Source organism: Monodon monoceros, unplaced genomic scaffold, assembly GCF_005190385.1.
Source record: "Monodon monoceros isolate NGI ecotype Baffin Bay Population unplaced genomic scaffold, NGI_Narwhal_1 Super_Scaffold_4, whole genome shotgun sequence".
NCBI classification, from domain to species: Eukaryota; Metazoa; Chordata; class Mammalia; order Artiodactyla; family Monodontidae; genus Monodon; species Monodon monoceros.
This window is the reverse complement of record NW_021703781.1, coordinates 70,996,292-71,284,649: the sequence shown is the minus strand read 5'-3', so window position 1 is coordinate 71,284,649 and position 288,358 is coordinate 70,996,292. Positions and strand designations below refer to the sequence as shown.

The following is a 288,358-nucleotide window of genomic DNA, read 5'->3' as shown; positions in this document are numbered from 1 at the left end:
CTTCCCGGACCAGAGCTCGAACCCGTGTCCCCTGCATTGGCAGGCGGATTCTTAACAACTGAGCCACCAGGGAAGTCCTCAAACATGTTTAATGGCTCATGTGAGCAAACCAAGGAAAGGTGAGTCTGGATGTAATGATCTGAACATTGTCAAGACTGTCTCCTCCTCTCTCTGCTTTTCTCTGCTCCTGGGCTCCATTCTCTCAGACAAGTTTCTCCCCAGGCTGGAATCATCATGGCCAGCAGCACCATCACGATTCTCTCAAGCAAAAAGCAAGAATGTCCCCCAAAGCTCCAATTAGAACCTTCAAGGGGGGGACTCCAACTGGCCCAGTTTGGGTACCATGCTTATCATTGGACCAATCACTATGGGAAAAAAGGTGTGGTGGGTTGAATTGTGTCCCCCAAAAGACATGTTCAAGTCCTAATTCCTGGTATCATGTGAATCTGACCTTGTTTAGAAACAGGGTCATTGCAGATCTAATCAAGTTAAGATGAGGTCATACTGGATTCGAATGGGACCTAATCCAATGACTGGTGTCCTTATAAGATGAGGGAAATTTGGACACAGATATACACACACAGGGAGAACATCATGTGATGACAGAGGCAGAGATTAGAGTAATGCATCTACAAACCAAGGAATGCCAAGGATTGCCAGCAACTACCGGAAGCTACATGAGAGGCGTGGAGCAGGTTCTCCCTCAGTGCCTCCAGAAGGTGCCAACCTTGCCAACATCTTGATTTCTGACTTCTAATGGTGAGAGAGTAAGTTTCTGTTATGGTAAGCCACCTGGTTTGTGACATTTTGTTACAGCAGCCCTGGGAAACTCATACAGAGATGCAGGGCCCAGGTTGATCAGGTGCCCACTGTAGTGGTCAGGAAGGTGGAGTACTATGAAGGGCAGCCCCCAGTATTGCGGTTGCAGGGGAGAAAGGGCTGTACCCCAAGGAAGGGGGAGGTGGTCCATTAACAGAGGAAGAGGGTAAAGGGGGCCGGGCAGGCAAGTACAGCGGCCACTACATTAACATACACTGTCATAATTTTGGCTGGATTTCTTATAGGTGAAGAGAATGGAATACGGCCTTGCATTGCAGAAAATGTTTATTCCCTCTTCCAAAGACAGTACAGATTCCTTCTTCCAAAGTCAGGAATTTACAAGCCACTGCAATTTGAACAGTTTTATTCCTTAGATAAGAACTGAAGTAGTTTGATTTGCTTTGACACACACACACACACACACTCTCACACACACCCTATACAAACACACACCTATGCACATCCATACGAAGTTTTCTTATTTTAGGGGAAAACCTCATGCTACACATTATTTTTCATTTGAGATATAAATTCATTGGAAGTATACTCTAAGATAAATTTACTACTTGGTGGTTCTTTTTTCACCATGAGTCGCTCAGAGTTTTAATGTTTCCTAATTTTACTTAGCCAGTCTTAATCAATTTCACAAAAAATGGGGGGCAGAAATGCCTTCAGAATAAACTGATTGATAACAATCAAAAGATAGTTTTCAGGAATGGTAACCCTCATCTCCCAGACATGCGCCTAGGGAAGCCTAGATAAGATAGGACAGGACACAAGCAACAATGGGACTCTCTGCTCTAAAGAACAAGGCCCCTGTTAACTGTGCTACCACGTTGCCACTTGAAGACGGGGGGGGGGGGGGGTAGAATTTTGTGTAATAGATTGATTGGTGAAGGAATGCAGTGCAGGACAATTCAAGTCAACAAAAATCTGTTAGCACGCTTCAATAAGTGGAACAAAATGGTTGTGAATGCTCCATCTTCCATGTTGATGTTGGGGAAGGGAACAGCTGAGGCTCAGATAACTTGCCAAGTAGTATATCATGTGATCCACCCACCTTTCCTGTGTGCCCTGCCGTGACACTCTTGCTCTGTGTTTTCCAAAGGAACCAGCGGCCAGCTTGGTTAATCATGTCTTTGTCTCCTGAAATAGACCATGTGCTCTGGGGAAATAGATTCAGACTATGAATACTGATGCCCTTCTGACCTGACTCAGCTTTGTACTCAGCTCCTGAGTTCAACCTGCTTCTATGGAAGGCAGGTGGCAAATAAATACACAATTATGTTGTCCTATCCACTGAAACTGGGATGCATCACAGGTAAGGGTCACACTGTCAATCAAAGACCGTAGAATTGGATCCTAGGCATCTGGTAAACAGAGCAATAAATATTTTTACTGTTCATATCGGCAAGAGGGATGCCTACTCCATCTTTCTTTACTTGATAAGGAGTCCTGCAGAGAGATTGCAATTTAACCCCTAACACGTCACCTCTGATGGGCAGCAAGCACTGACTTCCTGCCATTTCATATCTCCAAGCTCAGTGTCATTGTTTAAGGTTTGATTTATTTTAGGCGTCCCTAAATACACAGGTACCCCTGAGTTTGGATGTCACAGAGCCCCCTTATAGAAAAATTTACCTGAAGGTTTAATCCCAGACTAGAAATTCTCTTCACTGCAAATGAGATCATCAGTGTGATTTGGGATGCCCCAAAGTACACACTGGCCACTTGTTCATTCATTAGAGTTTTATTTCTGAGGTCCCTGAGGCTTTTTATTCTCCTGTTTAGTATCTTCCCAAACTTCAGTCATTTAAGATAGAGTAGCATTTACAAAAGGATAAACATAGATATCAATGAAATAAAATACTGTTCAGAATTAGACATATACATATATGATCAGTTGGGTTTTAACAAAGTTGCCAAGGTAATTCAATGGGTAAAAAGAACAATCTTTTCAGAAATGATCCTGGAGCAACTGGTCATCCATACGCAAAGAAAAAAAACAAACGCACACTTCAAACTTTACCTCAGACCACACAGAATAAAATAACTCAAAACATATCATAGACCTAAATATGAAGGCTAATGCTATAAAACTTCTAAAAGAAAACACAGAAGAAAATTTTAGGGTTTAAATTAGGCAAAGATTTCTTAAGACACAAAAAGCAAGAACTGTTTTTTAAATTTTTAAAAATCAAGGGATTTCCCTGGTGGTTCAATGGTAAAGAATCCCCCTTACAATGCAGGGAACTTGGGTTTGATCCCTGGTCAGGGAAATAAGACCCCACATGCCGCGGGGCAACTAAGCCCACATGCCACAACTACTGAGCTCCACACCACAACTACTGAGCTCTGCGCCTCAACTAGAGCCCGTGTGCCACAAGCTACAGAGTGAACGTGCTCTGGCACCCGCACTCCACAACTAGAGAAGAGAAAACCCGCACGCCACAACTAGAGAGAAGACTGCGCACCACAACGAAAGATCCCGCATGCCTCAACAAAGATCCCGCGTGCTGCAACTAAGACCTGACACAGCCAAAAATAGATAAAATAAATAATAAATACATCTTTTAAAAAAATACAGCAAACCATTTTTTAAAAATCGATAAAGGGGACTGCATCAAAAATTCAATATTTTGCTTCAAAAAACACTTTAAGACAATAAAAAGACAAGCCACAGGCTGCAAGAAAATATTTACAAAACTTATATCTCCCCAAAATATATAAAAGAGCCCTTACAACTCAGTAAGAAGAAGACAAATGGTCAAAAGATTTGAATAGACACTTCACCAAAGAGGATATATGAATGGCAGATAAGCGCATTAATCATCAGGGAAATACAAATTAAAATCACAATGAGATGCCACTACACACCCACTAAATGGCTAAAACTTTAAAAGATTGACAGTAACAAATGTTGACAAAGATGTGGAGCAACTTAACACTTACACATTGCTGATGGGAGTGTAAAATGATAGGACAGTTTCTTATAAAGTTAATATACCACATACTATAAGAACCAGCAATTCCAATCCTAGTTACTTACCCAAAAGAAATGAATGCATATGTCCACACAAAACTTGCATGCAGATGTTCAAAGTAGCTTTACTCACAAGAGCTCAAAACTCATCATACCCAAATAGCCATCAACAGGTGAACAGATCAACAAATTGTGGTATACACATGCAAAAGACTACTACTATGCAATAAAAATGAGCAAACTTGGGAGTCTCATGGCCTAGTGGTTAGGATTCCGGGCTTTCATTTCCATGGCCTGGTTTCAATCCCTGGTCAGGGAACTGAAATCTGAAATCCTGCAAGCTGTGTGGTGTGGCCAAAAAAAAAAAATTAGCAAACTACTGATACACACAACATAGATGAATCTCAAAAATATTATGCAGGAAGAAAGAAGCCAGGCACAAAATACATATATCCTGCATGACTCCATATAATGTTAAATTCTAGAAAACGTAATCAAATCTATAGTGATAGAAACAGATCAGTTATTGCCTGGGGCTTGAGGTAGACAGAAATTGACAATTAAGGGCACAAGGAAGTTGGACGTGATGGAAACGTTCTGTCTTGATCTTGGTGGTGGTTATTTGTATACATTCATAAAATTCACCACAATTAAAATTGCTGCACTTTATTTTATGTACATTTATCTCAATAAAATTGATTTAATTAAAAGAAAACATTAAAATTTGAAAATTAAAATTATTTTTATGGTTTCAAAATAGGTTTTTTTAATAAAAACATTCCAAAGTGGTGGGGGAGGGCTTCCCTGGTGGCGCAGTGGTTGAGAATCCGCCTGCTGATGCAGGGGACACGGGTTCGTGCCCTGGACCGGGAAGATCCCACGTGCCGCGGAGCAGCTGGGCCCGTGAGCCATGCCCACTGGGCCTGAGCGTCCGGAGCCTGTGCTCCGCAACAGGAGAGGCCACAGCAGTGAGAGGCCTGTGTACCACAAAAAAAAAAAAAAAAAAAAACAAAGTGGTGGGGGAGTAGGGTATATACAGACAAAACAAAATTTTTAATTAATGAATATAAAATTTTTAAGTCAAAAGTTCTTAAAACTAGTCATTTAATTTTTTGAAAATGCAATCAAAGCATATTAAATATATCTCATAGAAGTAAAACTATTCATAATTCTAGCATTCAATTTCCACCTAGTTGCCTATATAAAAAATAGACATCATGCTTCATGATGTTATATCTAGACCTCCATATAGACAAATTTAAGAATATATGCATTGTTTTAATATTGCAGAATATTCCTCAGCTGCTGTGCATAACTACTGCAAATACTGCACCAATTTGTGAGTACCTCTGGAAGCAAGAATTGGAACACAAAGAGAAGCAAGAAAACGAATGTTGGCACTACTGGGAAACAATAACTCTTTATGCAAGAATCCATTATAAGTTAATTAAAGATAAATTAATTAAATTGTCTCTTCTTTACCTCACTGCTCTGCTGCTCAAATCATCCTTAGGCAACAAAGCAGCTCCCACACAGGCAGCAGCACAAGGCTCACCCTTCCTAGCATTTGGGGGCAGTTGCCTTTGTTCAAGGGCAAGAGGCATGGAGAAGCATTTCCCTGGGGCCTGAATGGAGCTAGTCACAAAAGCAGGTGTTTGGGTTTTTAATTAGCATTAAATCATACCATACCCATGTTGGGTACCAGTTCCTAAGTGACAGAGCTGCCGATGTGTTCTCTGAGATGCAGGACTCTCTAGAACACGGGGCTCCGGGCAGGATCCCCTCTGCCCAGGTCCAATGGCAGCCCTGCTTGTGATATCTCTCTTAAATTTTTATTCAATATATCTGCTTTTATTTTAAGATCTATTAAATTCCTTTTCAATTCTACAAGTAATCTGTGAACATATTTCCTTATTGCAAAAGTATTGAAACATTAAAGATCAGGCTACAGTCCAATTCATCCATCTACCCCACCCCACTGTTACAAGTTTGGCTACAAGTTCAGTACAAGTCATTCTAACTGCATTACATCATAGTAATAGCTAACACTTGTGACATATTTACACTGTGCTAGACATTGTTCTAGGAATTTTATACCCATCATCTTTTTTTAATCCTCATAACAACCTCATGAGACAGCTACTTTGCATACATATATTCAAGTATTTACTTACAGAGGATCTATAGCAGTGTGTGTGTGTGTGTGTGTGTGTGTGTGTGTATCATACTTAAGGCTTAGTCCTGAAACTTATCTTGTTGACTTAATATATCTTGGAGATCTACTTATGTTAGGACATTTAGATCATAAATGTAAGGAAAATTTGCCTAGGGAGGGAACCAAAAGTTTCCTAAAGACTTTCAGAATGTCCCATTTACTGAGATTTCTAATTAGCTTCAGCTTCTGAGATCCACAGGCAATTAGTCACCAGGTGAAAGGTTAATGGCACAGCTGGCCAGGGCAAAAGCTTCCCTGTGCAAAGCTCTAATTTGCTGTACATCATTTTTTCCCCACCAGACAGCTCTCTAAATGAAAGGACAAAAGTCTCACAAGGCTATTTCAGGAGTATTTTCTAATAAACACACAGGATTACTATACATAGGATCTAATAAATACAAAGGAGCAGAAATTATAATGTCCATACAATTATTTCTTAATTAAACTTACTCTGGGCTAAATCACCAGCCTCCTCAACCCCCTCCCAGCGCCAGCATACCAGCACCACCAGCAATTCTCTGGTGCATTCTGAACTGCCAAAAGCTCCCCTGTGAGCCACAACGACCCCTTCCCCACTCACAAATAGACAAATCTCTTCCTAAGTGTAGCTTTCAACTTGGTATTGGAAGAAAAATAATCTAAGTATTTCACACTAACAAGTGAGTGTCTGATACTTCCCTTTTCAGAACTGTCTCAAGGATGGCTTGGTTTTCTTGGTTTTGTTTTTTATTTTTATTGGAGTATAGTTGATTTACAATGTTGTGCTAGTTGCAGGTGTACAGCAAAGTGAATCAGATATATATATATATATATATATATCCACTTTTTTTTGGATCCTTTTCCCATATAGGTAAGAACGGCTTGTTTTAATCCAAAGCCTCTATTTGGTGAATTGAGACTCATTTGGGGAGACATTTAGAGACAGAGAGAAGACCCAAATACTTCCTCCTCTTCAGTGTTTTCAGTAGGAAAGATTAGCTCATTAATATTTATGACGTATCAAACAAGTTGGGCCCAGAGAGAGGTACAGAGTGGAGCTCAAGATAAATAAACAAAGTGAGCATCAGGAACTAATCAAGGCTGCTGGGACCATACACCTGCAGGCAAGAGAGGAAGAGAGAAATGGGGCACAATACGCAGAGATTTATTCAAAATGGATATTTTTATCCTTTCTTCTTTGCAATAGCAAAGTAGAATTCAACCCCTTTATAAATCAGGGGTTTGGTTTTTAGCATGCTAGAACCTTTCTGTTTCTTCATGAAAAGAAGTACCAGGATAATTTTTCTAACGCTTATTTGCCCCCAGATTCTCACTGGGGGAGTTTTCCACCCTCACCCAGAGTCAGTTAGGAAAAGAAAATTCCTGAACACCTCAGCCATCTAGGTCCTGTGTCTAGGTAATTCTCCGTGGTTTTAAGGCTCTCTCACCTTTATGCATTGCTGGGGAGGGAAAATTTCCCCCTCTACCCCTCTTGAGTCCTTGTGGCTGCACTAATAATAAAAGTGACACAAGACAGATTAACAGGAGAAAAAGAAACTAATTTTAATTTGTGCACGTCAAGGTCTTATAGAAATGGGACCTAAGAAGTGGACAAAGCAGGCAGCTTTTATACTTTTTAGACGAAGAAACAATAAATTTGTGAGGAATTGACAGGACAAAGAAACGTAGCCTTTGGATGCTTAATGAGTGAAGAATCTAAACAGAATTGGGCATGGGGTACTAAATTAAAAGAATTATTCAATACTGCCAAGCTGGGCAATTTGGACAAGTTGGTGAACTTCTGTAGAGCTCTGTGAGAGAAAGAAAGAACAAGAAGGAGAAGATAACTCAACAATACCTCAGGGCTTCCCTGGTGGCGCAGTGGTTGAGAGTCCGCCTGCCGATGCAGGGGACACGGGTTCGTGCCCCGGTCCGGGAAGATCCCACATGCCGCGGAGCAGCTGGGCCAGTGAGCCATGGCCGCTGAGCCTGTGCATCCGGAGCCTGTGCTCCGCAATGGGAGAGGCCACAACAGTGAGAGGCCCGCGTACCGCAAAAAAAAAGAAAAAAAAAAGAAAAAAAAAGAAAAACAATACCTCAGGCTTCGTCCAACTCTAAAAACTCTACAATTCTCCATGTAGCCCTACCTAAACAGCTACAATCAAAAAACTCTTCAAGTTTGGGGTTGACATGCACACACTACTATACTTAAAATGGATAACCAACAAGACCTATTGTATAGCACAGGGAACTCTGCTCAGTAGTATGTAACAACCTAAATGGGAAAAGAATTTGAAAAAGAATAGATACATGTACGTGTATAACTGAATCATTTTGCTGTACACCTGAAACTATCACAACGTTGTTAACCAATTACACTCCAATATAAAATAAAAAGTTACAAAAAAGATTAAGCATAAAGTCAAGCAAGTAATAAACAGATTTTTTTAAATACTCTCCCAGGTAAGAATATATAACATGCTTAATTGCAAAAAATTTGATATCTTACAAACTTTTTTAAGAATGAAATTGCATCCTATTGAGGTGGTGCTAAAGAGAATGGAAACCAAAACCTCATTTTCAAGTGCCCTAACCTAGAGTTCCTCTAAAAGATTCCCAGGAGAAATGTAGTTCTTTTTCTCGATATACAGACTATCATCCTAAAGTATTACACATACTCTTTGAAATATTTGCCTTCAAGAATCCTGGGCTAATTTACATTACCATGTGAAGTAACTTTCTTCGTGCCAAGTCATAGTGAGAACCAGTGAAAAGAAATGCCTGTCAAATCTTATATTACTTAAATGTTTCCAAGAACAGCCTCACATTCAACCCATTCCATCCAAAAAATAGAGATCTTAAAAAGCAGTACATTTCACAGTAATTCTTTGCTTCACAACGGGGCTCACCAAGCGTTTCTTTTCTTTTTCTATACATTTATTTATTTATTTGGCTGCGTTGGGTCTTCGTTGCTATGTGCAGGCTTTCTCTAGCTGTGGCGAGCAGGGACTACTCTTCGTTGTGGTGCACGAGCTTCTCATTGCAGTGGCTTCTCTTGCTGTGGAGCACAGGCTCTAGGCACGCGGGCTTCAGTAGTTGTGGCACACAGGCTCAGTAGTTGTGGCCCAAGGGCTTAGTTGCTCCATGGCATATGGGATCTTCCCAGACCAGGGATCGAACCCATGTCCCCTGCATTGGCAGGTGGATTCTTAACCACTGCGCCACCAGGGAAGTCCCTAAATAGACTCTTCTGTGGCATGATAAATGAAATTTTAGGTGTAAACCGCTATATTTACACAACCTTTCAGAAACGTAAAATAATAATAGGTAATATTTATTCAGTACTTCATGAGGTAACAGCCTAAATCCTTAATGTGTTTTCGTTTATTTAATCTTTAGAAGAACCTCCCAAGCCTGGTACTATTTTTTCCCCATTTTACAGGTGAGAAAAATAGATTCATAGCAGTTGAATAAATTTGAGTTCACACAAAAATTAAGTGGTAGAGTCAGGAGTCCAGAGTGTACACTATTATATAACATAAGGTGCCTACAACATTAGAACCTAAGATACAAGATGGTAAAATGGGAAGCTAAGCTCAACAACTGACGTATTCTTTTCAGGCTCCATGTTAAATCATTAGGATTATCTATGTTAACTTTTGAGGTCCATCTAATCCTAATTTGATTGAAATTTTAAAGTTAAAAGATAGTATCACACTGACAGACCCAGTGAGACTTCATTAATTCAGTTTCTCATGCTTCAATCATTTCCAAACCATCCATATGATTTTTTTTTTTTTTTTTAGGCTGCGTTGGGTCTTCCTTGCTGCGCGCAGGCTTTCTCTAGTTGCAGCGAGCAGGGGCTACTTCGTTGTGGTGCACAGGCTTCTCATTGCAGTGGCTTCCCATGTTGTGGAGCACGGGCTCTAGGGCGTGTGGGCTTCAGTAGTTGTGGCACATGGGCTCAGTAGTTGTGGCTCGCAGGCCCTAGAGCACAGGCTCAGTAGTTGTGGCACATGGGCTTAGTTGCTCCGTGGCATGTTGGATCTTCCCGGACCAGGGCTCAAACCCATGTCCCCTGCATTGGCAGGCGGATTCTTAACCACTGCACCAGCAGGGAAGCCCCATCCATATGATTTTTGCTGTATCACCCAAACCATTATTTACTTAATAATTTCATTTAAATCATCGACTTTATGTCAAAAGAATGATAAAAGATCTGAATTCACTGGTTTGGTGTGCTAGTTGTATTTTTTCAACTACTTTAAAATAAATATATAGCCACTAAAATTTAAAAAAGCATTCATATATCTCCTAAGATCATTTCTTGTTATATTAGTGGCAGTATATATCACAGTAGGAACACACTGCAGTTGAAAACCCGTGACTTCTAGAACTATGATAGAGTTAAAAGAGCAACAACAAAGTCTTCATTGGATGCTGACAGGAACCTTGTATTTAGAGAATGTCTTTACCGATAGAGACAAGTGCAAGCACAAGTTCAGCCCAACCATCTGTGACTTTTAAGCCACAACTGATTGTCATGAAGAACTGTGAAAAAATAAATATGGTTCCAAGAAACAGGTTTTGTGACCCTCTAATGTATGGTTTGTCCTTACATTAAATGTAATACTGCATATCATTCGGAATTAGATATTATTAAGCTCTACCCAACCCCCCCAAATTAGAAATTTTTTCTAATTGTCAGATATTCGAGTTGACTTTGGAAGGGAAACTTCCCATTGTTCAATAGAGGGGCACAGATTCAAGGTCTCCACTGACCTGGGAACTGAGTTACTGACACATGGAGCCTCCAGACTCCTGTACAAAGAAATTCCCATAAAAGAAATGGATTTTATCATAGTGTGTCACCCCAGTGACAAGAACTTAAAGCAGTGAAGCCAGCAACTATCGCCAAATACCATTCACTCACTTTTCTTATCATCCTACAGAATCAGACTTACTCTTAGTTCTTAGAGTCCTGAGAGCTGATTAATCGCTCCGAAGAAAAAGGTGATGAGCCAGAAAACAGATAAATCAGCAGTTAGTACTGACAGCTTGGAGACCACAATATATTTCCTGTGGACCCTGCAGGCAGTTTAGAACGTACTGAGGGGGACTTCCCTGGTGGTCCAGTGGGTAAGACTCCATGCTCCCAATGCAGGGGGCCCCAGGTTCGATCCCTGGTCAGGGAACTAGATCCCACATGCCGCAACTAAGAATTCCTCATGCCACAACTAAAAGATTCCACATGCCGCAACAAAGATCTCACGTGCTGCAACTAAGAGAAAGATATGGGGGGTGGGGAGCAGGTAATAGGGAAAGCATCTGACATTTTTCTGTATAATTGACATCTTTGTTCCACATAGAAAAAGGAGTTTTAGACTCTAATAATGGAAAAAATAACCGAACAACCTTGTAATTTTGTCATGTATACTACCATTTTACTCTGTTCAGAGAGATCAATAGCATCATAACACTCTTAAATCAATGTAGGCTTGAATTTATATTATAGGAAGGTAACCATGCTCACTGATATTTCTATAATAAATTTAATTTCCATTTAGCCTCTCTTTACAAAACCACAGAATTTGTTCCTTAAACCAAAATCCCTTTAGCATACATTAAAAGTATATCCAAAACAGCCACCTTTTAAGTGTTTTAAAGTCAGCGCCTTAATCCTCTTAAAGAGGACGCTAAAGGGTGTTTAATATAACTACTTAGCTGATTGGCCTATAAATCACATGAGATAGGCAAGATAAGGACTTTGGGATTTCAGAGATAGATTTTTTTTGAAACTATGAAAAGACAATGTAACTTGATGGGTAGGGTGGAATTTAGCCCTACAGTGCCATAGACGCCAAATGTAGCCCACAGATGTGGTTTTTTTCCACCTGCGTGGAGTTTTGGAAAATTAAGTTAATGGCTTGCATTTAAAAATTGGGAGAGCATACAGAAAAATGTGGATTTCCAACTACACTACCCTCCAGCATGTCAGAGAGAGGAAGGGAGGGGAAGCGGGGAGGGGCGGGGGGCAGAGAGAGAGAGAGAGAGAGAGAGAGAGAGAAAGTCACCAGCTGGTGACAGAATTAAGAGAACGCTGGGAATCACCCGTTCTTCTGTCAGTGGCCAAGCCAGCGTTAACACTTGCCACCATCCTTCTTAGGAGGTGGGTAATGTTTGTAAACAATGTGTTGCCAGGAGATATTAGATTGTGCAACTTTCCCATGCTTCCAGACACCACCAATACTTTTCAGACACGTTAGACGTCAACTCAGAAGCTACCTTTCTAGAGTTTCTGAGAAGCTGTACAAGTTTGGAATACATACGAATGTGCAACTACAAACGTTGAGACATAACATATCTTTCATTTCTTTAAATCAACTTAACTGCAGGGAGCCTCTGCTAAGCAAGCCACAATCACCACACAGAGGATCGCTGTGACAGGGTGGGAATTACTGAGCACGATGGCCGTGCACAGGGAGGACGGGGGTGGGGGAACCTACCTTGCTCCTGGGGTCCTCTACAGACATCCCCGTGAGAAGTTCTTTCTCCCAGAAAGGAAAGTGGACTTTTGCTCTCTTCTCGCGCCCTGGAAACCATCCCATCCATGTTCAGGGGCCAGGCCAGTGGGAGTGCCCTTATGGGCTATGATTCCAAAGGGCACTAGCTGGGTATGGAACCAGTGGCCTCAGTCTGTTCAGCATGGTGAGCTCGTTAACTGAGCCAGTCAAGCACCAGCACAGGGAACTGGAAGAAGATATTGGAAATCTAGGGCCAGGTGGCTGTGAGAAAGAATAGATAAGTGAATAAAATAATTTGCAGAGAGTACATGTGTGGACAAAATATCTGGAAGGATGCACACCAAATTTTGACGCTGACCCTCCAGGAGGTGGTAGGGGCGACTGCTGGCTTACGCGGTGCGCTCTGCTTGAGTTTTCTACAGCAAGCATGCATTGCTTTCATCACTATAAAATTTCTCTATATAAAATATTTATAAAATATTAAGTATAAGATATTCTTATATAATATAATATATGCTACATGTAGGAATATGTGCATAGATAAAAGCTTAGCTCTGGGTGGTGGAATGGTGGGTAATTGTTTTCTTCTTTATAATTACCTGTATCCTCCAAATTTTCTACTTTTATTATCTGGGGAAAACAATAAACATTAACAGTAAAATTTAAGGTACATTTTGTACCTTAAATCGTCTCTCAGCTTCATCCTCTCACTGCTAAAAATCTTCATTAAAACGGAAAGCACCCATTGGCCTCCCCTTGCCCCACGCCAGTGACTTTCAAATCCTGTGTCCCCCTACAACAGGTCATCATTCGCAGCTATCCGTCTCGTGACAACCTCTGTCGACATGGCCAGCAAGTGACAACTTTCAAACAGAATCTCAGTGTTAAGACGGGCACAGAAGTAAAGCTTTAGAGGCAACTGGCTCAGGAATGTAGGGCTCATCAGGCTCTGCTCCTTGTCCCAAATGTCCACAGCCACTGTGTTCAGATCTGCGACTCAAAGCATATACTGAAGATGACTACAGACCATCAGTAAAAAGCAAATCCCCCCAGAGCAGTCCTATTTTGTGATATCCCCCAGTCAGGGGCTGTTGGAGTTTCACATGGCTTTATCTAGAGTAGATTCTGGATAAAAAGTGTATGGTAAACTTGCACTAGATAATACGGCTGAACGATGCACTACCCTCACTCATGAAACCTGCTGCTGGGGCTTGTCCTACATCCTATAAAGCTCTGACGAATGTGTTTGGTATGAAAGATGGCCTGTGGGCTCTTGGGAAAATGCCTCCAAAACTCTTTAACACAGAAAAATTCCTACTGGTTACAAAGTAAGAGAAACATATATAGCCACACTCGTTTCTGTACAAAGCTGCGGGACTCGGTGGAATTTGTCTCATCATTTTAAGGATCCGTGAGGCAAAGGAAGAATTGAAACACACACACACACACACTCACACGCACACACACGCGCACACACACACACATACACACTCCAAGCAAAGAAATGCAGCAGGATGATCTTGTGAGATAGGAATCACGCCCTTTGGCCCCAGGCTCCCTCTATACAGTCTCTTTGGATCATGAAAAGTGGCCCATGTTCATGTCCCAGGGGCTGTGACCAGGTCATGTCCAGAGAATGGAGACAACAAATTACTTGCTTCTAAGTGCAAATGGCACAGTCCAAGTAAAAGAAAAAAAAATCTGAAAAGAGAAGCGGTTCCGCATCCCATGCCCTCCCCAGCCCTCACGCATTCTCTTACCCTGGAGCTAGAAAAGGAGGGTGGCAGAGAGCTGGAGAGGAAGGAAGGGAACTGAAACAGTCTGGCTTTGGGCTCTGCTCCCAGAAGACAAGGTGCTGAAATCTGCTGGCAGAGACCCAGATGGATTAGAAATCCCAGAGTGGAGAGAACGAGCGTCACCTGTCCCACCTGGAACCCTGGGCACCTTCTACCTTGTCCCTTGTGCCATAAAAGCCAGGAAACAACAGCACAGGGAGGGCAGAGAGAATGGTTAGGAACTGAGAGGGTCCTCACAGTCCATCACAACCCTCCCAGAGACCCAGAAAGGCAAGAGAAAGAGAGCTATGCTTTCAAAGAGCTCCCGAAAAGTGTGTCCAACTCAGAGCCCTCTTCCCTACGATTGCAATGCTCCCAGTGACACCACAAGACTGTGTGTGCCCCATGCTGGGAGACACCACAGTAAGAGTTCTCCAACTCTAGCTGAGGAGGGAAAGGGGGTGTTTATCCCTAAATGACTGAGAGATGATCAGGGTCTGGAAGATCCAGGGGAATGGCCCCCAAGGGATCATCACAGGGTCTGGGATTATTTCGCTTGGGCACCTTCTGGGACAGTCAAAGGCTGTCAGAGGGGCAGGGGGTGTCTGCTGACACCCACAGGCGGGCAGGGACCTCCAGGTGAGTCAAGCTCACCATCCACCATTCCTGCCTGGCTCCTTGGCCCTGCTACTGGCACTTCAGCCAGAACGAGACTGAACGGTAACTCAGAGGGTGTGTACAGTAAGTTCCAGGCCAGCTGGGTTACCTTCTCTGAACCTCACTTTTCTTGACCTTCAGAAGGGACACAGTCACCTCCCAGGGCTTTGGTGAACCACAGAGAAGGCCTCAATAAAAGGCAGCTACTCCTCTTTCCCTCCCCTGACACCAACTGAAATTCTCTGTATCTTTGCCGCAAAATCCTTACAAAGATCGCCAGGGCAGCAGAGTGTTTAACCAAACACTTACTATTTCACTTGTGCCCATGGCTTCCTCCCTCCCTCAAGTCTGCACTTAACAAAACTGCGTGTGACTCTTTATTTGCCTTAGAAGTACATAGGAAATGTATGGGGAAATATATTTTGGAGACTTACTTCAAAAAGTGCTTAATACTGTGTGGATCCTACTGTTAAAACCTGGCATTTTGCAAGTGCTTTATGGACATAATCTTATGACCCTAATCTTATGACAAGAAGATTAGTATTATCACCTTTGTTTTACACATGCATAAAACTGAGGCCATTAAATCACAAGAAGTTGTGTCATTAAAAACAACAGTCATAGGTAATATTCATTAAGTATTTACTATATACCAGACACTATTCTCTTTATATACATTATAAATATATTTGTGTGCCTGGCACATACTAAACATTAAATATGTGTTAAAGACAATATTATTGGACTTCCTGGTGGCGCAGTGGTTAAGAATCCGCCTGCCAATGCAGGGGACACGGGTTCGAGCCAATGCAGGGGACATGGGTTCGAGCCCTGGTCCGGGAATATCCCACATGCCGCGGAGCAACTAAGCGCGTGCACCACAACTACTGAGCCTGCACTGTCAGCCCATGAGCCACAGCTACTGAGTCTGCATGCCACAACTGCTGAAGCCCGTGTGCCTAGAGCCCATGCTCTGCAACAAGAGAAGCCACCACAATGAGAAGCCCATGCATGCAACGAAGAGTAGTCCCCGCTGGACGCAACTAAAGAAAACCCGCACACAGCAACAAAAACCCAACGCAGCTAAAAATAAATTAATTAATTGATTAATTTAAAGAAAAAGACAATATCATCAGGAGTTCTCACTTAATCTCCTCAACACTCCTCAACCAGTCTTAATAAGTGGGTACTTTTATCCCACGGGAAATCAGGTCACAGAGAGGTTAAACAAATTGCTGTAGTCACATAGGTCCTAAGTGGTGGAACAGAGATTTGAACCCAAAGATCCAGATCTCAGCTCCTACAGTCTTTTGCTCACAGCTGGGAGGTAGTATAGGCAGAATCTAAACCCCAACATTTGTCTGACCCCAAACCTCCTGACCACCTCGATAATTTGCGAGGGCTGCAATTCATTTACCTAGAGAAAGCTCAGTCGGCCTCTTTGTCCTGGTGCAGGCTGAGTGCACACTGACACCACCACCCATCACCCCAGACCCTCAGGAATATCTGTCTGCTTTTCCCAAGTCTGAAGGTGGCAACTCTGTGCCAGACAGACAAGGTAAGCCAGGCAGTTAGGGTACCATGAATAAGAATATCCATGGCCATCAGATACTAGAGTAATGCTGCTCTCAAAATTCAGATATCCTAGTATCTAAAGCACACCTGACTTGCTCTCCTGATGGGTGTGGACCCTCCCTCTTCCAAACCCTCAGAGCATTTACTGAACTCATGGAATTTCTCACATCCTGGCTTATATTATGGTTATTTGAGAACTTCTAACCCCTTCTAGAATTAAGTGCCTTGAGAACTGTATGGTTAAAAGACAGATCTGGCTGCTGCGTAAGAAACACCTCCAAATAACAATGGCTTTAAAAAGATGGGAGTTCATTTCTCTCTCACATAATGGTACAGATGCAGTGTGTGGGGCTGGAGAGCAGGGATCCAAGCACCTGCCACCTGTGACTCTGCCATCCTCAGAGCATGGCCTTTATCCATCTACAATGGCTCTACACCTTGTCTACATTCCAACCAGTTAGAAGGGGGAATGGTGGCAAGGAGAGGGAAAGTCCCAAGGAGAGGGAACATGTAGTGAAAGAAAATGAGCATCTCAAGTGACCATGGCTTAGGAAATACATTCAAAACGATGTTGCGTGCATGCAGACAATATTTTTTCATCCAACAAATATGTATCCAATGCCACTATATGTCAGACACTGAGCTAATCAATGGGACTCCAGTGTAAAGCGTTTGCAAACAATGGGTGAATAAATGAATGAGCCCTTTTATGGAAGAGCAATCTGGAAGTAAGGCCATGAAAATTTCATGAGGGAAAATAATTTAAAATACGGGCACATGTAATTTCTTCCCATAGAAGGTCATAGATAAAAACAGACATATTTAAAGACGAATTTTTGTGGCTTGCTGAAAAATATGGAAAATCAATTATAAAGAAACTAAACAAATAGACCTGATTTATTGGGCTATGCTGCTACTAGCAAATATATTACAGAGTCCCAATCCTGAATTTTTACTTTAATGACTTTTCCTGTATTTTGCTCTGAAGCACATTTTTACTTCTTCCCTACACACACATACACACACACACACACACACACACAAAATGGTCACTCACTGCATTTAGATAAATATACAGGTCTAAAATTGAATTCTTTGTGTGTCTTCTATAAGATAAACATTAAACACTCAAGGGAATTAATCTGGGAGAGGAGCCAAAAGTCCAACTCCAATTTATTATTATTTCTGAATTATATATAAAGCACCACGTAAAGCTTTTAGTAATAATGTCAGTTGAGCTGCCACTGGAAAGCATTATTGTTTTCCGCCGTAGACATCACCAGCTCAGCTTTTCGTATTTCCCCAATTCCATTAAGATGGAACTTCCCAGATGGTGCCATCAACCCTCCACCTCTCCCCACCATAAGAAAGTCCAACAAATGATTTGCACTTACCATTTTAACTAAAATGCGAATAGTAATATGAATAGTAATACTAAAGAGTGAAATCGTAAAATTCAAATGTTAAGAGTTGGATGAAAGTTTTGCAGTGAATTAAAATGAAGTTGCATTTAATTAGAATAAAGTTTTCTGAACTTAGGCGTTAGGTTTCAAAGTGGCAGAGGTGAGTCCTAGGAATTTGTATTTTCTTCCCTTGTGTCGTTAACTTGTGATGTTTTTCTCTGCATACATTGCTCCTGAGAAACTGACAATTTCTCCTTCCACTCCGTGGCACCCGGACACACCATACTTACTCAGTGTGCTCTTTCTAGGAGAGCAGCCACTGTGCCCATTCTGACATCTTTCTTCTCTTCAACTGCATTAGGCTTGACTGAAAGGAACAATTCATAGGCATTAAATAAGAGTTCCTCATCTGGAAGAGACAGAGTATTGTCTCTTAGAATTTTGCAATTCTCATTTTATGTAACTTAATTGCATGCTTATTTATTCAGCTAAGGTAGGTAAAGCATTTGGCAATGTGTATGGCAAACAGTTATTATTTGTTTAGGACTTACTATAATTAAGGCACAATTCTAAGTCCTCTGAGGACTACTGAGACTCATTCATTCGTTAAAAATGCTTATGATGCGGGCTTCCCTGGTGGCGCAGTGGTTGAGAGTCCGCCTGCCGATGCAGGGGACACGGGTTCGTGCCCCGGTCCGGGAAGATCCCACATGCCGCGGAGCGGCTGGGCCCGTGAGCCATGGCCGCTGAGCCTGTGCGTCCGGAGCCTGTGCTCCGCAACGGGAGAGGCCACAACAGTGAGAGGCCCGCGTACCGCAAAAAAAAAAAAAAAAAATGCTTATGATGGGATTTCCCTGGTGGTCCAGTGGTTAAGGCGTGGGTTTGATCCCTGGTTGGGGAATTAAGATCCCACATGCTGCGTGGCCAAAAAACACTTAAGGATCATTAACTCTGGATGTGTGCCAATATGTATAAGTGAACATATTCATTCAACATATATTTATGGAGCAACTATTATGTGCCAGACATCATGCTGGGTTTACAAAAGCAAACACAGCCCCTACCATCATGGATTTTACAGGCTACTGGGGAAGGCAGACAACCAAAGAATTGCACAAGTAAATATAAAACTAATTATCAAATGGGATAAGTGTTGTAATTCTTTTAAAGCTCGGGTTCCTGTTGTTCATTTTCCTAGCAGTGTCACAAAGAAACACAACCCAGCAAATGAAAGTAATTTCAATATAGCTCAGATCTCTGTCAAGGTGATGAAAAATAAGGAAAGACTGGGAAACTACATCTGGAGGCTGCGGGGATGTGATAACTAAGTGCAATATGGTATCCTGGATTTGGATCCTGGAACAGAAAGAGGATATTAATGGAAAAACTGGCAAATCTAAATAAAGTCTGGAGTTTGGTTAATGACAATGTACCCAAGTCAGTTTCTTAGTTTTGGCAAATGTACTGTGGTGACGTAAGATGTTAACAACAGTGGAAATTGGGTGAGAGGTATATGGAAACCTTCCCTGTCTTTGCAACTTTTTCATAGATCTAAGATTTTTCCAAAATAAAAAACGTATTTTAAAAAATAGTTCATATCTTTACTTGAATTCTCAAAAAATTCATGATGGTATCTAAATATAGGGATAGTTAACATTTATAAAAGTCTCCATTTGTAATTTACCTCTTATATTAGTTGCCTGTTGCTGTATAACAAATCAGCCCAAAACTTAGCAGCCTAAAACAGCAAATAATTATTACCTCACACAGATTCTGAGGATGAGGGGTGGCTTGGCTGAGTGAATCTGTCTCATTGTCTCTCATAAGGTTGCAGTCAAGCTGTACACTCATCTCAAGCCTCAACTGGGACTGGAGAATCAGATTCCAAGCTCATGTAATTGTTTTTAAGTTTCAGTTTCTTGCAGCTGTTGGCTGGAGGCATTAGCTCTTCACCACGCCAGCCTCTCCATAGGGACGCTCACAAAAATGGCAGCTGACGTCCCCCAAAGCAAGTCATCCAAGAAAGCAAGAACACATATCCAAGACAGAAGCTACAGTCTTTTTATAACCTAACCTCAGAAGTGACATATCATCACTTCTGCCATGTTCTACTCATTAGAGGCAAAATACTGAGTCCAGACTACATACGAGGAGAGAGGAATTCAGTTCCAACTCTTGAAGGGAACAGTATCAAAGAATTTGTAGATATGTTTTTAAAACTACTATGTCTCTACTCCCTCCTAGTAGACTCACTAAACTTACAGAAAAGGATCCAAAAAAACCCAGTATAAATCCAGAAGGACAAGGAAAACAGAAGAGACAACAGCAACAAAAATTCAGAACCAGGAAATCAAATCCAACAGCACATCAAAGGAAGCTGAATCCTAAGTCAACATGGGGGAAAACAGTGATGCCGCATAATCTGTGCTTCAGAACCTCAAAAAGTCTCATGAATTGGCAGCACCAGGTACTCGTGGAAGTGGAGTAGAGGTTGAAAGTCTGTTTAAGAACCAGTTAGGGTAGCTTCCACTCCATAGGCCTGGGCTGTGCACGGTGCCTCCCTTCCCAGGTGCACAGTATGGAAATGGGGAGGGGTCAGCGGAAGAGTCGCTTTACAGTGAAGAAAGCTAACAGGGACTAGCTCATCCATGTGATCACGGGCAGCAACAACAGTGACAAATCATGTTAATGGTACGTACGCTTGATATGATGCAACGAAAACGGCACTTTACCAGTGGTCTTCCTCCCAATAGCCAGTAACCCCAGCCTCATCATGAGAAAAACATCAAATTTCAATAGTGGGGCATCCTACAAAACAGCTTACCAGCAGTGTTTATTCGAGGTCATCAGAAACCAGCAAAGTCTGAGAAACTTCCATAGCCAAGAGGAGCCTAAAGAGATATGACAGCTAAATGTAACATGGTATTTTAAATGGGATCCTAGAATGGAAAAAAGACATTAAAAAAAAACCTAAAGGAATCTAAACTATGGACTTTAGTTAATAATAATGTACCAGTATCAGTTTATTAATTGTAACAAATGTTCATACCAATGTAAGATGCTAATAGTAGTGGAAACTGAGTGCTGGGTATATGGAAACATTATACCGCCATCTCAGTTTTGTTCAGGTCCCCTGGATGCTCTCCCCCACTTGATGTATTCCAGCAGCTGCTCCTGCCCCACCCTGGCAGAAAATGAGAGGTTTATTCACTGGAGTGGGTAAAAGAGATGGAAGCACCAACCATGGTTAAGGGACAGAGTAAGATACTGAAAATAAGATCAAGTAAGAATTTACATATTAATGTTGAAATATTCAGCTCCCCTCCCTGACTCAGAATCCAGAGGAAACAAGGCTTCTACACCCCAAGAAGGGTATTTGAAAATTCTTCTCTGGCCAACTCAAGAGAAAAGACACAAAGATAGTTAGGAGAATAGGAGAAATTCCCCGATGAAATAGTCCCTCCACCCATGGTGAGGCTCTCAATCGACAAGCCCAATCTCACTGGGGTTCTTAGTGTCTCAATCTTAAAAATAATTACCAGATATTTGAGGAAAATCCTTAACATGAAAGACACCAAAAACAGTAAAAAGCAATTGAGAAGAAATAGACACCACAAGAACAAAAGCTTCAAAGCCATATTTAATATTCTCAGAGCAATAAGAGAATAGTTTGTCTCCATGAAATTAGAACAGGATGCCATAAAAATGAGCACAAAGAAGAAAAAAGGGGAGGTGCTCTTGGAAATTAAATTTTTAGCAGCCAAAATGAAAAACTCAGATGACAAAAAGCCAAAGGGATGAAAAAATATTAGAGAAATAGGAAGAATAGTCCAGGAGGTTCAACACTCAAATAAGAGGGGTGCCCTCAGAAGGAGAGTACAGAAAAACCAAAGGGAAGAAAATTAATTTATTTATGTTTCAAGAACATTTTCCATAATTTAAAGAATGAGTCTGCAGGTTGAAAGGATCAACTGACAATGGATACAAATAGACCCACACCCAGACACAGGATCATGACATTCTGAAACATGAGAGACATGGTCTCGCCAAACATGTTAATTCCACTCCCCTCCTTGCCAATGACTGGCTCAGGACTGGGTGTACAGTGCAATTCTAGTCACTGAGACATGAAGGGAAGTGTGCATTAGCTTTCTGGGAAACGTCTCTTAATAACTCACATAGATGCGGGAAGAACGACTCCCTTTTGCTGCTTCTGGGTGTTCGGAACTGCCTTAGCCATCTTCGAACCACAGAACACACAGCCCAAGAGGACACACATTTGATAAGTGGAAGAACTAGGTCTCAAGTCTACCTCCAAAGCCCATGTTCTTTTTTTTTTTCCCAAGGGGAAAAAAAGGGGGAGCCCCCCCCTTTCTTTTCTTCTTTGTGCTCATAGTTATAGCATCCTGTTCTAATTTCCCGGAGATAAACTATTCTCTTATTGCTCTGAGAGTATTAAATATGGCTTTGAAGCTTTTGTTCTTGTGGTGTCTACTTCTTCTAAATTGCTTTTTTTCCAAGCGGCATGTGGGAATCTTAGGTCCCTGACCAGGGATCAAACCCATGCTGCCTGCAGTGGAAGCACAGAGTCTTAACCACTGGACCACCAGGGAAGTCCCAAATCCCATGTTCTTTATTTAGCTCATAGTCTACACTGAAAGACTATCCCCAGAAAACAGCCTGAGGGAAAAATCATACTTGTGGCTCCTATTATGTCACAATAGTTTATACATCAAGTGCCTCTAATTAGCTGTTGGCACTTTTCTGGAACCTCTGCAACTTGAATTTGTATACTTATTAGTGCTAGAAAGTAACCCTAGATCATAAATCTTTGAATATCAATAGCCTGGAAGTTTCAGCAACAGCAATTATCAGTTTAACCTACAACTCATTCAAAATGTCATCTAATAAACAAGTACATTAAGAAGGCTCTTTCACTTTCAAGTTCACTTATTTTCATGCCAGATACTGTATTCAGATATTAAATCTCTGGCTTATTAAAGCAATAGTAATAAAGAGGCCAAAGTCATGAATTTGAACCTCCAGGTAAACTGGTTTAATTATCTCCACCACTAACTTCAGTCAGTAATATTTCAAAGAAATGAAGTTTGTTTGAAACAAGAGGCAAGTTTTATCATGTTACCAAAAAAAAACAAAATGAGGAGATGGTCAAATTGGGGGTGGAGAATCATCGTATTCCAGCAAAAAAAAAAAAAAAAGTCATGCCAGTAATCAGAAAGCACCTTTATGAACAAAGGGAGCTATTGTGTTTTATGGTTCAGGCAAGAGTCTCACTGAATCAATGGTGTTAACCACTTCCTATGGAGTGATGACACCCGTAACCAACACCTCTGTCCAGATCACCCTTCTAAATGCCAAGCCTTCATAGCCAACTGCAACTGTACATCTCCTCCTGAAGTTCCTATGGCTGTCTGAGCCTCAACACAGTGAACCCTGATCTAGACTTTCTCCTTTCTCGATGCATGGCACCACCATGCAACAAGTTGCCCAAGACAAATCTTAGAAGCCATTCACAACCACTCCCTGCCACCCAACAAAGGTCTGTATATCCTTCCTTCTCTCTCAGTGTTTCTTCGCTTTGACCCCTCCTCTGTATCCCAATTCAGGCATCTCTTTCCTAGTCTATCTCAATGGTCTTCTAAGTAGTCATTCTTTTTCTAGTATCTTCTCTCTCCAATCTCTATAGTTATTAGAGTCATACTAAAATGCAAATCTGATGGGAGGAAGCAAAGGAGAAGAGTGGAGAGGTGGGTGTGTGGTCCATCACACAGGCAACATGGGTGTGTGTTTTATCTCCTAAATAGGGAACCTCTGAAAGCTTTTACACAGGGGAGTGACGTAAGCATAAAGATTTTGTTTGTTTGTTTGGGGCTTTCTTTGCTATCAAATGGACATAGGATCCCATTACTATTTAAATTTGTGTTTTTCTGACTGATATTGAGCATCTCTTTGGCTACTTATCATTCATTCAGGCTTCCCCTTCTGTAACTTGCTTATTCATATAATTCCCTTTTTAATTTTTTTCTCTGTTTCCCTTTTTTCCATACCGATTTTTAGATGTCCTTCTCCACACTCTAGAAGCTAAAGCTAATTTTTTTTCAGTCATAGATGTTGCACATACATTACCATTTGTCACCTATTCATTTACTCTGATGATGGCATTTACCTGTTAACAGCAGCCCAAAAAAAGCCTATTTTTAAAGTATTCAAATCTATTGTTTTCTTTATTGTATACACTTGGAGCATCTATTAAGAAATCCCCCCCACCCAAGATCACAAAGAATTATCTACATTTTTTCCTATAACGTTGCACTTTTATCTTTAAATTTAGGTCTCTAATCCACCAGAAGTTTATTTCTGGATATGGTAGAGATGAGGACCCAACTTCATTTTTCTCCAGATAACAACCCAATTTTCCCAAGATTATTTACCAAATAATCCATCTCTTCCTTGGCTCTATAAAATACCAAATCCTCATTTATACAGAGTCAATTTCTGGATGCTTTTCTGTTCCATTGAGCCTGGTTTTATGCCTGGTTCTATATTAATATCTGGTAGTGCAAGTCCCCTTTCTTTGCTCTTTTTTTCCCCAAAAATGTCTTAGTTATTCTTGAAGTTTTATTCATCTATCTAATTTTCAGAATCAGTTTATTAAGTCCCCTTAGAATACTCTTGGAATTTTAATTGGAGTTGCATTGAATTTATAGATTAAGTGGAAATCAATAGTTTTATAATGGTTTCATCCCATCCACAGCTTTTATTTACATTTTATTTTATATCCTCTAATAGAGTTTCAGACTTTTCTTCATAAAGGTCTTGAGAATTTTTATTATGTTAATTCCTAGAAACTTTATAGGTTTGTGGAGTTTGAAGTTTTTTTCTGTATTTTAATTGGTTTTTTTTTCATTTTATAATGAGTTATTTCTAGAGTAAGGGAGATGCTATTAATATTGATTTTGTACCCCATTTCTTTCAAACTCACTGAGGCTTTTTTGTGGTATGATACATAAATCTCTTTGTGCCTGCTCTGTGTGTGCTCAGAAGAATGTATATTCTGTGTTGCTTAAATTTATCTCTGCTAAAAAAAAAAAAAAATTTATCTCTGCTAATCTGGGTTAAGTAATCATGTTATTAAACTCTTCTGTATCCTTGGTTATTTTTTCTGCTTAATTTATCAGCTTTTGAGTATATGTTAAAATCTCCAACTATTAATTCTTGATTTATCTATCTCTCATCTTAAATCTACCATATGTTGCTTTATATGTTCCAAAGGTATAATATTAGGGGCATATGTCTATGATCATTAGATCTTCTTGGTCTATTGTGCCTTTTATCAGCATGCAACACCTTGCTCTGTCTTTGATTTTTTTTCCATAAGTTTGTTTTGTCTGACACTAAAATTGTTCCTTGAGCTTTATTTGCCTGGTGTATCTATTTTCACCTCTTTATTTTCAGTTTTCCTGTGTCCTTTTGTTTCAAGTGCAACGTGGTAGATGAAATGTAACTGGATCTCAGGATTCTCTCATTCAGCCCACCCAGAGTCTCTGACTTCGGCAGTCATCCTTCTTTCACAGCGCTCCTGATCCCCAAATGTCTCTTAATTGTTCTTCTGCATTCACCATTATTCCCTTAAGACTATTCATTGGCCAGTGATGGCTCTCTGGTAGTGAGAAGAGGCCCTACCTTGAGCTTCTCCAGGTGAGTTGGAGATACAGACACAGAAAGCCCCAACTTCTGCTTTCCAAGCTCAAGCAATTCCTGCCCGGGCACCCTGTGGTGTGATAGAAGCTCTGGACACATGCAGGTGGGAACTCAATCAGTGTGTTCATCTGCCTGCTAGTTTATGAGCTGCTTTAGATTTTAGGGTTTCAAGCACCCAAAGTTCTGGCCCAGCCATACAATCAAAGGTTTGCTATTGCCCTGGTTTGGTGGTGTAAGAGAGAGAAAAAGCCCAAGTATAACCCGTCCCAGTCCAACCCTGGCTTTGGTTTCCTGCCCTGAACCCAACTCTCCCCTTTCTCCTGAGAGTTTAGGGTCAGTTGTAAAGTAAGGTTTTGAGCACCATTCCCTCCCTATCTCCTCTCGGCATCTCCAGTGTCGGAATCAGAAGTTGTTGGTTTTCCTAACCAGAAGACAAATTCTGAATAGCCTGTAACAGACATTTGTTTTTCTTGCAAGATATTGTGCAACTGTTCGTTGCCTATAAATCAACTTAATTTAGATTTTGAGCCTTTCCCATGGTCAAGCTGGTGGAAAAATACAAGCCCTTTCTCTCTTGATTTTCAAAAGGTGATCTATTCACACAGCTCAGGAATATCTAAAAAGTGACACTGTGAAAACCTCCTTCCCACCCCCAAATCTAACCACCGATATTGGTTTATTACGCATATTCCAGACTTTCACTATATATATACAAGAAGCATAAGAATGTATTATATGTACACGCACGCACTGTCTTATTTGCTCCGTTTTTCTGCGAAGGACAGCATACTATACAATCTACTCAGCATTTTGCCTTTGTTATTTCACTTAACTTTCTGGTAGATCTTTCTCTACCGAAGGGTTGAGCATCCTTTTTATAGCTCTACAGTCTCCCACAGTATGGAGGACTGTGGTGTATCTAACATCTCCCCCTGACAGACATCGAGGTTGTTTACGGTCTCCCCTATTACCAACAATGCTGCGTTGAATAAAATAGAGCGTTTAAACAAAGAGGGGAAACAAAAGAACAGCCAAGGCATTTCATTTTGTGAGTGTTTCCCAGTAACTTATTTCTCCTGCTGCTGTTTCTTCCTGCTGCATTTTTATTTTCCTGGAAGCTTCATGTTGATGCTTGATTGCAGTTTCCACATTGTACAGGGTCATTTTAGCAGTTGGAATTACACAGTAAAATAGAAAAATGTGCATTTGTGGGTAGCAACGAGAGCAGCAAATCTTGCATTTGTCCAATGCCTTCTGCAGCCCCGAGTGCTGAGACAGCAGGCTGGTGGAGACTTCGAAAGCTCAACACACAGTGACGATCAGCTGCAGACACCTCCTTTCTGCCACAGCAGCCTAAGATGCCCAGGGTGTGCTGGTCAGGCCATTCTTCCAAAGGCTACGGAAACCACAGAAGGCACACAGGAATTTTTTTCCTCAGTGCTTTCAAAAATCCACTGGCATATATACTGAAAAGAATTGAAAGCAGGAGGACTTCCCTGGTGGTCCAGTGGGTAAGACTCCACACTCCCAACGTAGGGGGCCTGCGTTCAATCCCTGGTCAGAGTACTAGATCCCACATGCCGCAACTAAGAGTCTGCATGCCACAACTAAAGATCCTGCATGCGGCAACAAAGATCCCATGTGCCGCAACTAAGACCCGGCGCAGCCAAATAAGTAAATAAATATATTTTTAAAAAAGAATTGAAAGCAGGGACTCAAAGTGATATTTATACACCCATGTTCAAAGCAGCTCTATTCACAATAGCCAAAGGGTGGGAGCAACCCCAGTGTCCACTGATGGATGAATGGATAAACAAAATGTAGTATATACATAAAATGGAATGTTATTCAGCTTTAAAAAGGCAGACTATTCTGGCAAGTACTACAATATGGATGAACCTTGAGGACATTATGTTCAGTGAAATAAGCCAGACACAAAAGGACAAATACTATATGTTTCCGCTTACTTGAGGTACATACAGTCATCAAATTTGTAGACACAGAAAGCAGAACAGTGGCTGCCAGGGGCTGGAGGAAAGAAAGGAGTAGGAAGTTATTGTTGATGGGTACTGAGTTTCAGTTTTGCATGATGAAAAGAGTTCTGGAGATGGATGGTGGTGATGGTTGCACAGCAACGTGAATGTACTTCATGAGACAATATTGTACTTAAAAATGGTGAAGATGGTAAGTTTCTGTTTTGTTTTTTGGTGGGGTCTTAGTTCCCCGACCAGGGATCGAACCCATATCCCCTGCAGTGGAAGCGCAGAGTCTTAACCACTGGTCCACCAGGTAAGTCCCTAAGATGGTGAGTTGTATGTTATGTGAACTTTACCACAATTTTTAAAAAATTTAAAGGGTAAAAAAGATAAACTATTGGCAGCCCCTTGATTGATGTCAGTCTCTCTGTATCAGCAGTTGTAAGCAGAGCCTTTTCTGATCAAATCATTTCTCCATGATCCATTTCTCCACAGTCAGTGGAGTCGCACAGAAAAAGATCTTATCCTGAGGACGATAGTAGTGAGACCACAAGTTAATATTAATCCAGCCCCCACTAAGCTCGGCTCCTTTATCTCATTTAACCCTTATTAAAGCTCTGCAAGGTCAACACGATCTGCATTTTGCAAATGAGAAAACCGATGTTCGGTAAATCCAAAAGATAAACAGCAAAACTATCAGCGCTCATTAGAGTGAGGAGTTAGGCAAGGGACATGAGATGAATGAAAAATAATCAATACTTTCCCATGTACCAAAAATTTCCAACTCGAAATTGTTTTTAAAAAATCATCCCATCCACAGCAACAACAAAAACTTCAAAATACTGGGGAAACATTGCAAAAAATCTACCGAAGAAATATAAATAAGAGAGGAATTGGGACAAGGGGACAGAGTGAAAAATTCACTTTTTACCTGGTGCAATGGACTGAACATAAATGTTCCCCCCAAATCCATATGTTGAAATCATAACCCCCAATGTGATGGTATTAGGATGTGGAGCCTTTGGAAGGTGATTAGGTTACCAGGGTGGAGCCCTCACAAAAGGGAATAGTGCCCTTATAAAAGAGACCCCAGGGAGCTCCCTCACCCCTTCTGACATGTGAGGATACAGTGAGAAGACAGTCTTCTAAAAATCAGGAAGCAGGCTCTCACCAGACACTGAATCTACTGACAGCTTGATCTTGGACTTCCCAGCCTCCAGAAATGTGAGAGATAAATTTCTGCTGTTTATAATTCATCCAGTCTGTGGTAGTTTGCATAGAAGCCCCAACAGACTAAAACACCCAGTACTACCTCTGTATAATTTTATATTCATGGGGACTTCCCTGGTGGTCCAGTGGTTAGGACTCTTTGCTTCCACTGAAGGGAGCATGGGTTCAATCCCTGACTGGGGAACTAAGGTCTTGCATGCCATGTGGTGCAGCCAAAAATAATAATAATAATAATTTTATATTCATATTAAAATGAAATTTCTGCCTAGTGAAAAAAATAAATGATGCCCTGGGCCTAAAGTAAAAACCTCTCCAAGTTGCTGTGAGGACCAGATTTCCAATCTTCTTCAATGTAGTTAAAATTACAATTTGATTTGTATAAATATATATTTACCTAAGGAGAAGGAACACAATGAGAATAAAATACATTGCAGTAAAATACCTAGTGTGTGTATATGTAAAAAATTATAGGAAATATGTATGAATTCATACGGATATATTTAAAATACATTAACCAAGAACTTAACAGTAGTCAGAAGGCAGTTGAATCGGGAATACAGGAGTTAATTAATACAATTGTTAATAAAGAATTTTATGATAGAGAAAATGGTACATTTTATGCATTTTTTTAAGGCAGAAATAGTAACCAAATTTAAATTGGGTGCAAACTCGATCACTAGCTCTGCATGATGTTGCAGAGGTGAGGGGAACCAGGTTTGCTAAAGTAATTGTGGTGATAGAAATGTATTAGCCTTGGATGCTACCGAGGTGGCCCATTCTATCCCAGTACATTGTAACTGTCAATTACTGCATTTTTTAATAGGCTAACTAAGGAAGAGAACAGGTGGAACCGTCCCAAAATGTCACTTGCCCAGAAGAAAGATCGAGTAGCTCAGAAGAAGGCAAGCTTCCTTAGAGCTCAGGAACGGGCTGCCGAGAGTTAATCAACCAAACCACAATTTCTATGAAGATTTTTCAGATAAAGACAGTAATAAACTTATTGAACAGGTAAAAAAAAAAAATTTTAATTGGGTCAGGGTAGTGAGAGTGGCAATCTTTATTTACTCTAAGGAAAAAAAGAAAAAAAAAAAAAAATCCTTTAACCCATCCAGGTGTTTTATTTGATCCAATCAGGGTCTGATTTCTCTGGTTCTTCAGAAGCTTTTCTACCTTTAATGTTTACTTCTTCCTTTGAAGGGCGAAGTCCACCAACTCTTGTACATACTTAAGGAGATTAATTTTTAAGCTCTCTCCTCTGATATAAAATGTACACCACCTCCTCTCCTTTCATGTTAGTTCCCACTGGGGCGAGTCAGGCACAAAAATTTGAAGAAGCCTCAGCTATTATTAAGGAAGGAATACATGGCTACCAATCAGGCTGAAGACATGCGTCAAGGAGATTTAAAAAGAAACTCATTCATTAATTCCATTAATTCCTGTATGTTAAACACTTTACATCCATGAGCTCATCTAATTCTCATAACAACCCTAAAAAGTGTAAGTAACTATTTTAATCCTTATTGTACATTTTAGGGCTGTAAAGCTTCAAGAAGTGAGATTACGTGATGAGTAAGTGGTGGAACAAAGGCAATTTCTTTCCGCAGCCTGTGCTCTTAGCCATTACCCTATACCCCATCCAGCCCCTCAGTGGGAGACCTGCCAGGGCACACTAGGCACTGAGTGTTCTTCCCCTAGGATTATAGACAAAAGTGCAGCGAGAGGAGAACTCCAGCTCTGGGTGCACAGAGACCTTACTAAGGGCAAAAGCTGGTCCTTGGAAAATGTTCCCCCAAAGAGAGATGTGTCTGGTAAGAAATTAAAGGCAAAGCTATGTAAGCAATTGTGGAAATTCATAGCCATGGTGCTGCCCATTGAGGTGAAGACATTCCTGTCAAGTAGTGACTTAAGCAGTGATTTTAAGCCACCCAGCATTTTACCACAATGTGCCTTAGTGTGTGGTTTTCTTTGTATTTATCCAGCCAAGGGTTTATAGTGCTTATTGAAACCATTCATCACTTTTGGAAAATCCTCATTATCTCTTAAAATATTGCTTCTGCCCTATTCTCTGTCCTCCTTGCCTTCAAGGACTCCAATTACACATATTTATATCTTCCATCATATTCCATATATCTCTTACACTCTTTCCTGTGTTTTCTATCCTTTGCCTCTGTGAGCATAAGTCTATCTCTTTCTGACCTACCTTCCAATCCACTATTCCTCTCTTCAACTATGTCTTATCTGGTGTGAAACCCACTGCTGAATTCTTATCTTCGACTGCTATATTTTTCAGTTCTAGAATTTCCATTCAGCTTCTTGTATATCTCCAGTTCTGCAAAATAAGTCTCCAAATTGTCATCTAATTTCTTGACAATATTAATCACCGTTATTTTAAGTCTGTGTCTAATAACTCCAATGTCTGGATCTACTATACATCTGTCTTTACCATTTTTTTTGTCTGTTTGGTTTTGGTTTTCAGTCATATAGATTGGTCATTAGGTATGAAAAATTATACAGAAAATTTGAAGCTCTGGGTGATGTTATCTTCCTCTCCCCAAAAATGTATTTTTCTTCTTGCAGGTAGTTTGGAGAGGGATAGATCACCTTACAACCAAGGATTAAGCTGATTTAAACCTGGGCTTTAGTCTTTGTGAGGGCTGCTCTTACTTCTGGTTCATCCCTATCTGATGGAATAGACTGTTAGAAGTCCCAGCTGAAATCCTGGAGGTATTTATAAGAATCCCTCATCCTTGGTGTGCCTTAAACTTTAATTGTTGTCTCCTCAGTCATAAGAATGCCTGAAGAGCTCAGCTTAGTAGCATCTCAGTTGGCACTTTCTGCATTGGCAATTACCTCGAGGGGAGAAGTGGCACAAAATGTCAGCCTTCCCTTCTCTCTGGGATCTTGATCTCTCAAGTCCTTGCTTCTTTGGTACGTCTCTGCTACCTTCAAACATTTTTCCCATCTATTATATTTTCTAGTTGTTTTTGGTGGAAGGGCTGGTGTACAATAAGCTAGTCCACCATTACTGAAAGTAGAAATCTCCCTCATGGCATTGCAACTGAAAAATGTGATGAGTTGGGTACTAAAAAACTGGGTGGGGAAAAAAGCCAAAAAGTAACAAGAATATTCTGGAAGGTAAGATTTCTTGTCAAGAGGCAACATTGGATGGGCTACTCTCCTCCCCCTCTCCCCCTGTCATACACATAATTTGGATTTAAAAGATTTTGGAAGGTAAATAGAGAGTCTGAACAGGTTTGTGAGGAAACAATACCTAAAGCCAATTATTACATTTCCTGAAATTAAAGTTTTATGTCCAAAGGCAAATTTCATTTTTAAATAAGTGAAATGCCACAGGTACTACAAAAGGAATTTAAAATATTGCTAATGCTAACACTGGCTACATAAGTCAGACCAAGTTCTAAAGTAAGACATATGACCTGAATGAAAACAAATGAATGCAATACAAATCATATACACAGCATAAACAAGACAACTCAAAACTTCCTGAACTAGGGAGCCTTTCTGGAAGATTCAGAAAGGTTCAGAAACTGGATCATTAGGTTTACATGGCATCCACTGATCAAATCAGTTTGTGGTTTAGACACAAAATACCGCCTTTTGGTTAAAAAAAAAAAAAAAAGCCAATGTGTTCTAACAGAGGAATGCTTTCTAGAATTCACATTTCCTATAACTGTTTCATTTTTTTTTTAATTCAGCTTTTTAGCAGGATTTATTTTTGGCTGAAAAATAGAAAAACCACTTTACTAGATAGCTCAGTGACTGAGAGTTAAATCTACTTGAAGTGTAGGTTTGGGGGGGATACAAACACTACCATTTAGGGAACAGAATCTTGAGGGTGATTTTGAGCCTGCAAAGAGGTTGTACAAAGACTCAAATAAAATCAAGTGAAGGAAAAAATAAATAAATCAAGTGAAGAAAGTCTGATTTTCTTAGCAACTTCCTATTTCATTTGGCCTCAGAGAAATCTTATATCTGTTCAGTGACTGAATTTAAAACCTAATTCAAATGTTCACAAAGCTTTCTCTGAAAGGAGGTTCATCAAAAGGTTGATCTATCTGATGTATCTTTCTATCCATACACACACACACTTATATATACATACATATTTGGAAAATTGGAAACAATCAAAAAATAGGTGCCTAAGTAAAAACTGATTTGATTTTATAGAAGATTGTTTTCATAACATAGAAAAAACTCAAGATAATAGTAAATGAAAAAAGCAAGTTCCAAATATTATAATGTGATCCCATTTTTATTAAGGAAAAGTGCAAAATGGTGAGGGTGGAATACATGTGATTGTTATCTTCTCATTTATGCTTCTTTGCATTTTCCAAATTTTCAAATCCAACACAACAATGCCAAGAGCTATTTCATATTTATACTTTCTTTTTTTTTTTTTTTTGCAGTACGCGGGCCTCTCACTGCTGTGGCCTCTCCCGTTGCGGAGCACAGGCTCCGGACGCGCAGGCTCAGCAGCCATGGCTCACGGGCCTAGCCGCTCTGCGGCATGTGGGATCTTCCCGGACCGGGGCACGAACCCGTGTCCCCTGCGTCGGCAGGCGGACTCTCAACCACTGCACCACCAGGGAAGCCCCCATATTTATACTTTTTAAGGCCTGTCAGAGTTACCTATGTTGATAAATAATGTACTTCCACACAGAAACAAAATGGTGCCACAGAAAGAGGACTGGACTTGGAGAAGAGTTGAGTTCAAGTCCCAGCTTCACCGCTCACTCCTCTGAGTCACTTTGGACAAGTCATAGCACCTCTGGGACTCTCGGTTCTCTCATCTATAAAGATGGAGGGACTTCCCTGGTGACGCAGTGGTTAAGAATCTGCCTGCCAATGCAAGGGGCACGGGTTTGAGCCCTAGTCTGGGAAGATCCCACATGCCGCGCAGCAACTAAGCCTGCGAGCCACAACTACTGAACCCACGTGCCACTACTACTGAAGTCCGTGCACCTAGAGCCCATGCTCCTCAACAAGAGAGGCTGCTGCGATGAGAGGCCCACACACCACAATGAGGAGTGGCCCCCACTCACCGCAACTAGAGGGAGCCTGCATGCAGCAACGAAGGTCCAACGCAGCCAAACATAAATAAATAAATAAATTTATTAAAAAAAAAAAAAGATGGAGATGCTTATCCCTGTCCCGCCTTCCTCCCTTAATTAGTGCAAAGGTCAAACACAAAAAGTTCATGAAAAAGAAAAAAGAAAAAAGAAAAAAAAAACAGTTCATGAAAGCCTTCTGCCAAGAGGAAAGTGAGGTTCAATAAAAGGAATAATCAGGGCTTCCCTGGTGGCGCAGCGGTTGAGAGTCCGACTGCCGATGCAGGGGACACAGGTTCGTGCCCCGGTCCGGGAAGATCCCACATGCCGCAGAGCGGCTGGGCCCGTGAGCCATGGCCGCTGAGCCTGCGCGTCCGGAGCCTGTGCTCCGCAACGGGAGAGGCCACAACAGTGAGAGGCCCGAGTACCGCAAAAAAAAAAAAAGGAATAATCAGTAACTACCAAAGATGCTCTTAAAGTTCTCGTGGATCTGACTCAAGCTTATAAAGTTAAAGGCTCTGTATTTTGTTTCAGAAAAAAATATCCATCATTGCCACACACCTGTTCCCTCAGGTGGGACAAACGTGGGGACCCTGACAAAGCACCAAAGCAGGAGTGTTGGACAGGTAGGTAGTATCAGCCCATAGAGAGAAAAAACAAGATATTTTCACAAACCACTGGAGTGAAGAAACAGCTGTCCCAGGTCCCTGGTGGTACCTTGTCAACAGTTACATGAAGCAGAAGAAGACAAGGTAAGGATGTAGTGGGAGAGACATCCACGTATGAGAACAGGGTAATTTTTTAAGATGATAACACACTCCCCTGCCTTCCAAATCCACTAAAAAAAAAAGAATCTTGGGACTTCCCTGGTGGTCCAGTGGTTAAAACTCCGTGCTTCCACTGCAGGGGCACGGGTTTGATCCCTGGTAAGGGAAGTTCTGCATGCCGTGCAGTGCGGCCAAAAAAAAACGAAAGAATCTCGATCAACAGGCTGAAAGAGTTTGTCCAAACATTGGAGGAAAAGTAAAAGCTTGAATTTTCATCTTATTTTTAAAATTTTGCTTTCTGTACTCTGACCACAATTCCACCAGTTACTTATTATGTAATCCTGGACAAGTCACTCCATGTTTCTGACCTCTGTTTCCTTATCTATAAAATGGGCCTGTGCCATTCCTATGCCACAAATGTCAGAGTGACCTATGAAGCTGTTATTCCACTTGGGATTCAAGGTGGACACAAATGGACTTGGGCACAGGAGACCAGGACTCCAACGCTGGCTTTGTCATTATCTGCAACGGTGACCAAGGCCCCTCCTCTTTAAGCCTCAGATTGCTGGGAAGGGTTAGAAGGATTCCTGAGCTCCCAACCTAGCCACAGTTCAAGCTACGCACATCCACTGTTCTCCCAGACTGGGCTGTTTATATCAAGTGGCCACCCTCCCCCTGCAGTGGCATCGGTGCTAGGACACCGCCTTTGTCTGACAAGTTGAACTTGTACGGATAGTGCTGCCAGCCTGCCACTGACAGCGATTGGCTGTTTTTATAGTTACAGAAATACGTAGATTTACATCGACCTGTCCACGGGCCCTTACTGTCCGATAAGACTCCTTGTGGCCAAGACTAGAAATCTGTGAAATTCCAAGTCTTCCTCCCTTTTCTCCTCCAACTTCTTCCCAAACTGACCATCTAATTTTAACAACACTGAACATGTGTTTCCAGATTTTCACTCTTTAACTCTCCCATGATGAACAATCCAGTGTATATAAATCTTTGTCTATTTTTTTAAGACTATTTCTCAAAGTAAAATTACTGGGTTAAAAGGTGCAGACCATTTTAAGGCTCTTGATACACATTACAACAAATTGTCTTCTGGAAAAGAACAAGCAATTGATATTCCTGCTAGCAATGTATGAAGCCGTGGGCCCATCCTTTTGTTTTGTTTTGTTTTGTTCATTGGCCAGTATGAGCAGTTAAAAATAAAAAGTCCCCCCTTTCATATTTTAATTTGTATTTCTGAGATAAGTCACAAGGATGAACATTTTATTTCAAGTGTACTGGCTTGTTTTGTTGTTTCAGTGAATTATCTGTTTGTGTCCTTTTCATATTTTTTAAGTTCATCAAAGAAAATCTGTGAAGCAATTCCTTCCATAGCTAAACAGGGTGGGAGACTTAACTCTAGACACAAAAATAGAAATGTGAAATTGATTAATGTGAAATGAAAACTTTAGCTAAATATCCTGTTAACACACATATTGGTTACAGAAATTAAAGCATACACACTTCCATTTTTGTAAAATATTTTTTACCTTAAAGCAATTTTAAGAAAAATTGATCTTTTTCTCTACTTTGCCATTCTAAATCCACCTTATGAAAAACTGTGACTTTTCTTTAGATGTGACACTTTCAGTCAAAATGAAATATAAAATAAAATTCAAAAGCAAAGTAAAATAAGATAAAAACTAACCACTTTAAAGTTGGCTGGGATCTGAACTATACAAAACTAAACAACATCCATAAAATGAAAACTTCTTTAAATATTCATTTCCCTTTGGGGCCTGGCAAATGGGAATTTAGTTCCAGCTTACTGCACACGATCACTCCTGCAATTCAAGAAAGCTCTTTCCGGAATTTTAAGATATGCCAAGAGTAGATGTGATGTTCCTCTTTTTTTAAAAAAAAACAAAACAAAACAGTTTTCACATTTTTTCATTTAAATTTTATTTATTTACTTATCTATTTATTTATCCATTGCAGTGGCTTCTCTTGTTGCCGAGGACGGGCTCTAGGCGCACAGGCTTCACTAGTTGTAGTGCATGGGCTCAGTAGTTGTGGCACACGGGCTCAGTAGCTGTGGCTCACGGGCTCTAGAGTGCAGGCTCAGTAGTTGAGGCGCACGGGCTTCGTTGCTCCGCGGCATGTGGGATCTTTCCAGACCAGGGCTCAAACCCGTTGTCTGCTGTACTGGCAGGCGGATTCTTAACCACTGTGCCACCAGGGAAGTCCCTTGATGTTCCTCTTTCAGTTCCAAAGAAAGTGGTGACAGACATGACTCTACAATCCAGCCAGCAGACTAGATTTAATTCTCTGCAGATCAGTAGCACATGTTGGACTGGAGACACCGAGGATTCAGAAACCTTCATCTTTACGTATTTCTTCTGGAGGAGACTGAGGCTCAAACTCATCAATTCAAAACTCATCAGATTTGACAACAGTCGAGGTAAACTATAATTTTCAGTTGGCAAAATATTGTCATTTTATAGAGAATAAAACTCCACAGGCCCCAGGCAATAAGAAGTCATGAAAGAGGGAGAGAATCATATACAGTCATCCGAAGACCACAGCCCTACTAGAGATTCAGGGGTTGACAAAACTGATTTGGGAAAGAGGAAACAATGTGGAGACGGCGAGGGCTTGGTTCTGAAATTTGTTGGAAAATGAAAAATGGCATCAGAAAATGAACTTTGAAAGAAGTTAAATGAAAAGTATTTGAGCTAAAAGATATGAGGTATAGTCTCAAAAAAAAAAAGTAACTTCCTATTACAACTGTATGTTTCCAATATAAGACTGAAGAGTTTGCCTACCCAAATGCTGAATAACAAAATCTCTTCCTTTCACGCACATGACGCAAACATGACCTAAAGAAGTTCTAATGAGAACTTCTAATGACAGAAAAGCTACTTCAAAACTGGCAAATTAAGAATTTCTGGAAGCCTGTCTAGTAAAAGCTATCATGGGTATTATTTGAAGAAACTAAGTATTTTGACACAAGATGAGGGGGTGGGGTGGATTTTATATGTATCTTTCCACTGGGAAAGCTTTGTTCTTTTTTATTCAGAGGAACAAAAAACATTAAATACAGATCCTTAAGGTGAAAGTGAACTTCCAGCCTAAAAAGGACACCTTGCCAGGTAACTGCACATTTAGAAATGGGCATCTCCCTCCGTCGCCAGCCGCTTGCTGAAATCTACTCATGCAGGTGCCTTCCTCTTACCTAATGGATGTCCGCGAGGGTCCAGGTGTAACTATGAGAAACTCTCTCACGTTCTCACTGTGTTTGGGGAGGGGTGCAGGTTGAGGACAGCGTGGCAGAGGCTGTAGGTGTCAGGGAAGAGGATGGAAATGGGGTTCTTATTCGCGTTTCTGTGCCCTCGGGGTTTGCCTCCCTTTGAGGGCAGAGAATGGAATCCCGTTAGTCATTTTCCCCTGTTGAACAGTGCTTTTTGAGTTAAGACGCCTGAGACCAAACCAGGGTAAAACAAATGTCAATTAAACATCACTGAGCGGCACTGGTACAGGGGAAGCAGGCCCACTCAGGGTTTCTGGAGGGTGGAGGCTTTGCGGAAAAGGCGGGAGCCCGAGGTTCTGGTCTGCTGCAGCATCTGGAAAGGATGATAATGGAAGAGCAAATTTGGGAGGATGAATGACCAGCTTGGTTCATACAGAGGGAGCAGCAGGCAAGGCCAGAGAGAGGCTGGGGAAGCAGAGCAGGGAGGACAGGAAATTCTGAACCAGGGAAAGCCACCCAGGGGTAGAAGGGAGCTGGAGATGGCTTCTGAGGACAAGCTGGGAGGGCAGAGGATTCAGGATGGACTGCAGAGTTAGGACGGTGTCTCGGCTGCCTAGGCTTAAGGAAAGCCGGGGTGATGGCAGTGAGAATGGAGAACCAACCCCAGAGAAACAATAAAACCTGGGGGTGGTCGCTGAGACCCTCAGGAGGGCACACAAGCTAGGACACTTCTACAAACACTCTTTTGTAAGGACAAAAGACCATTTTTGCGTTTATCCCTTCCTTTTCAGCTCAAAGGGTAGCAAACATCTAGGTCCTGTTTAGACCAATATTGGGGAATCTTCATTAACACGAGGTTTTACGCCCCACATAAAAAAAAAAAAAAAAGCACTTCAGGCAAAAACAACAGAGTAAATTATAATCTACATCTCCTAAAACTTATCTTTTTCTTTCAAAGGTTATCCTTTGAAAATGCTTTTGCTTGTGAAAAAACAAGCTGGGGGGTGGGGAGCAGTGTTGTGACTGTCTAGGTGTTTCCAGAAAGAGGCAGACAGTCAATTTGCAAGCATCTTTCTATAGTAGAGGTTTCCCTTTATTTTTGAGGCTTAAGCGTACTTTATTCTCCCCTGCCATTAACTGAGTGGCCCTGGCAAGATGGCTAGCTTCTATGAGCTTCAGCTCTCTCATCTGTAAAATGGGGAGAATAAACCTACCTCCATGGGGGTTCTGTAAAGATTACATGAAAGAGCTTGCACAGTGCCCGAAACACAACTGACACCCCAAAAACACGAGTTCCCCCCCCCAGCTCTATTCCAGGGAGTAACATTCAGAGAACAACCACAGCCTTGTTCACCTGAAGTTTCTTCAGGAGTCAGAAGTGCTGTTCAAAACACCTTTTCACCTCCTGGGAAAGAGAAGCAAACGAGTCTCAGAGATACAGCTGAGCACAGGCTTTGAGGGGCACAGGAAAGGAACGCCTCTTAGTTGGTAGTAAGCACTTCCCAATATTCCAAACCATGCTCCTTTCAACAGGAGTGAATGCTATTAAGTGACTTAACAGAAAGAAAAGGCACCACAAGAAATGTTGTCTTTAAAACAACTTTAATGAAAACCATTCTCAACACATTCAAACAGCCCTTTTTGTGTTTCATGAACAACTTAATCTCGTCCAGTTGCCCCAACAGGTGATGCTGTTTCCCACCTCAGGTCTTTCCACCTCTTGAATGCACTTTCTTTCCCACCTTGTCCCTGGTTGCCCCTGCTTACCTGTCTTTTAAGTTACAGAGAGGCCAACCCTGGCACCCCTACTGAGGCTAGGGGAGGGGTACGGACAGGGGGATTCACTACCCATTCTCCACACTTTTGAGTATTTGAAAATTTCCACAATAAAACCTTTCAAAGTCACTCTTTAATATAAGAAATGAAAGAAAAACATGGTGGGTCATCCCAGGTACACCAATTCCACCTGTCCATGAACCTGAACTGCAGCTCACCCCCTACCAAATACGCAGCACTGCCTACTTTCTCACGGATGCGTCCTTGCTGATCCCTGGTCTAGTTTACAGGTCGCTACAAGTTTCCTATATTGGACACATATTGTGATAGTTTACTGTCATATTAAGTGTGAATACTGCCCAAACGTGTTTCACTTGCTTTGAGACTGAGAAAAGGAAGCACTAAATGGAGAGGCTCCACTATCTCACGAGCACCCACTAGTGTCAACAACAACATAAAGTCGTTCTCAGAGTTCTGTGGGGCTGATAGGTTTGGGGAAACCTGCAATAGCGTTGATGTTTAAAGCAGGAAAAGAAATACCAGGGTGAAAAGAAGGCAGAATCTAGGAAGACAAACATGTTTTCTGGATCCTTATCCCAAAAGGAACTTAGAGAATCAAGGCATGTAGAAGTTACTCAAAGTTGCTCTCCAAGAGTCCCACTGATCTGTGTGAAGACAGCCACATGAGCAGTACCATCCCCCGCGCCCGCCCCGACTGGCTCCACAGCTCCTGTCCTCCCTTCCAGTCACCTGCAGACACCTGGGCCTCTGTGAAGGATGCTCAGCCCTCTCTGGCAGCTCTCAGGGACAAGAGACCTGGCCAACTGCAACCCAGGGAGGACTGGAAGTGGCAGTGACCTAGCAACAAAGACGTGGGTCTTCCCTGAACCTGAGTGGTCGTGATAAAAAGAGTAGCAGTAGAGTGATGGTTAGCTAATGTTCTGAGTGCTTACTATGTACCCAGCATCGCTATATGATCTTCACTCATATTTTCATTTAAGCCTCACAATAACTCTATGAGGTTGAGGAATTTCACGAAAGAGGAAACTGACCAAAAATCAGAAACACTTTGCCGAGAGGTCAGAGGAAAACAATCTTGCACGGGCCCCACAGCTAAGAGGTAGAGAGCTTGGACACAAAGGCAGGTGGGCACCAGAGCTCTTCAACATGCTGTCAAGTTTTTGGTAAGCTCACTTTAGGGGTGAAATAACAGGACAAGACTGACAACCTGTTGCAAGTCTCATACAAATATCAAGGAGACAAGTCAAGTGACAGTCCATCCAGCGCTTTGCAGGGAGACAGACAACAGCAGGAACGCCGTGTCAGCGCCTCAGCTGTAAAGAAATGAATTCTATCAACTCACCTTAGAGGACCCGCCCTGGGGAACTAACTCATACTGACTGGTATTATTGCTACAATGAGAACCAGTAACTTGGAGGAAAACCAGAACATTCAGTGCCTGCAGCTCAATTCACCCTGTTCCCAGATGGCAAAATCTACATGGGGAACAAGTCACCAGCAGAACGTTGCTCGGTAAACACTAAGGCTCAGCACTAAGGTATATGACACCTCAAGCCATACACAGCTGAAACAACGGCAATATACCGAGATCAACCACTCTGGAATTTCCGGGACAGTCCTGATCTCCAGCACTCTATTTATAATATTGTGAGTTGCTATTCTGCATATATGATCCTCCCTGCCAGAGTAGTGGTATCTATGCTCTAATGTCCTCATTTTCAAGGGTCTACGTAGAGCACACCTTTCCCATAACATACTTACGTCAAAAATCAATGTAATCTGTTAAGTCCTTCTACTACAACCACACTCTGGTTTTGAGAAAAATCCTTTTCTGGTGGATTCATGAACCACACAGGCCCATCAGACTCGGAAAGGAGTTTCCTCTCGTTATGGCCACATTAACAAACCAGGCATAGGCTGACCTCATTGGTTTTACGACGACTCTTTGGCCTTCAGTTTCAGACACTGATGCTTTTTAACTTTAGTCCCAAACTCTGCACAGAAAACAATTTCAGAATAACCAGCAACTTGACTTTCCTCATCTGAGGAAGATGAGGGCATTAATCCAGGTTAGGGCTGGGTAGGAGGGTCCCAGGAGGCGACGAGCTACTGGGAAAAAGGAGGTCAAGCTTTACTCAGCGGCTATGCTCTCATCTATAGTTTATATACTGAAATTTGAAAAGGGTTCAGCTACTTTTTAAACGTTTGCAAACCACTGACCTGAATGGCCATTCTAAGGTCTATAAGTATTTAATTCTATTTCTGATTTTTAAAATTGTTTTATTCAACAAATATTTGGAAAGTGCCTTACTTTGTGACAAGTCTGTGGTAGGCATGGTGTTTACAACAGTGAACAGTACGCTAATAAATACAGACTCTGCCCTCAGACCTATTACTGTTTTGGCTTTGGTTTTGGTTGTTTTTTTTAAGAAATTGAAGAGTGATATAAACTCTGTCCACAGCAGAGTTACCTTCTAAAATTCTATTTTATATTTTCCCAGGTGTTAAAATCACAAGATTCCTAAAACTGAGCTGGTACACGTTTCTACTATGGACACTGGTTCAAGTGTTTCTTCCCCTCTGCCCAATATTCAGAAGATACAGGCTGAATAATACAGACAAAACCAGTTGTAAGTTGAAAAATCAAACTGGATTTTATTAAAATATACATAAATAACCCTTATTTTTCTTTATTTCATCAGTTTGGGAACGTTAAGAGGAAACTGAGAGGTAATAGCACTGGTGTAGAGAAATGAAGGCCAAAAGGGAGTCAGTGAAACTGTATTCCAGCCCAGATCTGCCACCCAGCAGCCTGAGAAAGGCATTTAGTGTCCTCGGCTGCATAATGAGGTGGTTGGAATATGTGCTGTCTGGGGTCACCTGCAGCTCAAAAACTCTACTGTCCTAATTCTGTCCTAATTATTAGGAGCAAATGCTATAGCTATGTATTAACTACAGAGCAGGTGTTCACAATGAAAAGTAAATGACCACTGAACTCACAGGAGTACTTTGAAGGAAGACAAGAAGAATACAGACGTTCTCTGCTTTAAAAAAATGCATTGATGTTACTGTTTTATTCACACTAACTAGAATATATACACAGAAAATGTGTATCATGTGTGGCTTTCAAAAAATTCTATGTTCCATGAGAACTATGTAAACAGTGTAAAATGTTCCTACTGCATAACAAAAGAAAACCAGCATTTCCACGTAGTATTAGGAAAATATCTAGATAATTGGAAGTTACAGTAAAACGAAGTAAAATATCACAGAACAGTCTTTTCATGAAATAGTTATAGTCTAAAGCCAATACAGTTCCTACTTTCAAATACTTTGGTAGAAGTGAAATGAATACAAAGCAAAAAAACCAAAATCCAAAAAAATTCTACTGTGGTTCTCATATTGATTGGAACTTTAGCAATGAGGCGACTGCACAGCTACCTTAGATGACAAATGGAAAAACTTCTCATTTGCTCCCCACTGCTGGTGGCAATGATGCTGGGAGAGCACTTCACAAGTCTTCTGTGAAGTGCGGAGCATCTCACTTCCTTCCACAGCTCTGCTCTCAGCAACAGCCTGGAAGGCTTCTTAAAGACAGCAGTTCAGCTTGGAATAGAAGTGATCTTGGTTACTTCCGCTAACAGATATAAATGACCCCGCATAAAAGCAGCTCAGAACTATAATTCACATTTAAAGTAGAACATAAATTTTTAAAAAACTGTATTATTATAGTTTCTCAAGAAGTCCATAGAGCGTACTACATTAATTTTTAAAAAAAATGCAAGTTCAATAGCCCACTGACAATAGTTTTTTAAGAAACAGAAACAACCGTCTGCATGCTACAAGTATTTCTTCATTGATATCACATATTACTTTGACAACTGTACAACTAAACTGATCTGAGGAGTTTTTAACTGCATCATTTTAATAATTTCTTTTTCTCATCTATACAGCCCAAATGTGGTACTGATTGATTTCACTGTCTTTTTGTTCTGTATGTTTTCTTTCAAATGAAGCCCTACATCTGAGAATTACAGCAGAGTAACTGTCGGTGAATCACATTTCTGTCATCCATCACAGGAGCAGACTGGGGATGTCCTCTGAGGATTTTCTCAGCAATGTAATTTATACTGCAACTTTCTGTAAAGACAAGAATGTCTTTAAAAGAAGAAAATGAATCCTCGGTCAGCTTTACAAACTTATAGTAATAACACAATAATGCACTGTCGTTCCTTTCTGAAGTAAAAGAACAAACACACTGTCAAGTGCCAAACAAACACTGCAAACTGCCTCTGAAGAAGAGCCTGCGAGCACAAGTCCTCAGACAGGCCTTCTGGAGGGATGAAAGGGCATCAGGGAGTGTTTGGTGAGATAAACTAGCCTGATAACGTTCATAACAAAATGAGTACAGAAAATAAAACACAAAATAGAAAGTGAGTTATCTGTTGGGTTAATCTGAGGTTTTTTAAAGAACAATCCTAAAAAGGGCTAAAGGGCAGAAAAAAATTATTCAGCAAAATTGTCTATGCTTGAATGAACCAAGTATAGAAGGATTGTTAATATTTTAAATTAATTATTTTATAGTACCAGCGTAACATTGGGAACTAACTTCTTGCCTAAATTTTACAACCACGTATAAGAAGTAAAACAATTACAGTGAACAAATCATGTGTGAAATAAAAGGTTCTTAATTTTTCATATCAGATGTATCACAGTCCCAGGACTACTACTGTTTGGACTTTGTTTTGCTTTGTTTTGTGCAGAGAGAATGTCAGGGGAACTTAAATCATTTCAAAATTCATTTGGAATAATAGCCAAGAACATAGTATACCAAGAACTTGCACTGCCAGATATTAAAAACTTTCACTGATTCTAAGACAGCATCAATTGTAAGATGCAATACTGTTTTATGTACCATGCAAAGAAACGATGTCCAGGGTATGGAATCTAAAAGGAGACAGAGACCCTCACAAAAAGTGGGGATACCAAATGGCAACAGCCTCAATGAGGGGTTAAAAAAATAATAATAACAACGCTTCCTCCAGAAGAGAAGGCAAAGAAGCCCGCATACCACTTCCTTGACAACAGGAAGAGGGGGAAATAATTCCTTGATATTTGCACTGGTACCTCCACCCCAACCTGCCTACAAATTCTGTGCTCTGAGTTCACACTACCAGCAAAGGCCAAGAAAACCTCAAGCAGAGATATTAGCTTCAACAGACTCAGACTGGTAGTGCCCCCAAGTGACTAGCAGAAAAAAACTCAAACCCTCTCAGGGAGAACTCAACTTCCATTAAGGCAACAGCTGATTTTTAAGATGCACTCCATATTTAAAGATGCTAAAATGTGGAAAATACATAATATGAAATCAGATAAATCAGTTATTTCTCTGGTAGGCAGATAAATAACTCAATAGAAGAGATGTCAGAAAGCCAAGAAAACAAATATTGGGCGTATGATTAAAAAAAGGTCAAACAATAATAGCACATGATAAAAACATCAAGCCAACGACAAAAGCGTACACTGTTCAATATATGGCACAGACCAAAAAGATTAACTATTTAAGAAAAAAGTTCAATCCCTCTCTATACCATATCCTTCCTAACCTACAAAGTTAGATGAAAAAACAAAACCATATAAGAACTAAAAGAGAATAAATGTAATTATCTAAATAATAATTAATCTTAAAAGACTGGCCTACATATTTTTAAAACATGCTCCCCACCCCACCCCTCAAAAACCCAAAGCATAAAAATAAAAGGCAAATGTCAAACTGGAAAAAAAATTTGCAATGACCAAAGGTTAATACCCTTAACTGTCATAATTATAAATCAACCGGAAACAGAAATACCCCACCCCACACCGCCAGAAAAATGTACAAAGGTCAAAAACTGGCAACTGACAAAAGAAGAAATGGCCAATTAAATACATTAAACATGCTCAATTTCACTAGTAATAGAAATGCAAAATAAAACAATGATATAATAATTTCTAGCTATCAAATTAGCAAAACTTTTTTAAAAACCAGTAATACCCAGTGTGGGCAAAAGGGTGCAGTACTTATATGGATGGCCGCTATGAAACTTCAGCAACCTTCCTGAAATGCAACTTTACAACAAATACAGATCAAAAGCCTTTTAAAAATGTGACTATCCTTAGATCTAACAACGCTACGTCTAGGAATTTATGCCAAGCAAACAGTCAGAGATGTGCAGAAAGTATGTACAACTACATGTCAGAATTATTTATAACAGTGAAAAGTTGGAAAATCACCTAAATGTGCAACAGTGGTAGATAAATTAAGGATTTTAATAAATAGAACTATAAAATGAAATATAATGCAACTATTAAATACCCATGTATCTCTGAAGCGCTGTTCATACTAGTAAAAGATTAGATAACCTATATGCCCATCGGTAAGGGACAGTTAAACACATTACGGTGTAACAGTCAATGGAATACTACACAATCCCTGAAAAGAATAAGGCGGCTCTTTTGTTCTGATATATATTCTTTCTGCCTGAGATGATCTTCCTCCCCCGGATATCCACCTGGCTCACTTGCTCAAATGACATTCTATCAGTGAGAATGTCCCTTGCCATTTTATACAACAGCAACTTGTTCCCATCCCAAATGCACTCCCTCTCGCCCTTTTCCTGCTGCTCTATTTTTAACCATCCGGCACACTGCCATTGTTTATTTACAGTCTGTCCTCCCCCAGAGGAAAGAAGATCCTTGAGAGCAGAGACTGTTTGGTCCACTGCTGTGAACCCCGGGGGCCTAGACACTAGTACCTGACACTTAGTAAGTAAGGTGCTCAGCGAATGATGCATAGATGATGGGTGGATGGATGGATGAGTGGATGGATACGGGAAAATCTCAATGATACAAACGTAAGAAGCGTGTCTTATTTTGCTAGTATTTGTCTTTTAAAAAGGAAAAAATCATGTATGTGTTAGCAGATGTCTGGAAGGATACACAAAACTTGGAACGCTGGTTGCCTCCGGGCAGTGACACTGGGGAAGAAGTGTAAAAGGGAGGGCCCTCTCTTCTGTCACTTCTAAAAGGTGAACCAGGGACCTGGTGTTCCAGTGGGTAAGACTCCACGCTCCCAATGCAGGGGGCACAGGTTCGATCCCTGGTGGGGGAACTAGATCCTGCCTGCATGCCGCAACTAAGAGTCCGCATGCTGCAACTAAGACTCAGCGCAGCCTAAATAAATATATATATTTTTTAAAAAAAGGAAGAGTCTCTTCCTAAAAAATAAATAAATAAAAGCTGAACCAACTGTATGTATAACCCACTCAGAAAAACAAATAAAAATGGTAAATATACACACACCCATGTTGTAGGCTGAGGTGGAAAAACTATACAATATACTCGCAAGTGGAAAAAAACAGGCTACAAAATAGCAAATAATATGAAATACACCGATGAGGTGGATGGACCTAGAGACTGTCATACAGAGTGAAGTAAGTCAGAAAGAGAAAAACAAATACTGTATGCTAACACATATATATGGAATCTAAAAAAAGAAAAATGGTTCTGAAGAACCTAGGGGCAGGACAGGAATAGAGAATGGACTTGAAGACACAGGGAGGGGGGAGGGTAAGCTGGGACGAAGTGAGAGAGTGGCATGGACATATATACACTGCCAAACGTAAAATAGATAGCTAGTGGGAAGCAGCCGCATAGCACAGGGAGATCAGCTCAGGGCTTTGTGACCACCTAGAGGGGTGGCATAGGGAGGGTGGGAGGGAGATGCAAGAGGGAGAAGATATGGGGATATATGTACATGTATAGCTGATTCACGTTGTTATAAAGCAGAAACTAACACAACATTGTAAAGCAATTATACTCCAATAAAGATGTTAAAAAAATATATGAAATACACCAAGACTTAGAAAAAGCTTAGAAGGATTAACTTCTAACACTTTTAGTTAGCAAGACTATAGGTGATTTCTGCTGCTTCTTTTCTACATTTTTCTTTAGTTTCTGTATGAGGCACTATCGTTTTATAATTTTTTAATGGTTTTTGAAGCACACAGAGCACTTGTTTAGCAGAGGGTCGCAGCACCCAGATCCCAGGCCACAGTGACTCCCTCCCAGCGCTGCCTCAGTGATCCTCACTTTGCGTCTCCCATCCCAACCTCTGGGTCACCCACTGGGAAACTTGTCACTCCTGTGATTCTCCGACCTCATCCTGCACTGACCTCTCGCTTTTTTCAGTCTCTATCACCTCCCTTAGCTTCCTTGTCTTTCTCCTCCTGTCTTGGTCACCCGGCAAAACCCTAATCCTAGTAAACCCAATTATCTCTTACTGTGCACCTCAACCAAGTAGCAGCACATGGCCAGAGAAAAGTCAGGCGATCGTGCTAACTGTACTCACTTCAAATTTACGACCAAAATATCGAACGGCACTCAAGCCTGCAGTACAATCCCACCACCCTTTGCTGGTAAATTCCCTTTCCCCACACTCCGAGGTGAGTGTTCTTCTGCTCCCCTCTCTCCTCACGTCTCCCACAGCCCTTGACCGTGACCTTACTCTCACACACTTAGGACAGGAGGCCAGAGAACCCCGCTCTACCCACCACCACCGTTACCCACTGCCCATACCGTGCCCTCACTCAGCCTTCCTCCAGTCCCATGGAAGAGGCAGCCCTGCTCTTTTTCTAAGACAAGACCCTTCGATCTGCCCTGGCCCTATCCCCCATTGACTTTTCAAGTATTTCCTCCAATAATATCCCCTTTAGTTCTTGCATTCTCAACTTCTCCCTCAATACTGGATCACTGTCGTTAGCAAACGAACGCACCTTAATATCATAAAATGTCCCTGTCTTGTTTCTGTTAACCTTCACAGCGAAACTCGTTCCTCTGATCCCTTACCTCCCCTCAGCCCACTGAGCCACTGCTGTATTAAAACAGCTTTGCTCAAGGTCACCAATGATGTCCTATGTCCTCTTCAAGCCAGTGGCCCATTCTTGGTCCTCCTCTTACTTGACCTCTCAGTGGCATTTCACATGGCTGACTGCTCCTTCCTTGAAACAATCTCTCAGCTTCCCTGAGACCACGAGCCCCTGGATTTTCTTTCACTTCACAGACTTCTCTCTTCTCCACTGACACACTCCTAAGTGACCTCATCCAGTTTCTGGTTTCAGGTGGCAAGTATGTGCTGATGATTCTAAGGTTATTATTATCTTCAGACTAACATCATCCACTACCAACTCTCCATCCCCACAACCCTCAAAACCTGCTCCCCAACAAGCCTTCCCAGGAAAAGTACCAGCAACCACTCAGTTGCTCACATCAAAATCCTAAGGGTCATCCTTAACTCTTCTTTCCCGCACTCCCCACACTGAACTCATCTGTGAGTCCTGGACATCGCTACCCCCGCACTAGACCTGAGTTCAATCATCTTTCACCATCCCTATCACTACAACCCCAGTCGGAGTCACCACCAGCCTCTTACCTGTTGTCCCTCCATCCCTGCCCAGCAGTCCACCCTCCACCCAGCACCCAAAGCAATCTTTCTAAAGTATAAACCAAATTATGTCACTCCTCTTCTTAAAAACGCCCAGTGTTTCCATTACTCTTAGAATAAAACGTAAACGTCCTACCAGATCCCTCGTAGTCAGGCCCACCTACCTCTCTCCTCTTCTCCCCTCTGGCTACACGGGTCTGCTCTCTGTCCCTCAAACACAACACATCGGCTCCCATCTCATGGCCCTGGCAACTGCTCTTCTTTCTGCCTGGATTTTTCTCCCCGTACCTCCAGGTGTCCACCTCCTTCTCATCATTCAAATTTCAACTCACATACCATCAGCTTGGCAAGGCCTTTCCTGGAAGCACCCCCAGTCACTCTCAACCTCTTCCTATTTTGTCTTTTCCACAGAACCTATCAATAGCTGACATTTACTTTTGAATTAGAGTACAGGCTTACTGTAATCTCCTCCCAGCAGAAGGCAATTTCCTTAAAGGTGAGAATGCAACCTCATTTACCACTTACCCCCAGGAAGAAAACTGGCGTCTGGCACATAGTCAGTGCTGAACAAATATCTGTCAACCAACTGAATGACTATTTCATAATTGAAAATCTGGACTGAGGTAACTCTTGACATTACATTTAGTTTATTTTAATATTATAATATCAGAAATGCTGAGAACTGATAAAACTGTATCAAAAGTCTGATTACAAAATGGCCTTTTATACCTCTTACCTACTCTGTTAAGGTTTTCTAATACACATTAGGGAATGAGCTAAATATCCTTGAACAGGAAGCTGGCTGAATATGATGGGGCAGAGCCATACAATGGATTCCTATGTAGCCATTAAAGAGAATGAAAAAGATCTACACAAGTTACTATGCAAGCTGTACGGCTGACCGACAACATCAAGTTGCAGAACAAAACAATATAGTCAATGAGATCCCTTTGTTTTGACATGAACACATATTTGATTGGACACGCACAGGAAAATGTCTCTAAGAAAATCCTACTAAAAGTGGTTACCTCTCCAAAATAAGAAGGTGAAGACTGAACTTATCATTTATGATTAAAAAACCAAAAAGTGCTGGGAACTACTTTTGATTTCAGCAATCTAGAGCTCACCACTTTGCACTTCACTCTATCAGAGGCTATAAAAGTTCTTTTTAAAAAACACATCACCTACTTTTTAAAATGATGTATAATCTAGTGAGGAAAAACTGGCGTCGGCTGTCTCAGGAGAACGGTCAGGTTACAGAGTGTGGCCAACTTGCAGGCTGGTTTATGCATTATAGGTTTAACCCCCTTCTCTATTCCTTCCCTTGATAATGACTGGGAATGCTTAAAATAAAACCTTTACGATCTTTCAAGCAGTTTGGGGTTGAGGGGGGACATGGGACATGTGACACAGGCTTAGGCAACAGGCGTGAGTAAATTTTCTGTTTACAGAAGTAATTTCTGTTTACAGAAGTAAATGCTTCTGTTTTCCTAATTAAGATAGATAGATATAACCCATACTACCCTTTCTCACCTTCTTCATGTCCCGAACACAGATGTGATATCTAGAACTATGGGAGCTATCTAATAACTACGAGGCAACAAGAGCCAACAGGCAGGTGAAAAGATGCAAACGATCTAGTGACATCATTCAACAGACGAACCCTTCCTGTTATGTAAGAAAAATAAACCTCTATTTTTTTAAGGTATTGTGAGTTCGGTTCCTTAATGTCTCTACTCTGAATTTAAAAAAAAAGAAAGAAAGAAAGAAAGAAAAACACTCAGAGGAAACAGAAAAAAGAAAAAATTATAGTCAACATCAACTCCATAAAAGAGGCTTCAGAATGAAACATTCAGAATTTATACACACAATAAAGATAAACTCACACAGTGAAGCTGAAGTCCAATCAATGCTGGGGCTGCTCTGGACTAATGCTCATTGTTCGATAAATTTCTTTAAGTAATAACAGGGCAGTATCTTCAGATTCCCTATTACAAAGAAAAGCACATTTACTTAAGAGATAATTAGAAATTAACCTCTAGGACTTCCCTGGTGGCACAGTTGTTAAGAATCCGCCTGCCAATTCAGGGGTACAAGGGTTCGAGCCCTGGTCTGGGAAGATCCCACATGCTGTGGAGCAACTCAGCCCATGCACCACAACTACTGAGCCTGCGCTCTAGAGCCCGTGAGCCACAACTACTGGGCCCGCGTGCCACAGTTACTGAAGCCCACGTGCCCAGAGCCTGTGCTCCGCAACAAGAGAAGCCACCACAATGAGAAGCCCACGCACCCCAACGAAGAAAGCCCACACGCAGCAATGAAGATGCAGCCAAAAATAAATTAATTAATTAATTTTTTTAAAAAAAGAAAGAAATTAACCTCTATGCATAAAGATGGAGAATGCAGCTTTGGTTCTATTCAATTCTACCTAAGGAGGGCAAATGAAAATAAAGTAGTGTAATCTCAGAGCTGTCCTTAAAAACTGGATGAATACCAATCAGCTCCAAAATAGCTGTGCTGCAGTTCTCCTTGGTGACGGAGGATACACAAAAGGATGGCTTTCAAAGTCCCTACCATTCCCATTCTGTGAAAGGCATCCCTGCAAAAACGGTGTGCAAGTACCAAAGGCCTTTGGTCAAAGGCAGATGACATGCTGCCATCTTGTGGATAACTAAACTAAAGGGGGAAAATACTGATTTTGAATATATGGGCATTCCAATTGCAAATGGTAAATCAGCAAGAACCTCACTAAAACTGCTGTATGTGCTGCAACGTAAAGGCCACATGAATGTTATCAAAGATGAAAATACTTACCAATAGCATAAGTGACTCTGAAGAGCGAAAAGATATTCATTAAAACTCTCTATTGGCTTTTCTTGAAGAACATAGTCAATTCGGCGGCCTCCGTTTAACATTCCAACCTTTCCTAAGTAGTCCTCATCCTTGGAAAAATCTGGACTTTCAACAGTCTTTTCTGCTAGAATTTAAACCATTTCAATATCAAAGTCAATCACTTAATCATTATCCTTTGACTTTAGCTGACCTTCTGGGCTCAAGAGAATATTGCTTGACACACGTAGCAACCTGGGGAACTACCAGGCTCACTTCCCATTCCTCCAAAGAGCCAGGGGAAGAGGGGCTGGTTCCCCGAGACAGAGGAGAAAGAGCCAACGAGCCGACAGAAGTTTTGAAGAAAAGGGGTGAGAGAGCGTTGTAGAAAGAAAGGAAATAGAATTAGAATCTGAAAGAATCAAAAACATCACGGCACAACGACCTGACATTAGGTGTACAGTCTACAACGACACAGTACCAGGAGAACATTTCTCACAGGGGGTCATTCAGATGCCTGAATACTAACTTAGTTCTCCACTCTAACATTCCACTCTGGCCTTATGAATCTCAACAAAATTTTAAGCCTGCAGAGTAAAAGGTTCAGCAACTATGAGCCCAAAACCTAGTAAAAAAAAAAGGATGACATGCATTTTGAAGTACAGTTTATCCTGATCTTCCTTTATAGGAAGAGCCTCTACACTTCAACAAAAAAGACTACAATGGAAAACCATCATCAAATAATTTATGTGTGCTATGTTCACAAATAATATTTGTACTGGAAAATGCCTCAAATGTCAAATTTACCTTCAACTACTTGCTTTTCCTCTTCTTCTTTGATTTGATTGGCTACCTTCTCCAATTCTTCTTGCAGCTGAGTTGAAGAGGTATGAGCACGGGCAAACTCATTTAATGTCTGCCAAGCACTTTTCAGAGAGCTAATGAAACCCTGCTTCAAATCAGATCCCATACGAGAGAGACTTTCTTTCAACTCTAAAGAGATTAAGATGACATATCAAGTTATTAGTTACTGGGTTAAATTCTGCACCACAAAAATTAAAACAAAAGTTATACTGTTCTCAGACAGGATAAGACCTCTCACTCTTCTCTTTTTTTTTTTAATTATTTTTTTTTTATTTTTTTACAGTTTTATTGGAGTATAATTGCTTTAAAATGGTGTTTTAGTTTCTGCTTTATAACAAAGTGAATCAGTTATACATATACATATGTTCCCATATCTCTTCCTACTCTTCTCTTAAATGTCAAATATATGGAGTTTCTCAGCCAAGAACTTCCAACGTATTAAAATGTTTTGAGGAGTCTTATTCTGTCATTTTTTTTTTGACAACTAAACTTGATCCAGCCTAAACCTATACATTTCCTCTCACCAAAAAAAAAGGAGTTCAGGGCTTCCCTGGTGGCGCAGTGGTTGAGAGTCTGCCTGCCGATGCAGGGGACGCGGGTTCGTGCCCCGGTCCGGGAAGATCCCACATGCCGCGGAGCGGCGGGGCCCAAGAACCATGGCCGCTGAGCCTGCGCGTCCGGAGCCTGTGCTCCGCGATGGGAGAGGCCACAACAGTGAGAGGCCCGCGTACCGAAAAAAAAAAAAAAAAAAAAAAAAAAAGGAGTTCAAATACCATAAAAATGTAATAAGCACATTTATGTGCTTTATTTTTACTGTAAGTTAAAAAATGGGCCCACAATACTAAAAAGATGATTGTTTTTCTAATACGTATTGGAAATGGTTTTGAGAATTTGAGATTCTGATATAACCACAATTTAAACTTCTAATTTAAAAATGAAGGAACTCCTGCCCCTTCACCTTTTCTGCTTTTGTCTAATAAAAAATATATGAATTCATAGTCTTAGCATATCAAATTTCTCATTTAACTTCAAAAGAGTTAATTGTGTTTATAAAGCATGGTGCAACGTTAGAAAAAAAAAGAAAGATATTTTAAATAAGAGGGCATGATCACTGTTCCTTCTTTTAAACCTATGGATAAGAAGTACTATACACCATTAGTGGGCATAAAAGAAACCTAAACCCTACTTGGAATTATTATCAATCCATTTTGTTTAATGAATTTTTTTAATAGGAAAAGTTTGTTTAGTTAGCAAGGAAAAAACAGCTTGCTTGACTTATCATCAAATTTTTATTTCTTGATGGTTTGGTCATTAGTTCAAAAGTTACTTTGCTTCCCAATTCCAAAAACTATAACCAAATTCTATCAAAATCTATGCACCTCATCACTTTATTACCAACTTTCTCCATTCCTTATTATGTCAACAATTAGAAAGTTATCAAGGAGAAATCATTAAGGAGAAGGAACTCATTCATAACTTTACAGCTCCTGCAAATAATTAGTAAACATGTTCTGAACAATGTAGGCATTTAAATAAATAACTTAGTGTTAAAATTTTCATAACTCATTACAAATGACAGGAAGGACACAATTCATTACAAATGACAGATTACAAAATGACAGGAAGGAAACAAGTTTTTATAGTATTTGCTTTTTACCTAAATGAAGTCTTTTTCTGCCTTTGTGATGCGGAATGAGAACTGCTTTTAGGTCCAAATCTGGTACAATCATAGGTTCTAATCTATATGCCACTGGATCAAGCTACAAATAGAAGAATTAGAAATCTATGAAAAGCTGTTTTGAGTTATATATCTTAGTTGAGTGAGAAAACAGGTATCTGGCAAACCAGAGATTTTGATTTTCTTTTCACACCTTATTCAAATACTGGTAATTATAAGAAGAATTCCAAGTTTCCGGGTAAAATTACTTGGCAAGCAAAGCAAGAAAATTATTTCCTTGAACAAAGTCTTTTTGGTAGAAAAGTTTATCGGAAAGTATCAGACTGTATTTTTTAGGTCAGAGAGCTGAGTTGTACAAAATCAAAATCAGTATTAATTCCTAAGAAATAAGAATCTGAGAATCTATTAGGATAAAGAGGACTGGCGCTTCGTCTTCTTCAAAATAGAAGTAAATGCAGTTCACTCACTGGATGATAAATATTGAAGAACCCTTTGCAGGTAGGAAGCCTGTAGTTCTCATCTATACTATCCACTCCTCGAATAGTGAGAAACATACCAATTGGAGATCCCAAGGCAAAGAAAATCTCTGGTTCAAAGTCTAAGGAGTTGTAAACAACAGAAACCTAGAAAGGATCAGAAAACAATGAAAGATGGTCATTCCAATGTCATGTAATACAAAATTCAAAAGTTCAAACTGGAACTGCACTTAGTTAAAAGCATCCCAATATAGCTGATGCCCCTCAAGGTGTGGCTTACGGTGCTGATATCAGTCACAGACAGCCGCTGCTAGCTGAAAAGGACCAAAAAATTTCCTTTTGAAATCTTTACATACTAATACATCCTGTGACTATACTTTTACTTACTGTGTAAAAAAGTAAGTAAGAAGTAAGTAAAAACCATAAAATATATAGTGTATGGAAGCATTATATTTTAGTTATAAATGTGGTCAAAACTACAGACTCTAGAATCAAACTGCCTGGGTTTGAATCCTGACTCCATTCCCCACTGTGTGACTGACCTTGGGCAAGTTTCTTAACCTCTCTTGCCTCCACCTCAGTTTCCTCATCTGTAAAATGGGGATCATAACAATGCCAAACTCATAATGTGGTTGAAAAATAACCTAATCCACATAAAGTGCTTAGCATATTTTAAGCATCCAATGACTGTTACTTCTATTATAACTACCATCCTCATTCATTAGGCTTGTTTCTTTCCATTAGAAATGTGAGCGTAAGCTGTGACAAAGCGAGAGAGTGGCATGGACGTATATACACTACCAAACGTAAAACAGATAGCTAGTGGGAAGCAGCCGCATAGCACAGGGAGATCAGCTCGGTGGTTTGTGACCACCTAGAGGGGTGGGATAGGGAGGGTGGGAGGGAGGGAGATGCAAGAGGGAAGAGATATGGGAACATATGTGTATGTGTAACTGATTCACTTTGTTATAAAGCAGAAACTAACACACCATTGTAAAGCAATTATACTCCAATAAAGATGTTTAAAAAAAAAAAAGAAATGTGATTTATCCCAAAAGAGCTCGTTTGGGGGAAACGTCTCAGTTCACTGAGAGCTGCCTAGAGTGAGAGAAAGCACCCACATTCGGACAGCACTCTATAAGTTACAAAGCTCTTTTGTTTGTTGCTCAGTGACAGAATATGAGTCTTCATCATTTTAGTATCCTGAGAATGAAGAACAATGAATGGCATAATCCAAGTGCATGACAGAGGTCCACTGAGAGCGAAGGGCATGGCAGGAACCCTCGTTCCCGCTTATCAGACGAAGACAGTGAAGCCCAAATAGGTGGTGTCACTTACCCAGGAGCACACAGTGAGTGGCAGAATGAGGATTTCTAACTCCCAAACCAATGCTCTTTCTACTAACTAGGCTGCCCTTCTAACAAAGTCTCGACTTCACATCCCTTTGTTTGCCCTTATATTTGCAAATTCAATAGTTTCTGCTACTGATGAGGGCCACAAAATACTCTCAAGATTATGTATCTTCCCCCAGTTCCAGAAAAAAAAAAGAGAAGAAAAAACAAAGTTAAAAAAATTTATAAACTGGAAAAAATATTTACATCAAGGGGCCAAAATCCTTAATATATAAATTCTTAACTATCAGTAAGAGAAAAGCAACCCGATAGAAAAATAGTAAACCAGCACATCACACACACAAAAAAAACCCTAAAAAATAGGTGATAAAACATCTAACCTCTCTAGTGCTCAAAGAAATACAGTGAGATACAGTTATCAAAGATATAAATGAAATACTAAAAAATTAAAATCTATTTTCATGTAAAAAATTATTTCTTTAGAAGAAGTTACACAAGTAAGAATACTACATATTTTTAAAGGAGAATGATAATATCAGTACTAGTGAGGGAGAGGAGAGAGAGGCAATCAATCTTATAAACTGCCAGTTGAGTACAAACCGGCACAACCTTTCCAGGGGCAAGCAGCAATAACTATTAACATTCTCATGTGCACGTCCTCTGGCCCAGCTATAAATACTTCCAGTTATTTAACTGAAAGAAAGATAAAAAATGTACACAGAAAATTGGTTTAAAACTGTTTATCACTGGATTGCTTAAAAGAATGAAAAATTGCCTACATGTCCAACATTATGGGTTGAATGTGTTCCCTCCAAAAGAGAAATGTACCACTACCTCAGGCCTTACTTGGAGGTAGGCCACTTACAGTGGGCCCTAAATCCAATATGACTGATGTTATTATAAAAAGGAGAAATCTGGACACAGAGACAGGCATGCACAGGAAAGATGATGTGAAGGCAAAGGGAGTCTGCCATGTGAAGATGGAGGATTGGAGTGATGAACACAGAAGCCAAAGGATGCTAACAACTGCCGGCAAACCAACAGAAGCTAGAAAGAGGCAAGGAAGGATGCCTCTACAGGTTTCAGAGGAAGAAGGTCCTGCTGACACCTCAGTCGCGGAACTGTGAGACAATAAGTTTCTGGCGCTTAAGACCACCCAGTTTGTGATACTTTGTTATATGGCAGCCTATTATAAAATAGGCTTTGTATTAGATGATTTTGCCCACCTATAGACTAATGTTAAGTGTTCTGAGCACGTTTAAGGTAGATGAGGTTAAGCTATGATGTTGGGTAGGTTAGGTATATTAAATGCATTTTTCACTTTGGATATTTTCAATTTACAATAGGTTTATCAGGACATAACCCCATCGTGAGTCAAGGAAGATATGTATGATATTCTAGTATTTCCCATTTTTGTTAAAATATATATGTAAATATATGCTCAAATAAAAGTGTAGAAGGCCTTGTTCAAACTGCTAATGGTGATTAGTCCTGGTTAAGAGATTTTTTTTTCCCCTCTTCTTTTGCTTAAATCAGTATTTCTTGGCTTTCTGGCAATGAATGATGCACACTGTGGATTACCACAACACTTTGGGTAACAAAGGAGATGGCATGTGACCTGGGCTGGGTCAATCAACCATGCCCCATTCCCCAGGCAACAAGAATTGGTCCAGAATGGACTTGAGACTCAAACGAGGTCAAATAAAATCCCTTCTTAAAAGTTTCCTAATTGGACCTATCGGGGTACATTCCTTTACCTCTTATGGTAATAAAGCTATAAGGAGATGAGCCCAGAGCCACTGACACCCACCATTCCAGGTTCACCGGAAAAGAAGGCCAACTCCCAGGGAGAGGCAAGCAGGTGAGAGTGTCCTGATGGCGCAGAGCCCCTGGTTCCACAACTCTGACACTCCAACCTTCACAGGTAGGTGAAGAAATACCTGCCTTTAATTTGCTAGAATCTGTTCAAGTTTGCTCATGTTTAAAAAAAAGACATTTTTAAAATGCAAATTTTGGGGCTTCCCTGGTGGTGCAGTGGTTAAGAATCCGCCTGCCAATACAGGGGACACGGGTTCGAGCCCTGGTCCGGGAAGATCCCACGTGCCGTGGAGCGACTAAGCCTGTGCGCCACAACTACTGAGTCTGTGCTCGAGGGCCCGTGTGCCTAGAGCCCGTGCTCTGCAACAACGGAAGCCACCACAATGAGAAACCTGCACACCGCAACAAAGAGTAGCTCCCGCTCACCACAACTAGAGAAAACCCACGCGTAGCCACGAAGACCCAACACAGCCTAAATAGATAGATAGATAAATAAATAAATAAAATGCAAATTTTATGGATGAGTTAGGCTTAAAAGCTTGAACAGGCTATAGCAAACATCCAATAACATTTCCTGCCTTCTTTAAATCAGTCATGAACTCACTTAAGAGAATGGAACCATATAAACAACTATAAATATACTGAAAGTAATATTGTCTAAAAAGATTTTAATACTTTTAAGCCATTGAGAAACAATATATCATTAAATGCAGCATTATAAACTACTTGGTAGGTTTTTACAGGAATATTTCCCCCAGGGAAGAATTATGAGTAATAAAAAACATAAATTGAGGGAATGCAGCAAGCATCTCTCACAGAAGTTTAACTATACCCTGAAAATAATTTTCTAACTATCACCACTTCCATTGCTAGTGGCTAAGACACTAATGCTATAAAATTATGAGGGGTGAAAAAAATTGAATAAGGACAATTTCAAAAGCTAGGTGATATGTTCAGTACACATTCAGTCCCTCATTTCCAACATTGTGAAAGAAGCATACAATTTTTATTAAGAGAAATTCAGTTTTCTCCCCTCAACCAAAAAAAACTGTTGAATAAATATTTAAAGAATCTAAAGCTAACCCAAATAATACAGATATGTGATTCCAACATAAAATACATGGCCCAAGTCAATACGTTAACTTACCTGTCCAGTGCCAACTTCAAAAGACTCATAATCAACGTGCACAGAAGAAACGCAGACTCCGAGTGGGAGTTTCCTCTTGGACTCATTAGATTCTGAGGGCGGAGAAGCCATTTCTTTAGCTTTCTGAGCACTTTCCTCTTGTCCTTTTGTCAAAGCAGCCATCACTGCCTTCTTTTCTGATGCTTTTTTCTGTTCCTGTGAAATACCAAATTTTCATAATAGAACTGAGGGGAAAAAAGTTATCAGCTATCACTATGAAATATCTATATCAATATTAAGGAATGATTAGTAATTTCTTAGGCATAATAATGGTATTGTGATTATTAGGGAAATGTCCTTTTAGACATACATACTAAATATTTAAGGAAAAAAATACCATGATGTCTATAATCTACTTTAAAATTCTTAAGAAAAAGAAAATTAAGAACAAAAGCAAAATGTGGCAAAACAGCTACAGTTAAATCTAAATATTTGCTATTAGTATATTCTTTGCTCTCCACTTTTCTATGTAATTTAAAATTTTACTAAAGTTTTTAAAAATGCTGACTTCTTCCTTTGTGATCTCAACTTTAGCCAGATAATTTAGAAGTACTTTATATAACTGTAAAATATATACTTCCTATAAAGACGTGTAACTTAAGAGAAATTTATTCATTCAACATCTTTACACCATTATGTCTACACGGAGCCACTGACAAATTTTCCTCAAAAGCATTCTGGGAAGAACAGATAAACATACTGTGGTGCATTCATACAATGGAATAACTATTTAGAAATAAAAAGGAGTAAACTGCAAATAAAACAACAATTATATGAATTTCAAAAACACTATTTTGAGTAAAAGAAGCTAGGTACAAAAGAGTGTACAGTGTTGGTTCCATTTATATAAACTTCTAGAACAGGCAAAACTATCCTATAGTGATCAAATTCAGAATAGTAGTTGTATGGGAGGAGGAGTGGACCAGAAAGAAGCATGAGAGAACTATCTGAGTGACAGAAATGTCTAGTTCTTGTTTTAGCTGGTGATTACACAGCCGCAAAAATTGTCAAAACTTACTGTAGTGAATACTCAAGATCTATGCATTTCAGAAATAAGCAAAGAAAATTCTTGGGAGCGTCTCTAGATCAGGCGTACCTCTGTAGTAATGAGATAAAATCTGCTCGTGTGGGTTTGTGATCACACCTTGATACAGCAGCAACAACGTCAAGGGAATGTGAACAACCGTCATGGTGGATTCATTCACTGGCCCTCATTCCCCAAGCGGTGAATGACTGTGTTAAGTCTCTGTTTAAATAGCTATTGACAGGAAATTCCCTGGTGGTCCAGTGGTTAGGGCTCGGCGCTTTCACTGTCGTGGTCCTGAGTTCAATCCCTGGTTGGGGAACTAAGATCCCACAAGCCTCATGGCGCAGCCAAAAATTAAATAATTTTAAAAAAAAGAACACCTACTGACAGTGCCTAAACAAAACAGCTGGCCAAATTGGTCTTGTCTATCAATAAATTCCAAATACTAGGAAACCTGGAAATAAGTCCAACTGGTTAATTCAAAGGCAATACAGAATAAAGAAAACTCTCCACCAGCCAGCTGGGAACTGATTCCACCATTAAAGTCTTGGAAGGCTTCATTATCTCTGCCCTTTGGAGGAACCACAAGATTAAACCTAAAACCCAAAATGAAGAACATGTTCAAGGTTCTTCAGTTTAAATTTGCTTTCTCACTTGCAAGTACCTCCCACTATACTCATAGAACTTAACAATCTAAATTGCTAAGAGGGCTGTCTAAACAGATCCTCAACTGTCCTACTGCGAACTGCTGTTCTGTTTCCCCTCCTAGACACATGCTATAACTTTAAAACAAAGTGAGCCAAAATACACATACTTGAGTATCAATATTCCCAGCACTAAAAATTATTCCTTTTCAAAGGAAAATGAATAAGATGGCTTACAAAGGGGAAAGAAAAGCTCAGGCCACAAATATTTGACCTCTTTATTAAAATAACAAGCTAACTAACTTTGGTTCCATTATTTCGGTTACACTAAATCAATAGGACACACCTTTTTATCTTATTAGTGATCTGGCAGCACCTTGTTAACTAGGAATAACAGCAATCAATGGCAACACGGCTGAGAAAGTTTCACGGTTCATCCAGAGGCAATTACTTTTGAGTTTAAAAAATAAGATGACTTTATAGTTTTACTCCTTTCAAAACATTCTTATAATGCCATTACTTATATATCCAAGCCACTACAGGAGCCAAACCAGGCTCTTTCTAGAGATTCTTCAAGAACTGTAGAATACTTTCCTACTTTTTTTCCTTTTATTTACAAAATAAAATCAGGGACAGATGTAGGACCTGGAAACATAGCTTCTCATTTGTTCTTTTTGTGTTTTTACAGGCCTGTGCTTCACTGATGTGCACATGGAGATGAACGTGCTCACACTTGGAGAACACAGCCTGGCGGAAAGGAACAACATTGGCACGCCTGCATCATGGTTTTGGTGTGACCACTGGGCTCACCAGAGATGTTGCCTCTCAACTCAATCTTCATTGTCGCCTTCAATCAACCATCAAAAACACTATTTCTGTGTCTAAAATGTGTTTTGAGTTGCACCTTTCTTTTCCATTTCCTATTACACCCCTATCATCTCTCAATCAGTCACTGCATAATTACAGTGACTATGCCTGGAGATTCCTAACAGCCTCTAGCTTCATGCCCTTCCAACTCCATCCCCGCACCGTAACCAAGTGAACTCCCTAAAACACCAGCCCAGTCATGGAACTGCCCTCATTGCTCCACTGACCTACAGCAGTGGTTCTCACACCATGTCCCCTTAGAACTGAACCAGTGGTTTACACTGCTGCTAAAAATGTGGCCCAGTTCACACACACACACACACACAAAATTAACGTAAAATTCAAGTTGATAACAGAATTGTCTCAGCTTTAAGATTTGTTCCAATTGTTTTTTCCTTTAATACTCCTTATCAGCCAGTAGGCCCTAGCCGACAGCAAATATTAATGGAAAAACCAGGAAGGAATCAATATGTCTAAAAACTCACTTATTATAAGCACATTTGCTCATGGTTGAAATTTTATGTGACTTACAGCACATAGTTTTCAATTTTAACATTTCTGAAGTAAAAATTAAACTTTAGGCTAAACAGATGATTTGGTGCTAAATCATAATTTGTGATAAAAATTAATAAGTAAGTAAGCATTTCATGATGTTAGTTTAAAAGCACCATGACTTTCACAGCCATAAGAACGTGTTTGCGGACCACTCCCTCATTAACTGAAATCTGCCACATCTGCCATTCAGGCCCTCGGAACCCTGTGCTCTACCTTATTCTCAGCTCGACTGCTGCTTCCGCTGCAGAAAAACACTTGCCCACTACCGGAAGGCCATTTCCCCTGGCCCTACCCTTCCTTCAAGCTCAAGTACCAACACCTTGGAGAAGTCTTCTCTCACCAGCCCCAGCCCCTTCTCTCCCGGGCAGGCCTCACCTGGCTCTGACAGCACAAGCAGCACTGATGCATCATCTGTGGTCAAATCTCTCCCCCTAACTAGACAGCATACCCTCAGTTCATCTCCAAATCCCAAGAACTCAGCGCATGCCTGATCTAAAACATATACTCATAAAATACAGAACAACTCAATTGCTTAAGCTAATCATAACAAATCAGTCCTATGACTTTACAGTCATATTACATATAAAGAAGTGGCATATGTTAAGTTCCAAAGAAGTAACACAAATTAAAGAACCACAGAAGTTCAAAAGATGGAAGGATCAACGAAGACCATGTTAATACAATACAAATAAAATAGCCACCCTAAGTGCTACCTAATTTTTCTAAGTATACAGAAAATCTCTGTGAAGTTAACTTAATGAAAATTAAACGAGTTATTCCCAATAGTTTTATTCTTTTGCAATGTTTTCTAGTTGTTGCTGTTATTGCTCTGATTTGGATTGTTGACAACTTTTTGTTTCTGGTTATTAATTAATGAAATGTATCCGTGTTCCTTCTTATCTCTTTAGATGGTGAGAAGGACTGGGAAAAGAGAAAATGTGCTAACATTTATTGGATGATAAGCTACACATGCATTACTTCATCCTCACTGCAATCCTATAAGGAAGGCATTATCACTCCCGTTTTATAAATGAAGGAAACCACAGACCAGAAAAGTTAAGCAGATTGCTCGTGAATATGTAATTAATAAGTGGTTGAACTGGGAATCAGGGTGACCAAGTCATCTTTTTGTCCAGGACTTACCCAGTTGTTGCACTGGGAAATTCTCAAATACCAATTCTAAGGCTGAAAGTCCTTCATCCCGGAATTTGCTCAGCCCCAGGAAAACCAGGAATTGGCATTTAATCGGAATTTGAATCCAGTTCTGGCTGACTCCCAAGTCAGGCCTTCCATCAACTCCATTACTGTGCCCTTGGGCAGAGAGCACAGTAGCTGACCTAACCATGATGGTATTAACAAAAACTTCCAAAATATAAACAAGCTAGTCACAGATGAGTTTTTTCTTTTAGGTGCAGAGATGAACTTTACCAGTTTGGCTGCTTTATGTTTTACAAAGTTAGCTATCTTCTTCCTGGGTCCAAGTGGTATCCCCATTTCCTTCAGGTCATCCACTGTACACATAAGCTTTAAAAGAAAACAAGCACATTAATTAGTCAATCTAATGATACATGAACTGAAATTTAAAAAAAGGAAATTATGAAAAGAAACCGTATCATCTAAGGCAACTGAATATCCAATTTGTTTAAAGTTAATTTCTTTTCTGTCCCCAGCCTCAGGTAATTTTTTTTAAATCATGAATTAATTTAGGCTGTAAAATTTTAGGCCTCCACATCTAAGTCATTCTTTTAATTTTTTTTTGCGGTACGTGGGCCTCTCATGGTTGTGGCCTCTCTTGTTGCGGAACACAGGCTCCAGACACGCAGGCTCAGCGGCCATGGCTCATGGGCCCAGCCGTTCCGTGGCACGTGGGATCTTCCCGGACCGGGGCACGAACCCGTGTCCCCTGCATCGGCAGGCGGACTCCCAACCACTGTGCCACCAGGGAAGCCCCATTCTTTTAATTTTTAACAGAAAATACATGCATGTTGTACAGAATTCTTTCCTCATACACAGGAAAAACAATTTTAGACAAAAATGAATCAAAGTATCATCAGCTCCTATTTCCCCTCATCCTGGCCACACAGTATATTAATATCAAACCCTTAATATTCTTGCCAAACTAATAGGTTAAAAAAACCTCACTGCACTTTTTTTTTTAATAAATTTATTTATTTATTTTTGGCTGCGTTGGGTCTTCGTTGCTGCGAGCGGGCTTTCTCTAGTTGCGGCGAGTGGGGGCTACTCTTCACTGTGGTGCGCGGGCTTTTCATTGTGGTGGCTCCTCTCACTGCGGAGCACAGGCTCTAGGTACGAGGGCCTCAGTAGCCACGGCGCACGGGCCCAGCAGTTGTGGCTCACGGGCTCCAGAGTGCAGGCTCAGCAGTTGTGGCGCATGGGCCCAGCCGCTATGAGGCATGCAGGATCCTCCCAGACTAGGGCTCGAACCCCTGTCCCCTGCATTGGCAGGCTGATTCTTAACCACTGCGCCACCAGGGAAGTCCCTCACTGCACTTTTAATTTATATTTCTCTCAAGAGTTTTCATATGATAAGAAGTCATTTGTTATTTTCTTTTCTGAATATCATCTGTTCATATTCTTTGCCTATTTTCCTATTGTGTTGATGGTCTTTGTGTAACTAACTTATAGAAACTTTGAATAATAAGAAAATAAACCCTTTGTTTATAATGTGTGTTGCAAACAGTCTTCTTAACCTTTTGTTGGCCTTTAGATGTTGTTTATGCCATCCCCTGCTATGCAATTTTTTTTCCATTATGGCTTCTGGGTTTTATGTCATACTTAGAAAAGCCTTCCCAGATTATTAAAAAAAGTTCTCCTGTTTTTTTCAATTTTTTTTAAACGTTTAAGTCTCTGCCTTATCTGAATGCACTGTGATGTAAAAGTGTTTAAATCTTATTAATTTTCAATCTCATACAAAGGAAAAACCATTTTAGACAAAAATGAATCAAACTATCATCAGTACCAGAGATTCCATATCAATCTTTTCCTTTTCAAAAGTGCTAACGTATTCAGAGAGGCTAAGTGCTTCCAGAGTTTCTTGCAAAGTCAGGACTTCTTCATTTTCAACATCAAGGTCACAAGACTCATCCAACGTCAGCTTTGGCTCTTCAGGTATCTTTCAAAAAAAAAGTTGGGAGAACATTACAAAGTTCCCATAAAATGTCTTCTGATCTATGGAAAAATCTTAATTCTGTCCTATACACAAATCATAATTTTTGGCAGTTTGCTATCCAAAGTTTGAATATTCTGAAAAAGTATATTTTAAATCACGCATGCTCCCATTTCCTACAATAATTTACTTCACATTTTTTAAAGAAACCATAAACTGTCTCTCACATTTAAATTTATAATACATAAGGAAGACGAGTGAGAAACTCAAATAATGAGCTCTATGATTCCATTGCACTCCTAAAGCTCAGGGTATTTTGTTACATAGAATCAGTTCAGATTGTGGAAAACTCTTCAGCTCCAACTCTGAATCTAGAGGTCAATTGGGCCATACCTGCTTTTCCTGAAAATGTGGCTGCTTCACAACTCCATTAGCAACAGCTAAAGGCTCAGGAGACTTTGATAAATTCAAATCTTTTTGATTAGACAGGATGTCAAACAATATTAAAGAACCTTAAAAAAAAAAGAAGCATTTTGCTTTATAATGTACTAGGTGCTTTTATAACACTAAATAAATTCTCCTCCTTTTTTTTGTTCAAAGTCCCAAGCAGAAGTCACATAAAGTTAGATGTTAATCAAGATCTGATAATCAATATTCTCGTTTTACCAAGTAGTAGAATAAATTAAAATATAAAGCATTCCTAGGTAACATGAAAGGCAAATAAGGCAGAATGTAAACTCAAAGCATTCATTTCTACCCTTTATAAAACTTAAAATCTATAATTCTAAATCTTGAACTAACAATGTCACTCACATTGAAAGCAGGGATGACTCAACAAAAATTGTGTTTAAAATGTGGATATTTGGAAGTTTTACCTAAACTGTGACCAGCAACAGAGACCCCTCCTTTGAAGTCTGGGTTCCGACTCATGAAGAGTGCATACAGACGGTTTATCTCCAATCCCACTTTCTCCACAATCCTCTGACAGTAGATGGGGCTGTTGTAAAATAAAATGTCTAGCAAGGTTTCATTAGTAAAGTGACGAAACCGACCAATACTTGGTAAAGTGATTTTCTTAATATTCCTGTTCAGAAAGAAAAAGAAGTATGTTTAGTCAGTAAGCACCTTAAATTTATCGGTTTTTAAAAGTTTCAATTTTGAATCCTGAAAATACACTAAGTAAAAAAAGATCCCACAGACTAATTATGAGTTGATTTTATAGACAGTTACTGTAAACAAATCAAGATAAACCAAAGAAGTTGTCATTTGTGCCTATAACTATACTATGAACTTGGGGATTCTCTGAAGTTATCATATAAAATAAGCGAAGATTTTTAATTCATTTTTAAAGAGGAAAGCCTACTCTTCCATTATTCTTCCACTTTACTGGAAATCAGGATACCTGACAAAAATTGTGGGTGGCCAGGACAATAGAGAATGAAGAAGTAAAAAAAGGAGCTTAATGGAATGAAAATCTCTCCTGATTTGAGAATGGCCATACTTCAGGAATACCCAAAGAGAGAGAAAGCACCCCCATAACAGGGCTTCACATGGAGAGAACAGAATGTTTGTAGCATTAGTTTTATTAAAGCATGTGCCCTGAAACATCATGATGTTCACTAAAATCCAAGTATGTCATTAGCCCTGTGTCCCCAGCATAAATATTTTCTAAATCTGTGCTTCCCAACTGGAAGCATTCCAAATTGAGTGGAGGCATTTTTAGTTGTCACAGTGCCTGGTAAGTGCTGCTGGCATTTAGACTAAGGATATTAAATGGCCTACAATACACACAACAGTCTTACATGACACAGAACTGTCCTGCCAGAAGAGTCTCCACTGAGAAACAATAATCAGTGGTTCTCAACCAGGGGCGATTTTATCCCCAGGGGACATCTGGCAATGACTAGAGACATTTTTGGTTGTTAAATTAAGGGTAAGGTCGTGCTACTCTTATCTAGAGGGTAGAAGCCTAGGATGCTGCTAAACATCCTATAGTGTACAGGACAGCCCCATGTGTGAACCACTATAGATCAGTATTCTAAAACCAGCTTAAGTTTCTTAGATTCTCTTAAATATTTACAGTAGGAATACACACATACGTATGTACGTATATACGTGCACGTGCACACACACACAAAGTAGCACATAAACTTAAGTGTTTAATCATATGTCAGAACAAGTATATAAAGTTTTTAAGTGTATCTGTTGAAGTCATAATAAACTACTTTATACTATAGTTTGAAATTTGAATCTAAGTTTGACTAATCTGAAAACCAAGCCATCAAAATCCACAAACCTGTCAACACCTGTGGCATCCCCACCCAAGGAACTATGCCAATGAACCGGAAGGAATTCCACTCTGCTTACTTTCCGATCATCTAAAGATTTCTTGAAATGTGTCTGCAGCAATTTGAGAGAAACCACCCTAAAATCATCCACTTAAAAAAAAAAAAAAATTTTAGAGAAATGCAAATCAAAACTACAATGAGATATCATCTCACACCAGTCAGAATGGCCATTATGAAAAAATCTAGAAACAATAAATGCTGGAGAGGGTGTGGAGAAAAGGGAACCCTCTTGCACTGTTGGTGGGAATGTAAATTGATACAGCCACTGTGGAGAACAGTATGGAGGTTCCTTAAAAAACTAAAAATAGAACTACCACATGACCCAGCAATCCCACTACTGGGCATATACCCTGAGAAAACCATAATTCAAAAAGAGTCATGTACCAAAATGTTCATTGCAGCTCTATTTACAATAGCCCGGAGATGGAAACAACCTAAGTGCCCATCATCGGATGAATGGATACAGAAGATGTGGCACATATATACAATGGAATATTACTCAGCCATAAAAAGAAATGAAATTGAGCTATTTGTAATGAGGTGGATAGACCTAGAGTCTGTCATACAGAGTGAAGTAAGTCAGAAAGAGAAAGACAAATACCGTATGCTAACACATACATATGGAATTTAAGAAAAAAAAATGTCATGGAGAACCTAGGGGTAAGACAGGAATAAAGACACAGACCTACTAGAGAATGGACTTGAGGATATGGGGAGGGGGAAGGGTAAGCTGTGACAAAGCGGGAGAGAGGCATGGACATATATACACTACCATACGTAAAGTAGATAGCTAGTGGGAAGCGGCCGCATAGCACAGGGAGATCAGCTCGGTGCTTTGTGACCGCCTGGAGGGGTGGGATAGGGAGGGTGGGAGGGAGGGTGACGCAAGAGATATGGGAACATATGTATATGTATAACTGATTCACTTTGTTATAAAGCAGAAACTAACACACCATTGTAAAGCAATTATACTCCAATAAAGATGTAAAAAAATAAATCAGGGAAGACAAATTAACTTGATTAAATTTTCCTAGCTTGATTAAGTAGTTAGCAATTACCTCTTTTATGCCAGTATTTTTTATAACACAAACTTTTCAAGAAAAAAAAAAAAAAGATGACAAAATCAGTCCAAAAAAGAAAAAAAACCAACCTTTCGGAAGTTCTTGTTCATGTTTCATTATTTTACAGGAATATATAAATGACTGAAAAACATTAGCTCAACTACCATTACTGGGAGGCAGAAATGCACTGTGGGTAGACTCTGGAATCAAATTACCTGCTCCAGAACCTACAGACCGTGACACGGGAGAGGTTAACTCATCCTCTGGGCCTCAGTTCCTCACCTAATAGTAAAGATAACAGTAACAGCACCTACAGCCCAAAGGGTTATTGTGAGGGTTAAATGATACAACTCATGCAAGATACTTGGGACATACCAAGTATTCAATAAATATGAACTATTACTACAAACATAAAAATAAAACTTCCAAAATTTAAGTAAACCAGGCAGATTCACAGTTCCTTTAAACAACTTCTCACAACTAATTCACCATAAATCAGTTCAACGCACAGGTGCTCCTAGTGGCTGGAAGTGCTCAGGCAGAGGTTGTCAAAAAGGCTAAATTATTTCCAAGATCCCTTCTAATTCTTCACAATCTAGGATTTTATGAGTTATAAATGTCATAAGAGCAAATGAAGTACAAAGTAGTATTGCCCAGTGATCATTTAAATCTCCTCTTACAGTCCCTCAGCCAACAGTATACAGCTGGAAACCATCTTAAAAATTAAGGTTTAAAAGTTCTAGTAGTTCTCCAATCATTTCATGAAATAAAGTGACTAACGCTTACCACATTCAATAATACTTCTAAAGCGCAAGTCACACACAGGTCCAATGCCATGCACTATGAACACCAAATGGTCAACCGGAGGCATTTCCCCTGCAAAATAAAGAAAGACAGACATTCATCCATGCATATATACATACAAACACACACACACACACACACACACACACAAGCTGGGGACTGTTTAGGTTTTCTTAATTGAATAGCAATATTCAATACCCCTTTTGTCATCATAAACTTGCCAAAATCAGATGAACGCAGCTCAAAGTCCACCTTTTGGCAAATAACAGTGAACTAGACCAAGGAGTGGAGGAAGCAGGCCATGTGTGATCCCAGAAGCTATGAGCCAATGATGATCATCAGTTTTGTACCTATAGAGGCTCCATAACCTTGTAATTTCTTCAGAACTCCCCAGGGCACTAAGCCCCACATGGAGATTCCACTTGCCAATATAAACCTTCAAAATCTTTTCCCAAAATCCTTCTCTTTGTTAGATTCACACATACTATACATGAACATTTCCAAGTTAAATCTACTATTTTACTCTGGTTATTTCATACAGATTCATAATATGACTACATTTATTTCCAAATCCTGCTCACTGCCTGTTTTTATAAATAAAGTTTTATTGCAACACAGCTAGGCCCATTTGTTTGCATACAAATGCTTTCACACTACAATGGCAGAGTTGAGCAGAGATACAGCAGAGTCTGCATGGCCTGCAAAGCCTAAAATATTTACTACTTCGCCCTTTGCAGAAAAAATTCACCACTCCTGCACTAAAGTAATACAAACTAGTTGAGGCATGACAAAACAAGCCCAAAAATATTGCCAAAAGCCTAGTTTCAACAGCAAAGTGCTTCTTCACAACAATATATATTTTAGAATCTATATTACATGATTTGTGCACCTTCAACAGAATTCTAAATTAAAGAACAAACAGATATAAAAGTAATAAAAAGGAAAGATCTGTGCCAACCTAGCTGATTTCTGCATGTTATGGCAGGTAATCCTAATAACTATTTCCTTTTTTCATCATTCTAAAATAGAGAAGTCTAAAAATGACCTTAGTCCTAAACAAACTGTACGAACCATCAGGAATTTCATCAAGGTTATCATCAACTCCACGCTTTACAACCCTGGGCCTTGTCTGTCCATCTTGTGTGGTCCCCCATTCATCTGGCACTGATGAGGGCTGGAACTGAACAATAACCTTCAAGATACAAGAGAAGGATTATGACAGAGCTCACTATCAAATTCATTCCCACTATAAGCTAAATACATAATAAACTACTTCATAGTATAGTTTATAATCAGATACTTGTACTGTTCCTCCAAAATCAATTTTGTAACAGTCCTGTTAGCGTTCAGTAACCATTAAAACTAAGTAAATCAATACCATTATTTCGAATGCTTATGTTGGAAAATAATACAACTAAATCAGAGGTAGTATGCCTTGATTTAAAAATATAACAAACAGGGCTTCCCTGGTGGCGCAGTGGTTGAGAGTCCGCCTGCCGATGCAGGGGACACGGGTTCGTGCCCAGGTCCAGGAAGATCCCACATGCCGTGGAGCGGCTGGGCCCGTGAGCCATGGCCGCTGAGCCTGTGCATGCGGAGCCTGTGCTCCGCAACCGGAGAGGCCACAACAGTGAGAGGCCCGCGTACCGCAAAAAAAAAAAAAAAAAAAATTCAGGTTTACACATAAGAAATAAAAGAAGTAGAGGAATCCTTGTTTTATAAATACATATAAGGCAAAATCCTCTAAATAACAACGTGCAAATTCAATTTCAATGTCCAAAACGGATTTACCTACCACTTTTCAGGAAGACATATACTATTCTGTTAAATCAACTGTATTAAATTTAGTCCAGTGTTACATGGAAAAATCTCAAATAAACAACCTAACCTACCATCTAAAGGAATCAGGAAAAGAAGAGCAAACAAAGCCCAAAGTCAGCACAAGGAAGGAACTAATAAAGATCAGAGAGCAAATAAATAAAATTGAGACCAAAAAAAAAAAACAACAGGAAAGATCAATGAAACCAAGAGCTGGTTTTTTGAAAAAAATTAACAATACTGATAAACCTTTAGCCAGGCTTACCAAGGAGAAAAGAGAGAGGACCCAAATAAACAAAATAAGAAATGACAGAGGAGAAATAGCAACTGATACCACAGAGACACAAAAAAAACCGTAAGAGAATACTATGAACAGTTATATGCCAACAAATTGGACATATTAGAAGAAACAAATTTCTAGAACCATACAACCTGCCAAGACTGAATCAAGAAGAAACAGACAATTTGAACAGACCAATCACTAGTAGTGAAACTGAATTTCTAATAAAAAGAACTCCCAGTAAACTAAAGTCCAGGACCAGAGAGCTTCCCATGGGAATTCTATCAAACATATAAAGAAGAGCTGAGAAGCTGATACCTACCCTTCTCAAACTATTCCAAAAATTGAAGAGGGAACACTCCCAAATTCATTCTATGAGGCCACAATTACCCTGATACCAAAACCAAACACACTACAAAAAAAAGAAAATTACAGGCCAATATCTTTAATGTATATGTAAAAACTGTCAACAAAAAATTAGCAAACCGAATCCAACAATATATAAAAAGGATCATACACGATGATCAAGTGGGATTTATTCCAAAGATGCAAGGATGGTTCAACATTTGCAAATTGATTAATGTGATACACACATTAACAAAAGGAAGGATTAAAAATCACAATTATCTCAACAGATTCAGAAAAGCATTTGACAAAATTAAACATCTATTCATGGTAAAAAAAAAAAAAAACTCTCATCAAAGTTGGTACAGAGGGAACATATCTCAACATAGTAAAGGCCATTTATGAAAAAACCCACAGCTAACAGCACACTCAGTGATGAAAAGCTGATCATATTTCCTCCAAATTCAGAAACAAGACAAGGATGCCCACTCCTGCCACCTCTATTTAACATAGTATTGGAAGTCCTAGCCACAGCAGTCATAGAAAAAGAAATAAAAGGTATCCAAACTGGAAGGGAAGAAGTAAAACTGTCACTATTTGCAGATGACATGACACTATATATAGAAAACCTTAAAGTCTCCACCAAAAAACTATTAGAACTGATAAATGAATTCAGTAAAGTTGCAGGATACAAGATTAGTATACAGAAATCTGTTGCTTTTCTATACACTAAAAATGAACTATCAGAAAGAGAAAGCAAAAAAAGACAATCCTGCTTAAAATCTCATCATGAAGAATAAAATACCTAGGGGGAACTCCCTGGTGGTCCAGTGGTTAGGATTGTGGGCTTGCACTGCCAGGGGCCCAGGTTCGATCCCTGGTTGGGGAACTAAGATCCCACAAGCTGTGCAACACGGCCCAAAAAAAAAAAAGAAGAATAAAATACCCGGGAATAAACCCCAATGTTCATAGCAGCACAGTTTACAGCAGCCAAGATATGGAAGCAACCCAAGTGTCCATCAACAGACAAATGGATAAAGAAGATGTGGTACACATACATATACACACACACACACACACACACACACACACACACACACACGATGGAATATTACTCAGTCATAAAAAGCATGAAATTCTGCAATCTGCAGCAACATGGATGGACCTAGAAAATGTGTGTAGTGAAGTAAGTCAGAGAAAGGCAAATACTGTGTATCACTTTATTTGTGGAATCTAAAAAATAAAACGGATGTATCAATAGATACCAAAACAGAAACAGACTCACAGATTAAAAAAAAAAAACCAAAGTAGTGGTTCCAGTAGGGACAGGGAAAGGGGTAGGGCAAGATTGGGGTATGGAATTAAGAGACACAAACTACTACGTATAAAATAGGTTAGCAACAAACTACTACGTATAAAATAGGTTAGCAACAAGGTTTACAATTAAGAGACACAAACTACTACGTATAAAATAGGTTAGCAACAAGGATATATTATACAGCACAGAGAATTATAGCCATTATTTTGTAATAACTTTTAATGGAGTATAATCTGTAAAACTACTGAATCGCAATGCTGTACACCTGAAACAAATATAATATTATAAGTCAACTATACTTCAATTAAAAAATAAAATAAATTAATAGTTTAACATTAACCTTCCACCTCCCCCAAAAAAACGAATGCATGCAAGATGGTATGTAAAATTTTGTGTGCTTATATAAAAAAAAGTTAAAAAAAAAATTAAAAAACAAAAGGGTAAGTGTGGTTACCATTAAGGGGCAAAACTAGGGGAATGTAGAGGTAAGAGGCTTTTGTTTTTCATTTGATACCCTTTTATACTGTTTAAACTTTGATGGCATACGAATGTTTTTATTTTTACTTATTTTAACAACAGTAAGGACTATAGAGGTGGTTAGAATATAGGTTTTTGTTTTTCTTTTACACTTTTCTGTAATAAATAGCCTATGTTCTGAGAAACTACCATATTACTAGCATTATGCTAAATGCTTTTGCATAAATTACCTCACTTCATCAAAAATATGACCCTGGGGGGTAAATCTTATTTATTGCGAGTGAGGAACCTGGAGCTTAGAGAGGTTAAGGATGATAAATGGAAGACTCTAAACACCGCACCCAATATCTTTAAAAAAACAAGAAAGGTTTCCAGAGATGATACAAATAAAGAGGAAGAACTTATTTTTATTTTAAAAGTTGAAACAAACCATCATCAAGGGCAAGGTAGGCAAACTATTGCCTGCAGGTCAAACCTGGCCCACCACTTGTTTTTATAAATAACATTTTATTGAAAATAGCCAGGCCCATTGGCTTACATACTGCCTGTAGCTGCTTTCAGAGACTACATGGCCTACAAAGCCTTCAATATTTACTCTCTGGCCCTTCACAGGAAAGTCTGCTGAGCCTGGATCAAGTACAAAAATTTATCAAGCTTAACTTCAACGATGCATACTAAGCTTCAGCTACTGTGTTACCATAAACAGAAACTTCATGAGACAAATTTAAATTTCATTTTAGTTTCTATCATTGATATGAACTGTAGTAAACTTAAAAGCAATGCACTAGTTATAAATATATCCCTACTGCAGAGTAAAAATGAACATTTATCAAACATTCAGTAAAATAATTATTTTTAAAAACCTAAACACTTTAATATCTTAAACAACATCACTACCTTTGGATTGTGCATAACAATTGTCTCCCCACTCGGAAACTCTAATCTGCGGTGCCACTGATTCGTGGTTACAGCTTTTTTATATTCAGCCTACAAGGGAAACAACATACAATCCAGTAAGACAAATCTATTAAGAGAAAGTGTGGAAGAAAATTATAACTATGATAGTAATAAAAATAATAGTAATAGCAGCTCTCCTGTACTAACTGGCTACCATACTTAATATCATTTTACATACAGTACCTCACTTAACTGCTCTCAATCAGCCCTAAATAATATTATCCCCATTACCTACAGGTGAAAACCAAGGTTTAAACAGTCTATTAATTTCCTAGGGCTGCCGTAACAAAGTACCACAAACTGAGTGGCTTATAAAATCAGAAACTTATTGCCTCACAGTTCTAGAGGCTAGAAGTCTGAAACCAAGGTGTCAGCAGGGCCACATTCCCTCTGAAACTCATAGGGAACTCCTTCCTCGCCTCTTCCTAGCTCCTGGTGGTCTGTCAGCAATCTGTAGTATTCCTTGGCTTACAGACGCATCACTCCAATCCTCTACTTTCACACGGCCTTCTCCCTCTATGTTTGTCTTAACATGACTGTCTTCTTATAAGGACGCCAATCATATTGAATTAGGGGCCCACCCTACTCCAGTATGATCTCTTCTTAATTATATCTGCAACAACTCTATTTCCAAATAAAGTCACATTCTGAAGTACTAGAAGTTAAGACCTCAACCTATCTTTTTTTTTTTTTTTTTTTGGTGGTGGGGGGCAGACACAATTCTAATGCTAGCAGGCAGTTTTAGTTCACAGTTGCACAAGACCACACAGTGATCACAGAGGTAAGGAGCAAAAGCAGAACTGTGGTTCACTCCCACCCACGACCTTCTGACTCCAAAGACTTGACTGTCCCACCACTTTCTTACTCTCCCTCCAGAGACACTATTCTGCTCTCTATAAGGCAAAAGTCTGAGGGTCTCTTGGAGAAAGATTCAAGACCAGGTAAGGGGGAACCTCTGGTACACCCACTGTCCAAAGTCTTTTTTTAAATGAGTAACAGTAGGACTTCCTTGGTGGCGCAGTGGTGAAGACTCTGCGTTCCCAATGCGGGGGGCCTGGGTTCAATCCCTGGTCAGGGAACTAGATCCCACATGCATGCCACAACTAAGAGTTCTCATGCCACAACTAAGGAGCCGGTGCAACCAAATAAATAAATATTTTTTAAAATGAGTAACAGTGATTATTTGACAATCATGTCAAAATAGAAGTGTTTCTTTTTGTCTCCTGGGCAGTCATTCAGTAACAATTCCTCTCCATCAGCCTCTATCCAGCTGACCCTCTTCCTCACTACTTTTTAAAAAAATTTTAATATATTTGTTTACATTTTTTTAAAAGCAAGATCACAAACAAAAATGTTTAAAGATTCACCATCTTAAGAATTATTTTCATTTCTTTGTATTCCCTTTCAATCCACAGCTTTATAATAAATCTTGTCTGGTAGAGTATGTTTCTACTTTTCATTCTTCAAAATGGTCTTGATTATTCTTGATACTTTGATCTTCCATATAAAATTTAGGAGCAGTCTGCAAATTTTACTTAAAAAACCCTGATGTGACTCTGACTGGGATTACATACAATTTATAAAATAATTTGGGAAGAACTGACATCTTTATTATGTTGAGACTGTGCATCTATGAATGTAATATTTTGGTCTATTTCTTTAAGGTCATCTTTTACATCCTTCAATTCTGCTTCATAGTTTATTCTCCATAAAGTTCATATATACCTTTTGTTGGACGATTTTTCTACTTAGCCTGTAGTTTTGTTAGTGTTATAGTCTTCTTTTATTATTATGGTTTCTAATTGGTTATTTCTATTGTGTAGGAATGTTATTAATTTTTATATGCTGATTTTATATCCACAGACTTGCTGAACTCTTACACTGGTACTAATGGAATTTCTAGAGGTTCTCCTAGTTTTCTATGCAGACATTGGTGTAATTATCAAATTAAGGTGTTTTTTGTTTCCAACTCTTCTATTGTTTTGTTTTAGTGCTCTGATAGGATAGGATCATCTACAACACTAGCAATATGTATCACTTGATTCTCATTTTCTCACTGGCTTTTTCATTTCCTAACCTCCTCTGCCTCTTCCCTGATCTGGCTTGAGTTTCCTGGGTAGAGGCTGAACAGGAACTAAGGTCTCCTAAAGTTAAGAACAGCTATGTGCTATTGAGACGGTCAATACATGAATTCCATCCTCGAAGCCTGTGTCACCCATTTATAATCAAATATAGTATACACTTTCAAATACTGCTTAGACTTGAAAATATATACTTTAGCTTCAAAATAATAGGACTAAACATTCAACCTTGGGATGCTATACCTTCAGTAGGGTCTTGTCAAGGGTACCAAAAATTATAGTACACATTTGTTTGTTTATTTATTTAGGTCTAAAATTAAGCCAAAGATATCAGCATTCCTTTACATATTTTATTCCTTATTCAAATGATTAAAATTATGTTTTAGGAGACTGGTGCCTCCTGATATTTGGTATTTCCAGGAACAAAATTAATTTTATGCCTTCTTTTCAGTCTTTGCCCTTACCTGGGTTCTGACTCAGCTCTAAATCAGTGTTTTTCAAACTGTGGGTCATGACCAGCAACAAACTGTAAAATTAATATTTTCAGTGACATAGAAAATATCTAACTGAATGACACCTAGTGAGGTAAGTGTTGTTCTATGTACCTTTCTTTGTTTATAATGGTGCGTTAGAGCTCACTCATACCAGCTCACAAGAGCTGATCACACATACCGCTTCCCAACTCTGTGTTTAGTTACATCATGTTGCTAGCTTACTATTGGCCATGGTGGGAGTATTTACACCATGGAAATCAGCAAACACTATAAATCAGGGTTTTTTTTCCCTGGAGAGCCAGTTTACCAAACACCACTGCCTCTGATAAATAAACACACATACTCATGTGTGTGTATGTGTGTGTGTGTGTGTAAAATGTGTGTACTAAATCTCAATCTAAAATGTATTCTTACTACGCGTTGAAATGAAAAACATTTGAGGCCTCTGTTCTCAACAAGCTTCTTTTCCAATTTACTTAACCCCAACTAACATCTGTCTTAACTTCAGGCCAATATTCACCTTTTTGTACTGTTTTGGTTATAGAACAGTATTTCATAGTCACTATTATAGAGATTAATATTTCTAGGGCAGGCACAATTGATAATGACTATGACTAAGGATTACATTTACAAATTTTCTTTTGAAAAAGCAAAATACTCCACAAAAAATCTGTACTATTATAGCTATAAGAAAAACACACACACACACAAAAAAAGAAAAACACGTATATGAATAAAGAACAGTTTAAAAAAATATTTTTAAAATGTAACATTTAATTTGAAAGGATGACAAGACTGTGATTTAATTTTTTTCTTATTTCTATTAATTATATTATGATGTTCTTCAAGGACAAAAAAATTTAGTAATTAACAGTCAGTTGCTAAACTTGACTGTCAGCTCCTAAACAGAACATAAAGCCCAGTCCTTGCTTGAAGCTTTCAAAATATGAATCTAGGGAAGATTAACATTTTAGAGGTCCCTTTTAATGTCAATATTAGTATTGTTTTAATGTTTAATGTTAGTGTTGGTTACATAAGTTTTAGTTAATACATTAAAAAATAGTAACTAAAATGTTCCATACTCCATTTCCCATGTATGCAGATGAATTCATTTAACTTATTTCAAATATTTAATTACTCAATTATTAAGTAGAATTATAACAAGAAATTAACACAATTATGTAAAACAACATTAACCACCAATTTTAAGATGGCTAAAAAGTCTCACAATATTTGTTCCTATTCTTATATTTGTTTTCATAAACCAGAGGTGAATTTCAAGCCTTTTACTGAATATTAATTTGAAAAGCATCCATCTCCTTGGCATGTGTTGTCAGCAAGCATATCATAGCAGCCTAAGCTCTTTTGAAGATTTGATATAAGTACCTTATTATATTAGATCTGTGATGTTCCCCTGAAAAACATTCTATCTTTAGACACCGAGGCCACAATTAGTACCTCATAAAAGATGACACCAATTAAAAGGCAATCTTCTTTGCGCACAGGATCAAGATCGGCTGTCTTGTAAATAAAGTCTGCTCCACTGTGAGTGATGTTACATGAGGCTCCAACGTATACAGAGTCTATGTGTTTTAAAGAAAAGCATAAAGGAATAAAGCCCACGTACCTCCAGTTTTTCACTGAACTCCTCTGTATAGGGAATAAATCTGCTGTCTGTGTCCCCTTTGTAAAACCAAGTACAGCGTCTCACTTCAGCTGGCTCCTCTTCCCAGTACACGGCTTTCCTCATCCGGTCATAGAGGTAAACGTCGTAGCGCCCTCCATCAGTGCCTAGAACCACATTCTCAGGGTCTGGTTGGACTGGAGCACAAAGACCACATTTTAACTCGACAGTTACAAGGTACATTTAAAAGTAATAAATAATGAATATGGTGACTCGTCTATCCTTAAAGACAAAGCACTAAGCTCATTTTTTTAAAAAAACAGAAGTTTAAGATTAATCTGTGCTGCTCAAAATGATGATTCTTTTAAGTGGAGAAGAAATAACGAGGGTAAAAAATAAAAGCATGATCATGAAATAATTCAAATAATTGGTAGTTTTTTGGTTTTTTTTTAATCAAAGCAGCAATGCTCCATGAAGCATACTTCTAAAGAATAGGTGATTTTTTAAGTCCCAAGATGAAATATCATCAGGATAAACAAAGAAACCTACTTCTATAGTGAAGACTTCTCAGAGTCTTAACACACTCTTGTGTACTATCTCAAGAGATGGATGTAGTTACAGCACTTCCAAAACTCATCTGACCATGGAACACTTTTTTCACAGCATCTTCAGTAACAAGAGTTCCATAAAAATGCTTTATAAACGCCCTATAGCTACAAACAAATAAGGGAAATAAGAAAACTGACACCTGGGTTATATGAACGACTCTATTTCTTGGATTTAAACTACCTTTAAACAAAAAAAGAAAATTACTAAAACATTTCTTCAAATACCTTGCTCAAATAACTCAGAACTTACATTAATATTATCATCTTAAGGTACAGAGACTGGCAGGCTCTACAAGGATTAAAGAATTTGACATTCATAAAAAGTAGGCCATGGATAAATACTCTTCATTTCTCTCTTCCTAAAATCAGATACAAATGATGCAGGATTTGTGCTTACCTGAGTTATAGATTTCTTCAAGATTCAAAGAGTCAAACACACTGAAAGGCATCCACAGTTGTCTGTATTCTATCTCCTTGCAGTAAAACCAGTGGGGTTGGACAGGTTCATATTGGTTTTGAAGTAGAAAAGGAGATGACGCTTGCACAGAGGGACCCGCAGGTCTAGCAGGTGCCTGCTGCTGGGTTGGAGGAGACAGCCCTGGCTGCACTGAAGGAGGAATCTGGGGGGGACAAAAGTTAGGACCATCACGTCTGTCCAAAGGAACAATTCTGTATATGTTTCACACACAAACTAACATAGTAATGATTATCCTAAATATTTCTCTAGACAACTATTTAATAACCAGGCTCCAAAGCAAGTAAAATTTTTAAAAATCTAACAAACCCTCAAATCAGTTGCAAAGTGAACAGGACTTTCTCACATTGGTGGCAAAGTAAACTAATACCTTTACAGAAATCAACCTAGCAGTATGTCTCTTGTGGTTCATTTAATCTTTAAAATATGCATATTCCTTGGGAATTCCCTGTTGGTCCAGTGGTTAGGACTTGGCGCTTTCGCTGCTGTGGCCCAGGTTCAATCCCTGATCAGGGAACTAAGATCCCACAAGCTCCACGGACAAAAATAAATAAATAAATAAAAATAAAAATAAAATGTGCATATTCCTTGACCTAGACATTCCATTTCTAAGAACTTATCCTGAAGATATAATTGTAAAAATTTACCCATAAGAATGTATATCAAAAAGTTATTTATAATAGACAATCAGTGGATACAATCTAAATGTCTAATAGAAACCTGATTAAATAAATCATCTTTTACTCATATGCTGGAATTCTCTAGAACCATTAAAAACGTTTTAGAAAAAGTCTTAATAACACCTAAAATATGTTCACAAAAAAAATACATAATGCTTGCTTGCTTGTTCACAAAAAACATACATAATGCTTGTGTTGGGACTTCCCTGGGGGCACAGTGGTTAGGCATCCGCCTGCCAGTGCAGGGGATACGGGTTCGAGCCCTGGTCCAGGAAGATCCCACATGCCCTGGAGCATCTAAGCTCGTGCACCACAACTACTGAAGCCTGCGCACCTAGAGCCCATGCTCTGAAACAAGAGAAGCCACCGCAATGAGAAGCGCGGGCACCACAACGAAGAGTAGCTCCCACTCAGGCACAACTAGAGAAAGCTCACGCACAGCAACAGAGACCCAACGCAGCCGAAAATAAAGTAATTAATTAAAAAAGAAAAAAAAAACAAAACACTATGCTTTTATCTTGAAAAAAGGATAAGAAAGACATAAAACAAAATAAAAACAGGGTTTTCTAGCAGCAATTTTTATTCATTTGGCTATTCGGCATTTTTCAAATTTTCTGTACTGAAAATACTTTTAAAATCAGAATACAATTATTTTTTAAAATTTTTATTAAAAATCATTTTAGAATATTCTATCAATGCAAATGTACTGAGGTTGATAACTGTACTGTGGTTATGTAAAAAATACCCTTATTCTCAGGAAATACACACTGAAGAATCTAGGAGTAAAGAATCATAATGTATTTAACTGATCTTCAAATGTTTCCCCCCAAAATTGCACATATACAGAGTGAGAAAGGAAGGGAGGGAGGGAGGGGAGAAAAGGATACTCCAACACGTGTCAACGTGCACGTTCACAAATGACAGAACAAACGTTCATGACAGGTAAATCTGGATTAGGGTACTGGGGTGTTCTCTGTCCTATTTTTATTTTTGCAAACTTTTTTTTTTTGCTGTACGCGGGCCTCTCACTGCCGTGGCCCCTCCCGCCGCGGAGCACAGGCTCGGGACGCGCAGGCTCAGCGGCCATGGCTCACGGGCCCAGCCGCTCTGCGGCATGCGGGATCTTCCCAGACCGGGGCATGAACCCGTGTCCCCTGCATCGGCAGGCAGACTCTCAACCACTGCGCCACCAGGGAAGCCCTGCAACCTTTTTTTATATTTAAAATTGTCATTTTAGAAATTCTTAATTAGGAATCTTTACAAAATTTCATCAGCAAACAAAGTATACTAACTTATATTACATGCTACAAATCTGGTTACTTTCCAATATGCTGAAATCCAACATTACCAAGAGTTTGTGTATTGGTAAGATTTAAATTAGATGGTAAAATGGAACCCATTCTTTATCCCCAAGAGAGAAGTCAGGTTACACTCTGATTGAAATACTATTATCTCTGCCACACTGGGCTGGGTTCTTAATTCTTCCTTTCAGTCATTTCCCTTTTTTTTGATTCAGTTCACTTCCCTTTGGAAGTCAGTTGAATAATTAGTGGGGAAAAAAGGCATAGAGGAATTTCATAAAATTTACCCAATGCAAAAGTTATTCCATTGCTCCCCTGAGACAGAGTTTGACTGTCTAGATCCAAACTCCATAAATGTAAATAAAAGAAATTATTGGAGTAATCAATTTTAGTCCCACTAATTGAGTGTTTTGATTGAGTAGTATAATTAAAAAATGAGAAGCTGGCAGTCTGTTAATAATTGCTCCGACTCTCACATGTCCCTAGATGACATTTGTTATTGGTATCTTACATTAAATCTGGAAATATTGGCATATGGTTAACTCATTAAAATCAATTACTACCTCCATAAATAGATAATATAAACTAAAATATGAACCATTCAATGAGCTATCTTTAAAAGATTGTTTACTTCAAAGCATGTAGCTTAAAAAAAATACCCTCTGAAAATAATTTGTCATCATATTGATTATTAAAAGCACAGTGTTGGGCTTCCCTGGTGGTGCAGTGGTTGAGAGTCCACCTGCCAATGCAGGGGACACGGGTTTGTGCCCCGGTCCGGGAAGATCCCACACGCCGTGGAGTGGCTGGGCCCATGAGCCATGGCCGCTGAGCCTGCGCGTCCGGAGCCTGTGCTCCGCAACAGGAGAGGCCACAACAGTGAGAGGCCCGCATACCGCAAAAAAAAAAAAAAAAAAAAGCACAGTGTTTTCAAAAACACGGTTAAGATGAGAGCGATTAAAAATTACAGTGAATAATTAGGATATAAAAAACATGTTTCCATACCGATGGCAGAGATCCTGGAGGCATCTGGTACATCTGAACAGGGGGTCCAGAGGGCGGGGGATGGGTAGGATGGGCCGGTGTTTGGCCCTGCTGCAGCTGTGGTGGTGCAATATAAGGATTAGCCCTGCTGCTTACAGCTGTGTGGCGATATGGATTGTATCCTTGTTGGGGCGTTCCTTGGGGTGGGCTCCCAAAATTTGAAGGAGGGAGACTACTAGGCTGAGAAGGCAGATAAGTATTTATTCCCATTTGTGAAGCAGGTGGAGCACCATAGTGAGCCTTCGAAATGGATGGTGAAAATGCATTCGACATATCTTGGGATCCGGTGGTAAAAGGGAGAGCAGTTGGGGGCTTGGAGAATGCTGACTGTCCAGCCGATGTTGCTGCAGTTGTTAACGGTGACTGTCCAATATTCCCAAAAGGATCACTACTGCTTGATACCTGAGAGAAGTAACTAAATGTCTGTGGGGTAGACGTGTGAGCAGAAGTCTGACCAAGGAAGCTGTCCTCCTCACCTACATCTGTGGAATCCTCTGAAAGGGAACAGAAGGGTACATGGTTTAAAGGTATGCCATCACTCTGTAGATAAGATTCTATACCGCAGATCTAGCAATTATACCTCTTATTTTGTTGTTCAAACTTACATTTCTGCATTACAGACAATAATGAAAAACTTTTTTTTCTTTGAAATAAATAACTAGAAAACATGAATAAGAAACAAGAGGGAAAAATACTAACTCATTCGTAAGCTCACCTCCCAGAGACAATCACTGTTAACACGGTTAATATTTTGATACATACCTTTCCACACTTTTAAAATAAATATAGTTATATACTATTTACTTTGTAGACATGTATAAATTATGTAGACATATATGTATATACGAGAAGGTTTTAAAAATGGAAACAAAATCTATACTCCTAGTTTTACATGTTATTTTGAATACTGTTTTTTCCTGGTAAGAAACAATTCAAATACTGTTCTGCTACCCAAACACACAAAACTTTATTTCTACAGTAAGGACAAGAAACTAAAGTACAGATATTAACTCTGTTGACAACAAGGGGTGTGTCAGGGCTCTTACCTACAAAGCACTCATTATATAAGTGAACATGTGGTATTTGTATTCCTGAGGCAAAGTAGGTCAACCATTAATTGCCATCCCTAAAACCACACAGTATCACAACCAGATAGTCATTAGAGAATGCCAAATCACTGGAAAAGTCATTTTCTAACTAAGGGAAGTTCTCCTCACTTCCCTTTGCCCAACTTGATCTTCACTGTGGGTATTATTAGCACCAAATTATTTATCCTCTCTCCTGCTACCAAGTCGTAAAATAGTGATAAAAACATTTTCCTTCTACATGGCCTCAAAAGTCCAGTCTGGGCTTCCCTGGTGGTGCAGTGGTTAAGAATCCGTCTGCCAATGCAGGGGACATGGGTTCAAGCCCTAGTCCGGGAAGATCCCACATGCCGCGGAGCAACTAAGCCCGTACGCCACAACTACTGAGCCTGCGCTCTAGAGCCTGCGAGCCACAACTACTGAGCCTACGTGCTGCAACTACTGAAGCCTGCACACCTAGAGCCGGTTCTCCGCAACAAGAGAAGCCACCGCAATGAGAACCCCGTGCACTGCAACAAGTAGCCTGCACTCACCGCAACTAGAGAAAGCCCGTGCAACAACAAAGACCTGACACAGCCATACATACATACACACATACATACATACATAAATAAACAGAAATAAAAAAGCCCAGTCTACCTTTCCTCAGGAAACTTTTAGGAGGCCTTAGCTTCTAACGTTGTCTTCCTCTTCCTAATCTTTTCCTTCTCCCATCTCATTCCCTCCCATTTCCAATTCCCTCTTATCTCCCACTGCTGGAGGCATAGAGCAGATCAGAAGGGTGGACCCTCTCCCAGCACACAGGCACACTAGTCCCTGCCCTTGAGACCTGCCAAAGGGTGGCCTTTCAAGCTCTGAGCTCCTTCTTGACCTTTACTGAATGGGGCCTTCAGCTCTTAGGCTGCTCTCATTATATTTCACACACATCAATTTAACTGAGATACTCCACTATTCAAAATACTCCTCTGAGTTGTTTCTTTGTAACTAAAAATATCTTCCTGCACAAGGGCCCCCCCCCAACCCCGGCACCGTCTGCTTATATCATTCTACTTTTCTGATACATTTACGATTCCTACCCTCTCTTTTCAGTCACATGAACCTCACTTGGACTCAGATTTCTTAGTTGATGTCTTAACATCTAAAAGCAGAGGAAAAAACCTCTGTGGTATCTTTCATCCTCTAAGACAACTTGGGATCAACCTGATCCAAGAGACTTTTTTCTGATTAGCATTAATTACAAACAAAATACTGATCTCAACAAGCTGCCAGCCTCACCTCAGGGGCTTTCTAATTACATGTGGACACATCTGGCATCAAGAACCATAACTTTAATAAGCACCTGTATACTTGTGACACTCCCAACTCTGTCTCAAACTGAGACTGATCTTATGTGTCCCAGAACATATTTTCCAACTGCCTCCTCAACACTTTTTGACAGGTTCAGCCACATATACCTCAGACTTAGTAAGCCTGAACTGAATTTATCATCTTAACTGTCCCCCTTCATGTCCCCCTTTTACACATCTCACTAACCTCAACAGATGTCTGCTAACATCCATCCGGACACTCAAACCAGAAACCTCCTCTCTCAGACTGCTCCTTCCCCCTCACATCCTTCATTTAATCATTCAGATCCTCATTAAAGAAATATGTACACAGTATCCATTATATGCCAGGTGGTGCTATGTCTTGGGGCTGAAACTGAACAAAGAGAAGGGGACTCTGCACTGCACAGCCTGGATGCCCGTGAGTCACTAAATCCCAACAATTCGACTGTGTAGAAATCTCTCATATCTGTTCCCTGCTCTTCACACCCAGTGTGGCTGACTAGGGCTAGAGTGCCACCGGCTCCTGCCTGACTCGCAGTGGCTTCCAGATCGGCCGCTCTTGCTACGGTCTGCTTCACTCTAGTGCAATCTCTGCAATCTCAGGAAACTCCAGTCTTTCTGAAACACACCTCTAATCCCACTGCCTTGTTCGGAACCCTTCAAGGGCACCCTCCACACCCCACAGGGTGAACTACAAACTCCTCAGTGTGGTGTCTGAGGCCCTTCATGATCTGGGCCCCGCTAACCACTTGAAGCACTCCCCTGCATTCACTCTAGTCACATGGAGGGGTGCAGCGGGGGAGGGACGGGGCGAGAGGGAAAAAGCGGGGGATGGAAAGCAAATGTGAGCACCTACCACCAAATCCCACCAAATCAGCAGGTTTCTCTCACACCTCCAGACTCTCACGTGTCTGTCTCCCCAGACTCCCTAATTTCTATGTATCCTTCAATATTCAGCTCAAGAACTGCCTCCTCTGTGAGGTCCTGAAGGCCCGAGGGATATCCTCTCCCTGGTCAGCCAGCCTGACAGCCACAGTTCTCACAGCAGCCTATCAATCCCTCTCTCCAGCCGTCATAAACCTGTATCACAATTACTTACACAGCTGGGTACACTGCATCTGTATATACTGTGCAGTCGTGAGGGCAATGCTGTCTGCTCCTCTGTGTCTCCCGGACATCGGGAACAGGGCCTGGCAAACGAAGCTGCTCAATCCAGGTTTGTGAAATGAAATTGCTTCCTATGTGTCTCTTTCGCTGACATGATTAACTGTTGCTTCCAATGTGACAGGTTCTCCTTTTGTCTCTGGAAATTATCTGAATGGGTTTCTAATGATCAAATCTCTTTTAAAGGTAGAAAAATATTTGTTACAGAATTTTAGTTCTAAAAAGTATTAATTTTCCTATTAAAAAAATAAACCGGGCTTCCCTGGTGGCGCAGTGGTTGAGAGTCCGCCTGCCGATGCAGGGGACACGGGTTCGTGCCCCGGTCCAGGAAGATCCCACATGCCGCGGAGCCATGGCCGTGAGCCATGGCCACTGAGCCTGCGCGTCCGGAGCCTGTGCTCCGCAACGGGAGAGGCCACAACAGTGAGAGGCCCGCATACCGCAAAGAAAAAAACAAAAATAATAAAAAAATAAATCATCTCCAAGAAACAATAGTTTTCAAGACAGGTAAGTTATCCTGTTACTTGGCAATGAAGATGTTTAGCATTTACGGACAGTAACAGACACAAACAAGTTATATAGCAAGGAAGATGGGGCATGAATCAAACATCTGTGAAGCAGAGGATGACATGAAAACCCCATGTACAGCCTGATTTATTCCTGCAACCTCCCAAAGCATTCTGCTCCAGCCATGCTAGTCCTCCACCAAAAATGGCAATGCTGAACCTTTCAGCCACACTATCAAAACAAGACATACATATTCCTGACTGCCACCCTTTCATTCATTCAACAAGTTTCTATTGAAAAATCGGTCTACAGCATACCAGACACTGTTCTAGGCATAAGTTCCTGCTCTCATAGAGCTTACATGTTAGTGGGATAAGATAAACAAATATGGGACTTCCCTGGTGGTGCAGTGGTTAAGAATCCACTTGCCAATGCAGGGGACAAGGGTTCGATCCCTGGTCTGGGAAGATCTCACGTGCCACGGAGCAACTAAGCCCGTGTGCCACAACTACTGAAGCCTGTGCGCCTAGAGCCCATGCTCCGCAACGAGAAGTCACAACAATGTGAAGCCCGCGCACGACAACGAAGAGTAGCCCCCACTCACCATAACTAGAGAAAGCCCGCGTGCAGCAACAAAGACCCAACGCAGCCAAAAATAAAAAGTAAAATAAATTTAAAAATTTTAAAAAGATAAACAAATATTTGTACACGTCAGGTGGTGATAAGTACCAAGAAGAAACATAACACAAGGGAAGAGGAACCATCATGTATTGTCTCCGATTTGCCCTTCTTCACTTCTCCATGAAACTTTCCTCAGTCTTCCAAACAAGAATAAATTATTCAACAGGAAAATATTCAACATTTACTGAGGATCTATGTGCTAGGCACTAAACAAGATCCTAGAAATAAAAAGGTAAATAAGTTATAGCTGCAAACTTCAAGAAGCCCACAGTCCAAATAGAGAGGCAGACATGTTTATTTCTCAAACATTTATATAACACTATGTGCCAAGCACTATATTCCGTGCCTTACAAAAATCAGTTCACTTCTCATCACAGCGCATATGGAAAATGAAGAACAGAGAGGTAAAGTAACATGCCTGAGGTCACACAGCAAGTAATTGGCAGGGCTAGGGCTGGAATACAGTCTGTGCTCCTAAACACCAGCTCTGGGTTATGCCACGTAATCGTTAAAAAGCAATCTCCCTAGACAATAATAAAGATATGTACAAAGTGCTAAGATGCACACAGGAGTAGGGACTTGAGAACAAGCAAGGGCTCCTTAGAGAAAATGATGCTTCGCCTTGAAAGATGACTGCGTTCTGTACCTCTACTTTGCAAATACTACGTGTCTATCCTAAGAGATATCCTACAGTACCCTAGGAGAGGAGGAGGCACTGTCTAATTTTTTTGCATTCCCTGCAAGCACCTGGGTGTTCAACAGGAGATGTTCAACAAAAATCTGTGGAATGCCAGTTCAGGAGTGTCCAGCACTGGGAACAGTTCCTTCCACGAAGAGCTTGGCCCCCGCCCCCAATATCCCAAAGTCCTCAGGCCACTCAAACCTGGCCACTGATGGCCCTGGCAAGGTACCAGAGGGTCGGGTCCAGGCACAAGGAAAACCTCCCGCCCGCCCCTCGCCACCGCCCGCCCCTCGCCACCGCCCGCCCCTCGCCACCGCCCGCCCCTCGCCACCGCCCGCCCCTCGCCACCGCCCGCCGCCCGCCCACCTCCCCGCACACACTTGCCCCATCGGATCCTCATCTCCTTATTACCTCCAGGCAAGAGCAGGGAGGCCGAGGCAGCGGCAGCCTGGGTAACTGGGATAAAGGGCACGTTGAAGCTGAACTCCGTGGCCGAGGAGGAGAAAAGTAAGTTAGTGCCCGACGAGGAGGTGGAAGCTGCGCCTCCGCCACCATTAGGTTTCCTCTCAGCCATGGCTGCGGCCCACCTTCCGTTACACGTCTACTGGGGGCCGGTGCGGAACCACCAGCCGGAAACCGGTCACGGTCGGGGCCAACAAACTTCCGCACTTGCGCACAAGGGCCGGAACTCCGGACGGCTGGTCAGCCTCCCTCTGCCTTCTCCTACAAGCCGCCAGGAACCAACATGGCGGCGCAGGCTTCACGCCCGGGTCCTAGCACGTGACACCCTCGGCCGCTGCCGGGGCCGGAAGGGAGGCAGAGGTGGATGCCGCGACTGGGGCTGGAGCATGGGACAGGGAACGCTTCTGGTTGTGAATCAAAGTACGAATCGGCACTGAAAATCTCTGGTTGCGGGGGGCTGTCTAGGCTTCCTAAAAGTACCCACAGAAGCGTCTAACTAGATAAAATTTTGGCGGAACAGCGAAAGCACGCAGGCGCAGGTAGCAGAGTGCTAGCCGCAGACAGAGGGAGGAAAAGGTGTGGGGGCCATTTGCAGCTAAAGTCTAGCCAAACTCACCAATTGTAACCAAACACCCGCATCTAACTCGCCCACGTTGTTTTGGACTGAATTGAACTCTTGTCATTCGCCCAGAAATAGAAATGGTAGAACTTTTGAAGTTTTTAAGCCGAAGAGAAGAAAAAAAAGTTTAAAAGTGAAACCAGGGAATTGACATTTAAAATAGGCGTGTGACTTTTTAAATAATCTGTCTAAAATAATCTGTCTAAAATAATCTGACTAGTTTAATCCTAAAATGCACTATGGATAATTTGGATATAATTGTCATCTTTCACATAGTTAGAGATTATGAAAGAAAAAATAACAGATAATCAACTTCTTGGAGGATGGGAGAGGGATAGAAGAAACCCAAAAGAAGCTTTCAAATAATGAAACTACCCTCTCCCCCAGCTGTTCACACCTATATAGTATCTGTTCATTTATTAATTCAACAACTAGTATGCTTACTGTCAAAACAAAACAAAAACAAAGCCAGATACTAGTTTAAAGCAATAAGGATAGATTTTTATTGCATTAAGGAAGTGGGTTCATCGTGAACTGAACTGAACTTCCCCAAAACAAAAGGCTGGAGACTTTAAAGACTGGCATGTGCTAAGGTAAAGGCATCGAAAGGTGCCAAGGGGTGTTGGTCCATGTGACTGGGCTTGTTAATTGGCACTTATATGGAGCAGAAATTAACTTCTCATATCTTTATGACATGCAGTGGTACAAGTTAGAGCAAGGTACCCACCAGGCTGGGAGGAGACAGCTCTCAGGTCCTTGAGAAGGCAGTTCTGGGTGACAAAAGATTTATATCCGAAAGGGGTGGAGAAAGGATTTATAATCGCAAGCTTTCTAAAGTAACTGCTTTAAGGGAGGTTCAGGGCCTATATGCCTATCACCTGGTTTGGGTTGGAAGAAACAGTAAATTCTCCTGGCAGTGTTGAGCTTTCTCAGGCAGGCATTTTAAGGGGGACAGGGTTCATCCTGGGGACATGGCCTTAAGCTGTTGGTAGCCATTCTAGAGTTTGGCCAAGGGGGTCTTTGTCATTATATGGGTGGTCGAAGCAGTATACTAAACATTGGGGTACCATGGTATACAAGATAGACACAGGACCTTTCCTTTTTGGAGCTTACAGTCTGGTCAGGAAGACAGACAACTAAACACATAATAACAATAAAATAAAGTGTGATGAAAATAATGTAGAATTTCTCAAAGTGTGTTGTGTGGAATATTGACACCATCAGGAGAGGGAGGTGTAACCCTTTTAGGGGAGGGATAGCAAGTATTTAGAACAATCAGACCATCAACAAAGGACCTACCTCGTCTGGAGTGACATGAAAGGCTTTCCTGAAGAAGAAATATTAAAGTTGACACCTGAAAGCCAATGAGTAGAAGTTAACCGGAAAAGCTTGGAGGAGAGGAACCGGAAGAAGTGGTGAGAGACAATTACAGATAAAGTTACAGTATGTAGGGTTACCTTAAGATGCCATATCTTAATGTTAAAAGAAACACGGGTTACAGCATGGCTGGAGCCTAGTGAGCAACTGGGAGAAAGCTGGGAGATAAGAATGAAAAGTAGACCAAGGCCAGATGATACAGGGTCCTTACAAGTTAAGAGCAAAAGGGACTGAAAGAAGGATTTAAAGGAAGGTGGAGAAATAACATTTGCTCTGTAGAAAGTTCACTCTGTCCTCAGTGTAATAAAATAGATAAGGAAAGAGCAAGCCTCGGGAGCAGAAAGAACAGTTGGCCGACTGCTGCAGTGGACCAGCTGAGCAATGATGGTGGCTCAAATTAGAGCGATTGGAGTAGGAATGAACAGAAACAGGAGTAATTTCTGGGGAAAGATGTCAGATTGAACAGCTGTATCTTCATTTTCTTCTTCCTGAAGCTCTGTTGAAAACACAGATGGATTTGCTTGTTTTTTTTAGGCATAAACCCATAAGGATGAGGAAAATGGGAGAAGATTTGGCAGCAACAGATTTTGGAAGGCACCAAAAAAATAGGCAAGTAGTAGATGATTTAGCAAACCAGTAATGGGGAACGCTCAAAGACAACATTATTTGCACCACAGGATCACCAAAAGATTTAGGACCTGATGACCTCAGGCACCTCTGGAAGTGGCAGTCCAGTGGAAGAGAGAGGTCCTATAATTAGGAGGATTGGTTAAAACTGTTTAAGAAACAGACCCCCTCCCCCACTCTCAGTAACTGGACTATTGACCATCCCCCTTAAAGGAAAAAGGCTGGGGCTTCCCTGGTGGCGCAGTGGTTGAGAGTCCGCCTGCCGATGAAGGGGACACAGGTTCGTGCCCCGGTCCGGGAAGATCCCACATGCCGCAGAGCGGCTGGGCCCGTGAGCCATGGCAGCTGAGCCTGCACGCCTGGAGCCTGTGCTCCGCAGCGGGAGAGGCCACAGCAGGGAGAGGCCTGCGTACCGCAAAAAAAAGGAAAAGGGCTGAGTGTTCCCTTCTGGAGAGGGTAAAACAGAAGGAAGATTAAGCAAATACATACATACTGAGTAGTAAAACACCCTGTTCCACAAACCCAGCCCAATTTCTTCACTCAGCTCCAAAAGCACTAGCTGCCGGGTCTTCAACCTCTAGGCAGGAGATTAGAAGCATCTTGTTGGGGTCAGGGAACAAAAGATCTAGAGAGGATTAAATCTGGGTTTCCCAATGAGATAGCCCAGAGCAGAATCACCCCCTAATTAAGCTCACAATCAACAAGCCCCAGGAACACACCCTCCACTAACCCAAGAGCCTCTTCTTGGTCACTGATTTGCACCTCTGGTGTCAGCTCAGCTCACAATGGACCCTAAGTGCCCCTGAGCCACTGGTGGCTCCTGCGCCTATTGTAGCTCCTGCAAATGCACCTCCGGCAAGAGCTGCTGCCCCTGCTGCCCCGTGAGCTGTGCCAAGTGTGCCCAGGGCTGCGTCTGCAAAGGGGCCACGGACGAGGGCAGCTGCTGCGCCCGAGGTTGCGAAAGCCTGCTCCCAGGTGTAAATAGAGCAACATGCGCGAACCTGCACTTAAAATTTGTTTCCTACTACCCTGACCGGCTTGCTACATTCCTATTTCCATGAAATACTTGTAAGAAAATAAACTCATCTAGACAAAAAACCAACAAGACCCATGTATATGCTCTGAGCTCCCAATCACCTTTTTAGTCCCCATGCTTTTTGTTTTGTTCAGATATTCATTCAGCAAATATTATTATGTGAACCTGCTCCTATGCCAGACACGGGGGATACAAGAGTGGACAAATGGGCAGAGCCGTGACAGTTCACACTCTAGGGGACAGCCACCCTCTCTTGCTTCCACTCACCTCCCCCTGGCAAGGCAGGTGAACTGGGAGGATGAGACACAGGTGACTGAAGGGAAAGTGTGCTAATTTCTGATTCAGGGAACACAGTGGAACAGGAGGACAAACTGGAACCTAAAAATGGAGATGCCTGGCCGTTAGATATATGGCTCTGAAACTGAAGAAAGAAGTCCAGGCTTAAAATGAGATGTAGGAGGCATCAGCTCACATGTAGTTGATTCAGAAATTGTGGGAAAAGAGCCTCGTGTTCTGTCACTGTCAGAAATGGCCATTCTTTCAGAGGAAGGTTTGTGTTGCTTTCTGTACAAGGTGATGTGCTGGGCACCAAGTCAGGTTGACAGATGTGATCAGAAAAAGCACAGGTGGGAGGTAGTCCCCACATTTTAAATACAATTACCACATACTCGAGAAGATTCTTTAACCTGGAAGATAGTGATTCAAACAAGACCCACAAAAGGAACGGGAAATGGCAATTTAGAAAAAATTACCGACACAAGAAGGCAAGAACTTTCAAAAATCTATCAATAATATCTTCAGAGGGATCTGCAACCAAGAAACAAGATCAGGGTGTTTAAGAAAGAAAAGAAAAAAAATATTTAGGGAACAAAAAAGAAAGTCAGTAGAAGGAAAAAAAGTATGAGGAAATTTCTCAAAAAGTAAAGCAAAAAGACAAACAGATGGAAGCTAGGAGAGAAACCTAAGGAAATTAGATTGCCATGAAAGAAAATCCAATATCTGACTTTTAAGAGCTCTGCTAAGAGAGACAGAAAGTACAGGGGAGGGAATCATCAAGGGAAAAAATTTTTTTTTTAATTCCCAGAAATGAAGTATACAAGTTTCTCATTGGTACCCAGCACAATGGTTGAAAACATACATACTGTAGCATTGGAGACAAAGATCTCTATAGGTTCCAGAAGGATAAAAACAGGTCAAATGCAAAGAAATTCAGCTCCCAAAATATTTACCTCTCAAGCACACTTTCTAAGAAAATATGAAGGACTTGCTCCACCAAAAGTAAAAGAATAAGGCTAAGAAAGTCTTCCTATGGGGGATGCAGGTAACATGATATCCAACACAGGTGTACAGGGGAATTCAAGCAAATTCCCAAACAAACAGACCCCAAAATGCAAGGACTCAAACAAATGTTCGTGTCTCACTCACACAAAAGTACGTGTTGGTGACCAGCTTTTGCCTTCAACATGGGGCTTCTGAGGCTGCTCAAGTTGTTGCCACCCAAGGAAATTGGAAGGGGTCAGGCAGTTCAGGGACAAATGTCCCATCTTAACAAGTGAGACAGAAGTTGCACACATCACTTTTGTTCACATTCCACTAGTGTGAACTTCGACAAAATGCACTCCTCTGGGGTGCAAGAAGAGCTGGAAAATACACTCCCCACCTGGGTACCCACATCGTAACTACAATTCTGTAACTATCGAGGAAGAAGATTTTGGTGGGCAAATGGCAATTGCCATGGCAGTCTGTCCCTCTGGCCATCATGTACCCACCCTTATTCCCAAATAGAACATACTCATGCCCCAAGGGGGGTAACCAGCTGCATCCAGCTTAAAAGTCCAGGATCTCTAGGCAGCTCAGCCCTTTCCAATGTGTCTGGATGTGGTTCCTCAGGAGCTACGACTATAAGACACCCAATAGACAGTTGTGGAGCAAAAACAGGATAACTGCAATGGAAACTCCCACTGGGAAAAAAAGAGGAATGGAAAACACAGTAATCACGGTTCCATAGAAATGATTGAATCCTGCTAGGCATAAATTGAAAATACTCCTTGCCCTGACAGTGGAGAATGTTTGTGGTTAGTCCTGACTGTCTTTGGTTTGGTCCTCTGTAAATAACTCCCCAGTGCGCAGTTCTTCCTGGCCCTGGCTTTGCCCTCTGGGGGTTTCTCCTTGACCATGGTCGTCCAAGGCCATATGTGAAGTAGCACTGGGAAGCATGTCCTCTTTGGGGGCTGTACAGCTTTGGCAATTTACTTCCTGCTGGTATGAGTTTGGGGCCTGAGACTTGCTTTCAGGCTTGAACAGTTGCAGACTTTTTCAGGCCAGGCTTCTGTTTTCTTTTTGTTTTGTTTTCTGTTTTGCGGTACGCGGGCCTCTTGCTGTTGTGGCCTTTCCTGTTGCGGAGCACAGTCTCCAGATGTGCAGGCTCAGCGGCCATGGCTCACGGGCCCAGCCGCTCTGCAGCACGTGGGATCTTCCCGGACCGGGGCATGAACCCGTGTCCCCTGCACCGGCAGGCAGACTCTCAACCACAGTGCCACCAGGGAAGCTCCTCTCCTGGTTTTTTTTTTTCCAATAACTTCCATGTCTGACCTGAGCTCTTTTTTCTCTCAGCCTAATGTTGGTTAACTTGAGGTCATCTGAAACCAGGCTACAACCTTGATCTGATCTTTGCCACAGGGCTAGATTCTCTAGTTTACCTGAGAAGTCTTCAAGGACCCTTGAAAATACCTTTGAGGGTTTGAACACCGAATTGATTGGTTTTTCCAGTCCTGGAAGGCCCCAGTTTCTCCTATGCTGCCTAATCTGGTAGCAGTGGCCACCTGTGGCTATTGATCATTAGAAATGTGGCTGTCTGAATTGAGATGTGCTATAAGTGTAAAATACACTCCGGATTTTGAAGAATTAATTTAAAAAAAAGATCAATAGTCTTCATATGGATTATTTGTTCAAATTATAATATTTTTATATGTTGGGTTAAATATTTTATTAAAATTAGTGTTACCTGTTTTTTACATTTTTTAATTTAACTTTTAAATTACATATGTGGCTTGCAAGGTATATCTGAGAGACTGAATACACAAACAATGGCCAGACCATATTTAACAATAGAACCTGTATCCTCTGACAGTAGAGCAATTGGTTCACAAAGGTCAGGACTTGGTTGATGAGTGCCAACTTTCCTATTTGTTTCCTTCACTCCCCAGAAAACAGGAATGGTTAAGAAATTCCTCCTTGGGAATTCCCTGGCTGTTCAGTGGTTAGGACTCGGTGCTTTCACTGCAGGGGCCCAGGTTCGATCCCTGGTCTGGGAACTAAGATCCTGCAAGTCATGGGGGCAAGGCAAAAAACCAAGCAACCAAACAAACAAAAAATTCCTGCTCCCTTTTGTATTCTAAGAAAGGGTTAACTGTAAAGGACCACCTTGCTCTTGCACATTCCAAAATAAGACTCACCCCTACCCATCCTCAATGACTCCCTTGTTTTATAAAATCTCAAATTTTACCCCTCTTCTTTAAAAATGTCCTGAATGCGTGTTCTCCCTATTGCAACAGGCTGAATAAAATCACCTCCTTCATTGTCTGAGGCATTTTGTCTTTCACCTGTTGTCATCCACTATCCAACCACTAAACTAGAGCCACGTTATTTTCTATTTGTTACGACAGCACGCCGCTTCTGATAATACTTTTTGTATTATTTAGAGTAATGCTAGCAGCTGTTAAGAAAGAGATCTCGGAATGCAATGTTCCTATAAAAATCCAGGCTGACTTTAGCACAAGGTCATTCTAGTCATCACCGTCCCATCCATCAGGAAGGAGCAAAGAACATATCCAGGGCCAAATGTTTAAGAAATTGAAGTGGAAGTTCCAGATGTCACATTCCCTCATGTTTCTTTGGTAAACCTAATCACACAGCCCTACCTAGCATCAAAGAAGGCTGGGAAATGTAGTCCCTAGCCAGGCAACCAACCTCAGCTACACTTCTGTAGCTAGGAGATGCAGTTCTTCCCTGGGAAAACTTTATATAGCCCTGGAAGGAGAGAACAGACTTTTTTCAAAGTCTCAATGAACAGATGAATCCTAAAGAAGAGTTAGGATAATGGTGGTAGAAGATCCTAAGAAGTAGAAGGCAAGAAAGGCCAGAGTGGAATAGGAAAAAGGGCTTTGGGAAAGAGGTCCAAGAAAATAAAGTATATAAAATAGCTGATGTCTCTAAATATCTAGAGAGGAGATTTGGGCAATTGATGGAAAGTGTGCATTACCCATTCAGCAAATATTTATTGAGCATCTATGATGTCAGACACTGTTCTAGGTGCCGGGGAACAAGGCAGCATACAAATACCAAAATCATTGCTTTAAGGATCTGGTGGAAATTTTAGTGCAGCTGAGGCTGAATTTGTGATAAGTATATAGAAAACAAGCAAATGTTTAAAAGAAACTTTTACCCCATCCTGAGGCAACTACATTCAATTCTTTCTGCTGATTCTTTCTGTATTTCTATATTTTTAAATTAACATGATTACATGTCACTCCTGTTCCTTTTTTTCTCCTTTGCATTATGTGTTGACTTCCCAGATGAAAGATGAGGATTTTGCTCTTTTTGGTCTTCTTTGTCCTTATCACATATATGAATCCTATATATCCTCATCCCCCTAGCCTCCTAAAGTTAAATTATACGGACTGCCCTGGTGGTGCAGTGGATAAGAAGACTCCACGCTCCCAATGCAGGGGGCCCGGGTTTGATCACTGGTGAGGGAACTAGATCTCAAATGCATGCCGCAACTGAGGGTTCGCATGCCACAACTAAGAAGCCTGCCTACCACAACCAAGACCCGGCGCAACCAAATAAATTAATTTAAAAATATTTTAAAAAATTATAATGTTGGTTAGGGGCTTCCCTGGTGGCGCAGTGGTTGGGAGTCCGCCTGCCGATGCAGGGGACATGGGTTTGTGCCCCGGTCCGGGAGGAGCCCACATGCCGTGGAGTGGCTAGGCCCGTGAGCCATGGCCGCTGAGGCTGCGCGTCCGGAGCCTGTGCTCCGCGACGGGAGAGGCCACAGCAGTGAGAGGCCCGCGTACCGAAAAAAAAAAAAAATTATAATGTTGGTTAGATTAATATTGAAATTGTAACATTATTATGCTATTTAAACACTATTGATAGCCGTATCATGCAATAAATTGTGATTCTTTTAATTTTCTATTCAAGTTTTTGTTTTCCTACCTTTAAGGCTTGGAACACTTTTCCCTCACACTTTTCACCTAGCTAACTTATTTATCTTTCAAGTCCTAGTGTAAATGTCACATTTTCAAGAAATCCCTGAAGGATCCTTTCCCCACAAGACTCCCTCACTAGAATAGATAGTGCTGTTCATTCCTCTTATAGAACTTCACTTTTTTCTTGCCTGGCACCTATCATGGTTGTAAATGAATAGTTATTTAGTAATAAGTCTCTCACTGAACCATACATACCATGAAGGCAGGGATGGTATCTCCCTTTTTCACCCCAGTATTTCCAATGCCTTTGGTAATTACTTGTAGACAGTGTTACGTAACATCCTCCTTAAAAATACGGACTTGGGGTGGGGGCAGAAGTGTGATTACCAGTGGTGGGAAGAGAAAACTTGCCATAGAGAAGTACTCTCATGGACCTTCCCTTGGCCTTTTAAATTTTCATAACTACTTATTAGTAGTGTCAAAACATCTTGCCCCAGGAAAATTAGAGGGTGAAATTATTAACATTATAAAGTAATTACATTTCAGTAGAATCACAGTGTCTCTTTAAGTAAAATCTGAGCAATTGTTTGCTTACAAATCACTGAATACAGAGGTAGAAACCAAAAGCTTAAGTGTTACTAGCCACTGCTGAATTGCTATCCAGCTGAAATTTCATATAAAGTAAATCTGAAATTATCACAATTTAAAAGCAGATGTTCGGGATGTTCCCTGGTGGTCTAGTGGTTAAAAGTCTGTGCTTCCCATGCAGGGGGCAGGGGTTCGATCCCTGGTGGGGGAACTAAGGTCCCACACGCCCTGCCGTGCAGCCAAAAAGTTAAATAAATTAATAAATAAATAAAAGCAGATGTTCATGACATATATTTAATTTGTGTATTACTGGCCACAAAGCTAAAGAGGGGGTTTCTCCATTCAATACCAGGGACTTGGTAACCCCCTCTGTTCAATGAATGAATGAACAAAGTGGTGGTAATGCCAAAAATTTGAAACAGCTCCCCCAAACTCATCAGAGCCAGATGTATGATATAGTACGCCAGTCATAGTTATCCCTGGGTATTAGTTGCAAGGAGTTGGTTCCAGGACCCCACGGATATCTGCGGATGCTCAAGTCCCTTGTATAAAATGGCATAGAACAGTGGCCCTGGGTGACCGGCCCTCTATACCTGCAGTTTCTACATCTGCGGATTCAAACAACCTTGACCCCTGGATACCCGGTGCAGAATGTAATCAGTTCACGGTGACAAATACAAAATAACCCCTTTTGCCCTAAGCAGGGCTTGAGACCTGAGTTCAGGTTCTCCAGCTCCCCACTTTCTAGATTCCATTCAGATCCTTCCGTTAATACGCCGTATTTCAGCTGATAAGACTGGGATTTCTCAGATATATTCCAGGCCTAGGGGCTGTTTCATTACAGAACTTGCATATTTCCCAAATTTCCTCATTCAAAGGTTACTGTTGACTTGATCTTTTGTGTGTGGTGATGCCACCGTCTTCATTCTGAGGGTGTCCTGACACACACGTCCTGTAGGAACCTCGCCAAAGCTCCTCGGCTGTTTCCAGCTTCTAGGCAGACACAGGCCAGGGTATGTTTTCACAGTTATGAACTTGCCTCTCAATCAGGAACTAGTCCCTCTGCAGTGCCTGAGATAACAGAAAGAGAGCTTGGGGTTTTTCAAAGTCCCCCTTATCTAAATGTACACCTTCCTCAGTGGGGTAAGACTTGATCCAGCTGAAGCAAAGTCACTACATAGGGTTTCGGGCAGGGAACCAGAAAAAAGAGTTGCCATCGGCAAAAACAAACAAACAAAAAAACACCAAGAGGACGCCATGAGGTGGGCGGACACCAAAGGCTGCTTTACACTCTAGTTTTGCCCAGCGATAACCTTGAGGTCTCTTTGGGTTTGTGCTTTGGGGCTGTTGCAAAGCGTGTGCAAGGGCTCGCACTATAAATGTATAAACCGGACCTCAGGGGTTTCCCCCTTCGGTCCTGCAGAGTGACACCCAGCAAAACACCTCCCTCGGCCCGCGACGCCGGGCTCCGGACCCTGAGGCCGCGCCTGCCCTTCCTTTCGCCCGTTTCTAAGATGGCGGCCGCTCTGCCGCCGCGGTCCCGCCCCTCCCCGGCCCGCCCCCTCCCCCCAGCAGGCCCGCCCCGCCTCCCCGCCGCGGGACCGCGCAGCGCGCTCCTGCCGCCTCTCCCCGCGCGAGCTCCACCCAGGTCGCAGGCAGCGCGGTCGGCGGCGCCTATTTCCCGCCATTGTGCAAAGTGGAGGTTGGGGGCCCGCACGCGCCGCCTGCACGTCTCCGGCAGCGCCTCGCTGCCGCAGCCACAGCCGCCGTTCTCTGAGGCGCGGGGAGGCCGGGCGGCCCGCGCCGCGAGGCTCACCCTGCGTGGGAGGGCGCGGGCGAAAAGCGGCCGAGCCAGCGAAGAGGAGCAGCGGCTCGGGACGCCGGGCCGCGCCGGCTCCGGCCCGTCTGCGAGATGCCCTGTGGGGAGGATTGGCTCAGCCACCCGCTGGGGATCGTGCAGGGCTTCTTCGGTGAGTGGCGGCGCCGGGGGCGGGCTAGGGGGGGCCGCCGAGTTGACGGAGCCCCGGGCCCGGCCCCGCCGCGCGGCCCCACGCGGGGCTACCTCGAGGGCTCGCGCGGCCGAGACGGCCAGCCGGGCCTGCGCCGGCCGGCGCTCCACACAGCGAACTTCGGGCCGCGGCTTCCCGGGCCCGGCCGCAGGTGCCTCCCACCTGCCCGATTCGCGATTCGCAAGCGGCCAAGGTTACGCCGCGAGGAGCGGGCGGGCGGGCGGCCGTGATTGACGGCCTCGCTTCCCTTTTTGGCCCTGCTGGCGGCCCGAGCCCCGCGTGCGGCACAGTTCGGAGGGGCCCTTGAACCTTCGCGAGGGCCGGCGGAGATGGGGTGAAGGAAAAGCACTTTGCCTGGGGGAAGCCTGCAGGATATTTCAAAACTTCCGGTGTGTCGGGGGAGTACTCGCTCCCTCGCAGCAGAAGTTGGCTCTAACTCCTGTATTACACACATCCTCTCTTTTCGAGATAAGATATAGTGTTAACAGCTTAATTTTTCTTTAAGGGTGCCTTTAAAACCAGCCGGGTCTCTATCTCCTCTTGTGCCAGAGGTAGCAAGAAGTGTTGAACTACTCAAACGCGCTTCTACATAGAAAGAGCTTAGAATGTGGCAGGCAAGCTTAGTAAATTTTAGCTGCAATTATTGTTAATGCCACTTTTCTGGTAAGGAAAATTCAGGTTTGTTTGCGGTTAACTGGGCATTTTGGCCACAACCCCCATGTCTTTTGCGCTTAGGAGTGGTAGACGCAAACCCGACCAGAAATCAGTGTGTTAGATCAGAACACCTGACGTGTCAGGAGGTAACTTAAACTTGTTGAGTGGCCTTCCTCACTTAAGACGTTGTGGAATATTAGTGAGAACGCCTATTAAGGAGCTCAGTAGTCCCCAGCAGCCAAAACCGATGGCAGAAAATGTGTGTACTTCTTGCAGGAAAGGCTCACTCAGCAAATCTTCATTCATTTTCCTTATAATTTGAACTAGTTTAGTTAGCTGGTTTCCCAGGCTGAAACTAGAAGCAGCAAATGAGGAGAAGGGCTGGATAGGCAACCGGAGTGTAGGCAGTGAACACCGACAACCTGATAAAGAAGAAATTTAAAACTATGCATATGTTGTTAAAAAAAAATTTTTTTTTGAATCACTGTATATCCATCAAGGGTGCTTTTGAGGAAGGGGCATATACCTCTCCACTGAATCCTAGCGATTGATGTTCGTAATGAATACTGGAACTAATAATTGATTTCCAAAGTGATGGCACCAAAATGTGGAGTGAAGATTAAGTTGCACAGTAGGTTTAGGAGGGTTCAGGGGCGTAAATAGGTTTTAGGAAAAATCTTTCAAAAGTAAGTTTTGGTGCTTAAAGGGTGAAGTTCCCATTATTGATGTTTAGAAAATTTATTTATGAGAAATACCCCTATCCTAGTCTTGCTGGATCAATGAGATGATTTTATATTTGGTATATATTTGAATGTATTTGTGTCAGATTTTGTCTCCTGCATGTATGATCCTAAGAGGCAGACGACTCATTATAGTACAAAAGGTGTAATTTGGATATAAAATATTGGCTTCACAGTATTTTGTAAAGTTTGTGTAGTGTTGTGGGAACCTGGACCTTGTGGATGTGTTTCCCTCCAGAATGTCTTATTCTCATACAGGTGTGTCTTACAGAGAAAACAACTAATACTTACAGTCATGATGTTTTTGTAGAAGCTGTTCTGATGTATAGTATATATTTTTGCTATATTTTCCTATCACTGTGAATATATTGAATAACTTTATCATAACAGCATTTACAGGTATGTTTGTGTGAGAAGTAAGTGAGGTGTTAAACTTGTAGACTCTTTTTGGTTTAGTAGGAAATTGTTTTGAATCCATCTTTCCCCCAGATAGAAAAGGAGTGCCCGTCTGTTGTGGTTTATGAAGCTTCTGGGCCCCGCCCCTGCCCAGCTCTCAGACCTCATCACTATATTCCCCCTCATATTGAACCTTCTTTCAGTTATTTGATTTTGAACCTTGCCTCTAGGCTTTCTGCATAGGCTATTTCCTTCGCCTGGTCCCCACTTCCTCTCCCAGGGCCACTTTCCTGGCTAAATCTTACTCTTCCTTTGGGAACCTCAGTTAGGTACCTCCTGCTGCATGTAATTATAGGATCCTGTGTGGCCTAGAAATTAGCTTGTAAAGCATGTTGTTGAAATCACTTGTTTCTTGGGTTCCTCGGCTGTATTTTAACCCTGGGAATTCAGGCCGTGTATCTGCTTTATTCACCTAGAATATACCTGTACATCAGAAGGGCTCCGTGAACATTTGCTGAGGAGAGGCAGTGGAAAGACTGATTAATCAATCAGAAATGGTATAAGTTGTGGTGGTTACTGTGACCACAAATCTAAACTAAGGACAGTCCTGGTGGACATTGTATTGGTTCAGAGAATGCGATGTGATCGTACCAGGTATGAGTTACTCTCACATGCAAATCCTAATTCTTTTTTCTTGGTTTGGATAAGAAACTTTGAAATTCTCTTAGAGGCCATTCATAACTGTATGAATCATAATTCATCTTTGTGAACCAATCCATATTTTGAATTTGTATCTGCCATATGACAATTGTTCGTATGTACATTTTTTCCTATAAGCCTTCATAAAATGCCTTTTATGTTTCTGTACCAGTTTCTAAAAGATTTTATATGTAGAATCTTGAGGGCCAAAGGCTTAAGATTTAGGAATACTTTATTGGGCTCTGTTGTGTGCATAATGCTGATGGCTCAGTCCCCACGGTGCTTGTTCGTTTACTGACCCATATTAAATTGCTTCCCTTAAACAAGAGCAGGAATCTTAGATGAGAAAAAGTTTTGTATACTTCTTTTTCTTTTAATCATTTTTTATTTTAAAGAAGGAGTTTTTTTCCCGTGAATTAATAACTGCTGTTAATTTCAGAAAAGTAGGAATGCTTATCAACTGATTCTTTATGTACGTTCTCTTCAGTTTGCTGGTTGGGTCAGGATCATTAGTTCTGATTATATTCAAGGCACTTTGGTCATATCTAACAGAACTAGAACTAGACTAGCTCATGAAAAAAAGGACACTGGTGTGTGGAGGAGGGAAAGGAGTAGTATTTTATCACTAGTATTTTATAGAATTTAAAGCAATAATAAAATCATCTAAAAGTCTGTCTGCTTTTTTATTGTCACCATGATTCTGTACCGACAGTTCACCCCCTTTTGTCTGTACCCACCTTCGATCTCTCCTACCACCTGGCCCTTGTTAGACCACTGAAAAAAAGTGATTTGTTATAAGGCTATAAAACCCAAAAGCAGGGAGGGTGGCTTGGTATCCCAAGAGACTGCTGAATGGAATTGGAAAACTAGCAGGAATCCAACCAAGCAGTGCTTCTCAGTTTTTCTCCCTTAGGCTATGTTCATCTCTGCACACAAACTTTTATCTTTCTCTGTTCCACAGCTCCCAGTTTCACCTGTCAGTTCCAACCCACTTGAGCTAGCATCTTTATCTTAATCCCAAATTCCAGGGTTAGAGAATCTGATTGGCCCACCATGGAGTCAGGGGTCTACTAGTCAGCTATGGCCAGGGCAGTGTTATGTAGGATAGTCATAACTATTGAGGCCCATACCTCAGCAGTGGGGGAAGTTCTCAGAGAAGATGAATGGATTGGGCAGCTGTGGCAAAAGCATAAATACATATATCTATACATGTGCATATATGTAGATATATATACATGTACACATATGAATTTTAAAATTATTGAATAATAACTTGCCTATGGTTAAAAAAAAGCCAGCATGATAGTATTAAATGAAGAGTAGAAGTATGCTGCTCTTCTCCCACTGAGGTCACCAGTTTTAACTGTTTCCGATTATAGTTCTTTTTTCTTCATTGAGATATAATATAAAATTCACTGTTTTAAAATGTACAGTTCATTGGGTTTTAGTATGTTCACTATGAGTGCAATTATCACCACAGTATTTCCATCACCCCAGAAAGAAGCCCCATATCTGTTAGCAGCCACTCACAATTGCCCCCTCCTCCCTTCTCTTGCAACCACTAATTTACTTCTGTCTATGGTTTACCTAATCTGGACATTTCATATAAATGGGCACATATAACTTGTGGCTTTTTGTGTCTGGTTTCTTTAACTTAGCATAATGTTATCGAGGTTCATCTATGTTGTAGCATGTATCAGTACTGTATTTGTACAGTACTGATACATGTATCAGTACTGTATTCCTTTTTATGACCAAAAATAATATTCCATAGCATGGATATACCATATTTTGTTTATTCATTTATCCATAGGTGAACACTTGGCTATTGTGAATAGTGCTGCTATAAACATTCATGTACAAGTTTTTGTGTGAATATATGTTTTCAGTTCTCTTGGTAATATGTCTCAGAGTGGGATTGCTGGGCCATCTGGTAATTTTATGCTGGAACTTTTTCCCAAAGTGTGTGCACCATTGTACACTTCCACCAGCAATGTATGAGGGTCCCAATTTCTCCAGTCCACTTCAACACTTGTTATGATCTATTGTTTTATTAGTAATAGCCATCCTAATGGGGGTGAACTGGTATCTCATTGTGATTTTGATTTATATTACTGTAATGATAATAGTATAATAGTGTCTTTTCATATACATATAGGCCATTTATATATCTCATTTGGAGAAATGTCTCTTCAAGTTCTTTGCAGGTTTTTGTTGATATTTTTATTTTTTTTGGCCACGCCACGCAGCTTGCAGGATCTTAGTTTCCCGACCAGGGATTGAGCCTGCGCCCTCTGCAGTGAAAGTGCAGAGTCCTAACCACTGGACTGCCAGGGAATTCCCCTTTGCAGATTTTAAATTGGGGTTTTGTCTTTTACTGTTGAGTTATAAGAGTTCTTTATATATTCTGAATATTAGACCCTTATCAGATATATGATTTGGAAATATTTTCTACCATTCTATAAATTGTCTTTTCACTTTCTTGATAGTGTCTTCTGATGCAAATTTTTAATTTTGATGATGTCCAATTTATCTCTTTTTCCTTTAGTTGCTTATGCTTTTGGTGTCATATTTAGGAAACCATTGTCTTATGCAAGGTCACAAAGATTAACACCTATGTTCTTTCTAAGAATTTTTAAGTTTTAGCTCCTTACATTGAGGTCTTGGATCCATTTTGAATTAATTTTTGTATATGGTATGAGGTAGGGATCCGAATTCATTCTCTAGCATGTGGATATCTAGTTGTCCCAGCACGTTGTGTGTGTGTTTGTGTTTTAACATTTACCAGTTTATTTTGAAGGATATCATAAAGGATGCAGATGAAGAGGTACATAGGGCAAGGTGTGGAAGGGTCCCTTGTGGAAGAGCTTCTGTCTCCATGGAACTTGGGTGCGCTACCCTTTCAGTATGTGGTTGTGTCCACCAGTCTGGAAGCCCCACAGCACTGTTTGTTGAAAAAACTATTCTTCCCCCACTGAATGGGTTTGGCAACTTTGTTTAAAAAATGTGTATGTGTGTGTATCAATTGACCATAGATGTATAGCTTTATTTCTGAACTCTCAGTTTCGTTCCGTTGATCTATATGTTTACCCTTCTGCCAGTACTATGTTGTCTTGATTACTGTAGGTTTGTAGTAAGTTGTTTTTATTTTTTTTTTTGCAGAATAATTCTTTATTTTATTTTACTTTAATTTTTGGCTGTGTTGGGTCTTCGTTTACTTTGCAAGGGCTTTCTCCAGTTGTGGCAAGCGGGGGCCACTCTTCATCGCGGTGCGCCGGCCTCTTCACTGTCGCGGCCTCTCGTTGTGGAGCACAGGCTCCAGATGCGCAGGCTCAGTAGTTGTGGCTCATGGGCCTGGTTGCTCCGCGGCATGTGGGATCTTCCCAGACCAGGGCTCGAACCCGTGTCCCCTGCACTGGCAGGCAGATTCTCAACCACTGTGCCACCAGGGAAGCCCTGTAGTAAGTTTTGAAGTGATATGTGAGTCCTCCAAATTTGTTCCTTTTTTTTTTTTTTTAAAGATTGTTTTGGCTCTTCAGAATCCCTTGTATTTCCATATGAATTTAGGATCAGTCTGTCATTGCTGCAAAAAAAGGCACTTGGCATTTTGATAGGGATTGCATTGAATGTGTAGTGCGTTTAGTTTTTTGGTAATAGAGAATAGTAAAGATTACAGATTCTATGGGATAGGGAGGGTGGGAGGGAGACGCAAGAGGGAGGAGATATGGGGATATATTTATATGTATAGCTGATTCACTTTGTTATAAAGCAGAAACTAACACACCATTGTAAAGCAATTATACTCTAATAAAGATGTTAAAACAAAAAACAAAACAAAACAAAAAAGATTACAGATTCTAGAGCCAGACTGCTTCTTAACTACAGGGCCATAGCCAGGATATTTGTCTATAATCATTTTTTAATATCTCCCTTCTTTATACTACAGAATTATTTTCAGTAATAATCATGAAATAAAGCTATATGCAGTGCTTAAGGTAATTACATATTTTCAAAATAGACCTAGACATTGCTTCTATCAACTTCTCCCTGCCCATTTTAGAACTTTTTGTTGTTGAGTTGTTATGTTGATGTTGTTTCATATTGGTATGGGTACCACACTTTAGATTTGAATAAGTTTGTATTAATTGTATAATTAATGAATTCTTTGTATTAAGAATAACTTAGCAAGTTTCAGCAGACAAAACTCAACTGTTTACTTGGTAGTGTTTATACCTACCTAATAGTTTGAATTTTGGTCTTTTAGTTATAGTTTGATATAATAATATTTTATATAAAGAATTGTCCGATGACTAATAAGTGAATTTTGATAAAACTGAAACATCTGCAAAAGACACAAATTAGAGAGATACCAAATCTTTCCACTGATGTTACTAACATATTTTCATAATTCATTCTTTAGCTTTAAAACAAATAGCCATTTAAGAAGAATACATTTCAATTTTAAGATATGATTCAGATTCAGTAAAATTTTCATGTAGGAGTAAAATTTGCACCTACTGCACCTCTCACTTCTCACTGTTTCACTGATTTATTAAACACAAATAACAATTCCAACAAGTTGTCCCATGGAAGATAGAATTGAAGTAACTCAGGTTCTCCTTCTTCATCTTTACAATCACTGGGTTATTGTTTGTTTATTTAAATCTTTTGTATACAGGTAGGACTCTAGAGTACCACAGGGCTTGGGGGATACTAACTGCTCTAACTAAATTTGGACTGTTGTGTACCACTGAGAAATTTACTATCCAGACATATTCATGTAGCTGTGTCTGTTGGGAGCCAAGTGTGTAACTGAGGATTCTTCAAATTAACTTCTATGTAGAATGCAATATTCATTAAAGGTTAAGTAGTAAAAATGTGCTAATTTGACACTACCACATATATTACCAAAACTCAGCAGTAGTTTTAGTTTAGTTCCCACGATTGTTTGGGATTAATACCAACAAAAGATTTTCCAAGGAAGAATATTTTATCACTGACATTGTTTAGAATTGCCAATTCAGAGTGATGGTAGAAGCAGAATGAATTTTAGTTGGTCTTATTATTTTTAAATTCTCTGCAGGAAATGTATCTCTTATTGCTAGCACTTAGGGTAGACTACTCCTGCCACTTCTGTAGTAGGTCACTGCTTGGCCCCTCTTACTTCCTAACTTTGAGTGTGAACATGTCAAATTAATTAACCTTTCTTTACCTCAATTTTATCATCTGTAAAATGGGACTAATAAGAGAATCCAGTTTTTAAGCCTGTTAAAAGGATTAAATGAGATAATGCATATAAAGTGCTTAGAATAGTGCCTGGCACAGTCTTTTAAGCGTTGACTAAACATTAGCTACTATACTTTGGTAAAATTTATAATTTACAACCATTATTCTAAACAATATATATTTTACTTCCATTTGAGTCTCAATGTGTACTTTTCCCCCCATCCTCGTTTTTGAAGACTTCTTTAGAGCTGTTTTAAGTTCACCACAAAATTGAGCAGAAGACATAGAGATTTCCCAAATACCTCCTGCCCCACACATGCATAGTCTCCCCTCTGTTATCAACATCTACTACCAGGGTGGTGCATTTGTTGTAATTGGTGAACTTACACTGACACATCATTATCACCCAAAGTCCATAGTTTACATTATGGTTCATTCTTGGTGGTGTATATTCTGTCGCTTTGGACAAATGTATAATAATATGTACATACATACATTCATCATAGCAGCATACAGGATAGTTTCTGTGCCCTAAAAATCCTCTGCGCTCTGCCTGTTAATCCTCCTCTCCCCTCTAACCCCTGGCAACCACTGATCTGTTTTTTACTGTCTCCATAGCTTTTTTTGCCTTTTCCAGAATGTTATATAGCTGGAATCATATAGTATGTAGCTTTTTCAGATCGGCTCCATTCACTTGTGATATGCATTTAAGTTTCCTCCATGTGTTTTCCTAGCTTGATAAGTGCATTTCTTTTTGGCACTACATTCCATTGTCTGGGTATACCACAATTTACTTATCCATTCACCTAGTGGAGGACATCTTAGTTGCTTCTAAGTTTTGGCAGTTACAAATAAAAACTGCTATAAACATTTGTGTATAGGGTTTTCGTGGACATAAGTTTTCAACTCCTTTGGGTAAGTACCACGGAGTGCCATTGGTATGGGTAGAGTATGTTTAGTTTTATATGAAACTGCCAAACTGTCCTCCAGAGTTGCTGTACTATTTTGCATTCCCTCCAGCAATGAATGAGAGTTCCTCTTGTTCCACATCCTCTCCAGCATTTGTTAGTATTCTGGATTTTGGAGTGTAGAGGTAGCTCATTGTTGCTTTAATTTGCATTACCCTAATGACATACAATGTGGTGCATCTTTTGCTTATTGGCCACCTGTATGTATTCTTCTTTTAAAAAATATCTTTATTGGAGTATAATTGCTTGACAATGGTGTGTTAGTTTCTGCTTTATAACAGTGAATCAGCTATACATATCTCCTATACATGTCTCCTCCCTCTTGCGTCTCCCTCCCACCCTCCCTATTCCACCCCTCTAGGTGGTCACAATGTATATATTCTTTTGTGAGGTGTCTGTTCAGGTCTTTGGCACATTTTTTAATTGGGTTGTTCATTTTCTTATTGAGTTTTAAGGGTTCTTTGTCCTCCAACTTTGTTCTTTGTTCTTCACTATTGCTGGCCATTCTGGGTCTCTTGCCTCTCTATAACTTTAGATTCAGTTTGTCAGTATGCACAAAATAACCTGTTGGAATTTGATTGGAATTGCGTTGAATGTATAGATCAAGTTGGGAAAAAGCAACATCTTGAAAATATTGTCTTCCTCTCCATGAACATGGACTATCTCTCCATTTATTGAGTTCTTCTTTGATTTCTTTTGAGTTTTGTAGCTTTCCTTCTCTAGATCTTATACATATTTTGTTAGATTTATACCCAAAAACTTAATTTTGGGGAATGCTACTACAAATGATACTATGTTTTTAATTTCAAATTCTACTTGTTCACTGGGAGTACATAGGAGAAGTGATTGACTTTTGTATGTTAGCCTTGCATTCTGTAACCTTGTTTTAATAGCTTATTAGTGCCAGGAGGGTTTTTTTGGTTGATTCTTTTGGGTATTCTATGTGGAAAATCATGTCATCTGCAAACAGAGAGTTTTATTATTTTCTTTTCCTATCCATATACCTTTATTTCCCTTCCTTGTCTTACTGCATTAGCTAGGACTCCAGTACCATGTTGAAAAGGAGTGGTGAGAGAGGGGGCATCCTTACCTTGTTCCCGTTCTTAGTGAAAAAGCTTCTGGTTTCTCACTTATACTATTTTTAATTCTTCTGTTGCTTTCCTTTTAGATTTACAGGCATATTCTTTTTTCCTCCAACAATTTTAGATACTAATTCAAGGCTTTCACTGAGGAAATTAGTGTCTCTTTACTGCCCTCTATTGCTTCTACCCAATTTGTGTCAGTCATTGTATATTACCAAAGTTTATAATATTTATATTCTATCTGTGACTATAATTTGTGCTTCGTCTGATCATGTTAGAAAGGTTAAAAATCAGAGTAAACGAACTACTGAATATAACCAAAAAGAAATACATGGATATAGAGAGCAAACTAGTGGTTACCAGTGGGGAAGAGGAAGGAAGGAGTGGCAAGATAGGGGTAGGAGATTAAGAGGTACAAACTACCATGTATAAACTATCTTGTCATTAAATTATTTTGGTTTAAGAATAGTCTTTTAAGAACCAGGTAAAATCATTTCTCTTAAACCCCAAGGTTTAATATCAAGCCATAATTTACAGTTTTTCATAATAAAATAGGTCTTGGACTTCATCAAATGCTTGGTTCTGTATCCCCCGAGAAGGTCATTTTTTTTTTCTTTAATCTTTTAGTGTGGCAGATTACACTAATAGATTTTCTAATAACAAACTGTTTTGCATTATTGGGATAAAAGTGCTGCCTGAACATGATTTTTTTAATATATATTCCATTGGATTCAGAAGTTAATAGTTTATATAGGAGTTTTGCTTCTTTATCTTTTGTGAAGTTGTCCTGAAACTTTGCAGAATTTTCTGGACTTGGGACTTCATGGGATTGGGAGGAAGGATTAGCTACTGTTTCTTTTGTTTCTCTCATTGATATTGGACCTACAATTTTTTTTGACCAAATTGTGATAAAAATAAGAACTCAGTCTTCTAATCTTGTGCCAATTTTGGCAACTTATATTTTTTCAGAAATTTATCCATTTTATCTGAATTTTCAAAATTATTAGTTCATACTTCATGATATTATATATAGTTTTTAGTATTTATCTATAGCATGTCTTCTTTTAAAGTTTTGTTACTTTTTCCTTATAGTGTTGTGTCTTATTTGTATCCTGTTGTTTTTATTTATTTGTATATTTTATTCTTTCTTTCTTTTTATCTTTTTCTCCTGTACAGGCGTGCCAGAAAATTTGTCTGTCTTAATATTAATCATTTGTATTGGTGTTTTTGTTCTCCATTCCATTGATGTCTGCCCTTAGCTTTATTTCCTTTCTTACTCTTTGGTTTGTTTTGTTGCTCTTTTTTTTTTAATTAAAAAATTTTTTTCTTTTAAATTAATTTATTTTTTGGCTGCATTGGGTCTTTGTTGCTGCGTGTGGGCTTTCTCTAGTTGCGGCGAGCAGGGGCTGCTCTTTGTTGCGGTGCACAGGCTTCTCATTGCGGTGGCTTCTCTTGTGGAGCGCGGGCTCTAGGCGCGTGAGCTTCAGTAGTTGTGGCACGTGGGCTCAGTAGTTGTGGCTCACGGGCTCTAGAGCGCAGACTCAGTAGTTGTGGCGCACAGGCTTAGTTGCTCCGCGGCATGTTGGATCTTCCCGGACCAGGGCTCAAACCTGTGTCCTCTGAATTGGCAGGCGGATTCTTAACCACTGCGCCACCAGGGAAGTCCCTATTGCTCTTTTTTTAGCTTCTTAACTTGAATGCTAATAAACTCATCTATTTCCATTCTCTCTTGTTATTTGATAAATGTGTTAAAATCTGTAACTTTCTTCCTGAACACCACTTAGTAGCCCACAGATATTAACCTGTACAGGTTTCTTTGTCATCCAAGAGTATTTGATAATTATCACTGCATATTCCTTTCTAAACTAAGGATTTTTTAATAGTATAAGTTTATTTGTTTTTTCTTAAATCATCAAGGATATGAGGATGCAGTTGTTTTAAGCTTTCCTTTTGTTATTGAGTTCTTACCTTGTCACATTTTGGTCAGAAAACATTGTATGTTTCATATCTATTGAGGTTTCCTTTGTGGCTAGTACATAGAACTTTTTATGAATGCCCTGTGTACTTAAAAAATACACTCTCTGTTTGGATATTTATATATTTATTAGAGAACTTATTATCTTATTCATTTTGCTATATTATTTGTTTTTGTGTTTTGTGCTTAATTTATGTTTCTGAGAGAGCTGTGGAAAAGTCTAATTGTGATTGCTGTTTTATTTTTTTTCTCTTTAGTTTTGAAAGTTGTTGCTTTATGTATTTTGGAGGCTATATCAGGTATATATGTATCTTATTTTCTTAAGCAGTAGTGTGTTAAAATTTAATTTATTTATATTTGTATTATTGCATTTTCTCCCCGTTGAAGAGAATTTTGACATCATTTTCACTAAGTTCTCCTGGCATTTTATTCACATCATTTTTTTTACTCCAGACTGTTATCTTTTCATGGATGTTCTTTAATGAGCCTGTTGAATCACTCCTTTAATTTGTGTCAGTTGCTTTTTAGGTTTGTTGCTTAGTTTTCATACTGGGATTTTTTTTTTTTCCATTGCGTTCATGAATTCTGTTGTTTCTTGGATCCTGTGTCTACCTCTTTATTGGAGTCTTTTTAAATTTTAAATTCTTTTTAGGAAAGGTTGTGTGAGAAGAAGAATAAGAGGCACATTACATAATGATAAAATAGTCAATTCACCAAGAAGACCTAAATGTAAATACACCTAGCAAGAGTTTCAAAATACAAGCCGAAACTGACAGAACTAAAAGGAGAAATAGACAAGTCTGCAATTATAGTCGGACATGCTACTACTCTTCTCAGAACTGTACCAGAACTAGTGGAGAGAAAAGCAGCAAGGATATAGAACACCATCAGTCAAATAGATCTCACTATTGTAGAACCCTCTACTTAACAACAGCAGAATACACATTCTTTTCAAGTGCACATGGAACATTCATTCACCAAGGTAAACCACATCCTAAGTCATAAAACAAATATTTAACAAACCTAAGAGAATTGGAATCATCAAAGTATGTTCTCTGACCATAATGTAATTAGAATAGAAATCAGTAACAGATAACAAGAAATTCAGACTTGTGAAAATAACATTCTGAACAATTTGTGGATCAAAAAGAAGTCACAAGGGAAATTTTAAAATATTTTAAACTAAAGGAAAATGACAACACAACATATCAAAATTTGTGAGATAAGCCAAAGATGTACTGAGAGACTTCAAGGGCATTTATTAGAAGAGAAGAAAGGTCTCAAACCAATAATTTAAGCTTATACTTTATGAAACTAGAAAAGAAGAGCAAAATAAACCCAAATCATACAGAACAAAGGAAATAATATAGAGCAGAAATGAATGAAGTTGAAAACAGAAGAAAAAGAAAATCAATGAAACCCAAAGCTAGTTGGGTGTTCTGTTGTTTTTTTACCCAAAAAGATCAATAAAATTCATATGCATCTTCAGACTGGCAAAGAAAAAAGAAAGGAAGACAAAGATTACTGACATCAGGAACAAAATGGGAGATACTGTTAGAGACATGTGAAAGAATAATACAGACACGAAAAGAATAATACAAACAGCTCTATGGGCATAAATTGAATGACTTGGATGAAATCAACCAACTCCTTAAAAAACACCCTATTTATTTCCTATTTCTTTTGTAACAAACTACCACAAATTTAGTTGCTTAAAACAACGTAAATTTATTTTTTTATTACAGTAGAGTTGATTTACAATGTGTTAATTTCTGCTGTATAGCAAAGTGATTCAGATATATATATATATATACATACACACATTCTTTTTTATATTCTTTTCCATTATGGTTTACACAAGATATTGAATATAGTTCCCTGTGCTATACAGTAGGACCTTGTTGTTTATCCATTCTATGTATACTATTTCGCGTCTGCTAATCCCAAACTCCCAATCCATCCCTCCTCCACCCACCTCCACCTTGGCAACCACAAGTCTGTTCTCTATGAGTCTGTTTCTGTTTTGTAGGTAAGTTCATTTGTGTCATATTTTAGATTCCACATATAAGTGATGTCATATGGTAGTTGTCTTTCTCTGTCTTACTTCACTTAGTATGATAATCTCTAGGTCTATCCATGTTGCTGCAAATGGCATTACTTCATTCTTTTTTATAGTCAAGTAGTTTTCATTGTATATATGTTCCACATCTTCTTTATCCATTCATCTGTCGATGGACTTTTAGGTTGATTCCATTTCTTGGCTATTGTGAATAGTGCTGCTGTGAATATAGGGGTTCATGTATCTTTTTGAATTATAGTTTTGTCCATATATATGCCCAGGACTGGGGTTGCTGGATCATATGGTAACTCTATTTTTAGTTTTTTGAGGAACCTCCATACTGTTTTCCATAGTGGCTGCATCAACTTTCATTCTCACCAGCAGTGTGGGAGGGTTCCCTTTTCTCCACACCCTCTCCAGCGTTTGTTACATAAATTTATTATCTTACACTTCTGGAGGTCAGAAGCCTGATTTGGATCTCACTGGGATAAGATCAAGTTGTCAGCAGGACTGCATTCCTTTCTGGAGGCTCTAGGGGAGAATCTACTTCCTTGTCTTTTTTCCAGCTTCTAGAGTTTGCCAACGTTTCTTGGGTTGTGGCCCCCCCTCCATCTTCAAAGCCAGCAACAGCTGGTCAAGTTTTTCTCACATCTTCTTACTCAGACTTCTTCTTCTGCCTCCTACCACTTTTAAGGACCCTTGTAATTACCTTGGATCCCCCCAGATAATCTCCCTGTTTTAAGGTCAGCTCCGCCTAAATTCCCTTTTGCCATGTAACAATATATTCACAGGTTCTGGGGATTAGAATGTGGACATCTTTGCGGGTGTGTGTGTGTGTGTGCATTATTCTGTCTACCACAGCCACCTACTGTCCAGACTCACTCAAGATAAAATGCAGTTCCCTCCTCTCAGGCCCACTCTCCCTCCATTGCCCACCTGGAACCTCAGTTTTACTTTTTGTCTCAATGCATTTGCTTATTCTAGGTACTTCATATAAGTGGATACAGTATTTGTCTTTTTTGTCTGTATTATTTCACTTAGCATGTTTTTAAGGCACATTCTTGTTGCCGTAATTGTCTTTTGACAAATATACAAAAGCCAATTCAATAGAAAAATAAGATTATTTTCAACGAAGATATTGGAACAATTAGACATTTAAATGCAGAAATATTACTTGCAACCTAAATCTCATGCCTTATAGAAAAACAAACTCAAAATGGGTCATAGATCTAAGTGTTTAAACTGTTAAACTTTTAGAAATAAAGAGAAGATCTTCATGACCCAGGGTTTGGCTATGAGTTCTTAGACATAATTCCAAAGATACAATGCATAAAAACAAAAATTTGATAAATTGGACTTCATCAAAATTATAAACTTTGTTTTGCAAAAGCATTGTTAGGCAAATGAAAGGCTGAGAGAATATACCTGAAAATCATATATCAGATAAAGGACATATCTAGAATATATAAGGAAAATGTAATGATTATTAAGCCAGTTTAAAAAGGGGCAAAAGATTTAAGTAGATTTGAATGGACACTTCACCAGAGAGGATATAAGGATGGCAAATAACCACATGAAAAGAATTCAGTATCATTAGTCACTAGGGAAATGCAAATTTAAAGCATAATGGGATATCACAACTACTGGGAGAGCTAAAAATTTTTTTTTTTTTTTTTTTTTTTTTTTTTGCGGTACACGGGCCTCTCACTGTTGTGGCCTCTCCCGTCGCAGACGCGCAGGCTCAGCAGCCATGGCTCACGGGCCCAGCCGCTTCGTGGCATGTGGGATCTTCCCGGACTGGGGCATGAACCCGTGTCCCCTGCATCGGCAGGCGGACTCTCAACCACTGTGCCACCAGGGAAGCCCTAGAACTAAAATTTTTAAAAAATTTTGACAATACCAGGTAGTGGTAAGAATGCAAACAGCTGAATCTCTTATACGTTGCTGGTGAAAATGCAAAATGGTACAGCCACTCTGGGAAATAGGCAGAATCTTAAAATGTTAGTCGTATATAATATATATATATATATATGTATGTGTATATACATACACACATACACACATATATATATCTAGCTGTCGCATTCTTAGGTTTTTCCCCTAGAGAAATGAAAGCTTATGTTCACACAAAAACTTGCATACAAGTGTTTGTAATGGTTTTATTTATAGTCATCAAAAGTTGGAGACAATCTAAATGTCCTTCAACAGGTGAATGGAGAAACAAATTGTAGTTTGGCTGAACAGTGGAATATTACTCAGCAATAAAAAAGAAATGAACTATTGATACACTTATGTGTTGGGGGTTCCAAAACCAACCGTATGTTTGGAGATTCACTAAAATGACATATATGACTCAGTATGTAGTTGTACTCCTGGCTAAGATTTATTAAAGCAGCATGGTAAGGATACACAGCCGGATCACAAGGGGAAAAGACAGATGGAGTCTCTTGGAATTTATGCATAGGTTTCCTTATGCTCTCTCCCATGGGAGAGTTCATAGCTTGGAAGACTCGATATTGTTAAGATGTCAGTTCTCCTCAAATCTATACTATGCAATATAAACCTAATCAAAATTTCAGCAGACTTTATATAAAAGTCGACAAGTTGTTCCTCAAAATTATTTAGAAAACTTGAGGATCTAGAATAATCAAGACAGACTTGAAGACAAAGATGAAGAACATAACTACCTGATTTTAAGACTAACTATCAAGCTATAGTGATTAAAACAATATGGTATTGGCATAAGGATAGACAACTAGATCAGTGTAACATAACGGAAAGTCTAGAAATACATTAACGTAAATACAATGAGTTGAGTTTGACAGTAGTGCCAAAGCAATTTATTTATTTATTTATTTAAAAAAAATCTATCATTTATTGCTGCTGAGGACCAACCAGGAGACTTTCCCCCAGTCACAACATCTATTTCTTATCACTGATGGACTTGGAACTATGATAGTTTGCTAATTCTATAGCAGGAAAGATTGGCAGTGTATGAGTGAAGTTCCTGTCTTTGACCATGGGTTTAGTGAGTGCATATGTTTAGTGAGTGGTTATTTTTTGCATATTTTCTCTTTGGTAGATGTGTGACAGTTAATTGTTACTCTGTTTGCCAAAGCAATTTACTGCTAGAAAGTTGTTTAATTAAATAATGCTGGTACAAATGGATATCTTTTTGGAAAAAAATGAGCCTTGATGTCTATGTCACACTATAATCAAAAACATTAATTTGATATGGATTACAGACTTAAATGTGAAAAGTGAAAAACAGGAGAATATCTTTATGACCTTGGGGTCAGTAAACATAAAAGAAAAAATTGAAAAGTTGGACTTCGTCAAAATTGAAAACTTCCCATCAAAAGACACCATTAAGAATGTCAAAAAGCAAGCTACAGATTAGGAGAAAATACTTGCCCTACATGTATCTGACAAAAGACTTGCATCCAGAATACACAAAATTTGTACAAATCATTGATGCCACAACAAAATCTTTTTTTTTTTTTTGGGCCGTACTGCGTGGATTGTGGGATTTTAGTTCCCCAACCAGGGAGTGAACCCTGGCCATTGGCAGTGAGAGCGTGGGGTCCCAACCACTGGACTGCCAGGGAATTCCCAACAAAATCATTTTTTTTAAAAGATGGGCAAAATTAATAAGCAGGCACCTCACAAAAGGATTTATTGGAATGGTCAATAAACATGAAAAGGTGTACATCACTAGTCCTTAGGGAAATGCATATTCAAACCCCAGTGAAATATTACTGCATACCCAGCACAATGACTAGGATTAAAAAGATTGACAAGACCAGGTGTTGGTGAGGTTATATAGAACCCTCATATGCTGTTGGTGAGAGTGTGAAAGTGTATATATTTTTTGTCCCTCAGTTCCCCTGACCACTTAAACTAGGGCAGGATTGAGTGCAGTGGTGCCCACATTCAGATGGCCAGGAATTCATGGGAAATATAATAGAGTGATATGTGTGTGCTCAGCAGGTCTCTTGGTTGCAAATGGTCCAACTCGATTCTGCTTAAACCAGAGAAGATGAATACGTTGTCTCAGGTAACGGTTCCTGAGGGGGTTAACGTCAGGCTCAATTACAGCCAAATACTTCACACTGTGTCTACAGAAATCAGCCTTTTTACTCCACTTTCCTCTGGGATGGCTTAGCTTTCAGACAGACCTTGGTCACTGTGGCCACATGCAGCTGCGGGATTATAACCTATAACGTTGAACCCAGGTACTAAGCCTTATTCCCAGGATTGTCCTTGATTGATGCATCCCTAAACTGATCATCAGAACCACTGTGAGGTCTAGGTCAGGTCCACCCTTGGGCTGGGAGTAACGGTGCTGTGGTTCCTCCCTCAAAAAGAGGCACTGTCACTAGAAAAAGGGGAAATGGATGCTAGTCTTGCGAAACAACCTATTTTCTCTACGTTGTACTTATTTAATGTTTATTTCTCTAACTCCGATAGCTATGTCCCAGGCCCTTGCTAGACCCTGGAAATGTAAAGGTGAATTGTTTGTGAATAGAGAGCAGATCTGTAGCCTGGCATTGAAAACTCTGTGATGTGTTTGGCCTCATCTTCCTTTTGTTCAGTAGCTTTATTCTTTTCCAGGCACTTTGTGCTCCATGTATTTGAATTTCTGGTAGTGTCCATCCTTGTCCTTGGTTTACCATTACTCTTTCTTGCCCCAGAGTGCTCTATGTCTGGAATATGCCCATCCCTCATACCTCAACATGTTTCAGTTCTACCCTTCTTCCCAGGCCTGGCTCAAACACCTCTTTCAGAAGCCCTCACTGAGATTTTTTTGACCTACGTTAGTTTCTCTTCTTTGCTTTTGCCTGTTATTTTATCCATAGCTTATCTTATCTTTAAGCTCCTTCAATTCTAAATATCCTGATAGCACCTGGCAGAGTGCTGGGCACACAGTAGGCTTAATAAATAATGGATAGTTATTGTACTTTTTTTTTTTTAAAGAAGATGTTGGGGGTAGGAGTTTATTAATTTATTTATTTTTACTGTGTTGAGTCTTCGTTTCTATGCGAGGGCTTTCTCTAGTTGTGACAAGTGGGGGCCACTCTTCATCGCGGTGCGTGGGTCTGTCACTATCGCGGCCTTTCTTGTTGCAGAGCACAAGCTCCAGACGCGCAGGCTCAGTAGTTGTGGTTCATGGGCCTAGTTGCTCCGCAGCATGTGGGATCCTCCCAGACCAGGGCTCGAACCCGTGTCCCCTGCATTAGCAGGCAGATTCTCAACCACTGTACCACCAGGGAAGCCCAGTTATTGTACTCTTGATAATTTTGGAATTATCTATTGTAGTCCTTTAATTGTCCAGCAGTACCAGATATTAGTAAGCTGGCCTTTACTTAAGAACATTTTGTATACATGTAAGTTACTTAGAAGTAACTTACTGCTTCCCAATCACTCTTTGATGTAGCTTCATCACCTGTGATGTGGTATATTCAAGTTTCTTACACAAATGCAGTCAGCATAGTGGTGTTCGCAGTCATGGCTGCATGTAGGTCTTTTCTTTAAACATCCATTTGGACTAGAAGCAAAAATACCCATTCTGGTCCCCTTCCCCCACCGTCCAATTCAGTAATCATTTATTGTTATGTGTCTAGTAGAGTAGTGGTTCTCAAATGTTAGTGTGCATCAGAATCACCTCGAGGGTATTTTAAAACATGAATCGCTAGGCTTCACCTCCAGAGTTTCTGATTCAGTAGGTCTTGGATGGGCTGAAGAATTTGCCTAACAACCACTCAGGTGGTGCTAATACTGCTAGTCTGGGGACCAAGCTTTGAGGACTGGTTTACTAGTAGTAGATTTAACCCTCATTGCACATCAGAATCACTTCCTCGTTTTTCACCTCCATGAGTTCTTTTTAAGAACTGTCCTTTGCTCAGTTAAGTGAAAGCATTTGGAATCTCTGCTGCAGCATGGTGTTAGCAGGATTTTATGAGTATTTCTAACAGAATCAGCTCCACAACAAATATAGACAAAATTCCTTTACGCCACATCTCCATAGCACCTGTGTGATGAGTATGGTACCTGTGTGGTGGTGGAAGTACTGACCAGCTATGGTTAGGTAGTTCTAGTTCATGAAAACATATATTCCTAATTCTGTTGATGATTCACTCTTTGGTCTTGACCAATTCCCATAATTTTTCAAAGTCTGGTTTTCTTTAACATGACATTAAAAACACCTTTCTCTGATTTTGCAATCATCATTGCAAGAAGCATAAAATGGATGCTGAATCTTGGGAGCAGGGCAAGTTTCATGATAATTGTCTGAGGTATCTCCTGTAGATTGCTTATTAGTTGTAAGGGGAAGAAAGTAACTACAGTGGAGAAATTGGCTGTCACTTTGGGTGATGAAAATTAACGTCATCGATGAGGGAAGATGGACATCTTGTCTCTAAATGATGTATCTACAAGGGCACAGCATCCTTATGTAGCACTCTGACTGGTAACACGTAACTGCAATCTACTCATAAGGAAACGTCAGACAGACCCAGTGAGGAGATTTCTATTTTTTAATAAAGGGTTTGTATTCTGCAGTGTCAGTGTCATAAGAGATAAAGATTGAGAAACTGTTCCAGAATAAAGGAGATAAAAAAAACACGATAGCTAAAAGCAGTATGTGGTTCTAGACTGGGTCCTGTACTGAAGTGGAAAAAGTGCGATAAAGGATAGTGTTGGGTCAAATGACAAGTTGGAATATGGATGGTAGATTAGATAAAATGTATTGTATCAATTTTGAATTTCCTGAGATTGATAACAAGTACTGTGGTTATATAAGATAATCTCCTTATTCTTAGGAAACACATTGAACTATTTAAAGGTAAAAATAAATGATGTGTGTAATGTAATCTCAGGTGAGTCAGAAAAATATGTGGGGGAGAGAGAGAGCAAGCAAATAAAGTAAATGGGGCAAGGTTACAGGTGTTCTTTGTAATTATCATTGTGACATATTTTTCACTGTGACTTTCTGAAAGTTTGAAATTATTCCCAAATAAAAACTTAAAAAAAAACACACCACCACTCTCTGCTCTTCATTTCAGGGTAATTGTAAAAATTTTTTAAAATCTGTATAAAAATGTTTTCAAAGATCAGTCTGCTTTTCAAATGATGGTTCCTGTTCTGCTTTGTCTGGGGAGCCTCGTATCTCATTCTGTGGGTGTCCTCAGGAGATTGTTAGCTCCTGAGAGCCTGCAGGGTGTCAGCCTCGCCCTGATTGTAATATCCAATCCCCCAGCAGGGCAGCTTCTGGTGTCTTGTTCAGTGCTTCCAATAAGGTGCACACTAAACTAATGTGTGAACATTGTCTATTATTATAGATTGTACCTTCAGCTTTGAACAGTATATTTTTCTTTCAGCTCAAAATGGAGTTAATCCTGGCTGGGAGAAGAAAGTAATTGAGTATTTTAAGGAAAAGCTGAAGGAAAATAATGCTCCTAAATGGGTGAGCTCATTGCTTTTGGTGGGGGAGGGGGGTGGCGAGGGTTGGGCAGACTTGCAGTTTCTCACAGTAGAGCAGTAATCCACATACAGTTTAAATATATATAAATTAATGTTCACTGCCCTGTGCTTTAAGTGCATATGTATTAAAAGGTTTTTGGTCTCTTTTGCAACTTAAACTTAAATTCAAGCAAATAAGTGCTTCTATATTGGCGCCTCTAGGTGGCAGTAATTGACCATGAAAAAATGAGTAGTTGTGAGAGATTCGATTATCTTTTGTTTAATTACCTTCATTTTAAAAGAGTTGACATGTACGAGTTTTAAGAGAAGAGCTCAACAAAGCAAATGCCTTTCTGCTAATTGGAAAGTGTTATGAAGGAAAAGCATCCTTTTACATTATAGTCAAATGTCATCATACAAACTTGCAAGAACACAGGAAGTTCTTTTGTTTAGCAGTTGTGTTATATTAACCATTGAGATCATTTGGCTCCCTTGATTTTGTGTGTGTGTGTGGGAATTGCGGTTTGAGCCTGGATATATATGTCTATGTATATGTGCTTAATGTTTTATACACAGAATATTTTGACTTGATTGTTCGTTTTCGTTAAAGGTACCATCATTGAATGAAGTTCCCCTTCATTATTTGAAACCTAACAGTTTTGTCAAGTTCCGTTGCATGATTCAGGATATGTTTGACCCTGAATTTTACATGGGAGTTTATGAAACCGTTAACCGAAACACGAAAGCACGTGTATGTATTGCTTTATTCATGAAACTTACTGTTTACAATTAGTAGTATTAATTTTGTCCTTGTGTTGTTTATGGTAATTTTGATTCTGATAGATTGATAATATAATACTGTTATTTTTTTGCTTTGGGTCATAGGTTCTTCATTTTGGAAAATATAGAGATGTAGCAGAGTGTGGGGTATGTATACTTAAAATATATTCACTGATATGATTTTTTTTTGATCTAAAAATCTCTTAGAAGGTGGAATATTGTAAATGATAAAATTAATTCCTTTCTTTTCCTAATACCTATATACCTGATTTTTAAAATTACAGGTCATGATAAGTTCTTTTAAAATGAAACGTAGAAGAAAAATGAAAGAAGATTAATTTAGGGCTTTACACGTGCTTAATTAAATTTGATTAAATCCTGCCCTCTTTTCCTGGGAGGAAAAAAGTAAACTTAAGCTTTCTTTGATAAAAGGAAGTAATAGAAACTCTCTTACATATCAGTAATGGGAAAGGGAAGAAGACAGAATCCTGGATATAATTATAGTTGTAAAAGGGGTAGTTTTGAGATAGAAACTTACTAGAAAAGCAATTAGAGGAACCACAGTATATCTGCATTTTCTTTGGTATTGCTTTTCTGATAGTAGAAGAACAACATGCAGAATTAAACTTAATTTCATTCAGACACCTGTTCAACATGCCTGGCATTGTGACTGGGGAAAGTTTAAAACTTATTTCTGGTTTAATAGTAGAAGAAGATTATCAGCATGTCAAAATATATTAACTAAAAATATCTCATATTTTGCTTTTTGTGTGTTTTTCATGTGGTACTGTTGAAACACAGGTGGTAATTTTCAATTGTTAGAAAGAAAACAAGTATCACAGGTGGGGATTGACCAGGCAGGTGCTGAGGCACGACCCCAGTAGAAAGGTGAGCCTCAGTAGTTACCTCCATTCTGGATCTATTAGATTTCTGCTTTGCAGTCCAGAATCTTAGTTTAATCAGGTTATTTAGGGCTTTTTACATTCTGGGAGTCTGACTCCTGCTTACCCAAACCTCAAGAGGTTGATATATAAACCCTAATCCCAGCCTGTTAATTCACAGTATAAATTGTTTCTGTTGAATAAATGTTTTAGCCCAGCGGGCTGATCTGTATGGGAGGAAAGCCCTAATTTGAAAGGTTGCTATAAAGAAAAAATGGTAACTTCCTATACTTATTTAGAGTAACGGACTCATGAATGATGGATTCGTTTAATCTTACACATGATGGCCTCCAGCTCTCCCATTTCTTTTTCCTTTAGGGTGTCCCATAGCATCACCATTGTGCAAGTCTAATGAATCAACTTTAGGTTTCCTGCATCCCTTGTTTGAGGGGCCCTAAGCCATATTAGGCTAATAAATGAATACACATTTTTTTCCTAGTACACAATAATGCAGTGTCTCTATAGCTCAACAATCTCAGCCCCTGGAAATGGGAAAATGAAATAGGTGAGACTGTCTATCTGTGACACTCCCAAAGGCAAAGAGTTTTTATTTTGTACTACGTTGCTAAAGAGTCATAAGTAAAAGCACCATACCAGGAAAAGGGAACTTTGGCCCTGGAAAGAAATACACAGAAAAAACTTAGCTTATATATATTATCTCAGGCTCAATTGATATCTCTGGGATTCTTTCTTTGTTTCCTTTCTTTCTTTCTTTTTCTCTTAAAAAACAGAATATAGATTTTATTTACTTTTAAGGGGTTTTTTTTGGTACTCTAAAAGTAATATGTGTTTGTTGAAATAATTTTTTCAATATTACATCTTGGGTCCTCTCTGCCTCTTATCTCTAAGTATATTTGAAATAGAGAATATGCCTTTTCTAAGGAATAATATCTGACTTTTAAATCTCATCTCAGAGCTACCTTGTAATGAGTATTTCACTAAATTCCTATTTAATGGGCTAATTCTGATAGCTTTTAATGAGAGAGACAGTGGGATTACCATGAGCACTGTCTTTGAAAAAATTTAATAAAATAACATGTTTATTTAAAGGGAGTTAATTTTTTTTCATTTTTCCTTTAACATCTTTACAATGTTATGTTAGCTTCTGCTGTATAAAAAAGTGAATCAGCTATATGCATACGTATATCCCCATATCTCTTCCCTCTTGAGCCTCCCTCCCACCCTCCTTATCCCACCCCTCTAGGTGGTGGCAAAGCACCAAGCTGATCGCCCTGTGCTATGCAGCTGCTTCCCACTAGCTATCTACCTTACGTTTGGTAGTGTGTATATGTCCGTGACTCTCTCTCGCTTTGTCACAGCTCACCCTTCCCCCTCCCCATATCCTCAAGTCCATTCTCTACGTCTGTGTCTTTATTCCTGTCATGCACCTAGGTTCATCAGAAACTTTTTCTTGTTTTTTTAGATTCCATATATATATGTTAGCATACGGTATTTTTTTGTTTTTCTCTTTCTGACTTACTTCACTCTGTATGACAGACTCTAGGTGCATCCACCTCACTACAGATAACTCAATTTCGTTTCTTTTTATGGCTGAGTAATATTCCATTGTATATATGTGCCACATCTTCTTTATACATTCATCTGTCGATGGACACTTAGGTTGCTTCCACGTCCTGGCTATTGTAAATAGAGCTGCAATGAACATTTTGGTACATGACTCTTTTTGAATTATGGTTTTCTCAGGGTATATGCCCAGTAGTAGGATTGCTGGGTCATATGGTAGTTCTATTTTTAGTTTCCTAAGGACCCTCCCTACTGTTCTCCATAGTGGCTGTATCAATTTACATTCCCAGCAACAGTGCAAGAGGGTTCCCTTTTCTCCACAGCCTCTCCAGCATTTATTGTTTGTAGATTTTTTGATGATGGCCATTCTAGCCGGTGTGAGATGATACCTCATTGTAGTTTTGATTTGCATTTTTCTCATGATTAGTGATGTTGAGCATCATCTAATGTGTTTGCTGGCCATCTGTATATCTTCTTTGGAGAAATGTCTGTTCAGGCCTTCTGCCCATTTTTGGATTGGGTTGTTTGTTTTTTTCATACTGAGCTGCATGAGCTGCTTGTGTATATTTTGGAGTTTAATCCTTTGCCCATTGCTTTGTTTGCAGATATTTGCTTCCATTCTGAGGGTTGTCTTTTCATCTTGTTTATGGTTTCCTACACTGTGCAAAAGCTTTTAAGTTTCATTAGGTCCCAATTGTTTATTTTTGTTTTTATTTCCATTTCTCTAGAAGGTGGGTCAAAAAGGATCTTGCTGTGATTTATGTCTGTGTTCTGCCCTTGTTTTCCTCTAAGAGTTTTATAGTGTTTGGCCTTACATTTAGGTCTTTAATTCATTTTGAGTTTATTTTTATGTACGGTGTTAGGAAGTGTTCTAATTCCATTCTTTTACATGTAGCTGTCCAGTTTTCCCAGCACCACTTATTGAAGAGGCAATCTTTCCTCCATTGTATACTCTTGCCTCCTTTATCAAAGATAAGGTGACTGTATGCGCATGGGTTTATCTCTGGGCTTTCTATCCTGTTCCATTGAACTATATTTCTGTTTTTGTGCCAGTACCATACTGTCTTGATTACTTTAGCTTTTTTTTCTTAAATTTATTTATTTTATTTATTTTATTTCTGGCTGTGTTGGGTCTTTGCTGCTGTGCGCAGGCTTTCTCTAGTTGCAGCTAGCAGGGGCTACTCTTCGTTGTGGTGCATGGGGTTCTTATTGTGGTGGCTTCTCTTGTTGTGGATCACAGGCTCTAGGCATGCGGGCTTCAGTAGTTGTGTCTCAGGAGGTCTAGAGCGCAGGCTCGGTAGTTGTGGCACACGGGCTTAGTTGCTCCGTGGCATGTGGGATCTTCCCGGACCATGGTCCAAACCCATATCCCCTGCATTGGCAGGCGGATTCTTAATCTCTGCACCACCAGGGAAACCCTTGATTACTGTAGCTTGGTAGTATAGTCTGAAGTCCTGGAGCCTGATTTCTCCAGCTCCGTTTTTCTCAAGATTGCTTTGGCTATTTGGGGTCTTTTGTGTTTCCATACAAATTGTGCGATTTTTTGTTCTAAGTTCTGTGAAAAATGCCATTGGTAGTTTGATAGGGATTGCATTGAATGTGTAGATTGCTTTGGGTAGTATAGTCATTTTCACAATGTTGATTCTTCCAATCCAAGAACATGGTATATGTCTCCATCTGTTTGTATCATCTTTAATTTCTTTCATCAGTGTCTTATAGTTTTCTGCATACAGGTCTTTTGTCGCCTTAGGTAGGTTTATTCCTAGGTATTTTATTCTTTTTGTTGCAGTGGTAAATGAGATTGTTTCCTTAATTTCTCTTTTGGATTTTTCATCATTAGTGTATAAGAATGCAAGAGATTTCTGTGCATTAATTTTGTGTCCTGCTACTCTACCTGATTTATTGATTAGCTCTAGTATTTTTCTGGTAACATCTTTAGGATTCTCTGTGTATAGTATCATGTTATCTGCAAACAGTGACAGCTTTATTTCTTCTTTTCCTATTTGGATTTCTTTTATTTCTTTTTCTTCTCTGATTGCTGTGGCTAAAACTTTCAAAACTGTGTTGAATAATAGTGGTGAGAGTGGGCGACCTTGTCTTGTTCCTGATCTTAGAGGAAATGGTTTCAGTTTTTCACCATTGAGAACGATGTTGCCTGTGGGTTTCTCATATATGGCCTTTATTATGTTGAGGTAGGTTCCCTCTATGCCCACTTTCTGGAGAGTTTTTATCATAAATGGGTGTTGAATTTTGTCAAAAGCCTTTTCTGCATCTATTGAGATTATCATATGGTTTTTTACCCTTCAGTTTGTTAATATGGTATATCATATTGATTGATTTGCATATATTGAAGAATCCTTGCATTCCTGGGATAAACCCCACTTGATCATGGTGTATGATCCTCTTAATGTGCTGTTGGATTCTGTTTGCTAGTATTTTGTTGAGTATTTTTGCATCTATGTTCATCAGAGATATTGGCCTGTAGTTTTCTTTTTCTGTGACATCTTTGTCTGGTTTTGGTATCAGGGTGATGGTGGCCTCATAGAATGAGTTTGGGAGTGTTCCTGCCATTGCTGTGGTTTGGAAGAGTTTGAGAAGGATAGGTGTTAGCTTTTCTCTAAATGTTTGATAGAATTCGCCTGTGAAGACATCTGGTCCTGGGCTTTTGTTTGGAAGATTTTTTTTTTTTTTTTTTTGCGGTACATGGGCCTCTCACTGTTGTGGCCTCTTCCGTTGCGGAGCACAGGCTTCGGACATGCAGGCTTAGCAGCCATGGCTCACGGGTCTAGGCGCTCCGGGGCATGTGGGATCTTCCCAGACTGGGGCACGAACCTGTGTCCCCTGCATCGGCAGGTGTTCTCTCAACCACTGCGCCACCAGGGAAGCCCTGTTGGAAGATTTTTAATCACAGTCTCAATTTCAGTTCTTGTGATTAGTCTGTTTATATTTTCTATTTCTTCCTGCTTCAGTCTCAGAAGTCTGTGCTTTTCTAAGAATGTGTCCGTTTCTTCCAGGTTGTCCATTTTATTGGCATATAGTTGCTTGTAGTAATCTCTCATGATCCTTTATATTTCTGCAGTGTCAGTTGTTACTTCTCCTTTTTCATTTCTAATTCTGTTGATTTGAGTCTTCTCCCTTTTTTTCTTGATGAGTCTGGCTAATGGTTTATCAATTTTGTTTATCTTCTCAAAGAACCAGCTTTTAGTTTTATTGATCATTGCTATTGTTTCCTTCATTTCTTTTTCATTTATTTCTGAACTGATCTTTATGATTTCTTTCCTTCTGCTAACTTTGGGATTTTTTTGTTCTTCTTTCTCTGATTGTTTTAGGTGTAAGATTAGGTTGTTTACTTGAGATTTTTCTTGTTTCTTGAGTTAGGATTGTATTGCTATAAACTTCCCTCGTAGAACTGTTTTTGCTGCATCCCATAGCTTTTGGGTTGTTGTGTTTTCATTGTCATTTGTTTCTAGGTAGTTTTTGATTTCCTCAGTTATCTCTTGGTTATTTAGTAGCACATTGTTTAGCCTTCATGTGTTTGTATTTTTTACAGTTTTTTTTCCTGTAATATCTAGTCTCATAGCGTTGTGGTCAGAAGAGATACTTAACACGATTTCAATTTTCTTAAATTTACCAAGGCTTGATTTGTGGCCCAAAATATGGTCTGTCCTGGAGACTGTTCCATGAGCACTTGAGAAGAAAGTGTATTCTGTTGTTTTTGGCTGGACTGTCCTATAAATATTAAGTGCATCTTGTTTAATGTGTCATTTAAAGCTTGTATTTCCTTAATTTATTTTCATTTTGGATGATCTGTCCCTTGGTGAAAGTGGGGTGTTAAAGTCCCCCTACTATTTTTGTGTTACTGTTGATTTCCCCTTTTATGGCTGTTAGCATTTGTCTTATGTATTGAGGTGCTCCTATGTTGGGTGCATATATATTTATAATTGTTATATCATCTTGGATTGATCCCTTGATCATTATGTAGTGTCCTTCTTTGTCTCTTGTGATAGTCTTTGTTTTAAAGTCTATTTTGTCTGATATGAGGATTGCTACTCCAGCTTTCTTTTGATTTCCATTTGCATGGAATATCTTTTTCCATCCCCTCACTTTCATTCTGTATGTGTCCCTAGGTCTGAAGTGGGTCTGTTGTAGACAGCATATGTACAGGTCTTGTTTTTGTATCCATTCAGCCAGTCTGTTTCTTTTGGTTGGAGCATTTAATCCATTTACATTTAAGGTAATTATTGATATTTATGGTCCTATTACCATTTTCTTAATTGTTTTGGGTGTTTTTTAAACATCTTTATTGGAATATAATGGCTTTACAAAGGTGTGTTAGTTTCTGCTTTATAACAAAGTGAATCAGCTATGCATACATCCCCGTATCTCTTCCCTCTTGTGTCTCCCTCCCTCCCACCCTCCCTATCCCACCCCTCTAGGTGGTCACAAAGCCCCAAGCTGATCTCCCCTGTGCTATGTGGCTGCTTCCCATTAGCTATCTGTTTGATATTTGGTAGTGTATATATGTCCATGCCACTCTCTCACTTTGTCCCATCTTACCCTTCTCCCTCCCCACGTCCTCAAGTCCATTTTCTAGTAGGTCTGTGTTTTTATTCCTATCCTGCCCCTAGGTTCTTCATGACCATTTTGGGTTTTTTTTTTTTTTTTTTTTTTAGATTCCATATATATGTGTTAGCATACAGTGTTTGTTTTTCTCTTTCTGACTTACTTCACTCTGTAGGACAGACTCTAGGTCCATCCACCTCACTACAAATAACTCAATTTCGTTTCTTTTTATGGCTGAGTAATATTCCATTGTATGTATGTGCCACATCTTTATACATTCATCTGTCGATTGACATTTAGGTTGCTTCCACGTCCTGGCTATTGTAAATAGTGCTGCAGTGAACATTGTGGTACATGACTCTTTTTGAATTATGGTTTTCTCAGGGTATATGCCCAGTACTGGGATTGCTGGGTCGTATGGTAATTCTATTTTTAGTTTTTTAAGGAACCTCCATACTGTTCTCCATAGTGGCTGTATCAATTTACATTCCCACCAACAGTGCAAGGAGGGTTCTCTTTTCTCCACAGCCTCTCCAGCATTTATTGTTTGTAGATTTTTTGATGATGGCCATTCTGATGGATGTGAGGTGATAACCTCATTGTAGTTTTGATTTGCATATCTCTAATGATTAGTGACGTTGAGCATCCTTTCACGTGTTTGTCGGTAATCTGTGTGTCTTCTTTGGAGAAATGTCTATTTAGGTCTTCTGCCCATTTTTGGATTGGGTTGTTTGTTTTTTTGATATTGAGCTGTATGAGCTGCTTATAAATTTTGGAGATTAATCGTTTGTCAGTTGCTTCTTTTGCAAATATTTTCTCCCATTCTGAGGGTTGTCTTTTCATCTTGTTTATGGTTTCCTTTGCTGTGCAAAAGCTTTTTAAGTTTCATTAGGTCCCATTTGTTTATTTTTGGTTTTATTTCCATTTTTCTAGGAGGTGGGTCAAAAAGGATCTTGCTGTGATTTATGTCATAGAGCGTTCTGCCTATGGTTTCCTCTAAGAGTTTGATAGTGTCTGGCCTTACATTTAGGTCTTTAATCCATTTTGAGTTTATTTTTGTGTATGGTGTTAGGGAGTGTTCTAATTTCATCCTTCTTTTTTTTTTTTGCGGTACGCGGGCCTCTCACTGTTGTGGCCTCTCCCGTTGCGGAGCACAGGCTCCGGACGCGCAGGCTCAGCAGCCATGGCTCACGGGCCTAGCCATTCCTCAGCATGTGGGATCCTCCCGGACCGGGGCACGAACCTGTGTCCTCTGCATCGGCAGGCGGACTCTCAACCACTGCGCCACCAGGGAAGCCCCTAATTTCATTCTTTTACATGTAGCTGTCCAGTTTTCCCAGCACCACTTATTGAAGAGGTTGTCTTTTCTCCATTGTATATTCTTGCCTCCTTTATCAAAAATAAGGTGACAGTATGTGTATGCGTTTATCTATCTCTGGGCTTTCTATCCTGTTCCTTGGGTTTGTTTTTGCATGTCTTTTCCTTCTCTTGTGTTTCCTGCCTGGAGAGGTTCCTTTAGCGTTTGTCGTAAAGCTGCTTTGGTGGTGCTGAATTCTCTTAATGTTTGCTTATCTGTAAACGTTTTAATTTCTCCATTGAATCTGAATGAGATCCTTGCTGGGTTGAGTAATCTTGGTTGTAGGGTTTTCCCTTTAATCACTTTAAATATGTCCTGTCACTCCTTTCTGGTTTGCAGAGTTTCTGCTGAAAAATCAGCTGTTAACCTTATGGGGATTCCCTTGTATGTTATTTGTTGCTTTTCCTTTGCTGATTTTAATATTTTTTCTTTGTATTTAATTTTTGATAGTTTCATTAATATGTGTCTTGGTGTGTCTCTTTGGGTTTATCCTGTTTGGTACTCTCTGTGCTTCCTGGACTTGATTGACTGTTTCCTTTCCCATGTTATGGAAGTTTTCGACTGTAATCTCTTCAAATATTTTTTCAGCCCCGTTCTTTTTCTCTTCTTCTGGGACCCGTATAATTCGAATGTTGGTGCGTTTAATGTTGTCCCAGAGGTCTCTGAGATTGTCCTCAATTTTTTTTTTTTTTTTTTTTTTTTTTTGTGGTACACAGGCCTCTCACTGCTGTGGCTCCTCCCGTTGCGGAGCACAGGCTCCGGACGCGCAGGCCCAGTGGCCATGGCTCATGGGCCCAGCTGCCCCGTGGCATGCGGGATCCTCCCGGACCAGGGCACGAACCCGTGTCCCCTGCATCCTGTGTCCCCTGCATTGGCAGGTGGACTCTCAACCACTGCGCCACCAGGGAAGCCCTTGTCCTCAATTCTTTTCATTCTTTTTTCTTTATTCTGCTCCCTGGCAGTTATTTCCACCATTTTATCTTCCAGCTCACTTATTTGTTCTTCTGCCTCAGTTATTGTGCTATTGATTCCTTCTAGAGTATTTTTAATTTCAGTAATTATGTTGTTCATCACTGTTTGTTTGCTCTTCATTTCTTCTAGATCCTTGTTAAATGTTTCTTGTATTTTCTCCATTCTGTTTCCGAGATTTTGGATAATCTTTACTATCATAGCTCTGAATTCTTTTTCAGGTAGGTTGCCTATTTCGTCTTCATTTATTTGGTCTTTAGGTTTTTACCTTGCTCCTTCGTCTGTAACATAGTTTTTTGTTGTTTCTTTCTTTTCTTTTTCTCTTTTTGATGGGTGGTGCTGTATTCTTGTCTTACTGGTTGTTTGGCCTGAGACATCCAGCACTAGAGTTTGCAGACAGTTGGATAGAGCTGGTGTTGGTGCTGAAATGAGGACCTCCGGGAGGCCTCACTCTGATTAATATTCAAAGGGATTTAATTTTTTAACCTAGGGTGCTGTATATTTGGATTTGAAGGAAGGTAGTGTATTGATTATTGCATTTGAAATGATTTTATGTCTGTTTTCTTTTCAAAAATGATAGTTTGGATTTAGTAGTTGCTTATTAATTAACTCTTAATATAAAAGTATGTACTGTGATTTTATAAATAACATGGAAATATGGTTGCTAATTTTTAAAGTTTTTGTAATGAATTTTTTTAAATAAAACAAAATTTTGTATACATCACAGCCTCAGCAAGAAGTTGATTTAAACTCTCCACGAACTACCACTTTGGAAAGACAGACTTTCTATTGTGTTCCAGTGCCTGGAGAATCCACGTGGGTAAAAGAAATATCCTTTATCTGAACCTTCTTATGTGTTGAATGGTTACTGATTGTTTTCTTAATTGAAGAGAGCACAATTCACATTTTGATGTTTTTTTTAAACTTAGTCTTTTTACCTCAGTGAAGGTAGCTGGAAAAGAAAATTATTCTTCATTTATAGAGCTTGGCTTTATTTTTATAAAATGTGTTTCCTTTGTCCTAAACAAGAAAATCTATAAAACAACCTTCAGTATTCATCACTGAGAAATGATAAAATTATGGTGCATTCTGCTAGTGAAAAACTGTTTAAAAGATTGAGGTGGATTTAAAGGGACTGAAAAAGAGAGTTGCACAATCATTAAGTAAAAAAAACTGGTTTTAAATTGGAACTCATTCTAATTTTATTAAGGGAAAACAATATGTTTGTTCTTTTGAGAGATTGTGGAGACATCTCATTCTCATTTTTATTTTTTTTAGTTACTAATTTCTTTAGGCATTGTTCACATACTGAAATGCACAGATTTTAAAGGTATACTTAAGTGGTTTGGATAAATGCATACACCTGTAATTTGCACACCCATCGAAGTAAAGAATTTTGTGCCTTTTTCCCGTCACCACCTCCTTCCCACAACTGCTCTGATTTTTTTCACTATAGCTTAATTTTACCTATTGTTGAATGTCATACAAATGGAATCATATAACATATAGTCTTTTGTGTCTGATATCTTTTATTCAGCGTAATGCATTTGAGATTCATCCATGTGTATCCATAGTTCATTCCTTTTTATTGCTGATGGTATTTGTTTATATAATATCCAATTGATGAACATTTCGGTTGTTTCCAGTTTGAGGCCAGGCATTTTTTTGGTGAGATTTTAACTTACTAAATCAGTTTTTTAACAGATACTTTGTGTCGGTTGTGATAAAGTTGTGTATCTGTCAAGGAATGTTTCACAATCATTGAATCACAGTTCTTGAATTTATTGACATAAAACTTTCATAGTATTTCCTTGTTTTCCTTTTAATGTCTAAGGCATATCTAACAATGATCTCCTTTCATTTCCAAAATGTTAATTTATTTTTCTCTTTTATCCTTGATTAGTATTGCTAGGGGTTTGTCAGAGAATCAACTTTTTACTTTAATTTTTTGTTTTCTATTTCATTGATGTTTGCTCTTATTTCCTTCCATTTTTAGTAATGGTTTTAATTTTTTTTTAAACCTTAAGGTTAGTGTGCAGATCATTTCATATCTTCCTTTTCTAATATTAGCATTTAAGGCCATAAAACTCTAATCACTGCTTTAGTTGGATCCCACAAATTTTGACTTTTTTTTACTCTCATTCAGTTCAAAATATTTTCTAATTTCCTTTGTGATTTCTTCTTTGATCCTTGAGCCTCACTACAATATACTTCTGTTGATCTTTTAAACAGTTGTCTCCTACATAAATTTAGAAATAAGGGGGAAAAATTACGTCTTTTATGTTGCATAAATATTGATCATTTCTAGCTCTTTTTGTCTTTGTTTTTGTCTGGAATCATTTCACTGAGCCCTTTTTTTTAAGTACTGATCCGTTGGTAATAAATTTTCTCAGCTTTTTTTCAACTGAAAATGTCATTATTTCACCTTTTGTGTGTGTGTGTGTGTGTGTGTGTGTGTGTGTGTGTGTGTGTGTGTTGCTGCATTGTGCAGCATGCCGGATCTTAGTTCCCTGATCAAGGGTGTGTGTGTGTGTGTGTGTCGTGGTGCTGCATTGTGCAGCATGCCGGGTCTTAGTTCCCTGATCAGGGATCTATGTGCCCCCTGCATTGGGAGCATGGAGTCTTAACCACTGGACTGCTAGGGAGGTCCCTCACCTTTATTTTTGAAGGATATTTTCGGAGGTTGTAGAACGCTTTTTTTTCTCCCAGTGGTTATAGAATGCTTCATTGACAGGTATCTCCCATCTTCAACACTTCAGTGATATTGTTCCATTGTCTTCTGGCCTCCATTGTTTTTTTATAAAAGGATAGCTATCATTTTTATCATTGTCACGTGTATGTAATGGGTCTTTAGTTTTCCTCTGGCTGCTTCTAATATTCTCTGTGGTTTTCAGCAGCTTGACTATGATGTGCCCATGTCTGGGTTTTTTGTGTTTATCTTGCTTGGGTTTTATTGAGCTTTTAGATCTGTGGGTTGATATTTTCAGAAGATTTCAGCCATTATTTCTTCAAATATTTTTCTGTCCCAGTCTCATCTTTTTCTCATTTTCTGGGGCTCAAATCACATGATTGTAGACTAATTATTATTGTTCTCAGGTGATTGAGGGTTTTTTTTTTCCATTTTATGTTTTAGTTCTAGATTTTTTCATTTGGTTCTTTTTCTTTGTTTCCATTTTTCTGATGATAGTCCTCATCTTTTCTTTTAAAATTGTAAATTTTAGAACTGCTTTTTAATGCCCTTGTCTGCTAATTCCAATATCCAGGTTGTCTCTGGGTTGTTTTTTTTTTTTCTGTTGATACTGTTTTTAATCCTGCTTATAGGCCATACTTTCCTGCTTCTTCACATAATTAATCATGTGTTATGATTAGTTATGCTGATATACAACACTGTTGAAAGTTTTGTCTTCAAGAGTGTTGAATTTTGTTCTGGCAGGCAGGTAATTTAAGTGGATCGCTTTGATCTTGCCAAGGCTTGGTTTTGGGATTTGTTAAGGTAGGTATGAGTGGCACTTACAATGTAGGATGTAGTCCTTACTTGCGAGATGTGCTATTTCCGGGTCTCACCTAAATGCTCGTGATTCTCGGTAGGGTCCAGTTCTAGTATTGTGTAACTTCCAGAAGCTCTGCTAAGCTCCCAACCAAGCAGCAGCTGTTCTCTCCTAGGGCTCTATTTGAAGCTCTTTGCTCTCTAACTGTTCTGCAAATTCCAGTTGCTTCAGTAGCCCTGAGCTATGTGCTCTGTTTTCTCTACCAGCAAGAGCAGAACCTCCACTTCCCTTTGCTGCAATTTGGAAAATGCCCCTGAGAGAGCTGGGGAGAATGTGGAGTTTACCTGTGGTGTTTCTTCTCATTCAGGGATCATAACCTTATGTTCTTTGTTGTCCAGAGACTGAAAACAGTTGCTTCATGCCTTTTGTTCAGCTTTACAGGTTTTTTGTTTTTTTAATTGAAGTATAGTTGATTTACAATATTGTGTTAGTTTCAGGTATACACCAAAGTGATTCAGTTATACATATATATATGTATTCTTTTTTAAAGTTTGTTTTCCATTACAGTTTATTTCAAGACACTGAGTATATTTCCCTGTGCTAAGCAATTCTTGTCGTTTATCTATTTTATATGTGGTAGTGTGCATCTGTCAGTCCCATACTCCCAATTTATCCCTCCCCCGCCCAGCCCCTACCCTTCGCCTTTGGTAACCACGAGTTTGTTTTCTATGTCTGTGAGTCTGTTTCTATTTTATAAATAAGTTCATTTGTACTATTTCTTTATATCTCATATATAAATGATATCATAATATTTGTCTTTCTCTGTCCGACTTACTTCACTTAATATGACAATCTCTGGGTCCATCCATGTTGCTGCAGATGGCATTATTTCATTCTTTTTTATGGCTGAATAACATCCCTGTGTGTGTGTGTGTGTGTGTGTGTGTGTGTATACACACGCCACATCTTTATCCATTCATCTGTTGATGGACACTTATGTTGCTTCCATGTCTTGGCTATTGTAACTAGTGCTGCTTTGAACATTGGGATGCATGTACCTTTTCAAATTAGAGCTTTTGTCTTTTCTGTATATATGCCCAGGAGTGAGATTGCTGGATCATAATGGTAACTCTATTTTTAGTTTTTTAAGGAGCCTCCATTCTGTTTTCCATAGGGGCTGCACCAATTTACTTTCCCACCAACAGTGTAGGAGGGTTCCCTTTTCTCCACACTCCAGCATTTATTATTTGTAGACTTTTTTAGTATATGTGCTGCCGAAGCAAGCACTATTTGTAGACTTTTTGATGATGGCCGTTCTCACCAGTGTGAAGTGATTATACCTCATTGTAGTTTTGATTTGCATTTCTCTAATAAATAGCAGTGTTGAACATCTTTCATGTGCCTGTTGGCCTTCTATATTCCGTCTTTGGAGAAGTGTTTGTTTAGATCTTCTGCCCATTTTTTGATTGGGTTGTTTGTTTTTTTCTTATTGAGTTATATGAGCTGTTTGTATATTTTGGAAATTAAGCCCTTGTAGGTCTCATCTTTTGCAAATATTTTCTCCCAGTCTATAGGTTGTCTTTTCATTTTATTTATGGTTCCTTTTCTGTGTGAAAGCTTATAAGTTTGATTAGGTCCCATTTGTTTATTTTTGCTTTTATTTCTATTGCCTTGGGAGATCAGTTTTACAGTTGTTTACAGCAAGGTAGGGGGCATAAGTTTGAGCTGTTAATTCTTATGACCCAAACTGGAAGCCTTCTTTTATTGAAAAGAAATTTTTGTTATTCTGGGTTTTTTTAAAAATTGAGGTGTGGTTGATTTACAATAATGTTTTAATTTCAGGTGTACAACATAATGATTCAAAATTTTGATAGATTATACTCCATATTTATTATAAAATGTTGACTGTATTCCCTGTGTTATACAACAGGGGTCCCCAGCCCCTGGGCCGTGGCCTGTTAGGAACTGGGCTGCACAGCAGGAGGTGAGCGGCGGCCGAATGAGGGAAGCTTCATTTTGCTGCTCCCCACCGCTCTCATTACCACCTGAACCATCCCCCCCATACACACACACACCCGTCCGGGAAAAATTGTCTTCCATGAAGCTGGTCCCTGGTGCTAAAAAAGTTGGGGACTGCTGCTATACAATATATCCTTAGAGCTTATTTATTGTATACATCAGCCTTCTTTTAAAAATACATTTTTATTTTAACCAAACTGCCAAAGTAATAGTTTTTTTTTTTTTTTACATCTTTATTGGAGTATAATTGCTTTACAATGGTGTGTTAGTTTCTGCTTTATAACAAAGTGAATCAGTTATACATATACATATGTTCCCATATCTCTTCCCTCCAAAGTAATAGTTTTTTATTAGTCACCTAGGTAGGGTAACTTACGATATTCCCCAGTTCATGAAAATCTTTCCTTAACCTTTCATTTAACGTCTATGTTAATACAAACCAAGCTCGAGTCAGCCCTTCAACGTCCTACACTCCCAGTCGTCACAAGAGGAGTTATGAAGATGATGAAGATATGGACCTACAGCCGAATAAACAGAAAGAGCAGCACGCCGGTACCAGGCAAGCAGGTAGTGTGTGCCATTGGGCTTTCGGTAGACTTCTGGTCTCTTGCAGTAGATTCATATTCAGAGTTAATTGTTGTATAATGTAGCTCTAGATTTAGGAGCTGGCAGTGATTTGACAACTTTGCTTTGAGGTTTATCACAATTATAGACAGTTTTGAGCGTTTGAACAGTTACTCTTTGGTCAGACTGTGCTTCATAATTGAGCAGTTAGGCATCACTTAGTGAGAAGTGGCTACTGTCAGTTGTTAAGCGTCTCAAGTTGGGTAGCTGGAAAAGGTCTTTTACCTTTCTTCATATTTTATTTATCTCAGCTTTTAAGTAATATGAAGCACTCTACCCTAAAAGTGACTTATTTATATCTGAAACATCCTTTCTTATTTTCTTTTTGGAATAGTGATGCTTTTAATTAGTAAGACTGAAAACATTGGAGGAAAAATGTGAAATTGTGGTATACTGGATTACTTACTCCTAAACTTTAAAATTAATTAAAACGCAATTCTGATTAAAACAAGGAGACCAAAAGTTGAAATTTTCTAAGAGAATGAGAGAATTTCAAAATTGGTATATATCATTATTGATTTCTCCAGTCACAGTTATTATGAACACTGAATTCCTTCATATGGCAGGTAGATAAGTTTGTCTTTATTTCTCCTTTTCTGTCCAGTCATTTCTCTTTAGCATCTTTAATCCAAAGACAAGTTAAAGGCAGAGGAGGTAAAAACAAATTAGTCTAGTTAATTTGAATGTGAAGGATGGGTTGAGAGGGCAAATATAGCACTCAGTGGTAAACAAAGATTTACTACTGAATTTCATTTAATCATATATTATTCTACTTTATAAGTTCATATTACCGTATTTCTTTAATGCTAAGGCATATTTTAATGTTTTTAAAATTGGAATGTTTTATAGTAAATGTATACAAATGTGATAGTATTCTTTTTCTCCACTCACCCCCCAAATGTTTATTAAAATTAACGGTGTATCATAACAATAAATAACATATTAGAATCCAAGACACATGGTAATTCTCTTATCATTTAAGCTGTTGATGCTTCTATTTCTTGCCCCTTTTGTTTGAATATCATACTTTTCAGGGCTTTTGAATACATTTGAGTGCATTATTTATGTAAAGTTTGCCTTGTTTGTTGGTTTCTAAGCAATCTTTCAGGCTGTATATATATCTTAAGCTGTTTTGGAGATAAGTGTAATTCACATGCAGTTGTAAAACATAAGACAGATCCTGTATATACTTGATCCAGTTTCATCTGGGTCAACATCTTGCATAATTAATAGTAGAATATCATAACCAGGAAATGGATATTGATATAGTCCATAGACCTTATTCAGAATTCACATTTTTACATGCAGTTATTTTTGTGCATGTGTATGTATTTAATTCTGTGCAGTTTCATCACATGTGTAGACTCATGTGACCACTACCACAGTCAGGATACAGAACAGTTCATTACCCGGATCTCTCATGTTGCCCTTTTATAATCATACCCACCTCTCCTGCCTCTCTACCTCTTCCTGGCAACCACTAATTTGTTCTTCATCCCTATAATTTTGTCATTTTAAGAATGTTACATAAATGGAATCATGTAGTATATAGACTTTGTAGATTGGCTTTTTTCATTCAGCAAAATTCCCTTGAGATCCATTCAAGTTGTTGCTTATATCAATAGTTTATTCCTTTTTATTGCTGAGCAATATTGTGTGGTATGGGAAGCTATATTTTAATTCTAACTAGTTATCAGCCCTAAACTGTGACTACTTTAGGGGTAGAGGCTATCTTTATTTTTTTATTTTTATAAAATTAATTAATTTATTTTAGTTTTGGCTGTGTTGGGTCTTTGTTTCTGTGTGAGGGCTTTCTCTAGTTGCGGCAAGTGGGGGTCACTCTTCATCGCGGTGCACAGGCCTCTCACTGTTGCGGCCTCTCTTGTTGCGGAGCACAGGCTCCAAATGCACAGGCTCAGTAGTTGTGGCTCACGGGCCCAGTTGCTCCGCGGCATGTGGGATCTTCCCAGACCAGGGCTCGAACCCATGTCCCCTGCATTGGCAGGCAGACTCTCAACCACTGCGCCACCAGGGAAGCCCGAGGCTATCTTTTTTTTTTTTTTTTTTTTTTGCCTTATGAGGGCCTCTCACTGTTGTGGCCTCTCCCGTTGCGGAGCACAGGCTCTGGACGCGCAGGCTCAGCGGCCATGGCTCACAGGCCTAGCCGGTCCGTGGCATGTGGGATCTTCCCGGACTGGGGCACGAACCTGTGTCCCCTGGATTGGCAGGCGGACTCTCAACCACTGTGCCACCAGGGAAGCCCCCGAGGCTATCTTTAAATGATCTTTTGTATCCCCAGCAACTAGTCTGATTCCTGGTACATAGTGGACATTAATAGATGTTTGGTAAATGAATTTATTGCTATATGGTTTTATTCTACTTAATAAGTAGAAAGAAGTATGTTCTACAAAGGTATTTTTGTTGTCAGTAGACCCGTGTACTCCTTGGGTCAAAGATGTCAAGTAACGATGTTAAATATTAACTTTAAAGTTACTTACATGAGATTTGATGGGGGGGGGAATTTGTTGCCATTTTATTGCAGGTGGAAAGTGATGACACTTTCAGATCTTCATAATAATCTTTGTTCTCTTGATAGGTCAAAGGGCTTCTAGTATGTGGTATTTCCTTAAAAACTGTAACAACTTGAAGTTTGTAAGCTCAGAAGCATCATTTCTATCAAATTCAAAAGGCTGTTTAGGAATGTTCTTTATCTCCAGGAAGCCTTAGCAATGATGATGTGCAATGCTGTCCCTTTGAATTTAGGGAGTGTTGGTGGTCTTCAGTGGTGTGGAGAACCAAAACGTTTAGAAACTGAAGCTTCTTCTGGACAACAGCTGAACTCGCTAAACTTCTCTTCTCCTTTTGATCTGAATTTTCCACTGCCAGGAGAGAAGGGTCCTGCATGCCTCGTGAAGGTAATAAAATCTTTCATAGACCTGATGCTGACAAAGATGTGTTAAGTGTCTCAGAAATTAAAACAGAAATCTCTTAGCATTTGTATTAGCAAGTTTCCTCTTGCTGCTGTAACAAATCACCACAAACTTAGTGGCTTAAAACAACAAAATTTATCATTTTGCAGGCTTTAGGCCAGAAGTCCAACATGGATCTCACTGGGGTTAAAATTCAGGTGACAGCAGGACTGGTTCCTCTCTGGAGGCTTTAGGGGGGGAGTCTGTTTTTTTGCCTTTTCCAGCTTTTGGAGGCTGCCATTATTCCTTGGCTTGTGGCCCCTTCCTCCATCTTCCAAGTCAGCAGTAATGCAGCCCTCTGACCATTTCTTCATAGTCACATCTCCCTCTGACCTTAGGTAGGAGAGATTCTCCAATTTTCAGGACATGTATGATTAAATTGAGCCCACCCATGCAATCCAGAATAATCTCCCCATCTTAGGGTCCTTAATTTATACAAGTTCCTTTTACATGTAAGGTAACAACATACTCAAGGATTCCAGTGATTAAGAAGTGGATATTGGTCGGAGTGGTGGGGGGACATTATTTTGTCTACCACGGCATTGTTTACAAAAAATGGATATTTCAGATAGAAGTGGAACAACTTTTAAATTAATATCTATTTCCTTTCTATATCATTTCTAACTTACTAATATCTGCTTTATTTTTTAATATTTATTTATTGGCCGCGTTGGGTCTTAGTTGTGCGGGATCTTTGTCGCGGTGCGCTGGCCTCTCTCTAGTTGAGACGCGCAGGCTATGTAGTTGCAGCGCGGGCGTAGTTGCCCCACCACATGTGGGATCTTAGTTCCCACACCAGGGATCGAACCTGGGTACCCTGCATTGGAAGGCGGATTCTTAACCACTGGACCACCAGGGAAGTCCCTATCTGCTTTATTTTCATCATTCTTCCTTTTCTTATCAAAAGCCATTTCTCACTTAGATTTAAAATAAGGTAGAAGGAAAAAAATCTGTTAATAGTTTGTTCCCCTATTCTGCTTATTCTGATTTTTTAATCATGAGAGGTGAACAAGTGATACAAGTTTCAGAAATGATCATTGAGAATTTCTGTTCTTAGTTGTTGTGGTTTTAATTTAAATGGCACTTCAGTTATGTAGCACAGGAGCAAAAATTAGCACGTTTTTCCTTCCGTGCTTCTCTTAGGTCTCACCAGTAGGAGGCTTTGACAGTTTCTAATATCCATCATGATAGACAGCTTTGAAAGTTTGGCTCTTTACTGTGAGAAACCTCATGGCCATTCTAAGTTTGTGTTAATCCTCCTAACACTGCATAGCTTGTGAATAAGTCCAAAGTTAATAATCGTGGGGTTTTCCCTTCTCTTGATGTAGTTAATAGATTTTGAGATAATGCATGTTTCTAGTTTTAGTTGACCATCATCCTTGGGGGAAAGCCTTTTCTCTGAATGTAGTGGGGAAACAGACATTGGTCAGGAGTCAGGAGGGCTCATGTTTTAGTTGTTAACGTATTTGCTCATTGCAGAATGACTTCAGGTAAGTGCTTTACCTCTCTTGATCTCAATTTATCAAATAAAGGAGTTGCTTTGAGGTTCATTTTCTGATTTAAAATGCTAAGATATTATTATTACTTTAAGACTAATATCGTATGCTTTTTTGGTGTTATTTAGTCCTAACAATGTGATTTTGTGTGGCCTCTTGTTAGGTCTATGAAGACTGGGATTGTTTTAAAGTAAATGATGTTCTTGAGTTATATGGCATACTGTCTGTGGATCCTGTGCTAAGTATACTGAATAATGATGAAAGGTGAGTCTATTTTGACATAATTACCCTCCAACTTTTCTGAAAGTTTGAAATTATAAAGAACTCTACTGTAAGATTTCTCTCCTATTTATTCATTCAAGTAATTTTTGTTTATGTTAGTGTGGATGTTAATCTGTTATTTATTTTGAGGCTCAAATTTTCCCATATTTGGCTACTGGGAGCCACTTTAAGCAGGCTCTGGGTTCTTTTTTTAAAAATTATTATTATTTAAGACCTTAAAACTGGTGCTTGCAGTTTGTTGACTTTTTTGAAAAAAATCAAGCAGTAAACTTTTATTGCAAATTAAAAATGAGGTTCTTAAAAAATCTCAACTTGACCCGATATGAAACAATTTAAAAACCTTTAAAGGTGTATTGAGAAAAAACAGGCTTTTTCTTTTTTTTTTTAAACACGTTTGTCATTACCAAAAAGAGATGTCTTTAGGTAAAAATAATAAAAACCCCTTGCTGCTTAGATAATGCACATAGTTCTAGATATGTGGTCAACAGGCAAAAAGCAAGCACTTAAGGTCTTCAGCTCCAGTCTTTTGTTCATTTCTTATTGCTGGAATTTCATATTTGTTTCTTCTTGTTGGATGACTAAACCGGGTGATGGTAGAGATGGTAAGCCGGCATTTTCTCAGCCCTGCCCTGCTCAGCCTCGGGAGCGGATGAATTCTCAGCTGGTGGATTGGCTGCTTTTGTCTCTTTGCCATCTTGTGGTTCAGGGTTTTCTGGGCGTCTGCGTTGGTAATTGAAGTTGCCGCGGTACCGATGTCGAGGTGGCTGCTGACGTTGGGTCTCATCTCCTTGATTTTCCTTATCTTCTTCATTGCCATCCTCTCTGGGCATCTTTGGGGAGGAAGGCATATTCTGTCTCACTCCTCTACCTTGTTCTCCTGCACCCTGGTTGTCAGCACCCTCCATCACTTCTCTCTGCACAGGAGGGTTGGAGTGCTGTGGTCGACACCCATTGGGTCTCTGCATGCAGTAAGGTGGGCACCTTCGCCTGCGGTAGGGCCGACGCTGTTGGGCCTGGCACTCTCCGATCCCTCATTCTTTTTCCCACTCTCACTGTTCTGGTAATTCTGCGGGTGATTGCGTGGAGGACCCCTACGACGTGGATAGTGTCTATGATGGTTACGGTCTGCTGCATGTTTACTGCCTTGCGCTGGAACTCCACCAGGGCCTGTAACATTTGCTGCCTGCGCACCCCCCTTTTCTCCTTCAGCAACATCGAACTCCACAGTCTCTCCATCTGCTACACCGCGAAGGTACTACCTGGGTTTCTTCTTTATGGCAGTCTGGTGTACGAATACATGTTTCTTGGTGTCACTCCTGTTGATGAAACCATATCTGTTTCTTACATTGAACCGTTTTACTGTTCCCAGAACCTTCGCTGTAATGATCTTTTTGTCCCCACCAGCAGGCGCCGCTGATGTGAGGCTGCCGGGGCCACCGCTGCCTGCGCCACTGCCAGTCCTGCCCATGCCCATCGTGCTGGGCTTGGCGGCGGCAGCAGTGAGGGCGGGGGGTTGGGCGGCGGGTGGCTGCTGGGTCTCGGCCTCGCTGCTCATGGTTGCGGTGATGGTGAGTGGGGACGGTGGCAGTGGGGCTGCTCGGGGCTCTCCGGGGTCCGCTCCTGCTACCGATCGAACTGTGGGTTCTTTTTTTTTTTTTTCGCGGTACACGGGCCTCTCACTGTTGTGGCCTCTCCCGTTGCGGAGCGCAGGCTCAGCGGCCATGGCTCACGGGCCCAGCCGCTCCGCGGCATGTGGGATCTTCCCGGACCGGGGCACGAACCCGTGTCCCCTGCATCGGCAGGCGGACTCTCAGCCACTGCGCCACCAGTGGGTTCTTTTTGACGTGACCTTATCTTACCATTTTTGAACATATATTTTCTGATGCATTAAGCTGTTTCAGCCTCATCTTGTACTTCCCATGCTTCAGCCTCAGTCTCAGCCCTTTTTCCAAGGAGCACCTGTTTCTTTTACTGAGGAATTTTGTTTAAAAAATCGAGATTTGAGTACTGGTGTGCTCATTGGTCCTGAGCTGGCATTGCTTCTATGACATTTCAGCAGAGCTAGGAAATAAATATATACATACTCACACACGCACACATTTATATACACACATCTACATATATTTTTATATTATTTACAATATCAGAAACCATGAGCTCACGCTGTCTTCCTGTTTCCAGTTCAGTTCAGCTCCACAACTCGGTGTCATTCTAGTCTTCCTCCTTTCCGTATTTGTAATTCCCTTTTCTAACAGAAAGAAACTTGACTCCTAGTATCCTCAATATATTCCTTTGCTCAGTTCTATGGTATAGTAGGGTCCCCCTCACTTTGGTTTTGCTTTCCATGGTTTCAGTTACCTACAGTCAACCGCTGTCTGAAAATATTAACTGGGAAATTCCAGAAATAAACAATAAGTTTTAAATTGCATACCTTTCTTAGTAGTGTGATGAAATTTTGAGTTGTCCCACTCCGTCCTGCCCAGGACGTGAATCATCCCTTTGTCCAGGGTATGCCATCCGTTAGTCACTTAGTAGCCATCTCAGTTATCAGATCGACTTTCCAGGTATCACAGTGCCTGTAGTCAAGTAACCCTTATTTTACTTAATAATGGCCCCAAAGCATAAGCGTAGTGATCTGGCAATTCGCGTATGCCAAAGAAAAGCTGTAAAATGCTTTTTTTAAAGTGAAAAGGTAAAATTTTTTGACTTATACGGAAAGAAAAAAAATCGTATGCTGAGGTTGTTAAGATCTATAGTAAGAACAGTAGAAGATTCTGTGAAATTGTTGAGATGGAAAAAGAAATTAGTGCTAGTTTTGCTTTTGTATCTCAACCTGCAAAAGTTACAGTCACGGTATGTGATAAGTGCTTAGTTAAGATGGAGAAGGCATTAAATTTGTACAATAAGATATTTTGAGAGAGAAACCACATTCACGTAACTTTTATTACAGTATATCATTGTAATTGTTCATTTTTATTATTAGTTATCATGGTTAATCTCTTACGGTGCCTAATTTGTAAATTAAACTTTATCATAGGAATGTATGTATAGGAAAAGACATATGTGGGGCTCAGTACTATCCACAGTTTCAGGCATCCACTAGGGGTTTTGGAATGTATTCCCTGCTGATAAGAGGAGACTGCTATGCAGAGAAGGTAATTTCAGAATTGATAACCCATACCACTGCAAAAAACAAACCTAGTAACTTGAGTTCATTATTTGTTTCCAATTTTTATTTTAGAATGAGAGGGTATATATAGTCAGCTGTGTTCCAGAGTTACCTGGGTGACTTCCTCCCACTTAGTGCTCTGCTAGTTGTTATTCATTATACATAGTTAGGTTCATTTGTTTCCATTGTGTTTCACTGCAGAGTTTTCCCTCTGTCCTTATTGGTTTCTGTACTTAAAGATAAGTATAGAAAACATGGAAATTGTTGCCAAAATCAAAACTGTATAAAAAGAATGTAGGAATGTCATTCCCCACTACCTTCATCTCTTCTACCCTGCTCCCACCCATGCTCTGTAGGGCAGGAGAGCGAGGCTTCATCTGCTGCTCCCCTTGCTCGCGTTGCCACCTGGACCATCCCCCCAACCCCTGCACCCCCCCACTCCCCAGCCCATCCGTGGGAAAATTGTCTTCCGTGAAACTGGTCCCTGGTGCCAAAAAGGCTGAGGACTGCTGCTGTAGGGAACCAGCCTCAGTTCTGCTTTTATCCTTCCTGTATCTCTTTTTTGCAAAAACAGATACATATATATTTTTTCCCTCACTTAGCCTTATATAAAAGGGGGCATGGTATATGTGCTCTTTTACATATTTTTTCCCCTCAATATATTCTGAAAATCCAGATCATCCTCATTCTTTCTTATTTTGTTTTGAGGTTGGCGAAAGAAAGGAATTATATTCTGCCCCTGCAGTAGAGTTTTTTGTTAAATATTGGACATTCATCTTGGTTTTCCATAGGAAGAACTTATTTTTTCACACTTAAAAAATGATGCAAAACAGACATTTTAAACAACTTTAAATAAACAGTTCCATAATAATGGCATACAAAATTGCTTGTCTTGGCTGTTTCTGGTTATGGTGAATTTCCTGCTTGAGTTACTTCATTTATGGAGGCATTTTAGTACACAGACTGAGCCAGATGGCCTGGGTTGGGATCCTGGTTTGGCCACTTACTGGCTTTGTGACCTTACACTTAACTACTACGGTGGCTTGGTTTCCTCATTATACATGAGGGTGGTTGTGAGGTTTTAATGAATTTGTGTGTGCAAAGTGAAGAACATTGCCCGGCACATGGTACACACTATATAAAGGTTGTTGGTATCATTCTTGTATTTAAGGAGGATGGTGGTATGAATTGATTACTCTCTAGAGTCAGTCTGTAAAGTCTAAAAACATCTTAGTCATTTGTTTCAATCATCTCACAATAAATCTATCATCTGCTAATTTATTGAGCAAACCTGAAAAACTCACACTTCCTTTTCACTGCTTGTCTATTCACTGTTCAAGAGAGGTATCATGTAAGAATAAAATTTAGGAAAAAAAATTAGCAAGAGAGAGGAATGGATTCTTCACACTGAATAGTAGACACCTGATGGCTTTTAAGGAAGAGGCCCCCATTTTTGAGACACGTGATGAAGTATTTGATGTCCCAGCTAGTAGCTTAAGAAAGGGTGTCTGCATTCTGAAGTAACTTGATGAGTGATATGCTGTATCCCATTTGTTGCAGTTACAACACACCCAGTAAAAATGTTATTGATCTTGAAGAATAGAATAAGTACATTATCTCATAATATGACCAAAGTAGCCTGAAATCTGTGATGTAAGTGTTCACAAGGAAGAGGAGCATTTTCTGCTCTTTAAGGGGACCTGCAGGTGAAATTGTTCTTGGCTTGAGTTCTCATTTGATTTTCAGAGATGTGTGTTATTTTTACATCTGTACAGCTGCCGCCTTTGTGAACTGAAGCTCTGTCATCTCTCCGCAGGGATGCCTCTTCGCTGCTAGATCCAATGGAATGCACAGACACGGCCGAAGAACAGAGAGTGCACAGTCCTCCTGCCTCCTTAGTGCCAAGAATCCATGTGGTTTTAGCCCAGAAGTTGCAGCACATCAACCCTTTACTGCCTGCTTGCCTTAACAAGGAGGAGAGCAAAACCTGTAAGTGTAAGTGCTAAAGCCTCGTGGCCCAGAGACTTACCCAGCACGTGAAAGCTGCGTGGTGGAGCTGTCAGTCAGATTCTTGGTCATCAGAATAAATTTCTCCAGCGGTCACCATTTCTTTGCCCCATTTTCCTTTATGTTAATTCTCTTCATTAAAATGAGGCCCCCCAAAAGGTACACACGCTGTCTTATTTTGACAGCTGGCATCACTTACCGACCAATATTTTAAGTCCATACTAGTCATCTACTGATGTGCAGTGCTTTGTTCCAGTTACTTTTTAACCTAAGAGACACGAGAGGAACTGGTTTGTGTTCTGAATCTGGTCTCCTTTCTCTCTCCAGTTGTTTCTAGTTTCATGTCTGAATTGTCTCCAGTCAGAGCAGAACTGCTTGGGTTCCTCACTCACGCCCTTTTGGGAGACAGTTTGGCTGCTGAATATCTTATATTACATCTCATTTCTACAGTGTAAGTGCTCTGTTCTTGGTGGGAATTAAGGGAGTTTGGTGTTTTGTTGAGAGGGGAAAAGAACAGAAAGGTTTCTGTTTTTATCAGGTTTCATCACCAGATGGTTATTTGTTCAGTGTAACAGGTGTTATACCAAATCACAGAAATTCCTTTTTCAACTTTTCTCAGCATCACATGTAGCATTTTGATTGTATCTCCTTAAATTTAAGAGCAAAAATCAGATAAAGAACCTGGCCAATGAGTAAAATGAGTTGTTTTATCCTTTTTGCATTCTGAATTCTCTATTTATACATCCCAAGGCTCTGTGAGGTCCATTTGGTGTACATCTCACTTGTATGTGGACATGTGCCCCTCTCCCTTTCACTTCACTACAGCTCTTTGTTTTCTGATTTCAAAATAACATGTGTGCCTTCAACAAGTTCCAAGAGCATAAAGAAGAAAATTGAAATTGTCTATAATCTCACCACTTAAAGATGATCTCAGTTAACAGATCTTGGTACCTGTTCATATCATCTTTTTTTTGTTTACATATGTATCCATCCCTACTTAGATCTCAGTTATACTCTAAACAGATCATTATCTTGCTTTTATCATTTATGTTAAGCGTTTCCTATCATAATTCTTCTTGAACCTCTTAATGGCTGTGCAGTATTTCATTATAGACAGCTGTACTTTTTCCCTAAATGTTAGGTTTTCCTACTTTTTCTCTGTTTAAATAATCCTCCAGTAAACATCTTTGTACTATAAATCTTTCCTCAGGTAGGATTTGAGACAGTAGTACATGATGGTTGAGAGCATAGACTCTGGAACCAAACTACCTGGGTTCAAATTCAGCTCTGTCACTTCCTGGCTACGTGAACGTGGGCATGTTTCTTAAAATTTCTGTATCTCAGGTTTCTCATCTGTAAAATGAAAACAATAATACCTACCTTAGAGTGTTTGGGAATTAAATGAGAAAGCATTTAAGTACTTAGAACAGTACCTGGCACGTGCCCAGCACTTAAATATTGGCTGTTATTTTTATTGTTGTTTCTGCTTAAAAAAACAACTGATCAGAATAATCTGCTTTAATTTTAATGACAGTATTAAGCTAATTTTTCTTCGTTTGCTTTTTGATGGAGATCAGGAAATCACATGAGTATCTTATTGCTTGATATCTTTTTTTTTCTAGATATACAAGAAGAGATGTTCTTCCACTAGGAAAATTTACGGTTAACTTGAGTGGGTGTCCACGGAATAGTACCTTCACCGAACACTTATATCGAATTATCCAACATCTAGTTCCAGCAGTAAGATCAATATAAATATGTATTATAAGCTTAAGTACACTTTAAAAGTCCATCTAATTGTCTTTCATTCAACCCAAATATTTAACTTTGAGATGTTAACAGACCTCATTAAGGGGAAACAAAGCCTGCCTAGTTTCATAATTTAAAATGTACTAACTCCTAAACATTTCATGTTTCCTTTATTGCCTTAGCACAGGTCTCTTCAAGTAACAACACAACTGTAGTAACTCCCTTAACATTGTACTCTCCGTTGATGCCAGTTTGTTTGTACAATTTGGTATCCTTTGTGTGCTTTAAAATCGTAAATCTAAGTAAACTCTAAATTATAGGAGCATAATTCTTTTAGTTGAGGTAATAACTTGATCTCTCCTACCCCGGTTTTAATTCCTGTTTGGAAAGTCAAGCTACCTTTATTTGCCAGGACATCTGGAACGCAGTGTTCGTGTGGTATTAAGATCTTGGGGACAGGGGAATAGCTTCTAATTAGCTGTGTGACTGGCAATGCCGATCACTTCTTTGGAAATTTAAGAGGTTGAAACAGATCATTCATTTAACCAGTGTTTATTGAGTGTCTTCTGGGCTCTTAAGAAACAGCATTGGACTAAATAGACCAACATTTCTCACTCTCCTTGACTCACTTTACACTGTTAAAAAATTATTGAGAACTTCAAGAGATGTTGTTTGGGTTTTTATTATCAATTTACCATATTAGAAGTTAAAACTAAAAACATATTAAAATATTCATTGAAAATCAATTACATATGAGCAGAAGTAAAATATTTTTGTAAAAAATAGCTTTTTTTCCAAACAAAATAATATTAGTGATAAAAGTGACATTGTTTTAAATTTTTGCCAGTCTCTGTAATGTCTGGATTAATAGAAGACAGCTGGATTGTCATATCTGTTCCTGCATTCAGTCTATTGTAACATGATGTTTTGACTGAAGTATATGAAGGAATGCTGGCCTTACACAGATGAAAAAGTAGTTGGCAAAGGAAGGACTTTTAGTGGCATTTTCAGATAACTGTAGATATTCTTCTGATACTAGACCAAAACTGTCCATATGGCATTTTCTTCAAGGATAGTTGTGTGAAATCTGTAATCTCATCAATGAACTTTTTATACTCTGCTATCGTAAATTCATTGGTCTGTCTTGCACATTGAATGGATCTTTTATCCATGTGTGATTTTGACCTCATGGACCCCATAAAAGGTTTTCAGCAACTCCCTGGGAGTGCCCTGGACCACATTTTGTTGGTGGTGGAAGACCAACAAATAATAACATATATAGTATGTCACTGAAGTGCCATGGAGAACAGTAAAGGCCCAGGGGAAGGGGATAGGGAGTGCTGGGGGGTAGGCCAGGGTGGAGTTGCTGACATCTACAGCGTGTTGGGGAAGCCCTCTCCAGGGTGGAGTTCAGGGAGAGACTTGATGCAAACCCAGGATCAAGACACAGGGCCGTGTTGGGGAAAGTGTCTGTCCTGTGCAGAGAACAAGTTCAGGGTCCGAGCGCAGCGTGCTGGGCATGTTGAGGAACGCCAGCCTGAGGGGCCGGTGTACTGCCATGGAATGAATGCTGGGGAGGAGCGTAGGACGTGGGGTCTGAGTGGCAGCCTAGGGCCACTCAAAGCTTGAGGCCAAGATTTAAGTAGCACATACTTGGGACATGAATTATATTTTTAAGTATGAAAGTGATATGAGGAAAGTACTCAAGATTCTTGCATGGTAAGGTATTTCCTTTTTGTTCTTTTTATTCCACATCACTTTGTAGTGGTTTGTTTTACTGTTTCATTTTTACCATATCCCACTCCCTTATATTACTCTTATGTTTGTGTCTAGCTAGCACTGAACTTTTTCTAAACACTTGCCTTTTTAATATCTTATTTAGTTTTCGTAGCAGTAAGTGTGAGTGACCTGCTTTTGCTTATATGGAGCTGCACCCTGCTCTATGCCACCTTTTGTTTCGACAGACTCTGTTTCTTTCGGGGTCATTTCCTTGTATCTATAATATGACCCCCCCCCCTCCGCTTTCTTTGAATTACTGAGCCAAAGTACAAAAATCCTCTGCATTTTGAAAATACATCTTCTCTCTTCCTTGACATCCTTCCCCACCCCAGTCTCCACCCGTACCACACATACTTCTTTATGGTCCAGAGTGATCTTAGATTGGAGTACAACGCAGGGTGCAGAGGGCACTGGGTGTGGTGGGCTCAGGAAGACGGAGGGAGGTGCAGGTGGACTTAACTGATTTTCTACTGCTGAGACTGGGTGAGGAGGTGGCTCTCCCGGGTAGAGCAGGTTCCGAGACCCACAGCGCTGATGACAGTGTGGAGTCCTCCACACCTCAGGCCTCCTTGGAGCAATTTGTTTAGAGGTCTGCAGCTGTCTATGCTGAATGAATATAGTTTTATTTTATTTTCAAAATTTATTAAAAATTTTTAAAACGGAAGTATAGTTGATATATAATATTATATAAGTTACAGGTGTACAATATAGTGATTCACAGATTTTTTAAAAATTGAAGTACAGTTGATTTACAGTGTTGTGTTAGTTTCAGGTGTACAGCAGAGTGATTCAGTTACACATACATATATATCTATTTTTTTCTCAGATTCTTTTCTCTTATAGGTTATTACAAAATATTGAGTATACTTCCCTGTGCTATATAGTAGGTCCCTGTTGGTTATCTGTTTTACATGCAGTAGTGTATTATGTTAATCCCAAACTCCTAATTTATCCCCCCACCCCTCAACCCTTTCCCCTTTGGTAACCATAAGTTTGTTTTCTGTGTCTGTGGGTCTATTTCTGTTTTGTATATAAGTTCATTTGTATCTTTTTTTTTTTTTTTTTTTTTAAGATTCCACATGTAAGTGATATCATACGATATTTGTCTTTCTCTGTCTGGCTTACTTTACTTAGTATGATAATCTCTAGATCCATCCATGTTGCTGCAAATGCCATTATTTCATTGGTTTTTATGGCTGAGTATTGCATTGTATATATGTACCACATCTTCTTTATCCATTCATCTGTTGATGGACATTTAGGTTATTTCCATGTCTTGGCTATTGTGAATAGTGCTGCTGTGAACAAAGGGGTGCGTGTATCTTTGTGGTTTAGAGTTTTGTTTCTATGCCCAGGAGTGGGATTGCTGGATCCTTTGGTAATTCTATTTTTAGTTTTCTGAGGAAACTCCATACTGTTTTCCATAGAGGCTGCACCAACTTACATTCCCACCAACAGTGTAGGAGGGTTCCCTTTTCTCCACACCCTCTCCAGCATTTATTATTTGTAGACATTTTGATGATGGCCATTCTGACCAGTGTGAGTGATATCTCATTGTAGTTTTGATCTGCATTTCTCTAATAGCAATGTTGAGCAGCTTTTCATGTGCCTTTTGGCCATGTGTATGTCATCTCTGGAGAAATGCCTACTTAGGTCTGTGCCCACTTTTTTTTTTTTTTTTGCGGTACACGGGCCTCTCACTGTTGTGGCCTCTCCCATTGTGGAGCACAGGCTCCGGACACGCAGGCTCAGCGGCCATGGCTCACGGGCCCAGCCGCTCCGTGGCATGTGGGATCCTCCCAGACTGGGGCACGAACCCGTGTCCCCTGCATCGGCAGGCGGACACTCAACCACTGCGCCACCAGGGAAGCCCTATGCCCACTTTTTGATTGGGTTTGTTATTTTGATACTGAGCTGTATGAGCTGTTTGTATATTTTGGAAATTAAGCCCTTGTCAGTTGCATCATTTGCAAATATTTTCTCCCATTCTGAGGGCTGTCTTTTCATCTTCTTTATGGTTTCCTTTGTTGTGCAAAAGCTTTTAAGGTTAATTAAGTCCCATTTGTTTATTTTTGTTTTTATTTCTATTACTCTAGGAGATAGATCCAAAAAGATATTGCTGCCATTTATGTCAGAGTGTTCTGCCTATGTTTTCCTCTAGGAGTTTTATGGTATCCAGTCTTACATTTAGGTCTTTAATCCATTCTGAGTTTATTTTTTTATATGGTGTTAGAGACTGTTCTAATTCATTCTTTTACATGTGGCTGTCCAGTTTTCCCAGCAACACTTATTGAAGAGACTGTCATTTCTTCATGGTATATTCTTGCCTCCTTTGTTGTAGATTAATTGACCATATGTGTGTGGGTTTATTTCTGGGCTTTCTGTTCTGTTCCATTGATCTACATTTTTGTTTTGTGCTAGTACCATACTGTTTTGATGACTGTAGCTTTGTAGTATAGTCTGAAGTCAAGGAACCTGATTCCTCCAGCTCCATTTTTCTTTCTCAAGATTGCTTTGGCTATTTGGGGTCTTTTGTGTCTCCATACAAATTAAAAATTTTTTTTTCTAGTTCTATAGAAAACGCCATTGGGGGCTTCCCTGGTGGCGCAGTGGGTTGAGAGTCCGCCTGCCGATGCAGGGGACACGGGTTCAGTTCGTGCCCCGGTCTGGGAAGATCCCACATGCCGCAGAGTGGCTAGGGCCCATGAGCCATGGCCGCTGAGCCTGCGCGTCCGGAGTCTGTGCTCTGCAACGGGAGAGGCCACAACAGTGAGAGGCCTGTGTACCGCAAAAAAACAAAAACAAAACCAAAAAACGCCATTGGTAATTTGATAGGGATTGCATTGAATTTGTAGACCACCTTGGGCAATATAGTTTGGTGTTTGTCCTCTCCTCTCACGATTACTGATTTAGATATCGTATTTGTGTATGGATGATTTCCTACTTCTACTGTATGTTTGCCTTTACTGATGAATATGATTTTAATTCAGGGAGCACAGCGGAAAATTAAGCTTTTCTCTCTCCGTCTTGATGTGTAAATAAACATTTTATTTTCTGTTTTGTTAGCCTGTGGTCAGTTAAAGAAGTTATAAGCCTCTGAATATTTGATATATATATCAGTTGTCTATCATTTGTTTCTGGTTCACTGGTAAAATAAAAAATATTCTTCAAGAATACTGAACAAGACAGCTGAAAATAAAGCAGCTCATAGAATCAGAAATTCTTATGATGGAGAAATTTTTGTTTCTAAGAGCTCAAGAAACCATGAGACTGCTTACTCCCTTAGAAATAATAAGCTCTTTCTTTCCATTATAAAATGTAGTGTTTAACTCCAAATATATGTTTTCTTAAAAGAGGGAAACTTAGTTCCTTGATCATTAAAAAAGTTTCTCTTTGCAGTCTTTTCATCTGCAGATGACTATAGCGAACATGAACCACTTGAAATTCATTCCCCACAAAGACTACACAGCCAATCGCTTGGTCAGCGGGCTCCTCCAGCTGCCCAGCAATACTTCTCTTGTAATTGATGAAACTCTCCTGGAACAGGGGCAGCTGGACACGCCAGGTGTGTGCACGGACGTTGTCCTTCCATTTCTAACTCCCAGCAAAGCCAGGCGTGGTAATGATCTTCTAAGGAATAACTGAACAAAGACAAATTCACATTTCACAATATTTAAGACAAAGGCTTGCTCTGTGAATTTGGTTAAAGCATATATCATTAACAAATAAATTGTGTACATCAACTATGTTTTGTGATAGTTTGAAAATAGTATGATAATACACCAAGTAGCAGGTAGCTTTTTAAAGGCTGAAAAGGGAGGAGGTTTTGCCTTTAGTCCTATATTACCTCAAAAGAAAAGTTGTAGAAAAGATCTAATAAAACATTTTCTACCAGCCAATGTGATTTTAAAAATATTTTTCAAAGAATCTCTGAAAAAATATTTAGTAGATCAGATGGCTTGCACTAACCTCAGTTATGGAACATGTTATAAAATTACAAGAAAGCAGATTGCTTTATCTATGCTCAAATGAGAATTAAGACACTTTGCTGGTGTAAGTTCAAGAGGTAAAAATAGAAAAAATACTGTAGACTGTGTAGAATTAAGGCAAAGGTGAGTATAAATTCAGTAAAATTCACTAACCTTATCTCTGTATAAAAATAATTTTGGTTCTACCAGATTATTTTAGCCCCGTGAAGATGCCACATACAAAATAATCATACTTTTATCGGGAACTATTTTATATCTAATTGCACACCAGATGCTTGGTATTAGATTTGGGGTGGGTGGGGGAGGAATCTTGGCTCCAGAAATACGTTTGTCTAGCTTGACAGATATTATCTGTGAAGCCTATTAATTAATGACCATTTAGAAGATTGAACAGTGCCTCATATACTTTTTTTTAAAGCAGTAGAACTCTCATGTCTTATTAACGTCAGCAAAACTAATTTGGTTAGGTGATTAAAATCAAGTTACTGAAAAATTATTCCCTTGTTTTTGTAGGTGTTCATAATGTGACTGCCCTGAGCAACCTAATAACTTGGCAGAAGGTGGATTATGACTTCAGCTACCACCAGATGGAATTCCCCTGCAATATTAATGTTTTTATTACTTCGGAGGGGAGATCACTCCTGCCGGTAATGAAGGGTCATTTTAAAATGGACGGAGGTTACATTGGAAAGATATCTATATTTTTGCCTTGTTTCTTGGTACTACTTATTATTAATAAGTTAAACTTGTTTCAGAGTTGTGGCTGCCGATTATTAATGAGGGAGCTGCTTATTTTGTTCTCTGGGATGAAAACTTTGTAAAGAAAATCACAAGACAAGCAAAGAAAACTCTTGGCAGCAGAAAACTCCCACATGTAGGGAGAGAAAGTAGAAACTGTCTGTAAATTGCCTGATTAACATCCAGACCTTTGTTCTTGCTGCCTCTGTTCCATTGTTTTCTGCCAGTCCTACGTGAGAAATATTTTAGAGTTCCTTTTAAAATGTTCCTAATCACCTGGTAATTATTTCTATGCTTTATCGTGAAATGCTCTGGTGAATCATCAGTGACTAATGAAGAGAGCTTTTACATCTGAGTCATTAATGATGAGAAGTATGCCCAGTTGTTGAAGAGGCGTATAGTTGCTCTGTATAATGATGTTCACCCTTGATACATGAGGAACTGCCTGTGAATGAGAATGAAATGGCCCAGTGGTAAATTTCTGTGGGAAGGTGTGATTTGCTATATGTGGTTTCTAGAAATCCAGTTCAGTAAGAAATAGAGTACATGTTCCGTGATTAAGGAAACATCTAAAACATTTTAATTAGCTGCTTTTTAGAGATTCACTGTCTTTTTATATGTTTACTGATACCATTGAAGAAACATAAGTAACAAAGAAAAGGCTAACTTCTGTAATTATTGCTGAGATAGTTACAGTGCATAGAAATTAATATTAAACAGTGCCCTCCCCCTAATAATGAATTGTATTTAATTCCCTTAGGGGCTGATAGAGATAATGCATCCCCCTGAAATTCTAGGTTGATTTAGGAACTTGGAAAATAATGTGTACTGTTTCTCATTTTAGGCAGACTGCCAGATCCACTTACAGCCACAGCTAATTCCACCAAACATGGAGGAGTACATGAACAGCCTTCTCTCTGCGGTGCTGCCTTCTGTGCTGAATAAATTCCGCATTTATCTGACCCTTTTGAGGTTCCTGGATTATAGCATATCTGATGAAATAACCAAGGTGTGTTTGGGTTAAAACAAAGGATTTCCCTGTGTTGAATTGGGATATTTAATCAATTTACATTTACTGTAATTACTGATAAGGTAATCTTGCTATTTGTTTTCTGTGTCATATGTCTTTTTTGTTCCTCTATTCCTCCATTATTGTCTTCTTTTGTTTGAAATAGATATTTCTAGCGTACAATTTTAATTTCCATGTCTTTTCTTTTATGACATATTTTTTTTCTTTAGTCGTTGCCCTGGGAGCTACATTAACATCTTAACTATGATAACCTGGGATTAATTTAGGATTATGCCAGTTTAAGCACAATAGTATGCAAAAGCTTTGCTCCTTCATACCTTCCATTCCTTCTCCCGCTCCTCTGTGCTTTATCATCATTCACATTACGTCTTTATACACTGATACGTCTGTCAACACATTTACAATTATTGCTTTATGCAGTTGTCTTTAAAGACATTTATACTACCTTTTATATTTACTTGTGTAGTTACCTTTACCAGTGATCTTCACGTGGATCCGAGTTACTTTCACTTTAGCCTGGAGAACTCTCTTTCGTATTTCTCAGTATTTTTTATGGGGGAGCTCTGCTTGTGACACATTCTCAGTTTTTGCTTACCTGGGAATGTCTTAATTTCTCCTTAATTTTTGGAGACTAATATTGCTGGATGTAGAATTCTTGGTTCATAGGCTTGTTCTTTCAGCACTTTTAAGTCCTCCAACTGCCTAGTGGATTTTCTGAGGAGAAGTCAGTTTCCAGTGAGGGTTCTTTGTACACAATGAGTCATTTTTCTCTTGTCCTTTCAAGATTCTCTTTGGCTTTTGACAGTTTAGCTGTAATGTGTCTACATATGGATCTCTTTGAGTTTATCCTACTTGCAATTTATTGAGTTTCTTGGATGTGCAGATTAATGCACATTTGGGGGGAGTTTTCAAGACATTTGGTAAGTTTTTGACCATTATTTAAGTTTTTTTCTGCCCCTTTCTCCTCTGTGGCACTCCCATGTATGTATGTGGTACACTTGATGGTGTCCCACAGGTCTTTGAGGCTCTGTTCAGTTTTCCTCATTCTTTTTGCTTTCTGTTCCACAGACCAGATAATTTTGGTCAGCCTGTCTACAGATTTGCTGAATCTTTCTTCTGCCTTTCAAGTGAATTTTTAATTTAAGTTGTATTTTTCAACTTCAGAATTTCTGTTTGCTTTTTAAATAATTCCTGTCGCTTTACTGGTATTTTCTATTTGGTGAGACATCATTCTCATACTTAAAGTTCTTTATTCATGGTTTCCTTTAGTTCTTTGAATATATTTAAAATAGCTAATTTAAAGTCTTTGTGTAGTAATTCCAATATTTAAGTTTCCCCAAGGACTTCTTATTTTCCAGTGAAGGGGGCTACACATTCTTGTCTCTTTGTATTTCTCCTACTTTTTGTATTGAAAACCAGGTTTTTTATAGATGATTTATTTTTTTAATCTAGTTATTTTATTTATCTTTGGCTGCGTTGGGTCTTTATTGCTGCGTGCAGGCTTTTCTCTAGTTGAGGCGAGTGGGGGCTACTCTTCGTTGTGGTGCACAAGCTTCTCATTGGGTGGGTTCTCTTGTTGCAGAGCACGGGCTCTAGGCGCGCGGGCTTCAGTAGTTGTGGCTCGCGGGCTCTAGAGCACAGGCTCAGTAGTTGTGGCGCACAGACTTAGTTGCTCCGCGGCATGGGGGATCTTCCCGGACCAGGGCTCGAACCCGTGTTCCCTGCATTGGCAGGCGGATTCTTAACCACTGCGCCACCAGGGAAGCCCAAACCAGGTGTTGTGAGTAATATAATTTGGCAACTCTGCTCTGGCAGATTCTGCCCCCTCCCCGCCTGCCCCCCCAGGGTTTTGTTGTTGTTGCTCTTTGTTGTTTAGTGACTTTTCTGAACTGATTTTTAAAAGTCTGTATTCTTAGTTGTATGTGAGCACTGAAGTCTTGGCTCGGTTAGCTGAGTGGGCAGTGATTGGATAGAAATTTAATTTCCTTAGATGCCTGGAAGCAGTCTCCCAGTCTAAGCTAAGGGACTCTGTATCCATGTTGGAGCAATCCTTTAACACTCAGCCATGCAGTTTACAGCTGCCCCCTAGCCTTCGCCTTCTGCTTGCACAGAGCCTCAGGGTTGTTCAGTGGTGAGAGCTTATGGCCTGCCTACTCAGGCTCAGATCTTCTGAGCATGTGCCCAGCCCTGGGCATGCATGCGACCTTCTAAATTCCTGGTGGTTGGGGATAGATATACACACACATATTTGTGTGTGTGGGTGTGTATATATATATACATATATATGTGTATTCCTTCCCCTCCAGATCCCCTTAAGGATATCTCATTCCTCAGATTTTCTCTTTTTCTTTTTTTTTTTTGGTTTGGTTGTTGTTGTTTTTTTTCCCCACAGTGACTTTTGAATTTTATTTTTTTATACAGCAGGTTCTTTGTTTTTTTTTTTTGCGTTACGCGGGCCTCTCACTGTTGTGGCCTCTCCCGTTGTGGAGCACAGGCTCTGGCTGTGCAGGCTCAGCGGCCATGGCTCACAGGCCCAGCCGCTCCGCGGCATGTGGGATCTTCCTGGACCGGGGCATGAACCCGTGTCCCCTGCATCGGCAGGCGGACTCTCAACCACTGTGCCACCAGGGAAGCCCTATATAGCAGGTTCTTATTAGTTATCCATTTTATATATATTAGTATATATATGTCAATCCCAATCTCCCAGTTCATCACACCACAACCCCGCCACTTTCCCCCCTTGGTGTCCATACGTCTGTTCTCTACTTCTGTGTCTCAATTTCTGCCCTGCAAACCGGTTCATCTGTACCATTTTCTAGGTTCCACATATATGCGTTAATGTACAATATTTGTCTTTCTCTTTCTGACTGACTTCATTCTGTATGACAGTCTCTAGATGCATCCACGTCTCTACAGATGCCCCAATTTATTTCCTTTCTATGGCTGAGTAATATTCCATTGTATATATGTACCACATCTTCTTTATCCATTCGTCTGTGGATTGGCATTTAGGTTGCTTCCATGTCCTGGCTATTGTAAATAGTGCTGCAGTCAACACTGGGGTGCATTTGTCTTTTTGAATTATGGTTTTCTCTGGGTATATGCCCAGTCGTGGGATTGCTGGGTCATATGGTAATTCTATTTTTAGTTTTTTAAGGAACCTCCATACTGGTCTCCATATTGGCTGTACCAGTTTGCATTCCCACCAACAGTGCAAGAGGGTTCCCTTTTTTACACACCCTCTCCAGCATTTTTCTTTGTAGATTTTCTGATGATGCCCATTCTGACTGGTGTGAGGTGATACCTCATTGTAGTTTTGATTTGCATTTCCCTAATAATTAGTGATGTTGAGCAGCTTTTCATGTGCTTCTTGGCCATCTGTATGTCTTCTTTGGAGAAATGTCTGTTTAGGTTGTCTGCCCATTTCTGGATTGGGTTGTTTGTTTTTTTAATGTTGAGCTGCATGAGCTGTTTATATATTTTGGAGATTAATCCATTGTCTGTTGATTTGTTTGCAAATATTTTCTCCCATTCTGAGGGTTGTCTTTTCGTCTTGTTTGTAGTTTCCTTTGCTGTGCAAAAGCTTTTAAGTTTCATTAGGTCCCATTTGTTTAGTTTTGTTTTTACTTCCATTACTCTAGGAGGTGGATGAGAAAAGATCTTGCTGTGATTTATGTCAAAGAGTGTTCTTCCTATGTTTTCCTCTAAGAGTTTTATGGTGTCCAGTCTTAGATTTAGGTCTTAATCCATTTTGAGTTTATTTTTGTGTATGGTATTAGGGAGTGTTCTAATTTCATTCTTTTACATGTAGCTGTCCAGTTTTCCCAGCACCACTTATTGAAGAGACTGTCTTTTCTCCATTGTATCTCCTTGCCTCCTTTATCATAGATTAGTTGACCATAGGTGTGTGGGTTTGTCTCTGGGCTTTCTATCCTGTTCCATTGATCTATGTTTCTATTTTTGTGCCAGTACTGTATTGTCTTGATTACTGTAGCTTTGTAGTATAGTCTGAAGTCAGGGAGTCTGATTCCTCCAGCTCCGTTTTTTTTCCCTCAAGACTGCTTTGGCTATTCGGGGCCTATTGTGTCTCCATGCAACTTTTAAGATTTTTTTTCTCTAGTTCTGTAAAAAATGTCATTGGTAATTTGATAGGGATTGCACTGAATCTGTAGATGGCTTTGGGTACTGTAGTCATTTTCACAATATTGAGTCTTCCAATCTAAGAACATGGTATATCTCTCTATCTGTTTGTAGCATCTTTAATTTCTTTCAGCAGTGTTTTGTAGTTTTCTGCATACAGGTCTTTTGTCTCTGTAGGTAGGTTTATTCCTAGGTATTTTATTCTTTGTGTTGCAGTGGTAAATGGGAGTGTTTCCTTAATTTCTCTTTCAGATTTTTCATCATTAGTGTATAGGAATGCAAGAGATTTCTGTGCATTAATTCTGTGTCCTGCAACTTTACTAAATTCATTGATTAGCTCTAGTAGTTTTCTGCTGGCATCTTTAAGATTCTCTATGTATAGTATCATGTCATCTGCAAACAGTGACACTTTTAGTTCTTATCAATTTGTATTTCTTTTATTTCTTTTTCTTCTCTGATTGCCGTGGCTAGGACTTCCAAAACTATGTTGAATGATAGTGGTGAGAGTGGACATCCTTGTCTTGTTTCTGATCTTAGAGGAAATGCTTTCTGTTTTTCACCATTGAGAATGATGTTTGCTGTGGGTTTGTCATATATGCCTTTTATTATATTGAGGTAGGGTCCCTCTATGCCCACTTTCTGGAGAGTTTTTATCATAAATCGGTGTTGAATTTTGTTGAAAGCTTTTTCTGCATCTATGGAGATGATCATGGTTTTTTTTCTTCAGTTTGTTAATATGGTGTATCACATTGATTGATTTGTGTATATTGAAGAATCCTTGCATCCCTGGGATAAATCCCACTCGATCATGGTGTATGATCCTTTTAATGTGTTGTTGGATTCTGTTTGCTAGTATTTTGTTGAGGATTTTTCATCTATATTCATGAGTGATATTGGTCTGTAATTTTCTTTTTTTGTAGTATATTTGTTGGGTTTTGGTATCAGGGTGATGGTGGCCTCATAGAATGACTTTGGGAGTATTCCTTCCTGTGCAATTTTTTGGAAGAGTTTGAGAAGGATGGGTGTTAGCTCTTCTCCAAATGTTCGGTAGAATTCACCTGTGAAGCCATCTGGTCCTGGACTTTTGTTTCTTGGAAGATTTTGAATCACAGTTTCAATTTCATTACTTGTAATTGGTCTGTTCATATTTGCTATTTCTTCCTGGTTCAATCTTGGAAGTTTATGTCTTTCTAAGAATTTGTCCATTTCTTCCAGGTTGTCCATTTTATTGGCATAGAGTTGCTTGTAGTAGTCTCTTAGGGTGCTTTGTATTTCTGCTGTGTCTGTTGTAACTTCTCCTTTTTCATTTCTAATTTTATTCATTTGAGTCCTCTCCTTTTTCTTGATGAGTCTGGCTAAAGGTTTATCAATTTTGTTTATCTTCTCAAAGAACCAGCTTTTAGTTTTATTGATCTTTGCTGTTGTTTTCTTTGTTTCTATTTCATTTATTTCTGCTCTGATCTTTATGATTTCTTTCCTTCTACTAACTTTGGGTTTTGTTTGTTCGTCTTTCTCTAGTTCCTTTAGGTGTAAGGTTAGATGTTTATCTGAGATTTTTCTTGTTTCTTGAGGTAGGATTGTATTGATATGAACTTCCCTCTTAGAACTGCTTTTGCTGCATCCCATAGGTTTTGGATTGTCGTGTGTTGTCATTTGTCTCTAGGTATTTTTTGATTTTCTCTTTGATTTCTTCAGTGATCTCTTGGTTATTTAGTAACCTATTGTTTAGCCTCCATGTGTTTGTGTTTTTTATGTTTTTATCCCTGTAATTTTCTAATCTCATAGTGTTGTGGTCAGAAAAGATGCTTGATATGATTTCAATTTTCTTATATTTACCATGGCTTGATTTGTGACCCAAGATGTGATCTATCCTGGAGGATGTTCCGTGTGCAGTTGAGAAGAAAGTGTAATCTGCTGTTTTTGGATGGAAGGTTCTATAAATATCAATTAAATCTGTCAGGTCTGTTGTGTCATTTAAAGCTTGTGTTTCCATATTAATTTTCTGTTTGGATGATCTGTCCATTGGTGTAAGTGAGGTGTTAAAGTCCCCCACTATTATTGTGTTACTGTCGATTTCCTCTTTTATAGCTGTTAGCAGTTGCCTTATGTATTGAGGTGCTCCTATGTTAGGTGCATATATATTTATAATTGCTATATCTTCTTGGATTGATCCCTTGATCATTATGTAGTGTCCTTCCTTGTCTCTTGTAACATTCTTTATTTTAAAGTCTATTTTATCTGATATGAGTATTGCTACTCCAGCTTTCTTTTGATTTCCATTTGCATGGAATATCTTTTTCCATCCCCTCACTTTCAGTCTGTATGTGTCCCTAGGTCTGAAGTGGGTCGCTTGTACACAGCATGTATATGGGTCTTGTTTTTGTATCCATTCAGCCAGTCTATGTCTTTTGGTTGCAGCATTTAATCCATTCACGTTTAAGGTAATTATCGATATGTATGTTCCTATTACCATTTTAATTGTTTTGGGTTTATTTTTATAGGTCCTTTTCTTCTCTTGTGTTTCCCACTTAGAGAAGTTCCTTTAGCATTTGTTGTAGGGTGGTAGCATTTGTTGTAGGGTGGTTTGGTGGTGCTGAATTCTCTTAGCTTCTACTTGTCTGTAAAGATTTAGATTTCTCCATTGAATCTGAATGAGATCCTTGCCAGGTAGAGTGATCTTGGTTTTAGGTTCTTCCCTTTCATCACTTTAAATATGCTTGTAGAGTTTCTGCTGAGAAATCAGCTGTTAACCTTATGGGAGTTTCCTTGTATGTTATGTGTCATTTTTCCCTTGCTGCTTTCAATAATTTTTCTTTGTCTTTAATTTTTGCCAGTTTGATTACTATGTGTCTTGGCGTGTTTCTCCTTGGGTTTATTCTGCCTGGGACTCTCTGTGCTTCCTGGACTTGGGTGGCTATTTCCTTTCCCACGTTAAGGAAGTTTACAATTATAATCTCTTCAAATATTTTCTCAGGTCCTTTCTCACTCTCTTCTCCTTCTGGGACCCCTATAATGCAAATGTTTTTGCATTTAATGTTGTCCCAGTAGTCTCTTAGGCTGTCTTCATTTCTTTTCATTCTTTTTTCTTTATTCTGTTCCGCAGCAGTGATTTTCGCCATTCTGTCTTCCAGGTCACTTATCCGTTCTTCTGCCTCAGTTATTCTGCTGTTGATTCCTTCTAGTGTGTTTTTCATTTCAGTTATCGTATTGTTCATCTCTGCTTGTTTGTTAATTCTTCTAGGTCTTTGTTAAACACTTCTTGCATCTTCTCGATCTTTCCTCCATTCTTTTTCTGAGGTCCTCGATCATCTTTACTGTGATTATTCTGAATTCTTTTTCTGCAGCATTGCCTGTCTCCACTTCATTTAGTTGTTTTTCTGGGGTTTTATCTTTTTCCTTCATCTGGTACGTAGCCCTCTGCCTTTTCATCTTGTCTATCTTTCTGTGAATGTGGTTTTTGTTCCACAGGCTGCAGGATTGTAGTTCTTCTTGCTGCTTCTGTCTGCCCTCTGGTGGATGAGGCTGTTGAAGAGGCTTGTGCAAGTTTCCTTATGGGAGGGACTGGTGGTGGGTAGAGCTGACTGTTGCTCTGGTGGGCAGAGCTCAGTAAAATTTTAATCTGCTTGTCTGTTGATGGGTGGGGCTGGGTTCCCTCCCTGTTGGTTGTTTGGCCTGAAGCGACCCAGCACTGGAGCCTACCTGGGCTCTTTGGTGGTGCTAATGGCAGACTCTGGGAGGGCTCACACCAAGGAGTACTTCGCAGAACTTCTGCTGCCAGTGTCCTTGTCCTCACGGTGAGCCACAGCCACCCCCCCGCCTCTGCACAGGACCCTCCAACACTAGCAGGTAGGTGTGGTTCAGTCTCCCCTCGGGTCACTGCTCCTTACCCCTGGGTCCTGATGCACACACTACTTTGTGTGTGCCCTTGAAGAGTGGAGTCTCTGTTTCCCCTAGTCCTGTCAAAGTTTTGCAATCAAATCCTGCTAGCCTTCAAAGTCTGATTCTCTGGGAATTCCTCCTCCCATTCCCGAACCCCCAGGTTGGGAAGCCTGACATGGGGCTCAGAACCTTCACTCCAGTGGGTGGACTTCTGTGGTATAGTTGTTCTCCAGTTTGTGAATCGCCCACCCAGCAGTTATGGGATTTAATTTTATTGTGATTGCGCCCCTCCTACCGTCTCACTGTGGCTTCTCCTTTGTCTTTGGATGTGGGGCATCTTTTTTGGTGAGTTCCAGTGTCTTCCTGTCGATGATTGTTCAGCAGTTAGTTGTGATTCAGGTGTTCTCGCAAGAGGGAGTGAGCACATGTCCATCTACTCCGCCGTCTGAACCACTCTCTCTCATTCCCTAGATTTTCTTTTTAATGGTTTTGTAGCCTGCTGTTTGCCCCAGCTGTTAACCAATGTCTGGGATGGCTAAGATGATCAGTAGTTGCTTCTGATTACTTTTGATAAACTCTCTGGGGGAATAGGCTACTCACAGTGGGCAAGTGCCAAGTCAGGTTAAATAAAGACAGGCTTGCAAATGGATTCTTCCTGGGAACTACCAGACAGTCAAATAATAACAGTTCTCTGGGAATGGTGCTTTGACAGCTCCAGCCCCACAGCCCTCTCCAGTGGTTGCCAGGCTGGCTGTTTTCAGGGCTGCTTGGAGGTGGGTAGAGGAATAGGGCAAATTTAAATGCCTCAAAGCTCACTGTTCTTCCTATCTTTCTTGAAAAAATGCTCCCCGAATTGTTTCAAGCATCTGGTTAATGTGTAGAGTTTTGAAGAAGCTGATTTTGATCATTTTTGCCTGTGTTCTTGTTCCCTTTAATGGTGGTGAGGATTTTCAGAGGTCCTTACTTGGCAGTTTTTGCTGACGTCTCTCTTCCCTGTGTTTAAAGGCATCATGTTTGCTATGCACGTTGCTGGCTTTTATCTGTTTGCCTGGTATTCTCAAATGAATCTTGAGTTTTGTTACTTTGTTTAGAGTACTTTCCTCAGTGGTATAACTTATGTGTAAAGTTTGGTTCAGTCCTTTTACCCATATTATTACCTCATTTGTCTAAGATGCAGGGTGACTTCCTCATTTTCACATCAGGCAAGTCACCATGTTACCTTCCTTTTCCCTACAAAATGCAAATGTCGTTTCCTCATAAGGAATAATTTTAAAGTTCATTTACTGTTTGATAAAGGCAGTTGAAGATGATTTTGTGGAGATGCGCAAGAACGATCCTCAGAGCATCACTGCCGATGATCTCCACCAGTTGCTCATTGTAGCTCGGTGAGTGTACATGTCCACGATTGCCTTTTCATTGAGCTGTAGATAAATCTGCTTACTTAGGGTAACTGAGGCAGACTTAGAAAAATGGAAATGAACTTCTTCCTTCTAAAAATCCCTTGTGGAATGACTCATTGAGAGGGAGTCAGTGGCCAGGGATCACCTCAGTGGACCAGGCATGCTCCCTGTTCTCCACACTTCAAAGAGGGAATCACCCTCCAAATATGACAAAGTGTTCCTTTGTAGAAGTCTAACTAACTTGGTTGTTGAGTTCTGTAGTTACCAGATGGTCTTGTCTCCCACAACAGTATTTAAAAAACTTACAAACCAGTAGGTCTTAAAAAAAAAAAAGTCATTATTCTAGGTCTAGACTTAAATTTGTTTCTGTATTTCAAACCAGGTTTCTGTCCCTCAGTGCTGGTCAGACAACACTGTCAAGAGAACGATGGCTAAGAGCAAAGCAGCTAGAGTCTTTAAGAAGAACCAGGCTTCAACAGCAGAAATGTGTGAATGGAAATGAACTTTGAAGGTACTGACATCTATGAAAGAGTAATGGGCGAATTGTAGCCACATTATTAAAATTCAAATATCATTTATACCACACTGTTTTGTAGATAATTTGTATCAAAAGAAAAAACCAATGTCTTTTCCTGAAATCACACCTGGTAACATCTAAAGTTTATATAATATTCAGTAGGGGCTTTTTCCTTACTGATTTTACGGAGCTTTTGAAGTTTGTTTTATAATTATATAAATTAGTAATGTACAAAATTGTATTTGATATTAAAAGTTTAATATTGATAATGTTGCTGATTATACCATTTCCTTAGTTTCCTTAGCTTCAGCTAAGTCATAGGCCAGACTGTTGAAATGCTAACATCAACATCATTTGAAGAAAATTGTTGCAATTCCAAAGTCAGAGGAATTGTTCACTTCAGATTTTTATGTCTTTCCAATGAACAGTGGGTGTGAATGTGTACAGTGGTCCAAGTTTGGGGAATGGAGCATACTTGCCATAATTCACATGATCATGTGAAATTCTATAATATTATCTCCCAGACATCTGACCACAGCTTTTTTCCATTTAACAGTTGTTAACAACATGCAAAACAAGTCTTTAAATGGCAGTGGTTCCCAGACGTTTTGGGTTTCATGGACCCGTAATACTTCTAAAAATTGTGGGGATTGACAGAGTTGCCAATTTATTTTGCCAAGTAATCTGAAAGAAGTCACTGTATTATCACCCTTTTTTTTCTTCATAAAAGGACAATCTCAGAACAAGAGATAGTTCTTTAAGTGGAATAAATGTAGCTTTTTGAAAAAACACTACATTGTCCTTATTTTTCTCATTTCACTCCAGTGCATTTGGGAACCACTGTTTTATGGACTCGCTTAAGGGAATGCTGTCTGCCGTGTGAAGTTGTTTTGCCCAAATAGGAAGAGGACAAAATTTATTTAACTTTTTAAAAAATGCCTTCTTTAGAAAAAAATGGTTTTTAATTCTTTTCCTTAATAAATGTCATTTAGTTGCTGTGATTACATTGGATTTTGCATTTTATATAAATTTATCAATTAGTTCCAGATGTATTAGATGAACTAATATTATCTGCTAGTCCAGGAATGCCCTGATAAAACTGTATGTAGGTAGGTTTTCCCCAGACAAATTAGTTTTAATACAAATTTTCAAAGGAATAAAAATATTATCCATAGCTAGAAAGCGAATTGATACAGTACAGTAGTATAAGCGGCATCAAGAATCTTTGAAAAGGTTAGAACACTACTTTTAAGCTATCACTGGTTATATATAAAGATTAGTTTCTCTTAGTAACTTACTTAGTCGGAAACATTAGAAATCAGTTAAATGATTACTTAAATTCTGCACCCCCCTGGCCCCCAAGGCCTAAAGTGACATTGCTAACCAAGAAAACAGGGTCAGCCTTGAAAATGGAGGAGTTTATTATGCCTCATGAACTGAAGTGAAAATTACTAGTTGTTTAACTTTTCCTAAACTCAAATCTATTTTTATAAACTAATGTAAATAATCTGTTTATATTTAGAATTCTAACTGGTTTTCATTTTTATAACTGGTAGACTAGACCTTCCTTAAACTTTTAGAAATAAAACAAAGGCTCAACTGGATTTGTGGGAATAAAATTCAACAGAGTAGATGAGTTACTGTGTGTTTATTGTGCCAGTGTGAATTGTAATTTACCAAAGAGAAGTACATAATTTGCTTGGTCTTACAGAGAAGTTCCCCTGAAAGGAAAACCCTTTCAAATAAATAAAACTTCCTAAATTACTAGTACTTTGGGCTGTTTTTCATGAATTATGAGACTCACCCCATGTGATCTTCTGTGTGGAAAACCATTACCAGACGTAAACTTCAGTATGAGAGGTGGTGCAGCACGGCGTCCTCCCTCTGAAGTCCCATTCAGGTAAGAGATTAGTACTCTGGGCTTCAGAAATCCTTTTCTCCTTGGACAGTGAAGTTTGTTGTTCTAATGCAATGTTAATCCTATTTGAATTACCGGGAAACTGAACAGACATCTATATATTATCACCTTGATTGAGATTAAATTTTAGTTTTAATTTTAGTTTTAAAATTAATTAATTTTAATTCCTTAATTTTAGTTTTCAAAAATCTCTTTGGAACTAATTTCTTTGGAGCTTAAAAACACATACTTTTATCACCTGACCTTGACTTTATTTTCTCTCATGTTGTAGGACATCTAATAGTTTCAAGAAAAGGTGGTAAGAGAAAAAAGCATTCAGTTTCGATGTTTGGTTTTTAAAATTTGATGGTTTGTGATCCATTTCATCATTTTTAAAGTCATGAAAACACTTCAAAAGAGTAAAGTATTAGGAAAGGCTGGGACCAAGCGTTCAGTTATGGCAAACTTACCTTGCTTCCAAGTTCTTTAGTCTGACATAAAATATCAAACCTTTATCTTCAAAATATTATTCAAGGAATTCTCATAGACATTGTCACTTTAAATTATGATATTTTATTTTAAATAGTCACGACATCTGACACTTCAAAAAAGATACCACTGATAAATAACAAAAGTGGAAATATCAAAGTTACAACAGACATAATGTTTAGCTGAGAATCATTTCAACAGAGTAAGGCTCTAAAGATATCAGACAAACCAGTACTTGTTTGGAATAAGGTGTGCAACTTTCTTACTGTATAGGCTTACAGACAAGGCCCCGGTTCCATGTGGTCAAGGTTACAGTCATAAAACCTAAAGTTTTAGCACAGTTGTGCTTCAGATTGAACTTTCAGTAGTTGTGCTCGACTACACAGGATGTTATGGACTGCCCCCTGCAAAAAATTACAACTTGAAAGACTTCTTTCAAACATTACCAGTATCCAATATGTATACGTTCTTAACATTTCTGAAAAGAGAGCAAAATTAATAGGTGCTGGTGTTCACATCTGACAGCTCAGGTTTTATGACTGACAAGTCTTAATGCTCCTAGACTTTGGGGTGTACAAGGTAGCAGTATTTTAAATTTAAGTAGAACGTGGGGAAAATTAGCATCAAATGGGCATTCATTTCTTGACTGTAGCGCCATTAGCCCTCAATTAACTCTTTATAGGGAATGGTTAAGCCATTAAAAACTTAAACCAACAGTTTTTATATTAAAATGCTTCGCCATACTAGTAACACTTTGAAGTCACTAAAAACTAAGTATTTACCTTGTAGAGGAAACACACAGAAATGAACTGACAAACAGAAAAACAAGTTATGAAAAATGCTAATCACCTAAATGGATCCATGTCCACCCTCTGTGTCTACTTCATACCTTCTCCCCACCCACCCAACTCCAAAAAATGTTCAGGTTATTACATCCCAAAGTAATCTATTCCTGAATTACTTTTAAAGAGACAAACTGCTCTGTAGTGTATAAGCTACTTAGGTCTACATTCTAGGATGATGCACTTCCACTGTCCTAGCTCTCAAATTTGGAAATCTGCTCAGGTTCAGTCTCCTTTTAAAACCTTTCCAAAATAAACATAATTAGAATTTGTGATCCCTAGATTCAAAGACAGTACAGGTTATATGACACCTTTTTTTTGGATTAAATAAAAGCCACAGGATTCTGTGTGGCTAAAAACTAAATCTGAATTATTCGTGTCTGGCATTGAGTAAACATATTTTTAAGTTCATTCTGCTGGACTTCATTAACTCCTTCAGGTTCTGCAGGGCTCTTCTGAACCTTTGCCACTGCAAAGCTTATCCCCTGGGTTAATCCAGCTTGGGTAATAGTAGCAACCTGGACCATGGAACTTCGAATCTTTGCAAAGGGAGAGACTGCTCTGCTGCTACAGCTCTCTGAAGGAGAAGGAGTTACGTGAAGCCCTCTCTCGAGTTCAAGTGTGCCAGATTCAGAGCCGGGGGTCTTTTGAGATACAACTGAATGCACTGGTTCAACTGACAAAAGCTTTGGGCCTGCTGCAGAAAAAGACACATCTAACTGAGATGGTCGAGAAGGTATCTGTTCCGCTGATTCAAATTGAGTGTCTTCGTTAGAAACTTGATTGGTCACGTGATTTCCTTCCTCACTAGCCTGCTGAGAAACAGACCTGGTTTCTGACAGCTGGCTCATTTTGTTTTGTGCATCGTGAACAAATCTGTGGCAATAAATATCCACGGGCTTGGCAAAGCCAGTCAATGTGTGTATGTTGTCAGCAGAAGGACTTTTCTTCTGAGAAGACTCACAGCCTTTTCCAGGCCCACTTTCATGAGCAAGAGTAACCTCTGAAGGAACATGAACGCTAATATCAGTGCTGCTCATAGACTGGGATCGACTGCCTAATGGAGGTACTGAAGCAATAATACCACAACTAGGAAGAACATAGTCTACTGGCCCTACATTCTCTAAAGAGTTAGCTAGCTGCCTGTCTTCATCAGACTTGGAATTTGTAAGGAATTCATCAGAGTGGTATGAGTCATTATCTGAAGACATTTCCCCATCTGACTCTGCCTGGCCTTTACTATCCACCACACTAGTGTTTTCCATGGTTTCAAGACTACTATCTGATTTCCAAAGATTTACTTTTAAGTTTGGTTTTAGAAAGTTAACTTTCATTTCAGGTTTTGTAAAGTTTCCTAGCTTTCGTAGATTGCCAATATTTACATTGGATTTGGTCTGTTTCACTTTTTGATTTAGAGATGAAAATTTGCTCATTAAAAATTTTTTTCCCTGGGCCAAAGAGCCTTGATTTTGAGATCTGATGCCAATGATGTCTTCATGAGGTTTGCTGCTCTTCCTACAGATTAGAAAAGAAAAAAGTTAATTTCCCATGGAGGCCAATTATTAATGTAAGGGAAAACTCTTATTTAAAATGGCCCCAATTTCTTAAAAACAGTACACTGCTAAACGATAAACCCAGATAACCCCTTGGACTTGATGCAAGAACATTAATATCCAATACAAATATGTGAGCTATAGACAATTTTACATACAAAATATCATCATTTCAACATATAATCAGTATTAAGAGATGATTAATCAGATATCTTAATCTTTCTTAAACTAAGTCTTTGGAACAGCCAATGCACAGTATTTTATATTTTACAACAGGGCAGCAGAAGCCTTTGTAAGTGACATTGACGAGTCACCCCCAGGCACCGAATGGAATGGGTGGCCCGGCTGTGTGACTTTAACCCCAAGTTCAGCCATCAGGCCACAGACATCTCCCACATGTGCTGTCATCTTTCTCAAGCAGGCCACCTGGTGCACCGAAGAACCACCCTGTGGAAACACTACATCTGCAATATTTTAATCCTACTTAATGAAGCACTTCACAGTAATTAGATGAATTACGTTGAGTTCTTGGGCATTCGGGGAGGAGAGGGAGGTAATGGAGGAGGGGAGGGAAGCCTCCTAACAGTAGCCTCAACCTCTGCTTTTGCATTATTCTGAGAATAAATGTTTCCAGAAAAACCCCACACCCAAAATTTAGACTGGTCCCATTTCAAAGGCTCCACAGCCATATGTGGTGACTAACTACAATTGGGGGCAGCACAGATCCACCACATCAGCAATCTAAACCACCAGCAAAGGCAACACTAACTATAGACAGGTGTCTACAGCATCTTAACTAAGGTGTCTACACATTCCAATTCTGCTGAATTCAGGTAGAGCAGGGAGGGGAAAGAACGCCGTTTCCTTATGTTTCCTGTGGGCTACCTGGATTTATTTTAGAAGACTTGGGACATTTAACATAACTGCACTGAGTGTTTTCTTCGCTGGCATCCCTCATGGCTGCTATAAATAAGAAAAAAGTCAGTGCTATTTACCACACGTCTTAGTACACTGGTTCCACACTTGGTCATGCAAGATCACTGGTCATGACAATATTTCATAAAAATTATGATGTTAAAGAGCTACTTTATAGTAGCTCTTTATAGATTCTATAAAATTTAAATAATCTCAATTAAAAAAAGGAACCACTGAAATAATTATTTCTAACAGAAGACAATTTTCCTCTAGATGACCAAATGACTCTCTTTTCTAGTGGAATGTGGACTTTCAAACCTGCTCATTAGATGGAAAACCCACAGATTTTAAATGTAAAATAATCTGTTTACAGGCATTCTTTTCCAAAATTCAAAAACCTAGTGTTTAAAACATACTGGCTGGTTATTTTCTCTAAAAAGTTATTTAAATTTGAATGTTCCCTCTCTTAAGAGTATATTTAAGCGTTTCAAAATGTATCACTTGTGGCCATAATTTATTTTATTTATTATTATTACTATTGTGGCCACGCCGAGCGGCATCCAGGATCTTAGTTCCCTGACCAGGGATCAAACCAGTGGCCCCTTGCAGTGGAGGCACAGAGTCTTTCTTAACCACTGGATCGCCAGGGAAGTCCCATGGCCGTAATTTAAACAAAATTATTACTTTCTGATCCACGAAGATATGATACTTCTCCCTCTAAATACCGACACAGTATCATAATGTGATTTCTCTCCCTTTTGCAAATACTTTAAAAGAAGTAAAACTTTAATTTTCTCTGAAGAATAAAGACATTACTATCCAAAGTAGTATACTTACCTCTCAAGCTTTTTCTCTATTATAGGCACATCTAATCCCATGGCTTGCTTGGTGATCTGCAACATCTCTGCAATGCACTGAAGGGTATCTGAAACCCAAATATAGTTGCTTTCCAGTTTCTCCAAAAACATATTTAAAAATTAGCAGTTCTCAGAACTCCAAATGAAATTTGTAGTCTTGTAATTAGATACAAGTTTATTTGTTATAATTTACAGAAAAATGCTACTTGTTCATCACTCCCCTAATTCAAAATGTTCTAAAATTTCAACAGAAGACTAAAGAACAAAAGAACCAAATCAATTGGAATTAAAAGTTATTCTGAAACCCTCATCTGTCCAAACACTGCTAGATGCTGAGACAACAGCCGTGAACAAGACAGGTGTTGTTTCTGACTACTATCCATGAGAGGCGTATGTGGTAGGAAAAGCCATGACACCCATAAGGCCAAACACACTGAGAACTCCCATAATAGATTCCCTTGCCCCAGACTACATCATCAGTTCAAATAATGTCCCTGCATTGCTGGGAACAAAGCTGCTATTTCAGGATCTCAAATCACAAAGGTATTTTCCTGGATCATTCAGTTGGTACTGGGTATGTACAGTCCCCCAAGTCCCCGTGGGCTTATAAAAGCAGAGAAAAAGTTATCACTGAATACTTTCATCTCTCTGCGTTACCTTTTCCATCCTCTTCTGGATTGCGCATTACAGCTCTCAAGGTGTGGAAATAGCCACTTGCTTCTTTATATCTGTAGTGCAGTCGCATGCAGGAGAACTTTGCCTTACCAAAAAGAGTGGGTTCAGGACCTAAAGACCCAAATGAATACATGTAAATCTTTCACGTAACATTCACTTTCTTCTGTATCTTCAAAGGACTGACATTCATCAATTATTTAGCATTTTTCTTCATAATCTAAATGAGAGCGCATGCTTATGGTTTGGTTTCATGTGATTATAAATAAAAATTCTTCAGTCTCAAATATTTAAACTGTCTCGATCCCAGGGTTAATCTTCACAAGGCAAGTAATGAAAGAAATATAGTTGTTATTATTAGACTATTATCCATCACTAATCTCTCAAAATCAGAAGGGAATCCTAAGAAATGTACTACTTAGACTATCCCCTTCTGATTCTAATAAGATGTTATACCACGTGCTTAAATAATGACCCATTCTTAGAAGAAACAATATTTGCTTTCTATGACTTGGTTTAGTATGTTAAAATTTACCTATTTCAATTTTTTCCAGATCTTGTAGACTTAGTCGTTGATACTGGTTTACTTTGTCAACTTCATCATCATAACTAGACAAAGGAAAGAGAGTAAGAAGAGGATTAAAATCAAAAGCATATGTGGCTTGTCAGCTGAGGTATAACAGCAACTACTATGCAGTTAAAATCTTCCACAGCACAATACATTCTGGGGTAAATTAGTTTTTATTTTGACACTAATATTTATATATATATGTATACACACACACATAAATATATAGTTCAACAGCTAAAGGAAAATCAGTTTATACATCTTACACTAAAAGAAATCAAACCAACAAACCTAACAACCTAAAAGGAGAGAAAAACACATACATATACTGAAGCTATGTATTCCTGATACAGCAGATAAATCTGATATCCAAAATCAAGAATGAGAAATCCATATGATCAGTGCCAATAGGCACCTGGGCCAATGACTGAAAAATGACAGTTCACACAAGGCCAAAAAGAAAGTAAATATATATGTATTTGAAAAAAATAAACCTCAATTCTGGTAAAGCTATGAGGAAGTACTTGTATTTCTGCTAGTGGCATTGTTAACTGGTAGTCTTTCCGGAGACCAATCTTGCAGTAAGGCACAAAAGTCATATATTCATCATACCCTTATAATCAGAGAAGTGCATGTGCACACACATAAAATTATCTGCACATAGACAGCTGTATCATTCATAATAGCAAAAAAGATGGGAGTATTTTAATGCCTAACAATGGAGAAACATTTAACTAAGGTATAGTAATAAAAAACAATGCTATATGGTCATTCACAATAAAAATATGTGGAATACATCAAAACTTGAGCTCTATAGGAAATACTACTAAAAGAACACTTATATAAACACACTGATTATAAGCACTTTCAAACCGAAGTCAGAGTGATGTAACAATTATGTAAGGTAAAGGGGTTCAGTGAAATTTCTTAAAATACGTAAAACTAGATTAACTTTTTTGTGTTACAAATTCTAAAAAGGAAATTTACTCGCATTGAAAAATAAAAAGTAAAAGCTTTAAATCAATAAGCAACTTACTAGGCCACGTAGTAGGCAGAGTTAGAAAGCAGTAACAGCACATCCACATCTCTGTGAGTAGCATCAATGAGGCTAAACAAACATGACACAGGGAATTAAATATTTTTGTTTTCATTTACCTTTTTTTTCTACAGCAGATCCACTTATGATAAAAGATTGGAGGGGCTGGGGTGGGGAAAAAAAATCAATCAACGAGTCCTACTTCTTCAGTTAAATATATATAATCTATCCATCTGGAAATTTTTAAAAAACCGAAAAACCAAGAACCCAGTTTAGGAAGGTGGGGTAGGTGAAGGAAAGGACTGGAGCTGAGAAGAGATCCCTTCTCAGAGAGGTAGCCAAGGAGGAGAGAGTGCTCAGGGGAAATGGGATAATGGGGGCGGGGGACTGGATGATGGTAGAGGGGGTAAGGGTTGGAAAGAAAGGAAAATGTGAGGCTGAGAAAAGAGAAATTGTCTAGATCATCTCACATGACCTAACCTTCAAAATGACACTGCACATTTAGGGTATTTTTACACTCATGTAGAATGCATCCTTTGAAAGAACTTTACGTAAATGTAGTGTTTATGTGCAAAAATGGAACCCAGCCCAAACTACTTTGCATTTTTCTTACTACAGATTTACTCAGCTTTTAAGGAATGAGTAAACATTTCTTTACTCTAAGTCCATTTTGCCATATTTTATTTCCACTCTAAAGTCAAGTATCAGAATAAGGGATTAACCATTAAACCAAATACTAATTTTTTTAAAAAGGTCAACACAGAAAATCTACACATAGTCAACAGATAACACGGGCAGAATCCGAACTCAAACTTTCATCTATTAAAACAGCATTTCCAATCAAAAGGTGAAATTAATCCACGCCTCTTATACTGTTTCTCAAAATTCCACTGTTGGAGTGGATATTTCTACCTTAGAATTTCATAGCTATTTGCAAAGACTTACCAAATGCTACTGAAAAACAAATGGAAAACAGGAGGGAGAAAAAATCACTTGGAGTTTAAGTCACGTACATAATCTGCGTAAGAATGAGGTCACTCTTTAACAGGTACTGCAGAGAACTTTACCAAGATCTTCCAGTGCAGGATTTTACCTCGGCAGCACGTTGCTGCAGCGTTAACTCTAACAGTCTTAATGTAAAATAACAAACTGACCTCAATTTTCACCAAAAATATGCCCCCAAAATACAACTAATTAGGTCAGAAGCCAGAACCCAATGAATACACAGACTGATCCAAAATATGAGCAATAACCAACCAACGGTAAAGAAAAAACCACAAATTCTATGATTTTGGCAGAGGCTCACTGAGAACAGACTAATGACGTAAAACGTAATTTAGTTGTGCGCATTGGTACTTACGTGCACTCTTAAAATTGTCGCTTGAGCCAAGCCATAAAAATTACGTCACGACACGTACTGTAATATGAAATAAATTCTAACCCTACTAATTAGTGTTACTTTATCTTAGTTTCTATTTTGACACTAATATTTACATCGGTCAAACATGATCTCGGTCAAAAGCATCCTGTCCGGACGAAAAGCACTTGGCACGTGACAGACAGTCGAGAAAAATGTCAGCCCTCCCCCCCACCGCATTTTTATCGACGTATAAGCTGCAGTAAATACTTAATTTCCCTCCCCACCACCCTCCGCCCCACTTAAACAGAAAAAAAAACCAGAAAACGCACACTTTTTTTTTTTTAAACACGAACAAGAAAAACAAGAAACCCCGTTTCAGGGCTCCCCGCCCCCGCGCCTGCAGCTGGGAAGCGGCGCTGCGCTACTCGCTTTTCTCTTCCCACCAGTCAGGCATCCCCTCCTTCCACACGATGAACACGAACACCGCCAGCACCACATGCAGCCCCACCACCGCGACAATGGTCGCGTAAAAGCCACTGTCATCAGGCGACATTAACAGGAGGCTTTGGAAAAGAAGTAATTTACAGGAAAAATACAACCCCACGGGAACTTTAACCATAAGTCCTGCAAAAAGGAGAAAAATTTTGAAAGTCGTCGCCAGGCTGCCGCCTTCGGGCTTGGGCTCGGCGGCGTTGCCGGCGGCACTGCCCGTGGCGTTCGCCTGCCGCTGGGCGGTCGGAGGAGGCCGGTGGGAGCGTGGCATCCCGTCAGTCCGTCCGTCCGTCCACGAGTCGAAGCTCAGTCAGAGCCGCTGGCAGCAGAGATACCACCTGCAGCGACTGCGCTGACTGCGGCAACTGCAGCGCGGCCGCGCCGGGTCACGCCCAGAACCTCAGCCCGCTTCCGCTGCCCGCCTCCGCCGCGGCGCACGCCTAGTGCGCAGGCGTGGCCGGTCCGGCACCGCCCTCGCCGCGAGCAGGCCGGGTTCCCGGGCCAGCGGAGAGGGGCACCGAGGTGGCCGCGGGCTCTGGTCCCCCAGCCCGGCTCCCGTGAGAGCGCACGCACGCCTTTGCGAAGGGCCATCTCTGCTGGCCGGAGGGCTGCTAGCGGGCGGGCTGCAGCGCACCTCACTAGTCCACTAATGCGGGTACAAGTGGTCATGTGCTCTGGGTGTAAGAAAAAGTGAGTCCGAGTGGGACAAAATAAAGAGTTGGCTTTGTGCTGATGCTGAAGGGCACCTGGACGGTACCGCCGATTTCCCGTCACATAAAAGATTCCTCCCCCGGCCGCAGCGCGCCAGCCGGCGCTTATCAGCTGTCATTCAAGTCAGCTTTCCTTGCAGCCGCTGCGACCGCTTGGAAGGGAAAGGACACAGAACGGCCCGAGAGGTCTGATCTGTATGCGCCAGGGGCTGTCCGCGGGGAACAAACTGAGCTGTGCTCAGTGTTTAACAGAAAAAGGCTCGGAGCCGGGGGTGGGCACCGGGTAAGCACGAAGGACGGCAGAAACCAAGCAAACGGCACAAAGCTGTGCTGGACAGTTCCTGCTGGGGTGCTGGGAGGTAAAGAAAAAGGGAACGGCAGCCATTCTTGCTGAGCTGCGCAGGACGGAGCATTTGTAACTTTTTCTGCCAGGTATTTAAACAGGGCGGTGATTGCAGTGAAGTGAGTGAGGCACTGGTCCCTGGCGCAAAATTTAAGGGGATGCCAAAAAAACTGAGCCATCAAGGTAAGTTTTTAGTGCAATATTTTTAAAAAAATCAATATTAATGCAAACATATCATGATATAACATCAACATTTCAAATAAAGATAGGATCTGACCCTGCAACCTGTACAACCCTGTCTCACTTGCCTCACCCTAATCCCAGCCCTGGTTCCTGTAAAACTTTATTTACAAAAAAACATGTAGCCCAATTCAACAAGAAGACACACAACCCAATTTTTTAAATGAGCAAAGGATTTGAATAGACATTTTTCTAAGGAAGACAAATGCCCACCAAGCACAAGAAAAAAAAATGCTCAACATCATGTGTCACTAGGGAAATACAAATCAAAACCACAATGTGATACTCCTTTACACCCCCTAGGATGACTACAGTAAAAAACCATGGAAAACAAGTGTTGGTGAGGACATGGAAAAACTGGAACCCTCCTACATCACTAGTAGGAATGTAAAATGGTGCAGCCACTGTGGAAAATAGTTTGGTGGTTTCTCAGAAGTTAACGCATTGAATTATATGTGGCCTGGCAATTTCCCCTCCTAGGTATACACCCAAAAGAAAAACAGGTGCGCAAACAAAAATGTGTACGTGAGTATTCACAGCATCACTATTTACAACAGAATAGCCAGAAGGTGGAAACATAAATGCCCAAAGGAAGAGTGAATAAACAAAATGCGGTCTATCCATACAATGAAATACTATTCAGCCATAAAAAGGAATGAAGTTCTGATACATGCCACAACGCCCATGAGCCATGAAAATATTATGCTAAGTGAATGAAGCCAGTCACAAAGGCTACATATTACATGATTACATTTATATAAAGTGTCCAGAATACACGAGTCCAGAGAGAAGTATCAATAGATTAGTGGCTGCTTAGGGGGTGAGGGTGGGGAGAGAGTATGCGGATTCTCTTTGTGGTGATAAAAATGTTCTAAAACTGACCAAAGTGATGGTTGCACAACTCTGAATATTCTAAAAGCCACTGAATTGTACGCTTTAAATGGGCGAATTGTATGCTATATGAATAGCATCTTGATAAAGGTGTTTTTAAAAACCACACACACAGCATGAGGCAGACAGGTGCTGACTGCTGAAGCCTCCAAGCTCAAGGGGCTGAACTCACCACTGGCTGTCTGGGGACCTAAGCCCCCAAAGCCATTCCCAGAGCTACCTCTTGCTGTCCTCCACCAGGGGCTGCCTGTTCTGGGTCCACATCCCTGGCTCAGTAGACGGACTGTACAAAGGCTCTATAGCAAACTCAGAGAGCCAAAGAGCAGGTTTCCAAACATCTCCCTTCAAGAGAAAGGGAAAACTATCCACCATCTGGAAAATCTTTATGCCTTGCAAATGCAGATAAATACCAGTAGCAAATTTAAAGCAATCTTAGCAGTGTTAGAAAGGATGATAACCACAAAGTATCTCTAATAAGAAGGACAGTTCTTGGGACTTCCCTGGTGGTGCAGTGGTTAAGAATCCGCCTGCCAACGCAGGGCACATGGGTTCGAGCCCTGGTCCGGGAAGATCCCACATGCCGCAGAGCAACTAAGTCCGTGTGCCGCAACTGCTGAGCCTGCGCTCTAGAGTCCGTGAGGCACAACTACTGAAGCCCGCGTGCCTAGAGCCCGCGCTCTACAACAAGAGAAGCCACCCAATGAGAAGCCTGCACACCGCAATGAAGAGTAGCCCCCACTCGCTAGAACTAGAGAAAAGCCTGCACGCAGCAACGAAGACCCAACGCAGACAAAAATAAAAATAATTTTTAAAAAAAACCACTTGATCTAAGGAAAATGATATTGACAATCATGACACCTTCAAAAAAGTGAAGTGCAAAGTTAAAACTCAAGCAAAATGCAGATGTGATACCTGCAGTTATTTCTGAATGGGAATTAAAAGTACTACCTTTTGGGAGTTTTTGTTTGTTTCATGCTGCATTAAATTTGACTGCTATTTTAAAAACAACAACTAACGTACATGAATAAAAATTTTTTACCAAATGGCTTATAAGAGCACAGAAATTTTCTGCTAAGTTGTGTGTGAGGAAAACCTCATCTTTTAAGAGTCCAAAAATTGCATCCATACATATAATACTAACTATCAAAGTGAAATAATCCATGGAATTAAAGTCATGGAAGGTTTCCCTATGAAGCTACAGTCAATGTTGCCTTTCGCTCATTTTAATATATGTATACTACCTTGCGTCCTACTGTTCTTTCAAGCTTATTTTATGCCCCTTTTATTAAAAACATATGAAATGTAAAATAAAATCTAAATAAAGCCTTTTATTCTCAGAGCTTGGTCTAGAATTTTCTGAAGTGTTTCTGATTCGTAATATTGAAAATTATAATTTTAGATTTTAGCCTGAAAGCAAGCATTCAATCTGGTGGATAAATTTGGATCCTGCCATTCAGTTGATATTTTAAAGACCCACTTGAAACTGGATGCTTTTTGTTTAAAAAAGAACGTTAAGTATTAGTTGCCCTATTTATTTTATGAAAGACCAGGACCACTTTACAACCCAAAGTAACTAGCATCATTAAACCTGTTGGTACACTCAGTTTTGTGCATTAATACAATAAACCTAGATTCTGGGGCATGGAGTGGGGTTGGGGGCAGGGGAGAACTCAAGAAACAAGCTTTGAACTGTAGTTTCACCATTTGGGTTTTTAAAAAATCAAATATTGCTAGTGCCCCCTTAATTTTACGGCCAAGGTGAGTATCTTAGCTTGCCTTAGTACCAGCCGTGTATTTGAGAACTGCTATGAACTATGCATCCATGCCCACAGCTCTATGGACAATTGCTAGCAATAATTAGGACAACTTAACAACGTCAGAAAGCACGTTAGTTACCAGGACACCACTCCAACTCACCTGGGGTCACAGTCAATGAGGGCCCAGCCCCCATGGAACTTTTCATTATCAGGCAGCAGTAACTTCATGTAACTTTGTAAGAGCTGACTAATTAGTTCCTGGTGGCTTCTCTGATTTTCCTTATGCAAAGCTTCATGCTCTTTCTCCTTGGTAAATATGGAATAAAGATCTTCTGTCACTGGAATGCCTTGCATCAAATCTAGAGTAGAAAGTGTTAATATCTATCATCTTCTTAGTTTACTAATGCGTTTTTAAAAAGCAAAGAGAATACAAGACCTAAAATAATAAGACTCATTAAAAAACATAGGCATAAATCTTTAAAAAAATTTTTTTTGTGGTACGCGGGCCTCTCACGGCTGTGGCCTCTCCCGTTGCGGAGCACAGGCTCCGGACGCGCAGGCTCAGCGGCCATGGCTCACGGGCCCAGCCGCTCCGCGGCATGTGGGATCTTCCCGGACCGGGGCACGAACCCGTGTCCCCTGCATCGGCAGGCGGACTCCCAACCACTGCGCCACCAGGGAAGCCCAGGCATAAATCTTTGTGACCCTGGACTAGGCATGGTTTTTTTAGATATGAAACTAAAATCACAAGCCACAAAAGAAAAAACATAGTCAAAGTGGACACCATCAAAATTAAAAACTTTTGTGTCTCAAAGGACAATGTCATGAAAATTAAAAGGCAACCCACAGAATATGAGCGAATATTTAAAAATCATCTGTCTGATCAGGGACCTGTATCCAAGAATATATAAAGAATTCCAACAACTCAATAATAAAAAGACAAATAAGCCAATTTTAAAATGGGCAAAGGAACTGAACAGACAAGCTAACTTCGTCCAGGTACAGCACGCAGCTCGAGGCTTAACAAAATCATTGTAATCCCATTCCCTGTGCTTGTTTGGGACTGTAAGCCTGGAGGAGGCTTCTGGGAGAGATCTGCCAACCACTGACCCTTTCAGGGAAGCAGTAAGCCCAGACTGCTACTGGCCCCTCTCTCTTAAACTTGAAAAGATCCAGCTTCAGGGTTAGGATGAAGCTGATGCGACTGATCGTCAAAATGAGAGAGGAACAGAACGTGCCTCCTCAATGACATAACTGAGGCGCTAGATCAACCAAGAGAAAGAAAGGTATCTTAGTTTTCCTTGAATAAACTGCTAAAATCCAATTTTCCTATCAGCATGCACCCTATGTGTGGCAAATGGACCAAACTTAATTACACCAGACTTCTCAAGTTCCTAAATTGCCTATGCATAGGCCCTACTATTTCATTTATAATAAATAATCAGGTTAAAAAATAGGATTTATAAAATATTCTTAGAGACCATATGACAAGCTGTTACATTTGATTCTAATCCAGAATACTCTACATTTACTTTAATCCTAAAAGGTAATACTTTCATGAAAATTAAAGTTAAAATATGCCAAGGCATGAATTCCACTGGGCAATCTACCCTCCATTTCTTTTCTTAAATAGTGATAGGAATTGGTTAGGATAATCTCTAAATCTGATACCCTAATACCCTGTTAAATCATGCTTATAAGAAAGGATGCTATATTTGTCCATAGCAAGAACACATGGTAAACACTATACGAAGAAAGAAAATCATCTCGTTTTTCTCTCTCAGCCTTGAGTAATGGAAAAACAAATAGAATATGGAGTTTTTAGTCGATGAGGTTTTTAGGGCACCTTATTCCATACTCCAGGAGCCTCAACCCTGCCTTCTGTTACATGAATAACAAATTGACAAATACGTATGGAAATGAGCGGTTTCTTTTGCTGCTCCAGCCTAAAAAAACTGTCAAATTCTAATCTTGTAGGGACTTCCTTGGTGGTCCAGTGGTTAAGAATCCGCCTTCCAGGGACTTCCCTGGTGGCACAGTGGATAAGACTACACATTTCCAATGCAGGGGGCCCAGGTTCGATCCCTGGTCAGGGAACTAGATCCCATGTGCATGCCACAACTAAGAGTTTGCATTCCACAACTAAGGAGCCTGCATGCTGCAACTAAGGAGCCAGCGAGCCGCAACTAAGGAGCCCACCTGCTGCAACTAAGGAGCCTGCAAGCCACAACTAAGGAGCCCACCTGCCACAACTAAGACCCAGTACAACCAAAACAAACAAATAAATATTAAAAAAAAAAAAAAGAATCCGCCTCCCAATGCAGGGGATGTGGGTTCAATCACTGGTGGGGGAACTAAGATCCCACATGCCATGGGGCAACTAAGCCTGCACGCCGCAACTACTTAGCCCACACACCGCAACTAGAGAAGCCCGTGCACCGCGACGAAAGATCCTGCATGCCGCAACGAAGGTCCCACATGCTGCAACTAAGACCCAATGCAGCCAAATAAATAAATATTTTTTAAAAATTCTAATCTCGTAAAAATTTGATTTATTGGGTAAGATATTCAACACATAGACACAAATATATTATACAACATATGAACTATGTTAATGAAGTTGGTTACTGTAAAAGGTTAGTCACAGAAAGAATAACAAATTTGAGAGAGAGAAAGGCATTTATGTTCCTTACCTATAACGGCTTGCCTATAAGCATCCTTAAATCGATTCAGGTAATACCTATTTGCCGAGTTAACACCATCTTTCATAACTCCTGCTAACTTCCTTTCTCCTGTCCTTGTAAAGTCACCCTGTCAAGGAAAAAGTCACTTTAACAATTTATTCAAGCACAAAAATGTTCCTGAAGTCAATGTGGGCTTTTGATTCAAGACTGGAAATCTATAGGGTTTTATAATTTCCAAATAATGTAATTAAAATATCTACTAGTATTTGACTCGGATCCAAGCATGTCAAACAATTAAACATGCTATTGGTGACATAAAGTCTCCACAGTTAGATTGTGCCTTAAGGTAAAGCCATTCTTGGCAATCTGTAGAATATCTAGAATTTACAGGTCAAAACTTATTATATAACAAACAAAACAAAAAGATTTTCAAACCTCCAACTGGTATGATATTCAAAACACACATTTCTGATGTGGGAAAATGTAGACAGTTCCCTAGAGCTTATTATAATGGAATTTAATCTGCATATGTGGTTGTGTGTATATATAGAGAGAGCAGAGGTTTCCATACCTTGCTGCACATTACAATCCCTGTAGAATGATCCAATGAAGATTTAATTGTTTTGTTTCTCTTGGTTTTCACAACAAAGGTGTCAGAGCAAGTCCCTAGAGAGGTAGTGACTTAAACTTAAGGCAAGGAAAGCATAGTCTCTTTCTCCCGCATCCCAACCCCACTATTTCTATCCAAGGCAATCTTGGAAACAAGCCTGGTCCTAAAATTGACAGCTGAGGAAGAACATGTTGCCAATTAGGTCATTCGCAGGAAGTATTAATTTAGCAACATGAATCTATTATAAAAGAGAGAGACATGAATGCTGCATCCAAAGAATTTTAATATCAAAGGAAAAAAAGTGTTCCTCTTTTTTTTCCAGCTTTGTATAATTGACAAGTAGCATTGTATAAGTTTAAGGTGTACAATGTGATGATTTGATATATGTGTGTGTATATATATATAGTACTGTTAACTATAGTCACCATACTGTACGTTAGATCCCCAGAACTTATAACTGAAAGTTTGTACTTTTTGACCAATATCTCCCCATTTTCCCCATCCTCTGGTAAGCACCAATCTACTCAATGTTTCTATGAGTTTGACTTTTTAAAATTCCACGTATAAGTCAGATCATGCAGTATCTGTCTTTCTCTGTTTGCCTTATTTCACTTAACATAATGTCCTCAAGGTTCATCCATGTTGCTGCAAATATCAGGATTTTCCTTTTTTATGGCTGAATATTCCGTTATATATATATACACACACATTTTGTATACACACACACACATTTTCTTTAGCCATTCATCCACCATCAGATACTTAGGTTGTTTCCAGGTCTTGACTATTATGAATAGTGCTACAATGAACACAGGAGTACAGGTATTTCTGTGACATACTGATTTCATTTTCTTTGGATATATACTCATAAAATAAGATTGCTGGATCATATGGTAACTCCATTTTTAATTTTTTGAGGAACTTCCTTACCATTTTCCATAGTGGCTATGCCAATTTACATTCGCACCAACAATGTACAAGGGTTACCTTTTCTCCCAACACTTGTTATCTCTTGTCTTTTAGATAACACCCATTCCAACAGGTGGGAGGTGATAGCTCACTGTGGTTTTGATTTGCATTTCCCTGATGATTACTGATGTTGAGCACGTTTTTATGTACCTGTTGGCCATTTGTATATCCTCTTTGGAAAAATGGCTGTTCAGATCCTTTGCCTGTTGTAAAATCAGATTATTTGTTTTTTGCTATTGAGTTGCACTAGTTGGTTACATATTTTGGATATTAACCCTTTCTCAGACATATGGCTTGCAAATATTTTCTCCCATTCCATGGGTTGTCTTTTCATTTTGTTGATTATTTATTTTACTATGCAAAAGCTTTTTTTTGATGTAATCCCACTTGTTTATTTTTACTTTTCTTCTTGTGCTTTTAGTGTCATGTCCAAAAAATCATTGCTAAGATCAATGTCATGGAACTTTCCCTATGTTTTCTTGTAGGAGTAAACTAAAGTTTCAGGTTTTACAGTCTTTAATCCATTTCAAGTTAATTTTTGTGAATGGTGTAAGATAGGGGGTCCAGTTTAATTATTTTGCATGTGAATAACCAGTTTCCCAACAGCATTAGTGAAGAGACTATCATTTCCCCATTGAGTATCCTTGGCTCCCTTGTCAAATTATTAGTTGACTGATAGCGTGAGTTTATTTCTGGGCTCTCGGTTCTATTCCATTAGTCTATGTGCCTGTTTTTATGCCAGTACTGTTTTGATTACTACAGCTTTGTGATATAGTTTGAAATCAGGAAGTGGGATATCTCCAGTTTTGTTCTTTCTCAGGATTGCTTTGGCTATTAGGGGTCTCTTGTGGTTCCACATGAATTTTAGGATTTTTTTTCTATTTTTGTAGAAAATGCCAATGGAATTTTGATAGAGATTATATTGAATCTGGAGATGGCTTTGGGTAAATTTTTTTTTTTTTTTTTTTTGGTACGCGGGCCTGTCACTGTTGCAGCCTCTCCTGTTGTGGAGCACAGGCTCCGGATGAGCAGGCTCAGTGGCCATGGCTCATGGGCCCAGCCGCTCCGCGGCATGTGGGATCTTCCCGGACCAGGGCACGAACCTGTGTCCCCTGCATTGGCAGGCAGACTCTCAACCACTGCGCCACCAGGGAAGCGCTGGGTAATATTTTAATGTTAATTTTTCCAAGCCATGAACCTAGGCTATCTTCCATTTATTTGTGCCTTCTTCAATTTCTTTCATCAACGTCTTACAGTTTTTAGTGTACAGATCTTTCACCTTCTTGGTTAAGTTTATTCCTTACTATTTTATTGTTTTTGATGCTACTGTAAATGGGATTATTTTATTTCTTTTTTAGATAATCTCAATTAGCATATAGAAACGACAGATTTTGGTAGGTTGATTTTGTATCCTGCAACTTTACTGAATTCGTTTATTAGTTCTAACAGTTCTCTGGTGGAGTCTTTAGGATTTTCTATATAAGGTTGACCCTTTAACAATGTGGAGGTTAATCTTTGTATAACTTATAGCCGGCTTTCTGTATCCACATTCCCTCCACATCCAGGGATTCAACCAACCACAGACTGTGTAGTACTGTAGTATTTACAATTGAAAAATATCCACATATAAAGTGGACCCGTGTAATTCAAACCCATGTTGTTCAAAGTCAACTGCATAAGAACACACCACCTGCAAATCAAGACAATGTTACTTCTTCCCTTCCAATTTGGATGCTTTTTATTTCTTTCTCTTGCCTGATTGCCCTGGCTAGGACTTCCAGCACTATGATGAATAGGAGTGGTGAAAGTGAGCAACTTTGTCTTGTTCCTGATCTGAGAGGAAAGCTTTCAGTTTTCACCACGGGGTGAAAGGATGTTGAATTTTGTCAAACACTTTTTTTTTTGCATCTACTGAGATGATCCTATGATTTTTATCTTTCATTCTATTGATGTGGTGTAACACATTTATTGATTTTCAAATTCTGAACCAGGGGTAAGTCCCTCTTCCTCATGGAATATGATCCCTTTAATGAGCTGCTGAATTTGGTTTGTTAGTATTTTGTTGAGAATTTTTGTATCTACAGTAATCAGGGACATGGGCTCAGAGTTTTCTTCTTGTGTCTTTATCTAATTTATGTATCAGGGCCTCATAGAAACAGTTTGGAAGTGTTCCCTCTTCTATTTTTTGAAAAGAGTTTGAAAAGGACTGGTATTAATTCTTCTTTAAATGTTTGTAGAATTCACATGTGAAACCACCTAGTCCTGGGCTTTTCTTAGTTGGGAGCTTTTTGATTACTGATTCAATCTCCTTACTCATTGGTCTATTCAGATTTTGTTTCTTCATCATTCAGTCCGGTAGGTCGTATCTTTCTAGGAATTAATCCATTTCCTCTAAATTGTTCAATTTGTTGGCATACGCCTGTTCATAGTAGTCTCATAATCCTATGTATTTCTGTGGTATCAGTTGTAATATCTCTTTCATTTATAATTTTGAGTTCTCTTTTTTCCTTGGTTAGCCTAGCTAAGAGTTTGTCAATTTTGTTTATCTCTTCAACAGCCAACTCTTAACTTTGTTGATCTTTTCTATTGTTTTTCTATTTTCTATTTCACATATTTCTGGTCTAATCTTTATTACTTCCTTCCTCTTGCCAACTTTAGGTTTAGTTTCTTCTTCTTTTTCTAGCTCTTTGAGGTGTAATTGTTAGGTTGAGATCTTCCTTTTTTCTTAATATAGGCATTTATAGCTATAAAGTTTCCTCTTAGAACTGCTTTTGCTGCATCCCATAAATTTTGGTATGTTGTGTTTCCAGTTTAATTTGTTTCAAGGTATTTTTTGATTTCCCTTTTGATTTCTTCTTTGATCCATCTGTTGTTCAAGAGTATGTTAATTGCCACATATTTGTGAATTTTCCAATTTTCCTCCTGTTACTGATTTCTAGTTTCATACCACTGTGCTCAGAAAAGATACCTGATATAATTTCTATCTTCTTGAAGTTGCTGAGACTTGTTTTGTGGCCTAACATATAATCTATCCTGGAGAATGTTTCGTTTGTGCTTCTGAAAAATGTGTGTTCTACTGTTGGTGGATGGAATGTTCTGTATATGTCTGTTAGGTGCATAGGGTCTATAGTGTTGTTCAAATTCGTTGTTTCTTTATTGATTTTCTGCCTGGATAATCTATCCATTGTTGAGAGTGGGCTGTTAAAGTCCTCTACTATTATTGTAATGCTGTTTATTTCTCATTTTAGTTTTATTAGTATTTGCATTATACATTTAGGTGCTCTGACGTTGAGTGCATAAGTAGTACTTCTCTTTAAACAATAACTTGCACAAGGATTTCTAAAGTTCAGTTTCCTTAATTAACAAAAAGCTTTTTGACATTCATCACCCAACTAAAAGATGGATAATCTGATGCTTGTTGAGCTCTCGATGGTACAATTTGTTATAACAAATATCCTGGGGTGAACTATTACCTTGAAGGAAAACTAACATAAACCTAATTTAAGCTAATTCAACCACTTCCTATGGCCCACAGAGGGAGTCTTTAGTGACCAGTGACTACAGTTTACATTTACATTAAATTCTGTGAAGATCAGCTTGGTGGGATCTTCAAAAGACTTTATGTATAACAATCACAAAAAGATAATAAAACTTTTCTTCAACAATTTACTATGTGTCAGGGAATGGTCTAAGCTCTAACATGTTATTAACTCATATAATCCCATGCCAATTTTTTGAAGTGGGCCTAGTATTATTCCTGTTTTACAAATGAAGAGACAGACACAGAGAAGTTAAGTGACTTGCCCATAGTCACAGAGCTAGTAAGAGGCAGGGTTGGGATTCAAGTTCAGAGGAGGCAAATTATACCAGGGACCCAAATCCCACCAATATAGACATGTTTTATTTTGTCTGTATAAAGTTTTAACCGCCATACTTAAAATTCCAACTTTCCAAACTCCCTTGAAAACTGGGAGATCTAGCAACATTGGGCCTCCATCCCCATTAGGAAGTAGCAGAACAGCACCTTCCTAAGACAACATATGCTCTTCCTCAGGCCCACACAGCCCATCTCTCCCTTTAATCTAATGGGTCACATTACCTGGCATCTGTGGAATTTGAATGTGTGACCCCTGCCTTACCCAAACATTCCAGAAAGGAGTCAACTACATACACCTACCACCTGAAGCCCATGTACTTTTCTCTCAAAAACCAAGTTGGTTTTAAACTATACCCTGTGTCCCACATAATGACCCACAGATGCTGGCTGCAGGTACTTACCTTCAGGGCAGCTGTCCCAGCATACTGTCTGCTAATGGAGTCACCGTTGTTGGCCCACATTATCTGATAAATGCGATTGCATTTCACCGGTAGTGGCTGCTCTGGGGGCATCACACCTAATTTTTTCAGCTAAAATTAATACATTGGTAGATTAACTGCATATAAGCCAGGACACTATAGCATAAAATGTATACTGCAGAGAAAGGAAGCATATGCATGTACAATTTAGGACCCTTAAATTTTAAAAAATGATGTTTTCAGACTTTTTCAAAATTAAGCACCACTTGAAAGACAGCTTTATGAATTGCTACATCTGAATAAATAGAATAAAAAATTTATACTGTTTTGCTGTAATTTTTAATGTGTAGACTCATACTATTATATTTTGTCTTTCTTTTAAATTTGGCTATGAAGTGAAACTAACCATCAAAAAACCATATAGAAACAACAATAATATTAATAGTAGCAGAGCAGTAAGTGCCCAATAAATGTTAAGTCTGGTGCCACATTCTAAGAGCTTTTTTTAAATATAAATTTATTTTATTTTTGGCTGCATTAGGTCTTTGTTGCTGAGCATGGGCTTTCTCTATTTATGGTGGGCAGGGGCTACTCTTCGTTGTGGTGTGTGGGCTTCTCACTGCAGTGGCTTCTCTTGTCGCAGAGCATGGGCTCTAGGATGCGGGCTTCAGTAGTTGTGGCACGTGGGCTCAGTAGTCGTGGCTTGTGGGCTCTAGAGTGCAGGCTCAGTAGTTTTGGCGCACAGGCTTAGTTGCTCTGCGGCATGTGGGATCTTCCCGGATCAGAGCTCGAACCCATGTCCCCTGCAGTGGCAGGTGGATTCTTAACCACTGCGCCACCAGGGAAGTCCGAGCTTTTTAAAATAAATTATCTCATTTACTCCTCATAACCACCCTGTGCAATCAATACTCTTATTACCCCCATTTATAGATGAGGAGATAGAAGTTTGGAGAGGTTGAATTCTTTGCATGGGGTCGACACCTTGTATGTGCTAGGGCCAGGGCTTGATCTTCAAAGCCTGGCTGCTTCAGTGTGACAGTAGAAGGCATCCCCAAAGGATAGTCACAAGGTTCTATCAGGAGAAAAAAACATGCTAGGAATGTCAACCTTGGGAATTCATTACCCAGGTGTTACAGGGCTGAAAGATCTAAAAGGGGACACTGAGGTAAGAGATATAATGACTCCAGGAAACAGCAGGGTTGGGGCACAAAGGGAAGAGGCTGGTTCTGTGGTGCCAAAGGAACCAAAGCCACAGAGAGGGTGCTGATGATGGGAATATAACACGGGTGAAGGAACTTGTCCCCTTGTCCTCCTCCAGCCTCATGGTCTTCCTTTAATGCCCTCTATTGGCAGAGCCTGACATGGAACCAGCTGGTTGAGCAGAAAGGTGGTGTGCAGACCCCATGCTCCAATACAGAAGCGAGTGTTTGGAGCTGAGAGAAAAAGGTAAATGACTACATAGTGCCACCCAGTACAATTTTAAATGCTGGGCCTCACATTTTTGAAATGAGTACTTAAGAAAACGCCATTTGATTCAACTGATTTCTAGGAAAGGCTGTACTTTCCAGGTTTTAAAGCAACAAGGATGTTTGCATGCTGTAAATGTTCTATGGAACAAAGATTTTAGTTACTGGTTTACATGTGAAAAAAATTAAAAATGAATATTTACAATCCAGTGGACTCCAAATTACCTGCTGTTCCATGACCACTCGTGCAATGGCAGCTTGGACCACATTGGTGCGATCCAGGCAGTCCATGCAATTAACTCGAAAAATCCCTTCTTGTTTACATATTACTCCAGCTTGATCAACCCTTTTCAAAAACAGTATGGAATTACTTTACAATATGAAATACTTTAAAGTTTTCAAAACCCACAATTCTTCACAGTATAATAATAACAACAGCAACATTGGTTATCAATTTGCTTAGAATATTATTATGTGGCAGGCATTACTGAGACCTTTGTAGACGTTATTGTTAATTTACACAATAACTCAACAAAGAAGATATTCTCCCCATTTTGGGGGGGGGGGGGAGAAAAACAGGTACAGAAAGAGTGACTTGCCTGAGTCACACAACTACTAGGCAGAGCTGATACAAACCCTAGTTATGCTTTTCTACACATTTAAAACCAGAAGGCACTTTAAAACACCATCCCATTCCTCCTTTTTGACTTCAAGTAGAAATGCATCTAAATTAGCTTGAACAGACTAATTCACTCTATCACCCAGTGAGAAGTCATGCAGCATGCCTCACTCATCTAACTTCTCTAGCCACCTGTGGCCTTAAAATCTAATCAAATGTTCTCTCCTGTCCTTTAAGCCAACTTCTTCTTCCTACGTCTCCCCTGAAGAATCAACTTCCTTCTCTGATAATTTTTAAATGTCTCAAAACTGGGACCAAATACCTCTAAACCTTCCTTCCCATGTTAGGGACCAAGAAGAAATGTAGATCATGGAGCGTTAGAAGGAATTAAAGAATAGTCACGGAGCACTCCACTCCATTTTGCTGTGACCACCTGACACCTTTCCCCTGTTCAAAGCTAACTATGCCTAATGACTCACACCCTTTTGAAAAGGAGAATAGGAATTGGGAAGCAAAACAAGAAAAACAAAAATCCTTTCTCAGCCTGCTATTATTTTAACACTTAGTGGTACTAGACAAATACATATGATTTCACATACCAAGAGTCTGTCAAACTGATTTCTTACGAAATACCTACCAACACCACTTCATGTCAAGAATAATGTCATAAATGGCATCTGTTAGTGTTTGAACATTCTCAAACTTCATTCCTCGGCTAAAATACATGCCAAAAGGAAAAAAAAAAACTTTAATAATTTTTTTAAGATTATGATATCTAAGGTTACTTGGAAAAATGAAAGAAAATTATTACTATAAATATGAGAATAACACTACTTTAAATAGGCAATTATATAAATATTTATAACTAATCTTCATTATGAAAGAAAATATGCTTAAGGATACACTGAAACATATCACAGCCATCAGAAGCTTCTTTCCCCACCAAAATTTTCAATACCTATGTAAATGAACCCACATTAGAGTCAGGATTATGACAGAAGAAACTTGCTCTCAGAATACACACAAGTTAAAATTACCATCAAAATGATTGTTGTTTTTCCAGAGCAAACTCCAGTGGAGTTATCCCAAGAGAGAGCAGTATTACTAACAGTATAAAGATGAGCCAGCAGGATGAGTTTTAAGTAAGGGAACACTATTACTCCTGCCAGGCTCAAACTCAAGCAGAAAGGGAAAGTTCCAGAAATTCTTTTACTGAAGGATAAAAGGAAAAAAGGAACTCTAAGTCTCCAAGTCATTTTGGAACAAAAAGACTGTAAATATTTCAGGAAGAATTAACTTAAATTTTTAGGCAAAATAAAACCCATATGTAAATGGAACTAAGTAAACAAATGATAGTCCTTTCCTTTCTAACAGTGAGGAGAACAAGATTTTCTTCCCAATAAAGAGAAGAGAAACTAAGGTCCCTGTGGCAGTGTCTACCACAAACATTGGAACTGATCAAAACTCCTCTCAGGAAGCCATCTTACCAGTGCTCATGGAAGTCAAATGAAACATAAGTGAGGTGTGAGTTGTTAAAGAGCAACACTTGTTTCAGGTAAGCGTCGCCAATTATTTTCTCTCTTCCTGCCTGGTCTACCAAATTAATAATAACCTGTGAGAGTAAAGAAAAGGAAAAAATTTAGTTTAATCAGACATTAGACTCATAATTTTTACTGAATTTATTTAGAATTATGTTTTAGAAATAATTTATAGCCAGACTCAGAAATTAATCCACTCAAGCATCAATTTTTTTTTCCCTATAAGATTTTCATTTGTTACATTTAGGTTTATGAGAACTTACATCAATGGCATGAATAGCTTTTTTACACATTATACATTTGCAATAACCTCTTAGAATATAAAATGAAAACAAATTCCTTTATAATAGGAGGTATTTTAAATCTCTAGAATAATTTTTAAAGAAATATACAAAACCTACATACTGGACACTCTGAAACTTTGCTGAAACATGTAAAAGAAAACCTAAATAAATGGAGACACACCATGGTGCTAGATGGCAAGATTCAATATAGTAAAGATGTCGTCTCCCTAGGTTAATCTATATACTCAACAATCCCAATCAAAATTCAATCAGGATCTTTTTATGGACTTGGAAAATTAATTCTGAAGTTTATCTGGAAGAGTGAATAATACAGGAAAATATTTGAACACTAATAATAATAAAGGACTTGTCCCGTTGGAGAGCAAAACATACTTTAAATGTATAGTGATTAAAACTGTGGTACAAGTGCAGAAAAATGAATGACTCAACAGAACAGGTCAGATGGCCTAGAGACAGACGTATGTACACTGAGGAATCTAAGCTATGGTTACATCATTCTGAGAGAAATATGGACTATACTATATGTGGACTACGTGTGGACTATACTATAGTGGTATACTACAAATGGTATTGGGATAACTGTCTGTTTACATGGAGGGGGACTTAAGTTAGCCCTCTACACTTCATTATACACAAAATAGATTCTAGATGCATTAATGATCTAAATATTTTTTCTTCAAGTTATAAAAAAGCTAGACGAAATGTTGGGATGATTTTTCCCTAATTGAAGGATGGCACTGACCTTCTAAGCATAACAAAAACCAGAGAGTGTAAAGAAAAGATGGACAGATGTGACAACATAAAAATATAAAACCTCTGTGTACTAAATGACAGAATAAGCAAAGGTTAAAAAAAATATAAAGGACTACCTAGGGGAATATGCCTGCAACATAAAAACCATTAATATATAAAGAGTGCTATAAATTCAGTAAGGAAAAAAATGGGTAAAGGATACAGAGGATATTCACAAGAGAAGATAAACAAATAGCCAATAAACACGAGACTACAACTTTAAAGAAACGTACATTTTAAAACAGGAAACCAGTTTTCACCTATAGACAGGCAAAACCTGAACACTAAATGTAGACAGCATTAGTGAGTATATGGGGTAATGGGCACTGGCTCCCACTGTTACTGAGAGTGTACACTGGTGTGATCTTTTTGGAAGCAACTGAGTGGTAGGTATCAACCTAAAAGAAATGTAATGTTTGATCCAGCCATTTCACCTCTAGAACTTTATAAAGCACACAAGTGTTCCAAAACATATAAAGGATGTTTTCTGGAGAATTTTAGAATAGCAAAAACTATATCCTAAAGGTCCACCAATGGAGAAATGGTTAAATAATAGCCATGAGCTATTAAGTGAAAATAGTTGCAGAATGGTGTATATCCCATAGCTTATAGCCCTCTTTTGACTTAAATTTTGAATGTGTAATATGCATGTGTCAAGATGTTTTCTGCTGCAAATGACAAATTACTGACTCAAATCTCAGAACGGAAATCTGTTCTGAACCTCAGAAGTCGAGGTTGCACGGTTCCAGAACTGCTTCATTCAATGGTGACCAAAACCAGATCTTTTTGTTCTGCCATCCTCGGCATATTAGTCAATCCTCAGGCTAATGACCTAGGCTTGACACAGCTGCAGCAGTACGAACCAAATCCAGACACAACCACCACAGAGGGATTGACTGTGGGTTCCTGTATCTCTTTTTATTAGAGCAGGAAATCTTGCCCAGAGCCTCCCAGCAGACTTCCCTTCACATCAGACCTCATTGGCCAAAGTGCCAAGAACATACACAAGCCCACGCCTGTACCAAATACAGGCAAGAGCAACAGTAGTGACACCATGACTGAGTCAGACCGACCGTACGCCCACCTCCCAGAGAGCAATTACCCAGAGGATGAGGGTGGATAAAAGAACACTCTTGGGGTACTGTTAGACAGGAACAAGTGTCTCCTCAACACATACGCCTATAAAGTTGATGAGTATGATGTGTACAAACAGGTTGTGAAAGTCAACAGGGAGCAGGAATGAGGGTGGAGAGGAGGTTATTTCTTCTACTTCCTTTACATACCTCACAATTACTTCAATTTTTACAGTGATTATGTGTTACATTTAAATTATGGTTTATTCTCTTCAATGCTACTTATAATTACACATATTGAGAATACATGAAATTTATTTACATTGTAAAAAATTCAAACGTAGATAAAGGTCACATCCTTCCTGACCACAAGCTAAAATAAATCCACAGTCTTCCCTGAAGGTAACTCCCACTACAAGTTTGATGTGTACCCTTTCAGGCCATCTAAGTGCGTTCCTATATAAATGTGCGTGCCATATGTAGGTGAGAACACATATATATGGAAGAGAATTACATATGACAGTTTTGTTTTGTGGGAGTTTTTAAATGGTACCATGCCATATGCTGTCACGCAGTTTTTCTCACTCCACTGTATGAGTTTAAGATCTTTTCACATTAGTACACACAGATGTACCTCATCATTTTGGTTTTTTTTTAAGAAGATGTCGGGGGTAGGAGTTTTTATTAATTTATTTATTTTGGCTGTGTTGGGTCTTCATTTCCGTGCGAGGGCTTTCTCTAGTTGTGGCAAGCGGGGGCCACTCTTCATCGCGGTGCGCGGGCCTCTCTTGTTGCGGAGCACAGGCTCCAGATGCGCAGGCTCAGTAGTTGTGGCTCACGGGCCTAGTTGCTCCGTGGCATGTGGGATCCTCCCAGACCAGGGCTCGAAACCGTGTCCCCTGCATTAGCAGGCAGATTCTCAACCACGGTGCCACCAGGGAAGACCCCTCATCATTTTTAAGCATTTGTATGCAGCACTTTAGATATGCTGTACTTTATTTACCCACTGACCTCCTGATGAACAAAGGGTTTTTTTATGCTGCAATAAGGAGGCTTATACATGCCTCCTTGATTGAACACATGTTTCTCTCAGGGAGATTTAAATTTTTTTGTCATCCTTGACAAAACTTGTACTTCCCGCCATTTTTATTTTAGTCATTCTGGCTTTGTGAATGGTGGTTTTAGTTTGCATCTCCCTGATGATTAACGACGTGGAACACCTTTTCATGTTTATTGGCTTTTGGACATCCTTTTTCATGAAGAATCTGCTCAAGTCTTTTGTCCAATTTTCTTTTGGGCTGTACACCTTTTTTATGGATTTATAGGACTTTTTAATGTACTCTAGATAAAAGTTCTTTGTCTTATATATGTCTTCTCCCGCTTTGTGAATTGCCTTTCCATTCTCTTAATGGTGCCTTTTAATAATCAGAAGTTCTTTTATTTCAGTGAAGTCAAATTTATCCATTTTTTCATTATGGTTGGTGCTTAAGTCCTATTTAATTTTAATAAATAATATTTATAACATATAGCAGTATTTTAATATTCAAAATATTTGATCATTCAATAAAGTTTCAGTAAATAAAATTTTAGTAAAAATTAAACATTTAGTAAAGTCATTTTTTTTTCATTATGGTTAGTGCTTTTAAAGCCCTGTTTAAGACCCAAGGTCAAAAGATGTTCTATATTTTCCTTTAAAAGGCTTATTAACCTTTCACATTTAGATCCACATCCATCTGGAACTGATTTCTGTATATGGTATGTAGGATAGATATCAAAAGACAAATTACTGGATTAACAGTATAAGCATATTTTATTTTATTTTTTGCGGTACGCGGGCCTCTCACTGTTGCAGCCTCTCCCGTTGTGGAGCACAAGCTCCGGACGTGCAGGCTCAGCGGCCATGGCTCACAGGCCCAGCCGCTCCGCGGCACGTGGGATCTTCCCGGACCAGGGCACGAACCCGTGTCCCCTGCATTGGCAGGCAGACTCTCAACCACTGCGCCACCAGGGAAGCCCAAGCATATTTTATTTTGATTGATAATACCATTCAAAATGGCTATAGCAACTTATGCTGCTCCCAGCAATGTGTGAGTGTTCTCATTTCCCCAGTTACCTGCCTTTATCTCTTACTACAAACTTTATATTTTTTTTCAATATGAGGGTTTGCTTTTTATTTCCCTGATGGGACTTTCTTTGAGATTGCACAAAATTTATATATTAACAACTGAAATCTATTCAATATTGAGTCTTTCCTTCCAGGAACATGGTATTTTCTCTCCGTTTATTCAAGTCTTCTTTTACGTTCTTCAGTAATCCTCCCCTCCCAACACCCTTGCCCCCATATACATGCTATCTTTTTTGTATGTTCGGTGGATTTCAGGTTGTTTCTTCCTATTTTTGTGACTGTTAGAGAAATGCATCCCATGGCATTACACCTTCCGACTGGTCATTGCTAACGGATAAGAGAGTTACTGATTAGTCTATATTAATCTGTATGAAATCTGGCCATCTTACTGAACTTGTATTTCACCTAACAGTTCTCAATTGATTTTGGTTTATATGTTCACATACCTACATATGAATGTATGAATAAATAAGAACGGTGGGCCGAGAAAAAAGATATTGAAGGATACATACCAAATTGTTACCTCAAAGAGATGGACCTATAGGTGGTACTGAGAGATGCTTTTCCTATCCTACTCCAGATACTTCTCAGATTGTAGTAATTGACAGTAGATTAATCTCATCTAAAAACAGTCTAAAGTAGCTGACTCAATGATAATTCTTAAAGAATATTAAGAACACTCTTAGCTATGTGTTCTTTAACTCCACGAGAAATGCCATTTTGCTTAATTATGAATCGTATATTATTTTCATGAAATTTAAAGAAACAGATGCATAACCATTTCTAAAAATATGAAGGAACACTTATTACTACAGATCAAAACCCACCTGTTTTTTGTAAATTTTCAGTTGTTCTTCAAAATGGGCACAGAAATAGGCGACAGTGTCCTTTTCACCTACAAAGAAGTGATACAAAATCTTTTTTTCCTTCCCACGTGTAACACAGAAATTAGTGTCTATTCCACCTTTACGTTTACTTTTACATAATTTATTGACAGCCCAAATGTAACTAAGATTGTCTAAAACCAGTATTTTAAAATGAAATGCTAAGCGGTGGCAACTATGAAATGACATTTATTATTTATATAACCAGCCAACTTGTCAGAAAAGGTTTCATGTAGTTCATAATAAATTAATAAAAACCCCTTTAAAACAAGGATGTTAAAAACTGAAGTTTTACTGAATTCTCACAAATATAAATTGTTTTGAGAGAAAAATATTCTGAAAACAATTTTTAAAATCAGCTTCTTTCAGTAATCTAATTAGATTGACATGACTTAGCTATTCCAGTGCTAAAGTTAAAATACTGGAAGAAATTAAGTCCTTAATATTTAAAACAACAACGAACCTTTCCCAGCAAAACATGTGAGTAAAGGCATCCTATCTATTCCTTGTAGATGCTGTCTTATTTAAGATATTTCCTGCTTCTATAAATATTGGCCATATTTACACTTTTCCAAAATTAAGCATGTAATAAAGTATTCTTTAAAGAAACAACAAATTAAAATCTGTGAATTAAGCTCTCTTTTGGAATCTTTTTATTGTCAATTACTTAAATTGTCAACAACCATTATTACTTTTGTGATTATTATATCACTATTAAATTTTACCATGAGTTATTATTTTAAATGAAGTATCTGGCAAAACAAATCCAAACCTATGAAGTATCTAATATTTTAAAAAACTCCCTCTGAAATCATCGTCTGCAAACCAAATAACGGACAGGCTTACTTCTGTCCAGCCGAGGTCTTGGATTATATCGATACCCAACCTGGCTCCAAAACACAGGCACAGAGCCTCGTGTTTGAATAAATGACAAGGTATGATTATGCACATGAATTAACTGCTCAGTCTCCACATAATTTGCAACATTTCCATTTTTATCCACTCCTCTTCGTTTATAACGCATTCCTAAAAGAAAATTAAAACAAAACAGCAACATTGAAAAAAAAAATTAGTGTCACTAGATATGCTTCTTAACCAAATCTGTGTCTTTCAGGACAGCCTTGGGGATCTAATGAGCAACTGCCAGGCAGAACAGTATCAACTTACCCCAGATCATGCCTGTATTCATCGTTTTTTAAAAGTTGAAGCTGAGATAGCTCCTGTGAACTGAAAGAGGAGGTTTTTCCCAAAGATGCTAGCACTCGGGAAGGATTTATTACTGTGATACAGGCTGTCATTAGGAACAATGGTATCTAGAAGCACATCCCAAGTGACTTTCTGCTCTCTTCCACATATATACCTCCTTTTCTTTTCCCTTTTGTTAACTCTCTCCCATTCACTTCTCTCCAAAAACTTGGTCCCCAATTATATCACACTATTGAGAGTCACTGGGCACTTTGAAGCCAACTGTGTTTCCAAATCCATTATTGTCATTACCATTTCAATACATCTGCAGATGTTCCATTCTTGCCTGGATTTAATTTGTACACTATTACAGCCCTCCACTCACCTGCTCTGTGTCTACTTCGGCGTGAAATGAGAGCCACTAGGAAGCGTGGGTGAATGTCATCTACGCAGGTGGACTCCTGAGGGGGGGTCTCCGGGCTGCTTTTCTCATCGTCAGATGACTCATTATAATTAACCACAAGTTCTTCAATCTGCACAAAACCTTGAATAATGGGGATAATCCAAAAGTCCACATCCGGTGTCTGAAAATAATATGAACATCATGTTGCTCCTATTCTGTACAGCACTGCTACTTCCTTAAACCCAAGCAGTAGTTAGCACATACTTGTTGTTAGTTTATTAGAAGCAGAAACCTTCCATCCTTTAACTATATTTTCTGCTTTTTGGAGAACACTAAGGAATGGAGGGAGGGAGGGGGGTGGAGGTGAGAGCCTTTCCTTTTGTTTATGGTGGTCATTCATAAGAAGAGCTGCCTGAAAGGGACCACAGCTGCTGGGTACAAATTCAAGCTCCACCACTTACTTCCTGACGCAGGTGAATCACTTAACCTTGCCATGCCTCGGCATTCTGCTTTGTGAAATAAGAAAAACGACAACCTCATAAGGTTGTTGTGAAGATTAAATGAGTAAAATCTAAAAAGTGTTTGGCGTAGTGCCTGCCTAATAGTAAGGATTTAATAAATGTGGCTATTATGGTTCTTCCTGCTGGTATAGAAGAAAATAAAGCTTAAAGGTTGATTTTCAACTCCCAATTGTATTAAGCCTTTAATTAAATACAACCAACTCTGATCACTTTATTATGAAACACAGAGGTCTATTCTACTTTCTAGTTTAGAAAAAGTCTTGCTCTGCCAAGCTAAAATCCAAGTAGTCAATTAACCAAAAAAAGAATCCTTTCCATAAATATCTTATTTTAAAAAGTCATCCAATGTAATTAGGAGAGTATTAATTAAAGTTAGAGATTTCCTCTTAGTCTTTCCGACTAAGAATAGTCAGATTTCTCAACTGACTGTATGCAGGGACAGTAAAGGATGAAAAGTGCTCCAGAGAAGCTGTTCTTAGCCCCTCCTTCCCTCCTATCTCCGTATCTGTATCTAGCCTTAATCTCAGCATCAACTTCAAATCCACCCCTTCTTTCACAGTCTAAAGTAGCTATGAAATATACTACTTATATACTCCAGGTCCTATCTCACAGTTTTGTTTTATGGAGTCTGCAGATAGGATCTTAGGAAGGTGGTTAGAGTTGAAAATAGTGAAGCAAAGGATCTATTTGCATTCATTACTTTTATCACCATTCTCATTATTTATATTTTTGTTTTAGCAATAAATACAAAACTCTCAGCGGGAACAGAGATCGGTATGCTACGAAATGCCACCTTTATTGTAAGTCATCGGTTTTAAATGGTAATGCTACATGTCTGACAAAAACTCTGCAAAACACATTAGAGCTCAATATGTCAGCAAACAGGACAAATACTCATTACAGACACCCTTATTTTTCTCCCCCTATCATTAAGTCTTGGTGGTCATGGTTTGATCAGCATCATAGAGAGGCAAGAACATTTTAGAGAGGTAAGCCATGATAGATACCTAGTTTTAGATACCACCAGATAAATAGGTCAAAATCATTTATACTAACCACCACCAATAGGGAGAAACAGAAAGAAAAAAGGTTTGAACTTTCTGAAAGGTTAAGAAAAAGATAATCTGTGACCCTATTCAACTTTTTGCTCAATTTGTGTCCGAAACAGTAACTGGCACATGGCAGGCTTTCGATAAATATTGGTTGATTGACCGAATAAATGAACTGTCTTTGGACAGTCATAATTCTCCAATATACATGACAGAGTAAAGGAAGAAGGTAATCATTAAACCTGAAGGAACCTCATGCAATAATCTCATCATACCCCCTGTCTTCCCTGATTCGAATACTTGTAGTACTGGAACGTTCTTAGAGATTTGTTTACTCCAATTTCCATATGAGGAAACAGGAACATTAAATGACTGGTATCACTAAAGGAAAACCGGGCTTCAACACTTCCAATGGGTACAAACAAAATATCTTTTACAGGAACTCTATGGATATTAGTTCCACAGCCTTAAATTATGACTGTTCTATGGAAACCTACTAAAAAGATAAGCCTGTGGCTATATAGTCAAATTAGGAACTGCCTTAAAGTAGTGCCCTGGTTTTCCCTAGCTAAATGATTCTCATTCTACAGGGGAAAACATTACGTGAGATTTAAAATTTTTGTTTTAGTACAACTTAAAAATATTTGCCTAACAACTATAAACTACCTTAGAATATTTCAGAAACAACTACTCACACCAATCTCAGTAAGGTCTTGTATCATATATTTATTCCAAAAAAATCGGTCATCAACCTGGAAAAGGTAGAAAACAAACAGTTCAGAAACATGTTGTTTCAGTTCTCCTATAGAAGCCAAACGGGTCCATAAATTGTTCTGGTGGCAAACCCTGCTCTGAGCTGTGAGAGGTACCTTTTGCCAGAGAGGACAGGGGTCCCTCTCCCCAGCACTCTGCCTCTGCACTGAATTGGTCAGGTCATAGGTCAAGCTATAGTAAAAGGATTCTGAGTCCATGAACATCTTCAGCAACTCCTCAAGTAATCTTCTCTCCAACTTCTCCTTTTCTTTACTTTCCTTAACCTGTAAGAAATTAATCTACTATTACTGCAGGAATTAAATGTAAAGCACTGTGTGGATACCACACAACTCCCTAGGAGCAAAGTAAAAAATAACCCCAAGGATACGCAGAGATGGTGCTTTAATATGACAAGTAGTTTGAAAGTAAGTTTATTAGCAGGAAAGTCACCCCTCAATTTAAAACTAATCAAAGATGAATTCCAAGCCCATATCAATTAAACTCTTACTTTCTTTTTATTAGGAGCAGACACATTGGATTTAATATGCGTAAAGGTCTTCAGTAGAAACTTTGAGTCATCAGGAGATGGTATAATCTTCTCTGGTTTGTTAATTCCAAAATGATGTTTCTTACAGAGCTAAATAATAGGAGGAGAAAGAGAATTCATTATTACTAATATCTGCTTGCTTAATGTTCAAGTGTGAGTGCAGAAGTGTCACTATGCCTCAAGCACTGTGGTTAGAACATCAAGAACAGGTAAAATGACCCAGCAGACAACTGATATTAGAAAACACAGCTGTGGTTTCAAGGATTAGAAAGCTACAGTAGAGGATAAGCAAAGAATACAGGGCAGGATATACTTAGGATTTAGGGGTAGAAAATTCTGGTTAGGATGCTAGTAAGTTCTTATGTAATATAACTGAAGAATAAAATGCTCTGGTTGGGATTCATTAACACTTTAAAAATTGGCATCAAAGATTAAAAATAGTGCAAAATACACATATGCTATGCTCTAGTCACACTTCTTTAGAGCAATATATGCTAAATATTCATGCTAGTTAATTGAGTGTTTTGGGTGAGAAGTTGCCAAGAGTCTGCTCTATTGGGAATGTTAAAAGCTGGACGTTTCAACCACTCTCTCGCCTCCTATCGTCACACACACTAATGAAATCAGCACAAAAACACACTCTTTGGGTCCAGAGATTAAGTTTGAAGCAGAAAGTAGGGGCTGCAGGAAATATGCAGTCCAACCAACAAAGGTGATGAAGAGGATGGGAAGGTGTTAAGACAAGAGAAGGGCACAGAGGTTCTACAGAGGACTACCTGGTTAAAGTCAAGCGTTTTACATATAATTTCATGTGGCTCAACACACAAAGCAAATATTCTGAAAGGGACACAAGGATTCTATTAACCATATGCAGACTAATTCCGTTTTTTCAATACACTGGTTTTATTGCTATGCTAAGTGGTAGACACCTGTTAAGAGCTAACAGTCACTAAATGGTTATCATTAGTAGTGTCTTACTTACAAAATAACTATTACTAGATTATAAACAGGATAAAAAAACTTAATGAGGAGAAAAAACTAATTCAAGATTGTGGGGTTTTTAAAAATATTTATTTATTTATTTAGTTTTTGGCTGCATTGGGGTCTTAGTTGTGGCATACAGTATCTTTTTTATTACGGTGCTCGGGCTCCAGAGAGCACGGGCTCATTAGTTGTGGCAGGCGCGTGGGCTGCAGAGCACGTGGGTTCGGTAGTTGTGGCGTATGGGCTCTCTAGCTGTGGCGCCCGGGCTCAGTTGCCCTGCGGCATGTGGGATCTTAGTTCCCCGACCAGGGATCGAACTGGCGTCCTCTGTATTGCAAGACAGATTCTTAACCACTGGACCACCAGGGAAGTCCCCTGGTTCGAGTTTTGATTATAAATTTTTTTAAAAAGTTAGGGGGTGGACTTCCCTGGTGGCACAGTGGTTGGGAATCCTCCTGCCAATGCAGGGGACACGCATTCGAGCCCTGGTCCCAGAGGATCCCATGTGCTACAGAGCAACTAAGTCCATGCGCCACAACTACTGAGGCTGCATGCCACAACTACTGAAGCCCATACACCTAGAGCCCATGCTCCGCAACAAGAGAAGCCACCGCAATGAGAAGCCCGCACACCGCAACGAAAACGCAATGCAAAAAAATAAATAAGTAAATTAATTAATTTTTTAAAAAAAGGAAGGGGGCTGTTCCTGTTTTATCAAATTGGAAGTGGAGACTGGTAATTGAATGAAGAATTCGGATGTACTGCAATCTTACGGGTTTTATGTCTTTTCAAAGCTATGGCTACCAAACACTCTATTCACATGGGTTTCAAAACATGATTGAAACTTTACACTCCTCCTGGCCTACCAGTGAAGACAAGGGAACCAAAGGTGAAGTAAAAAAAAATCTACAGTCATCCTGCCAAAACCAAGTTAACTTAATTTCCCTTCAAGTAAGCAAAACTAACCAGATCTTGAGATAATGGGGAAGGAGCAAGAATCAAGCATATGGACGTTGCTCCAGCAATTCTCTCCTTTCTCCTCTTTCTGCCTGATCATTCCCACCAGCACTGAAACACACTGATATTTCTCTCCTCTAACACTCCTCCTGTGCCAGCTAGGGTCCTACTTCTTTGTACTCCTCACTGCCTCCAATCCCTCTCCTCCCATTCTCTCTCCAGCCCACTCCAACTTGGCTTTGGCCCCCACCACTCCACCGAAACCTTATCTTCAGTGTGACCAATGGTCTCTACTTGGCTAAATGCAGTGGTAGATTCCTGGTCCTTATCTTAACTGCTCAGTAGCATTTGACACAGTTCATCTCTCCCTCATCTTCTCTGATACACTGTCTTACTTGGCTTCCAGTGGTCACTCTTTTCCTCTTTTACTGGTTCTTTCCTGACCATTTGACTTCTTAATGTCTTGGCACCTCAAAGTTCAGTCCTTGACCCCCTTCTCTATCTGCATTCACTCCCTCAGCGATTTTATCCAGTCTCATGGCTTTAAATACATCTACATGCCAACCCTTCCCTCCCAGCGGTACATTTCCAACCCCACTCTTTCCCAAAATTCTAGAATCACAAATCCCAACGTTTCCACTTGGATTTCCATCAGGTGCCTCACACGCAACATGTTCAAAACTAGACCCTCATCTTCTCTCCTCTGCCTTCATCTCCTGTGGCTCTCCTCCCCTTGCTTACTCCACTCCACCCACGTCAGCCTCCTTGCTGTTCCTCAACAAGCCAGGACTACTGCCACCTCAGGGCCTGTGTTCTGGCTGTTCTCTCGGCCCAGACATCCTCTCCTCAGATATCTTACCATAATCTCCACTCCTGGGCACTCCACCCACCACCCTTACTGCACTCAACTTTTATTTCCCATAGCGTTCACTACTTTCCAACATATGACATAATATAATTATGTTGATGTTTACTGTCTGCCGCACCCCCACCGTGATGTAAGTTCCATAATAGCAGAGATCCTTGTTTTACTGACTCATATATCTCCAGGGCCTTAGCAGTACCTGGTACAGGAGGTCTCAAAAAACCTTTGTTAAATGAATGGATGGGCTCTGATGCTACAAATGTAAGTGGTAACCTCCAGATTCACACATGGGGCATAAAAGTAGTCCTAGAAAACCATCACTTCCCTTCTTCCATGAATACACCTCATACCCCTCCAGCCTTGGTTAGTACAGAATTATTGGGGCAGCAAAGGAGCCTCCCGTTAGCACCCTGCTGCTGCTGCTTGTGGCACTGAGCAATTGCCGGCTAGTGATTTTTATGCAGAGTGTTTGTTAGTAATCATCTAGTCATATTAATAACACCTTCTTTAAAAGATCTGAAAACATGCCTTAAACCTAGTTATAGATTGTTGCAATTTTAATATTCAAACAGGATATTATGCCTCTGTCAGACGCAGTTATTCCTTAAGAGCATTCAAGCCAGCAAGACTTTCCCCTGGGAATATATCAAAGATGATTCTAAATATCTAGCTATTCTGAAGTAATCTTGCAGCAGCACACCTAGTCTGCACCCACTCTCCTCAGTCTCAGAAGGACGGGAGTTGTTTTTCTCTGCAAGGCTGTGTCTCCTCTAGGATCAGGACCTTGCCCCATCATTCACCCCCTCTCTCCTCTGTTCCAACCTCTCTCTCTAACAGACCCTTTCCTACCACCTTTTAACATTGTTCAAGTTTACCAGAATCTTTTCTCTAAATCCATCCCTCAACCCTGAAATCTCCATGAGTGAGCAGGGTACAGTGTCACAGTCACTGGAACTGTGAGGACTATAGTCTGGTTGCAGTAGGTCAAAGAGTGAAGGCCAATGAAACTGCTCAGGCAGAGTGAAACAAGGACCCCCTCGCTCTGAAAAGGAGAAACCTTATGTCTGTCTAAGAATGTGGCATTAATGATCTCTCTCTGCCATCCTGTCGCCTGCCCCTATGACACCCGTCTCTCTGGGCTCTTCCCCCACCTCCAACTGTTCCTTCTCTGTCTTCTTTGTTGGCGTCTCTATCTCTAAAGATAATGGTGGCTCCCAATGTTCCACCCTTAGTTCTCTTCCCATTCTTCATGCTCTGCCAAGAAAATTTCATCCTCTTTCCTCATTTTTAACTACCACTACGTTGAACTCTACATTTCTAACTCTACTCTTTTGCTCTGAGCTCATGACCCCAAAATACATCTCCCCACTAATGAGACACTAGTCTCTCAAATTCAGCATCTCCAAACCTGACCAACGTCTGTTTAGCAAATCTTGTTCCTTCTCTGGTATGCCGTATCTCAGGCAATGACTACATCACCCGCTGGATTACTTAAGCAAGAAACCTTGGAGTCACCTTCCATTATTCTACCTGCTGAAGTCTCTCCTATCAACCCCAACTACTTCATGCTGATTTTATTGCGTTAATTCAGATCCTTGTCTTTTGCCAAGACCAGTGTTTCTCAAGGGAGGTGCTACTGGCTTAACAGACAAGAGAATTCTTTTCGGCACAATTATCCCACTTAGAACAGATAACCTAACAGCCTCCTTTCACGAACTGGGGGGTCCCACTCCAGCACCAGGCTTAAAGTACTGAACATGGCTCCAGACACCCATCTCCAATATAGCCCTTTTAGTTCCCTTTAATGTGTAGGGAACATCTCCACCCACCACTGCCTGCTTATGGATGCAGAAACTAGAAGGCCTCTGTCTGACTCACTATTCCGTTTATGGTCCATGAAGATAAGATACGGTTTCCCTCCAGGTCTGGGAATGTCTTGTTTTTCTTTTCGTTTCTCTCTTTTTTTTTTTTTTTTTTGGCGGTACGTGGGCCTCTCACTGTTGTGGCCTCTCCCGTTGCGGAGCACAGGCTCCGGACGCGCAGGCTCAGCGGCCATGCCTCACGGGCCCAGCCGCTCTGCGGCATGTGGGATCTTCCCAGACCAGGGCACGAACCCGTGTCCCCTGCATCGGCAAGCAGACTCTCAACCACTGCGCCACCAGGGAAGCCCTCTTTTTTTTTTTAATCTATCCTCTTCCTGGGCTTGGAACAGAGTTGGTATAGGCCCAATATCCCTTAACTCCAAAATCCAAAAAACTCTGAAACCTGAAAGTTTTTAAAAGTTTGCTACAAGCTCATCTAATGACAAAATAATCCCTGAACTGATATGAGGCAATTTATAGTCATCACTTACCTTCCTTAGAATGAATATTCATATGATTCTTTAAGAAGTATGAATGTGTAAAATTGTAGGGTAGTGTCCCAGACTCACTGCACATATATCAAGTACATGGAATAACCTTTTAGAAAGCCCCCCAAACGTGAATTCTAAAACAAATACAGCCCCAAAGATTTCAGATAAGGATTGTGATCTGCATTACAAAGCACAAAGTCACCACACCATCTTATCCAGAAGTCTGTCTCTGTCTCTTAAAACTGACTTTTCTAAATAGAAATTTAAAATACTTTAAACATAAAACATTTTCAATGAATATTTTAAAATCTTCCATATATAAAGTTAACTTTAGAAAAGAAAGTATAGACCACTATCTTTTAAAATAGGTTAAATTCAGGCCTACCCAGAAACAGGAATACAGAAAACTACTTCTTGGGATCCCTTCCAGTCTTAAGATGTTTTGTTTAGACAGAGCTCTAGGGATTACAACATACAGTGTGGACAGTGGGATCACCTTCCCTTTTCCAGAGGCCCAGCCAGTCCTGTGTAATATGTGCTTAGGCACTTCTCACAACATCGATACACACCATCTCAAAAAGAAAAGCACCACTGCAAGCGCCACAGTACTCCCCTAGTTTTTCTACTACTCTAGCAACTTACATTTCACAACCAAGATTAAGGGCTGATGTTGTTGCTGCTGTATAGGAAAAGGAAACTAAATGATTTTACTTTAAAGGTTGGTAGCTATCTATGTCCATCTGGAGCTAAAATTTTAAACAGATGTCTAATGGGAAACCAAATATGGAAAATGATACAGTTATCTATTAAGGCAATGAGATACAGCAAATAAGATATGCAGATATGGAACATAAGCCTATAAAACTTTAAAGGATGTTTTTTCAAAAGAAAGAACATCTATTTGAAACCCACAGATTCTTCATACCCTTGTATAGATCTTTTTTTTTTTTTTTTTTTGGCCATGCTGCACGGCATGTGGGATCTTAGTGCCCTGACCAGGGATCAAACCCGCACCCACTGCAGTGGAAGTGCAGAGCCTTAACCACTAGACTGCCAGGGAAGTCCCTAGATCTTTTTTTTTTCATTTAATGGCACATTGCTTTGAAAAACAGTCTAGCAGGTCCTCAAGAGGTTAGACACAGTTACTATATGACCTAGCAATTCCATTCCTAGGTATGGAATTTCTCTTTCTCCCAAGAGAAATGAAAACAAATGTCCACCCAAAAACTTGTACACAATGTTCACAGCAGTATTACTCATAACAGCCCCAAAGTGAAAACAACCTAAGTGTCCGTCAACTGATGAACGGATAAATAAAATGTGGTATACAATGGAATAAAAAGGAATTAAGTGTTGACACATGCTACAACAAGCATGAACCTTGAAAACATGGTGCTAAATAAAAGAAGCCAGTCACAAAAGGTCACATATTTTATGATTCCATTTATCAGAAATATTCAGAATAGGCAAATTTACAGAGAAAGAAAGTAGATTAATGGTTGCCTAGGATTTGCCTGGGGTTTGGGGGGAAATGAGTGACTACTAATGAGTGCAGGGTTATTTTTAGAGCGATGAAAATGTTCTAACATTAATTGTGGTGACAGCTACAAAACTGTGAATATACTAAAAACCACTGAAATTATGTGCTTTAAATGAGTAAACTGTATACTATGAAAATTATTTTAAAAACTGGCAAACAAGCCATATAACTAAAGCAAAAAGTCAACTGGGGGGCTGTGGGGACCTTCAAGATGGTGGAGGAGTAAGATGTGGAGATCACCTTCCTCTCCACAAATATATCAGAAATACAACTACATGTGGAACAATTCCTATAGAACACCTACTGAACACTGGTAGAAGACCTCAGACTTCCCAAAAGAGCCGTGTGGCTAACAGGGTCTTGGTGCTCCGGCCGGGTGTCAGGCCTGTGACTCTGAGGGGGGAGAGCTGAGCTCAAGACACTGGTCCACGAGAGACCTCCTGGCTCCATGTAATATCAAACGGTGAAAGCTCTCCCAGAGATCTCCATCTCAATACTAAGACCCAGCTCCACTCAACGACCAGCAAGCTACAGTACTGGACACCCTATGCCAAACAACTAACAAGGCAGGAACACAACCCCACCCATTAGCAGAGAGGCTGCCTCAAATCATAATAAGGTCACAGACACCCCAAAACACACCACTGGACGTGGTCTTGCCCACCAGAAAGACAAGATCCAGCCTCCTCCACCAGAACACAGGCACTAGTCCACTCCACCAGGAAGCCTACAGAGCCCACTGAACCAACCTTAGCCACTGAGGGCAGACACCAAAACAGCGGGAACTATGAACCTGCAGCCTGTGAAAAGCAGACCCCAAACACAGTAAGTTAAGCAAAATGAGAAGACAGAGAAAACACACAGCAGATGAAGGAGCAAGGTAAAAACCCACCAGACCAAACAAAGAGGAAATAGGCACTCTACCTGAAAAAGAATTCAGAGTAATGATAGTAAAGACAATCCAAAATCTTGGAAACAGAATGGAGAAAATACAAGAAACGTTTAACAAGGACCCAGAAGAACTAAACAGCAAACAAACGATGAACAACACAATGAATGAAATTAAAAATTCGCTAGAAGGAATCAATAGCAGAATAACTGAGGCAGAAGAATGGATAAGTGATCTGGAAGATAAAATAGTTGAAATAACTACTGCAGAGCAGAATAAAGAAAAAAGAATGAAAAGAATTGAGGACAGTCGTAGAGACCTCTGGGACAACATTAAATGCACCAAAATTCGCATTATAGGGGTCCCAGAAGAAGAGGAGAAAAAGAAAGGGACTGAGAAAATATTTGAGGAGATTATAGTTGAAAACTTCCCTGATATGGGAAAGGAAAGAGTCAATGAAGTTCAGCAAGCACAGAGAGTCCCATACAGGATAGATCCAAGGAGAAAAATGCCAAGACACATATTAATCAAACTATCAAAAATTAAACACAAAGAAAAAATATTAAAAGCAGCAAGGGAAACATAACAAATAACATACAAGGGAAGCCCCATAAGGTTAACAGCTGATCTTTCAGCAGAAACTCTGCAAGCCAGAAGGGAGTAGCAGGACATACTTAAAGTGATGAAAGGGAATAACCTACAACCAAGATTACTCTACCCAGCAAGGATCTCATTCAGATTTGATGGAGAAATTAAAACCTTTACAGATGAGGAAAAACTAAGAATTCAGCAGCACCAAACCAGCTTTACAACAAATGCTAAAGGAACCTCCCTAGGCAGGAAACACAAGGAAAAGACCTACAATGACAAACCCAAAACAATTTAAAAAATGGTAATAGGAACATACATCTCGATAATTACCTTAAATGTAAATGGATTAAATGCTCCAACCAAAAGACACAGACTGGCTGAATGGATACAAAAACAAGACCCATCTATATGCTGTCTATAAGAGACCCACTTCAGACCTAGGGATACATACAGAATGAAAGTGAGGGGATGGAAAAAGATATTCCATGCAAATGGAAATCAAAAGAAAGCTGGAGTAGCAATCCTCATATCAGAGAAAACAAACTTTAAAATAAAGACTATAACAAGAGACAAAGAAGGACACTACATAATGACCAAGGGATCAATCCAAGAAGATACAACAATTGTAAATATTTATGCACCCAACATAGGAGCACCTCAATACATAAGAAAAATGCTAACAGCCATAAAAGGGGAAATCGACAGTAACACAAAAATAGTAGGGGACTTTAGCACCCCACTTTAACCAATGGACAAATCATCCAAAATGAAAATAAATAAGGAAGCACAAGCCTTAAATGACACATTAAACAAGATGGACTTAATTGATATTTATAGGACATTCCATCCAAAAACAACAGAATACACTTTCTTCTCAAGTGCTCATGGAACATTCTCCAGGATAGATCATATCTTGGATCACAAACCAAGCCTTGGTAAATCTAAGAAAATTGAAATCATATCATGTATCTTTTCTGACCACAACGCTATCACACTAGATACCAATTATAGGAAAAAATCTGTAAAAAATACAAACACACGGAGGCTAAACAATACGCTACTAAATAACCAAGAGATCACCGAGGAAATCAAAGAGGAAGTCAAAAAATACCCAGAAACAAATGACAATGAAAACACGACAATCCAAATCCTATGGGATGCAGCAAAAGCAGTTCTAAGAGGGAAGTTTATAGCAATACAATCCTACCTCAAGAAACAAGAACATCTCTAGGGAGGGTGGGAGGGAGGGAGATGCAACAGGGGAGAGATATGGGAACATATATATATGTATAACTGATTCACTTTGTTATAAAGCAGAAACTAACACACCATTGTAAAGCAATTATACCCCAATAAAGATGTTAAAAAAATAAAAAAATAAAAGTATATCACTACACAATAAACAGACATTGAAAAGATTAAAAAAAAAAAAAAGAAACAAGAACATCTCAGATAAACAGCCTAACTTACACCTAAAGCAATCATAGAAAGAAGAACAAAAAAAACCAAAGTTAGCAGAAGGAAGAAATCATAAAGATCAGAGCAGAAGTAAGTGAAATAGAAACAAAGAAAACAATAACAAAGATCAATAAAACTAAAAGCTGGTTCTTTGAGAAGATAAACAAAATGGATAAACCATTAGCCAGACTCATCAAGAAAAAAAGGGAGAAGACTTAAATCAACAGAATTAGAAATGAAAAAGGAGAAGTAACAACTGACACTGCAGAAATATAAAGGATCATGAGAGATTACTACAAGCAACTATATGCCAATAAAATGGACAACCTGGAAGAAACGGACACATTCTTAGAAAAGCACAGACTTCTGAGACTGAACCAGGAAGAAACACAAAATATAAACAGACCAATCACAAGCACTGAAATTGAGACTGTGATTAAAAATCTTCCAACAAACAAAAGTCCAGGACCAGACGGCTTAACAGGCGAATTCTATCAAACATTTACAGAAGAGCTAACACCGATCCTTCTCAAACTCTTCCAAAATACAGCAGAGGGAGGAACACTCCCAAACTCATTCTACAAGGCCACCATCACCCTGATACCAAAACCAGACAAAGATGTCACAAAGAAAGAAAACTACAGGCCAATATCACTGATGAAAACAGATGCAAAAATCCTCAACAAAATACTAGCAACAGAATCCAACAGCACATTAAAAGGATCATACACCGTGATCAAGTGGGGTTTATCCCAGGAATGCAAGGATTCTTCAATATATGCAAATCAATTTGATACACCATATTAACAAACTGAAGGAGAAACCATATGATAATCTCAATAGATGCAGAAAAAGCTTTTGACAAAATTCAATACACATTAATGATAAAAAAAAAACCCTCCAGAAAGTAGGCATAGAGGGAACCTACCTCAACATAATAAAGGCCATATATGACAAACCCACAGCGAACATCGTTCTCAATGGTGAAAACTGAAACCATTTCCACTAAGATCAGGAACAAGACAAGGTTGTCCACTCTCACCACTATTATTCAATATAGTTTTGGAAGTTTTAGCCACAGCAATCAGAGAAGAAAAAGAAATAAAAGGAATCCAACAGAAAAGAAGTAAAGCTGTCACTGTTTGCAGATGACATGATACTATACATAGAGAATCCTAAAGTTGCTACCAGAAAACTACTAGAAGTAATCAATGAATTTGGTAAAGTAGCAGGATACAAAATTAATGCACAGAAATCTCTTGCATTCCTATACACTAATGATGAAAAATCTGAAAGAGAAATTAAGGAAACACTTCCATTTACCACTGCAACAAAAAGAATAAAATACCTAGGAATAAACCTACCTACAGAGACAAAAGACCTGTATGCAGAAAACTATAAGACACTGATGAAAGAAATTAAAGATGATACAAACAGATGGAGAGATATACCATGTTCCTGGATTGGAAGAATCAATATTGTGAAAATGACTATATTACCCAAAGCAATCTACAGATTCAATGCAATCCCTATCAAATTACCAATGGCATTTTTTACAGAACTAGAACAAAAAAATCTTAAAATTTGTATGGAGACACAAAAGACCCTGAATAGCCAAAGCAGTCTTGAGAGAAAAAAACAGAGCTGGAGGAACCAGATTCCCTGACTTCAGGCTATACTACAAAGCTACAGTAATCAAGACAATATGGTACTGGCACAAAAAGAGAAATACAGATAAATGCAACAGGAAAGAAAGCCCAGAGACAAACCCATGTACCTATGGTCAACTAATCTATGACAAAGGAGGCAAGGATATACAATGGAGAAAAGACAGTCTCTTCAATAAGTGGTGCTGGGAAAACTGGACAGCTACATGTAAAAGAATGAAATTAGAACACTCCCTAACATCATACACAAAAATAAACTCAAAATGGATTAGAGAGCTAAATGTAAGCCCGGACACTATAAAACTCTTAGAGGAAAACATAGGAAGAACACTCTTTGACATAAATCACAGCAAGATCTTTTCTGATGCACCTCCTGGAGTAATGGAAATAAAAACAAAAATAAACAAATGGGACCTAATGAAACTTAAAAGCTTTTGCCAAGCAAAGGAAACTACAAACAAAACGAAGACAACCCTCAGAATGGGAGAAAATATTTGCAAACAAATCAATGGACAAAGGATTAATCTCCAAAATATATAAACAGTTCATGCAGCTCAATATTAAAAAAACAAACAACCCAATCCAAAAATGGGCAGAAGACCTAAACATTTCTCCAAAGAAGACATACAGATGGCCAAGAAGCACATGAAAAGCTGCTCAACATCACTAATTATGAGAGAAATGCAAATCAAAACTACAATGAGGTATCACCTCACACCAGTTAGAATGGGCATCACCAGAAAATCTACAAACAATAAATGCTGGAGAGGGTGTGGAGAAAAGGGAACCCTCTTGCACTGTTGGTGGGAATGTAAATTGATACAGCCACTATGGAGAACAGTATGGAGGTTCCTTAAGAAACTAAAAATAGAATTACCATACCATCCAGCAATCCCACTACTGGGCATATACCCAAAGAAAACCATAATTCAAAAAGACACATGCACCCCAATGTTCACTGCAGAACTATTTACAATAGCCAGGTCACGGAAGCAACCTAAATGCCCATCGACAGATGAATCGATAAAGAAGATGTGGTACGTATGTACAATGGAATATTACTCAGCCATAAAACGGAATGAAATTGGGTCATTTGTAGAGACATGGATGAATCTAGAGACTGTCATACAGAGCAAAGTAAGTCAGAAAGAGAAAAACAAATATCGTATAGTAAAGCATATATGTGGAACCTAGAAAAGTCGTACAAATGAACCGGTTTGCAGGGCAGAAATTGAGACACAGATGTAGAGAACAAACGTATGGACACCAAGGGGGGAAAGCAGCGGCGGGGTGGGGCTGGTGGTGTGATGAATTGGGAGATTGGGGTTGACATGTATACACTGATGTGTATAAAACTGATGACTAATAAGGACCTGCTGTATAAAAAAGTAAATAAAATTAAAAAAAAGAGTCATGTACCACAATGTTCATTGCAGCTCTATTTACAATAGCCAGGACATGGAAGCAACCTAAGTGTCCATTGGCAGATGAATGGATAAAGAAGATGTGGCACATACATACAATGGAAATGGAATATTACTCAGCCATAAAAAGAAACGAAACTGAGTTATTTGTAGTGAGGTGGATGGACTTAGAGTCTGTCATACAAAGTGAAGTAAAGTCAGAAAGAGAAAAACAAATACTGTATGCTAACACATATATATGGAATCTAAAAACAAAAAAATTGTTCTCAAGAACCTAGGGGCAGGACAGAAATAAAGACACTGACGTACAGAATGGACTTGAGGACACGGGGAGGGGGAAGGGTAAGCTGGGACAAAGTGAGAGAGTGGCATGGACATATATACACTACCAAACGTAAAATAGATAGCTAATGGGAAGCAGCCGCATAGCACAGGGAGATCAGCTTGGTGATTTGTGACCACCTAGGGGGGTGGGATGGGGAGGGAGACGCAAGAGGGAAGAGATATGGGAACATATGTATATGTATAACTGATTCACTTTGTTATAAAGCAGAAACTAACACACCATTGTAAAGCAATTATACTCCAATAAAGATGTTAAAAAAAAATTACCATGCTTCTAAATGCACCTTTTAACTGGAGTTATACGGAAATTGAATTAAAGATACCAAAGATTTAAATTAATGTGTCAGAAAATAAGCAAACAGTTTGTGATTTTCAACATAGCTGTTCTTTCCCTTCCTCCTATTGTTCACTGTAAAGCTCCATTACCATAAAATAGGATTAAAGGAAAGGGAAAAAAGGCTTAAGTGCAAAATTCTAAAATTCTATTCTCTTGAGAGAAAGGCATGCCAAACTATCACTAAAATGGGATCTGGAAATACTTTATCTATAATCACGGTTACCCTTAATTAGCAAGGGTCATTACATATTTCCAACTCTTAACTTTTAGTACCCTGGCAAACGCCATAGCTCAGACTGTTCCACTGTGCTGTAAAAATACTCAGCTATGTGGGGGCGCATCTCATTTTCGCCTGTATTTGAAGATAATCTCATTCACTTAAGAGTATCAAGAGAGAAAAGGAAAGGTCTTCAGAATAAAGACATTTTAAAAGCTTTCATCATATTCACATTTTTGTGTCTTAAAATTCCATGAAATATTATTTCCTGAAGATTCCTCCCCCTCCACCCCTGCCATTTACACAATAGTCAGCTACTAATCTCAAATGTTACGGGTTGGTGGCCACAAAGGGCATAAGAAAACCTCCCTGAAAAGTCCAGCTCCAGTTCTTCGATGAGGACAGCTCATTTCCCCAGGGTTGGGAGTACTAGATGTGCAAACTGATGACTAGCAGGTGACCAAGGTGCTGGATAAGCTGTTTCTTGCTCTAACTCTAACTGCCAGGGCCCCAGGCTTAATGCTCAAACCAGCATGCTGCCCAAGGGGTGCTCGCCCTCAAGGCAAAGGCTGGGGACAAGAAGCCACACTGACCTTTCAATTTGTCAGCAGTCATCCAAAGGACACAAGTTTATTAGCTTAGCAAACTGACACAATTTTTTTAGTCTGGCTGTTCTTCACTAAAATACAATGCAAACAAAACTTTCCAATACCTGTTTTTAATAGGCCCAATTGCCACCTAAGGTACTTGTCTCAGATCAGCAATAGTATTAGTATTCCATCTCTAGTACCAATTAAAGGAAATAAGAAGTACTCTAATCTCTTTTTGATACTTGCAACAAATAGAATATCAATGTCCTCCTAAGTTCATTTTAATGCTTGTTTCTTAAAATTAGATTGGCAAACTTCCAGCATAAAAATAACTATATTGTCACAGTCATACCCATTTTACTGTGCTTCGCAGATATTTTTTTTCATTTTTTTTTTTTTAACAAATTAAAGGTTTGTGGCAACCTTACATCAAACAAGTCTATTGGCAGGATTTTCCAACAGCATTTGCTCACTTCATGTCTCTGTGCCACATTTTGTTAATTCTCACAATTTCAAACTTTCTCATCATTGTTATATTTGTTATAGTGATCTGTGATCAGTGACCTTTGATGTTATTGCAAAAAGATTGACTCACCAAAAACTGAGATGGTGGTTAGCATTTTTTTAGCAATGGTATTTTAAAATTAAGGTATGTACATTATTTTTTTAGGCATAATGTCCTTGCACACTTAATAGACCACAGTATAAACATAACTTTTCTATGCTTGAGAAACAAAAAGATTCATGTGAATCATGTTATTATATTTGCTTTATTGCAGTGGTCTGGAATTAAACCCACAATGTCTCTGAGGTATCTCTGTACTTATTTTTTTAAACAATTTAACCCTGTCCCCAAACTTTCTTCCTAACAACTCACCTTAGAAGAACACGTATTTGAGCTGTGGGGCAGTGGGAACTATGTTACCTGTTACCTGCTATTCAGGTAACAGGGAGGCAAGGTCAGCAGAGTGATACAGGACCAGACGGCCTGAGTCCAGGTGTGATTACCTCCACTCCAAGCCTTCTTTCTTCACCTGTACAACATGGACTGTAACAGTGCCTACTTTATAGGATAGTCCAAAGGATTAAATATGATAATCCATTTAACCCTCAGGGCCTGTCTGGCACATCACACAGTGACCAAAATAGGCTAGGACTATGACAGAGTGATGACATCCCTAGATGTCACATCCCCACACTGATAGCAGGCATGATACAAATGCTTTCATGGGTTACTTCAGCCAGGCGGTGGCAGGCACAGTGTGGAGACAAACATTGGCCCTGGGCAAATTCATTACCTTGGCCCTAAGTCACTGTATTTGAAGGCTTGATTTCCTCTTGGAAAATGAAAAAGTCTTACAAGATCAGTGGTTTTTCTTTCTTCAAAAAAAAAGAAAAAAGAGTCCCTCCCATCAGGAAACCTGCACAAGCCTCTCAGATAGTCTCATCCACCAGAGGGCAGACAGCAGAAGCAAGAAGAACTACAATCCTGCAGCCTGTGGAACAAAAACCACATTCACAGAAAGAGAGGCAAGATGAAAAGGCAGAGGGCTACGTACCAGATGAAGGAAAAAGATAAAACCCCAGAAAAACAACTAAATGAAGTGGAGGTAGGCAACCTTCCAGAAAAAAGAATTCAGAATAATGATAGTGAAGATGATACAGGACCTTGGAAAAAGAATGGAGGCAAAGATCGAGAAGATGCAAGAGATGTTTAACAAAGACCTAGAAGAATTAAAGAACAAACAGAGATGAACAATACAATATCTGAAATGAAAACTACATTAGAAGGACTCAATAGCAGAATAACTGAGGCAGAAGAACGGATAAGTGACCTGCAAGACAGAATGGTGGAATTCACTGCTGCGGAACAGAATAAAGAAAAAAGAATGAAAAGAAATGAAGACAGCCTAAGAGACCTCTGGGACAACATTAAACACAACAACATTCGCATTATAGGGGTCCCAGGAGAAGAGAGAGAGAAAGGACCCGAGAAAATATTTGAAGAGATTATAGTCGAAAACTTCCCTAACATGGGAAAGGAAATAGCCACCCAAGTCCAGGAAGTGCAGAGAGTCCCATACAGGATAAACCCAAGGAGAAACCCGCCGAGACACACAGTAATCAAACTGGCAAAAATTAAAGACAAAGAAAAATTATTGAAAGCAGCAAGGGAAAAATGACACATAACATACAAGGGAACTCCCATAAGGTTAACAGCTGTTTTCTCAGCAGAAACTCTACAAGCCAGAAGGCAGTGGCATGATATACTTAAAGTGATGAAAGGGAAGAACCTACAACCAAGATTACTCTACCCGGCAAGGATCTCATTCAGATTCAATGGAGAAATCAAAAGCTTTACAGACAAGCAAAAGCTAAAAGAATTCAGCACCACCAAACCAGCTCTACAACAAGTGCTAAAGGAACTTCTCTAAGTGGGAGGCAGAAGAGAAGAAAAGGACCTACAAAAACAAACCCAAAACAATTAAGAAAATGGTCATAGGAACATACATATCGATAATTACCTTAAATGTGAATGGATTAAATGCTCCAACCAAAAGACATAGACTGGCTGAATGGATACAAAAACAAGACCCATCTATATGCTGTCTACAAGAGACCCACTTCAGACCCAGGGACACATACAGACTGAAAGTGAGGGGATGGAAAAAGATATTCCATGCAAATGGAAATCAAAAGAAAGCTGGAGTAGCAGTACTCATATCAGATAAAATAGACTTTAAAATAAAGAATGTTACAAGAGACAAGGAAGGACACTACATAATGATCAAGGGATCAATCTAAGAAGATATAACAATTATAAATATATACGCACCCAACATAGGAGCACCTCAATACATAAGGCAACTGCTAACAGCTATAAAAGAGGAAATCGACAGTAACACAATAATAATGGGGGACTTTAACACCTCACTTACACCAATGGACAGATCATCCAAACAGAAAATTAATATGGAAACACAAGCTTTAAATGACACAACAGACCAGATAGATTTAATTGATATTTATAGAACCTTCCATCCAAAAACAGCAGATTACACTTTCTTCTCAACTGCACACGGAACATCCTCCAGGATAGATCACATCTTGGGTCACAAATCAAGCCACGGTAAATTCAAGAAAACTAAAATCATATCAAGCATCTTTTTTGACCACAACGCTATGAGATTAGAAATGAATTACAGGGAAGAAAACATAAAAAACACCAACACATGGAGGCTAAACAATACGTTACTAAATAACCAAGAGATCACTGAAGAAATCAAAGAGGAAATCAAAAAATATCTAGAGACAAATGACAATGAAAACACAACGATCCAAAACCTATGGGATGCAGCAAAAGCAGTTCTAAGAGGGAAGTTTAGAGCTATACAAGCCTACCTCAAGAAACAAGAAGAATCTCAAATAAACAATCTAACCTTACACCTAAAGGAACTAGAGAAAGAAGAGCAAACAAAACCAAAAGTTAGCAGAAGGAAAGAAATCATAAAGAACAGAGCAGAAATAAGTGAAATAGAAATAAAACAATAGCAAAGATCAATAAAACTAAAAGCTGGTTCTTTGAGAAGATAAACAAAATGGATAAACCATTAGCCAGACTCATCAAGAAAAAGAGGGAGAGGACTCAAATCAATAAAATTAGAAATGAAAAAAAAAAAAAACCTACAAGAGAAATATAGCCTGAGAGAAATTTCAAGAAATATAGATAAAAGATATAATAAAAGTTAAATCTCACCTTCTTGACTTCCCCTACCCCAAACCAGTTTTTGAACTGTGCTATGCAGAGTCTTAGGGATCCCTAGAAACAGAAGGTGGCTTCCAGCAGAAGCCAAGTAGGCAGGGCCCCAAGGAACCCCTCTTCTCCTATCACTACCTCAACAAAAGCAGCTCTGGCTTCTATGTATTTTATATACTGGATTTCACAGATTTTAAAACAAAGGTTCCACTACCAAAGTGAGACTTAAAAACCACAGGATTAAATTACTCTAAAGATATTATCCAGCTCTAAAACTCTATGATTCTGGTCTATTAAACCAAATCCCCATAGTTGCCATTACATCTATATCAAGTTTCCATAAAATTTCCTGAGACTTTACCTTACCTCTAGCTCAAGATCCTGAGGTTCCATTTCAGAAAGTGATAGCACAGCAATTTTGGTAACTTTACAGACCTCATGGTCTCCTGGAAGTTTGCCCACCAAAGCTTTCTGCCGAATTAAAATAAGCCACCATGGTAGATCTGAAAGAGAAAAGTCATATTTAATGTCTGGCTTCTATAAAGTGGTACTGTCCCGGCAAGCTGAAGGTGAATAATCAAACACAGTGTGCAAAAGATACAACCCTTTAAAGCAGCGGTCCCCAACCTTTTAGGCACCATGGACCGGTTTCGTGGAAGACAATTTTTCCACGGCCGAGGCGGGTTGGGGTGTGGTTCAGGTGGTAATGTGAGCGGTGGGGGGGATGGTTCAGGTAGCAACGTGAGCAATGATTCAAGCAGTAATGCAAGTGATGGGGAGCAGCAGATGAAGCTTTACCTGCTCCCCCCTCCTCCCCGCCCCGCTCACCCTGTTGCGTGGCCCGGTTCCTAACAGGCCGTGGACTGGTACCTTTTAGAGCACAACAAAGATATAAAAATGACCCTTAAATGTATGAAAAGATTTTCAATGGAGATGTAAATTAAAATGTTGCAATACCATTCTCACCCATCAGCTTGGGGATAATAAAAAAGTATGACAGCACATTCGCTGGCCAGGCTGCGGGAACCAGGCACTCTCCTAGTGCTGGTGGGAATACAAACGCACACAACTTTTCTGGAGGGAAATTTTGTGATAACTAATAATAAAACATACACACTTACCTTTTAACCTAGCAATCCCACTCTTGTGAATTTACCTTGAAGACACACCTCAACAACACAAAAGTACACATACTCAAATCTATTCACTGCAGCAGTTTACAACTGTAAAATACTGCAAACAACTAGAATGCCCAGACATAGGAGAATGGCTGAATAAACTATGGCACATCTATGCAGTAGAGTACTATGCAGCTGTAAAAAAGCATTCTGTAAACTGATAAGAAGTGATTCCTAGATATATTAAGGGGATAAACTGGATATTATTAATATACAATAAGGGTATTACATAATAAGATATAGTATTAAATCAAAGCACAAAAGAGTATCTAGAGTGTGCCACCCTTTCTGTAAGAAAGATGAGAAAATATGCACATATCTGCTCATTTGTACAAAAAAAAAAGAGGAAAGAGAAATTAGAAATTAATGAGATTGGTTACTGAACAAGGAGTAGGTGGAAATGACATGGAAGGAAGAGAAAACAGGAATGGGATAAAAGGAATCAGGGGGATGACATCTCTCCAAGTATACCCTTTCACATAGTTCTGACTCTTAGAATCATGGTAATGTTTCACACCCCCTCAAAAACAAGTAGTTCAAATTAACCAGAATGTGAAGGGAACCCAAAACAAAATGCAAAGAGTAACCCAACTCTGTTACAAATGGAAAACGTAACCATAATGTAGGAGATAAGGAAGAAATAAACTAATCTAAATAACTTTGGAAAACAGTATTTTGCAAGGATAAAGACAAAAAGAACTGTATACAATATTGTACTCTGGTTAGTGAATTATTTTTCAGAAGAGTATGAGTTAGCAATTCCAAAACTACTTTATGTGTACACTAGGACTGAGCAAATAAGTAAATATATTGAAGAAAGTGGGGGAGGGGTGTAAAACAAATGAAAGAAGTATTTAATAATTACAAGAAAGAAAGGAAAGAAAACACCTAGAGGCCCAATAGTTATCTTTCCAATCCAAATTTCTACTTCTCACAAAAGATTTCTATTTAACTGAGAAATGGTCTATGAAAGACAGCATCCAAAAGCAATTTTTCATTTTATGAGACTCTACACCCTTTAAAAATACTACCTAATTAGTACCAAAAATAAAAATATTGAAACAGTGTTTCAGGAATTTCTTACTATAGAAAAATAGCATGATGGATATATATTCCCCTTATGAAAAAATATTTTTTAAAAGATATATAGCATTTTAATTTCCCCCATTTTTCCCCCAAATATTAGTCAACTCTCATTTGAGGGAAAGTGCTCTGGAGATGTGCTTAAAGCATTTCATAAATGCAAGAATTTGGAAACGTTTCATAGTTCTTTATAAAATAGGGTAGAAATCTACTCCAAAGTTCCAAGGCTTTTGCAGGTCATTTCATTGATATCATTAAACTTTAACCAAGGACCTACCATGTGCTGGGAAGTACGTCAGGCATAGATTAAGGTTACCAAGCACCTAACACACAATAAACCTAACACAAAATAAATAAAGCACATAATACATAATAAACTGTTGAATGCTAATACAGTCTGCTGAATAAAAAGAAATTCTTACCGCAGGTCTCTTAACCTCACAGGAATAATTTCTATTTTACACTGAACAATTTAGTGTTGGCAGATGACCAGACAAGCCAACATTAGGAAGCCCTCTTCCCAGTTTATGCCTTCTTGCTTTCATATTAACATTAAGAATTGCGATTTTAAGAAATTACAGCAATGACAAAAACACAACGTGCACAATCAAATGTAATAAATGTCTTTCCAATAAGCCATCTAATGGTATAGTACCAAAAATATAAAAATACTAAATTTCAAACACAGAGGTTTTTACCCCACACATAGACTCACTTAGGAAACGAAAGGCATGCTTTTTTCCACAAAAACATTGGTATTGTCAATACTGAAATTCAACTTACAAACTCAAATACATTAAAAAAAAATACGCATATTTTTAGAGTTTAGCTAGCTAAACTCATACACAGAAACTGAAAAACTGAGGTGCTTCTACAAAAAAAATTACAGACTTAAGTTCAATATGCCTGAGGAATTATAATGAAGACTAAATCCGAGAAAATATCATGTAAATGATCTCAAACAAAAGAGAAAAAATTTTGTAAACAGTAGCTTTCCCTTTTCAGAAAAGCCTCAGTGTTCTGGACTTTGAGGTCAGAACTCAGACTCAAATTTTAGCTGCCTTATTTATTTATCATGTACTTCAGCTTAATACTAAACTGCTCCAATTCTTGGTTTTCTCATCTGTAGAATGGGATAAAACCACCTATTTCGAAGAGTATCTATGCGGACTAAATAATTTTTATAATTCCTGTTATTATTACTAAGAGCTAATGTTTACCAGGTAGCAAAACATATGATAAACCTATGGTAAATAAAACAACGTGGTGCCAGTACAAGAATGGACAAATGAATATTAGAAAAGAACAGAGAAGACAGACGCAGACCCACGTAAATATGGGCATCTAGTAAATGATAATAAAGAGGGGGAAAGCATGGTGTGTCAATAATTAGTGTTGAAATACATACTGAAGTATCTGCAGAAAAATATCTGGAATCTGCTTTGAAATAATTTAGACGCTGGGAGTGTGGGGACCATGAATAAAAATGTCTTTTTGTAGTTGACTTCCAACCAGCTCTACAAATTGCACTGGGTTAAAATCTCATAAGTCTTTTAATACACAGTTTCCTGTCTTACTGTTTTCAGTCTTACACACTGATCAAAACAAAAAAACTAAGAGTAAGATAGATAAGGAAATCAATATTTACTAGTTATAATCTAAGTAAGGTGGGATGATGAAAATGTCCTGGAATTAGATAGTGGTGATGGTTGTACAACCTTATGATGATACTAAACACCACTGAATTGTAATGTAAGAGTGAATTTTATGGTGTGTGAACTACGTCTCAATCATTTTTTAAAAAAAACTCCTTCTAAAGAACAAAAGAACTTGTTAGGAGTCTTATCTACCAGAGCAGAGAGTAAAAAACTAAAAAGTGGGCTTCCCTGGTGGCGCAGTGATTAAGAATCCGCCTGCCAATGCAGGGGACACGGGTTCGAGCCCTGGTCCGAGAAGATTCTCACATGCCATGGAGCAACTGAGCCCATGCGCCACAACTACTGAGCCTGCACTCTAGAGCCCGTGAGCCACAACTACTGAGCCCGCGTGCCACAACTACTGAAGCCCACGCACCTAGAACCCGTGCTTCGCAACGAGAAGCCACCGCAATGAGAAGCCCGTGCACCACAAGGAAGAGTAGCCCCCGCTCACCGCAACTAGAGAAAGCCTGCACTCAGCAATGAGGACCCAACGCAGCCATAAATAAATAAATAAATAAATAAATAAATTAATTAATTAATTAATTAATTAAAAAAATGAAAAAAACTAAAAAGTGTATTTCCTGTCAAACACAGAGACACAGGTATTTGAAATAGTGTTCAAAGGAACATTAAAATCATAATGGAAAGAAAATGAAAAATTTGAATTGGACACTAAGGTATTTCTAGGCTGCCCCTAGAAAACAAAACAAAACAAACAAAAAACCTCATGAGAAATAGCAATATGTATTCCTGTAATTATTTTGCCTTAGGTGAAACAAAACACAATAATAAACACATAGAAGCCTGGAAGTTCAGCAAGAATGAGCATGTTAGTTACAGGGTTAAATGATCCAAATATATTTTCTCTAGTTTGTGCTTTAAGCCAAGAAAAAGGTAAAAGTATTGATATATAGCATCACTACTGTTTAGCAATCCCAGTATCCAGTCAGGCATAGTTTTGTAATAAAGTTTTTAAAAGCACAAATGCAGGTTACTGCATTAATTTATATCACCCACCAGCAGAAGAAACTTGGCTCAATTAAAGCTGCCACACTGAAATCTGGATATGCAGTACAACCATGTGTCAAAGGTAATTTAGTCTAGCAAGGTCTTTCAGCATAAAGATATTTTTTCAACTTTTTAAACATTTTACAATGGGAAAAAAGGTCAATTTTGTAACCCTGACTCCTTCAGGAAAAGACAGACAGGAAAATCTGACTTCCCCAGCAAGGTAAGAAAACTGATTAGGAAGTGATTGTCTTGAAAAGCATGACCAGTTAGGGCAAACTAAAACAATAGTCCTGGAAAAGATTCAATTGCTTGCCCTATACAATAACTGACTCAGTTAAAAGAGGATAAGTAATGGCAGGATAAAGATTTTCATTTAAAAAAAAATTTTTTTTCCTAAAATTGGATGAAAATCTTTTCTCCCTACTCATGACCTCACCTCTAGGAAGTACTGCATCTTACATATTTCTCAACATGACTATCCATCCTACTGACATATAGAAAAGATAAGCATTTGATCCAACAATGAACGTCTAGCAATCCTTTTCATTTTTATTAATGTTAATTCGATAGGAAATAAAGGAATACATTCCATTTGTTTAAAAATGTAAACATTACATATACAATTAATGTTCCCTTTGACCATTGTTCCCCATTCCATGGCAATTCTTTAAATCTAATCCAAACCCCACCTTGTGAGTTCTCTCATATAAGACTAGCAGAGACTAGGAGAGCAATTGGTTACCATTGTTGGCATTAGTCCTTTTAATCTTACTTGAGAGTTTAACAATGACCTTTTAAGCATACATAATTTAGGGAATTTCCTGGTGGTCCAGTAGTTAGGACTCTGCGCTTCCATTACATGGGGCACTGGTTCGATGATCCCTGGTTGGGGAACTAAATTCCCACATTCTTTGAGAATGAGCCCCCTAATAAGTATTTGGTGGTGTAATTTACCTTTTTTTTTTCTTTTGATGCAACACAGCTTTATCTAGTCTTTCCAAAGCATTCAATTTAGCCTTCATAGAAACAGGAAGTCTTTCTTTTTGTATCAATACTCATAGTTGATGGGCTTATTTAATTATGTAATTACAATATCAAGTAAAACAAGTATGAACAGGATTGGAAATAAACACGATCCACCAGAAGAGAGAGGGCTTCCTACCCAGTCTCCCCCGGCCTTCAGAGCATCCAATGCATCTACCAACAGACTCTGCAGAGGCAGTAAGGCATGTTGGTTAATCTGGCAAACAGGTTAAGTGAGATTCAACTAAAAGAGCCCCTAGTGATAGAAATACATAGGCAGTACATATTCTGTGGGCCAGACACTTGAAGTGAATGAAATATTTGTGTGAAAATGATTTTGCTTTTCTGATATTTTTCTTCTGGCTCACCTTTTCCAAAGACTGGTTCTGATTTGAACTGGTTCAATGGGATTTTTTTTTTAAGACTTAATTCTTTTAGAGAAAAAAAAACTTATTTACTTTTGTAGCATACAAAGGTTCTGTTTTCACTGCTCTTTTGGACACTTTCCAGTTTCTCTGTGTCTCTCTATAAACATTCACGTTACAACCAAAGGCAAAAATAAAAAAGAAGGTGGATCTGATAATGACTCTCATATGTTTTCCTCCTTTAGCTTGCCCCAATCCTGCAGACTATATTCCTGAGGACAAAGCACTTCCTTCACCTCTCCTAGGTCCACGTCACCTGGAGTGTCCAACAGGAGAAGCTGGGAAATGACAAAGCAGAGGGAACCCTGCTGCCTTAACACTCGAAATCAGCACAATAGAATTTATAATTATATCCGCATGCCAATAAATACTAACCCAGGTGGTTACTACATACTCTGAAGTTGTAACATAATATTCAAATAACAAATATTTAAATTCTTGAAGAGCGTCTGTAGATTACGCCTCTAATAAATGCTCGGAGTCTGCATTTGCACCAGATTAATCAGAGAATGGAGATGTGTCGTTAAGAAGGAAAAAAGAGAATTAGGAAAGGGGATTATAGTTGGCTCACCTTTCCTTTCTTCTGTGTCAAGCTGATAATAAGAATACTCGTATGTTTCTCTGCCATTTCAAGTTGACAGTCTAACTAATAAATTTAAGGCAAATGACTCATTGCTCTTTTTATATTTTAAGCCTTAGGTGTGTACAAATTTAAAATTGCTATATCTTTCTGGTGACTTGAACTTTTGCTATTTTTGAAATGTATATCTTCTTTATGCTTCTTGCCTTAAAGTCTGTTTTGATATTGGGATAGACACATTATTTTTCAGTAGGTTAGCATTTGCTTGGTTTCTCTTTTTTTCTATCCTTTTACTTTGGACCATTCTATATACATATACATATAACTAAGATATTTGTCTTAAAAGCAGCTTGTAGATGAATTTTATTGTTTTTCCATTATGAAAAGCTTTGTTTTTTAACTGAGTACTAAGTCCATTTGTATGTAATGTAATTGTTGATAAACTTAAGAATCATTCTACCGTCTTACCATTTGTCCCACCTGTTCTACATGCTTTCTTTTCTTGCCTTCTTTTGGACTATTAAGTGTTAAAATTATTATTATTCCACTTCCCCCTTTATTAGGTTTTTACAATCTTTTATTATGCTATTAGTGGTTATATTGTAGGGTCTGACAATACGAGCCCTAACTTACAAAAGCCTAATGTAAATTAGTATTTTTGACAGTTCCTGGACAGTGAAAGGACCTTAGAACACCAGCCCTTTCTAACTCACTATTGTTACTATTATTGTTGTGTGTTTTCATTCTGCGTTAATTTTAAACCTCATATAAAGCCAACTTTATTTAAATTTACCAACACATTTACTCCTTCCACTGAACTTCACTCCTTCCTACAACTCCACACTCCCATCTGGAATCATGGTCCTTTTACCTGAAGAATTCTTAGTATTTCTTTTAGTGCAGATACTGCTGATGACAAATTCTTTGTTTGCCTCAAAATGTCTTTTTTTCCTTAATTTTTGAAGGTATAAAATTCTAGACAGGCACTTTGAAGACAGCATTCCACTGTCTTCCAGCTTCCATTGTTCCTATCAAGGCTGATTGAATGCCCTTGAATTTAATGTGTGGTTTTTCTCTGGCTGCTTTAGGATGTTTTCTTTGCCTTTAGTTTTCATCAGTTTTACTACAAGGTGCCTAAGTGTGGTTTTCTTTGTATTTTTTCCCTTGCAGTACAAAGTATTTCTTGACATTGTGACTTGTATTTATAGTTAGTTTTCGAAAATTCTTGGCTATTATCTCTTCAAGTACTGCTAGTCTCTTGCTGTCAGAAACAATCTGTCTAGTTTCTCTTGATCTCATTTTTTAAAATGTATGAAGTATCGTTAAATGATCCGTTATATAATATATTAACACACTATGCATTTTAAGAGACTCTAATAATTGGGTAATGTCTTAACGGCTTATCTCAAGATAAATTATGTTCCAATTTGAAGGATCCTGCTTTTCTTTTTTTAAAAAAACAAATCTTTGGTAGGAATTTAAATTCAGTCCAATGTGTGCATAAAACCTACTTCATTGATACCTATTGCATAAGCTATTAATTGGCCATTTAGTACTTTTAAATGAATATGAGCATAAGTCTATAGGTTTTATGCAAACTTATGCATGAATTTAAATTTCTACTAAAAGATATGGATCCATGGTATGTTTAATATAATTTTTTGCTTTATATTTAAGGTTATTTCTATTTTTTAAAACTACATTAAGAAAAATGCTTTCTTTTCCTAATGGAAATAGAGCACTATACATCTTTGAATATATTTCAGGGAGCAACGTACACCATTATACATCAGGTAAGTAGAAATACAAGTAACAGTACCAGCACACCAGAGCTATTTTTTTCAAAGTACATCATATTGGGCTTCTAATACTCTCAGTGACCAAAGAGCCAATTATTAATTTGTTCATTTTCCAAGCATAGTAACTACTCAGTGTTTCTTGATGGGTCGTTCTGTTGCCTACTAAAGTTTCCTAAGTCTGGGTATATAGAAAACTGACAATGACTCATAAGAACAGCATCTAGGGCAAGAGGTACACTTACTAGGCTCCATTTCAAAGGTACCAAATGGTGGAATCAGAAGCATCTTCAGCTTAACCTATGAATTTAAATTCATCCTAATAATAAAATCCTTAATAATGACCTGCCATAAAATGAAATAATCTATTATACGCCATAAAAATATAAAGTCTTTTCTATTTATAATAGTCCTAGAAAACTATAAAAGTCTAACTTACAGAGTATCCATGGGCAAAATGAGTTTCTATATAAAAGTACATTTTCCAGGGAGTTCCCTGGCAGTCCTGGTTAGGACACCATGCTTTCACTGCTGAGGGCACGAGTTCAATCCCTGGTTGGGGAACTGAGATCCCACAAGCTGCATGGTGGGGCCAAACAAAAAATAAAAAGTGGGGACTTCCCTGGTGGCACAGTGGTTAAGAATCTGCCTGCCAATGCAGGGGACACGGGTTCGAGCCCTGGTCAGGGAAGATCCCACATGCCGCGGAGCAACTAAGCCCGTGAACCACAACTACTGAGCCTGTGCTCTAGAGCCCGCCAGCCACAACTACTGAAGCCCGCGCGCCTAGAGCCCGTGCTCTGCAACAAGAGAAGCCACCGCAATGAGAAGCCCGCGCACCACAACGAAGAGTAGCCTCCGCTCGCTGCAACTAGAGAAAGCCCATGCACAGCAATGAAGACCGAACGCAGCCAAAAATAAATAAAATAAAATAAAAATTTAAAAAGTCAACATTATAAAAATAAAAAGTACATTTTCCAGATAACTATATCTTTATCTTCCTAAAGTGCTAAGATGTTTTCTTACACGTTTATTTAAAATGTTAATATATTACATACTTTCCTACCTATTAAACCCAGGCATACTAAATATAATTGGGATTTTTATTTATGATGAAGGTTTATCATCATGAAGATAAATTACTGCTTTGGGGGGTGACATAAGTATGCTTCAAGGTTGGAGGTGATTGGCCCCTGTGCATGAAGGGACCCAAGCCTACCGGCTGTAAAAAACCTGATAGCCAAGAACCAAGAATCTTCTTTCTTAAACACAATTAGACCTGATAATAATTTGATTGTAATCACTTCAAAATGTTCAATAAGAATATAAAGGAGGAAATAAATATAGGAAGCACGTTTATAGCTGGCCCATACAGTCAGTCAGTCAATCTTACCTTAACAAGCCTCTTCTCTTTATGGAGTAAAAAAAACTTTTAATATCACTGCCATAGGGATCACTGAGGGAAACAACTAGAGTTTAAGAACAAATTCATTTATAACTAGAAAATGGAACGATCGTGAAACAGAAGAGGCAAGTTGGCTTGCCTCTAAAGTTTCTCTCTGCCTGAGGATATAAAAATCTGCCAGTTAGAGGTACGCTCAGAACTAAGCAGCATGCTTATCTGATGACCCTTGGGAGAGCTCAGAACTATGGGGCACCTTCATGTGTCCGGTTCAAGTACTGCTCCTACCGGGGAGGTGGAACCATCTGCACCAAGGAGATTGGAGCTCAGATCAGGGACAAGGGAGGTGATGGAAAATTCTGAAGCATAAAGTAATGGAGCAGGCTGAGGGGAGCAAAGAGAGGAGGGAAGGGTCATTCAGCACCGAGGTACCTGGGAAGAGAGTAAAAGGAAGAGGGAAGCAAAAACCAGAGACAAGAAGATGCCAAAGAAAGGAACCAATTGTACCACTTAGCTGCCTGCTTCCAAGACCCGAAGCTATTAACAGAATAGGTCAGCTAAACTACAATTAAAGAATCTTTTAAGGATTAACCAGGAACCTAGTCACCAATGTAAATCTTACCTCCAAAATAAGTAGTTCTGAGACCCTCATGAATGAAAAAGTGAATATAAAATGACTGTTTTTAAATTACATTTTAGACTATTTGGTAGAAATGTTATGTTACGAATAATACTGTTTTTTTTTTTTTTTTTTTTTTGGCTGAGTTGGGTCTTCGTTGCTGCCCGCGGGCTTTCTCTAGTTGCGGCGAGTGGGGGCTACTCTTCAATGCGGTGCGTGGACTTCTCATTGTGGTGGCTTCTCTTGTTGCAGAGCACAGGCTCTAGGCGTGTGGGCTTCAGTAGTTGTGGCACGTGGGCTTCAGTAGTTGTGGCTCACGGGCTCTAGAGTGCAGGCTCAGTAGTTGAGGCACATGGGCTTAGTTGCTCTGCGGCATGTGGGATCTTCCCTGACCAGGGATTGAACCTGTGTCCCCTGCATTGGCAGGTGGATTCTTAACCACTGCGCCACCAGGGAAGTCCCGAATAACACTGTTTCTTTAAAATACTTCCTTCAAATCAACTTTACTACATGAACAAAAGTCACCTTTGTTACCAAAAGGTAGATTACTTAATTTTTAAATTAAGTTAAAATCAGAAGTAATGACAACAGGATACAACAAAAGCTATTCTCTGACTTAAATATTTTCAATGGCTTTATTGAGATATAATTCATATACCATAAAATTCACTCATTTTAAGTAAAACAAGTCAATGATTCTGAAGAATTTAGAGTTGTACAACCATCATCACAATCCTTACATGTTTTTATTATATGAGTTGTCAGTAGACAACAAAACAATCCACTTCTCTCAAGGGCAACTGTACGCAGACAATTGAACTCGTATTTAAACAGAAGCACTATCTAAAGACCGTGCCTGAGAAGCAGGCCTCCGGCAGAGGCTGAGAGCTCTGCAGGGACCCTGTCAGGCTTCTCTTCCTTTTTCTCCAGTGCCCTTGAGCAGTGGGGTTTTCTAATGGCTTTTTAGGAAACTACTAAGGCAATGCTGGTGACACTCCATTCATTCATCACTAAAGTATAAAAATATTTCATGTCGTTGAGTGTCATAGCAAGGTCTCCATTGACAGCCACGGACTAAAATCAAACTTTTTAAATCATACGCATAATACACTTTAGCATTTTAATGATCGAGATATCCTCACCACTTTAAAAGTGAAGAAACAGCAGATGGTGTGTACTATTTGAATGAATGGGAGCGACTTGAGTGAACTGTGTCTGTAGCTGCTCAATACTAGGAGTAGTAATTCACTTAATTACTACTAACCTAAGAGCCTCTGTTGCTAAATTAATCAGGATTCCGGACAATTCTCTCTTCAAACTATTTCTGAATATATCGTAGGAAAAATGCTTTTGCATTTTATATTCAGATATTTCTTACCCTAACGAGCTTATCCTCTTCTCAGTCTTCAAAACACGTATCCCCCGGGGATACGTTCCAGGACCCCAAGTGGATGCCTGAAACCACAGATAGAACCGAGCCCTATAATATACATTCTTTCTTGAACACTGGGATCATTACTAAGTAAAATAAGCATCACTTGAACACAGTACTGTGATACCTCGACAGTCGATCTGATAACTGAAACTTACTAAGTGACTAATGGGCTGATAGCATACAGTGTGGATAAGCTGGACAAAGGGATGATTCACATCGCAGGCAGGAGGAAGCAGAACAGTGAGATTTCATCACACCGCTCGGGATGGCGTGCAATTTCAAACTTATGAATTGTTTGGAATTTTCCATTTAATATTTTCGGACCATGGCTGACCGCAGGTAACTGAAACTTTGGAAAGGGAAACCACGGATAAGGGGGGGACTACTGGAGATTTTAATTTAAAGAGTTTTTGTAATCCATTTAAAGCCTCCAGCCTCGAGCAATCTCTTCCTGGCTCTGTGATGGTACAGCTATCTCCTGGATGGAAGGCATCCCTAAGGAAGTGGTGTTTGGGTTGAGGCCTGAAATATTAGTATGATAATCTGGACAGGGCCAAGGTGAGGGGTGGGGAATGAGAGGAGAGTAGTCGTTGGCAGAGTTAGCAGCTGTGCAAAAAGACTCCCGTGATTGAGAAAACACATTTCAGTCCTCAACTCAGACATCACTTCCTCAGGGATGCCTTCCATCCAGGAGCCCCCGCTACCACCAGTCAGGCTCCTCTGCTATGTGCTTCACAACATCCTACATTTTTCTTCTTCAGAAGCTTATGTTTAATGATAAAATTCTGATGGGATAATTAATGTCTATCTCTTGGCTTCGATTCTATGCTCCTGGAAGCTTTGAATTTTGTTCATCCTGCAGCCCCCAGCACATAATAGGCACTCCGTAAATATTTATTAAATAACTATTTGTTGAATATTTTTGAATAGCCACTGCACAGGGGGACACAGCAGTGAGCAAAACACACATAGCCCCTGTCTTGGAGCTTATACCCTGGGGAAGGAGGATGGGTGGAAGAGGACAAACGAAAAAGAAGAAAACAAAAAATTAATGTGTAATGACAACTGTGGTAAGAATTTGACTATCATCCTTACTCCCCCCTGGACACTACCAGGAATAGAAGACAATGATTTTTCATGAAGCTTTGCTTTTCCTTCATCTATTTAGCACATTACATGTCCCTTCTACTTTCTGTTCCTCATCTTAATAAATCCCAAGTGATCAAACCAAAGTCAGACACCTTCAGGTTGTCAAAAATAGGCTGCATTAGACACTGGCTGAAAGTCCACCTGCCTGCAAATGTCTGGGGAAGACACCTTCCAAACTGAAGAAAGGCTAATGGTTCTAAACTGTTGTTTTCTAGGCACCAGGGTTAATAGAACAATTTTGGGGACAGAGCTTGCTAAAAGGAAGGGCAATTATCAGCAAAGGATACCACAACCAAATAATACTTTTAAATTCTTCCAACACACATTTTTCTAAAGGGGCAGGTGGATTATAAAATATAACCTTCACTAATGCTACTAATATTTCACTTCTAAAAACATTACTTTTTATAATCCCCACCATGTCACCTTTTAGTGACACGTTAGTATCATTAGTTTCGGTAAACATTAATATTATTGGAAAAAAAAGTCTAAGTTTAAAATCTGTTCAAAATTGTATAGCTAGAACTTAAGTGGTTCTCTAGTGATATACGTGACACCTCTAAGTTACCTTTAAAACTAAGGAAAAAATAGTAATAGCCAGCATCTATTGAATGCCTACTATTAACAGGAGCTATGCTAAGCGCTTCATGTGAGTTTTATTAAATCTTACAATAAACATATCTAGGGGGTGTCATCATCCTTGTCTTATAGTTGGCAACTGAGGCTTGGATGAAGTAACCTGATCCAAGGCAACTGTGTGATCTTACGGTTAGTCCACTGCTGGGACCAGTGCCTACTCAGTGACATTTGGGGAATGGCCTATTCCACTGTAAAACAAAGGGTCAGAAGCAATGGGGGGAATTCTCTTTGACATGCTTTTGCAGTGAGTTTTCCAGTGGATGTTAGGTTCCTGTTAAGGGCTGAATTATGTTCCCTTAAAATTCATATGTTTGAATCCTAACCCCCAGTGCCTCAGAATGTGACCCTATTCTAAAAAGTGGGATCTTTAAAGGTGTAAGTAAGTTAAATGAGGTCATTAGGGAGGGCTCTAATCCAATATGACTGGTGTCCTTATAAGAGGAAATTTGAAGACAGACACTACACAGAGAGAAGACAATGTGAAGATGATGTGAAGACACAAGGAGAAGACAGCCATCTACAAGCCAACGAAAGAGATCTCAGAAGAAATCAACCCTGATGAAACCTTGATCTTAGACTTCAAGCCTCCAGAACTGCAAGAAAATAAATTTCTATTTAAGCCCCCCAGTCTGTGGAACTTTGCTGCAGCAGCCCTAGCCAGCTACTAACGGTTCGTAAGTCACGACTGCTCACACCCCATGAGCTTGATGACAGTCATGGCTCACCCACGCCGTTTTTAGACTGTCAATGACAACTATTCAAGTAAACTTATGTTCCCATCTCACTAGGCAAGAAAATTCGTGCATTAATATGTAGAGACTAAGTAGGAGGGAAACAGCAGTGAGAAAAAGTTTAAGTACAGACATTTTATTCCTCTCATCTTCTACCCCCAGAAGGTAAGATGCCCCCGTAGGAAAATGCACATGGAGTGATTATCTCGGTTATAATACATACCAGGAACACACTGCCCATCGGCCAAGGTGGTAGTGTGATCAGAGCAAGAGCTTTAATGGGACACAGGGAGGGGAGGAGACGAGGCATGCCCAGGACAGAGGATGAAGAAAGAGAAGGTGACAAGAGTAAGATGGATGCTCAGGGGGTGGGAGCTGGGGGTGGAGTGATACACAGGGTGCGGCTGCAGTTCTCTTGTGGGTGAGGGGAAGAAGAACAGCAGGGGGCCCAGAAAAAACTTTCCTTTGCTTCCTCCCCACACCCTTTCTTAACAGCCAAACTTTAGAAGTGATGGGGCAGGAGGAAGAAAAAAAAAAAAAAAAAAGGGACAGGTTAGGAGAGTGAAAAACTGAGACACCTTCCCTGCCCTTCTTTACTTCTTTTTAGTATTTTTTTCTCTAGTTCACTCTATTCCCCACCTTTCCCTCTTCCAAAATATCCTATATAACAGATATCTACACTGCCTACCAACTTCTTGTTTTTGGTCCAAAGAAAGGCACGTGGTGCAAGGAGAGAAAGTGCATGTAAACAGGGGCTGACCATAGGAAATGCTCACACCTCCGCTACCTCCTAATGATCATACTTTGACTGCATCAAACTCATCAGCCAGTAACATATTTGTACATTGCTTGTAGGAAATGACCTTGGGTTGTCTGCCAAGGACAAACCCTCCTGCGCTGCTTGCCCATCCAGCTTAGAGCAGTGGGCATGTTTGAACTTTGTGACCAGGGAAGGTCCCTGGCTCAAGGTAAGCCAAAAAGTCTCTTCCCTAGGGGTCTGAACTAGATAGCTAGTCAGTCTCCAGGGGTTGTAGGGAACATCAGATGTTGGTTGGCTTGAGGGCTGAGGTTGGTTTGAGTACCACATAAATGCATAAATTCTGTCCCATGTAACACAGAAACAGAGACAGCCAAAAGAAGAGAAGACTGTAGGAGCTGTACGGGGGGAAGTGGTGGTCAGATACCACCCGCCGCAAAAGTAATCTCAGATCCTGAACAAATCCATTTCTTGGTTTTGTTCCCTTGAATTCCTAATAAAAATTTGTTTGCATAAACTGATAGGTTTGTATTTGCAACCAAAGAATTGATGAAATAGTGATAATTTACTAAGCACCTTTAGGTATATTATCTTATTTGAGATTCACAATACCCTAAGGAAAAAAAGCGGGCAGTTAGTTTTACTCTTGTTTTACAGTTTATAAAGTAGAGGCTCTGGGGCGTTGTGGCCCCCAATGAACCAGCCTCCTGGGATGGAAACCCTTGTGAAGCCCCTTCTCATGTTAGTTCTACGTTTGGATGTGTGACCTCCTTAGACCAATGGGATATTAGCAAGCTCAGTGACACAAGCAGAGGCTTGATAAGCCCTTATACGTTGGAACTTGTCGTCTTAGCACCCTGAAAGGATGCTAAGGTATCCAGGAGAGAGACAGGCCCCAAGGAGAGGCCTTGTGAGATGAGACACGTGGACAGAGATGCCACATGAAGGAAAACTGAGATGCCCCCAGGCAAACCCCCAGCTGAATGTTGCCACATGGATGACCCCAGCCAACAGAAGAAAAGGGCAGAAGAGCCGCGTGGCTGACCCATAGAATCGTGAGCTATTATACGTTGTTGTTTTAAGGCGTTAACTTTTGGGACAGCTTGTTACACAGCAACAGATGAAACAGATGTTATGTAACTTCTCCTATTATCTAAAAGCTAATAAATACAGCCTGAATTCAGGTCTCTTGACTCATGTCAGTGATTTATTCACTGTTTCAAGATGTAACTGAAATTGGAGAAAAATAACTCCAAAGTTTCATAAGCTTCACTTAAACAATAGAAAATGAATTTTAGCTCAGAACATTCAACTGTGAAATTATCCTGTCAGCATATAAATGAATTAAAGATATACGTATGTAAATGTGGACAGGTAGGAGAGTGTGACTAAAATACTTAGCATGTTACACAATGTCTAATGCTTTTCTCCTTTGTATTGAAAGAATTTTAAAACTACCAAAGACAGAACATACAATAATGCTCGCAGTGGTATTATTTCTAATGGCAAAAAAACAACAATGACAAAAATTACCCAATGACAGAAAAAAGGACAAATTATGATATATTCATGCAATAGTGAAAATAAGGAACTAAAGTTTCCTATATCAATGTGGATAAATCACAAAGCATCAAGTTGTGGGAGTGGAGAGGAGAAGTGGAAGAACACATACAGCTTAATATCATTTATATAAAATTCCCCAAACACAAGGCTCAGCAACATATTGTCGAGGGATATATGTGTAACAACAGCAATAATGAAAATCAAGGGACGAATAAGTACAATATTCAAAATCACAGACTCTCTTGAAGGGAAGGAGGCAGGAGAGGATACACTTGGAGAAAGGCAGTGAGGGCTCCAAAGACATTCGTCACGTTTCATTCCTTAATCTAGGTGGTAGATAAATGCGTGTTTGTTTTTCAGCAAGCTATACTGCATATCCGTGGTAAATAGCTTTTCGTGTCTATAAAATAGATGACACATTTCAGAAAATAACCACAAGAATCAGCAAAAGAAAATTAGACTGTCTCCAGCAATTTGTGCTTTATATCATCCAGAAATTAACCTAGCTTCCAAACGCTCAGTAATTTTATTTTTAAAGCATTTTTAAAAGCACACTACAGACGTAGCTACGCTCCCAATAACACAGCAATAACAGCAAAGCTTCCTATAGCTCTTAACTCACATTAAAGTGGCTACCAAAGGAAAAACAGATATTTAAATTTAGTGCTTAAAATATTTCATTCAGTCCTTTTCATGACTTTTTGGGACCTGCCTACGTAACACCTACCTTCTTACAAACAAAATTCCCTCTGAACTCAGCACAGGTGCCTGTCCTTCAAAGGGAGGGCTTAGTGAATGATCTAGACCTTCCATGAATTTGCCTGCCCTGGATACAGCTCCCGGAAAGGACTGCACTGTGTACTAACAGACCCATACTCCTCCCTGGCCAGAGTTGACTATATTAGGAATGGACAGCTAACCCAAAGCCAACCAGTCCCGGTCTGACACCTGCCTACCTCTCCAGCCTTGTTCTTACTGTCCTCTCCCTCAAAATCAGTGTGGTTGGTGTATCTTTCTGTCAGAGCACCTAACACAATTCACAAATAATTATACATTTATTTCAATGATTACTCACTAATGTCTAACTTCCCTCTTAAACCATAAGCTCCGCTCATGGTGGGAACAGGTCAGTTATTGCTCATTATTGTATTCCACCGACTAGCACAGTTCCTGACACAATTCCTAAAAACAGGCATTTAATAGCTTGTGGGTTTTTTTTTTAAGAGGAAGAAACGATTTTAATATTATGCCCCCCTTTCTCTAAAGCTTTTTGGGCATCCCTTGGAGATGCTGTGGATTCAGTTCCAGACCACTGCAATAAAACAAATAAAATGAGTCACAAAATTTTTTGGTCTCCCAGTGCACAGCTGTTTACACTAAACTGTAGTCTATTAAGTGGGCTGGCATTATGTCTAAAAAATGTACATACCTTAATTAAAAATACTTTCTGGGCTTCCCTGGTGGCGCAGTGGTTGAGAGTCCGCCTGCCGATGCAGGGGACACGGGTTCGTGCCCCGGTCCGGGAAGATCCCACATGACGCCGAGTGGCTGGGCCCGTGAGCCATGGCTGCTGAGCCTGCGCATCCCGAGCCTGTGCTCCGCAACGGGAGAGGCCACAACAGTGAGAGGCCCGCGTACCGCAAAAAAACAAAACAAAACAAAACAAAAACTTTCTTGCTGAATATACAGCGGAGAAAAGACAGTCTCTTCAGCAAGTGGTGTTGGGAAAGCTGAACAGCCCACATAAATCAATGAAGTTAGAACACTCCCTCACACCATGCACAAAAATAAACTCAAAATGGCTTAAAGACTTAAATATAAGACATAATACCATAAAACTCCTAGAAGAGAACACAGGCAAAACATTCTGAAATAAATAGTACCAATGTTTTCTTAGGTCAGTCTCCCAAGGCAATAGAAATAAAAGCAAAAAGAAACAAATGGGACCTAATCCAAACCTATGAGCTTTTGCACAGCAGAGGAAACCATAAACAAACAAACAGACAATCTACAGACTAGAAGAAAATCTTTGCAAACCATGTGACTGACAAGCGCTTAATTTCCAAAATATACAAATAGCTCATACAACTCAATGACAAAAGAACAAACAACCCAATCAAAAAATGGGCAAAAGACCTAAGTAGACATTTCTCCAAAGAAGACAAACAGACGGCCAACAGATACATGAAAAGATGCTCATCATCGCTAATTATTAGAGAAATGAAAATCAAAACTACAATGAGGTACCACCTCACACTGGTCAGAATGGCCATCATTAAAAAGTCTACAAATAACAAATGTTGGAGAGGGTGTGGAAAAAAGGGAACCCTCCTATGCTGTTGGTGGGAATGTAAATTGGTGCAGCCACTATGGAAAACAGCATGGAGGTTCCCTAAAAAACTAAAAATAGAGTTGCCACATGATCCAGAAATCCCACTCCTGGGCATATATTTGGAGAAAACTATCATTCGAAAAGATACATGCACCCCAATGTTCATAGCAGCACTATTTACAATAACCAAGACATGGAAACAACCTAAATGTCCATGAACAGATGAATGGATAAAGAAGATGTGATATATATATACATATATGATTTTATATATATATATATTTTTTTAAAACATCAATACAATGGAATATTACTCAGCCGTAAAAAAAAAGAATGAAATAATGCCATCTGCAGCAACATGGACAGACCTAGAGATGATCATACTAAGTGAAGTAAGTCAGAAAGAGAAAGACAAATACCATATGATATCACTTATATGTGGAATCTAAAATATGACACAAGGGAATTCCCTGGCGGTCCCGTGGTTAGGACTCGGTGCTTTCACTGCCAGGGCCCAGGTTCAATCCCTGGTCAGAGAACTAAGATCCTGCAAGTTGCGTGGCGTGGCCAAAAAAAAAAAAAAGAACTTATTTATGAAACAAAAAAAGACTCACAGACATAGAAAACAAACTTGTGGTTACCAAAGGGAAAGAGGGGAGGGGAGGGGTAAATTAGGAGTTTGGGATTAGCAGATACAAACTACTATATATAAAATAGATAATCAACAAGGTCCTACTGTATAGCACAGAGAACTATATTCAATATCCTGTAATAAACCACAATGGAAAAGAATATGAAAAAGAATAAATACATACATGTATAACTGAATCACTTTGCTGTACACCAGAAAGTAACACAACACTGTAAATCAACTATACTTCAATTAAAAAAAAAAAACTTTATTGAGACTTCCCTGGCAGTCCAGTGGTTAAGACTCTATGCTTCCACTGCAGGGGGCGCAGGTTTGATCCCTGGTGGGGGAACTAAGGTACCACATGCCGCATGGCACAGCCAAAACAAACAAACAAGCAGAAAACAACAAAATACTTTCTTGCTAAAAACTGGTAACCATCATCTGAGCCTTCAGTGAGTTGTAGTAGTAACAAAGATCACTTATCACAGATCACCGTAACAAATATAAAGTTTGAAATATTGCAAGAATTACCTAAATGTGACACAGAGACATGAAGTGAGCAAATGCTGCTGGAAAAACGGCACCAATACATTTGTTTGACGCCAGGTTGCCATAAACCTTAAATCTGTAAAACAATGCAATATCTGCAAAGGACAATAAAATGAGGTATGCTTGTACTTTTGTTTCACTTATACGGAAATATACCCACTTTGGGCAGACCCAAAATTAAGGTAAAGGAATCAAAGCCATTACAGAATCTACATTTATCCTCAAAGAAGAAAATATCATAGAATGCCACATTAAATTTGACAAGTTTAAGGAGTTTACAGAAACATACCTGAGTGAAGCTGAATTTTGCCAATAACACCTTCTACCAACCCCAGACAAATGGGATTCCAGGCAAGAAGCAGATCAGTAGCTAAAATAAAATAAGAAGCAATCATGAAAACATATTCATCAGAAAACATATTAAAACAGTATCTTTATAGAGAACAAACTAGTGGTTACCAGTGAGGAGAGGGAAGGGAGGAGGGGCAATATAAGGGTGAGGGAGTAGGAGGTACAAACTGTTGGGTGTAAGATAGACTCAAGGATGTATTTTACAACACGGTGAATATAGCCAATATTTTCTAATAACTGTAAATGGAAAGTAACTTTTTAAATTGTATTAAAATTTTTAAAAAGAAATGTCACAGGAATGTCACAAGACGATTTAAAAAAAAACGCTATCTTTAGCAGTATATTAAAAAATGATCCGCTTTCCAAAAGAGCAGTTTTCAACACCCAGAACTGAATACATTACTATTGAGCACTTTGTGGACAAGTATTAATTCCGACCTGAATAAGCCTTCTAATATACGGACAGTTATGGGGAGATAACTGAAATTCTAAAACTCTACTCAGATGCGAGGCAGTACTCTGGCGCCCTGCAGTGGAGGAAGGAGGCTGGTACACTACAAGAGGGCAAACAAGAGGAGTTATCCAAGGTGCTGTCGCCATGGCCAGTCCCAGATCCAAAGACAAGGCCTGAGAAACCACCACAGAGATGTGCACTTACTGAATCACACTCTGGAAAATACCCTTTCCCAAAGAAGCTAACACCAAGCAAAGAAACCCAGAAAGCAAGTGCTCTTTTATGTGACTTCTATGGAAAAAACAATAGGAATTGCTTCCATTTATACTGAGTGCCTAATATGTGCCAGGCATCCAATCAGGGTTCCTCATCTGAACCACAGAGCAAGACAATGATTTGGATGACTGTTTTCTCAATTCTCCCAAGGATGGTACATAGTTTGTACCATTCTAGACACACAGAAGAGAAGCTAATTCATTACATACAAAGGATGCCTGAGGACATCAGGGCATAATTCTGTTGTGGAACCCAGGCTACAAAAGGCTGTTATATCCATGGAGATAAAGGTAACATTAGTGGTGGTTCAATAGCAGGAAAAAATTAGCAAGAATGAAAACAGCATTTCTCTTAGCAGAAAATTAAAATTACATTTTAGTTATTACCATTTAAATTCTATTTTAATGAAATGTATAATCAATCTGTAACACATGTGGGTAATTACAGAAGAGTTTTGACTATTGTATCTTGAACATCTCTGTTAATGGTACATTCAATGGGAGGCAAAAAAAAGTTACCTTCTGTTTTTATTTCAAGAATTAAAGTAAAATAGGGAATTAATTTTTTTAAAGGCTGTTATACACATTATCATTTCTAACCCTAACAATTCTATGAGTTAGGTATTAGGAGTCCCAATTCACAGATGAGGAAATGGAGCCTTAGAAAAGTAAAGTGGCCATGTCATACAACGGATCAAGGGCAGAGCTGCAATTCAAAGCCAGGTCTGCATGACTCATGGCCTGTGCTCTTAACCATCCAACTACAGTGCCTCCCTCAGAATTTATATATGGAACTAATCAGTAAGACAATATTTACATTTTAAATAACATGCATTCTTATTATAAATACTGTATAAAATTGGAAAAAATACTTTATCACTTCCATCCCGCCACCCAGAGATAACATTATTTTGCTACATTTCACATATGTCTGTGTGCATATCCAACTGCAATATTGCAAACACAACACTGTATGTTAATTTTTCTTATACCATTTTGTATTTTCTCACATCTTTAAAATATTCTCCAAAATTATAACTTCATGGCTAATTTTCCACTTAAGGAAGCACCTCCTCACTCTTGGACATTTAAGTGATTTCCAATTTTTCTCTATTATAAACAATAATGATCATGATGAACATTATTCAAATACTTTATTTCCCTAATTAATAGCTTTAGAACAGTTCCTAGGAATGAAATTAATAGGTGAAAACATTAAAAAAAAATGAAAGCTTTCAAATATTACCAAAGTGCTTTCTGCAAAGGTTATACACCAAGTTAGATTTCTGCCAGAAGCATATGAAAATGCTTCTTATGCTTTGCCATCATTTAGAATTTCTTTTTAAATTTTGCTAATTTGATGGTATCCATTGCCTAAATGATGTTTATTTTCTTTTCATTGCTGGTAAGATTAAACATTTAATTATAAAACTGACTGCTTATGTTTCTTCTTCTATGATTTTCTTATTCATATCCTCTAACAATTTTTCTTTATGTTCCTTATTGATTTACGAGTTCTTTTTATATTAAGAACATCAACTCTTTGATATGTTTGTAAATATTTTCAGTTTTAAATTTTTATACAAATCTGTTTTTTCATTATTTTTTCGCTTATCATATTATCTAAGTTGTTCCTTACCCATTATCAATTATGTATTTATTAATTTTACCTCTTTGTTAATTTATAAAAATCTAACTCTAACTCTGGAATTCATGTTGGTGTACAAACTAAAAGTACCCTGATTTCTTTTCAAATAACCAGAATCCCTGTCAGGCAGGCCAAATCTCAACATCTGCCAACACAGGTGCCCCTGCTAAGGAAACAGCTCCAGCTACTCATAACCCCACCCTGACTTCAGATGAACAACCACAGTTTTAAGACTCTATCCCTTGGGTTTCAGATGAGCTCTAGGAATATGGAGGAGGATGAAAAAGTTAGAGCTAAAACAGTCATGGACAGTTACATAGAGGAAGTGGAACTTCAAGCATAAGGAAATCAGAAAGAAAAATAATGCAGCAGAAAGAAAGTACAAGGTTTGTTTTGGAAACTGTCCCTTCACTGGGGAAACACTTATCAAGTACCTTCCAAGAACCAGGCACTGTTATCAGGCTAAGATATAAAAATAAAGGAGCAAACAGTATAGATCAGAAGACCAATGAGTATCGTTAGTATGGTGGAGATCTTTATTGATAAGACTGGAAAAAGTAAACTGAGGCCAATAAGGAGAGACCTGAATAAAAGACTAATGAGCCTTACTTCCTGGAGGCCTTGGCAGGCAGACAATGACAAAAGTAAAACAAGACTGCAGCCAGGGATTAGGTGACAGCACTGAACGGGGGTGGAGACTGCGAGCAGGGAAAGGAGTTAGAAGGTTATTTATCACAAGAGCCTTGGCTTGAAAGGATATGGTAGCTTGGGGAGCAGGGTGGGCAGTAGGTGAAGAATGTACAAAAGGAGATTAACATGAAACACCCCAAAGGAAGCTACACAAAGGACAGGAAGAGGGTGAATTTTGAAATGACAGTGAAACGTCTATCTTCTCTTGAGAGGGATAAGATGAGGACATAGCTGAGTAAGAAGGAGGAAGGAAGAAAAAGCAGGCTATACAGCAGCAGGAGAAAAGGTGGGCGAGAACCTCCTAACTCAGTAACACCCTTTTGCACCTTTGGCATTTTGAACCATGTGACTATAGCAGCCATTCAAGAAAATTAAAATTTCACTTAAAAAAAAACTATAAAGATGACTAAGTTTTGCGGTCTAACGACTAAAAATAATAGTCACTGGGACTTCCCTGGTGGTCCAGTGGTTGAGACTCTGCGCTCCCAATGCAGGGGGGCCGGGTTCGACCCCTGGCCAGGGAACTAGATCCCGCGTGCCGCAACTAAAAAAAAAAAAGATCCCGCGTGCCGCAACTAAGACCTGGCACAAATAAATAAATAAATAAATAAAAATAAAAATAATAGTCACTAATAATCTTTGAGGTTATTTGAGAGAGAACTAGTTAGGCCATTAAGACTGAGTTCATGATAGGGTGGTCAAGGAGAAATGTCTAGGCATAAAAACCAGGAGCTATTTAAGGAGGAAAAGAAAACAAAATGAAATCAAAAGTACAGGTGTAAAAGTTAACCTTGGAAATGAAAGATATTACTTTCTTCTAAGTCTAGAAGAAAAGATGAAAAGGCTAAATATAGAAATGGAGATGAGAAGCAGATGGATGTATCGTATGGCCTTGACTCAGTAAAAATAGGAGTCAAAGTCATCTTTGCTTTAGCGGGGGAAGGACAAGAGGCAGAACAAGAGGAGTACCAGACGCTTGGTGCGGGGAGGGGAATCCAGAAAGCCAGTTTGCAAATGTTCTGTGTGTACTTGAAAAGCACATATATTTTCTTAGTGTTTTCAAGAAAAAGGGTGTCAATTCAATCCGTTGGTGGGTCATTATATCAATTTTGTACAACGAGACCAGCACTAACAGCAAAGAAACAGAAAAGAGAAAAACTGTACCATGTAAGGGGAAACACTTCACAAAACTCTTGCTTCTGAAGTTATAGGTATATACATATATGTCTGTTCAAGTCATGCTTTTAAAAGTATTTCTTACCTCAAACATTTGAATACACTATTCAACTCTGGGGTGAGGGCTCATTATCAACTTTATTAATTATTTTATTCAACTGCTCTATGTACTTGCTAATGTTTTGACTGCTTAGCCTAATACTTTGACAGCGTTCTTTTTTTTAAAATCCCATGCTTTGTGTACTCTTCCTTCTTAATTTTTGCCTCATATTTTTTCAGACTATGTTGTCAGGCACATACAGATTCAGGATTATTATATCTTCCTGGTGAATTGCTCCATTTATCAGGATGTAATAACTGCCTTTATTTCAAATAATGCTCTTTGCCCTAAAGTCTAGTTTGTCTAACATTGATATTGTAAAAGAAATACATTAGGCATGAAAAAAATACATAGAACATTGTTAATCCAGTCATATGTCTTCTCCGACCCCCCAGAGCCTGAGAAACAAAGTCCAAATTCCTTGGAAAGGCTCTCAAGGCCCAGCGTGGGCTCCTCCTGTCTACCCTCCTCCCGCCTCCCCACCCCAGCATCCTTGTCTTCCTACAGTCATCCAGAAGTGTGCACAGGCTGGGCCTGGAATGCTGCTCCCCACCCACTTCGGCATGCTGTCCATTCCAGACTCAGAACAAGGGTCACTGGTGTTCCCTGACACATTCCCCATTCCACCCACCCGGCAGAACTGATCAGGTTCTCTTTTGTGATCTCCCTGAACCCTGCTCGTATACGCATCGTGGCATCTCATTTTGGTTTAATGCACCTAATTACTGACTTGCCTGTCTCCCTGACTGAACAGGAAGCTCATCAAGAACAGAAAATTCATGGAGACCTGATCTCATTTAGCTTTATGTCCCAAGTGCATGATATACAGCAGGCTCCAAATGCTGAACAGACAAATGAGCAAACGACACAGAATGGAGAAGCAGGCTGGAGTCAGATAATTTGCACTGAATCACATTAGAAGGGTTCAGTATTTGAAGTAACAAAGTTAAAGTCATCTGCTCTATTTCAAATAAAGACATCATGACTGGCAGAGGTAATGTGTCCAATATTAACTACACAGCTTGTTAAAATCAAAACCCCATATCCCACTCTCAGTCCAGGGCTCTATCCTACCTCTAACACCATAAGTTTCCCTACCATGTGTAACTACTCAGATATAATACTCTCATTTTAAGTTCGTAGGGGGCTTTCAGCTCACCACCATCATTCCAGCCACACAAGCCAGAACCTGGGAGACATTCAAAATGCTTTCTTCCTGGGAGTTCCCTGGTGACCTAGTGGTTAGGATTCCGGATTTTCACTGCTGTGGCGTGGGTTCAGTCCCTGGTTGGGGAACTGAGATCCCACAAGCTGCATGATGCGGCCAAAAAAAAAAAAAACAGCTTTCTTCCTCACCAAGTCCTGTTGATTCTACCTCCTCATATCTGATGAATGTTTCACTTCTCTCCATCCCCGTGGCCACTATCCTTGTCCAGAGCCAAGACCTCCTCCATCTAGATCATGAGAAAAGCCCTGGGCAGGCCCACATGCAGCAGACTGTATAACACATAACAGGCACTCAAATATTTACTGAATGCAAGGAGGACTCTAAACAGTTTGGTACTGTAAGCCCTTAAGGTAAAAGGCAGGAAGCTGTAAGAATGAGGCTGAAAAACTAAACAGGGACCAACTCAGTAGGACCACAGGCAGTAAATTCAGGAGACATTTCCTCCAGAGAGGGCAGATTTGCATTTGAGATTGAACACTGGGGCTAGTATGCAGAGGATGGATGGGAGAAGGCAAGCCTAAAGCCAGAGATCCAGGTGACAGGAGTGTGCACGAGGGTGACCTGGTTCCAAATCTGCAACTGGAAGGCTGGACAGAGTCAAGAGATTCTGAGTGACATGGGCACAGCCTGCGTTCCATGTCCTGAGTGAAAAGTCCCAGCTCTACTGCAGTCTTGGAACCCCTTACAACTTCAGGTCCCTCTTTCATAAGTGGGAATTCCATCTAACTTACAGGATTTTTATGAGGATTAAATGGAAGAATTATGTGAAAGTACCCAGCACAATGCCTGGCACATAAATGTTCAATAACTTTTAGCTCAAGTTGGGAAATGTGTATATGCATTTAAAATTTCAGGTTCCTAGCACTCACTAAATCTCTCTATAGATTTTTATTTCAAGGGTCTACATACGGCTTTTTATTTAAAAAGGAAAGGATAAAAAAGGAAAAACCCAACTTCGATTGTTTTTTACATTAAATCTTAAGGCCATAATCCCTAAAAGCCTTCTGAGAGTAATAAATGTTTTATGAAAATATCTCAATGCTTAGATATGCCCCCCAAATTCTGTTTCTTCAGAATGTGAAACAGATACAGGGCTCTGATGCAGCTCAAAATTAGGCACGCAGAAACAGTCCTAGCAACCCAATTCAGGTCCAAATGGCAAATCAAGCATAACTGCCAGCTTCCTCCCCTCCCCTAAAGTCCCCTACACTGGAGAGGGGAAATCTAGAAGCAGTAGAGTCTAAATGAAGGTTAAAATATACTTGGGAAAAAGACACAGACATCAGTAGACTTTAGTTATATACATGAAAATAAGTACTAGGGTCCTAAGTTTTGAGAAACCATAGAAGAACAAAAAACAGAATGGGTAGCTTTTAATCAGCAACAGAAAGACATCTGATAAAAATTCATACCATCCAGAAAATTAAAAAAATTTTAAAGTAAAAATAAAATTCATAGCATCCTACGGAACACAGTAAAAGGTGATAGAACAAAAAAACTGAGAAAAGCACAATAAATGGAAAACATGAATAAAAGGTGAAAATAACTCATAATATATTAATAATTATAATAAATGTAAAGTTTCAACTTACCAATTAAAAGACAGACTATTAAGTCTCGACTCTTCTATCGGTTTATTTAATTCTAGGCCTATTTTGTTTACCACTGTATGCCTGCAGCCTAGCACAGTGTCTGACACAACAGGGACTCATTCAATAGTTATTGAACCAAATCATAAACGATGAGCATGTGATTTCTCACAATGAAAGACTTAACTAAAAACTCTGGGAAACTTTAAATTATCTTAAAATCTCTAGCAGGTGCCCACAGCTTCTCACACCAATATAGCGAGAAGCCAGTGGAGGAAGGCCTGAAATAGGCTATATATAACGGGCACAAGAAGGGAGGCTGAGTGTGTCTTTTTGAGCCGCTATGACTTTATGCCTGGTACAGTTCCTGGCACACAACAGACACTTCAAAATATGTGTGTATTTTTTAAATCTGTTACTCTTCATTAAGGAGATAAAAATAAATAAAAGCATTAGCAGAGTGTTTGTATAGAGGACATGTATGAACCATACTGGTCTCGGCATATGTAGCAACTATGCTTAGTAATCGACACTCTGTCACCATTATTAATGCCTACTCCGGAGGCAGAAGGCATTGGAATGACAGGGAGAATGGCCAGTGGGCTTGTCCCTTCCTTCCACAAAGAAGAGCCATGTAATTGATCTGCTCCAACAAACATATTGCTTTCTAATCCTTCCTTCGAAAGGTATATTCCAATGTGGCACACAATTTCAAAAGAGAGACATTTGAAGTTTGCAAATAGGTTTTAAAATTTAGGATTATCAAGGTTATCTAGTAAAGAGTAGAGCTGCTTACAAATTACAAAAGCATAGTATTTTAGAAATAATGCCAAATTTTAATTAGTGAAACCATTAAAGTAACATACACCCAAAGACATAAGTAGTTTGTCATAAGCTCAATTGTTTGACCCATTAGGTCAACATTTCCACTCTTATTTCAGATCCATTTGGCAGGACATGGCTTCTATTTTCATATGCCCTCTTCTTCCTGGTACACAGAAAACAAGTGGTTAAGTACTGTGTGCCTGCAGAGAGCATGACTCACTCATTCCAAGAGCCCAGAGTGATGGCGCTCCCTCAGCCCAAGAACAAGCCTGGGTTTTGCACAGCTGCTGAAGTTTACAGGCAGTTTCACTTGTGTCAAAAAAAAAAAAAAAGGTGCTAGTGTATGCATACATAATCAGACCCAAGTTTCATTTCCTGCTAAAGACAAAAGGACATTATGGCTCTGAAAAGACAATTACCAACACCAAAGTCAAACAGATGAGGAAAAGGGTTCTACAATGAGGAACTAAAAGTTCCAATGGTTAGCTCATCCATACTTAAATTCTCAAAATTTAATTAGGCCAGAAAAAAAGGTTAAGGAATAATTTGATTCAGATGCCATCTTATAAATGCAAAATTTGATACATGTTTCTCTGAACTCTCCAATAGTAATTATTTTCCAGCATTCAGCAAGCTAAAGAGCTAATCCACTTTAGAAGTTCCAGCGGCTGCTGCTTTCCCAGTGTGAACTCCAGCTCAAAGGTCCTGGATCCCGGCTGCTCAACATCACCATCTGGGAGCTTTACAAATACTGATGCCTGGGCCCCATCCTCGAGTCTGACTGTTGGGTTACGGTGGGACCCAGGCACAGGTATTTTGTAAATCTCCCCCAGGTGATTCTAAAGAACAGCCAGGTTGAGAATTACAGGTCGAAGTGATTATAGGTTACTAGTTGGAGCCTGCATTAGTAGCTTTAGTTTTATCCTACCTGAGTGATTCAAAGATGACGCCTGTGCCGTGGACAGCTTGAAACTCTTTCACGTAATTAAGAACCATAAACTGAATAAAGAGTTCATAATATATAGTGAATAAGCAAAAAGTTGGTGTAAGCTAGTATAAAAAAATACGTTTAAAAAAATAACCCTAAGGGAAAAAAAAAAACCCCTAAGAATAGTTAAAAGATGAGATATACTACCTAGGAAAGGGATCCTAAGAATTTCTGGACTTTTCTATTAAAACTGGGATCTGGCTTCCCTGGTGGCGCAGTGGTTGAGAGTCCGCCTGCCTATGCAGGGTACGCGGGTTCGTGCCCCGGTCCGGGAAGATCCCACGTGCCGCGGAGCAGCTGGGCCCGTGAGCCATGGCCGCTGAGCCTGTGCGTCCAGAGCCTGTGCTCCGGAACGGGAGAGGCCACAACAGTGAGAGGCCAGCGTACCGCAAAAAACAAACAAACAAACAAACAAAAACTGGGATCTAATTACAGTGCAGCATGAAGGATATTAGAAATTGTTTTTTGGGCAGAAAACCTAAATAGACATATCTCCAAATAAGACATACAGATGGCCAATAGGAACATGAAAAGATGCTCAACATCACTAATTATGAGAGAAATGCAAATCAAAACTACAACGAGGTACCACCTCACACTGGTCAGAATGGCCATCATTAAAAAGTCTACAAATAACAAATGTTGGAGAGGGTGTGGAAAAAAGGGAACCCTCCTACACTGTTGATGGGAATGTAGACTGGTGCAGCCATTATGGAAAACAGTATGGAGGTTCCTCAGAAAACTAAAAATAGAGTTGCCATATGAGCTAGCAATCCACTCCTGGGCATATACCCAGACAAAACTATAATTCAAAAGGATACATACACCCCTATGTTCATAGCAGCACTATTTACAATAGCCAAGACATGGAAACAACCTGAATGTCCATTGACAGATGAATGTATAAAGAAGATGTGGTATATATATACATAACAGATTACTCAGCCATAAAAGAATGAAATAAAGCCATTTGCAGCAATATGAATGGACTTAGAGATTATCATACTAAGTGAAGTAAGTCAGAAAGAAAAAGACAAATACCATATGATATCACATATATGGAATCTAAAATACAACACAAGTGAACATATCTATGAAACAGAAACAGACAGACATAGAGAACAGACTTGTGGTTGCCAAGGGAGAGCAGGTTGGGGAGAAGGAAGGATTGGGAGTGTGCGATTAGCAGATGCAAACTAATATACATAAGATGGATAAACAACAAGGTCCTACTGTATAGCACAGGGAACTATATTCAATATCCTGTGATAGGACTTCCCTGGTGACGCAGCGGTTAAGAATCCGCCTGCCAATGCAGGGGACACGGGTTCAATCCCTGGTCGGGGAAGATCCCACATGCCACGGAGCAACTAAGCCCGTGTGCCACAACTACTGAGCCTGCACTCTAGAGCCTGTGAGCCACAACTATTGAGGCAGTGTGCCTAGAGCCCGTGCTCGCAACAAGAGAAGCCACTGCAACGAGAAGCCCGTGCACAGCAACAGAGTAGCCCAAGCTCGCCACAACTAGAGAAAGCCCACGCGCAGCAACAAAGACCCAACTCAGGGACTTCCCTCGTGGCTCAGTGGTTAAGAATCTGCCTGCCAACGCAGGGGACACGGTTTTGGTCCCTGGTCCGGGAAGATCCCACATGCTACGGAGCAACTGAGCCCTTGCGCCACAACTGCCGGGCCTGCACTCTAGAGCCTGCCAGCCACAAGTAGTGAAGCCACATGCCTAGAGCCTGTGCTCTGCAACAAGAGAAGCCACTGCAATGAGTGGCCCGCGCACCGCAACGAAGAGTAGCCCCCGCTCAACACAACTAGAGAAAGCCCGCACAGCAACGAAGACCCAATGCAGCCATAAATTAATTAATTAATTTAAAAAAAAGACCCAACGGCAGCCAAAATAAATAAATAAATCTTTAGAATACGACAAGAGAAAGAAATAGGATTCTGAAAGCTAAATAAGAGCACAGGTGAGCTAACAGTTGGTATTTTCCTTAACTCATTTTAGAGCCGGTAACTGAGATGCATAAAATTAGCACTTCGAACATAAAATAGATGCAACCTTTGTCTCTGTTGGCGTTTAAATAGTTTCCTAGCTTTTCCTGAAAACTCTGTTCGAAACTCACTCTCTTCCATCTAGGATCGTCTGTATAGTCATTCTGATACCATAGGTCCTTACCAACAAAAAGCTCTACCTTCAAACACACCATCAGGTCTAGGATGTGCCATTTTAATTGCCCTCAAATGTAGAACTGCTTCTAGATCAAACGAGGGCCACAGCAGAGTGTCCTGTGGGGTGGGAGGTACAGGGGAGAACCTGTACTATTTCAGTCTGGCCAGTTAGGCACTATTCATTCTCATAAACTTTTTTCTTTTTTTTTTTTTTTTTTTGAGTACTTAATTAGAACCAAGGCAATGTGCATACAAAGTTATTTCTGGCAAGGCAAGGCAAAAAATATATATACCCATTAAAGTCCACTAGTCACACGGCCAGTTTCTCCCAGGACTTTCCACTCTTAAATAAGACAGAAACAATCACAGACAATTTACAGCTGGCAGGAACTTCAGAGAATCAAATAAAAGAACACCTTTCTTCCCATTTCTTTATGAGGAAGAAAAACAGATTTTCACTACCTTGGGAAAAAACAGAGACTTTGAACTTCAAGACCCAGCTCAAATCTCCCACAGAACTCAGCTCTATCACAGTATCTGTCGCTCTAGAATCCTCTGTATGCCTTTCCCTTGTTGGACCACTACCTGGGTTATAGGGTAGAGAGTATTTTATCCATCTTTTTACCTTGGCACAATGCCTCGCAGACAGATCTTCAATATATGTTTGTTGAAATAATAAATAAATGACTTCACAGAATTTCAGACTTAATATAATTTGGAAGGAGAAAGGAATAGAATACTAAATTAGTCGTCAGGGCGGAGGGCTGCTTCTTTGAGAAAAGGGAGTATTTGAAAGGTGCAAAGGGGGATAAATGCAATAGCTACTAGAGGTGAATCCTGGAGGTCAAGAAGAACAACTGCCCAGAGGGAGACTAGCAAACTAGAAACTCTGCCAAACTCTTTGGTCTACCCACCACAACTGTTCCCTGGGGGAGGGGAGGGTTATTATGCTGGAAATAGGGAGAAGAATGTTTATATCTGGCATAAAAGCAATGTATAATGACACCATGAAGCATCATTAATATTATACACGCAACCTACTAAAATTAAGAGCATTGTGGCATGTTTAAAATGTCCCAACACTTCAGTTACATGTTAGGACTATTTCAAATTATATATGTTGACCATGGCAGAAACTGGAATTTGAAGTTTAGTACAAGTAAAAAGAGGTTTCAAAGAATAATATTCATAAATTTTCATAAAGAAAAATTAATGTACTTTAAATGTATTTTTAAATATCCCACTATGAAGTTGAAGAAATTCAAGGTTAAATGTGGAAGAATCTGCAATTAAAATGCGGTAGCTTAAAAAGAAAAAAAAACAGGGAACACTGACCTAAATCAACCTGTACTTCCCTCAACAGCCTTACCAAAAAGTTGGCAGGAGTGGATGCTTTTTTGTGAATGAGAACAGTTCCTTTAAGGGTCTCACAGCAACCAGAAAATGAGTCATCTTAACAGAGCATGGGATTTAATTAAGATACTACCAGTATGTGTTCTGATAGTACTATGAGGCTAAATGTGCAGTGCTCACCCTCACTTTTTAAATACTACTTAAATATTACTTAATGTATTATCAACAGCTACTGATAATAAAGTAATGTATTATTTCTCTATTTTGGTAAACATACTCTAATTCAAATATTCTTCTCAGCTCGTTTATGGTCGTCTGACACATATGATTATAACTTAGCCCAGCTAATGAGTAATTTGTTACAGGTTCTATGAGATTGCTGTTACTTCTCAGGTTTGTGTTTGCAAGACTAGATTTTAAAAGTTTATATTTTAAAACATATTTGAACAGGAATAGAACAGTTTACAAAAAGGTTTACAGAGAGATAGTAATGCAGCTTATAAAGATCTAACACATTTAAATCCCCATAAAACCACATCAAGGTCAGACTATGGCTCTGAGAATGCACTGAATCAATACTATAGCCAAATTAGTTCGATTTTCCGATAGTCTAGTATCTATCTGCAAATACATCAGCTAATTTTGTCATAAATCATAAGAACCAAAATCAGCCAACAATCTTTTTTTTTGTTGGCATAGGGCCAGTTAGAGAAAAATAAAAATGTCTTTGGGTCTCATTTATTTTCATTAAAAAAAGAAAAGATTTATTGAATCCCACAGAATTAAAAGTTAGATTCCCCCGTTTCCTGAATAAAACGACAATGAGAAATTAGCACATTTTTTAAAGTTGGTAAGAGATGCAGCGTTTTAGTCTTCTGTTCTTATGTTCTTCATTTAATCCTCCCAACAACCTCTTTGCTGCTCAAGATACACAGAGTCAACCAGAAACTAGAATTATTTCAATTCATTCAATACAATTTTTACAGATGACTTGCAGTGGGCCAGGTGCTAGGGATATAATAATGAATCTACATCTCCTTCTCCCTGCTTGGGCTGAGTTAGGCTGGGCAGGTGGGATAAGGGGAAGCCGTGCTGCTGGGCATCCTGGAGCAGCACCAAAGTAGCCATGTTCCAAAAAGACCAAGCTGTCAGGGCACCTTTGTTTCTGGCACCTGCATGCTCTATCTTAAAGGCCTGGATACTGCCTCTCCTCTGAAGCCAGCCTTTGGCAAGTCCTGGCCTCTGCTGGCATGGCCAGAACACAAGCATCTAGGAATCAGCGATGCTACAAAGTCCCTCCCCTCTTCGGAAGTGGTTGCCCTGAAGACTTTTTCTCCTCCATTCCCTCTCTGCTTTATGTGCTCTGAAAGGATGTCTGTGAAACTGGATCTGGAACTGGATCTGGAACTCTTGCAAAGTTAGACTGAGAAGGCTTCAGGTTACTCATCACTGGCTGAAATAGTTCCCATCCAGTACATATCAGTGTTTCTGCTCCAAGATCTTCCCTCTATATATTCCCTCCACAACCTGCAAATGTTCTAAAAACTTAAGAAGAGAAAACTTACAAACTGACCGTAACTGGAAAAACGAGTCAACCTATTATATAACGATATTCCCTGTAACTATATAACTAGTTTTGCAAGAAAAGAGTGAGGACAGGTGAAAGGTCAAAGAACAAACCAATAGTCCCATCATTAGCCTTTTCATTCTACATAGATCCTTCCTCAACGTGCATACTTTGACATTTCAGAGGCTATTTTATTCTCTACATAGGCTACACTATAATGACTATGACAGCTAAATACATTTCAGATATTACCCATAAAAATATAAATCCTACAACTTTGTGGTCAAGAAGGTAGAAAGGTTTATAAAACATTTTTGTCAATATTGAGAAAAACTTGGCTTTGGAGTCAATATGGGGTTAGAAGTCTGGCTCTCCCTCTTATTCTTTGAACTTGGACAAATTACTTCTCTGTGCCTGTAAAATAATAATAAAACCCCTCCGCCTAAGTTTTATTGTGGGGATGACATGAAACAGTACACATAAAGGGCTTAGAACAGTGTCTGGTTCAGAAAAATGCTTAGTAAATAAAAGCTGTTGTTATTAGCTACTATTAATCTCAGTTCACAAAGCAGACAATATGCACAAAAACTTCCCTCTAGCTGTAAAACCTGATTCCAAAAATTGTCATCATTCACCCTACAAAGACTATCTTTTTTTTTTAAGCCAAAGAAAGGGGGAAATTTTTTGGAAAGATGTGTTTTGTATCTTGCATGCATAACAATAAATGTTCACAAAATAAGTTTACAGATCTGTTCAATCCAACTGCTAGCCTGTTAGAAATATAAAATATGGGGTAAGAAGTGTTCAAGGTATAAAAGTGGTAAGCCATTTTAAAGAAACTGAAAACTAAAGACACTAGGGGAAAAAAACTGGTTATTCAACAGCAACAAAAATGGTTAAAAGATTTTCATAATATATTTAATAACTAATTTTTAAATTAAAATGCCCTATTACATTTTGTCATGGTAAGCGGTGAATTTTTAGCAAACATGATTTTTTTAAAAGGTAAAGTTAAAAGATTTTTTCAAAGTAAATACCAAATAACACAAAAGTCTAAACTGGATATAGTTGCATAAAATATGATTCCGCAAAACAGATAAAAGTTCTATTTAGATTTCAATTCTGTAACTAATTTCTCATTCAAAAAAGTTTTCATATGACATATTAAAAATAATTTCATTATCAAAAAATAACTAAGAAAAACAGGAATGCATTTTTATGTTTCTGTACATTCTGATAACTAGCATCCCCCTCCAAAAACTGTTCACTGGTATGTATCATTCAGTGTTTCGTCTCTCTCTAAATAGTTTACATGCTTATGAATGTTATGTGTATGACAGATGCTCTACCATCTTTTCGTGGTCAGTCTCAGAACAGAATGAAGCAATACGCAGCAGTAAATTATATAACACTGTCCTATCAGACAAAGCTACAAGGACAAGTGGAAGCAGTTTTAAGATTAAAGAGATAAGACCATATCACCCTTGCTCAACAGTGGACTATATTATATTGCTTTTTAAGTCTTTAAGTTACAGCCCTTATTCTCAGATAGTGAAACTCCACTCTCAAGAGATTACTGAATGTTTACACAGTGCTTTATCATCTTCCCTGGTTGAAAATAAAACAGTCTAAATATTTTCCTCTGCTGGTCATTACCCTGCAAGAGATATAAGCATCCACCAAAAAAGCAGTTCTAAGTATGAATACAGACACTCACTAACCTTAAAAAAATGGAAAGCCAGAAAAAATACTCAACTACTTAGAAGAAAAAATTTAAACAATGTTAAAGAAGAAAATACGGAATACCATCACAAAGATTTTTTTTTTAAATGACGTTAAATCAGATAGAAAAACAACGTAAATGGAAATGCACCTTTCCTCACATTTATTTCCTTATCCAGCTGGACAGAGATTTTCCACCTAAATTAGAAGACGTTTAAAACAGGGCCTAAAATGAGTAATAAGCATAACACAACATGCTATATTTGTGGCAATGATAGTATTGAGAGAAAACCTGGACTTAAATTTAATTCGGCTCAACTCAACCAAAAATGCCTTCTGTGTCCTAAGCACTCTAAAGCTCAGAGACACCAAGATGAGTAGAACGTGGTCCTTGCCTTGAGGAATGCTCTCTCCACTGGGGAAGAAGGAAGCAAACTATTATTATATGATACAGTCAGGGCTATAACTAACGTGTGTACCAAGCGTCTAAAGCACCTGGAAACACAAAAAGGTGACCAATAATTCTGCCCCAGGAATGCAGGCTATGGTGAGCACAGAGTAGGGGTGGCATCTGAACTGGGTCTTACAAAATAAACTAGGCAGGAAAAGAGACTGACAGTAACAAACATTCCAGACCAAGGAAATGGTCACTTTAGACTTAAATATCAATACTGATCCTTCTGATGCCACTAGAAGAAAAGTCCTGTTTCAAGTTGCCACAAACATAAAAATCACAAGGCTCACAGGCTTTTTTGGTCTTATGATACTGCCCTTTAGAAAGAAAAGGACTTGGCCAGTAATTTATTCAGTTGAATAACCAGTAAGAAACTATGAACGATTTTAAATGCTTTCATTACAAACAATAGCAAAACTGGCTGTAAAAGCAGAGGGAGATGATCCAATAAAATGGAGAATTTTAAATAAGTCTACAGAAAAAGACCTGGAAAACATTTAACAATTAAATGCCATTATTCCATAGGCATTCTTTAGAAAGGCTCTTGAGTATTGGATAGGATAAACTATTTGGTAAAGTCAGGTGTGTGAGATTCTTTATTCATTGGCTATATGTACTTGAACACCTGGAGATCAAAAACAGGCTGTTCTGAAAGATAATGGCCTCTTCCTCTATATTTTTGGTCTGCTTTAGTCTGTGGTAGGCTGTATCCTAAGAAGTGTGATAAAATTAATTGCAAAGGCTACAACCATTTTATTCAGAAAAAAGTTAATTTGCCTTCTGATATGGACTTTGGATATATAAACAGTAATTCAAACCACATGGCTTAATCCAAAATCTAGGCCCAGGTTTCCCTGTGAATATTCCTTCAAGGCTTAAGCCTGTAGCATGATCATCTGAGCTTCAGCTCAGATGGTTGGGTTTAAGTATCCTTCCACTGAAAGGTAAGCTACTAGCCAGCACCCTAGAAGAGTTGACTTACTTCTCTTGAGGGGAGCAACTTATCCCTAAAGCTGTTAGGACTGGACAGGTTCCTGTGTACGAGAAATGAACACAAACCAAACAGAATGACACATAATTCATTTAAAGCCATCTATTCAGAGGACTCCTGGGACCTTACCTCCTTCCATGTAATTCCACCAGCTTGGTTCATCTCTGTCAATCTTAGAGGCTAAGAGAAAGGAGAGAGTAGCCCTAGAAATGGAGACAACCACATCCACCTCTATCTACATATGCTTCAATTCACTGTCCCAATACACAGGTGACCTAGAGATTTCCTGAGTGTTTTTGATGAAACACATCAATTCTTGTCCTCAAAGAGGTACACTGAACAAACACTTAAATTGGCAGTTTCAAAAACATTTCATTATGTACAAGGACCAAAAAGTCCAACCCTCATTTTATAGCTGAGGAAATGAAGTACAGAAAAGTGTTCTGTCCAATGAGTTAGAGGTGATGTCAAGTTCCATCCAGCTGCCATAGTTAATTTTAAGCTCTTAAGAATCCAAAGAGTCGGCTCTTTGACAGCCTGGGGAATTTTGCAATCTACTTTTCTTCAGTCTGCACTTGAAGCCTTATCCAAACATTGTGGGTGGGGCGAGGGGAGAAAGACCAGGCAAATGATCAAATCAGGAAAAACAGGGAGAAGAGAATGACTGGAGACCGGCCAAAATTAGCCTATCTACAACACCTCCTGTCTCAAGATTATCAAAGAACCTTATCTGGGTGCAGTAGTTTCTCTTCCATTCTGAATAGAGGAAATAAAATGTAATAGCAAGAAAATACATCCAAAACCTAGAAAAAAAAAAATAAGTTCTTCACTGCTCTAGCAAATCAACGAGCAGGCCTTCCTAGGCAAGCAGTGGGACGGGCCAGAAAGTGTTCTGGGGGCCAATTCTACTCTCTGTGACCTCAGTCAAGTTACTCAACCTTTCACACCTGTCTCCTCACCTGAGAAAGAGGATATCACCTCACCACCTGCTTTGTAAGGTTGTTGTGAGGACTGGGAATAATATATTAAGGGACCAGATCCTTGGAAACCCTCCTATAAATGGTAACTGCTGTGATGTATATGAAAAGTTCGTTTGTGCCTTTCATACTTTCCAATTCATATCACGTAAATTCCTTTGTCTAGATTACATATAAGAATTACAAGTAAACTTGAAATGCTCTGGCTATTTCCTTCAAGAACTCTGTTCTCTTACTTCTCCTAAAATGAAAGATCTGCAGTGATTAGGAAAAAGAACTGGCAACCTCAAAGGGGGAGGTGCTCCGGGGCCCCCTCAAGGGAAACCGCCCCCCCGGACTGTCAGCTCTCTGAGGGCAGCGACTGCCCTGTTTAACTCACCACTGTGACCTAGTTTTCCTAATGCAGACTAATCGTTGTAGACTTAGACATCTCATGACAGCTTACATGACACCCAAACATGGACCCACAAGAGTGTATCTCACAATACTGAGCCACACAAAAATATTAAAAGTTGAATATTACGATACAGTTTAACTGTAATACTAAAATTAAAAAAAAAAAAGGCGCTGTAAATCGAGTGCCTATGAGGTAACCAGAATGAAGTCACGCCTTTAATGATAAAGGACCACCAGAAACAGATAGATGTCCACAGGCACTGAAGCTCCGGCAGGATGTTCCACTGAACTGGCGCGATCGCCTCTGGCCTGAGATCGGGATTCGAACCCAGAACTTGTCCCAAAGGACGGGCAGAGGCCACTCCAGAGAGGAAGAGGCCTTTAAGGCCAGGCGCACCTCGCTCGAACTTTCTGGTGGGCGCCGGCCCGACCCCGACTGCGGGCGGCTCGACTCACGTCCCCTCTCCGGGGCAGCGGAGCAGATCGCGACGCAGAAGCGCGCTCGGAGGGACGAGGGTCGCCAGTCCTTTGTCCCCCGCAGAGGGGCAGGGGCGACGGCAGCTCTCCCTCCTCTCAGGAAATAATGACAGACCGCGCGCCCTCGCTCGAGCCCGCCCCGCCCCGCCCGCCAGGGCCGCAGGAGGCGCCAGATCCGCAGCCCCCGGCCGAGGGGCCCCGGCCGCGCCCCCTCCTCGGCCCCCGCCCGCCCAGGGCGACCCCGTGCCGCCAGCCTCACCCGGTCGGAGATGGAGGCTGCCGTCGCGGCGGCTGCACCACAGCGCGCGTTCGTCCTGCTGCAGGATGTAGTGGTCCTTGGCTTGGAAGAGCTCCATGCCGGCCCCGGACACCAAGGGAGGCGGCGGCGGCCCGGGCGCGCCAGCGGCTCTGCAGCCCCGCGACCCCGCGACCCCAGAGGCGGCGGTTCGCGCGGGGCGTCCTCGTCGGCCGGGGCCGCCAGAGCCCGCGCTTCGGGGAGCGGCGGCTGAGGGAGCACCCCCGGCTGCCAGACCCGCGGGAAGAGAACGCGCCCCGGCGGCGGCGGCGGCGGCGGCCTTGGGAGGCCTCTCCCCCCGGCTCCGCCCCTTGATCGGCCCCGCCCCCGCTCCCCTCATGGCTCCGCCCCCTGCCCCACCCCTTCCCCCGCTTCTCCCCTGACTTCTCCCAGGCTCCACCCCCTCCCCGTCTCCTCCCCGCTTCTCTCTCCTTTCCGTTCCTCTTCCTGCCCATTCCCGCCGCCTTCTTCTCCAGCTTTTCCTGGGTGTCTCCGCCTGGTTCCTCCCCCGAGGCTCTTCCTCCTCCCTCTTCTCTCTCCGTCCAAGCCCCCTCCTCCTCCTCCCGCTCTTTCCAGGCCCCGCCCCTGGCGGGCCCGCTTTCCCAGACCCGGGAATTGCGGGCAGAACACTGGCCTGGATGAGACAGGCTGGCCGCCTTACTGCCCTGCGGCCTTTGGAGCAGAAGCCCACTTCTGGGGCCTCCCCTCCCATGCCAGCAGGTTATTCGTTACTTTCACCAGCCCTGAGAAAAGCCAGGCCGACTCCCTAAATCCAGCCTGAACCCCCCCCCCCGCCCTCTTCCCCCGGGCCTGTACTGCCCGCAGAGACCCAGACTAGGAGAGCTGGGAAATGCGACCTAAGGGGCTGGTTGCAGGGGTCTGTCGCCAGCCAGGCTCTCCACAGAGCTGGGGCGTCTTCTGTTTGGGAATTTCCTCTTAGAACCTTGCAACATTTGACAACAGCAAACATTCAATAAATGCACATCAACGAGAAGCATGTAACAATAGAAATTAAACAAGTATTACCAGCACGGGGCTCAAAATAACGAGAAGGAAGAGAGCAAAGTCCATAAGCTATCATGTCCCGAATTAAGCAGGACGCATGTGAGAAGACAATAAAATGTCAAGGAAGTAAAAGGGGTCTAGTTTGACAAGGATAAGATGGCTGGAAAACCTCTTGTGGAAGGAGGAAGCCCTCCCAAGTATCTTCGAGCTATCTTGAAAGGCCAGGTGGTATGTTGAACAGAATGGGGCTTGAGAGTCAGGACCCCAGTTCCAGGCCCCACGCCAGGGGTGATCTAGGGAAAGTCTCTTGGTCTCAGATTGCGGTTGAACTAAATGACCTTTAATTACACTCCCAGTTTTATGAGTAAATGAATCTTTCTACTCCTGTCTCCTGCCTTTTCTAATGCCTTAGAAAGGAAGAAGGAAAAAACAAACAAACAAACAAAAACGAGGTAGAAGACAAGAAAAGCAAGGCAATGCTTTTAACTTTCTGCTAGATAAGAGTGAGAGGGCCCAAAAGCAGGAAGGAGTTCCACATTACTAATTATTCCAGCCCACACTGGTTTCTCAGTTGAATTTCCATAGCACAGGAAGTCCCATGATGACAAACTGTCCTGGAATCTGTGATAAGTACTATGCCTTTTGGACTGCCCAGACATCTCAACCTAAAGGTCAATAGGAGCAATTACTATGGCAAATGAGGCGAGTTGGACAAAGAAGATAATGGCAATAAGATGGTGGAAAGAAGATTCAGTGGAGCCATCAGTTTCGGATTTATTGTTGAATTCAGCCGTGTGTTGACTTTCCTTAGCAAAAATGAATAGATAATGAGAAAGTCTTATGAAGACAGGATGTTCTGCAAATTACTTCTTTATTTTTTAATGAATCACATTGCCAGATGTGAAGAAAATAATGCTATTGTAACTTTTGAAACAATTGATTAGTTGACTGAAACTTTCCCTGATGTTTTAAATCAGTGGTTCCAACCATAGCTACCTAGGTAGAATCACTTAGGGAGTTTTTCAAACATACCAATACTAGGAACTCAGGCCAATTAAAACAGAATTTAATTGAGATGGGCTCTGGCAACAGTATTTTTTTTTTTTTCTAAGCTCCCCAGAGTATTCTGATATGCAGCCAGGATTAAGCACCACTGTTTTAAATGAAATTAAATGGAAAAATCTGCCTGACAGCAGCTTAGTAGAAAACACCAGTCAGTCATTAACTCAGACCAGTGTATGCGGGTGATGACCTGTAAATCCAGAGTTAACAAGCAGAGCCCTTAGGAGAGAGAAAACCTGAAGATGTTCCTGGAATCTATCTGACCCAGATGCACAGTGCTCTCTCCCTCTCACTCTGAATGCATGCTAGAGCCCTGGCCTGGCCAAGCAGAATGAGTGAAAAGAGTAAATACTGTGTCCCTAGCAGATATCACATCCTCAGTCTCCTGCCACAGGTGTCTTGTCTTGTTCCTGCTAAGGACTTCCTGAACCTCAAATACCCTTTACCTGCCAGGTGCTCCTGACACTGCAGCTTCTCTACTCCCTGGCTGGCCTCCCCATCCTTGGCCTGTGGCTACCTGCCAACCTTCATCACTCTCTTCCAGCTTCCTAATTCAAGGCCCTCCTGCCCTTGAATGGTGCCACCCAGTTTATGGTAGAAAGTTCATGTGATGCTGTTCTGTTTTTTAAACTTGAATGACCATCATGTGTATTATATATCTTCTTTTACATGTATCATATACTTATACTAGTTTAGGTATATCCACTAGGAAGTTAGGTTCTAGCCTGTTCTATCTGATCTTAGTCAAGTCACTTAATCTCTTTTAGTGTCAGTTTCCTTATTTATTAAAAGAGATTATCACTAACAGTTCTTCCAGCCCTGAAATCAGTGAATGTGAGGAAATGTGTCCACATAGTTAAACTTAGGCAAATAAGGATGGTAAAAGACTCAACTCTGATGCTCGATTTGGCCTTCAATGTCATGTTTATTATTTGCTTCTGAGATTTGGGGGTTATGATTAGATTCTAGTGTCCTGTGGTGAAATTTGACTTTTAACATCATCTCCCGTCTACTTGTCTACAGTCTTGTATGTTGTTTGTCTACGAGAACTTTCTTCAGTATTGTTTGTATATGAGATATCTCCCAAAGGAGATATATTTTTTTAAATACATGTTCTGCCTGCCAGGAGGCTGCTGATTTCTTCAGTCAGCAGTCAGAGCGGTTAAGACCCCAAGATACTCACAAGCCAAATTTTCACATTTGACCAATCGTCAGCCGATATCTCCTGGATTTGACTGCCATACCTCCTCCCATAACTTCATGAAGTTACAACTGGAAATTGTAACAACCATTTTGGAGCTTTGACATATGTAAGATTGTTCCTTTGAGAAGCACTATGGAACAAAAAGGGAAAAGTCTGTTGCATTGGTCTAAATGAGAGATACTTTTGTTTAATAGAGATCGTCTCTCCTCCATTGTTATACTTTGGGGGTTAATAAGTACTGGCTTTTTAGTTGTACAGTCTGATAAAATTGTCAAGGACCCAAGTTATTGTTTAAACCAGCTATAATAGTTCTTTTGCGTGTGTGTGTGCGTGTGTGTGTGTGTGTGAGAGAGAGAGAGAGAGAAAATGAAATGTGTTTTCTGCATCTAATCTTTCTCCTTCCAGAGGAAAGATAATTAGCCTTTTACAGTGATAATTTCATATTTGTCTAAAGCCAGCTGTCTCTCACTTCCTCTGTGTTATGTATTTACTTTCCAATTTTAAAAATAGCTTAAAAATTAGAGAGTTCTGGGGGCTTCCCTGGTGGCACAGTGGCTGAGAGTCCGCCTGCCGATGCAGGGGACACAGGTTCGTGCCCCAGTCTGGGAAGACCCCACATGCCGCGGAGCGGCTGGGCCCGTGAGCCATGGCCGCTGAGCCTGCGCGTCCGGAGCCTGTGCTCCGCAATGGGAGAGGCCGCAGCAGTGAGAGGCCCGCATACTGAAAAAAAAAAAAAAAAAAAAATTAGAGAGTTCTAGATAAGCTAATTTGAAGAAAAAAGTCCAAGGTATACTGTTAAATAACAAAAGTCCTAGCTGCAGAGTGGTATTTTAATGTATCCCATTTGGGTTTTTAAAGGGGAGAATGGGAGAGATATTATGTTTTTATAAGCGCAGAACATTTCTGAAACAAAACACAGGAAGTGTGGTTACCTCTGAGGAATGGAAATGGGGGTGGGGGTACTCAGGAATGGCAAGAAGGAGGGTAGAAACTTCCTTTTCACTTTATATTCCTGTATGCTGTTTTGATTTGTGTGTGTGTGTGCTTTTATTGCTTTAAATTAAAAAAAAAAAGTTAAATATGTGTGTGTCTAAAGCACATTCTTCCACCACACACAAAAACATATTTTAAGGTAACTTATTACCTCAGGGTTTAGAACCTTTTGCATTGACAAGCCAGGAGTCCAGGACAAAGCTCTTTCTATTCTTCACACACTGCTTAGTAGTTTTGAGCTTTCCTAAAACCTTAACTGCTGTCAAAGTGAGCTATAGTTAAGTATATAAGCCATTTTTCTGCACTGTATCCTCTTTTACACGGAATATAGGAAGAGTATTTTTCTTTGATACCTTTTCTAAACCACAGCAGTAGCTGTGGCTTCTCCTTCCTCTGCCAGTTGCAACTCTCAGGCTGATGGCCTGTTGGGGCCTGTACCGTCGTAAATCAATAACAATTGTCAAAAGTGCCTTCTGTTAGATAATCATTTTAGAGATTTTTCAGAGAATGCTTTGTGCTGCACCAGAAAACAATGGCGGGAGTGGGCTGGAATTACTTCTGTAGAAAATTGGTACATCTTTGGAAAAGCTGCCCAGTGGAATTTCTTCTCCTGGTTAAAGAAAAATAATAACAGCTCACAGCGTTTCACCATTTCATAAGAGTAGCACTTAGTAACAGGAAATATAGGGTTTGGGTTTCCCTAATATACTCCATCGTTTTCCCTCAATTTTACAGCAATTCTTAAATTTACTTATTATTTATTTATTTTTGGCTGCATTGGGTCTTCGCTGCTGTGTGCGGCCTTTCTCTAGTTGCAGCCAGCGGGGGCTACTCTTTGCTGTGGAGCACCGGCTTCTCACTGCGGTGGCTTCTCTTGCTGTGGAGCACGGGCTCTAGGCACACGGGCTCAGTAGTTGTGGCTCACAGGCTCAGCAGTTGTGGATCGCGGGCTCTAGAGTGCAGGCTCAGTAGTTGTGGTTCACGGGCTTAGTTGCTCCGCGGCATGTGGGATCTTCCCGGACCAGGGCTCGAACCCGTGTCCTCTGCATTGGCAGGCAGATTCTTAACCACTGCCCCACCAGGGAAGCCCTTTACAGCAATTCTTCAAAGAGCCTGAGGAAGCACAGTGAAGGGTGTGTGTTGGGGAAAGGGTGCTGGGCTGCTCCTGACCAGGTAAGCATAGGAAGTGGGGGGTACGTAGTTGGGGGAAGAGAGCGATGCGGTGTGATTTGCAAAGTGTCCATGATGAGGCCCATGATGGGTAACCAGAGACCAGCTGCAAATGTGGCAAATACATCTTCGAAATTTGGCCATCACTCTAATAGTTGCTATTTCTCGAAAATGGTGAGATACTAGCATTGAGGTTGCCTGTGAGCAGTGGACCACTTCTCACGGTTTTTCACATCGCTCTTCTATGATTTAATCAAGTAGGGATTCTAGGTTGTAGGGGTGATGCTTATAAAGCCACAACCCAAGCGGTTCAGTCCAGGGCAGCATCAAAGCTGAAAAAAGATCCATTCCACACATATCTGAGAAAGCTCCAGTCCTTTGAGTATTTCTCAAATACTATAAAGCCCTCTGTAAGTTTTTGTTTTGTTGTTTATTTTTAATCTTATTTCTTTTCTGCTCATCATCATCCCATGGCACAGATACTCCCATACCTCTCCTCTCCAACCTCCTCTCCAGCTTCCTTTCCCCTTTTTCAGCCCTTTGCTGTGAAATCTGACCACTCAGGGCTATTTCCCCTGGAGAGGCCTGGCCCTCCTTGGAGGATGGGAGAGAGGAGGAAATGGAAGACTACGCCAGAAAGCTCTCCAGCTGTGGGGAAAAGGGGACGGGCTGGGAACACTCAGACACTAACAAGTCTATCCCATCACTTCAGCATGAGCCTATTTCTCCCTTGGGATTTGGTTAAACTATTTTCATTTTGAATGGGAAAAAAAATATGGCCTGTAAACAATTTTATTTGGGGCCCTTACATTTAAAAAGCCCCAGGTTGGGCTTCCCTGGTGGCTCAGTGGTTGAGAGTCTGCCTGCCGATGCAGGGGATACGGGTTCGTGCCCTGGTCCGGGAGGATCCCACATGCCGCGGAGCGGCTGGGCCCGTGGGCCATGGCCGTTGAGCCTGTGCGTCCGGAGCCTGTGCTCCGCAGCGGGAGAGGCCACAATAGTGAGAGGCCCGCGTACTGCAAAAAAAAAAAAAAAAAAAAAAAGCCCCAGGTTACTATCTGGACTTTTCTTCCCTTATGATTTCACAATTGGAACTCAAGTGTCTGGCTCAGAGGAAGAGAGCAAGCTTCGGGGAACTGGTATCTGCCAGCACTGGATCTGAAGGCATTCCCCAAAACAACGCCAGTTCCTCGTTTGCTGCTGACCCGGCCTATTTGGAGCAAATGACTTACTGTTCTGCCTGCCGAACTTGGAGCTGAGAAATCCAGGGGTGGCGGGGGATGAAGAGAGACAGGTAGGAAGGATCAGTGCCAGGAGGCAGGCAGTTTAGATGAACTCGCTTGTCTTATTCTTCCTACCCCCTCCCCCATTCCCAGCAAGAGGCTAACGGAGCCCTGGGTCCCCGCCCACTTCCCCTGTTTACCTAAGCCTGAGGTACTTGGGCAAATCTCCAACTCTCGAAGGTCAGTTTCCCTTATGTAAAGTGGAGATAAAATAGAAAACTTTCTTCACAAGTTTATTGTCAGGATTAAATGAACTTGTCTTTGAAAGGGTGTCCCAAACTATGAAGTGTTAAAGAAATGTCATTGTATAATTTTTTTAAATGTACTTTATGTGTAAAGTTTTCCCCTCTAGATCTCAGCTTATTTGATGGATTTCTAACATATTACATAGATTTTTAACATATATATTACATACCTAATACGTATATATTAATATATATTAAAGAAGAAATATGTTAATATGTATGATTCAGATGTTTTATCTCAAATCACGTCATTGGGAAATAAAAGTAATAGATATTAATCATATAACTAGAAGGATGTTTGGTCTTGATTCCTTTTGGGCTGCACCCCGCAGCCCAAAGACTGAAGAAAGCCTTCAGTCTTCTTCAGCCTTGAGACTGAAGAAAGAACCCAGAGACAGTGACAGAGACATCAACGATTTATTGGATAAGAGATCTCACGCATCCAAAACAAAGGTCTTAGAGGGAACCCACACTGTGGGTGATGAAAGGCAGTAATCTTTGCTACTCAGGGGAGAAGGAGGCTACCATTTATAGGAGGGATTGATGTCAGGTTGGTTCATCAGTTACCAGGGAAACCAGCGGCTGGGGCAGGGGGCAAGCATGCAGACAGTTACTAATTAAGCCCTACAATTAAGACGATTGGATAATCATGTGAGAGAAGCAGGGCCTGGTCGAACAGGGGATGTACAGGGAGCAAGAGAACAGCCATCTTGAATGACCTAACCACACAGATTTCCAACCAGAGACAGAGGATTCGCCCTGAGGCTAATGAAACTTAAGCTTCAGGAGTTTTGTTTGTTTTAATACTCCATTTCAAGTTATTACAAAATAATGGCTATATTTCCCTGTGCCATAAATATATCCTTGTTGCTTATTTATTTTACATTAAGCTTCGGGGCTTTTGGATTTCATCCAAAGCCCTGTACATAATTCTGTATTCATTATTTTGTATTATTCTTTCTAAAGAGGACCTGCCATACGTTAAAAAAGCTTCAGGTGCCACAAACCTTGATCCCAACACTAGCATAAAAGAATGTTCTGTGTGCTACATCCCAGGAGAATTTGGGGCCTGCTCTTTGTCTTCTCTTAATTTGTCCTTCCCTCTTTGGTCATCCTCTTGTATCATTTTAGCTCCTCCCCTCTTTCTAAATTCAAATATACTTTCTATTACCCCTAATTCACTAATCCACTAACACTCACATAGCTGGGTGAACACACACACACATGCACACGCACACACACACTGACTTCTATCAAGAGATAAATTTAGAGACTGGAAACAGTGTGTTCAAGGATAGCACCATTCATCCCAAATGACTCAGAGAGAGCTATTCCAGTTAATGTGGAGCCCTTACCGTGAAAATAGAGCTAGGAAGAACTCTTTCATTCAATAATGCTAAGGTTGTACATGTTCCAAGAGTGGATTCAAAAGTACTATAAATAGGAAGAAAGTGTTTTCGTCATGTGATATTAGACTAGGCTGTCTTTGGAAGAAAAGTAGCACTCCATGTACCAGGTGTGCTTATCTTTGAGGGATTCAGAAGGAACCTGGCTACACCACACCACACCTAGTCAAGGAAATCCCTGGAAGCAAGCAAGGCACCACAGTCCTTCCCCGGTTCATAGGAGCCCTGGCTCACTCCCCCACACCTGCTCCCGCACGCAATCCAGAGCCACCAGAGGAACATCCTCAGTCACATCAGGATGAAGCCTGAAGGGACAGGTATTTGGGGAGATAAAGCACAGGTCCTAACCTGTTGGAAGGGTTGGAATTTTCAAAATTGGGGCTGGGAGACATCAGACTGCAAGGGGAATTAAAGGAAGGCAGGCGACAGACCCTCAAAAATGGGAGATGGAAAGGAGGAGCCAGGTAGTAACCATTCAGAATACTCCCTGAAGGCCTGAACTGAGAGTGTGGGCCTCACCCACCCCAACCCTGAGTGGCAGGAGGAAAAGAATAAGTTAGATGAAGGCAAAGCTTCCAGCCCCACTACTGGATGGCTTCAGGTTGCTTATCTGACATTTCCATAAAAGCTCAGTCTAAACCCCTGTAGCCAGCAGAATACAGATATCAGATACCAGAGCCTAAACCCTGGAACCTGAAAATGTTACCTTATACGGAAAAAGTATCTTTGAAAATACGATGGGATATCTTGAGATGTGATTAAGGCTCTTAACCTGGATTACTCAGGTGGGCCCCAAATGCCCACATGTAACCTTCCAAGAAGGAGGTTGAGGTAGATCTTAAAAGTTCTCATCACAAGGAAAAAACATTTGTAACTCTGTGTGGTGACGGATGTAAACTAAACTTATGCTAATCATTTCACAATATATACTGATATCAAATCATTATGTTGTACATCTAAAACTAATACAATGTTATATGTCATTTACATCTCAATTTTAAAAAGGGGGATGCTAAGCGAGATTTTACACACACAGAGGAGAAGGTGATATGAAGACAGAGCTGAGAGACACTTGAAGATGTTGGCCTTGAAGTTGGAAGAGATATGCCCACAGCCAAGGAATGCCAAGCCACCAGAAGCTAGACAGGCAAGGAGCTGATTCTGCCCCAGAGCCTCCAGGAGGGAGCAGGGTCCGGCTGACAACTTGATTTTGACCCAGTGAGGCTGATTCTGCACTTCTGAGCATCAGAGCTATAAGCGAACAAAGGCGTGTTGTTTTAAGTCATAGGAAACTAATACAATCGCCATTAGAATTCTGCAGGTGTTCGGTCTGGCAAAGATTGGCAGAGACAGGCAGCACTGGCTTCTAGCCATCAGATGCAGCAATGATTCCCCATGGGTTACCAGGGAACCCTCCTGACCTGCAGGGGACTGTATTCATTTCCTAGGGTTGCCATACCAACTACCACAAACTCGGTAGCTTAAAACAACAGAAATTTATTCTGTCACCGCTCTGGAGGCCAGAAGTCCACAATCAAGGCGTTGGCAGGATTGTTTCCTTCTGGAGGCTCTAAGGGAGAATCCCTTCCATGTCTCTTTCCTACTTTCTGGTAGATTCCATGATCCTTGGCATTCCTTGGCTTGTAGCTGCAGAACTCCAACCTCTGCCTCTGTCTTCATGTGGATCTTCACATGGCCTTCTCCCCTGTATCTCTGTGTATCTTTTCCTTTTCTGTCTGTCATAAGGACACCCGTCATTGGATTTAAGGACCACCCTAATCCAAGATGATCTCATCCAGAGAGCTTTAAATTAATTACATCTGCAGATATCAAAAACACACTTATGGCTACTAAAAGGGAAAGGTGGGGGTGGTATAAATCAGGAGCTTGGGATGAACATACACACACTACTATATATTAGATAACCAACAGGAACCTACCGTACAGCACAGGGATCTCTACGAAATATTCTGTGATAACCTATACAAGAAAAGAATCTGAAAAAGAATGACTATATGTATATGTATAACTGAATCACTCTTCTGTAACTGAATCAACTATACTCCAATAAAATTTTTTAAAATAAAATAAAATAAAAATCAACCTAAAAAAATAATTACATCTGCAAAGACCCTATTTCTAAATACGGTCATATTCACAGGTACTGAGTGTTAGGACTTGGACTTATCTTTTTGGGAGGACACCATTCAACCCACTGCAGGGGCCATACCCCTCCCACTCAGTGGGGGAATGGCAGAGAACTCCGGCAATCATCTAGCGTAATGAAGACTCCACAAGCTGGAGCAAATTGCCATAGGATCAGTCAGCACATTATTGACGTCAGGCCTCATAGAAACCAGCTATGAGGAATTTCTAATCCAGCATGATTCCCACCACACCGCCTAGCCTCTCTCTAATTCCCTACCTAGGAACGATGCTATTTCATTCCCAGTCAGCTTCAGATATACACCTCACTCATCTTCACACGATTGCTTTTGGCAGAAAAGACAAGCATACCATACACTAAACGTTAAAACCAGAGCTTCACATTTCAAGTTTACATCTGAAAGATGTAAGAAAACACTGCAGTTCCAATACTCCCCTTTCTGTACCTTTTGCTAAACGATCATTCTTCTCATAAAGGGAAAGATTTCTCTCAAAAGTTAGCTGACTTTATGTCCCAAAGCAGCTATTCTATATAAGAGTAGAGAAGATTTTTTTACACTGGAGCTGCAATAATCACCTCCCAGCTTATGAGGCATTCTGGTTTTAAAGCTCTTTACATGTGTTATCTTTTCTGAGACAATGGATACCCTCAAGATGTCCTCATGGAACTTCAATCGGCAGTTTCCATTTACAATACACGTGTTGAAAGGAAGGGGGGAGCTATTTCTGAGGGTCTCTGCTAGACACTTTCCCACTTATGTAATACTCACCACAGGTTTGAAATCTCTCATTGGGACCTGTAGCTACTGTACAACACTTACAAGCCATCCAGCACTTGTCAAGCACTGTGCTCGTCTCTGCCCTGCTCATTTTCTATATCTGTTTCCTGGGGCTGCTGTAACCAGGCCCCACAAACTAGGTGGTTTAAAACAACAGAAATCGTTCTCTCCTGATGCTAGAAGTCCAAAATCAAGGTGCTGGCAGGTCTACACACATCTGAAGGCTTAGGGGTGGATCCTTCCTTGCCTCTGTGTAGCTTCTGGTGACTTCTGGCAACCCTTGGAATTTCTTGGCTTGCAGCTGAATTACTCCAGTCTCTGCCTCCTCTGTCACATGGCCTTTTCCCCCTCTGCTTCTGTGGGTCTCTTTCGGTTCTTCTCTTCTTATAAGGACTCCAGTCATATTGGATTTAGGGCCCACTGTAACTCAGTATGACATCATCTTAACAACGAATTATATCTGCCAAAACTCTATTGCCAAATAAGGTCACATTCACAGGTTCCTCACGGATGAGAATTTGCGGGGGGCGAGATGGATACTATTCAACCAAGTGCGCTTGCCCAAGGGAGATTTACAGGTGGATGGCTCTTTGGATGGCTTGATTTTCTTTTACTGCCCTTTTTAATACACCAGTTCCTCATGTCACTCAGAAAGAAAAAGCCATACAGAGGAATAGAAGCCTGCGCAAATTAATTGTATTGCTTCCTTCTGTTTCTAGAAAGTCCAGATTTATTTACTCCTAAGGAAAGTAAAACATCATTCACCAGGGACTCGAGTATGACAGCAACCAAATTATTAAACAATGATTTGCAGCCATTCCCCAGCACCCCCCAAATCCAGGAGTGTGTATTTGTATATTGAGTATGTGTTGTTCTTACTTGCACTGCTTCCCCTTCCCTACACTCAAAAAGGGCCCCATTTCTGCAAGCCAGCCTACATATGATGACATACTTAGAGCTTTCAGAGTTGTACCAAGCAGATCTCCAAATTGACAGCTCTGCCACCCGTCCTTCTCCTTCAAGCCCCTCCCACTGCCCTTCAAGCTGACCTCCGCTAGAGGGAAGGACTTGAAGCTGGTACCAAGCTGTATTAGCAGCTCAGGCTGCCATAACAAAGTACCACAGACTAAGTGGCTTAAACAACAGAAATTTGTTTCCTCACAGTTATGGAGGCTGGAAGTCCAAGATCAAAGTGTCGTCAGAGTTCATTTCTTCTGAGGTCTCTCCCCTTGGTTGGCAATTGGCCACCTTCTTGCTGTGTCCTCACATGATTCTCTCTCTGTTGTGTGCTGTATATGTCTTAATCTCCTCTTCTTATAAGGACACCACCACTCACATGGCATTAGGGCCCACCCAGATGACCTCATTTTTACCTTGGCTACCTCTTTAAAGGCCCTATTTCTAAATACAGTCAGTCTGAGGACTTCCACATAAGAATTTGGTGGGAACACAATTCAGGCAAAAACACCAGCCAGGGAGCTCATCATCAGCTTACCTACCCTTCTCTCTTCTTCCCGTCACCCCCACCCGTTCTTGGGGTCCATCCATCCCGTCCCTTCTCTCTTCTTCCCGTCGCCCCCACCCGTTCTTGGGGTCCATCCATCCCGTCACCCTACGAGATGTGGAATCCTTTCTCTAAGTATAATGTGAAACATATGAAATAATACAGACACACATAAACCAGATACTTACAATTTACCCATGAGTGATATGTTCTGTAAAGTTATTGGATAAATGAAAGTACCTATTAAAAATGATTATAGGGACATATGACAAGTATTTCATTAACTGAGAAAATGGAAAAAACCAGAGTTGAGAGATTCAGTTCCATTATTAATTAATCTAAAACAACAGGTTTGCTGTATGCTAAAAATAGCACCAAGAGTGTGAATTAGCAAGATGACTGAGAACAATTACTTTTTTTTAAATCATAAAAACCTCAATTATAACCAACCCCTAATGTGAGAAAGTGTCTTCTTCTTAAAGCACACGAAAAAATGTGAAGGATGGGCAAAAGAAAAAGCCTACATTTCAGAGGCACAATGAGAGCTGAAGGATTGTGTTCGGAGAAAAAAATAAAACCAAATAACTATTTATATTTCTCTTTAGGGCTTGAAGAAAAAGAATATTAGCAATGCCCTAGAGGAAGATTAACGCTGAAGCCAGAAAGTAAGCACAGAAAAATATTCCCAACACCAGGACAGAGGATTCCTCTTTCAACAGCCAAGAAGAAACCTGTTTTGGAGTTAGAAAGTATGAGACCAGAGAGCTTATCACTAATGAAGATGTAATTAAGCAACAGATCCTTTTCCAGTCATCTTCTTAGTGGCAGTTCCAGGTTCTATGTGACTCATTGTAGCAGTGAGACATGTAGAAAAAAAAGCATGAAGTCAACAGGGTTTACCTATTAAAACAGGGTTTCACATATAAAAGAAAAAAAAAAACCCACAGTGCTAGGGATGTATTCCATTTAACTCATTTTTACAACCTTACATGTAAGGGAATATATTCAACCAAAATACCCTTCTGGGCTACAAGTCTATGAATGAATGGAAATAAATAGCTGAGTTCCTGATAGAATGGAAAAATAATACCTTGCTCAGGTGTGGAATCACCAGTGACATCAGAACAAGAATTATTTATCATCAGGTACCAAGGAGAAGATGTCCTGAGGGAAAAGATATGAATAATAAGCTCTGAGGAAGGGAAATCCAGTTTAAACAAAAAAGGAGGCAAAGGAAGCTGCTGCTACCTCTAATTTTCCACAGCAGCCTCTATAGAGCTCAAAATACTTAAAAGACATATTTTTATTTTGAGGTAGCAGGGAGTAAATATCAGTAGCGCTCACAGATGGTTTTGGTGGGGCCTGGCTTCTCCCAACAGGATCTCCTGCCCTGGATGGATCAGCACAGAAGAGGACTTGTAGAGAGAGTGTCTCTCTTTCTCCTAGGAGCTTACCAACTCAGCCATCAGAAAGCTTCCCCAGTCCAAATGTATATTATTTTAATATAAAATGCTGTGTATTGATAATTATCTCCATCAGAAATTTCAAAGCTATTGAGAGCAAGAATTAGTTCTATTCTACAGATAAGAGAGGGGACAAAGAGATGTTATTTGGTCAATGTGTTAGTTTCCTGGGGCTGTTGTAACAAATTACCACACACGAGTGGCTTAAAACAACAGAAATTTATCCTCTCACAGTTCTGAAGGCTAGAAGTCCAAAATCAAAGTGTTGGCAGGGCCATGCTCTCTCTGAAAGCTCTACAGGAGAACCTTCCCTTGCTTCTTTCAGCTCCGGGTGCTGGCCGGCAATCCTTGGTGTTCCTCAGGTTGTAGATGCATCACTGCAATCTCTGCCTCTGTTGTCACGTGGTGTTCTCCCTATGGGTCTGTATGTCTGTGTGCAAATTTTTCTCTTCTTATGAAGACACCAGCCATTGGATTAGGGCTCCAGTATGACCGCATCTTAACTCAATCACACCTACAAGGACCCTATTTCCAAACAAGGTCACATCCACACATACCAGGGGTAAGGATATGAACATATCTTTTGGGGGGATACAATTCAATCCACAATGGTCATTTTAAGAACAGGATATTGCTACCTAGGGGTAAATATTCTCAAAACCACCAAAAGCCATGACTCTCCAGGCAAAAAGGGAGAATAACAACGTGTTTACTGGTGAAATAGCCCAGAATCCCTTTCTGAATAAGCTCTCTAGGAGTTCTTTCCATCTCCAAGATTCATGATTCTATGACTTAAAACTTACTGTCCCATAGACTCTATCTGTAATATCTTGTGTGACTTTTCCATTACAAAAATTTCACATCCCCATCCCTAAAGCTGGTAACATCATTTTTCAGAGGAAACTTCTTCCAAAATGTGGTATTCTGCTCTAAACAATTCATCTACTCTTTGGAAAGGAAAAAGACTGTCCATGGAGGGAAAGCATGTTAGAAGAATGATTAACATTTTTGAGCTTTCATTCTGCATGAGACTCTGTAGTAGGCACCATCAGTCTATTTAACATGATGTACATGATCATCCCTATTTAGGGATGAGGAAGATAAGAGGCAGAGCACACAGGAATTTGCCAACATCTCAGAGGCCCTAAGAGGATAAAGGGGACGGACAGATGCACCCTACTTCTGACCACAAGAGCAAGACAACTGGGACCAGCAAGAAGAGTAGAGAGGATGGGAAAAGCCAGGAATAGACACTTCCTTCCTTCTTTCTGTACTAAGCCATGGTTTGTTTAGGGGCTGCTGTTTCTGCTTGTGCAGTGTTGCCCCTGACCCACCAACAGAGTCAGAATAAGCCACTCATACAACACCTTACAACAGGGCCCCATTGTCATGTGAGTCAGGTGGCTGTGAGCTAAGCATTGTTCTCCTCCTCTGTACTGTGCTTTGTTGGAAGGCTGGAGGAAGTCATGAAATGTAATCGCTCTTTCTTAGTCTGGAGGAGAACCAACAAAGTTGAATGGTTCATTCATGGGTGACCCCACTTTGTCTCACTTTAGCCCACAACATTCTCTGTCTACCTTCTCCTTAAAAAGCATTTCTTCACTCAATAATGACAATGCGCTAGTATTAACAAGCTGATAGCTCAAAGTCACTGCTAGATATCAGCTCTTTTTTTAAAAAATAAATTTATTTATTTAATTTATTATTTTTGGCTGCATTGGGTTTTCGTTGCTGCGTGTGGGCTTTCTCTAGTTGCAGCAAGCAGGGGCTACTCTTTGTTGCTGTGCGAGGGCTTCTCATTGCAGTGGCTTCTCTTGTTGCAGAGCACGGGCTCTAGGCATGCAGGCTTCAGTAGTTGTGGCTCGCGGGCTCTAGAGCGCAGGCTCAGTAGTTGAGGCGCACGGGCTTAGTTGCTCCGCGGCATGTCGGATCTTCCCAGACCAGAGCTCAAACCCATGTCCCCTGCATTGGCAGGCGGATTCTTAACCACTGCACCACCAGGGAAGTCCAGCTCTTTTTTTTTTTCCTTAGAATTGCTAAACCCTAGAGAGGCAATTCATAGTAACTTCTGAAGGATTTGTCTTAATGGAAGAGAAATATAAATAAACAGATTTCTTCTTCCTCTTTGGCTTAAAACTTCACATGATTTATCTTTTGCAATTCCAAAAAAAATTTAAGCTTCTATTTCCTCCTTTTCACCTTGTTTTACTTTACTCCTTTGCTTTCTGCTGTTCTGAATTATTTTATATTGCTTCTTTGTCTTTGGAATTTTCCTTTCCCCTCATTATCTTTTTTCTTTCTCCAAACAGTTTCCTAATTGTCCCAGCTGTTTCACTCTCTCTTCCTTATGGCTGTCTCTAGAATCATAAAAGCATAGAAATTTAAGGGGAAAAGGGACTTCCAGTTAGTTTAACGGCTTTATTTTACAGATGAAGGGCCAAAGTCTAGGGAATTTAAGGAATTTGCCCAAAGTGATGCAGTTAATTTGTGGGCAGACCCAGGACTAGAACCCAGGTGTCTTGATCACCTCAACACATCACTGATTCCGTCTTTGTACCTAATTCTACATTCATATAAGAAATTTTCATATCACTGCCATGCTGGCTGATCTCTTACACTGTGCAGTAATGTCAAATCACAGGCTCTGGGTCATCAAGTACAGATTTAGAAAAGTTATTCCATTGCTTAAAAGTTTTAAGAAGTCATTCCTGGTTAGATGGCAGAAGATTTCATAAAAGTTTATGAAATGTGGCGTTGTTATTATTTAACTTCACAAAAAAGAGAAATACAAAGAAAAGAAAAAAGGAGAAATTTTGATACAGTATTATCAATAGTAAAAGTGTTGAGAAAGAAAAAGGAAGTGAAATTACACAACTCAAAAATATACTCATGGTATACTCATAAATTTCCCTCAAGAGAACCGTCTAATAATAAAACATGTGGGTCATAGGTCAAGCAAGCAATTATAATCAACAGAGGAAAGACAATATTTTCCATTAACTAGAATAGAGCCAAATTTTATTCGGTGTGGTGTCACCACAGTCCTCATAGTTTTTGATGCATCCATCATAAGTGCTCAATGCACTTTGTCTAATAAATGCTGGTCGAATGGGTATGTGTCTACAGAAAGTCAAACTAGAAGATTACCTTAACTCTGGACTCAGGGTTCTTTTAACATCAACAACCTATAATTCTGATTTTGAATAGCAGCACAAAAATATTACCAGCTAGTAACAGAGTCCCCAGTTTCAAAAATTTTTTTTATTTAAAAAAATTTTACTGAGGTATAGTTGATTTACAATGTTGTGTTAATTTCTGCTGAACAGCAAAATTATTCAGTTATACATACATATATTCTTTTTATTATGGTTTAGCATAGGATATTGAATATACAGTTCCCTGTGCTGTACAGTAGGACCTTGTTGTTTACAGAGTTCCCAGTTTTTTGTTTTTTGTTTTTTGTTTTTTTTGCAGTGTGCGGGCCTCTCACTGTTGTGGCCTCTCCCATTGCAGAGCACAGGCTCTGGACACACAGGCTCAGCGGCCATGGCTCACGGGCCCAGCCGCTCCGCGGCATGTGGGATCTTCCCGGACCAGGGCACAAACCCGTGTCCCCTGAATCGGCAGGTGGACTCTCAACCACTGCGCCACCAGGGAAACCCCAGAGTCCCCAGTTTTGAGCTTCCTCATTCACCAGATATTGAGATGCATGTACAGAGTGGGTATGATTTGAATTCCCTGGTTGTAACAGCAACCAACTCAATTTAGCTTAAGTAAAAAGAGAATTTGTCACGTGACATGGGTGTATGTCGTGGAACCTAGTACTCACCAAATATTCCATGTCCTCCTCTACATTTCCCAGCCTTGCTTGTAGTTCCTCTGGGGTCATGTAACTAAATCTAGCCAATGGACTGCGACACGTGTCACTTTTAGGCTGAGGCAGTTAAGAGTGATGCTGCTTACTCAAAGACACCCTGAAAAGTGAAATAAGTCAGTCACAAATATTGTATGATTCCACGTATATGAAGTACCTAGAAGAGTCAAATTTAGGGAGACAGGAAATAGAATGGTGGTTGTCAGGGGTTGGGGAGAGGGGGAATGGGGAGTTACTGTTTAACGGATATGGAGTTTCAGTTTGGGAAGATGAAAAAAGTTCTGGAGATGGATAGTGGGTATAGTGGGTGGAAGAGTGTCTCCCCCAAATTCATGTCCACGTGGAACCTCAGAATGTGACCTTATTTATAAATAGGGTCCTTGTGGATGTAATTATGCTGATATCAAGAGAAAATCATCCTCAATTTAGGGTGGGCCCTAAATCCAATGACTGGTGTCTTTATAAGAAGAGAAGACAGAGAGACACACAGAGGAGAAGGCTATGTGACCACTGAAGCAGAGATTGGCGGGATGCTGCCACAAGCCAAGGAGCAGCTGAGGCCACCAGAAGGTGGAAGAAACATGGAAGCATTCTTCCCTAGAGGCTTCAGAGGGAGCCTGGCCCTATGAACACCTTGATTTTGGACTTCTAACCTCCAGAACTGTTAGAGAATAAATTTCTGTTGTTTTAAGCCACACACTTAGTAGTAATTTGTTATGACAGCCACAGGAAACAGTGTTTCTCCAGGCACCTGGGACACAGGCTACTTGCAGCTTCTTTTCTCCCATCCTGAGGAGGCGGTCCCATTATCACGGTCCAAGATGGATATCCAGCCTTCATGTCCACTGAGCAATAGGATGGGAAGGAGAATAAAAGGAGCTCGTTCCTCCTTTTAAGGGCACATCTATTAGTAGCACCTGCCCCTTCCACTTACAGCCCACAGCCAAGCGTAGCTGCAAAGGAGGTGGGGAAATAGTCTTCAGCTAAAATTTAAGTTTCTATTACCAAAGAGAAGAGGAGAAAAGATACTGGAAGACAATGAACAGTCTCTACTTCTATGATGAAATTATTTCTAAAGTTTTTTTTTTTTTTGCACTTCTTATCATCTTCTTACTTTATATTTTAACAAAAAGATCAAGGACAGACTTCTGGAGATTTCAATGGACATGGATATTGAATAATGAAAGGGGATCAGAGAAAACCAGCAGGAAGGGTGTTCCAGCCCAAGGGGCGGCCTGAGCAAGCACACAGAAATGTAGGCTTAAATCCATCACTTCTTCACAAAAGCCTTCCCTGGCTCCCCAAATTAGATTACGTCTCTCTGTCTCACACCCACTCAGCCCTCAGTTCTCCTTTGCAACACTCACTGGGCTTGTTCAAGTCTTGACCTGGTACAGGAAAGCCCCCTGCGGGCAGGGACCATGTCTATCTTCATCACCCGCCATGTCCCCAGCACCTGATTCAGTACCCAGCACATAGTAGGTGCTCAATAAATATGTGTGATTGAATGAATGAAGGAACTAAGGAGGAGAGTGCATGTTTCAGCAAGATCAGTAGCACATACGGCCAACACAGCGGTGTGGTGGGTTCTGAGCTCCCGAGGAGTCAGCCGAAGTGAAGACTGAAGACACTGGGGCTGGATTTTGTAAGGGATGGGGGTCGATTTTTTAAAGCAGAGATTTTCTCCAGGAGAGTTAATATGGTAGTGGTATATAGGATATCTTCTTTTATAAAATGGAAATAATGATACATATTTGATAGAGTCGTTGGCACAATGCATTGAGATCATGTAAGGGCCTGGCTCCTGGAAGGTACTCAGTAAACGGTAGCTATTACCAGAGGAGGAAAGGCTGGGTACATAAATCAATCCCCTCATTTACCTGGCAAACATTTGATGGGAGCACTGCGTGAGAGTCTCTCACCTTCCCCGTACTCCAGGATATACACCAGCTAAAGACATGTCCGAGGATCTCCAGCTAAATGGGAAATAGAAAACCAAACTTCATGCAAAGCTCCAATAAAAGCTGACGTGAACATGCTTAAACCTAGGCCTAAGGGAGACGTAGTCCTCCTCTCTCTCTGCTGAGCTGAAGAGAGCAGGACCCCAGGGCAAGGGTCATGGGATCTACCCATTCAGTCACAGTGGAGATGTTGGAAAAGAGAGAAAGACAGATCCCTGCTTCCCTGGCCCACCCCGAGGACGGTGGCCCTGTCAAGGGGCGCTAACCACACATATGTGGTCAGCATCACGTGTGAACTCAGGAAGTGAAAGAAGGGTGTAGCTTGGGCCCTGCTTTAAGATCACTCACCCCACCCACTGCTGAGATTGGTGCAATCAGACTGTCCACCTCTCCCCTAGGAGAGAGCAAGGGTGATAGGAATGCTTCCTCTGATATTCTCCCAACTGGGAAGAGAAGGAGAAATCTTATTCCCTATGTCCTGGGTCTAAAGAGGAATTAAAATTTTATCTGGTTCTCTTTAAGCTGCCAGACATTTGAAGGTTGGGAAGGGTGTTCCTGGGATGAAGAAGAGGTTGTACAAAGGCACGGAGCCGCAAGAGAGAATGGCAAGTCCAAGAAATAGTCTGTAGTTCATTTTGTTTATAGCCTAGTGAGTGTGTAGATGAAACCCCAGAAGTGTCTGGACAGCTGGGCAGGAACAAGGTGGTTTGTCAAGCTGGATTAACTTGAAGAAAAGTGTCTGCTGTGGTGTGAATATTTGTAACCTCCCCAAATTCATATGTGGAAATCCTAACCTCCAAAGGTGATGACATTAGTAGGTGAGGCCTTTGGGAGGTGCTTAAGTCATGAGGATGGAGTCCTCATGAATGGGATTAGTGCTCTTAGGCTCCAGAGAGGTCTCTAACCCCTTCTGTCACGTAACAATACAGCGAGAGGTCTGTGACCCAGAAGAGAGCCGTCACACCAACATGCTGGCACCCGGCCTTCCAGCCTCCAGGGCTGTGAGAAATAAGTATCCGTTGATTATAAGCTACCCAGTCTGTGATACTTTGTTATAGCAACCTGACTCAGCAATCAGAAATGAAAAGAAAACATCATATTATCTGTGAAATACTAGAGGCATTAAGTCAAGGGACAGGACAAGGAAGTCTGTTATTCCAGATACTATTCAGCGTTTTTCCTGGAAGTTCTAGACACCACAATAACACAATTTTTAAAAATAAGAGGCATAACACTTAGAAAAGGTAGGCCAAAATTATCATTCTGTACAGATATGATTGCCTACCTCGTGCTCTACCACCAGAACAGCTGGATTGGAGACTGTATTAGTCAGCTAGCGCTGCAATAACAAAATACTATAGACTCGTGGCTTAAACAGCAGGAGTTTATTTTTTTACAGTTCTGGAGGCTGGAAGTCCAAGATCAAGGTGTCGGCAGTTTTGGTTTCTCCTGAGACTCTCTCTCTTTCCTCATATGGCCTTTGCTCTGTGTGAGCTCATCCCTGGTGTGTCTTCTTCTTCTGATGAGGACAGGGCCCCACCCTTACGACCTCATTTTACCTTGGTTACCTCTTTAAAGGCCCTATGCCCAAAGAAATTCACACCGGGTGTTAGGATTCCAACATTTAAATGGGGGGAAACACAATTCAGTCCGTAACAGAGACTATGGCCATAACTGGGCTTCTTGATATCTTCCCAGGGGAACTGATCTGAGAGAGGGAAGAGAAAGAGAAAGGGAGAGAGACAGAGACACAAGTCAAGCAGGCATGCTAAAAGCTCTTTCCCTAGCTTCTCCACTTGTCCTGGAGACGAGGGAGTGGGGAAGGGAGGGAGCAGGTGTGTTAGTCTAAGAGTGGATGGAAAGCCTTGCTACTCATTAGAATAACCTGGGGAGCTTTCCAAAATTGCCCATGCCTTGAGGGGGGCATCTGGACTCGTGGATTGCTTCTTTGAGAAATACTTCATATACCATAAAATGCACCTTTAAAAGTGTAAAACTCAGTGGTTTGAGTATATTCACAAAGTTGTGCATCTATGATTGCCATCTGATTCCAGAACATTTTCATCATCCCAGAAAGAAACCTCAGATCCATTAGCAGTCACCGTCCGTTCCTCCTTATCTCTATCCCCTGACAACCACCAATTTACTTTCTCTCTCTATGGGTTTGCTTGACGTTTCATAAAATGGAATCATACAATATGTGGTCTTTAGTGTCTGGCTTCTTTCATGGGCTAGTGTATTTTTAAAACATCTCTCTGATTGTGCAGCCAGGGTTAAGAACCAGGTGCTAGCAGAGGTCCCTTCATGGAAACAAGAGACGTTCCAGAGGAATTTCTCTGAGCCTCACCTAGGGTCAGTGGACAGCAAAAGAGAGTCGCAGCAGCTCTGGCAGAAAAAGCTGATAAAGGGTTCTCATTGGTCTAGCTTGGGTCACATATTCACCCCTTAGCCAACTGTAGTGGCTAAGAGAATAATCACATGATCCCTCCTTTGGCCTTTAGCCTGAGGAAAATGGGAGCATTGCTGAAGGATTTTAAGTAGGGGAGGACATAATCAGATTGATTGATTGATTGATTGATAAAATATTTATTTATTTATTTTGGCTGTGCTAGGTCTTCGCTGCAGCGTGTGGGATCTAGTTCCCTGACCAGGGATTGAACCCAGGCCCCCTGCATTGGGAGTGCAGAGTCTTACCCACTGGACCACCAGGGAAGTCCTCATAATCAGATTTAGAAACATCTACTTGTCTAGGAAATTCAAACTATTGATGCTAAGGAAAACCAATTAACCTTAAGACCCGAATATTAAGAGTCTGATGCAATGATACTGCTAATAAAAAACGATACTCTCTGTTATGGGCTGAATGTTTGTGCCCCCCTTACCCCCCCACCCCAAAATGTGTATGTTGAAACCATAACTCTCAATGTGATGGTATTTGGAGGTGGGCCCATTAAATTTTAAGTGAGGCCATGAGGGTGGGGTCCCCATGATGGAATTAATATTCTTATAAGAAGAGGACGAGAGATAGAGCTCTCTCTCTACCATGTGAGGACATAGCACGAAGGCAGTTGTCTGCAAGCCAGGAATAGAGCCTTCATAGAACTCAGCAATGCTGGCACCCTAATCCTGGGCTTCCCAGCTTCCAGAACTAGAGAAATAGATTTCTCTTGTTTAAGCCAACTAACCTATGGTATTTTGTTATGGCAGCCTGACCTGACTAAAATATCTCCTAAGTCCAACTACCAATATATAGCAAATACAGAAGACTGAGGATCTAGTTAAATGACACGATGGGGATGCAAAAGGAGTTATACTGTTATTTATTTTAAAGCGTGATAATGGTATTTTAAAAGTCTTTACCTTTTAGAAATCCATACTGAAATATTTATGAATGAAATCATAGGACATATGGGATTTGCTTCAAAATATTATGTGAGTGGGGAGCAGGTTGGGATAGGGATACAACAGGTCTGGTCTGGGTTGATGGTTTTTAGGGCTGGGGGAATAGGAACACAGGGACATTATAGTATTCTGTCTTCTTTAATGTACATTCAAAATTCTGCAAAAAGGTTAAAAGTAATAAAAGTATATATTTATAGTAAAGCAGGCCTGACTCCATTTTTCATAGTGGTTTGAGTTTTTGTATATATATAAAAGTAGTAAAACTATATTTCTTTTAAAAAGGAAAAAGACTACTCTGGCTATAGTGGGGTAACTGGATTGGAAGGGTTGGAAAACTGAAGGTGGAGAGCCCGGTTTAGAGGCTGTTTCAATGACCCTAGGAGTAATGGTGATGGCGGGAGGGAAAAAGAAAAAAACGAAGAGACACTTAGAAAGTGGAGCACCAGGTATTTGATATATTAAGGAATTACTGTCAATTCTTTTTTGGTATTTGGTTGGGTGTGGAGAGTGATGGAAAGAGAGGCATAAATTATGAGGCCCAGTTCTTGGCTTGAGCAAGGGGGTGGTGACATCTTCTGAGGTAGAAAACATCCAGGGAGGGAGTTCCCTGGTGGTCCAGTGGTTAAGACTGTGCTCCCAATGCAGGGGCCCGGGTTTGATCCCTGGTCAGGGAACTAGATCCTGTGTGCTGCAACTAAAGATCCTGAACACACAACTAAGACCTGGCACAGCCAAAGAAATAGAAAAAAAAAGGAAAAGGAAAGAAAACATCCAAGGAGGAAAAAGTTTGAGGGAGAAGGTGGTGAGTTCAAATGTACACACAATGACTTTGAGGTACCTGTGGGGCACCCAGGTGGAGCTGTCCAGTTGGTTAAGAGGTCTGGGAGGAGGTCAGGCAGGTAGAGAAAGTTATTAGTATGGAGCAGGTGATTAAGGCCGTGTGGGTGCCTGTAGAGGGACCAGCAGGAAGAAAGGACTCTGGAGAAGGAAGGAAATCTGAGCCCAGAAGAAGGCTGACTTTGAAAGGAGAGCTAGGGCTTCCCTGCTGGCACAGTGGTTAAGAATCCGCCTGCCAATGCAGGGGACACGGGTTCGAGCCCTGGTCCGGGAAGAACCCACATGCCACGAAGCAACTAAGCCTGTGCGCCACAAGTACTGAACCTGCACTCTAGAGCCCTTGAGCCACAACTACTGAAGCCTGAGCGCCTAGAGCCCCGGCTCCACAACAAGAGAGGCCACCGCAATGAGAAGCCCACGCACCGCAATGAAGAGTAGCCCCCACTCGCCACAACTAGAGAAAGCCCATGTGCAGCAACAAAGACCCAACGCAGCCAAAAATAAATAAATAAAAAGAGAAAAAAAAAAGAAAGGAGAGCTAGAGAAAGAGGAGCCCACAAGACAGGCTGGAAGAAAGCAGCCAGAAAGGTAGGGGGAGAATTAAGGAGTGTCAATGTCATGGAAGTTGTATGCAAAGGAATAGGAAAAGGGTCAACAGTTTTAAAAGCCATGGAATGTTCATAGACAGAAAGAAATGAATACTAGCCATTGGATTCAACCACAAAGACCTTGTTTATGACCTTGGTGAGAGCAGCTTCTGGACTGCTGAGCACATAAGCCAATTGCCTTGGGTTGAAGAGTGAATGGGAGGAAAACAAAGATGCTTCTAATGGCCTGCTCTCCCCCTCCGCAGCCCCTTATAAGGGAGGCTGCCCCATGCATGATCCTTCGGCCCTAAATAGCCACATCCTGTAATATGAGGTCAGAGACCTGACTCGTCTCCTCTGTTGAGGAAATTACCAGGCTAATTAGGTTCCATCTCTCTTGGGCATCTGTCTGTTGACAGTGGGAGCTGGGTTAAAGATTCTGAGGTTGACTGGAGCTGGAGTGGTCACTATGGGATGGTGCTAGGTGAGAAGTAGAGAGAGGGGAGAATAGAAGAGATGGTCAGAGAGAAACAGAGAGAGAGGAGAGGAGGAAAGGGGAAGGGAGAAGAGTGGAGGGGAAGGGAGGAAAGATGAGGAACATCTGATCCTGATGGGCTTGCAATTCTTATTCCAAGTTTCTATGGGACCAGCTTTGTTTCAGTGTCTTATGTCTAGATTTGCACATGGTTTCTAGTGTGTTCCTGCAAGAGGCAGCTCCCTTGTGCCAGCCAGAAGTGTCTCTATTCCAAAGGAACTTGAGCAAAACAGGAAGTGAGGAAGTAGAGGTGGTGAGTGTAGACAACTCCCTCCAGAACTTGGTTTTGCAAGGGAGGAGAGAGATGGGGCACTAACTGGATAGAGTGATGAGAATGACTTAAGGATATTTTAATGCTGATGGGAAAATCAAGAGAGAGAGAGAGAGAGAAGTTGGACACTCGAGAGAGCTGAGATAATGGATAAAGCAAGGTCTCAGAAGAGGTGGGTGGTGAGATCATCCTCAAACAGAGCCCATGAGCCCAGTGTCATTGGCACTGATGCATCTGACCTGCATCTGCTCCCCAGGTCAGAGTGGGTCTCTTCTCAGCTGCCCCGCTGATCATGCTTCCTAGTAAGGGAGGAGCCACAAAGACTTTGTGCTCTGTCTTAATCCACCATGTCATTCTATCAGGCCTTTAGCAGCTTGGGTTCGATGTATAATATGTCATGTCAAATGCCTCACAGACTTGCTAAGTCACTGCCTGGTAACATTTGACTGCTGTATGTGATG

General features: G+C 39.9%; 3 protein-coding genes, 2 non-coding genes and 1 pseudogene across 20 annotated transcripts; 3 read left to right on the top strand and 3 right to left on the bottom strand.

The window, feature by feature from the left end:
- Positions 1 to 20,746: 20,746 nt before the first annotated feature.
- Positions 20,747 to 89,429, bottom strand: SEC23IP (SEC23 interacting protein). Of its 4 annotated transcripts, none has more exons than XM_029245387.1 (19): positions 89,207 to 89,429; positions 83,310 to 83,842; positions 80,246 to 80,468; positions 79,244 to 79,437; positions 74,982 to 75,071; positions 70,918 to 71,038; positions 69,829 to 69,918; positions 67,930 to 68,071; positions 66,509 to 66,717; positions 66,027 to 66,145; positions 65,487 to 65,639; positions 63,935 to 64,030; positions 59,375 to 59,569; positions 55,049 to 55,204; positions 54,561 to 54,663; positions 52,847 to 53,032; positions 52,025 to 52,187; positions 51,097 to 51,198; positions 20,747 to 20,821 (listed from the first exon to the last, which is right to left on the bottom strand). In XM_029245387.1, the coding sequence occupies exons 1-18, from the start codon at positions 89,367 to 89,369 to the stop codon at positions 51,117 to 51,119; spliced, it is 3,018 nt and encodes a 1,005-aa protein (XP_029101220.1). In that variant the 5' UTR covers positions 89,370 to 89,429; the 3' UTR covers positions 20,747 to 20,821; positions 51,097 to 51,116. The 4 variants fall into 4 exon arrangements, with proteins under 4 accessions (XP_029101220.1, XP_029101219.1, XP_029101218.1 ...); XM_029245386.1 differs by lacking the exon at positions 20,747 to 20,821 and adding an exon at positions 42,040 to 43,887; XM_029245385.1 differs by lacking the exon at positions 20,747 to 20,821 and adding an exon at positions 42,040 to 43,869.
- On the top strand, positions 29,520 to 29,652 carry LOC114883512. The gene has a single exon (XR_003790606.1). It is a non-coding gene; the product is annotated as a small nucleolar RNA SNORA66 (small nucleolar RNA).
- Positions 73,106 to 73,178, top strand: TRNAA-UGC. The gene has a single exon. It is a non-coding gene; the product is annotated as a tRNA-Ala (tRNA).
- A 10,957-nt stretch (positions 89,430 to 100,386) lies between the features above and the next one.
- MCMBP (minichromosome maintenance complex binding protein) lies at positions 100,387 to 169,159 on the top strand. 4 transcript variants are annotated; one of them, XM_029244768.1, is made up of 17 exons: positions 100,387 to 100,687; positions 121,905 to 121,990; positions 122,597 to 122,737; positions 122,872 to 122,913; positions 132,848 to 132,949; positions 138,050 to 138,194; positions 141,015 to 141,166; positions 142,880 to 142,980; positions 147,984 to 148,162; positions 148,502 to 148,625; positions 149,797 to 149,914; positions 155,102 to 155,267; positions 156,205 to 156,338; positions 157,274 to 157,438; positions 166,775 to 166,863; positions 167,261 to 167,389; positions 168,221 to 169,159. In XM_029244768.1, exons 1-16 carry the CDS (start codon positions 100,630 to 100,632, stop codon positions 167,385 to 167,387), a joined length of 1,929 nt encoding a protein of 642 aa, XP_029100601.1. In that variant the 5' UTR covers positions 100,387 to 100,629; the 3' UTR covers positions 167,388 to 167,389; positions 168,221 to 169,159. The 4 variants fall into 4 exon arrangements, 3 of the variants coding, with proteins under 3 accessions (XP_029100601.1, XP_029100602.1, XP_029100600.1); XM_029244769.1 differs by having other exon boundaries at positions 147,984 to 148,156; positions 167,261 to 169,159; XM_029244767.1 differs by having other exon boundaries at positions 167,261 to 169,159.
- LOC114908516 lies at positions 143,182 to 144,634 on the bottom strand (annotated as a pseudogene).
- A 465-nt stretch (positions 169,160 to 169,624) lies between the features above and the next one.
- Positions 169,625 to 262,298, bottom strand: INPP5F (inositol polyphosphate-5-phosphatase F). Of its 10 annotated transcripts, XM_029244759.1 has the most exons (20): positions 262,115 to 262,298; positions 242,706 to 242,786; positions 222,177 to 222,313; positions 203,798 to 203,926; positions 203,406 to 203,573; positions 203,232 to 203,288; positions 200,949 to 201,147; positions 200,225 to 200,404; positions 199,322 to 199,389; positions 194,149 to 194,273; positions 193,299 to 193,376; positions 192,268 to 192,388; positions 190,559 to 190,687; positions 184,711 to 184,828; positions 182,178 to 182,376; positions 176,225 to 176,296; positions 175,156 to 175,229; positions 174,606 to 174,734; positions 173,929 to 174,016; positions 169,626 to 172,138 (listed from the first exon to the last, which is right to left on the bottom strand). In XM_029244759.1, exons 1-20 carry the CDS (start codon positions 262,209 to 262,211, stop codon positions 170,983 to 170,985), a joined length of 3,405 nt encoding a protein of 1,134 aa, XP_029100592.1. In that variant the 5' UTR covers positions 262,212 to 262,298; the 3' UTR covers positions 169,626 to 170,982. The 10 variants fall into 10 exon arrangements, 8 of the variants coding, with proteins under 8 accessions (XP_029100591.1, XP_029100592.1, XP_029100593.1 ...); XM_029244758.1 differs by having other exon boundaries at positions 169,625 to 172,138; positions 203,232 to 203,573; XM_029244760.1 differs by lacking the exon at positions 193,299 to 193,376.
- Between the last annotated feature and the right edge of the window lie 26,060 nt (positions 262,299 to 288,358).

Excerpts from the sequence above, each read along its gene's own strand:
- SEC23IP (XM_029245387.1), bottom strand. The coding sequence starts at position 89,369 with ATGGCTGAGAGGAAACCTAATGGTGGCGGAGGCGCAGCTTCCACCTCC. Across the intron at positions 79,438-80,245 it reads TGAAGAAATCTATAACTCAG|TCCAACCAGACCCTGAGAAT; the intron begins GTAAGCACAAAT and ends TTTGTGCTCCAG. Across the intron at positions 65,640-66,026 it reads CACATTTTCAGGAAAAGCAG|ATACCTGAAGAGCCAAAGCT; the intron begins GTATGGCCCAAT and ends TTTTTTTGAAAG.
- INPP5F (XM_029244758.1), bottom strand. The coding sequence starts at position 262,211 with ATGGAGCTCTTCCAAGCCAAGGACCACTACATCCTGCAGCAGGACGAA. Across the intron at positions 174,735-175,155 it reads TCTGGAAAAAATTGAAATAG|GTCCTGAACCCACTCTTTTT; the intron begins GTAAATTTTAAC and ends TTGGGTCTTTAG. Across the intron at positions 174,017-174,605 it reads TCCAGAAGAGGATGGAAAAG|ATACCCTTCAGTGCATTGCA; the intron begins GTAACGCAGAGA and ends TTTGGGTTTCAG.
- MCMBP (XM_029244768.1), top strand. The coding sequence starts at position 100,630 with ATGCCCTGTGGGGAGGATTGGCTCAGCCACCCGCTGGGGATCGTGCAG. Across the intron at positions 122,738-122,871 it reads ACCGAAACACGAAAGCACGT|GTTCTTCATTTTGGAAAATA; the intron begins GTATGTATTGCT and ends TTTGGGTCATAG. Across the intron at positions 148,626-149,796 it reads TTACATCTCATTTCTACAGT|ATATACAAGAAGAGATGTTC; the intron begins GTAAGTGCTCTG and ends TTTTTTTTCTAG.